The sequence below is a fragment of the Rhinatrema bivittatum genome, chromosome 2 (assembly GCF_901001135.1).
Source record: "Rhinatrema bivittatum chromosome 2, aRhiBiv1.1, whole genome shotgun sequence".
In the NCBI taxonomy this organism is placed as follows: domain Eukaryota; kingdom Metazoa; phylum Chordata; class Amphibia; order Gymnophiona; family Rhinatrematidae; genus Rhinatrema; species Rhinatrema bivittatum.
In genome coordinates, this window is record NC_042616.1 from 178671545 (window position 1) to 178959902 (window position 288358).

A 288358-nucleotide genomic window follows, 5' to 3' on the forward strand; every position below is an offset into this window, starting at 1 on the left:
GGGACTCACCCTACTTATTAGCTAGTTCTCCAGCTTCCTCCCAAATAAGAGTGAGCCTTTAAAGGGCAACTTTGTAAGATGAGACTTTGAGGTTGCATCAGCCTACCAATTTCTCAGTGACAACTGATGCCTGGCCACTATTATAGAAGATACCTCTCTGGCCGAAGTGCGGACCAAATCACAGCTCGCATCTGCCAAAAATGAGGCTGCTGATTCCATCACTGGTCTGGAATTCACACCAGATTCATAAACCTCCTGAGAGAGAGGTAAACAAGAGTGGGCCACCAGGGAACAACAAGAAGCTATCTGCAAATTCATTGATATTGCTTCAAAAACCTGCTTAAGTATGGCCTCATTTCTCCTTTCCTGTGCATCCTTCAAGGCTGCTCCCCCTTCTACGGGGATAGTCGTCTGCTTGGTAACGGCACAAACAAGTGCATCTACTTTTGGAAAGCACAATTGCTCTCTCATGGCTGGATCCAGGGCGTAAAGCCTTCCAAGGCTCGTCCCTTTAAAATTTGCTTCTGGGGTGCCCCATTCAAGATCAATCAATTCTTGAGTAGCCTCCATAATGGGGATGTGCATTCGTTTGTGACAAAATAGGAAATAGAGACGATATTTCCTATTTCGTTGCGTTTCGGGGGGGAGTGATGAAACAATAAGAAAACCCATGAAATTTCGTGTGGTTTTATCGTTTTTTTTTGGGGGGGGGGGGAGAAAAGGGCACATTAAAAAAAAACAAAAACCCCAAACCCACCCCAACTCTTCAAATTTAATTGCAACCCCCCACCCTCCTGACCCCCCAAGACTTGCCTGACCCCCCCCCCCCCCCAAGACTTACTGAAAGTCCCTGGTGGTCCAGCGGGGTCCTGGGAGCGATCTCCCCCTCTCGGGCCATCGGTGCCATTGGCCTGAGCCATTTTTTAAGATAGCGCCATCCGTCCATTGCTCCTATCATGTGACAGAAGCCGGCCAATGGCACCAATAGCCCCTGTCACACGGTAAGGGCAAAGAGCCATCGGCACCATTTTAATTCCTGGTAACCAATGGCCCGAGAGCAGGAGATTGCTCCTGGGACCCCAACTGGACCACCAGGGAATTTTGGCAAGTTTTTGGGGGGTCGGGAGGGTTGCAATTAATTAAATTTGAAGGGTTGGAGTAGGTTTGGGGGTTTTTTTTTGTTTTTTTTTTACAATCCCTTGTTGTAACTAACTAAATTTGAAGGGTTGGGGCAGGTTTTGGGTATTGTTTCGGGGGCAGCTGAAATAAAATCGGCCCGAACTGTGGGAAAACGAAATTTCCCGCGGCGGGCTGATAATGAAGGCTGAACCGAAAGATTCGACTGAATCACATCTCTACTCCATAATAGGGAAGTAATGTGAGGCTTTACACAAAGAAATCAAAATGGGATCTTTCTTTGGCTCAGACATGGATTCAGCTCCTGGTACTCCCAGCATCTTCAATGTCTGGGAAATCAGAGCCAGTAACTCATCTCTATGAAAGAACTGCAACATAGTTCGATATGGCTCCAATCCTGGAGAAATTTTGCCATCATCTATGCTATTGGGTCCCTACTGGGAAGACCCACAGCAGATCTAGACATATTCTGACTTACCTTGTCACATACTGTCAGTCGATTGCCTTTGCCCTTACCTTGTCACAGGGAGCGACGGTCGCTCCCTGTGACAAGGTAAGGGCAAAGGCGATCGGCGCCATTTTGAAACCTCCAGCACCGGCACCGGCACGATTGAAGGGATGGCTCCCGGACCCCCCGCTAGACCACCAGGTACATGTAAAAGGTTTTTGGGAGGGTGGGAGAAGCAAAGGGGTAATTTGAAAAGGGTCAGGGTGGGGGTTTTTTTTCGGGCCATTGGCGCCTTTTTATCAGTGGTAGCCAAAATGGCGCTGATGGCCCGAGAGCGGAAGATCGCGCCGGCCCCCCCCCCCCCCCCCCCCACTGGACCACCAGGTAATTTAACTTTTTTTTTTTTTGGGGGGGGGGTTCGGTGGGGTTTTGTTTATCTGCTCAGGCCTCACTAAAAAATTAACAATATGAATTGGAATCGGAACAATTCCAATTCACAATCTCTAACAATCCGATTTTTCCCTCCCACCATCCGAACCTGATTGTTAAGATGATCGGGCACACGATTCACATTTCTAATTAATATATACCCCAATTACCTATCTAACATTAAAATCTCTCTAGCACACTCATCCATCACTCATACACACACATCTAAAACCAATATTCATCAATGAACATAAAGTGTTTTTTATAATATCTATATCTTATGATATGACTTTTAAAAATTTTTTAAACATTTATAAAGCACTGATGTTTGTCCTAACGTCCAACAAAGATCTTCATTTCGCCCGTTTTGTCTCAAGGGCTTCTTCAGGGATGGACTTAAACATCAAAGAACATCCAGAATAACTTTCCCAGACAGTATTTATGTTTCTTCCTGATTAACCACTTCCAACAGACATGATTAGTGTCTTCATCAGCCTCATAAGAATCTAGACAGACATTAATAAAAATACAATGAACATATAATACACACATTATTCAAGGACAAGTACCGCATTGACATGCATAACCCAAAGACTTTACAATTCTTACCACCAACTTGCTCGGTGTATATCACAGTCACGGATATTTTATATCACATGCACAAATCTCAACTCTTAACTCGTCGTACCCAACATATGAAGATTATAGCACCAATTGATATCCAATTCTATAACAGAAAGTAAAAGAGGATAATCCTTACTTCCCACATCTAGACTACTAACCAAGATAGGGATTTAACCATGGTCATAAAACTTACAGTACCGTCAAGAAATCTTCAACTGAATGATTACTCAATCAATCTGTATTGTTCATTCATATCTTATCCCAGAAGGGAATTCACCATCTATAACATGACAAAAATACTTTGAATGATCAATCCCTCCACAATGAACTAACAAAAACTCATGTTCTCACCAACGCGATCTCTCAACGAACACTTACCCAGAAATGACGCGTGCTTCACATTTGAAAAAAGCGTGATCGGCGTCCAACTCACTTCCCTCTATTATATATGTGCTCACAGAGATCAGCTGACTGTCCAACGAGACACTCTCCAATCCACATACCTTTAAAGTCACAAACGTTTTAAAGCACGCACCCAAAAAAATCCCGGATATCTCTAAAAGAATGCATTCCACTCAACCGGACCATTAAGTCCATGCAGGATCGTAGTGTTCCATTTAAAAATGAAACCTTGTTCCGCTCGCCGCAATGCCGCAGACAAATCCCCACCATTCTTCAAAGAAACTTTCTTAATAACAAAGAACTTAATATCCTTCCATGAATGATTGACCTCACTCCAATGGTCCACCAAAGGAGCGTGTTCTTTCAATGCCTTAATCCGGCTGCGGTGCTCTGTGATGCGGATTCTAACCAGTCTACAAGTTTGTCCCACATATATTAAATCACACGGACATTGAATAATATATACAACTCCACTACTCCCGCATGAAAACAAACCCGGTAAAGTGTAAGTATAATTTGTGTTCGGTGGGTGAAAACCTTTGCATTGAAGAACATATTGACAAACCGAACAAGATCCACAAGGGATCTGCCCCTGGATTTGATTGCTCTCTATACCCCTAATAGTAGATACCTTCAACCTTTCACGCAAAGATTGACTTTTTTTTATAGCAAAAATAGGGGGTTGGTCAAAAATCTTTAAAGGGGATAGTATGTACCAGTGTTTCAAAATGGAACTTTTTATTTCAGAGGTTTTCATGGAGTAAGGGTCAGCACATATAACTCTAGACGGGGTATCTCTATTACTTGGTAAAAAGAGATTATCTCTATGGGCATACAGAGCTCTCTTGTACGCCTGCTTTATACAAGAATTCGAATACCCCCAGGCTGTAAATCTATCCGACAATTTCTGGGCTTGTATCTTAAAGTCCAATGTAGAACTGCATAAACGCCTATAGCGTAAAAATTGCCCAACAGGAATGTTATCTTTTAACCTTTTCGGATGAAAGCTCTCATAATGTAATAAAGTATTTTTGTCTGTCTTTTTTCTATACACCGTGGTGACCAATTTCCCTCCATGAATAGAAATCTGTGTGTCCAAAAAATTCACTGTATGTGGATGTGTAGACGTAGTGAACTTTAAATTGGTAACACTTGAATTCAAAATCACTAAAAATTGATTTAATTCTTCTCCTGAACCACGCCATACAAAGAACAAATCGTCAATGTATCACTTCCAACAAACAATACTTGAAAACCATCCAGATGAATATATATATCTCTGTTCAAAATGAGAGACATATAAACATGCCACACTAGGTGCCATGGGGGATCCCATAGGGATCCCCTTAATCTGTAAATACAGTTGGTCATTGTAACTAAAAATATTGGAAGTGAGAGTGATCTCAGCGATAGCCAATAAAAATTGCACTCGTTGATCAGATAACTGATTTTTCTTGAGTTCCATTTCCACAACTTTTAATGCCTCCTTCTGCGATATGCTCGTATATAACGCCGTGATGTCCGCAGTAACCATCGTCCAATTACTTTCTACATGGGGAAGGTTAGATAGCTGTACAAGAAAATCTGAAGTATCTCGAACATAAGACTCAATATTAGACACATTAGTCTGTAAATTATAATCTAATAGTTTAGCCAATGGTTCTAGTATTTTTATTTATTTATTTATTTATAGGTTTTTATATACCGATAGCCGTTTGCACATCGTATCGGTTTACAGATAACTAAAACTTTTTGACAGTGTCATTATACAGAACTTTTGGCACTGCCATTACATAGAACAGTAAACTTTGCATACAAGAAATAAACATCAACAAACAGTAACTGGGTAACTATTTACAGGGAACGAAGGTTCCTCAATTGGAAGCAGATGATGGAAAATTAACAAGAACACATAGTGACGGTAGTACGTGGAAAGCATTGTAATCAAATCAAGAGGTCATAGGGGAGAAGGTAATTGAGAGATAAAGACAGCAGAAGCACATTGTAAAAGGTGATACAGGGAATGCATTATACACAGCTTAGCTTATTGTGCCAATTCCAGCCACAATCGGTCTGCCCGGAGGTTTCTCCAGCGTTTTATGAACCTTAGGGAGGATATAAAAGTAAGCGACTGTAGGGTGAGGTACTGTGAGGAACCTATATTCCTTCTCAGAGATAATCCTATCTTTAACTGCTTTATCCAAGATTTCATTAACCCTTTTGTACAATTCATCTGAGATGTCAATCTCCAATCGGGCATAAGATTGGGCATCACTGAGTTGCCTTAACACTTCCTCATGGTAATCGGATTGATCCATCACAACTACACCACCTCCTTTGTCCGCTGAAACAATGCGTATCGATGTATCATCCCGTAGCTGATCTAAAGCATCCCATTCATCTTTCGTAAGATTGAATGATAAAAACTCATGCTTACGTTCTATCTCATCCAAATCGGCTAAGACCAAAGTCTGAAATGCCTGTAACAGGGGACTTGGTACTGTGGGAGGTACCCACTTTGAAGGCTTATATAGCTTAACAGGTTCAGTCTGAATGATGTTCTCTACAAAAAATTCTTTCAAATGTAAACGGCGAAAAAATATTTGTAATTCAACCCTAGTAGATTGAGAATCATGTTTACCTGTAGGCACGAAGGACAAACCCTTATTTAACAGACTTATCATAGCAGGTGTTAAAGCCTTAGAGGATAAATTAAATACAGCATTTTCCATATTTTCCTGTCCAACATGCTTAGATGTGGACTTAAACCCTACCGACGTAGATTGTAATTGTTCGTGGTATTGCGACTCTGTTGGAACCTGGGAGTTCGATTGTTCTTGCCACCTCTGGGACGTTGTTCTAAAAAACTATTTTGGGGTATTACCGATTCCTGACTATGCTCCCTGTTATTCTCATTGAATCTCACATGTCTGTTATCTCTCTGTCCCTTCTGAGGACCCGTATCTCCTTCATCCGAGTCCTCAGATGAAGAAAAATCTCTTCTCTTCCCTGATGACTTCTTGACTTGTATCCAATGATAGACGTAGCCAGTCGTATAATCCCTCTCATCCCTTCTAAATTTGTTATCTTTAACAGTTTTGGTTTCTTGCCGATACTCGTTTAACTGCAATTCTTTCAGTTGGTTATCTAATTTCTCAAAGGATAACTCCTCTTTTATCCTGGCTAGTTCAACCTCAATCTCCTTTTGGATCTCTATAATCTTACTTTTAGTATTTTCTATGATCAACAACATTAAATCGTGTGAACACTTGTTGAGGATGGCATTCCACTTATAAATGAATGCCTCATCCTCAACAAATAAAGACGGTTCTTTATTAATTCTAAGACCTCGAGGGATTTGTTTCACATAACAATATTCGGCTAAAGTTGCCGCATGCAATTCCATTCTCAATATTTTTTTAATGATTTTTTGCATAAGAATCCCAATTGCCTATGTTACTGTCATTAGATGGGGAATCAAATAAATGAAACCCAGCCAAAATATCCTGAGCTGCTTGCTCGGGATAAAAATGCATGTTCTCAGTACTGTCCATCTTATACCCCAAAAATGAAAACCTCTGGTATAGTCACACAAGGGTCAAAAAACAAACTACCTCTTCCTTACTGAAATACACAATGTACACAAGAAGAGGACATATCCAACAATTGAATTTATTTATTAATATATACCCCAATTACCTATCTAACATTAAAATCTCTCTAGCACACTCATCCATCACTCATACACACACATCTAAAACCAATATTCATCAATGAACATAAAGTGTTTTTTATAATATCTATATCTTATGATATGACTTTTAAATTTTTTTTAAACATTTATAAAGCACTGATGTTTGTCCTAACGTCCAACAAAGATCTTCGTTTCGCCCGTTTTGTCTCAAGGGCTTCTTCAGGGATGGACTTAAACATCAAAGAACATCCAGAATAACTTTCCCAGACAGTATTTATGTTTCTTCCTGATTAACCACTTCCAACAGACATGATTAGTGTCTTCATCAGCCTCATAAGAATCTAGACAGACATTAATAAAAATACAATGAACATATAAACGTGCTCATATGAACACCCAGATAGACACCCCTATGCACCCAACTAGGTGCATAGCTGGACGCACAAGCACGAACCGACGGAACTGAAGATGGCAGCCTTATGCACAGAAAAACTAACAAAACGCCGCTGTGGCCTACCACGCAGCAAACAAGAAAAGCCTGAGAGCGGGGCTAGCCAAAAGGCTGCTCAACCCGCCAGGCTGCCCATGTCCCCTAAACTCCCCCCCCGTAGGCGGGAACGAATGTCAGTTCGGTGCACCAAGCACAGAGACTGGAGGGAAAAGGAATCCTATAATACTCCCCTCCTTTTTTTTTTTTTTTTTTAATTACACTTTACCTGAGCTCAGTCCATCCCGGCCGAGTACATTGTCTGCTTCACCTGCAGGAGGAGATGGCAAAGATCTTCACAGCCATGCTTGGTTTCCTGTACCTACCTGACTTTCAGTTTTATTTTATTTATTTTACAACTAAATCCATGTCGGCTGAAAAATAATAGCTACCGGACTAAGGCACTTATCTGAGAGAGGAATCCAAAGATATCACCTCAGGAATTCTCAACTGAGGGAGGGACCGTAAGGTATAACCACAGGAGAGCAGGGAGTAATAAATCTTTTCTCCATTGTCATTTTTTTTTATACATTCCCCAGTAGGGAGATGCACGTCCACCATCTGCTGCAGATGGAGAATACTGGCGGGCTGATGTCAGTGCAGGGGTATATATACTAGGGATGTGCATTTATTTTTCTTTCATGTCGTTTTTGTTTTGGGTCGTTATCTGTTCAGTTTTGTTTTTAAAATGATTCGGGAAGGGGTTATTTCAGGTTTCCCTACTTTCGGACTCTGTGTGGACTAACTGAAAATGTTACCAGTCACTTAAAAAGTGTCAACTGGGGAGCAATTCGTTAGCTAGAGGTATGGTTCTGCATTCCCATTGGCTGCCTTCTTATTTACTTGTTTGTGTTGCCATAGGAATGCCAACCATACCTCTAGCTAACAAATTGCTCTCCCAATTTGACACTTTTTAACACGAAATACTAATTTTTATGAAATTTCATAATTTTTTTTGTTTTGTGGCATGCCCAAAATAAGACAAAATAGACACTTTTATTGTCATTAATTAATTTATTGAAAATGATTGCACATCCCTAATATATACCATGATGTCAGCTTTGCTCCATCTCCATCTGCTGGTAGAGGTGCATAACCCACTAGTTTTGGATCCACCTATCCGAATGTTAAGAAAGGGAACAATTCCAACTTGTCATAATTAATTCTATACCTGGAGAAAGTACCATATTTAGATAAATCCATGAGAGACGGTCCTGAATTCTGGGGCTCAGTTAAGTAGAGAAAAACAAATATTTGTTCTTTTTATTAATATGTTTTACTATTAAGAACATAAGAATTACCATACTGGGTCAGACCAGGGGTCCATCAAGCCCAGTATCCTGTTTCCAACAGTGGAAAATCTAACTCGCAAGTACCCAAACATTAAATAAACCTCAAGCTGCTATTGCTGAATAATTAATAGCAGTTTATGGATTTTTCCTCTTGGAACTTAACCAAATCTTTTTAAAACCCAGCTACACTAACTGCTGTAACCACATTCTCTGGAAATGAATTACAGAGCTTAATTATACGCTGAGTGAAAAAGAATGTTCTTCAATTGGTTTTAAATGAGCTACTTGCTAACTTCATGGAGTGCCCACTTATTCCTTCTATTATCTGGGAGAGTAAATACCCAAATTTACATTAAGTTGTTTCAAGAATTTGTAGACCTCTATCCACATCAGTCATCTCTTCTCCAAACTCTACAGTGTTAACTTCCTTAGCCTAAGGGCCGGATTTTAAATGCCCTGCGCGCGTAAATCCGGCCAGATTTACGCGCACAGGGCCTTCGTGTGCCTATTTTGCATAGGCCGCCGGCGCACGCATAGCCCCGGGACGCGCGTAAGTCCCGGGGCTTCGTAAAAGGGGCGGGGAGGGGGCGTGTCTGGGGGCGGTTCGGGACAGGACCGGGGGCATGGTGCCGGCCCGGGGGCGTGGTCGAGGCCTACGGAGCAGACCCCAGGTTGGGTGATGGCGTGCCAGCAGCCTGCTGGCGCGCGCAGATTTACGTCTGCTTTCAGCAGGCGTAAATCTGCCAACAAAAGGTAGGGGGGTTTAGATAGGGACGGGGGGGGGGGGGGTGGGGTGGAAAGAAAGTTCCCTCCGAGGCCGCTCCGATTTCGGAGCGGCCTCGGAGGGAACAGGCAGCGCGCGCTGGGCTCGGCGCGCACAGGTTGCACAAATGTGCACCCCCTTGCGCGCCGACCCCGGATTTTATAAGATACGGGCGGCTAGACGCGTATCTTATAAAATCCAGCGTACTTTTGTTCGCGCCTGGTGCGCAAAATTATAAAATCTACCCCTTACTTCTTTGAGAAGGCATTCCATGCCATTTATCATTTTGGTCGCCCTTCTCTGCACTTTCTTCAGTACTTTCTTCAGTACAACTATATCTTTTTTGAGATGTGGCGACCAGAATTGCACACAGTATTCAAGATGCGTCTCACCATGAAGTGATACAGAGGCATTATGACATCCATCTATTTATTTGCCATTCCCTTCTTAATAATTCCTAACATTGTTTGCTTTTTGATCGCCACAGCACACTGAGCCGACCATTTCAATATATTATCCATTATGACATCTAGATCTCTTTCCTGGGGGGTAACTCCTAAGATACAGCCTAACATGCGGCTGAAGTATCTGGGTACTTGAGCATTGGACTTGTCCGCCAGTAAATCCATGTCCGGAAACCCCCAATGATCCACGATCATCCGGAAGGCGGTCGGTGAGAGCTGCCACTCTCCCGGATTTAGGCTTTCTCTGCTGAGGAAGTCTGCTGGCAATGTGGACGGCGGAGACGGCCTGAAGATTCGCCTCTGCCCAAGTCATCAGAGGGGTGATCTCCAGAGAGACCTGATGGCTTCTGGTTCCGCCCTGACGGTTGATGTATGCCACCGTGGTGGCGTTGTCGGACATCACTCTGACAGCTCTGTTTTGCAGTCTGTGAGCAAATCGAAGGCATGCCAGGTGGACCGCCCGAGCCTCCAGGCGATTAATGTTCCACGTGGACTCCTCCTTGTTCCATCGCCCCTGCGCGTGGAGTTCTTCGCAATGTGCTCCCCAGCCACTCAGACTGGCATCCGTAGTGAGCAAGGTCCACGTGGGCGAGGTCATCTTCGTGCCCCTGCTCAGGTGGGCGGACTGCAACCACCACCTCAGCTGGGTCCGAACTCCGGCCGGCAGAGGAAGGTGCGTGGAATAGTCCCGTCGACGGGGGCTCCAGCGAGAGAGCAGGGAATGCTGTAGAGGTCTCATATGGGTCCTCGCCCAGGGCACCACTTCCAGGGTGGATGCCATGAGACCCAGAACCTGCATGTAATCCCAAGCCATGGGCCGACTGGCGCCCATCAGATACTGGAGACTTTGCCGAAGCTTCAACTGTCTCTTGGTCGTAAGACTGACCGTGTCCGCCCGGGTGTCGAACTGTACTCCCAGATACTCTATGGACTGGGAAGGCTGCAGACAGCTCTTGCTGAGGTTGATCACCCAGCCCAAGCTTTCCAGAAGGGCGATCACTCTGTCGGTAGTCCGCAGGCTCTCCTCTCGTGATTTCGCCCTGATCAGCCAGTCGTCTAGGTAGGGATGGACTAGAATCCCTTCCCGCCTGAGCGCTGCCGCCACCACTACCACCACCTTGGTGAATGTCCGTGGCGACGTTGCCAACCCGAAGGGCAGAGCCCGAAACTGGAAGTGGCGGCCGAGGACCTTGAAGCGTAGGTAGCGCTGATGATCCGGATGGATCGGGATATGCAGGTATGCCTCTGACAGGTCCAATGCCGTGAGGAATTCTCCTGGCTGTACTGCGGCCTTGACGGAGCGCAAAGTTTCCATGCGAAACCGCGGGACGCGTAAGTATTGATTGACGGACTTGAGGTCCAGGACGGGCCAAAAAGTACCCCCTTTCTTGGGTACCATGAAATATATGGAATAATGACCAGAATTCACTTCCCAGGCAGGTACTGGGATGATGGCTTTCAAGGACAGGAGCTTCGCCAGGGTAGTTTCCAATGCTGCCATCTTGTGCGTGGGACAGGAAGATTCCACAAACTTGTCCGGGGGGAGATGATGAAAGTCCAGGTAAAAGCCCTCCCGGATAACGGCGAGGACCCACTGGTCCGACGTAATCTCGACCCACCTGGGGTAGAAGAGGGCTAACCTGCCCCCTATGGCTTCGTCCCCCAGATGAGTCGGCGCATCCTCATTGGGAGGCGCGGCCGGGACCCGAGCCTGGGCCCGCTCCCCTCCTACGCTGCTTGGCCCGAAAGGACTGAATCCTGGCCGGAGGACGTGGCGCCTGGTAGCGACCCCTGTAAGGAACAAAGCGCTGTGAACCCCTGCCCCTGGAAGGCCTTGGAAAGGCGCGCTGGCCCCTTCAGAACCGATCTTCCGGAAATCTAGGCACTGGAGAGGCGCCCCATGCACTGGCCAGTTTGTCAAGGTCGCTGCCAAAGAGAAAGGAGCCTTTAAATGGCAATCTAGTGAGGCGTGTTTTAGAAGGCGCATCCGCCGACCATTTTCGGATCCAGAGCTGCCTCCTGGCGGCCACGGAGGATGAAATCCCTTTAGCTGTTGTGCGGACCAAGTCCGATGCCGCATCTGTAAGAAAGGAAAGAGCGGATTCCATGTCCGCCGCTGGAGCGTTGTTCCGAACCTGTGACAAACAGGCACGCGTCACCACCGTGCAGCAGGTGGCGATCCGCAAAGATAAAGCTGCCACCTCAAAGGTCTGTCGCAGAATGGTGTCCAGTCGCCGGTCATGAGGCACCCTGAGGGCTGTCCCCCCTTCCACGGGAATGGTAGTGCGTTTGACCACAGCACTAATCAGGGCGTCCACCTGAGGGCACGCCAGCAACTCCTGTATAGCCGGTGCCAAAGGGTACATGCTCCTCAGCGCCCGACCCCCTTTGAAGGCAGCCGCTGGTGCCGCCCATTCCAAATCGATCAATTGTTGTGCCGCATGTAAGAAAGGAAAATGGCGGGCTGTAGGACGAAGACCTTCCAGCAGGGGGTTCTGCGCCGGGGGCACCGAAGCGCTGGGACCTGTAATATCCAATTCCGCCAGGCACCGAGACACCAGGTCGGAGAGATCCTCTTTAGGGAAGAACCGCCTCATGGTTCTATATGGCTCAGTCCCTGGAGGAAGGTCCCCCTCGTCCGGGAGCTCGGATTCGTCCGGTGAGACCTCCTGGTCCGACTGATCCGGACTGTCCAGCGGCGGGAAGTCCTGCTCACGATACGGGCGTGATGGCCCAGGAACCGGATCTGCAGGAACCACCACCGCAGCAGCAGGCGCAGCAGGCGCCGCAGGCGCAGCCACCGCAGGAAGTACAGGAACAGCCGGAACCGCCGGGCCAGGCTGGGCAGCCGCTTGCATCTGTACAAAAGCATGAATTCCCTTAAAGAGATCCACCCAGGAAATCGAAGCAGCCTCTAATCGCCGGGGTACAAGCTCCCCCGGTCGAGACTGTCCCCTAACTCCGGGGTAGCCCCTGGGGAACTGTCCACAAACTGTGGCTGGTCCAGACCCGAGGGTCGCACGGCCTCCTCACATTGGGCACATAGCGAGTCTGGCTCATCACTGCGCGTGGCCCGAAGCTGGCATGCAGAGCAGAGGCCAAGGGCTGCAATGCCCGAGGTAGGGGGCGCCGGCGCCGCAGACTCCGCTGCGTCCCACTCCATCGAGTGATAGGCGCTCAATAACAAGAAGCGGCAGCAAGCGGCGCTTAATACAACAGGCGCTTAAGAATAATATGTGGCAGCAAGCGGCGCTTAATCCCCGTTGATTGTAATTTCAGCCTTCTAGTTACAATGTGAACCGGTATGATGTATGCTTACTAATGCCGGTATATAAAAGTTTCAAATAAATAAATAAATAAATAAATAACAGGCGCTCAATAATAATATGCAGCAGCAAGCGGCGCTTAATACAACAGGCGCTCAATAATAATATGCGGCAGCAAGCGGCGGCAGCAAAAGGCGCTCAACAATCCTATGCGGCAGCAAAAGGCGCTGAATACGATCAGGCGCTCAAGAATAATATGCGGCAGCAAAAGGCGCTTAATACAACAGGCGCTCAATAATAATATGCGACCGCAAAAGGCGCTGAATACAACAGGCGCTCAACAATCCTATGCGGCAGCAAAAGGCGCTGAATATGATCAGGCGCTCAATAATAAAGTGCGGCAGCAAAAGGCGCTTAATACAACAATAGGCGGCTAGCGCTAGACGCTCAGTGTGCGGGCAACAGGCACTCAGTCATAGGCGGGCAGCCATATACGCTCAATATGCATTCAATAGGCTTTCAGCAATAGGCGGGCAGCAGTATACGCTCAATATGCATTCAATAGGCGGTCAGCAGTATACGCTCAATATGCATTCAATAGGCTTTCAGCAATAGGCGGTCAGCAGTATACGCTCAATATGCATTCAATAGGCTTTCAGCAATAGGTGGCTAGCGGTATACGCTCAGTGGCATGCAATAGGCACACAATAAGCCAGAAACTCAAAAGGAGGAAGAAAAGCCGCGCCTATTACGGGCGCGGAGTACCTGAACCAGGCCCAAGATGGCGTCCTCCACAGCGTGCCACGCCGCCGATCCTCTGTGCTTCGGAGACCCGTAGGAAGAGCGGTGCACCTTACCAGCGTCGGCGCTTCTCGGCTGGAACGCAAGCGGTCTCCGGCTGCGGGGGAAGGGAGCACCTCGCCACCGCAATTGAGGATATGCACCCGCTACCTCGTCCACGCCGGGACCGAGGGCCTCGTAGGCTACACCCGAACGTCGTCCGGGGGCTATGTCACTGCCGCGGCTCGGCAGGACCGAGGACTTTCCCACCGGGGGAGCACGGTAATCACCCCGGGAGCTCGCTGGGGGAGGAACCCGAGGGTATCTACCGCAGGAGCGCGGGGCTTTAAGCCTGAATAGGCAAGAAACAACAAAGTAGAATCTGAAATGAGAAGAAAGAGAAAAAAATCAAAGTAGTCTTGGAAAGCACGCTCAACTAGCGTGCAGGCACTCCAAACTGCTTTGGAGACGGAAATTACTGAGTCGCTGCGCTTCCTGTGGGGCTATATACGCCCCCGTACTGACGTCAGATCCGTCTCCAACTGCTAGCACGCGGATACTATCCCATTCGTACTGAGTCCATCTGGCTACATGCCAGGAAATGCCTCTTTAATGCCCCATGGTGAGACCGCACCTTGAAGACTGTGTACAATTCTGGTCATTGCATCTCAAAAAAGATAGAGTTGTGATAAAGACGGCACAGAGATGGGTGGCTAAAATGTTAAAGGCGATGGAACATCTTCCCTATGAGGAAAGGCTAAAGAGGTTAGGGCTGTTCAGCTTGTTGAAGAGATGGCTGAGGGAGGGATATGATAGAGGTCTTTAAAATCCTGAGAGGTCTAGAATGGGTAAATGTGAATTATTTACTCTTTCGGAAAATAGAAAGACTAGGGCAGAGCTTTCCAAACTTTTCATGTTTGCGACACTTTTTAGACAAACATAATTTCGTGCCACAGTAATTCAGTCTACTAGCAAACCAGAGGTTAAAGGTTAAATGAAAGAAATGTATTTCGACAATTTATGTATGTTTCCTTAAAGATATACATAATAAAATGTTTCACAATACAACCTATCTTGTGAGAACCTTTCATTTATATTAAAAATATATAATATTCCAAGATTAATGTTATTGTTATAATTTATGAGTAACAATAATAAAACAAAGTTTTTGTGTTATTCAATTTACCTCTTTAATGAGATATATGAGCTTGATGGGATGAACACAGCTTTTGAATATTTGGTGTTAATAAAAAAGTCCAAAGGGTCTTCTGAGTAATTTAAAAAAGCTGGCCAGTTTCACACTATAAAATTATTTGATAGCCTCATTCAACTAATTCTATATGGCTATGAGAGGGAAGTCTGGAATTTATAGGAAGGGACAGAATGACAATATAAATCCTGCACCTCCAGTTCTGTAACTCTGTGCATCCACTGAAATTCCCCCAAATAATGGAGCTTGGATGTTTCCCTTACAGCTCATCATACTAAAAGATATTGGAGAAATTACTTAACTGATAATTTCGTTTTCCTTAGTGTAGACAGATAGACTCAGGACCAATGGGTATAGTGTACTCCTGTTAGCAGTTGGAGACAGATCAGATTTCAATCTGACATCAGCCCCTAGTACATATACCCCTGCAGGAAGTGCAGCTCTTCAGTATTCTCCTCAAAAAGCATTGTGCATATATGTGTGACTGACTGATTGATTAACTTTATAATCTGGTTAACTTGAATAACTTCATAACTTGGTTAAACATTCAAACTTGATTAACTTGAACTGACTGATTGACTATAGCTGGAGACCGCCAGTGTACTCAACCGGAAAGCGTCAACACCCTGCAGGGTGGATGCCCTAGGTAAATGAAAACATGGCTTACCCTTGAATTATTTGAAAGACCATGCATAACGGCAGCCAAGGATGGGATGCTGAGTCCATCTGTCCACACTAAGGAAAACGAAATTATCAGGTAAGTAATTTCTCCATTTCCTAGTGTGTAGCAGATGGACTCAGGACCAATGGGATGTATAAAAGCTACTCCCAAACCGGGTGGGAGGCTGCCCATGACCCACTTAGTATTGCCCTTGCAAATGCCATGTCCTCCTGAGCCTGAACGTCCAGACGGTAGAATCTGGAGGAAGTATGGATGGAGGACCATGTAGCCGCCCTGCAGATCTCGGCAGGTGACAGCATTCTAGTTTTTGCCCAGGATACTGCCTGGGCTCTGGTAGAATGGGCCTTGACCTGTAGAGGTGGTGGCTTGCCAGCTTCTACTTGGCCGCCTTGATGACTTCCTTGATCCAGCGGGCGATTGTTGCCCGCGAGGACGCTTCCCCTTGTCTCTTTCCGCTGTGAAGGACAAAAAGGTGGTCCGTTCTTCGTACGGGTTCCGACATTTCCAGGTATCTGGATAGGAGTCTGCTGATGTTGAGGTGATGTAGACTATGGGCTTCTTCCGAATTCTTCAAGCCATCCATTGTTGGTAGCGAGATGGTCTGGTTGAGGTGGAAGTGTGACACCACTTTGGGGAGGAAGGAGGGAACCGTGCATAGTTGGATGGACCCCGGGATGAGCCTGAGGATTGGCTCACGGCAGGACAGTGCTTGTAGTTCCGAGATGCGGCGGGCTGAACACACTGCCAGCAAGAACACCGTCTTTAAGGTTAACAGGTGGAGGGACAGGCTTCGGAGGGGTCTGAAGGCGGTTCCTGCTAGGAAGTCCAGGATGAGATTGAGATTCCACAGAGGTACTGGCCACTTTAGTGGTGGGCGAATGTGTTTGACTCCTTTCAGGAAGCGTGACACGAGCGGGTGAGTAGCTATGCTGTCGCCCTCGCTCTTGGAGCCGTGGCATGACAATGCGGTCACTTGTACCTTGATGGAGTTGAGGGAAAGGCCCTTCTGTAATCCAATCTGTAAGAATTCCAGGATCATGGGAACTTTAAATGAGCGTGGCTTGATGTTGTGGTCTTCGCACCAGGCCTCAAATACTCTCCAGATCCTTATGTACATTAATGATGTGGAGAACTTGCGTGCTCGGAGGAGAGTGTCGATTACCGCCCCCGAGTATCTGCTCTCTCTCAGGCAGGCCCTCTCAATGGCCAGAGCGTAAGAGAGAATTGAGCTGGGTCCTCGTGGAGGATCGGACCTTGTTGTAGCAGGTCCCTGTGTGGGGGCAGAGGTAGAGGGTTCCCTGCCAGTAGTCTTCTCATGTCTGCGTACCAGGGTCTTCTTGACCAATCCGGAGCCACCAGAAGAACTAGTCATTGTGTAGCTGTATCTTGTGAATGATTGCGCCCAATAGGGGCCACGGCAGGAAGGTGAATAGTAGAGTCCCCGGTGGCCAGGTCTGTACCAGAGCATCAATCCCTTGGGACTGCGGTTCCCGCCTGCGACTGAAGTATCTGGATACTTGGGCGTTGGATCTGTTTGCCAGAAGGTCCATGTCCAGTGTCTCCCACCGATTCACTATCAATTGGAAGGCTGCGGACGACAGCCTCCATTCTCCTGGGTCTAGACTTTCCCTGCTGAAGAAGTCTGCCATGATGTTGTCTTTCCCGGCGATGTGGACGGCGTAGATCTCCTGGAGGTTTGCTTCCACCCACGCCATCAGGGGGTCTACTTCTAGGGACACCTGTTGGCTCCTGGTTCTCCCCTGCCGGTTGATGTAGGCCACTGTCGTGGCGTTGTCTGACATTATTCTGACCGCTTTGTTTCGGAGTCTGTGAGCGAACCACAGACAGGCTAGTCTGACTGCCCACGCTTCTAGGCGGTTGATGTTCCATCCCGCCTCTTCTGCGTTCCACTGCCCTTGGGCGGTTAACTCCTCGCAGTGTGCTCCCCATCCTCATAGACTGGCATCTGTGGTGAGTAGGGTCCAGGTTGGGGAGGATAGTCTTGATCCCCGGCTCATGTGGCTGGCCTGCAGTCACCACCGTAGTTGGGTCCAAACTCTGCCCGGGAGTAATAGACGTAAGGTGTAGTTCTGGGACCGTGGGCTCCACCGTGATAGGAGGGAGCGCTGTAGGGGCCTCATGTGGGCTCGCGCACATGGCACAACTTCCAGGGTGGATGCCATCAGCCCGAGGACTTGCAGATAATCCCATACTGTGGGACAAGACTCGTTCAGCAAGGTTTGCAGCCGGTTCCACAATTTTGATTTCCTTGTGGGGGTCAGGCTGACCTTGTCCTCTTTGGTGTCGAATCAGACTCCTAGGTATTCCAGCGACTGTGAGAGCTGTAGGGAACTTTTGTTTGTGTTTGTGGCTCTTCAGTAGGGTTATGACTCTGCTTGTTGCTTGGCGGCTTTCCTCCGGTGACTTTGCCCTGATCAGCCAGTCGTCCAGGTAAGTGTGAACAAGGATTCCTTCATTCCTCATTGTTGCCGCCACCACTACTATTACCTTGGTGAACTTCTGGGGTGCTGTAGCTAACCCGAAGGGTACTGCCCGGAACTGGTAGTGACGGTTCAGGACTTTGAAGCATAGGTAACGCTGGTGTTCCTGATGAATTGGGATGTGTAGGTAGGCCTCCGAAAGATCCAGGGATGTGAGAAACTCTCCCGGTTGTATCGCCCTTATTACGGATCGTAGGGTTTCCATGCGGAAGCGGGGAATCCTCAGGTGGCGGTTGACCGATTTGAGGTCCAGGATGGGCCTGAATGTTCCCTCTTTCTTGGGGGCGATAAAATAAATGGAATAATGCCCAGTATTTATCTCTTGTGGAGGCACTGGGGTTATGGCCTCGAGGGCCAGTAGCCTGGACAGTGTAGCTTCCACTGCTGCCCTCTTGGAGAGGTCATGGCAGGGGGACTCCACAAACTTGTCTGGAGGGATTCGTAGAAAATCCAGGTAGTACCCCCTCCCGAATGATGGCTAGGACCCACTTGTCCGAAGTTATCTCGACGCATCTGCGGTAGAACAGGGCTAGTCTGCCCCCTATGGCTTCCCTTGGATGGGTCGGCTGAATCTCATTGTGGGGTGCGGCTGGGGCCTGTACCCGAGCTAGTTCCTCTCTTGTTGTGCTTGGTCCGAAAGGCCTGGTTCCTGCCCGTAGGGCGGGGGGCTTGATAGTTGCTCCTGTATGGATTGAAGCGCTGTGAACTTCTGCCCCTGGAGGACCTGGGGAAGGGTCGCTGGTTTCTCTTCGTCTTATCCTCCGGTACGCGTGGCACTGGGGACTCGCCCCATTTGTCGGCCAGTTTCTCTAGTTTGCTGCCAAACAGCAGGGATCCTTTGAAGGGCAACCTTGTGAGGCGCGTTTTGGAAGATGCGTCGGCCGACCAGCTTCGGAGCCAGAGTTGCCTCCTGGCTGCCACCGCAGAGGACACTCCTCTGGCCGCGGTGCGCACTAGGTCAGAGGCAGCGTCCGCGAGGAATGATACTGCTGGTTCCATTTCTTCTCCCAGGGTGTTGTTCCTGCTTTGTGATAAGCAGGCACGTGTCACCACGGTGCAGCAGGCCGCAATTTGTAGGATTTGAGGATGGATTCCAGCCACCGGTCATGTGCATCCTTGAGTGCAGCTCTTCCCTCCACTGGGATGGTGGTGCACTTGGAGACCGTGCAGACCATGGCATCAACTCTTGGGCATGCAAGAAGATCTTTGGTTGCCGGGTCCAGGAGGTACAGGGCTGCCAAGGCTCGTCCCCCTTTGAATGTGGACTCCGGAACATTCCATTCCAGGTCAATCAGCTGCTGTGCTGCTTGTAACAGAGGGAATTTGCGAGAAGTCTGTCGAAGACCCTCCAGCAGGGGGTTCGGTTTAGATTCCCCCAAAGTCCCTGGGCCCGGGATAGCGAGCTCCGTCAGGCATTGGTTGACCAGGTCTGGGAGCTCGTCCTTTGTGAAGAAGCGTCTCATGGTTCGGTGAGGCTCCGTCCCCGGGGGGAGCTCCCCCTCTTCTAAGGGTTCGGCTTCCTCCTCAAGAGATGTCCGAGTCCCCATAGGTGGGGCTTCTAGGTAGTGGAAGCCTGTGCCTAGGTCTTGAAGGGCCTGGGGCATGAGGGTCCTCCTGTGGAGCATGTGGCTGGTCAGCCTGAGGTTCAGTTTGCATTTGAACAAAGGCGTGAATCCCCTTGAAGAACTCCACCCATGAGATCAACGCCGGGTCAAAGCTGAGGGGCGCTGGTTCCTTGGGGGTCCCCGTCTGTGGGCAGATCCCCCTGGTTGGTCCAGGGTACCCCCTGAGGAGCTAGAACTCTGCCCTGGGTGGGACTGGCCCTGGACTGGGTCTCCCAGGGCCTCTTCGCACTGCGTGCACAGGGCGTCGGCCTCCTCGCTTTGTGCGGCTCTGATGCGGCATGCTGGGCAGCGGCCTTGAGCCTTTATCCCTGTTTCTGGAGGTGCCATGGCTGTCGGCGCATAAACTCTTATGCGCTCCAGTGCGCTTAAGATGAGCGTGAAGTTGTGTGCGCCGCTATGCGTTCAGCCGTAGATATGCGCCCGGCTCTGTGCGCGCAACTTATGCGCGCAAGGTTTTATGTGCCTATAAGTTTATGCGCACAAGTGCTTTGTGCGCATAGCTCGAATTGTGCGCTCTCGAACGGCGCAGCGAATAGGGCCAAGATGGCGACGGCGAGCACGCGGGCAATATGGCGACCCCCTCGGAGGGTCTCCACGTGAGTAGACCCTAGGAAATAGCTGGAGCCTGGCCCTGATAGGGCGGATCAACCCCGTGGCACTGGTCCCGGCCGGTGACCTGTGCTCCTCCTCGATCCTCGGAGACTGGATTCAAGCAGAAGATTTCTACCTTACATTGTCTTCGACGCTTCCCGGTTTCTCCCGGGCGGTCTCCGGCTGCGGGGGGAGAGGGCAAATACCTTCACCGCTGCGCTCGAGGGTGCACCCACTGCCTCTCAGCCACACCCGAGGATCGGGGGCTAGGTCCTTGCTGTGATTTGGCCGCCGGACCGAGGCTTACCTCCGAGGGACCACGGAAATCACCTTGGGAATCTCAACTGGGGGAGAGACCCGAAGGTATCACTGCAGGAGAGCGGGGCTCGTCTTCAGGTAGGTTTCTTCTTTAAATTTGGATTTTCTTCTTTGAATTTAGTTCTAACGCTGTGAGAGCGTGCAGATAGTCCCTAACTGCTATGGAGACGGAAAATACTGAAGAGCTGCACTTCCTGCAGGGGTATATGTACTAGGGGCTGACGTCAGATTGAAATCTGACCAGTCTCCAACTGCTAACAGGAGTACACTATACCCATTGGTCCTGAGTCCATCTGCTACATGCTAGGACATTTCAAATTCTGGTGTCACCTCACAGTAACAGCAGCACAAACACCTTCCACTGCCAGGCACATTGTGAACTAACACAAAACCCCGCAAAAAAGACACTCAAAATCTACACTGCAATCCCATTGTAGCATAACAGTAATAACACCAAGGATTCAAACAACAATAACCCTACCTGTGAAAAAGCATGGGTAAATATTACACTGGGTCCTCTAATACCAATACACCACCTACTGAGGAAACAAAACAAACCAGATTGCTATAGATCTCTATTACTAGCAGAATCTCTCATCATGGTCATTCACACAGACAGACCCTCACCAATATAGAATACAAAATAAAGGCGCACAAATTAGACAAAAACTGAAATGGAAACCCCAAGAAGCCAGACTCTGTGTATTAACAATGGAAAAACAGAACCACCATTCCTCATAAAACAAATAAAACCAAGAAACATAACGCATCAGTTATAATAGTAAAACCATACTAATAAAAGAATATTTTAAAACTACTTATAAATAGAATTTCTATTAATTAAAATCATATACATTTTTTACAATTTCCCAAACACCAATAAAATATTTCAAAACAGCACATATATCAAATAACACCCAATAATTAAACTAATAAGTATTTTAAAAAGCCCCTGCTGTCCATATATGGGAGCTCTTGATTTCCAGTCACCCTGATATTGTCAAGGATTAGGAGGTTATCCTCTCTCTCATACATACTCACATGTCCATTCTCTCTCACACATACACTGTCACATACATACACATTCATGCTCTTATACCCACCATAACCTCTCGCTCTCACAGACACTGACACACTCTCAGGCTCTAAGACACTCTCTCCCCCACCACACAAACTCTTACTCCCCTGGATTTTCTCATACACACTCATGCTTTCACTCTCTCTGGCTCCCTCACATACACACAAACACACACACCCAGGCAAGCTCCCAGTCATTCTCACACCACTCCTTCACCATCCCCCAGGCATGCACACATTCATTCTCACACACACAGATCCCCAGGCAGGCACCAATTCATTCTCATACACACACATACACCACACACAGGTAGGCATCTATTCTCACACATACATACCCCAGGAAGACACTCATTCATTCTCATACACAGACATACCCTCAAGCAGGTACCCATGCATTCATACTCATACAACCCCAGGCAGACTCCCATTCATAAACATGCACACACTAAAGGCAGACCCCTCTCTTTCTTTTGCCAGCAACCTCGGAACCTCACTCATTCCTCTGCTGCCACTGTCACTGATGCTGCATGGCTATTGGGGAAGCGCTGATTGCTGCTACTGGCACTGAAGCCTGTTCTGCTGCCTCCTCTATGCAGGCCCCGTGGGCTTCCACTTCCTCCATGTTGATCTCGTACATTGTGAGATCCGCATAGAGAAAGTGCTACTCTTGCACATTACTAAAGATTACATGTGCCAATCAGTAAAAAGTAATTTTTTTTTTTAACCTTTGCTGTCTGATCTTAGTTTTCTAATCGGTTGGTCACAGGCTTTTTTGTTCCACCTCCCCTTTCTTATTTTTTTGCCAATTCCTTTCATATTGTCTTTTTTTCTAATTCTTTTCTCTCCATCTATCTTCTCCCTCAAACACAGTCAGATTCTCATTCTCACATGCTTTCTCTCTCACACACACAGGCTCTCACTCTCACATGGCTCTCTCTCATACAATCATTCATACACACAGGCTCTCACTGTCACATGCTGTCTCTCTCACACACACACACAGGCTTTCACATGCTGTCTCTGCATTCAGGTCCTCACTCCCACACACAATCTCTCATCTCATACACGCACAGACACACAATCTCTCAACTCATCTCATACACACACTCTATGGGCCCTCAGCCTCTCTCTTACCTCTGGGCCTCCTCTTCATGGGTCACTGCAGGATGGGCTCTGCAGCGGCCCTGATCTTCTCGGCCGATCCACGGCGGCGGTGGCCCTGATCTTCTCGGGCCAATCCGTGGTGGGGACCCTGCTACCGGGCCTCCTCCTCTTCTCAGCCCGCTGCAACAACACTGCTGATGCTCCTCCTCCTCCTTCCTCTTCTGCACGCGGCTGATGCTCCTCCTCCTTCCTGCCCGTGCGGCTCCGGCAACATTTTTCTTCTGGGGACGCGTGGGCAGGAAGGAGGAGGAGCACCTGCACGTTTAGACGTGACCTTTTTCTTCGGGCCGTGGTGACATGAGCTCCACCACGGCCCTGCCGGTCTTCCTGCTGTGTGTCTCCAGCACAGCACAGCGATACTTCACTACTCAGCCGCCAGTGGGATGAGGTCCACCGGCGGCCGCATTGGCTCCCTCTGACCTCTCCTCCGTGTACCACTTGCTCCGCCCCGTCACGTGCACCAGGCTTGCGTGACGGGGCGGAGCAAGTGGTATATCGAGGAGGACACTAAAGTGTCGCGACACACACTTTGGAAAGCTCTGGACAAGGGGGTACTCTATGAAGTTAGCAAGTAGAACGTTTAAAATTAATCGGAGAAAATTCTTTCACACCCAACGCACAATTAAGCTCTGGAATTTGTTGCCCCAGGATGAGGTTAGTGGAGTTAGTGTAGCTGGGTTTAAAAAAGGTTTGGATAAGTTCTTGGAGAAGTCCATTAACTGATATTAATCAAATTGACCTAGGCCCGGATTTTAAAAGCCCTACACACGCTAGGCCTATTTTAAAAAGGCCCGGCCATGTGCGTAAATCTTGTGTCTTCGAAAAAGGGGCGGGGCCAGGTCAGAGGCTCCTGGCACAGCGGCCATTTGACACGGTGCCGGGGGATCGCGTGCCGGCAGGGTGCAGGCAGGCGCAACATTTAACGCTTTTTTATACTGGTATTCATCGTAAGATCATATCGGTTTACATGCAACTTGTAACAATAGCGAAGAAATTACATTGAATAGGGCGAAGGCAAACTTGATGGGGGGGGGGGGCAGAGGTTGGATTCAAACATTGTTGCAGTTAAAACATTGCAGTAATTTACAAATTGAACCAGGTTTACAATTGAGAGCAAATTTACAAGTTGAACTGTATATTGCAGTTATTAATTATAGGTAGGGGAGACAGCTATGGTTGTTGACAAATGGGAAGGAGGGGAGGCAGGGGTGGGGGAGATTTGGGGCGCGCAAGCCATGTTTTTAACTTTTTTTTAAGAAGAAAGGTCGGGGGGGCGGGAGTCTAGGTTAGGGCTAAGGGGCGGCTAAGTTAGGCAGAGGGGAAGGGAGATTAGATTAGGGGGTTGGGAAGTTCCCTCCCAGGCCTGGGTGGGAACTGGGGAAGGCCGCGGGCATCGGCGCGTGCAAGTTGCACTAATGTGTACCCCTTGCATGCGCCGACCCCCAATTTTATAACATGCGCGCATGCTATAAAATCATGCGTCCATGTGTGCATGCCGGGCAGTGCACGCATATGGACGCGCGCACGTGGGTCTGAAAATATACCTCTTAGAGAACAGCCACTGCTATTACTGGCATCAGTAGCATGGTATCTACTTAATGTTTGGGTACTAGCCAGGTATTTGTAGCCTGGATTGGCCACTGTTGGAAACAGAATGCTGGGCTTGATGGACTCTTGGTCTGACCTAGTATGGCAATTTCTTATGTTCTTAAGCTGCGAACTTCCCAATATATCACATTTAGTTTAGAACAAATTCTCTTTATTTACAACGTAAAACACCTAAAGAAAATCCAAGTATACTGGATCCATCTTTTGCTCCCAAATTACAGTAGTTTAATTACCATAATCTTTTATACAAGACAAGCCGTAAAGCCCGTTAAAACGGGCTACATCCCTCTGTCTCTCACCTCCCCCTCATTCTCTCTCCCCTCACTCTTCACCACCCCCCTCCCCACTCCTCTCCACCCTCCCTCTCCCTCACTCCCTCCCACTCAGTCCCCCCTCTCCCTCCCTCCCACTCACTCAGTCCCCCTCTCCCTCCCTCCCTCCCACTCACTCAGTCCCCCTCTCCCTCCCTTCACCCACCTCCATTTCCTCCCGGCGCCGTAAGCGCGACTTCCCGCAACCCTCACCCGGCTCCATTAACTCCTCCCGCTCCTGCCGGCAGATCTCGGGGGGGGGGGCGCGGGAGTGACACCCCCCCCCCCGAGATCTGCCGGCAGCTCTCGGGGGGGGGGGCGTGGGAGTGACACCCCCCCCGAGATCTGCCGGCAGATCTCGGTGGGGGGGGCGCGGGAGTGACACCCCCCCCCCCCCCTCGAGATCTGCCGGCAGATCTCGGTGGGGGGGGCGCGGGAGTGACACCCCCCCCCCCCCCCCGAGATCTGCCGGCAGATCTCGGTGGGGGGGGCGCGGGAGTGACACCCCCCCCCCCCCCCCCGAGATCTGCCGGCAGATCTGGGGAGGAGAAGCAGCGGCACGCCTGCGCGCGGCGCCGCTTGCTTCTCCTCCCGCTCCTGCGGCCCCACCGCCATTTTTTTTTTCTGATCGACATCCTTGCCCGCACATGCGCAGTAGAGCTGCGCTCTACTGCGCATTTGCGGGCCGTCGGTCACAGGCCATTTATAAGGTAGATAATTAGCAAAATATTTTCCAACCCTAAATCATTTTGACCATCGATATTTTTCCATAATTATTTCCACCACCTTGGGTCTTAAACTGCTATATGCACACACACACAAAAAGATGCAGACAAAACTTGGAAAGCCATTTTATTTTCAAACATGTTATTTTAATTTACAAAATACATCTATAGGAAAAAAAACATTTTAAACTACTGCAATTTCAATTAAGCTATTGATTTACATAATTACGAACTTGGCTAAAAGAAACATTTTGCATGTACAATGTGTATTAGCTGACTTCACTATAATACTTTAAATTAACAGATAAAGATATAATTGCTTTGCTTAACAAAAAGCCTATCTAAATATCTGTTTATACAACAAAACACAAATAGGCATACAGATGGTGATAATCTTTGCTTATTTTGTATGTAATTTTTCTGGTTCTTTTGCATCTTCTCCACATGCAGTAAGTTTCCTGTTACCATGCTTCAATTTTCCTTTAAAGCTATCAGGTCTCCATCTTGTAACCATGTTTCTCTAATTCCGCTCTATATGTACAAAAAAGAATGATATTTTTATCAATGAATGATGGAACAATGGTTTTCAAAACAAGGTACAAAACTAATTTCAGCCAACATTGCTTGGAACATTATGTAATGAATAAAAGAAAAAAATTAAACATCATAAGAGAAAAACATTTTTCAAAATGTATTTCGGGATAGCACTGTATTGCATTAAGCATACGAAGCTTTGTAGACAGGGAAAATAAAAACATGATTTATAAGCACTAGTGTAAAAGTACATGCAGGGCTGATGATTTTCAGGATTACTGGGCAAATCATGAAGACTCTACTGGGTTCTGAGCTTTCCAGCAGTATCCGCTTCTTTCTGTTGCCAGTAGATATGGCTGCAAAATGGTTTCACAGTACTGCTACAGCTGACAACAAAAGGATGTAAGCACTGCTGTTAACTTGAAGCACCTGTCAGACTCTGAGACTTGCTCAATAATAATCCCTGAAAATTATCAGTCTTTATTTGAGAGTTATGTTAGATTTTTAAGACAATCAAAGAGTGTAAGAGATGTTGGTTTTCCTATATAAACTATTATGTTTCCTTTACATGCTGCCTAGCTCTTGTTTTACCTAATGCAGATGATACCTCCTATCAACACTAATTCTCATGAAGCTGTCCCTCACCACAAGAAAATATAGTACATGAAGGAAAACATTCAAATTGGTTTTTATACTTCATTTTCATCAGAACAGTAACAAGATGCCTAATACCAAATATTAAGTGATAAGAGCAACTGTAAGAAGTCCAAATATATCACTTACAGTCCAATTAAAATCTCAATCAGTTGCATACAAAGATTTCCTATAGTGAGAAAAAGTGACTGGCCAAACTGATCACTCAGTTTGGCCTTTTCAAGCATGCAAAGGCTTCCAAAATATGTAACACTTTACACACATGCACGAAAAGCCAGAATCAGAAATTTTGGAAGGTTTTATCACCCCTACCGCACATGACTACTTTCTCAAAGACTGGGCTAGAAACAGTGAGTTAGACAGATTTACAATGACCCAAAATAAAGCAAGTTTGCCTACTGTAAGCCATATTCTCCATAGACAGCAGGATAAATTAGCCATGAAATATGAGTGATCTCATCTTGCGGCATCGAACAAACTTCTCTCTCACCTAGCAGAGTTTTTGCTCTTCTGAGTATGTGTGGAAGTTCCTGCATGGGCATTGCTTTGTGAACCCTCTCTGTTCATTTTAGAGCTAAATCTAGCTAGGTCACCAACTCTCCAGGGAGATGGGCAGGTATTTAGCATGGCTAATTCATCCTGTTGACTACAGAGATCATTTATGGTGAGATTCAAAGTTGCAACTTGGTCAGTAGTGCACACCTTTGCATCCCATTACTGTCTAGATAACTTCTAAAGGAGCAACAATAACCTCTGACAAGCAGTTTTGCATAGCCTGTTCACACAGTAGTCTAGTCTCCACAGTGGGATGTGGGATGCTTATTTATTAAATGTTCCACAGCTCTCAGCTTGGGACTCCCCACGTATCATGGCTAATTCAACCCTGCTTGTCAACCAAGAAAGCACCATGTGGTAAGAGTAACACGCGGAGTTATTTCTAAAAATTAATTTTTTAGCATTAAATATCAAAATATGGTCAAACATTAAGCTTTGCTTGAAAAGTCTAGCACCAAAAGATATGCTAAATAATTTTAAACACAGTACCAGACTTTAATTTCAATTTTATATATTCAGATTGAGATTTCCTATCATATGCACAGGATCTAGGCCTGAACTGTGTTCCTCAGTTATAATCATTTATCCCATGCAGTTCATGTGTGTTTTTATCATGCAAATACTTCCCCACTACTTATTCATCTTCTCAGTTCATTCTTATATCATTCATGTATTGTACAAATAAAGTAGAAAATACTTCTCCGAGTCACATGATTCCATGTATATTTTTTTTGCATCTGGGTTTCCATACTTGTTATTTTTGCTCATAATTGCTACAACATATTCATTCTAAAAGGTATCAAGCACACAATGAGAAGTTTTAAATACCACCACAAAACAACAGTTTGGTCCTGCTGTCATGTTACTTAGCTATCCTCCAATCAGACTAGTTTTCTTCCCTTGTTGACCTGCCATATACTGAGGCTATGCCTTCCATAACATTTCACTGGATATGTTGGGTCACTGAATGAAAATATAGATCTTTGCAGGGTTTTCCCTCTGTGATGTCAATTTCTCATATACAGACTAACAGGGAGAATATTTTCTCCACCTCTGTATTTATTAATAAATCCACACAGGTGGATTTTTAACTAACTCTTAATCCAAGGCCTGGTCGCCTTGATTTCAATTATTCAGGATTTAAATCAAGGTGTTCCAATCCAATTCAGTATTGAGGTAATTGTGGCCATTTGGAGCAGTAAAATCTGCTGCTGCTCAATCTGATTTAGTTAACATACATGGTTCCCTACCTTACTCATCTAAAATTACTTGGTCTAAAATTAACCATCTAAGATCTCTGAACATACGATGTAAAAAAGTTACAATATACATCCTCTGGGGCTTCCACTCTCCGTGCATACACAGCTCCAATGTTCAATTAATCATATTTCGACAATCTTTTTTCTCACTGCTCCTAATGATTAATCTGTTGGTTGGGACAGATTGAATAAAAAGGCAGCAAGACTAATGTAAGTGTCTAATGACGGTGTTTCTTTAAAAACTGTCATTGTGTGCAAGATACAATTTAGAATGAAGTATGCTGTGGCAACTATGCGTGAAAAAATAAATATGGAACCCCTGATGCAGAAATCGAAACAAACTGTGTCAGGCAATTCTTATTTAAGAAGAGACCTGCAATTGTGGGATGGTTTCCTACAATAGATAAATGAAATGAATGAACTAAGATGATGAAATGGTAGTGGAAAGTATTTAATTTGCACAATAAACACAAAAATGAACTGCATGGGACAACTTATTATAACTGATGAACTCTGTGCATACTGAGATCTTGTGTATATGATGGTTCCAATTGTAGATCATCTCAATCAGAACATTAAACTGAAACAAGGTCTGGGTACTGTTTACAACAAATTTTACTTCATGGCATTTCCAGTACAAGTATGTAAAAGTCAAGATTTTTACTATTTTGTGAATCCAGATTTCCTGAACCCTCAGCAAAGACACACATTCAAAGCAAATTTAAACACAATGTATATTCAAATCAGAAAACATCTTCCTGTTCTTATTACACCTAGTCCTATTGTGAAACGACTATTAGGAAAGATTTGTCTTTTTGCAGAGGATGTCTAAATTTGCAACACAGCAGACACCCAGGAAGGGATGGAAAACATGACAAAATCTCTAGAGATGCTTGAAGAATGGTCTAAGTAGAGACAGTTGTCCGAAAAGGAAATAATATTGGAAAATATTTCACAGAATACCACTCCCAAAGATTTTTGTCAACAACCTTTTTGTTAAATCTATGACCGCATCATCAAGCCTGACAGCGTGCTCCCTGTATATTCAAAGTGGGGGCCGCCCGGACTCCTAATCATCTGCGGCATTCATTTTCTATTTTTGCTGTTTTTTGACATTTCTTATATTATTTTTACTTTTTTATCTAGTAATTCTGAAAACAATTTTCTTATATATCCTTGTATATGTATGTAAGAATTGTCATCCCTTTTGTGAGTCTCAGAACAGCTCGACAAACGGCCAAAGTTTCGCAGAACAAGCTGCTTCGTCAGGAGCTGCAGTTCATAACCAACTTTTGAATAAGACAGCGATACTCTTCCATATATTTATATTCAACTTTTCTCTGTCAAGTGAATTCCTATATGAGAACAATTAATATGATGTAAAATCTCTTATATATGCATATTTCTGTTACTTATCTGTGGTCGGCAAACAGTCAAACCTTCAAACTGGACGAACATCGTCTTGAAACTTATTTCAGTAAAGGAACAGAGACCACTGTAGCATCAGACGTCGGCTTATAAACAAACCCCGTCCAATCCCAGCAATACACATCATTACTCGTTGTGATGTAAGCATCAAGTTTTCTTCACAAAATTACATTTAATTCCTGTTTAATTGTTCTCATATAGGAATTCACTTGACAGAGAAAAGTTGAATATACATATATGGAAGAGTATCGCTGTCTTATTCAAAAGTTGGTTATGAACTGCAGCTCCTGACGAAGCAGCTTGTTCTGCGAAACTTCGGCCGTTTGTCGAGCTGTTCTGAGACTCACAAAAGGGATGACAATTCTTACATACATATACAAGGATATATAAGAAAATTGTTTTCAGAATTACTAGATAAAAAAGTAAAAATAATATAAGAAATGTAAAAAAAACCCAGCAAAAATAGAAAATGAATGCCGCAGATGATTAGAAGTCCGGGCGGCCCCCACTTTGAATATACAGGGAGCACGCTGTCAGGCTTGATGATGCGGTCATAGATTTAACAAAAAGGTTGTTGACAAAAATCTTTGGGAGCGGTATTCTGTGAAATATTTTCCAATATTATTTCCTTTTCGGACAATTATTTATAAGAGTGGAAATTAGGATAGTTCTTTTTTTGGTTTGCTAAGTAGAGACAGGCCATTCCATGCTCAAGTTCCACCAACAGGTCTGTTTTTTTGGGTTTTTTTTTAGAACTTTCACAATGAATACGCATGAGATAGATTTGCATAAATTCAAAGCAGTGTATGCTTCTCATGCATAATTCATTGTGGATGTCCTAAAAACCACATTCGTTGGTGGCACTCCAGGACTGGAGTTGCCTACGAGTCTGGCAGCTAAGATTTAATGCTACAAAATGCAAGGTTATGCATTTAGGTTTCAAAAACCCAAGGGAGAGATACAGTATAGTGCAGGGCTTCCCAAACCTTTAGCCAATGTGACCCCATTTTAGCACTTGAAAATTCAATGATCCCCATGACCCCAGAGGAAACCAAATTAACAGGGGTGTGGTTTACCTCCAACAATCACTCCATTCTCACATTCCCTGCACTCCAACTGATCCCCCCTCTCAATCTCCATGCTTTCCAGTTGATCCTTTATCTCACTCTCCATCACCTTCCAAAGGACCTCCACGCAACCTCTATCCCTCCAATTGTTCCCCTCTAACATATCCCAGCTCCATTCACCTTCCCAGACTCTCTCTCACCCCCTTCCAACCCTTTTTGCATTCTCTCAGCTGAACCTCTCTCACCTCCAAGTCATTTTTATAACCTCCAATTGATCCGCTGTCATCCCTCCTTCACCCCATGCCTCATCCCCTCTTTCACCTCTCAACCTCCCCTCCAACTCTTCTCTCACATACCCCCCAACTGATATCCTCACTGCCATCTTTCTTGCATCCCCCAGGTTCTTCTGTCATTCCCCCACAGCCAATCCCTCTCCCACTGATCCAACTCTTAAATTCTTCCTACATCTGATCTCTCACTTCAAAAAGTCCCTCCTCCAAACATCCCCAAGCCAGGGTCAGCAGAAATATTTTCCTTGCGGCCCTAGGCCAAAGTTAGATGTCAACTGGTGGGAAGAGAGGGCAGGCTGATGATAGGGGCACCATTTTTTACTTGGGTAGGTTCAGTGGTGGGTGAGAATAGAGGAGCCATGGTAATCTCCACAGGTCTGTACACATTCAGCCCACCCTTCCCCTCATGGCTGGTCCACAGTCCAATGGTGATCTGCAAATGGCAACAGCATTAGTAATGAAAGTCCGCACAAGATCTGCGATCCAGTGCAAGCTCACAGGCCCTGCAATAGCCCCAATCCCTCCTTGTGCAGTAGGGGTGTGCATTCGTTTTCGCCGTATTGGCGATCCGCAACGTATATTGCACTATTCGTAGTATTTGTGGGGAAGCGAAACGTATCGCGATTCCCCACGAATACACGAATCTCCCCCCGAATTATACGGCCACCTAAATAAAAATTTAAACAAACCCCCCACCATCCTGAACCCCCCCCAAGACTTACCAAAACTCCCTGGTGGTCCAGCGGGGAGTCCGGGAACCATCCCCTCGGTGCCAGTTTCATCATGGTGCCGATAGCCTTTGTCACAGGGGCTACCGGTGCCATTGGTCAGCCCCTGTCACGTGGCCATCGGCACCATCTTGTGCTCCTACCATGTGACAGGGGCTGACCAATGGCACCGGTAGCCCCTGTGACATAGTATGGGCAAAGGCTATCGGCGCCATTTTGAGTACTGGCATCGGACGGCCGGAGTGCAGGAGGTCGCTCCGGGACCCCCGTTGGACCCCCAGGGACTTTTGGCCAGCTTGGGGGGGGGGCCTCCTGACCCCCACAAGACTTGCCAAAAGTCCAGCGGGGGTCCGGGAGCGACCTCCTGCACGCCGACCGTCCGATGCCAGTACTCAAAATGGCGCCTATCGCCTTTGCCCTCACTATGTCACAGGTACTGACGGTTGGCCCCTGTGACATAGTGAGGGCAAAGGCGATTGGCGCCATTTTGAATACTGGCAGCAGATCGCCTTTGCCCTCACTATGTCACAGAGGCCGAGCGTCGGTACCTGTGACATAGTGAGGGCAAAGGCGATCGGCACCATTTTGAGTACTGGCATCGGACGGCCGGCGTGCAGAAGGTCGCTCCCGGACCCCCGCTGGACTTTTGGCAAGTCTTGTGGGGGTCAGGAGGCCCCCCCAAGCTGGCCAAAAGTCCCTGGGGGTCTCGGCACGACCTCCTGCACTCCGGCCGAATGATGCCAGTACTCAAAATTGTCACCAATAGCCTTTGCCCATACTATGTCACAGGGGCTACCGGTGCCATTGGTCAGCCCCTGTCACATGGTAGGAGCACAAGATGGCGCCGATGGCCATGTGACAGGGGCTGACCAATGGCACCGGTAGCCCCTGTGACAAAGGCTATCAGCGCCATGATGAAACCGGCACCGAGGGTGTGAGTGCAGGGGATAGCTCCCGGACCCCCCGCTGGACCACCAGGGAGTTTTGGTAAGTCTTTGGAGGGTCAGGAGGGTGGGGGGTTGTAGTTAATTCAAATTTTAGCTGGCACACAAATAGAAATCGCCGTATTAACGCATCGGGGCGCCATACGGCCGAATGCAACATATCTGCTCCCCGACGAATCCGAATCACGAATGCAACGTATGGCGTCCCTCTGCACATCCCTATTGTGCAGGGCTTTCTGTTACCACAGAAACTCATGCGAGGGTGGGGCTACTGCAGGACCTGTGCATGCACGCTGGCTCACCAACCTCATGGTGACTTCTATTACTACTGCTGCTGGTAGTATCTGAGGAGCACTACCTTTTGAGGTACTTGTGACAACCCAGTCTTGGAAGCCCTGGGATAGGTGACATTTTTCTATGAATGAAACAAGAGTTGGATCGGGGGGGGGGGGGGGGCACTCTTAACTGATGATGATCTCAAGGAGGCCACAGATGGATAAAATGACAGCAAAAGCCAGAAGGATGCTTGGGTGCTTAGGGAAAGGAAAGATAAGCAAGAAACAAAAGGAGGCAATATTGCCCCAGAGACTGCAGATTCAAAAGGCTATAGACCAGATGGGGTCTGGTCAGAGGGTGGCTCCTAAAACAGTCACAATGTATGGCATATGGAGACAGAGTTACAGATATAAACATATACTCTAAAGCAAGGGTGTCCAACTTTCATATATCAAGAGCAACAAAACCAGAATTCACAGAGATAGAGAGTTGCCTTGCCCCCCACACCCCACCCCATACAAAGAAAAGACTAACCCTCTCTCTCACAGACACAACGACACACACATACACATTTTGCTTTTGTGCTGCTGCTCATGTGCTCACTCCTTGAGAACCCCTCCCATGTACTGCCAGATTAACTAAAGTTCTGGCTTGCTACGGCATCCCCCTTCCTTTCCAATTCCCACCCAATTCTTGGAACCTACACTCTCCAGGAGACTCACTGGTGCCACAGCTAGTGTATAAAGGTCACGAGATGCCGGTTGACCATGCCTGTTCTAGCAGAATACCTCCCCACATGCAGAATCAGACCATCACCAACAGAAGAAATAGAAACCTTTAGACAGAAACTAAACCGGAGACTTCAACAAGCCTGAATGTATTATGCAGTGCAACAATAGAAAAGGAATTATCACCATTCATCATAAAATATAATAAAATCAAGAAATATAAATCATTCACAATAGTAAAACCAAAAATCAAATCGGAAGCCGATCCAGTTGGCTGTGATACAGTAAAGACAATGAGAATCGGACGATCAGAAGAAGCCCTTTATTTCAATGCCCGACTCTGGCTGAGTTTCGCTCATAGAGCTGCCTCAGGGGCAATTCAATTAGCAGGATGAATGGCAGAGCGGTCTGCAGGTACTAATGATATTGTGACATTGTGACAGTGTGACAGCAGCCCTGCAGGCATATTTTAAGTCCTGCTAATTGAATTGCCCCCTGAGGCAGCTCTATGAGCGAAACTCGGCCAGAGTCGGGCATTGAAATAAAGGGCTTCGTCTGATCGTCCGATTCTCATTGTCTTTACAATAGTAAAACCATACTAATATAAAGAATAAATATTTCAAAACAGCTATTGAATACAGCATCCAATAATTAAACTCATAAATTTGTTTTATTATTTCTTCAAACATCAATAAAAATTTCAAAACAGAAACATAAACCACCACCCAAAAATAAATACTAAAATCTCCTGCTTTCCATATCTGGAATGTTTTGATTTCCAGTCATTCTGAGGTTATTGTGGATTGGGGGAGAAGGGTCACATAAACTTTATCCTCTCACACACATGGTTATCCTCTCAAACATTCTCTCCCATATACTCCCCCTCTCTCACACACAGGCTCTTGCTCCCTCATTCCTCTTCATATACTCTCACATACACTGAACACTCTCTCACAGACACACAGAGGTAGTTTCTCACACACATGTACAGAAAAGCACTCTCTCACACATGCACTCTTCTCAGGGCCTTATCTTTGGATGTCGCAATATGGGCTCCGTGATGGCCCCATTTTCAGCCATCAGGGGATGGACTCCATGGCAGCCTACTGAGTTTCTTCTTTGGCTACTGCAGGATGGGCTCTGCAGCTGCCCAGCAGACCTTGCCTTTGGCCACCACAGAATGGCTTCTGCTGGCAGCCATTGTTTGGGGAGGGGTAGGCAGAAATGAAGGCAGACAGCCCCTGCAAGCTGTGATCTTCCACCCTTTATCGGTAGCCAATTCTAGACAGAAGTTGTAAACTTACAACTTCTGTCTAGAATTGTAAACTTCTACAATTTATATCCCATCATATGATGGTGCCAAGCCACAATTGTGGGCTTGGCTAAGGGGTCAATTCATAGTGCAAGTATTGTGCTGCATACTAGCAGGATAATGATCTTTCCAAATCGGTCCTGTGCCTTAGTACATCTGTACAATTGTAAATTGTAGAAGTTGTAAACTTACAACTTCTGCCCAAAAGCTGGCTGCTGAGAAGGGGAGAGAATTGCAATGTACAGTAAGCAGAGGAGACAGTGGATTTCCCTCATGAGCTGCAGTTTGTGCTCCAAAGAGCCACATGTGGCTTGCGAGACGCTGGTTGGCCACTCCTATGCAGGAGCAAAGACAGGATAAGGGAGATATGAGAGAGATTTAAATAATTCCAAGGTACTGATGCACAGGAGACAGACCTCTTTCAAGGAAAAGAAGGCTCTGGAGCAAGGGTTCATGGGAAAAGGAGTGAAAGGGAGAAATTCAGGAGTAATCTCACAAAATATTTCTTTACAGAAAAGATGGTGGATGGATGAAACAGCCTCCCAATGAAGGCAGTGGAAACAAGGACAATATCTGAATTCAAGAAAGCATGGGACAAGTACAGGGGATCTCTGAAGGAGTAACAGGGACTGTGACACTGAACATGATGGCCTAAGAACATAAGGCTTGCCATACTGGGTCAGACCAAAGATCTGAGTTCAGTATCCTGTTTCCAACAGTGGCCAATCCAGATCATAAGTACCTGGCAGGATCCCAAGAGAAAAATAGATTCTATACTGCTTATCCTAAGAATAAGCAGTGGATTTCTGCAATACTACCTTAATGGTTAATCGACTTTTCCTCCAGGAATTTGTCCAACCTTTTTTAAATGCAGCTACACTAATAGATTTCATCTCATCCTCTGGCAACGAATTCCAGAGCTTAAATATGCGTTGAGTAAAAAAATATTTTGTCTTATTAGTTTTTGTTTTTTTTTGCAAAATCATCTTTATTGCAAAGATGTGCAGTTTCAAAAGTACAAAAAGGCATATCAAAATGAGGCCAACAACCGACCAACCAAAACAACAGATGTTGTGCAAATCTTTATTTTAACACCCTCTTCCACCCCTATAGCCCACACATATCACCCCTTTCCAACCCAAACTCTCAACCAAACAGTCATACCATTTGTTTCACAGTCATTCCTATCCATACATACATTCACACCTACAGTCTAACACTACCACCCCCCCCCCCCTGAACCCAGAAGGCCCAGGTCCCCCATTCAAAAATACTATCAAAGACTAATAAAAATGCGCAATATAGTCCCTCTCAAGACTTGGTCATAGGCAAAGCAGCCTGCTACACTCAGCATACTTATCCACTGGCGTTGATGATCTTATATAAGCCATTTGCTCCAGCAGCATCATATCCCATCATATGATGGTGCCAAGCCACAATTGTGGGCATGGCTAAGGGGTCAATCCATAGTGCAAGTATTGTGCTGCATACTAGCTGGATAATGATCTTTCCAAATCGGTCCTGTGCCTTAGTACATCTGTCCGACAGCACTCGTATCCCAGCCAGTAAGATTGTTATCGACAGTTTGAGTGGTATCTTAATACATTGAGCGATACAGCCCAACACCTGAGTCCAAAAATACTCCACAGTCGGACAAAAAAGTAGCCGGTGAGTCATTGTGCCATCTTCCTTGGAACACAATGCAGAGGGGAGAAGAAAGGCGGCCCATCTGGAACCGGCACATGTCGTCAAAGACTGCATGGTGTAGGATCTGGAAATAAAGATCCAGTAGACCACTATCTGCCAGTTGTTTATGAAGGAAAGTGAAACACGATGTTATGAATGTAGCAGGTATGTCCGTTGTGCTCAATTGCGTCCAGTAAGAGGCCAAAGATTCGAGATGTGGTGCCGGCAATGTGGTTTTAATCAGGCCAATCAGCAGTTGTTTTAATAATTTTTATGAGTTTTTAATTGTTGGATATTATTCTGTTCAGCAGCTGTTTTATAACATTTTTAGTATAGCTTTACAATTATTTCTGTGAATACGCAGTTTCAAATAAGATCCTAGTGAAAGCCGCTTCCCGCAAGAAGTCTTTGGGACGCCAGTGGAAGGTTTGCAAATAATGGCGCATTTGAAGATATGCAAAAAAAAACTTAGGTTGTAGCTGATAGTTAATGACCATAGTCTCATATTCCAACATTCGAGGCACGTCCTCCTCAAAATAATGAAAGACATACATTAACCCACGTTGCGCCCAGGTCTTGAACACCCCACTTGTACTCATCCCAGGCTGGAAATCATAATTACCCACTAATGGGGTTAAAAGCAAAAAGGGGCTTTGCAGCCGATAATGACTGCGCAGCCACCGCCAGGCCTTTCGGCATGGAGAAAGGAAACTCTTGGGAGTGTCCAGCATTTGCACTGTACCCGCCAGTGCCTGTACAAGATATAAGGGAGCCCAGGGGAAGGTCATACGCTTCAACAGCCCTTCTTCGCAGTATTTATAGGCATCAATTATCCATTCCTCAATAAAACGTAGTTGGCAGGCCAAGTTATAGATTCGGAAATATGGCATTCCCAGTCCTCCCTGTGCTTTAGGACAGTGCTTCTCAACCGGTGTGTCGCGACACACCAGTGTGTCTACTAACTCCGGCAGGTGTATCGCGTCTCCCGGTGTCCCACTGCCCCGGTGTACTTTCCTTCTCCCTTTTTCCAGCCCCCGTGGGCCAATTGGAAGCCTCCTTTCTTCCTACCCCCACTGCCCCATGGGAAGCTCCTTCATTCTGCCTGCCCCTGCACAGGCCAATCGGAAGCCTCCTCCCTTCTACCTGCCAGTGGGAGTAGGAAGAAGGGAGGAAGCCTTTTATTGGCCGGTGAGGCAGGCATCGCATAGCCTGGGGAAGGGGTGAGAGGAACGGCAGTGTCGAATCCCGACGAAGCAAGGCCGCTACGGGAGCCCATCCCTGTAGCAGTGATGAGGAAAACCCGACCCCGACGAAGCAAGGTCACTAGGGGGGGCCCATTCCCGTAGCGGCAAAGAGGAAACTGGACCCCGACCGAGGCCACCATGGGAGCCCAACCCAGTGGCACCGAAAAAAGAAGGCCCGCCGGAGTAAAGCCGTGGTGGAACTGGAGCCCATCCCTGCAAGGAAGGAAGAAGTGTTTTTGGTGAGAGTTTGTGTTTGTGGGTGTGAATGGGTGCCTAAGTGAGAGCTTGTGTTTGTGGGTGTGAATGGGTGCCTAAGTGAGAGCTTGTGTTTATGGGTGTGAATGGATGCATGGTTGAGAGCTTGTGCCTGAGGGTGTGAATAGGTGCCTGGGTAAGAGCTTGTGTCTGAGGGTGTGAATGGGTGCCTAATTGAGAGCTTGTGTCTGTGGGTGTGAATGGATGCATGGTTGAGAGCTTGTGTCTGAGGGTGTGAATGGGTGCCTAAGTGAGAGTCTGTGTCTGTGAATGGGTGCCTAAGTGAGAGTCTGTGTCTGTGGGTGTGAATGGATGCATGGTGAGAGCTTGTGACTGTGGGTGTGAATGGATGGGAGCTTATGTCTGTGGGTGTGAATGGGTGAGAGCTTGTGTGTTTGTGGGTATGAATGGGTAAAAGCTTGTGTGTGTGGGTATGAATGGAAGCCTGGATGAGAGCTGGTGTGAATGGGTGCTTGGGTGAGAGCTTGTGTGTGGATGTGAATGGAAGCCTGGATGAGAGCTGGTGTGAATGGGTGTGAGAGCATTTGTGTGTTAATTGAGAGCTTGTATATAAGAGAGCATGAGTGTTATTGAGAGAGAGAGACTGGTCAGGAAGATGACTGGTATGAAAGAGACTGAGACTGGTTGTGGTGTCTAATTGGGGGTATGTGTGTATGAGTGACTGGTTGTGGGCACTAAGGAAGAAGACTGAGGACAGAGCTTCAGCAGCCCTTGCTGCTTCTGGTGAGTGCTTTTGGCCTGGAAGGGAAAGGAGTAGGAGAGTTGCTGGAGAGGGTAAGTAAAGGTGGCTTTTTAAATTTATTTTTCTTGATTGACTGCCATTTTAATTATTGGGTATTATGTGATGTCTGCTGTTTTGAAATATTTTATTGATATTTGGACATGTTTTAATAATTTTTATGAGTTTTTAATTGTTGGATATTATTCTGTTCAGCAGCTGTTTTGTAACATTTTTAGTATAGCTTTACAATTATTTCTGTGTGGGGCTCTATAGCAGCTTGGCTTATTCTGTTTTCCCAATAGGAAATGTATTGGTGTTTAAGGCCTGGCTTAATAGTTGTATTTCTTAGATAGGGTTGTTACTGTTTGAGTGTGTTCCATAATACAGGTGTAACTTTGTGCGGGTTAATTTGTGTGCATTATTGCAAATCCTGAGAGTCTGTTAAGTGCTATATTTCTTTTTCCATTTCTCCAGTTTCGCACTGCATGCAGAGTGGCTTTTTTGGTTTTCCATTCCAGTTTCTGTCTCCATATTTATAATTTATGGTTTTTCTGTACTTGGTGAAGGTTCAGTTCTGGGTGTGTGACCGAGGTGAGGTATTTTACTAGCATGTAGGCATTTGTATCAATCTTATTTGTTGTGTTTTCTCAATAGGATATACATTTTCATAAGGAAGGCTATTGTTCCTGGTAGTAAAGGGAGTTTGTTTTGCTTTTACTGAGATGTCTTCAGAACCAGAATATCTTTTTTGTATGGCGAGTTGTACAGGGTAATACCCTAGATCTGCCCTGCACTCATTGCTGGCAATTGAGGGGAATCAGCCGCGCTTGTAATCTTTTGAGGTCAGCAATTTGAAGCCAAATAGGGAGCATATGTAGCTTATATAACAGTTTAGGGACAATCATCATTTTTATCAATGCACATCGCCCAGAGAAAGTAAGGGGAAGAGGCTGCAACTGCTGCCCAATATTGACCAGAGTGTCTTTTACATTGAGCTCGTAAAGCGCGTTCAATTCTCTGGGCACCCAAACCCCTAAGTATTTCAACTTCCCAGGTGCCCACATAAATGGAAAGGGTCCAATCCAGAATGCAGGGAGTTGTGGATGCAAGGCAAGGGCCTCTGATTTGGAGAAATTGATTCAGAGACCTGCTATATCCTTGAACTGTGCAAATGTAGACAGTATGATTGGCACACTCTGCCTAGGACGACCAACAAATAATGTCGTCCATGAACATTGAGAATTTTATGGGGTGTCCACCCAAATTAAGCCCCCAAAAGTCTTTATCCTGTCCAAGCTTCTCGGCCAAAGGCTCTATTGCCAGAACAAAGAGCAAAGGGGAAAGTGGACACCCCGGACACACCCCGCATTGTAGTGGAAAGGGGACCAACAGACCCCCATTGATAAGAAGTCTAGTGCTGGGGTTTTGATATAAGACTTTTAACCATGAAACAAAATTCACCGTGATCCCATATTGTTGGAGTACCCAAAACATACATTCCCAGGACAGGGAGTCAAAATCCTTTTCAGCATCCAAACTAAGAATTAATGCTTCCTCCTATGAATGATAGCTAAGAGCGGCAATACGACGCCTCACGTTCTGGACTCCCTGCCTGCGTTTGACAAAACCTGCCTGATCGGAGTGTATTATATCTGGTAGGATGTTATTGAGCCGAGCTGCTATCACAGCCGCAAGTATTTTTAGGTCTACATTAATGAGTGAAATAGGTCTATAAGACTCCATGTCCTGCGGATCCCTCCCAGGTTTTGGCAAAAGGATGATAGTCAAACAATTTTCTTCTTGTGGTAGGCGCTTATCCACGAGTAGAGAATTATAATATGAGGTAAGGTTCGGCAACAGTGAAAATTTTAGAGCTTTATAGAACTCGTTGCTGAGGCCATCGGGACCAGCCGCCTTACCCTTTTTTAGTTTCTGTATTATGGCATAAATTTCAGAGTCCACAATAGGAGAATTTAATGCCGGGAGCATATCTCCGACTGACCTAGGCCAATTGAAATATTGGAAAAAAGCCTCCGAAGCAACCTGAGAATGCGGTTTGGAAGCGTACTTATAATAAGCTACAAAGCTAGCTTCAATATCAGTCAGAGTGGTATAATAAGTACCATCACTACCCTTCACCCCTGCTATAAATGATTTTGATGTCTAGGTCTTACTAAGTTAGCAAGGAGTTTGCCGGTACATTCCCATGCTTAAATAGTTGATATTTGAAATACCGTAATGATTCTGAAGCCCTTTGATGTAAAGCAGTATTCAGAGCTTGATGAACATGGTCTGCCGCAAGCTTATTCACCTCAGTGGAGTCCCTCACAAATTTAGCCTGTGCATTTTTTCAATTCTGCAGTGAGGCGCAGAATTTCTGCATTCCGCTTTTTATTTCGTTTGGCTACATACACTATAATTTTGCCCCTCATTACTGCTTTCCCAGCTAACCACAACGTAGTTGGATCAATTTCTGGGGTATTATTAAATTTGATGTACTCCTCCCATCCTGCTTTGATATATTCCTGAAAATTCACATCACAGCCCAAGTCTGGGGGCACTCTCCAGGAAAAAGCTGGAGGGGGGCACTCTCCAGGAAAAAGCTGGAGGTGGGGTTTCCCCTATTTGCAAAGTAACAGAGATGGGAGCATGGTCCGAAATTGAGATAGTCCCTTTAATGGCTTCTGTTACTTTGGGAAAACATTTATCGGGTATCAAAATATAGTCCTGCCTGGAATAAGAGAAGTGTGGATGAGAAAAGAATGTAAAATCTTGTTCCCCTGGGTGCAATATCCTCCAAATGTCTAACAAATGTAGTTCCTGACAAAGGTAATTAACTCCCAAATGCTGGTCATTACGCCCCATAGGTCTCAGAGGCTTACAATCGATTAATTTGTCCATGACGGTATTGAAGTCCCCTCCCTACTATTAAATCACAATCAGGCAATTTAGTTAAAATACCCACCAGGTTAGCAAAATAATCATGAGAGTAGACATTTGGGGCGCATGCATTGCAGAAAGCTATTTGCTGCTGATAAAGTGTCCCCACCACCACTACGTAGCGACCCTCCACATCTTGCAATACTCTGTCCAGTTGAAATGGTACCTGCTTGTGTATTAATATCGCTACTCCCGTCAGCCGCGAGGTGTATGAAGAGTAATAGCAACACCCTACCACTCTCTCCGCAATTTATTATACTCTATATCAGTCAGGTGAGTTTCCTGTAAAAAGACCACCTGAGCTTTTAAGCGTTAGAAGGAGGATACAAGTTTTTTCTTTTAATGGGAGAATGAATGCCATCCACATTCATGGACGTTATCTTAACCAAGACCATTTCAGCTATTTAGAGGGACAAAAACCACAGATTGTAACATAAAACAAATGTCCTCCATCTCATGGCCCCCCAGCCTGAGCCATGAGATATGTGCGATAAATCCCTCATGAGAGGTAAAAACACTGATAAGCATGTATAGGCCCTGCGGAACATGAATATCCCCCCCTCCTTTCCCTTAATACACTCACACACCCTATTCACACCCATGCACACCACAGACATATCACCATTCTCTGAAAACATAAACAGCTCGCTCCAAGAGACACAGAGAAACCGCACCCCCACCCAAAGCGGGCTTCAGTGCAGATACTTCCCCCTAACCCCCCACTCTTCTATTACTGCAAATACAGTGTAGGATAAGTGTGTCAATTCCCCTTATATTGTTCATAAACAACAGGTACATGTGCAAGAAATTCCTTCACATTACCGAAATAACCTGTAAAACAGTGCAAAGGCAAAAGTTCAGGTACTTACAAAAACTCCCACACCAAAGCGCTTGTTAACAAAGTCAGAAGTGAACATGTAAAACCCGCTCTGGGTGCATAACTGGTAAATGAAACAGCCAACTTCATAACAGCTCCCAGGTGACTCCTTTCAAAGCAGACCAGATGAAGAGAAAATATAGGTATCTTCAGCCACCTAAGGCTTACAACTGAACTCTCAGGTACAAAAAGGAGCCCATCACTGGTTTTTGGCAGGCTCCAAAGTAGCCAAAAAGCCAGACGCTTCCTCCTTAGTAGAAAAGAAAAATGATTTATTATTATAGTGGGCTCTCAATTTAGCTGGAAATAAGCGCGCAAAGGAGGTGCCGTGTTTGTGAAGCTCTGTGCATGCTGGCGATAGGACCTTGTGCTGCGCCGCAACAGCAGCAGAAAAATCATTGAACAGCAAAATCTTCTGACCCTGATATTCCAGACCCGACTGCTGCCTGAATGCTCTCATAATTTGCATTTTATGGGACCAGTTCAGGATCTTGGCCATCACCGATCTAGGATGGCCTCTCGCAGAGGGCCCACACTGTGAGCACGTTCACAGCAGATTTGTTTTGCTGACAAAGTTAGCCCCAGATTGCCAGGCAGCCAGCTCTCTACAAAGTCATACAGTTCTTTGTCAGGCACAGACTCCAGCAGACTCACTATTTTAATGTTATTTCTCCTACTTCGATTTTCTTGATCTTGTAACTTGGCTACTAATGAGACCTGCTGGTCTCTTAACTCCTGCACTTGCCTGCTGGTTGAAGCTAGCTGGTCTTCTTGGTCAGAGATGCGGAGCTCCACATGATCTAATCTCTGCGCCTGGCCCTCCAAGGATGCTTTTATGTCATCCACTGCTGCCTGCAACTTAAGGAGCCTGTCATCGAGAGCTGCAGAGAAACCTTTTGAAATTTGCTGGATTGCGTCTGCTGACACAGACACGAGCTGGCCCGCGCTCTCTGACCTGGCCGCCATCTTGGGCACTCGATTGCAGTGTGACTTAACAGGCCTTGCGTTTTTCTGGCGCATATCACTGCTCCAGGTGGCCGAAACGGCCCAAAATTGCGGCGTTCTTCTTGCCCGCGCCTCGGACTATCAGGGACTACAAAGATGCTCTGAAATGACCCCGGCAAAAGAGAGGATTGACACCGACTGAGAGAGGGGGCCACGGAATGTTATGGTTTTGAGGTGTTGGCGTGGATTCTTGGGCACTGCGGTGATGGCCACTCCCACTGGGAGGAGCCCCATGGGGAACTGCAGTACTAGAGGAGACTCATATACACACAGACACCAAATGTTGGTATTTATTGTACAGCTTGATGGTACTGCCCAGGAGGTGGCAGTAGTGAGATGATCTTGTAGCACAGTCCAGGGGTCCTCGGCAGAGGCCAGTCCCACACTAGATGTAAGGTTTGCCGCGCAGGGTGGTGGACTTCCCGGATGCATGTTCCCAGCACTGAGCTGAAGGTGAGACAGACTGACAATGTTAAGTTACTCACAGCTGTAGATATGGATATCCTGGCAGGCAGTAGTTGTATTGTAGGAACCAAGGCAGGGAGAGTGGGCACTCGAGGAGTGAGTACCCGGTATCCCAGATAAGCACCTGAAAGAAAGCATAGGGCCCCTGAGGAGCGGGTACCCAAGTTTGAGATGAGAAACCCTGAAGAGTAGAGAGAGCTTCCAGCGGCAGAGTAGCTAGACTGGAGGAGTTCAATCAGTCCCAAAGTAGGTCTAAGTAGGTCAAATGCTAACTCAGTTTGTTAGCAACGAAGGGTAGGATAAATACCCGGATGTCGTGACGTCACTTTCAGGGGACGCCCCCGAGGTTCCCGCCATGAAGTGGATAAAGATGTGGGTGGCGTGTGCGCACGCACCCTAGCAGGCCCTCAGGAGAAACATGGCGAATACCCTCGCAGTTGCCGTTCCGGGGACGCCGGAGAGAGGCGGCATGGAGACGCGGCAGCAGCCATCTTCCCGAGGCTTGAGGAGAGAGGAAGAAGAAAGGTGAGGCACAGAGGTCGAAGCTGTCTGAGACCAACGGACGCAACACGGAGCTACAAAGCTACGCTCCCGGTTCTGATGATATCATCCCCGGAAGTAAAAAAAAAAAAAAAAAAGAATTTATTTAAAGTCCAAAAGCAATCACAGTCCAGAAGAAGGCAGAAAAAAATAGCAAAACACAGAAAAACAGCTTCTTAGTCAGCTTCCCAGATTCCAGGTAGTTACTCGCTTCTCATGTCTCTTGAATACAAGTCTCACAGAAAATTCTTTCCTCTCAGGTCCCCAGTAAGGCCTTTTCCTTCCTTCAGGCCCCAGTGAAGAGTGGGAAACTTCTCCTTTGTGGCTGTGGGCTTCCCCAGGATAGGATGGTGTTCCTCTAGCGTGAAGGACCTTATCCTCCTAGATGGCTCTCCAGCCTGTAGTGAAGGGGGCGCTCCCTGCTCTTTCAGCAAATCCAAAAGCCTTTCCACATGCTAGACCTAAACTCATCACAAATTCCTGGCACGAACGACTAAAACTCCTCAAGCAGACTCCCTCTCTTAATATTTTTAAATGTATTACCAAGTTATCCCCTGGTCTTTGTACTTTTCGCCAAGAGTAAATAATTGTTACGCATTACATTCCACTCATTTTATAGACCTCTTTCATATCTTCCCTCAACCATCTCTTCTCCAAGCTGAAGAGTCCTAACCTCTTTAGCCTTTCTTCATAGGGTAATTGTTCTATCCCCTTTATCATTTTGGCCACACCTTCTCTGTATCTTTTCTAATTCTGCTATATCTTTTTTGAGATGTGGTGACCAGAACTATGAACAATACTCAGGATGAGGTCGCACCATGGAGCGAAAGAGGCATAATGATAATCTCTGCTTTAATCTCCATTCCTTTACTAATAATCCCTAGCATTCTATTTGTTTTCTTGGCTGCTGCACACTGAACAGAAGATTTCAACACATTTTCAACAATGACATCTAGATCTTTTTTCTGAGTGGTGACTCCTAATGTGGAACCATGTATTGTGTAGCCATAATTTGGATTACTCTTCCCTAAATGCATCACTTTGCATTTGTCCACATTAAATTTCATTTTCCATTTGCATACCCAGTGTCCCAGTTTTGCAAAGTCCTCTTGCAATTTTCTCATAATGTCTTGTGATTAACAACTTTGAATAATTTTGTGAAATCAGCAAATCTGATCACCTCACTTATTGTTCTCCATTTCCAGGTTGTTTATAAATATATTATAAAGCAGTAGTCCCAGAACAGATCCCTGGGGCACTCCACCATTCACCTTTCTCCATTGGGAAAATTTACCATTTAGCTGTACCCCCTGTTTTTTTAACCAGTTGGCAAGCCACAATAGGATGCTGCCCCCAATACGTGACTTTTAATTTCCTAAGAAGTCTCCCATGAGGGACTTTGTCAAATGCTTTCTGGAGATCCAGAAACACTATATCAACTGGCTCACTTTTATCCACATATTTATTTATGCCCTCAAAAAATATAGCAAATTTGTGAGGCAAGACTTCCGTTGACTAAATCCATGTTGGCTATGTCGCATTAAAATATGCCTATCTGTATGTTCGGCAATTTTGTTCTTTATCATCGTTTCTACCATTTTGCCTGGCACAGACATACAGCCTATTTCTGTATTTGAAATAATCATTAGACATCAGATACTTAAATGCAGAATAGCTAACTTTACTAAGCATTTTAAAAGGCAGACATAAGAAATGACCAGACTGGTAAATGGTCATTTTTCAAAGAAAATATTAATTTCTCTGAAAATGTTTAGCAAACAAATTTTACAGAATGAACTTTAATCTATAATTATTTTTAGATTCTTCAACCATACATATACCAGAGGTCTGAACATTTTTCTTCCCTATTTTCCATTGGCCGCTCTAAGGGGCGGATTTTAAAAGGAGCGCGAATAGCCTACTTTTGTTTGCGCTCCAGGCGCAAACAAAAGTACGCTGGATTTTAGTAGATACGCGCGGAGCCGCACGTATCTGCTAAAAACCTGGATCGGCGCGCGCAAGGCTATGGATTTTGTATAGCCGGCGCACGCCGAGCCGCGCAGCCTACCCCCATTCCCTCCAAGGCCGCTCCGAAATCGGAGCGGCCTCGGAGGGAACTTTCCTTTGCCCTCCCCTCACCTTCCCCTCCCTTCCCTTACCTAACCCACCCGCCCGGCCCTGTCTAAACACCCCCCTTACCTTTGTCGGGGGATTTACGCCTCCCAGAGGGAGGCGTAAATCCCCGCGCGCCAGCGGACCTCTTGCGCGCCGGGCCACGACCTGGGGGCGGGTACAGAGGGCGCGGCCACGCCCCCGACCGCCCGGGGCCGTAGCCACGCCCCCATACCCGCCCCAAAACGCTGCCGACACGCCCCCGAAACGCCGCGACGACCGGGCCCGCCCCCGACACGCCCCCCTCGGAGAACCCCGGGACTTACGCGAGTCCCGGGGCTCTGCGCGCGTCGGTAGGCCTATGTAAAATAGGCTTCCCGGAGCGCAGGGCCCTGCTCGCCTAAATCCGCCCGGTTTTGGGCGGATTTAGGCGAGCAGGGCTCTGAAAATCCGCCCCTAAGTCTTTAAGAAAAAGATGCATACATCTTCCTTTTTTCATTTTAACATATCTGTTATTCAGGGAACTGAGCATACTTTACTAGTCTGGTGCACTTTTATCATTTTCTAAAATATATCTGTAAAGTTCCTGTTGTCACCCATGGAATCAACTTAAATTATTTGATTATGATGTGTAAGGAGTAATATTTCAGGGTAGACATTTACTCCCATTACTGAAAGAAGAACGTGGGTGGCAGCACAGAGGAACCTTCAATATTTAGCTCATGCCTTTTCATTGGCAGCTTAAAGCGAGTTACATTCAGGTACTGTAGGTATTTCCATATCCCCAGAAGGCTTATACTCTACAGGCCTCATTTTCTAAGGCCTTTTAGGTCATTTATCATATGGTAAATGTCTAGCAAGCGGTAACTGGCCTAACACAGGGATAATGCGAGGTAAGTTTCGGAGCAAGCCCCACCTCCAGCTACTCCCCTTTAAATAAAAAATTTGGCCCCCCAACAACCCACCCTCCCACTGGACCATGCTTGCAGTTACTGTAGCTCTGGTGGTATAATGGGGACCAGATTATCCCTTAGGCTCTAGGCCCAGCAGTGGCCATTTTTCAAAATGGCGCCAGCTGGCTAGTCCATACCTTTGATCTTATCATGTAATAGGGATAACCGCTGCATTTTGAAAAATGGCCATGGTCAGGCCCAGAACCTAGCAGGTGCTCTGGCTTCTATTATATCACCAGGGCTACAATAGTAAGTGGAGAAAATTTGTGGGAGAACATTTTATTTTTTACTCGAAGAATAGGGGTTGGGGGTCTATGATTGTCATGGCACAGCCTTTTACTCTAGTTACACTAAAGACTGGTCAACCTATCTAATATAACTTTAAGAGATCCTCTCTCCATAACTTTTCTTTTCATTAAAAAAAAATACTAGAAAACATTTTGCTTTTTTCATAACATTTTAAGCACTTTTGCGATGTCCCTCTAATTCTCAGCTGGTCTGTGTACAATCTGTCACCAAGAGCAGAATACATGAAGAGAGCTGCATCATTACATCATGGGGTGATTTTCCACTAGCGTGCTCCAGAATATTGTCTCTTGATGCAATAGGGAATTTCTGTTCCATGCATCATGCTCCAGACTGAACAAATGTAGCCAAACCTATTACCAGAAATCGATACAAGCAAACATAAAGGTGATAACTTAAAAGAGAAAAATTCTACAAGAATTCTCCTGCAAACACGTTTGCTTACCATAAATTGTGTTTTCTGTAGGTAGCAGGTTGAATTAACCATGTCAGTGATGCCATCTGGCTGCTCTGAAAAGGCTCAACTCTATTGAGCATGTGCAGAATTCCCCACAGGCCCTACCCTCATGAGCCTCTGTCGATTGCAGAGCTAAATCTAGCTTGGTAGTAGTTTCTCCATTGAGGAAAGCAGGTATTTAGCTTGGCTAATTCATCCTATCTACTAAAAACATTGCTTACGGTAAGCAAATGAAAATTGGTTCTTACCTGCTAATTTTCGTTCCTGTAATACCACAGATCAGTCCAGAAAAGTGGGTTGTGTATCCCTACCAGCAGGTGGAGTCAGAGAACAATTAGAAATTTGGGCACTGCTACATAATGAGAGTGCCACCTGCAGTCACTCAGTATTGACCTGTACCCAAGCCCATGCTAACAGAACTAAATAACGAAGGGTAGCACCCAACAAAATTTCCGGACTACCACTTCGCCGCTGGCAAAAACCAGACCGAACAACTGCTAAAAACTGCTCCATGAATCATGTCTGCAAAAAAAGAACTTCAACAATAAAAAACTTAAGCAGGTTCTGACCAAGACAGTCTTTCAGAAACTGAAGAAAGGGGTGGGCCTCTGAACTGATCTATGGTATTAAGGAATGAAAATTAGCAGTTAAGAACCAATTTTCATTTCCTGAACATACCCAGATCAGTCCAGAAAAGTGGGATGTACCCAAGCCACCCTACACTGGGTGGGAACCCGAAAGACCCGCACAGAGCACTCTCCCCCCGAAGGATGGTTCATCAGAAGCCTTAACGTCCAATCGGTGATGTTTCGTAAAAGTGTGAATAGACGACCACACCGCCATCCTACAGATCTCCTGAGGTGACAGTAACTGACACTCTGCCCAGGAGGTAGCCTGAGCACTAGTGGAATGAGCTCTGAGACCTAAAGGCACCTGACGCCTTCGGGCTATGTATGCTGTGCAAATGGCTTCCTTGATCTACCGAGATATGGTCGCCTTTGACGCTTTGTCCCCCCCTTCTTTGGGCCACACCAAAGAGAACGAACAAATGATCAGAACGTCTGAAGTCATTGGTAGCCTCCAGATAACGCCATAAGGCTCGCCGCACATTCAAAAGATGAAGGTCTCTGTTCTGAGAAGACTCCCGGGATCAGTTAGGGAACCCCGGAAGCTCCACAGTTTGATTGACATGAAAGGCTGAAACCACCTTAGGGACAAAGGACGGAACTGTACGCAACAATACCCGATCGTCGTAAATCCGAAGAAAAGGATCCCAACAAGTCAACGCCTGCAACTCTGAGATCAGACGGGCTGAGCAAATGGCCACCAAAAACACCGTTTTCTAAGTCAGATCTTTCAGGGATACTCCACGAAGAGGCTCGAAAGGAGCGCCACATAGAACTCGCAGGACTAAATTCAAACTCCAATCCGGACACACCGAACGGATGGGAGGGCGCAAATGTTTGACCCCCTTAAGAAAATGAGCAATATCAGGATGTGCTGCCAACGAACAGCCGTCAAAAGTTCCCCTCAAGGCACCTGGGGCTGCAACTTGTACACGAAGGGAATTGAATGCCAATCCCTTAGTGAGGCCCTGTTGCAGAAAGTCAAGCACCCGAGGAACATGCACCGCTAAAGGGTCGCAGAAACGCTGATGACACCACGTCTCAAAAAGCTTCCAAACTCTCACATAGGCCATAGAGGTGGCTGGATGTCTCGCCTGTAGGAGGGTGGAAATGATTTGTTCTGAATAACCCCTCAAGTGTAAACATTGCCTCTCAAAAACCGAGCCATGAGAGAAAAGCGATCCTCCCAATCTGAAAATATGGGCCCCTGACAGAGCAGATGCGTTAGATGAGCCAGCTGAAGTGGACCCTCTAGAGCCAAGCATACCAGATCCGCAAACCACGGATGACGTGGCCACTCCGGCGCCACCAGAATCACCCTTCCCGGGTGCCGCTCTATGCGACGGAGAAGCCAACCTATGAGGGGCCAGGGCGGGAAGGCATACATAAGAATCACAATGGGCCAAGGACACACGAGAGCTAAGCCCACCAAGCCCTATTCTCGGCGACGACTGAAAAACCGAAGTTTTTGCGTTCGCCTGCGTTGCCATCAGATCCAGCTGAGGAATTCCCCATCTGGCGCAAATGAGATTCCATGCCTTGAGAGAACGTTCTCATTCCCCTGGGTCTAGTTGCTGACAGCTGAGATAATCGGCTTGCACATTCTCTACTCCCGCAACATGGGATGCGGCAATGCCCTTGAGATGGTGCTCCACCCAGGTGAACAGAAGACGTGCCTCCAGTGCTATGGCGGGACTTCGAGTCCCGCCTTGCTGGTTGATGTACGCCACCCTTGTTGCATTGTCCGAGAAGACTCGCACCATTCTGCCCTGGATCCAGGGAAGAAACGCCCACAGGGCCAGGCGTACAGCCTTGGTCGCGAGCCAGTTTATGGACCAGGATCTTTCCATTGCCGACCAGAGCCCTTGGGCGGACCTGTCTGCACACACCGCCCCCCCAACCTGAGGCTGGCATCGGTGGAGATTATTAGCCAATTCGGAGTGTCCAAATCCACCCCCCATTCCAGATTGTCCAGAGACAGCTACCATGACAGACTGGCTCTGGATTCTGGAAGTAGAGGCATTGGTAGGTGGAATTGCTCCGACACCGGGCTCCAGCAAGACAAAAGCGCACGCTGTAGAGGTCTTAAGTGAGTGAACGCCCAAGGAACCAAGTCCAAAGCTGAAGCCATGGAGCCCAGGACCTGAAGATGATGCCACACTGGGATTGTTCCTTCGAAGAAGGGAATGTATTTGTTCCTGCAACTTCCCTATTCGGTCTGCCACTAGAAACACTTTGCCCTGCAAGGTATCGAATTGTGCTCCGAGATAAATCAACTTCTGAGTGGATTCCAAGTGACTCTTCTGCACAGTGATTACCCAATCAAGGGATCACAATGTGAACATCACTATGTGCACTGATCTCTCGCAGTCCTCCCGAGACTTCACACGAATCAACCAGTCATCCAGGTATGGGTGGACTAAGATTCCCTCCTGATGAAGGAAGGCTGCCACCACCACCACCACCTTGGTGAACGTGCGAGGAGCTGTTGCGAGACCAAATGGGAGGCCTCGAAATTGGAAGTGTCGTCCCAAGACCTTGAACCGCAGAAACCTCTAGTGATTCAGTCGGATTGGAATGTGTAAATACATTTCTGTGAGGTCCAGAGAAGCGAGAAATTCCCTTTTTCGAACCGTGGCCATCACTGTCCTTAGGGTTTCCATACAAAAGTGAGTAACCCAAAGGTAACGGTTCACCTTCTGCAGATCGAGGATGGGCCAAAACGTGCAATCCTTCTTGGGGACCACAAAGTACACGGAGTACCGACCTCGTCCCTGTTGAGCTTCCGGAACTGGGACAATAGCTTTGAGCTCGAGAAGTCATTGTAGAGTCACCCGGACCACCTCTTGCTTGACACTTGAGGCCTCTCGGGACTCCACAAAAACATCCCGGACCGGGCGCGAGAACTCCAGTGCATACCCGTCTTTGATCACTTCTAAGACCCAGCGGTCTGATGTAATTCTTGCCCATTCCGTGTAAAAGTTGGATAATATGCCTCAGTCAGCTTCAACGATGGAATGGGTGCTCATGGCTTCATTGGGGGTTTTTATTACTTCTTGCACCAAGATGTCCCAAATCTCTTCCGGGCCAGTGACCCCCTCAAAAGGACTGCTGTCGCCCTGAAGCAGGTTTAGAAGATGGTGTGGAGTATCTACCCGCTCTGAAGCAGCGAGAGTCTCGAAACCTAGCTCGAGGAGGGAAGACTTTTTTTTAGAAGATCTTTTATCTTCTGGCAACCAATTGCCCTTGGATTCGGCAAGCAGCTTTACCAGCTGATCAAGATCTTCCCCAAACAAGAGCTTGCCCTTAGGGTAGATTACAAAGCTGGGACTTGGAGGACAAATACACCGCCCAATTTCACAGCCAGAGGAGATGCCACGCTGACACCAAGGACACCATACCTCTCGCCGAGGTCCTCACCAAATCATACAAAGCATCTGCAACATAAACGATGTCTGCTTCTAGGCGGGTGGACTGCAGAGCCCCACTGTGGCTCGTACCAGCCCCGGCAGCCGACTCCTGGACCCAACACAGACAGGCCCTCTGCATGAGGCTAGCGCAAACCGCCGCCCGAAGGCTGAGCGCGGCAACCTCGAATGCTCGCTCCAACTGGATCTCCAGATTGCGGTCCTGCATATCATTACGGGCAGCAGCCCCAGCAACCAGGATAGTGGTCTTTTTCGTGACTGCCGAGACCGCGGTGTCCACCTTTGGAATCTTCAGTAAATCCAAAACATCAGACGATAACGGGTACAGTTTCGCCATAGCTCTGCCCACCTTCAAGCCGGAATCCAGAGTCTCCCACTACCAGGTCACTAGTTTGCGATCCTTCTTAGGCAGAGGAAAAGATGTTGTGGGACCCCTAATGCCGTCGAGGACAGGATTGACGCCCTCGTTGTCAGACTCTTCTTGAGAAACCTTAAGTCCCAGAACTTCAAGGACCTGGGGAATAAGGGGTCTTAACTCATCCCGCTTGAACAAACGCACCACACTGGGGTCATCCCCCTCCGCAGGAGGGTCATCAAGCTCATCCGGATCATCAGTATCCACATCAACCGGATCTGGCCGCGGATCCGGGTCTGCCGCCCCTACTACCCAAGAAGCCGGCGTCGTCCCAGACCCCGGGATCGGATCTTGCATACCCTGGGGAGAATCCCCTGTGGGGTGAGCCTGATCAAGGAGGCGCTGGCGAGGGTCCGTACCCTGACCTCTTTTCTCAGGCGGGTCCGAACCTGCCCCCAGGAGACCAAGCCACTTTACCGCATTTCCTTGCCAGGAAAGCCTGGTGCATAAGGAGAACAAATTCTGTGGAAAACCCCTCCGGGTCTTCCTCCCCCACTGGAGAGTTAGCTGGGGTGATATCATCAGTTCCCCTGGTGAGGTCTTCCCTCACTGGGGCTAGAACAGGCAGAGAATCCTCTTCCCGCGAAGCCGAAGAGAGGAGGCAAGAAGCCCTGAAGAGCCCTCTAACCCCAGAGAACATGCTGCGCATAAGGAGGCCGCATCTAACACCTGGCAGCATGACCCATACACGCCACAGGCCTGCAAATCTGTTTTCGGTCCCATCCGCAGCAGCACGCCGATAGTCTGAAGTGAAATAGAAAAGGACGTGAATAAATAAAAAAAGAAACACTCAGAGCCGCGACGAGGAGAAAATTTCAGTCAGGCAGGACTAGAAAAAAAAACAAAAAAAAAAACTTTTCGTGGTGCGGGCTAAGAGACTACTGGCTGAGGAGAAAAAAACGCACGCAGCTGTGCCACGGGAAAGGAGCCCGTCTATAGTGAAAACGCAAGGGCCCCAGCAGGGGGCCTTGCCTTGTTTTTAATTGTTTTTAATGTTTATTTTATACTGTTAAATGTAAAGCCTGTTGCTAAATTAATGTTTCACTGTAAACCGAGGTGATGTATTTCTATACGTACCCCGGTATAGAAGAACCTATAAATAAATAAATAAATAAATAAATAAATAAGTGAGGAACACAGAGAAAAAACTCATCCTTGCCCTCAGAAAACGACCCGGAGCCCCGGGAGTTGAGGGGAACACTGCTGACAGCTTCCCCGGACGGCCTTAAAAGACCCGGTCCCTCTTGCACCTCTCTCCTTACTTCAGCACTGAAGTCAGCCGCAGTGAAAACAATTTTTTTTAAAATTTTTTATTTATGCATTTCCAAAATTATAACAAACAATCAATTATTATAATGTATACAAACAATTGCAATATACCTAATGGTAATTAAACTTTTACAAATAGGATCAATTATCTGTAGCTAATAAAAGGAAATCCAGGTAGAGCTAATTATAAACTGAGCGATTTCAAAGTAAATAGTAAAATTAACTGTAGGTGGGATTTATATAACCCCCTCATACGCATTCAGCGACAACAGCTTAATACACTTTAGCTCTTAAACCACTTCTGTGATCACTGGGGGATGGGATTCCAAAAATACCTGGAGTTGGCTAACCTCATAAAACACATACTTGTGTTCCATATAACTCACTTCACATCTGCATGGAAATTTTAGCAGGAATCTGGCTCCTCTAGCGTTCACTTCTACTCTCAATTTCAAAAACTCCTTCCTTCTAATTTGTGTTATTCTTGCTAGGTCAGGGTAGATCCATATTTGTTGACCATGAAACTTTTGTGATCTATATCTTAGAAATAATCGCAACACATTATCTCTCTCTGGTAAATGGGTAAAACAAACTTGGAAAATTGTGAGAAACGATTAGAAAAGGTGGAAGAGGTTCAAAAAAATTTGGTTAAATCTGAGATAGGAAATGAAAAGAAGCTAGAATTCATGGAAAATTCGCTGAAATATGTAAATTTGAGGGTTTTGAACTTTCCGATTCAGAAACCAATACCAGCGATTGATATGTTTAAAGAATATTTACAATATGTATTGAATATTCCCCAGAAAGCGCTACCTGCTTTAGCAAAAGTATATTATCTACCTATAAAATCTAGAACAATTAACCCAAGAGAGAATTCAGCAGCCTGAGAGTAGTATGAATTTGACAGGGGTTCTAGAGGCCTCATTAGATATAGATATACAATCTAGAACAACTCTCATAGTTACTTTCTTATTTCCAACAGAGAGAGATAATGTGTTGATTTTTTTTTTAATAAACTTTACCAATACACAGAGAAAAGCTGTTGCAGGAGACAAGGGAGCAGCTGTAGCAGAGACGGTGGTGAGTAGCCAGGAACCCCTGGTCGTCAGTCATCGAACTGTGGCGGGCGAAACCCTGACAGGAATATCCAATTCCCTGGACGCCTGGCTTCTACTGAGGGATGGCCCACGAAGGTGCCTAACACCTCAGGAAGCGACCGTAAACCAAAAAATTAAATTCAAACTAATTAAATAAAAAATATAACTAAGACTGCAGGTGTGCATCTGTACCACCCACTGGAGTCAGAGAAATACTGAGTGACTGCAGGTGGCACTCTCGTTATGTAGCAGTGCCCAAAGTTCTAGTTGTTCTTTGACTCCACCTGCTGGTAGGGATACACAACCCACTTTTCTGGACTGATCTGGGTATGTTCAGGAAACATGCTTTTTCCATTGATGAGCAAGGCTAAAATAGCTTTGACATGTGGGGAGTCGCAAGCTGAGGGCTGCAGCAGAGTGTTTATTGACTAAGCAACCCAGACATCACTATGGAGAATAGGCTATGCAAAATTACTTGTCTGAATTTTCTGTTGCTCCTTGAGAAGTTTTCCAGACAGCAATGGGATGTAAAGCTATGTACTGACAACCAAGAAGCAGTTTCTCGCAGATAAGCAATGGACGATGACACAGCATTAACCCGATGAGCTTTGACAGTCTGTAATTTGCTAGTCTGTGGCTGCATAGCAGTGCTATATGCAGTCAGCTATCCAATAAGACAATATACGTTTGGTGACTGCTATTTCAAGTCTATTAGAATCATAGTATATGATAAGCTATGAAGCTGAGCGATGTGGTTGAGTTCTTCTCCAAATACCGTATTTTCCAGCGTATAAGACGACTGGGCATATAAGACAACCTCCAACGTTTCCAGTTAAAATATAGAGTTTGGAATATACTCGCCGTATAAGACTACCCTTCTGTGTCACTACATAACCATACTGTATGTGGTACCCAGTATACAACAACCAGCCAATCACGGCAAGCGATGTACCTTACCGGCGATTGGCTGGTTGTTGTATACAAATCCTGCTTGGATTGGTCAGCTCTCCCTGCTTGCCCAGCCCTCCCTGTCTCCAAGACTATCAGAGCGGTAACGCATCCCTCTGGCCCACCCTTTTATCCTATTACCGATACCTCCTTCTCTGCCTCTCAGATCTTGCTCCCGAGGACTGCAGTGAAGCGACGCAGACATGCATGTGCGAGATCTGAGAGGCAGAGAAGGAGGTACCGGTAATAGAGATGTGAATCGGAACCGGAATCGGTTCTGATTCTGATTCACATCGTGGGTTTTTTTTCGTCCGGCCCGATCGGATTTTTTTTTTATCGGCTTCGCCCGAGCCGATAAACAAAAAACCCACCCGACCCTTTAAAACTAATCCCCCACCCTCCTGACCCCCCAAGACCTGCCAAATTAATTAAATACAACCCCCCACCCTCCTGACCCCTCCACAAGATCTGCCAAATTAGTTTTCTACAACCCCCCACCTTCCTGACCCCTCCAAGACCTGCCAAAAGTCCCTGGTGGTCCAGCGGGCGTCCAGGAGCGGTCCGGGAGCGATCTCCTGGGCTTGGGCCGTCGGCTGCCAGCAATCAAAATGGCGCCGACGGCCCTTTGCCCTTACTATGTCACTGGAGTCAACCAATGGCAGCGGTAGCTCCTGTGACATAGTAAGGGCAAAGGGCCGTTGGCTGTGCCGACGGCCCTTTGCCCTTACTATGCCCTTTGCCCTCTTCTAAATCACAGTCTTTTTTTTTTTTTATCATACTTGATAATGAAAAAAAAGTAGCTTTCAAAAAGAGGACTGTCCCATATGATCAATCTTGTTTACTTAATCAGAAACCAGAAAAAAGTCTATCCTTCAATCCACAGTCCGTGCTTGCTCCATTGAAAACAGAAACCCACACCAACAATGGCCAGCGTTTTGAATAAGCTGCTTCAGGTTAGATTTAGCATTCAAGATCTCATATCAACTGATCATTCTAATCGAGCAGCGCACTGCCTAAAGGAGCTTCAACTAATGCTTGCATGTCGCTGTCTCTTCTGGCTGGCATTATCGCTACAAGAAATACTACCTTCAAAGCCAAAACTTAAGAGCCGATCCTAATGGTTGAAAAGGCAGTTTAATTAGTTGAGATAGAACATTTAGGTCCCAAGCCACCTGAGGTTTCTGTACTGTAGGTTTAACTTTTTTTTTACCGACTGCGCCAACCCTTTAAAATTAGTTTTTTAGTATCCCCCCACCCTCCGGACCCCTCCACCCCCTCCCCCAATGCCCCCAGGCGCAGGGAGGCGCATGCGGCGCAGCAACAGGCAGATAGGCAGGGCCGTGGTGAGGCTCACATCACCACAGCCCAAAGAAAAAGATCGTGTTTGAACGCGCTGATGCTCCTCCTCCTTCCTGCCTGGGCGGCCCCGGAAGTAAACGTTGCTGGAGCCGCGTGGGCAGGAAGGAGGAGAAGCATCAACGCGTGCAGAAGAGGAGCAGCGCTTACGGGCCGCCGCAAATCCCAAGTCACAGCGGCCCGAGAAGAGGAAGAGGCCCGGTAGCAGGGCCGCTGCAGAGCCCATCCTGTGGCGACCCGTGAAGAGGAGGCCCAGAGGTGAGAGAGAGGTTGAGGGTCTGTAGAGGGTGTGTGTGTGTGTGTGTGTGTGAATCAGACAGCATGTGCCAGTGAGAGACTGTGTGTATGAATGATTGTATGAGAGGGAGCATGTGACAGTGAGAGCCTATGTGTGAGAGAGAGAAATGCATGTGAGAATGAGAACCTGACTGTGTGTTTGAGGGAAGAAGATGGAGAGAAAAGAAACAGAAAAAAAGACAATATAAAAAGAATTGGCAAAAAAAAAAATAAGAAAGGGAAGGTGGAAAAAAAAAAAGCCTGTGACCAACCAATAAGAAAACTAAGATCAGACAGCAAAGGTAAAAAAAAAAATAAATTCTTTTTAGTGATTGGCACATGTAATCTTTGGTAATGTGCAAGAATAGCAACATCCCCAATAGTCATGTGGCAGCAGTGACAGTGGCAGCAGAGGAATGAGAGAGGCTCCGAGGTTGCTGGCAAAAGAGAGGGGAGTCTGCCTTTAGTGTGTGCATGTATATGAATGAGACTCTGCCTGGGGGTGTATGTGTGTGAATGCATGGGTGCCTGCCTGGGAGTCTGTGTGTGTGAGAATGAATTGGAGCGGGAGTGGTGTGAAAATGACTGGGAGCCTGCCTGGGTGTGTGTGTTTGTGTGTATGTGAGGGAGCCAGTGAGTGTGAGAGCATGAGTGTGTATGAGAAAATCCAGGGGAGTAAGGGTTTATGTGGGGGGGGGGGGGGGGGGGGGTGGAGGGGGAGAGACTATTTTAATTGAAGATTTAGCCAATGAAATTCAGCAACAAAAAAGTCACTAAGCAGGTAAGGTAAAGAATTATTTGTTTTTGCTTTATTAATAAATACAGTACATATATTAAAATTATAACTTTTTGTTATTAATTAGAGCTACAAATATCACAATTATGGATTTTTCTAGAAGTGACACACCACCCGAGTTATGCTCGGTTTTTTTTATGAATTTTGACACACTGAGCTCAAAAGGTTGGCCATCACTGTTATAGACCAATGGACTTTATTTAAATCATTATCAGTCTGTAAACTTTTAATTAATACCCAGTCCTGGTCCTGTGAGTTATTACAGCCTCTCACCTCATGGGAAGCACATACACACACTAGGAGGTTTTATATAGTTTGGGCTATAATTGAGAGCCGCCCCCACCCCCCCTCCCAGGGAGCAAGAGTCAAGCAGAGGATGAATGGCTAGCTGGAGCAGCCCCAAAGAAAGAAACTAATTGTGCCCTGAAGGGAGTTACCATTTCCTGAAAAAAAAAAAAAAAAGATTACAAAAAGGATGCATTGAGATCGGTTTACTGTCCACTTGAATATCTATGGCACGGACGTGTACTCTTATCGAGGATGTGACAAGACCTGATTCAGAAAGAAAGAGTAAATAGGCTAGCAAATGCTTGGGTTTGCATGAGAACAGGTCCAAGGCCTTATGTTGACACCACATTGAGAATCTTTTCCATTTAAAGCCATAGGCTCTCCTAATTAATGGCTTTCTGAAAGAAATTACTATGTCCTCAATTTCTTTAGGTAAAGACAAATCTATGATTACCGAGCATTCAACATCCATGCTTTCCAGCAGTCTTTCCTCTTGTGTTAACAATGTTGGGTCTGTCCCCAGATGAATCGGAGTGTTGGAAAGCTATACAAGATATGTGAATCAAACCTGTATGAGCCATGGATTAGCCGAGCCCAATCCTTTAGCTCTTTTTGCACTGTTCTGGCTATTAGTAGAATTGATGAAAAAGCATATACAAGATCTGCATTGCAATTGAGTGGCAAAGTGTCCTGAGCTAACCCGAATTTGCTGGGCATAACTAAGCAAAATTTCTCCAGCTTTCTGTTCTAACACAAATAGGTTGACCGATGGGAGACACCATAAGTCAAATAGTGCTTCAGTTGTCGATTGCTGCAGAGACCACTTGGGTGGACTGAAGACTCTGAGACTATCTGCTAGAGTGTTGGAGATCCCTGGAAGATAGAAGGCTTGCAGTACTGCTTGATTTTCACATGCACATTCCCATATCTGTATCGCTTTTTGACAAGAGAGGCAATGACCCTATTGCCTTCCTGTTTGTTCACATAAAACATAGCCACTTCATTGTCTGTCTGAATTAGATGCTCTTCTCCTGGACAAGATGTGTGAATGTCAAAAAGAGTACCCGATTGCTCCCAGTTCCAATAGATTAATTTGATAACATTTTTCTATGGGAGACCAAGATCCCTGGGTCCATTGTGGACACACCAACTTTTCATAAAGGCTTCCGTCACTAAGGTTATTTGATGAGATGGTATATGAGGTGGAGCTCCTTCCTGAAGAAGATGAGGGTTCAACCACCTGTGCAATTACCATTTCATTTTCCTTGAGATCTGTACTTGGTTATCAAGGACTGAGTTAGCTGGTCCCATTGAAAGTGGAGACCCCACTGCAGATAATGGATGTGGAGGTGGGTGGAACTGCATGAATGGATGCTGCCATATGACCAAAAACCACCAAGACTTGTCTGGCTGTTGTGTGCTGTGACTTCAATAGTTTGTGAACAAGAAATCTCAGAACATTCGCACATCCTGATGGGAGAAAGGCTCTCTCCTGTAGTGAATCTATTCATGCTCCAATAAACTGTATTCTCTGGGTTGGCTCTAAATTCAGCTTTTCAAAAAATTCAACAGAAATCCCAACTTCTACAAAATCTGAACTGATTTTTGCAGGGAGATTAACTTGTCTTCCTGGGAGCTGACTGTGACACTAAGCAATCATCCACATATGGGAAGACATGGATTTCCTGGCAACTTGAGCTGCTACTGCTACAAGTAGGAACTTGGTGAAGACCCTCTGAGCTGCCGAGAGCCTGAGGAGTACTTTGAATTGATAATGGGAAGAGTCTACTCTAAAATAGAGGACAATACCAGATAAGGAGCACACAACTATTCCCCTTCCTGGATGAAGGGAAGAATCGTGTGAAGGGATTTCATTTTGAATTTCTCTCAAAGCAGATGCTTGTTCAGGCTTCTCAGATTCAGAATGGGTCTCGGCACTCCTGATATTTGGGGATGAGGAAGTACCAGGAGTAGAACCCCTGTCACAACAAATGAACAGACTATCGCTTGCTGAAGAAGTGATTCCATTTCATGAGCTGAGTCAAAAGAGATGGGTCTGGACTGAGGGCCAAATAATGAGGAAGATATAGTACCCAGGTGATATGCAAACTGGATCCAGATTCCACAAACTTGAGAACTCAGTGGTCTTTGGTTATTTTGCGCCGCTCTTCAGAAAGGCTGGATTCTACCCACTACTTGGGAGAATGGCTGGTGAACTTGCTGAGAAATCAAAAACTAGGACCAAGTTTGGGCTGGACCTGCTACATTGTTCATGCTGATGAGCATGAGTTGGAAGTTGCTGGTGTTGTTGAGAAGGAAGAAGAGGGAGCCAATATCTTTGAAAAGATCAGAAAGAGAATTTCAAAGTATGATCATTTAAAAAACATAGAAGCAGTGTTACAAAGATGACCGTTGTTCAGGTCCTTTTGAGAGGAACTGGACCGGTATATTCTTCTCTTTGATTTGTGTGACTGTTTCTCTGAGCTTCTCTCCAAAAAGGAACATCCGCTAACTTTTCATGATCATCACATATGCATGTGGCTCTCAACCCAGCCAAGTGTCAAGCCCCGATAGAAGTAGTTAAGATACGTGATATAGCATTGAATGATTCATAGACTGACTTGAAAAGGTGGCAAAAGCACTCTTCCGCATCCAGAAGTGGCTGCAGATAATTTCTGCCTTCCATTGGCTGAAAGAAAATTTTTAACTTTTGCAATACCTACACCATGTAAAACAGGTGAAAAGAGATGTGTGTAGCTAGCATGCAACTTTGAAAAACTCTTCCTGAAATTGTCAAGTAAGCTGTTATAAATTTTTATTTTCTTATTTTTCAGGGCAGTTTCTATGACAACGGATTGGTGAGGTAACTGGACTAGTTCAAATCCTGGCAATTTTTGTGCTCTATACTAAAGTCTAACTTTATGCTGTAGGGGCACAAGAGATCTGGTTTTCCCCACATTTTCATTTGCAACTGTTGCATATAATTGTTGCATATAATTCTGTGAAATGGGAGAGATGTTAGTTCTATTGGAGTGTCTAAAATTTGAAGGAGACCGAAGACCTTCATCCAAAGATCTTTATTATTTTGCATACATTCACTCTGAGCGTTTTTCCCAATTTTATCCAAATATTTTGAATAAGACATCTCCTCTGACCTGGTGTGGGGGGTGGAACATCTTCTTCAGAAACTAAGTCAGGCTTTTGTCCTTGTATAGGAGACCTGCTTGAGGTAAGAGGCACCTGAAAACATATTGATTCGGGAGTGGCACAGGAAGAGGAAGTGGTATTGCAACTCCTACTGCTCCTGGTATTGGGTGAGTATCGATAATTTGATCTGATGACCATGATCTGGAGTTTGGTCTATCACATGGTGCATACATGGTGTTGAGGCTTTCGGTTTGGCATTCCTGAAGATTTATGCTTCGATGGTGTTGAATGCTTCAAAGTCTTATGTTTTGACGACACCTATTGTCCCGCTTTGATTGCATCAATGTTGACTGCGCCGAGCAGAAATGTGTTGATGGCATATTAAGCCAATGGCACTAGAGTTGTAAGCATTGCTGTGCTGTGTGAAGCACTATGCATCGTCAGCACCAACACTCATGTATTGGTGGCACCCGTACAGCACTGCACTGTGGTTGGAAGGCCTATGTGTCCGAGTTGAAGACTATGAATGCCAATGCTTTTTTGATGCTGGCTACTTAAGACACCTTCACAAAGTAATGCCAATTCACATCAACACTTCTCGACACCGAGGCTTCAGCCTATAGTATCAAAGTGGGAAATTTTGAGGAGCTCCTGCTCTTTTCCCAGCAAGGCAGATGATAATGCATTGCAGGAGGAGGAAAGACTGTGACTTCTAAGAGACTTACACAGTTCCTCCATTTTATATGCCCTGGCATTTTGAGTGCATGGGGACATCAGATAGTTGCCTGGTCATAGTCTGGGTCCAGGCAACTTTAGCATAGATCATGCCCATCTGTAATGTACATTACCTTGCCACAAATGCAGTTCTTAAAACCGCTCATTGTTGGCTTCTTTTTGCGACATGCTGAGGCAGCAAGGAACTCTTTCTTTTTTTTTGTAGCACTGAAAAGTGCTGCTGAGATAGCAGGGCAACTAAGAAGTGAAAGTAGAAATGTGAAGAAAAACACAAGAATTGAAAGGAAAAAAATATGGGGAGATAGTGCTGTGCTCAGACAAAAAATGACAAAGGTGGCTCATGAGACAACATCTGTGCAAGAATTCCCACACATGCTCAACAGAGCTAAAAGCACCATGAGCTAGGAGAAAGCAAATGTTGCTTACCTGATGTAAAAGGTGTTCTCACTGGACAGCAGGATGTTAGTCCTCACAAAAGGGTGACATCGAGGATGGAACCCAATCATGGAAAACTTCTGTCAAAGTTTCTGGAACTTTGACTGGCCCCTACTGGGCATGCCCAGCACAGCACCAACCCTGCAGCCAGCAGGGGTCCCCCTTCAGTCTTGTTTCAAAGCTACAGGCAGTGCCGAAAAATAAAATAAGAAAACGAACCCAACACCGCGGGGCGGCGGGCAGGTTTCGTGAGGACTAACATCCTGCTGTCCTGTGAGAACACCTGTTACATCAGGTAAGCAACATTTGCTTTCTCACAGGACAAGCAGGATGGTAGTCCTCACAAATGGGTGAGTACCGAGTTGAGGATTGGAGAAATTACTTACCTGATAATTTCGTTTTCCTTAGTGTAGACAGATGGACTCAGGACCAATGGGTATAGTGTACTCGTGCTAGCAGTTGGAGACGGATCAGATTTCAATCTGACGTCAGCACCTAGTACATATACCCCTGCAGGAAGTGCAGAATCTCAGTATTCTTCCTTGCAAAGCATTATGGATATATGTGTGACTGACCGATTGATTAACTTAATGTGATTACTCCAATTAGATGAATTGGTTGATTGACTATAGCTGGAGACCGCCAGTGTCCTCAACCGGAAAGCGTCGACACCCAGCAAGGTGGATGCCCTATGTTAAGTAAAACATGGCTTACCTTGATTCGATGAACGACCATGTATAACGGCAGCCGAGGGTGGGCTGCTGAGTCCATCTGTCTACACTAAGGAAAACGAAATTATCAGATAAGTAATTTCTCCATTTCCTAGCGTGTAGCAGATGGACTCAGGACCAATGGGATGTATAAACTACTATGTCCTCAATTTCTTTAGGTAAAGACAAATAGTAATTTATACATCCCATTGGTCCCGAACTGGCTGGGAGGCTGCCCGTGGTCCAATAAGGATTGCTCTTGCAAATGCTGTGACCTCCCGAGCCTGGATATCCAGACGGTAGAATCTGGAGAAGGTATGGATGGAGGACCACGTTGCCGCCCTGCAGATCTCGGCAGGTGACAGCATTCTGGTTTCTGCCCAGGTAACCGCCTGGGCTCTGGTGGAATGGGCCTTGACCTGTAGAAGTGGGCTCTGGTGGAATGGGCCTTGACCTGTAGAAGTGGTGGTTTTCCCGCTTCTACGTAGGCCGCCTTGATGACTTCTTTGATCCAGCGAGCAATGGTTGCCCGTGAGGGCCGCTTCCCCTTGCTTTCTTCCCGCTGTGCAGGACGAACAGGTGGTCCGTCTTTCGTACCGGTTCTGACATTTCCAGGTATCTGAATAGTAGTCTGCCGATGTTGAGATGGCATAGAGACCGGCCTTCTTCTGACTTCTTCAAACCTTCCATCGTTGGTAATGAAATGGTTTGGTTGAGGTGGAAGTGTGAGACCACTTTGGGGAGGAAGGAGGAGACCGTGCGTAGATGGATGGTCCCCGGGGTGATTCTGAGAAATGGATCACGGCAGGACAGTGCTTGTAGCTCTGAAATATGACGGGCTGAGCATACGGCCAGCAGAAACACCATCTTTAGGGTTAGTAGACGGAGAGACAGGCCACGGAGGGGTCTGAAGGTGGGTCCCGCTAGGAATTCCAGGACGAAGTTGAGGTTCCACAGGGGCACTGGCCACTTTAGTGGTAGGCGAATGTGTTTGACCCCTTTCAGGAATCTTGAGATGTCTGGGTGCGCGGCTATGCTGTCGCCCTTGTTCCTGGGGCCGTAGCATGACAGCGCTGCCACCTGTACCTTGATTGAGTTGAGGGACAGGCCCTTCTGGAGTCCATTCTGTAAGAATTCCAAAATTATGGGGACTTTAGAGGAGTGTGGTTTGATGTTGTGATCTTCGCACCAGGCCTCAAATACTCTCCAGATCCTTATATATGTTAGCGATGTGGAGAACTTGCGTGCTCGGAGGAAGGTATCTATTACTGCCCCCGAGTATCCCCTCTTCCTCAGTCGGGCCCTCTCAATGGCCAGACCGTAAGAGAGAATTGAGCTGGATCCTCGTGAAGGATGGGACCTTGTTGTAGTAGGTCCCTGTGTGGGGGCAGGGGTAGGGGTTCCCCTGCCAGTAGTCTTCTCATGTCTGCGTACCAGGGTCTTCTTGGCCAGTCCGGGGCCATCAGAAGAACTAGACCTCTGTGTCGTTGAGCCTTGTGAATGATTGCACCCAGCAAGGGCCATGGGGGAAAGGCGTATAAGAGGGTCCCCGGTGGCCAGGTCTGTACCAGGGCGTCGATCCCTTGTGACTGCGGATCTCGCCTGCAACTGAAGTATCTGGATACTTGGGTGTTGGATCTGTTTGCCAGAAGATCCATGTCTGGGGTCCCCCACCGATCCACTATCATCTTGAAGGCTGTGGTTGACAGCTTCCATTCTCCCGGGTTTAGGCTTTCCCTGCTGAGGTAGTCTGCCGTGGTGTTGTCCTTCCCAGTGATGTGGACGGCGGAGATGTCCTGGAGATTTGCTTCCGCCCAGGTCATCAGGGGGGCTATTTCTAAGGATACCTGTTGGCTTCTGGTTCCGCCCTGCCTGTTGATGTAGGCCACCGTGGTGGCGTTGTCCGACATCACTCTGACCGCTTTGTTTCGAAGTCTGTGGGCAAACCGCAGGCAGGCTAGCCGGACTGCCCATGCCTCTAATCGGTTGATGTTCCACCCTGACTCGACTTCGTTCCACCGCCCTTGGGCGGTTAGCTCTTCACAGTGTGCTCCCCATCCGTGTAGGCTGGCATCTGTGGTGAGCAGGGTCCAGGTCGGGGAGGATATTCTTGATCCCCGGCTCATGTGGTTGGACTGGAGCCACCATCTTAGCTGGGTCCGAACTCTGGTTTCCTCGCTCTGTGCGGCTCTGATGTGGCATGCAGGGCAGAGGCCTTGGGCTTTTATGCCTATTTCTGGTGGTGCCGCTTCTGTGGACGCATAAGCTCTTATGCGCTCCATGCGTCTGGTATATGTGCGCCGGTTTTGCTCCGAGCCGTAGGTATGCGCCTTGTACTGTGCGTGAAGCTTATGCGCGGAAGTTTTAATGTGTGCCTAAGAATGTGCGCCCAAATTTTGTGCGCCTATAGGGGTAGATTTTCAAACAAGGCGCGTTGGCGTACTTTTGTTGGCGCTCCAGGCGCAAACAAAAGTACGCGGGATTTTAGTAGATACGCGCCACGCGTATCTGCTAAAAACCTGGATCGGCGCGCGCAAGGCTATTGATTTTGTATAGCCGGCGTGCGCCGAGCCGCGCAGGCCTACCCCCGTTCCCTCCAAGGACCGCTCCGAAATCGGAGCGGCCTTGGAGGGAATCCTCTAACGCCCTCCCCTCACCTTCCCCTCCCTTCCTCTACCTAACCCACCCGCCCGGCCCTGTCTACACCCCCCCCTTACCTTTCTCCAGGGATTTACGCCTCCCTGAGGGAGAAGTAAATCCCCGCGCGCCAGCGGCCTGTTGCGCGCCGGGACGCGACCTGGGGGCGGTACGGAGGGCGCGGCCACGCCCCCGGACCCCCGCCCCGGGCCGTAGCCACGCCCCCATACCCGCCCCCAAAACGCTGCGACGACCGGGCCCGCCCCCCGACACGCCCCCCGACACTTCCCCCTCGGAGAACCCCGGGACTTACGCGAGTCCCGGGCTCTGCGCGCGCCGGTAGGCCTATGTAAAATAGGCTCACTGGCGCGCAGGGCCCTGCTCGCCTAAATCCGCCCGGTTTTGGGCGGATTTAGGCGAGCAGGGCTCTGAAAATCCGCCCCATAATGCGCGCCCAACTATCGGCGCCTACAATACGCGCCCAAAAATTGCCGCCTATAATACGCGCCCAATTATTGGGCGCCTAGCATAGATAAGCGCCCAGCTATTTTCGGGCGCCTATAATATGCACTTAGCTTAAATTGTGTGCTCGATCGGGCGGCGGGTGGCGAAGAAGGCCAAGATGGCGACAGCGAGCGTGCGGGCAATATGGCGAACTCCTTGGAGGGTCTCCACGTGGGCAGACCCTGCTCCTCCTCGATCTTTGGAGACCGGTTAATAGAAGATGTACGCCTTACCTTGTCTTCGGCGCTTCCCGGTTTCGTCCCGGGCGGTCTCCAGCTGCGGGGGGAGAGGGTAAATACCTTCACCGCCTCGCTTGAGGGGATGCAACCGCTGCCTCTCAGCCGCGCCCGAACTCCTCTCGCTCGGGGGCTAAGTCCTCGCCGCGATTCGGATCCGGACCGAGGCTGCCTCTATGCCGCGCCTGAACCCTTCTCGCTCGGGGGCTAGGTCCCTGCCGCGATTCGGCCACTGGACCGAGGCTCTTACCTCCGAGGGACCACGGAAATCACCTCGGGAAACTCAACTGGGGGAGGGACCCGAGGGTATCACCGCAGGAGTGCAGGGTTTGTCTTCAGGTAGGTTTTGTTCTTTAATTTTGTTCTAATGCTCGGCGAGCGTGAAGATAGCTCCTAACTGCTTTGGAGACGGAAAAATACTGAGATTCTGCACTTCCTGCAGGGGTATATGTACTAGGTGCTGACGACAGATTGAAATCTGATCCGTCTCCATCTGCTAGCACGAGTACACTATACCCATTGGTCCTGAGTCCATCTGCTACATGCTAGGAAAGTCCGAACGTGCACCAAATGTACCCAACGGCGTGCAACAGCACAAGAACTGGGGTGGAATTTGGTGGAGGACATCCGCACCCCATCGGGTAGGCGGAAGGGTGTTGGAACGTCAGGTTGGAAAAAGGTTACGCAAGACAGATTGGCCGAAGATGGAATCCTGTCTTCCAGCTTTGTCCAAGCAGTAGTGGGCTGCAAATGTATGGAGAGAGCTCCAGGTAGCAGCCCTGCAGATGTCAGGAAGCGGCACCGATCGAAGGTGTGCTACTGAAGTCGCCATGGCCCTCACAGAGTGTGCTTTAACCCGGTCTTGAAAAGGAATGCCTGCTTGCTGATAGCAAAAAGAGTTGCAGTCCGCCAACCAGGAGGAAAGAGCCTGCTTACCCACAGGTTGCCCTAACTTGTTGGGATGGAAAGAGACGAATAATTGAGTGCTCTTCCTGTGGGCAACTGTACGGTCTAGATAGAAAGCTAGAGCTCGTTTACAGTCGAGGGTATGCAGAGTCTGTTCCCCGGAGTTGGAGTGGGGCCTGGGAAAGAAAATAGGTAGTATGATGGATTGATTAACATGAAACTCCGAAACTACCTTAGGTAAAAACTTAGGGTGAGTGTGGAGTACCGCCCGGTCCTGCAGGAGTTTAGTGTAAGGCGGATAGGTAACTAGGGCCTGTAACTCACTAACTCTGCGAGCAGAAGTGATAGCTAGAAGGAATAACACTTTCCATGTGAGATATTTAAGGTCACAGGAGTGAACAGGTTCGAAAGGTGGTTTCATAAGCTGACCAAGAACCAGATTAAGGTCCCAAGATGGGGCTGGAGGACGTAAAGGTGGCCTCATATGGAGCAAGCCTTTAAGAAACGTGTTACAAGGGGTAAGTACTGAAATAGGGACATCCCTGAAACCGTTATGGAAGGCGACTACCGCACTGACATGCATTCTAATGGAAGAGGTCTTTATTTATTTATTTATTTATTTATTAATAATTTTTATATAGACCTGATTCCGATAAATGCCAAAGATAGTACAAGAATTTAGGGATTGGACAGGAAAAGGGATCAAGGGACTGAGAAGTGCACCATGATGTGTACCTTTTCCATTTATAGGAATAGGATTTGCTTGTGGAAGGCTTTCGTGAATTGATCAGGACACGAGAAACTGAATCCGAAAGGTTAAGTGGTTGAAGGATTAACCTTTCAACATCCATGCCGTCAGAGACAAGGCTTGGAGGTTGGGATGGAGGAGGCATCCGCCGTTTTGAGTGATCAGATGCGGGTCCATTCCCAAAGGAATGTACCTGCGGATGGAGAGATCCTGGAGAATGGGAAACCACACTTGGCGTGGCCAGTGCGGTGCTATCAGGACCATGGTTCCCCTGTCCTGACGTAGCTTCACGAGAGTCTTCGACAGAAGAGGAAGTGGAGGGAATGCATAAAGCAGACCGGTTGTCCACGTGAGGGAGAATGCATCTCTGGGCCGAGAGTGCTGACTCCAAATGAGAGAGCAGTAATTGTCCACTTTGTGGTTCTGAGGGGACGCAAAGAGGTCTATGTGGGGATAACCCCATTGCTGGAAAAGAGAGGTCGCTACCAGTGGGTTGAGCGACCACTCGTGTGGTTGGAAGACACGGCTCAGCTTGTCTGCCAAGACATTGTCCACCCCCGGCAAGTAGGTGGCCCTGAGGTACATCGAACGGGAGAGGGCTTCTGCCCAAATCTGTACAGCTTCCTGACACAGAAGGAAGGAGCCTGTGCCTCCCTGCTTGTTGATGTACCACATGGCCACCTGGTTGTCTGTCTGAATCAAGATTATGTGATTTGATAGGCAATCTTGAAAAGCCCTGAGAGTGTATCAGATTGCTCGAAGCTCCAGGAAATTTATCTGGTGTTTTGACTTCCTCTGGAGGACCAGGATCCTTTGAGTTTGTAAACTGTTTACATGGGCTCCCCAGCCGACGTTGGAAGCGTCGGTGGTGAGAATTATTTGAGGATCCGGTGGATGAAAGGGTAAGCTTTGTAGAAGGTTGGAATGATTTTTCCACCAGGCAAGAGACAGACGGAGTGCGTCGGTAATGCGGACAATGGTCGACAGAGGCTGAGTGGCTTGAATCCATTGTGATTTCAGAGTCCATTGCATGACTCTCATGGCCAGACGGGCCATTGGAGTCACATAAACTGAAGACGCCATGTGTCCCAGCAGAATTAGGAATTGACGAGCTGTTGCTGTGCGTTGAGACTGCAACTGGCAAGCTAGGGACACAAGGGTTTGGACTCGTTGATGAGGAAGGAAGGCTTTTGCCTGTAAGGTGTCCAAGTCTGCCCCAATGAAGGATAAGGTTTGAGATGGGACTAAGTAAGATTTCTCGTAATTGACAAGAAACCCTAGAGAAATTAGAGTTTGAATGGTCAGGGTCAGGGAGGACCGAGCGATTGCTGGGTTGGGGCCCTGATTAACCAATCGTCCAAGTAGGGGTAGACGTGGACACCTTCCTTCCTGAGAAACGCTGCAACCACCACGAGACATTTGGTGAAAACTCGTGCTGCGGATGCTAGGCCAAATGGGAGCACTCAGTATTGATAGTGGTTTTGGCCTACTAGAAACCGGAGGTATTTGCGATGAGCCTGAGCTATCGCAATGTGGGTATAAGCGTCTTTTAGGTCTAGAGAGCAGAGCCAGTCCTCTCTTTGCAGCAGAGGGAGAAGCGAGCCCAGGGTTACCATCTTGAACTTATCTCTGTGAAGGTACTTGTTGAGGGCCCGTAGGTCCAGGATTGGTCGAAATCCTCCTGACTTTTTTGGGATCAGAAAGTACCTGGAATAGAACCCTAGTCCTTGTTGTAAGAGAGGAACGGGTTCTATAGCGTTTGACTGGAGGAGAAGGGAAACTTCCTGTTCTAGAAGAACAGAGTGGTCGGTGAGTCTCCAGGCTTGCAGAGGAGGAGAGTCCGAAGGAAGAGTTAGGAAGTTTAGGTGGTAACCCTGTGCAATTATCGCCAGCACCCATTGATCTGTGGTGATGAGATGCCATTTTTCTGTAAAGTGGCTTAATCGACCTCCTACTGTTATGCTTGGTAGAGGGATTAGGCATCTGCTCTCTAAGTGGTAGTCAAAACCCCGACACAGGTCCTGGCTGTGGAGCTGCTGCAGGCTTTTGTTTTCGAGGTTGGCGAGGCTGAGCTTTGTGATAAGGCCTCGTCGACCTGGATTTAGTTGGTGGGGGATAGTACTTCCGTGGACGGAAGAATGACTTTTTAGTGTCCTTCTTAAATGGTTGTTTAGAAGGGAAGTCAGAAGGAATCGATGAGAGCTGTTTAAGGGTCTCATGATGGTCCTTTAATTCAGCAACTATTTGCTGAATTTGCTCACCAAACAAATTATCCCCTAAACAGGGCAGGTCAGAGAGCCTGTCCTGAACTTCTGGGCGAAGGTCAGAAGACTTAAGCCAAGCCCAGCGTCTTGCTGAGATGGCCGTAGCAGACACCCTAGTAGAAGCATCGAAGATGTCATAAGCTGTTCTTATCTCATGCTTCCCGGCTTCAAACCCCATAGCTACCAGGGCTTGAAGTTGTTGTTGGATTTGTTCTGGTAGGGTATCTGAAAATTCCTGTATCTGCTTGAAAATGACCCTATTGTATTGGGTCTTGTACAGCTGATAAGAAGCTATCCTGGAAATGAGCATGGCCCCTTGGTATACTCTTCTGCCTATACTATCTAGGAACTTATTTTCCTTAGTAGGAGGTATAGAGGAGTATGGCTTCATCCTTTTAGCTTTCTTTTGAGCTGACTCTACCACTACAGAGTGGTGGTCTAGCTGACGTTTTTGAAAGCCAGGTGCTGACTGTACAAGGTAAGTAGAGTCAGCTTTTTTGTTTACTGGAGCAACAGATCCAGGAGTTTCCCAATTCTTCTTTAGAAGGTCCAGAAAAACCTGATGAATTGGAATGGAAGTGATGACTTTAGGAGCATCCAGAAATTGGAGTAGCTCCATCATCTGGTGCCTGTCATCTTGCTCCGACTGAAGCTGAAAGGGGACCAATTCTGACATTTCCTTCACAAAATTGATGAAAGAGAGGTCCTCTGGGGGAGAACACTTTCTGCTTTCAGCAGGAGAGGGTAGTGAAGGTAAATCATCGGTGTCTGTGGAGGTATCATCACCCCAGGTGTCATAAGGATCAGGTAGCTGACCTGTAGAACCACGAGGGGGTTGGATACCCGAAGGTCCCGGTTGAGGCTCCGAGAAACTCGAAGAAATCATCGGGGGCATCAAGAATACCTTCGGAGGCATTGGTGCCAGCATCGAAGGCATCGGTGGAGCTGATGTGCGTATCGCCCCCGAGGACGACACTGCATCGGTGGAACAACTCCCGAAGGAGGAATTCGATACAGTGTTTCTCCACCAGATGAGATTGCTATCGGGGAGCGCACCGGTGCTGTCGGTGACCCAGGTATCACCGGTGGAAGGGCGGTCATGAGTGCTTCCATCCGGGCAAGCAGCGGTGCCAGCGCTGCTGGAATCGGGTCGGTAACAGGTTCCACTCTCTGTACCGGAATCGGTGCCGAAGGAATCTGGAACCGTTGCATCGCCTTGTCGATGGCCTCCTGGACCAGCCTGGGGTAACAAGACCCGGCTCCGCGGAAGAGGGAGGCTGAGGCTGAGCTGGAGGGACCACAGTCACCAGTGGAATCGCGGCTCCCAAACCCCGACTGGGTGAGGGTTGCCTCGGTGTCTCAGAGACAGAAGTGGATGGTGCCACTTCTGATCGACACTTCTTCGGTGGAGGCTCGGACGGTACCGAGGTCAATGACTTCGATTCCTCGACGGTCCGAGACTTGCGATGTCGATGGCGATGCTTCTCCCTCCGATCCCCTCGATCACCGGGGGAAGGGACGGGAGTCGATGGCCGTGGAGACGTCGATGGCAGACGGTCACTGGGAGGTTGTCGACGATGGTGTGACTTCGACGGTGCCGGTTCAGAGGATGTCGATGCGATGGACGGCGGAGTGTGAGCATGGAAGAGGAGTCCCATCTTCTCCATTCTGGCTTTGCGACCTTTTGGTGTCATAAGGGCACATTTGGTGCAAGTCAGGACATCATGCTCACTGCCTAAACACATTACACAGACTCTATGAGGGTCTGTGATGGACATGGTGCGCGAACAGTGTGGGCACAGACGGAACCCCGACGCCATGGCCATTGACCAAAAATTTAGCCGTGGGACGGTCAACGGCCAGCAGGCCGCGAGGGCCAAACTCGACGGTAATCAACGGAAAATCAGCAAAAAACTTACCGAAGAACCGCGGGCTAAACTTAGATAGAGGGGGGACCCCTGTGGGGCGAATTTAACTTCAAAGAAGTCCGTGAAGAAATTCCTGTCAGGAATGTGGTAAGAGCTCCTTAACCGCGTGGCTACTGCTGTGCGGAAAAAGGAAAACTGAAGGGGGATCCCTGCTGGCTGCAGGGTTGGTGCCGTGCTGGGCATGCCCAGTAGGGGCCAGTCAAAGTTCCAGAAGTTTTCCGTGATTGGGCTCCATCCTCGATGTCACCCATTTGTGAGGACTACCATCCTGCTTGTCCTGTGAGAAACAAGTCTGTTCGGTGCTGCCAGATGGCTAATTCAGCCTTGCTTTTTGATGGAAAATTCTCTTATTATTATTAATGAAGGTAAACTTTCCTTGCAGATGAAGATACATTTTAAACATTCACTGGCTTGAGTGAGAATTTGGTGACCACAAGACACTGAAATTTTACTCTTATTTAAAGCAATTGCTCTGCTTTTAGAAAATAAGAACAAAATAGTAAGACCAAAAAGCTATAAGTACTATCTCAATCTTTCAATTACCTATACAGGTGTGAAGTTATAGAAGGCTTTCTTGTCAAAAAGCTCCGTGAAGCTTGAAGGTGACTGTTTGGCACAACCATTCTATTCCTAATTCCTAATTAAGGGGGTTCATTTTCTAACGTGCGATAGCTTACTAGGGGCGGAGTCCGCACCGGAAGAGGAGGAGTCGGGGCAGCGTCGGGGCGGACTCCTCGAATACTTCACTGGCGGCGATAAGGTAGGCCATGTTATTGCTGCCAGTAGCACGCCCAATAGCACCACCTTTCACGGTGGCTCTATTGGATGCAAAAGCCAGATTGGATGCAAAAGCAATAACACCGCGGTGATGCGATCGCTGCCGGCTTTCGCAGGACTGCCCCTCGTCTCGCCCCCTTGCCCCCCGTTACCACGGGATTCACAAATCCCTGCGGTGTTAGAAAATCCAGCCCTAAGCTTTGTCATTTTTCAGGAAACATCAAAACATGTTCTCAGGGTCCTCAAATTAAATTTCATTATGCTGATCAGTATAATTTTCCCACCTGCTATTATACAAACATTACAGGAGGACCTTGCAAGACTGGAAGATTGGGCATCCAAATGGCAGATGAAATTTAATGTGTACAAGTGCAAGGTGTTGCATATAGGGAAAAATAACCCTTGCTGTAGTTACACGATGTTAGGTTCCATATTAGGAGCTACCACCCAGGAAAAAGATCTAGGCATCATAGTGGATAATACTTTAAATCGTCAGCTCAGTGTGCTGCAGCAGTCAAAAAAGCAAACAGAATGTTAGGAATTATTAGGAAGGGAATGGTTAATACAACGGAAAATGTCATAATGCCTCTATATCGCTCCATGGTGAGACCGCACCTGGAATATTGTGTACAAATCTGATCACTGCATCTCAAAAAAGATATAGTTGCAATGGAGAAGGTACAGAGAAGGGCAACCAAAATGATAAAGGGGATGGAACAGCTCCCCTATGAGGAAAGTCTGAAGAGGTTAGGGCTGTTCAGCTTGGAGAAGAGACGGCTGAGGGGGAATATGATAGAGGTCTTTAAGATCATGAGAGGTCTTGAACAAGTAGATGTGACTCAGTTATTTACACTTTCGAATAATAGAAGGACTAGGGGGCATTCCATGAAGTTTGCAAGTAGCACATTTAAGACTAATCGGACAAAATTCTTTTTCACTCAACACACAATAAAGCTCTGGAATTTGTTGCCAGAGAATGTGGTTAGTGCAGTTAGTGTAGCTGGGTTCAAAAAAGGTTTGGATAAGTTCTTGGAGAAGTCCATTAACGGCTATTAATCAAGTTACTTAGGGAATAGCCATGCTATTAATTGCATCAGTAGCATGGGATCTTCTTAGTGTTTTGATAATTGCCAGGTTCTTATGGCCTGGTTTGGCCTCTGTTGGAAACAGGATGCTGGGCTTGATGGACCCTTGGTCTGACCCAGCATGGCAATTTCTTATGTTCTTATGTCCCAGTGATGTATGTATTGTGGGGAAGCAACCTTAACACAGTAATTTACAGGTAGATTTTTATTTGGCCGCATGCATAAATTCCAGCCTTTACACGTATGGCCAGGACTTGCGCTCGCCAAGCCAATTTTCAACAAGGCCCGGCCATGCACATAAAGGCCAATATGTGCCCAAGTGCCAGCCTTCCTGCAAAGGGAGGGCCGGCCAGGACAGCACCATTGTTCGCTCGGTCGGCTGTCGGCGTGCACAACTTACTTCAGTTCGGGCCCTGAAACAGAAAAAAAGGAATAGGTAGGGTTTAGGGGGTGGGGAGAAGGGAAGGGGTGGTTAGGTAGGGGGTTAGGCAAGTTCCCTCCCAGTCCGTTCCTTATTTGGAGTGGACTGGGAGGGAACTGGGGAAGACCAGGATGCATCACCGTGAGGAAATTGCGTAAGTCCCCTCCCCCTCCTTGCACATGCATGTGCGGATTATAAAATCTGGCGTGCATGTGCATGCAGCCCCCAGATTTTAAAACATGCATGTGTATGTTATAAAATTGGTGCGTCCATGTGTGCGCGCTCGCTTCTTTTAAAATCTACCCCATATTATTTTATTTAATACTTACTGGTAAACAAGTGCAATACATTTGTTGTACTTCAACTGTCACACTATCAAACTTCTGACATAATGAATATATTCTTAAGTTGTCCTACTCTTCTACTATGCATTAATTTCAAACCTATGACTTGACATTAATGAGATGATTACAAAAGGTTACAGTTAAAATGTACATTTTCCACTCATTTGATGATCCACCTCCAATGTTTTATCTCCACTAACCACAAATTCAAATAGAGAACATTTTCTGCAGGTACAGCCAAGCATGTAATTTACTGAATAACCAAAATGTTCAAATTGGGAGGGGTTGCAGATGAAAATTGGAATTTGGACTTTTAACACTTTTCCTACCCCACCTTCTAGAAACCAGTAGAAAAAGCTAGAATCTAGACACTAAATAGCACATTATTTTTAGATTAAAGGTTATATAATTGACCACCATCTTAAGAGAACTGTGATTTTGTTCTTTAGTAACTTGAATATCTACTTATTTTTATCACAAGTATATTTGTAAGATGTCCTAACGAAGTTGGTAAAGATTCTGAGCTCATTCTGTATAACACATAACCTTTCTTTATATTCTACAATACAGATCTTACATTAATACTAGGTATAGTGTTCAGTCTAGACAGCAAGATGAGAAAATAGCTTAAATTCTCATTTTTTATAATATACTAAATGCTAGGGATGTGCAGACAAAAAGTTTATGTTCATAAGTCCATAAGTCGAAGGTGAGGGTCAATTTCGGTCAATATGGACATATGTAGAATTCCATAAGTTTGAGGCTATGTCCATACGTGCACCGGTTCCCTAAATAAAAATCTAAACCCCTCACCCTCCTTAATCCCCCCCCAAGACTTACCAAAACTCCCTGGTGGTCCAGCGGGGAGTCAGGAAGCCATTCCTGTATTCCTTTGCGAGGAGCACGTGACGTCAGCGTCACTCCGACGTGACGCGGACGTCACGTGGTCTACCGTGGTTCCGCTCCCGGACCCTTCGTTGGACCCAACCGGAACTTTTGGCCAGCTTGGGGGGGGCCTCCTGACGCGCCTCATCACTTTTTTAAGTTAAAAAAAAAAAAGTTTGCATTTACATATGCGTTCAAAACGAATGCACACCCCTACTAAATGCTTTCCAATTCAGACTAAGTTTTGCAAACTGTATCTATCTATAGTGAGGTGGAAGAGGTCTATATAAATTCCCAGAAAGGGAACAGTAGTTTTGAAGATTTAGCAAAAATATTCTAAAATAATAAACATTTTTCCAAATGCATTTAGCATTAGGTATATTCATGCTAGATGCAGTTAAGTATCACTTTTTAAATTCTACTTATGACATTTGTTTGATGGGTGGGGATTCACTGGTTTTTCATATAAAAGTTTGATTTTTTTTTTTTTTTTTTAGAAGAGTCCTATTTAGGGAAAGGAGTATAAAGATGGACATCACAATATGTATAAATGCCCGAACATATTTTAGCACACTGTGTAAAAAACAAGTTTTCTTACTATAAACTGTGTTTCCTGTAGATAGTAGGATGAATTAGCCATGATCTGTGGGTGAACGCCATCCGGTGGCACTGAACAGATCTGTTTCACCAAGCTACTACAGCTTTGGGCTCTACTGAGTATGTGCGGGAGTTCCTACACAGGCGTTGCCTCAGAAGCCACCTAAGTCCTGTTGCGCCCGGTCACAGACGGCTGCGACCTCTCATGCTCACCTCTTTTTTCCCTGCACTGTCAATCATTGGAAGAATGGCAGCTTCCGCCAACCAACGCCGACCTCCCCAGTATCCTCGAGACGGTTACGTGGACAATGGTCGACAGGGGCTGAATGCTTTGAGTCCATTGAGACCTTAGAGTCCACTGCATGACTCTCATGGCCAAGCGGGCCATTGGTGTGACCTGAACTGAGGACGCCATGTGTCCCAGGAGGATGAGAAAGTGGGTGCAGTTGCGGAGTGCTGAGACTGCAGCTGGTGAGCAAGAGACACGAGAGTGAGAGCTCGCTGTTGAGGCAGAAAAGCCCTTTGCCTGCGAAGGTGTCCAAGTCTGCCCCCAATGAACGATAAGGATTGAGATGGGACTAAGAAGGATTTGTTGTAGCTGACAAGAAATCCTAATGAAATTAGAGTGTTTAGGGTTAGATTGAGGGACGACAGAGCAGCGTGCTGAGTGGAAGCCCTGATTAACCAGTTGTCTAGATAGGGGTAGACGTGTACACCTTGGGTCCTGAGAAAGGCTGCAACTATTACGAGGCATTTTGTGAAGACTCGTGGCACAGATGCTAGGCCAAATGGAAGCACTCGGTATTGATAGTGCTTGGGGCCTACTAGAAACCTCAGGTATTTGCGATGAGATGGAGTTATCGCAATATGAGTGTATGCGTCCTGGAGGTCAAGAGAGCAGAGCCAGTCTCCTCTTTGTAGAAGAGGAAAGAAGCGAGGCCTAAGGTACCATCTTGAACTTCTCTCGCTGGAGGTACTTGTTGAGGGCCTGTAGGTCCAGAAAAGGACGAACGCCTCCCGATCTTTTGGCGATTAGAAAGTACAGGGAATAGAACCTTAGGCCGTGCTGAGAATATGGTACGGGTTCTATTGCCCTGGACTGGAGGAGGGAGACCTCTTGATCCAGAAGGAAGGAGTGATCGGATGTCTCCACATCGGTAGAGGTGGGGAGTCCGGTGGCATGGAGAGAAAGTTGAGAAGGTAACCCTGAGCAATTATCGCCAGTACCCATTGGTTTGAGGTGATTGAGTGCCATATGTTGTGAAGTGGCACAATCGACCTCCCACTGGTATGTGAGGCAGTGGAAACTGGCTTCTGCTCTCTAGGTGGAAGTCAAAAACCTTTTGTTTTCGTGTTTGATGAGACTGAGCTTTTTGAAAAGGTCTCGAGGCACGGGATCTGGTTGGTGGGTGGGTAGGACTTTTCTGGCCGGAAGAAGGACTTATTAGAGTCCTTTCGGAAGGGCTGTTTCGAAGAGTAGTCAGGAGGAATCAAAAAGAGCTGTCTGAGAGTCTCATGATGGTCAAGTTCCGCCACTGTCCGTTGAATCTGCTCTCCAAATAGGTTATCACCCACACAGGGTAGGTCAGATTACCTGTCTTGTACCTCAGGGCGAAGGTCAGAAGACTTGAGCCAGGCCCCTCTCTTTGCCGAAATAGCTGCTGCAGACACTCTGGTAGCAGTATCGAAGATATCATAGGATGATCTGATCTCATGCTTGCCTGCCTCAAAACCCTTGTTTATTAGGGTTTGAAGCTGATCTTGGAATTGTTGAGGCAGGGTATCTGTCAAGTCTTGTATCGGCTTAAAAATAACCCTATTATATTGGGTCATATACAGCTGATAAGCGGCAATCCGGGAGATGAGCACTGAGCCTTGGAATACTCGGCGTCCAATTGCATCTAGAAACTTCTGTTCCTTGCCAGGGGGAAAGAAGTGTGAAGCTTTGATCTTTTTGCTCTCTTTTGTGCAGATTCAACAACTACAGATTGGTGATCCAATTAAGTTTTCTGAAAGCCTGGAGCCGACTGCACCAAGTAGGTAGTGTCAGCCTTTCTATGCACTGGAGCAATGGATCCTGGATGTTCCCAGTTCTTTTGAGAAGAGCTAGAAGAACCTGGTGGATAGGAATGGAGGTTATTTCTTTAGGAGCATCCAAGAATTGGAGCAACTCCATCATCTGATGTCTGTCATCCTGTTCAGTCTGCAACTGGAAGGGAACCAATTCAGACATTTCCTTCACAAAATTTATAAAGGAGAGGTCCTCTGGAGGAGAACGCTTCCTACTTTCAGTGGGTGAAAGAGGTGAAGGTAAATCACCTGTGTCTGGCGTGGAATCATCAGTCCAGGTATCATAAGGATCAGCCCCTGTCCCTCTAGGACGTAGAGGGGGACGGGCTGGTGGGATACCTGAAGGTCCTGGCCTAGGCTCCAAAGGAATCTGAGGCACCAATGAAGGCATCGGCACAGGCATCGAGGGCAACGATGGATGGGTCGGTGGCACCAAGGGATGTATCGGCACCGATGGTTGGATTGGTGGTGAGGGACATATCGGCATCGATGGCTGAGGCAGAACTCCTGATGGAGGGATGCGAAACGGTGTTTCTCCTCCCGATGACAATGTAAGCGGGGAGGGCACCGGAGCCATCTGCGACCCAGGGTCCATCGATGGAAAAGCGGCAATGAGCACTTCCATCCTGGAAAGCAGCGGTGCCAATGCTGTCAGAAACGGGTCGGTGGACGGTTCCGCAATCGGTACCGGTGTCGTGGAACCTGGAGTCATTGCATCGCCTTGTCAATGGCCTCCTGAAGAATCCGGTCCAGTTCTTCTCGGAGAACTGGAGCAAGCAGCCCTGGCTCCGTAACAGAAGAAGGAGGCAGAGGCATAGCCGGAGGGACCACCGTTAAAGGCGGAGTCACGGCTCCCGATGCCCCATCGGGGGAGGGTTGCCTCGGTCGCCAAAAAGGTCGGTGCCTTTTCTGGATGGGGTTTCTTCGACAGCGGCTCGGACGATGGCGTGGTCGATGATTTCGCTCCCTCGATGGCCGGAGACTTATGATGTCGATGGCCATGTTTGTCTCTATGATCCCCTCGGTCCTAAGGGAGAGTAGAGGGTGTCGAAGGCCGCGATATCGTCGATGCCGGACGGTCACCAGCTGGTGGTCGATGCTGGCGTGAAGTTGACGGTGCCGGTTCTGACGACATTGATGCAATGGATGGAGTCGGGGTTTGAGCACGGAAGAGAAGTTCCATCTTCTCCATTCTGGCCTTGTGACCTTTTGGTGTCATAAGGGCACATTTGGTGCAGGTCAAGACATCGTGCTCGCGTCCTGGACACATAACACAGACTTTATGGGGGTCTGTGATGGACATGGTGCGACTACAGTTCGGGCACCGTGATGCCATGGCAAAAAATCGAGCCGCGGTACGGTCGATGGCCAGAAGGCTTGCAAATGTGCCGAAATTCTTTGATGTGGTTGTAAAGACAAACACGGGCGGCAGTGTGGCTTTCCCTTGTTAACTCGAATCAAAACCACATTTGCAACCCTTGTGTTGTTTATGAAATAAGAAACTGAGGTACCGCTGTCATTGAGAGTTTAATCAGCCTTTCCAATAACCTTTTGTTGCATAGTCTTTTTTAAGACTTGGATTGTCATCATAACACGACTCAAGTAGAGCCCCTGATGTAGCCCCATTGTAAGAGGGCGAAACTCGGCCAGAGTTGGGCATTGTTCATATATTCGTGTTACTACCCAATAAAGGAAACCATTTGGACATCTGGCTGCTAATCCTGTTTTGTTGCCCTCATACCATCTATCTACAGCAGTACAATAAAGCTTTCCACCTACAAGTGTCTGCTCTCTGAGGTTAGCCTATCGCTGTGGTTCCCCACGGGGCCTCTCCCCATGGGAGGAGTCATCTCCACAGCGACTAACGGTCCACAATGCCACAAACACAACAATGGAATGGAAAAATTCAATAAAATTGAAAGAATTTTGTTACTTATAACTGGCACAATGGTGAATTTTGCAGTATCACCTCTAAGTGAAAATGAAGAGCTATATCTGCATACCCGATATACTCTTTTTCATAAGTTCTGTAGCAACTAACAGAAGTGGCAGGTAAATAAAAAGATAAAAAGCAAACAGAGGGCGATGCACCAGAGTCTGGCATTGTCCCCGCACTTCTGTTCTTTTTGATTATTGATTACTAGTTACTATCAGGCCGATACAGTACAGTGCGTTCCAGTGTTTGGATGCGCGTTTTCGACGCACTAGCTATACCCCTTATTCAGTAAGGGGTAATAGCGCATCGAAAACGCGTGTCCCAACCCCCTCGAGACTAATAGCGCCTGCAACATGCAAATGCATGTTGATGGCCCTATTAGTCATTCCCGCGCGATACAGGAAGTAAAATGTGCAGCCAAGCCGCACATTTTACTTTAAGAAATTAGAGCCTACCCAAAGGTAGGTGTTAATTTCTGCCAGCGCCGGGGAAGTGCACAGAAAAGCAGTAAAAACTGCTTTTCTGTGCACCCTCCGACTTAATATCATGGTGATATTAAGTCGGAGGTCCCAAAAGTTAAAAAAAGTAAAAAAAAAAAAAAAAATTTTAAAAGCAGCCCGCAGCTTGAAAACCAGACGCTCAATTTTGCCGGCGTCCAGTTTCCGAACCCATGGCTGTCAGAGGGCTTGAGAACAGATGCCAGCAAAATTGAGCATCGGCTGCCAAACCTGCTGACAGCCGCTGCTCCTGTCCAAAAAGAGGCGCTAGGGACGCGCTAGTGTCCCTAGCGCCTCTTTTTACCGCGGGCCCTAATTTAAATATTTTGGTTTACTGAATCGCGCACACAGGAAAGTGGCCTGTGCGCGTGCCGGGGGAGCAGGCGCTCGCCCGCTCTCCCGCGAACTTTTACTGTATCGGCCTGTATGTACGCGGATACATTTACCATATGTGTCAGCAGACTTGTTCGTTTTTCATAAAGTGTTATCAATACTGTTATTATGCTGTTTGGTCCTAATAAACATGTTTAAACTTAACAAAAACAGAATATTTAGACACTTTTGGAAGAACAGCTGAAAACATGTTTCTGGTTATCCAAATCTATGTGATTTTAAAAAACCCTCAACAGAAAAAAAAGAATAAAATTACCTAGACAACTTTAAGATATACTTATTTAAGCATTCATGAAATATACTTTTAGACTATACCAACTAACAAGCTACAAGCATACACACATACCCTTAACTTTACATGTAATATTACCTTAACTGATTGGAGAAATCATCTTCAACATTATCATCATCCCAATTATCTTCCCAAACATGTGCATCTTCATCCTCATCTAAACCAGCCCAATCTGAAAACAGAAACAGTACTGTTTTAAAGCAATTTAAAAGTTTGGTAAATACAAAAAGAAGAATTTTTCAAGCACTTTCAAGATAGTAGACTCTTTACAAAACTCCTGATACCCAATTCAAATGCTGAATATGTTCACATAATAGGATTCTGTTTATCTGAAAAGACCGAAAGTGCTTTGTAGGCCGGCTGGTAATAGAGATGCTGAAGAGGCAGTATTCACAGCTTCAATGAGAGAGGAGTCTTTGCCACTGCTGAACAGCAGATTTAGAGGTCAAAATTCTATACTTAGACAAGTAGTGACTTACCTGGCTAAATGGCGGCTGCTGAATATCCAGCTACTTTCAGCAGTCACTACTTAGCTGGATATCTAATGGGCAGATAATGGGTGGATCAGGGAAGAGCCTGGATAAGTATTGATATTTGGACTTCTCCATCTACAGTAGATGGATAAGTTAGACATGCTTAATAGCCAGTCTAAAAACTTAGCTGGAAATGAGTTATCCAGCTAAGTGGCGATTTTTATAGGGATATTCAGCAGCATAGCCATGCTGCTGCATATTCAGATGAAGAAAAAGAAAACACAGAGTTCAGTAACACTTTGGGTTCGCATGCAAATGGATTCAAGGAACTCTGCTGACACTATTGCTGCTTTAAATTGCTGTATGTTTGTCTAAGCAAAAAACAAAAAATATACAAAAAAAGGGTTGGGCTAAACAGCTATTGGCAACTGACTTAGTGCATTCCAGGGGGTAATCAAATTCAGTCTGCTTTGAAATTGAAGGAGACAGCCAGAGTCCAACTTCTTGGGGAGAGCCAAGAAAAAAGCTTAAATTAGCTAGCCAAATCTGGGGGAGGGTCTGTTCAAAATCAATAGCAGATACAGTGTCCAGTAAACACCTCTGGCTAAGTGTTAACTGTTTAACTCCCTCCCACCATGTCCCTATACCCACCCAGCCCTAGGTTTGTTTTTCTGATATAGTCTGCCTAAATACATAACTGGCAACTAGATAAATTAGTACATTGGTATTTCCTTAGGTGTTATCCATTAAATAAATTTACCAAAATGAGAACTATCCAATGCAACTATTGTGGAGCCTTTATGCTGAGGGAAATAATCTGGAAACTTAGGGCTTACCCCATTTGTTCAGAACTCTCTTCCTTGAAAAAGGAGCTGGCTGAAGTTAAAGCTGAATTAGCTGCAATAAAGAAAGTTTCACCCACTTTACATTATTCAGGTATTAACTCTCCATTACCAGAGAAAAACCATAAATCAAAGAAAAAGGGGTTTACAGTGGGCTCAGGTAGGAAAAGACCTGTGACCCACAGACACCCGTTCTTCACAGCTGGGCAGCCCGCAGATCTACCCCCCCCACACACACACACCCACCCACACAGGGCATTAAGGAACTCAAAAAACAACAGGATTACAGTGGGCTCCGGTAGAATTAGACCTGTGATGAGGAGACACACACTGTATCAAGTGATACAAGTACAAAATGCCTTCTCTGTATTAGATATTGGAGAAGCTCTTGCGAAAGAGATTGAAGTGTTATCTGAAAAGAAAGAAGAAACCCAATGCATACAGAAATTCCATAATAGAATCAGTAACCAAAAGAAAAAGCTCATTGTGCTGGGTGACTCTGTCATCAGAGGCACTAATCTGGGAACTCTTAGCGAGGGAAACACTACAGTTAAATCCCTCCCAGGATCATCTGCCAGCAGAAATGCTATTCAAATAGTCAAAGTGATCAAAGAAGAAAGCAAAGACTATAAAGCTGATATTATCATTCATCTGGGAACCAACAACCTTGCTAGAAACAGCATCCATGCGGTAGAGAGAGATTTCCAGTCTCTAGCGAAGCAGATTAGTCACATGGCAACAACCATCGCCTTTCAGAAGTGTTACCTGTTCAACAAAGTGACTGGATTGCAGTTAGGAGTCTCAATCTACAAAATATTCCTGTATCTCCTTCACCAGCTGCTCCACATAAACTGCATCATCCAGTAAACTATCATTCAAATGCCAAAATGACCTGCCCCCACAATCTGGAGAGAGACCAAAGGATACCCAAGTAGGGATGTGATATGACCATGTAATATTATCCATTCCCACATCTACTGTACTGTCTACCAAGGTTTTATCTATTAAGAAATAATCCAAGATTAAAATTGGTGGACTTTAGAAAAGAAAGTATAGTTGCAAATTACTGGATGTGTTACACACCAAATATCCACAAACCCTCTGTCTTATATGATGTGTTTAAGAGTTGCACATGAAATACGGGATCCCTCAGCCTCCCTATAAGAATTATCCAGATAGGGGTAGCGACTGAGGTTGAAATCACCTCTGCCCAACCATCCTAGAGATCTTATTCAAAAAAGAACCTTGCTCCAAAATTAGGAGCAAATGGTCCAACCAAGAGATTTCCAAACGGTCTCACTTATCAAAGTCACTAAAAATATTCTTAGCCAAATTATCACAATTCAAATGGAATAACTGATCACCCTCTGGACCAATTCACACCCCAAGATATTTCACCCAATATTTAGCAACCCTGAAGGGTAGATGAGATCTCAAACTCTGAATACATTCTAAGGGATTTAAGTGCTATAAATCTCCCCTCAGTGTCTTTCAAGGTTACCTTAACATCAACCTCTAAATGTTTTGAGAATGATATTCCCACTCCACAATATTTGTTTCGTACCATTGCAGAAGCTAGATATTGTTTAGTGAACTGCTGGAATCTAAGTACACCTTCATTATGCCTTCTAAGTTGGGTCTCCTGGCAGAAGACTACTGATGCCTGCAAATGTTTCACTTCCTGAAAAAATAAACTCCTCTTACCAGGAGAATTTAGTCCTTTAGTATTTATCAAAATAATTGTCAATATACCCATATTAAAAACCAAACCTCAAGTAGCAACATACATAAAACCATCGACACCCTTTTACCCCTCATTGATCTCTGTATAAACTCATCTAGTATCAAAATGACTGCACACTGCGCTCCCTCAACATCATCACCCCATCCCAAATTAATTCCCCTGCCTCCCAGCCCACCCCCTTGCAAGCCACCAGTCCCTGCAGTGGCCAATCTCCTCTATGAGGAATGGCACCATCTGGAACTACCACCCCAATCTCACCCCCGAATATTAGAACAGATTCATAATCTGAATCAAGCTAAAGGTTAACATCCCCAGTTAAATTTAAGTAAACTGAACTGCTGCTTCCAAAGATAATAAAGCAGTGAAAGCATTGAAAGCAAGTTACCCGTTAAGAATAAACCCTTAAATAAAGTGTCCTTCAAGCTGGGTCCTCTTGAGTTGAAGAAAACTGAGAAGGTCCACTCGATTGTCTCTTCAGTCTCTTGCCTCAATTCGCCACTCTCTGCCATCTGGAGGGCTTCATTTCTGCATGCTTATGTCTGATGTCCTGTTGACTAGATTCTCCCTTTGATATTTCCATCCCTGCAGTCTTCATGATCTCTATCGCTTCAGATACCATTTGGACCTTGGAGGTGACCCCTTAACTAGTGAAGTTGAATGCAAATGGATAAAGCTCCTGATAGCATACATTTTGGTATGCAGCTCCGAAAGGACTGCCTTAAATTTTCTTGTACGAATGCTAGCAGAAGAGAGATATTGAAAAATCTCAATTTTATATCCTTTCAAAGTGAAAGCACCATGTTGCAGTGCCGCCATTAACAATTTTTCTTCACCCGGAATTTGTGAAAGCAGGCCACAATATTTTTTGGCAAATTACCACAGGGTGTCCCCAAAGCCCGATGGGCCTTTTCTAGTTGTACCTTAAAGGATTCATCAGCTCGCTTTTCCAGGCCAAAAAATCGACATACCTACCTTAAAAGTCTCCATACTCTCAGGAACCCACATGAATCTTAGGCTGGCTCTCCCCATCCAATTTTCCAAATCTTCAAGCTGGTCATGAAGCTCTCTCTGTGCAGCATTCATTTTATCATATGCCTCATGAAAGTGCATCACCTCTGTTGTGCAGTAATCCAGCCTCAACTAGTCCTCTTCTATGCATCTCCCCAAATCCAAGTAATTTTAATCTCAGCCATGGAGCTAACGATTTCCTCTTTTAATCACCATCATATCGCCTTGTAGCTCTTGAAAACACTTTTGGAATTCTCTTCTGGAGGGAGTCTCTCCCAACTTCAAGCTAGTGGGGAGTGCCTCATGGTCTGGGCCCTCCAATCTGCGCGCTGACATGCTAGCATAAGAAAACTACTTCAAATCTGTTTTTTTTTCTTCTGAGTCGCCATCGTTGCAATGCTTAAACACTCTCCTTGCAGCAGCTTCGGAGACCAGGCGAAACATATAGCTATTAATAGGAGATGTAAGTATATCTAGTCGGGAGCTACCGCTTTAAGCAGCCATTGCCTACAATGATGTCACTTCCTCCCAATCTGCTTCATTTCTAAGCCATCAGCATTGGATGCCAGCTGAAAGATATCAGAGTGCACCCATTACATCCTAAAATGCCTTTCAAGAAGAAAACAGTTGATTTTCATCACTTCTCTTATTACAAACAGGGGGGGGGTGCTGCTGGCACAGAGATTGGGGAGATGGATGTACCGGAAGGCCTAGCTCCTGAATAAGGCTCCACTGGTGTAATACCGTTTACACAGCAAGATATATCCTCCCATGCAGAATTCAAAGAATGGTTCTGCAATATAAGGCACGATAAAGAACTCTTGAATTTAATGAGCGAAATTCAGAGGGAGATCAATAACCATGTCAAGGCCCAAGATGATTTTCTCAAAAGCAAACAGGAGACATGTGAACTGTTGAAAATTACCAGCTAAAGAAGAAAACTGCAGATTTGGAAAATTGATTAAGAAGTATTTACTGGTCAGGCCATCGAGGCCTGGTGCCTTACCAGCCTTCAGAGCTTTGATCGCCTGTTGAACTTCTATCAGGGTGATAGGTCTATCTAAGCGAACACGTTGTGCCTCTGTCAGGGAAGGGACGGACGTCTTGCGTAAGTAGTCATCTATGTCGGCTATCGAAATATCACTGTGAGATTTATATAAATTTGCATAAAAATTTGTAAAGCACTGGTGTATATCTTGGGAGTTCGTGACCAGTATTCCGTTTTCGGACTTAATTTTGGCAATACTATTACGAAGAAGTTCTCCTTTAAGACGTTGTGCAAGCAAGCGTCCAGCCTTGTTACCCCCTTCAAAATAGACTTGCTTAGTTATATTCAAGGCATGAGCTATTTGGGTGTTATCTAGGGTTTGGAGGGCTTGTCGTGCTATGGTGAGTTGCTTATAAATAGTAATCGTAGGTCTCTGCATGTGCTGCGCAGATAAGGCTTTGATCTCCTGCGTGAGTAGATTTCTCTGTTTTTCCCTATTACATTTGCAATAAGCAGCTCTAGAAATCATTTCTCCTCTGACATATGCCTTAGAGCAATCCCAGATTGCCATAGAGGAGGATTCCATATTGTCTTGGTTTCGAAAATACTCTCTCAACAGCCCATCCAACCTCTTTACAAATAATACATTCTCTAGTAAGCTCTCGTTTAAACGCCAGTATTGAGTACCTCGTGTCATGTCCTTTAAGGTAATATCTAACCACACAGGGGCATGGTCGCTCCAGGTTATCGGCTCTATTTCCACCTTAACATCATTCTGTAGGCTTTTGTCCACAAAAAGGTAGACGATACGAGTGTAGGTATTGTGAGCATGGGAGTAATAAGTGTACTGCCTGGAGGTCAGAAAGCGCTGTCTCCAGACATCTACGACATTCCATCTGTCCAGCATATGTAAAAGTTCATGCCTGGCCGCTCTGGCAGTAGATGTTCCCAAATGTGAATTATCCAGATGAGGCTTCAACGTCATAGTGAAATCACCCCCCATAATCAACTGTTGGTTCGTCCTAATTAGTAAACAATCCTCTAGTTGGCGCAAAAAGAGTAACTGAGCGGTGTTAGGGGCATAAATATTAGCAATAGTAAATGTCAATTGCCCTAATCTTAATGTCACCAATAGTATACGACCTCCCGGATCCTTATATCTATGTAACACTTCATGCACTACTGAGGACGAAATTAATGTAGCTACTCCAGTGTATTTGGATCCTTGTGAGCTATATGCAAAAAACTGAGTTGGGTAATTCTTAATGTTTGAGGAGTTTTACATGGTGCTGTCTAAGATGGGTCTCCTGTAGGAGCACAATGTCTGCATGTAAAATGTCCAGCTCTTGGAAGAGTAATTGGCGTTTCCGATGAGTGTGTAGGCCCTTGACATTCATAGAAATAATTTTAACCATTTAACCATCAATTGTTCCATACAGTAACTGTGAGCATTTCCATATAACATATGATAGATTGCACTAGTCAAAAGATATGCAAATCCTATAACAAGCATAGTTTGACATTGCATCCCAGAAATCCCCACATCTAACTTAATATCTGCCCAACCACCTCGGCAGAATCCCCTTCCCGTGGGGGCATCAGTGCACGTGGAGAACAACATGAAATTAGCTCAACCCACCCAATAGCCATCCTCCCGCCGTCCCATGTAACAAAAATGTAATGTATGGCATACAAGGAACAGTAACAGCAGTAATCATACATTACCAATGATATCTTGAGAACAAATTCTTGAAACATTATAAAAGAACATATCCCAGTGACACAGACAACCATAACTCTTCAGCTTTTATGAACTTCCCGCATGAGATCGCTCCACTATGAGTGACAGACGTTATAGTTCCTCCTACAGTCATTAAGTTCACCCTTGTTCATCCAAAGTGTGTCCTTGGTCATCAGGTTGGCGACGCAGTCGTCTACGACCATTAGTTACCCGCTGTCAGCATAGATAAGGACCCCTCTCCGGTTGCGTTGTTGTTGTGGCAGGTAAAGTAAAGGTAACCGGGAGGCCTGCAGACTTAAACGCCTCCGCTGCCTCCTGCATAGTTTTAATGCGATATGTGGTGCCTTGTAGGGTGAAAGACAGTCCAAATGGGAAGGTCCACCGGTAGCGTACCTGGGCTCCACACAATGCTCTGGTGGCCTCATGAAGGTCAAACCTTTTCTTTAAAGTTATTGGGGCCAGATCCTGGAATATGGCTATTTCGGCGCCTTCCCTCTGCCACGTTGGTTGAGAGCGCGAGGCCTCGTAAATTCGTGTCTTCTGTGAAAAATTACCAAGGCATATAATAATATCCCGAGCCTTATTATCAGTCCGTGGACCCAAAGCTCGACGCGCACGTTCAATGGCAATTACAGGCTGGGTCGCGTCTGTGTCCATCTCTGGCACGGTGATGAAAAATAAGCTACTAACCTGTCCATCTGACCGGTCGATGGACAGGCTACTAGCCTGTCCATCTGACCGGTCGGGAACAGGATCGATCTCATCAATCCTGTTCCCCATCGCCGCCATGCCATCCTTTAGTTCCATCATAGTGGCAATGAGCTCCACTTTATGCTGCCTAAGATCATTATGGAGTTCGATGAACCAGCCACGGATTTCATCATGGCTGGGAATATCTGCGATGTTAAGCGTAGGGCCTGGCGCAGTAAGTTCTTCCGTGCCGCTCACAGTAGCAAGATGGCCGTCGGTCTGCGTCTCACCTTCGGGGGGAAGCTCCGGCTTTTGTTTCTGGAAGCCGTACTGCTTAAGATCCGCCGTCTTTCGTTTGGCGGCCATGGGTATCGATACTCGGCTCCCCCGTGGATACTTGCCAAAATTTTCGTGTCACTGGTGCGCTCTGGGACAGAGTATAAGGAGGCTAGCGGCGGGAGTTCAGGTCTCACACGTCCATCTCCGGCGTGCACTCAACAGCGCCCCACGAAAATCGATTAAGAAGTAAGCCGCATTATAAAGGTTTTGCTGAAAAACCTGAGAATAGCAATTGTGCAGCGCTGATACAAAAATTCTGCAGATATCTCCTTAACCAGGGGACAATGAAAACCAGCTAGATCTGGAAATAAAAATTGACCGAGCTGATAAGGTATTGGGTCAGTGATTGAATAACAAACCAAAGGATATTGCAGTATGCTTCCATGACCTCCCTATTAAAAAAAAATAGCATTAGCGACGAGAAAACAAACCTAATGGTCCTGGAAAGGTCATGATGTCATATTTGCTAATTTAATCATAACCTTGCAAAATCGCCTGGAGCTGAGGGACCCAACTTTATTTTTGAGGAAGGAAAAATATAAGGTATCTGTGGATGCATCCCTTTGTTCTGATCTTCACAGCTGACAAAGTTTTTACCAAGATCCGCTCTATGGAAGAGGCAATCACAGCATTTAGACAGCATGGATTTTCTGATCCTCAGTGATCACATTCAGCAGCTCGTGCGTTGCATGCCAAAAAAAGATCTTCCTAAATGGCAAGTGTTGGCAAAGGAAGTAGTCTGCTTCAGAGGTATTCAGGGGGACTATCCTCCTCTAAGGAACATTCATGACTGAACTGACTGCATTAGCACACCTGGTATGATTCTGTAAGCCCCAAACCCTTTTGGGTTTATCTGGGAGCTCAGTTCTTTTGCCAGTGTTTCCACTGTGGCACAAGTTTAGCCATTAGGCAAAATTTTGCTTTCTGGTAGACAGATATAAAGACTATTACATGGTCAGATCATGCCCCTATTTGGTTAGACATGCTTTTCAGGAACTATGACTCGGGCCGTAAATTTTGGAGAATTAACAAGTGTTTATTAGCAGATAATGAAAATGTAAGCTAACAGACACCATTGCAGAGCTTTTGGCAATTAATGATATGGAGGTGTCTTTGCCGGTGGTCATATGGGATAGCCTGAAAGCTTTCACAGGAAGCCATTTAATTGCTAGAGCTTACCTGAAAAAAAAAAAAAAAAGATAAGACTAACTCTGTGTAATACAAAGATCTAGAACTCAAACATCAACGTACAGGGTATAGTAGGATACTAGCGCAATTAACCAAAGCTAGGAATGACCTTACAGACTTGGAGCTAAACAATATTGCATACCAGCTTGAGATACCGTATTTTTCGCTCCATAAGACGCACCTGACCATAAGACGCACCTAGGATTCAGAGGGGGAAAATAAAAAAAAAATAAAATAAAATAAATTTGCGCTAAACCGGCTCTGCGTCTGGGCGTCTTATGGAGCAAATTAGGGAGTGCATAGCTTTTTTTTTTCTCCCCATTTTGTTTTCGGGTCTGGGGAGGGCCATTTCGGTCCACTCCCCAGATCAGAAAACTTTTCTTTCTCTGGGAACCCCATCCCAACCCTTTAAATTAACAACCCCCCCCAAGACCTGCTGACTTAATTTACCACAACCCCCCACCCTCCTGACCCCCCCCAAGACCTGCCAAACGTCCGCGGGGGTCCAGGAGCGGTCCGGGAACGATCTCCTGGGTGTGGGGCCGTCGGCTGCCAGTAATCAAAATGGCGCCGACGGCCCTTTGCCCTCACTATGTCACTGGGACCGACCGCTGCTATTGGTTGGTCTCAGTGACATAGTGAGGGCAAAGGGCCGTCGGCGCCATTTTGATTACTGGCAGCCGACGGCCCCACACCCAGGAGATCGTTCTCGGACCGCTCCTGGACCCCCGCGGACGTTTGGCAGGTCTTGGGGGAGTCAGGGGGGGGGGGGGGGTGTTAGATTTTTGTGTTTTTTTTTTTTTAATATTCGCTCCATAAGACGCACATACATTTTCCCCCCACTTTTGGGGGAAAAAAGTGCGTCTTATGGAGCGAAAAATACGGTAGTTCATGAAGAATATTATGAAGGGGGAACAAGTCAGGAAAACTATTGGCTCGAAAGCTGAAGAAGATTACTTCCCAAAATAAAGTTTTGAAAATCAAGTCTGAGGATGGGTTCTATGCTGACTACTAATACAAGTATTAGAGATCAATTTTTTTTTTTTTTAACTTTTACAGAGATTTTTATAGAGCTGATGGTTCAATATCTGAGGATATGGTGAAGGGCTATTTACAAGATATTCCTTTGCCTTGATTAACTGAAGATATACAAGACTGGCTAGACAAGAGAAATTCTGAATGCGGAAATATATACCATTCAAAATCTTAAGGCAGGTAAACCAAAAACTTTTACCTTGCATTCAGGTGGATACAGTAACGTGCGGTTGAAGATTTCCCGTCTGTAACGAGCTGGGAGCGCACAATACAGACGAGTAAGGCGATCCAGCGATACAGTCTCCAGTTTCACGCGTCCGTAGCGCTTCTTAAAATAGACACATAACCCTTTCCGCACGCAGCATGTATATGATGTGTAAATGAACGAATTAGCTGTATAATGAAGGAATTAGCTATTCCCCTCCGATACTGTAACGGGCGCTGATATTATCTCCTTAGTAACCCGCTGTTTTGCCGCGGCCTTAACGTGTTAGTTTACCGCCTCCCCCTAGTAGGTGTTAGGACTGTGAGTCTTGTAACAAATCCATCGACACCACTTAAGATACTCAAACACAATAAAAAACAATTTAAAAAAAAAGCGATACAGAGATGATCGAGAAAATGTAATGCTGTGGGACACATAAAAACCTGTCAGAAAAAAAAATAAATTTTAAATACCTGTCACTTTCCGAATCGTGCGGTCATCCAGGCAGCGGCGGGAGCCGGAGGGCCGCGTGGGTCCAGGCGGCCGGCGGCGGGAGCCGGGTGTTCGATCGAGGCCGCGGGCGGGTGGGCGCGTGTTCAATCGAGGCCGTGGGGGCGGGTGGGCGCGCGTTGGTTTCAGGCGGGCGGCGGCAGTGGGATCCGGGGGGCGGGTGGGCGCGTGTTCAATCTAGGCCGCGGGCCGGGTCGCACAGGCGCGCATTCATTCAGGCGGAGGGAGCCAGCGGCGAAAGCGGCCTCCGGCAGCCCCCACCGGCAGTGAATGAATGCGCGCCTGTGCGACCTGTGCGATTCGGTGCTCAAGGCAGTCACATGCTGTGACGTCACGCCTTGAGCGCCGAATCGCACGGGTCGCACAGGCGCGCATTCATCCAGGCGGAGGAGCCGGAGGCGAAAGCGGGCTCCGGCAGCCCCCACCGGCAGTGAATGAATGCGCATTCATCCAGGCGGAGGAGCCGGAGGCGAAAGCGGCCTCCGGCAGCCCCCACCGGCAGTGAATGAATGCGCGCCTGTGCGACCCGTGCGATTCGGCGCTCAAGGCGTGACGTCACGGCATGTGACTGCCTTGAGCACCGAATCGCACGGGTCGCACAGGCGCGCATTCATTCACTGCCGGTGGGGGCTGCCGGAGGCCGCTTTCGCCGCTGGCTCCCTCCGCCTGAATGAATGCGCGCCTGTGCGACCCGGCCCGCGGCCTAGATTGAACACGCGCCCACCCGCCCCCCGGATCCTGCCGCCGCTGCCCGCCTGAAACCAACGCGCGCCCACCCGCCCCCGCGGCCTCGATTGAACACGCGCCCTTCCGCCCGCGGCCTCGATCGAACACCTGGCTCCCGCCGCCGGCCGCCTGGACCCACGCAGCCCTCCGGCTCCCGCCGCTGCCTGGATGACCGCACGATTCGGAAAGTGACAGGTATTTAAAATTTTTTTTTTTTTTTTTTTATAACATTCAGGTTTTTACATATTTTTGGTTTTTTGTTTTTTACACTTCCTGGTGCCTGTCATTTCAAATGTCATTTGAAATGACATTTGAAATGACAGGTACCAGCGCACCCAGGTTACTGTATAGGCGCTGTATTAAGCGCCTATACAGTAAAATGGGTTGCGCGGGCCTAACCCTTCCCTAACGCTTCACAGCCGCGGCATGCATTTGCATGCAATAGAAGAGAGTATCAGGCGCTAGGTCAAGAGAACTGTGCGTGCGGGGAGGAAGGGTGCGCCTGGCAATGCAGCACTCTTTCTGCCGCGGTTTTAGAGTATCGATCTGATTGTAAGCCCTTTACAAAAAATGTTTAATTATCCTAGGTGTGTGTGTGGGGGGGGGGGGGGGGGGGATTTTTCTTCCCTCTTCTAATTTGGCGGCTATTACTAACCTCGCCAAGCCTTGGAGGGATCCCTCAATTTGCAGCTCATATTGTCCCATTTCATTAATTAATTTGGATATCAAGATTCTGGCTAAAATTTTGGCTGACTGGCTGAATAAAAGTATAGGATATAGTTAATCTATTCTGATCAAGTGGGTTTTATTCTCGGAAGAATGGCCTCAGATGTCAGAAAATAATTGATATAATGTGGTGGGCACAATGACAAGAAATATCCTCTCTTTTTCTTACGGTTGATGTGGAAAAAGCATTCGACATGGCGCATTGGACTTTCCTTTTAAGACTTATGGAAAAAATGGGATTTGGAAGACACTTTATGAACTTTATTATTATTATTATTTTTTTTTATATACCGACATTTGTTCTGAGATATTACATCGGTTTACATTCAGGTACTGTAGGTATTTCCCTATCCCCAGAGGGCTTACAATCTAAGTTTGTACCTGAGGGTAAAGTGACTTGCCCAAGGTCACAAGGAGCGACAGCGGGACTTGAACCCTGGTCTCCTGGTTCGTAGCCCACTGCTCTAACCACTAGGCTATTCCTCCTCCAACTTGCTTTGAAAACTTTATCATCAGCCCCAGGCATACATAAAGGTGAATGGGGAACACTCCAATAACTTCAGAGTTGAGAGAGGTACAAGACAGGAGAGTCCTCTATCTCCCTTAATGTTTGTTCTATTTCTTGAATCCCTGGCAATCAGGAGTAGAAAGGATTCTCAAATAGCAAGCTTTCAAATGAGTAAGGATACTTATAAATCATCATTATTTGCAGAAGATATCCTTTTCACACTGACCAATTCCGAGATCTCGCTACAGGGTGTGAAAAACGAGTTCTGTGATTTCAGCAAAGTTTCAGGATTCAAAATTGACTGGGATAAATCGGAACTTTTAAATATATTGTGTCCAGGGAATGTCGAGCATTCTTTGAAGCAAAACATCCTTTAATGAGCGTCACTTAAAATTAAATATCTGGGAGTGTACAATGGTAAATAGTGGATGAGGATTTAGAAAATAAGGAACCCTTGTCTTTCACATGGTTAGGGAAGATTGCAGTGATCAAGATGAATATTTTACCCAGATTAGGGTATCTAGTTCAAACTCTCCCAATCAGTATACCAAATGCTATATTAAAAGCTTGACAAAAGAGGATATTTGATTTTATATGGAAAAGACGACCACCCAGAGTGAATAAAAGGGTGATGTATCTTACCAAGGCGCAAGAGGGACTTGGTGTTCCTAATCTACAGTGGTATTATGTGGCTGCCCAACTGCAGGTAATCTTAGATTGATTTAAGAAACAGAATTTTAAACAATAGGTTTCTATGGAATTAGCTTGGATGGGTCCTATGCCTCTCTAGGCTTTGCTGTGGCAGCCACGATATACCTGGAGAAAATATGAGGAAATGGCCCCCAGTACTCATAAAACTTTAAACAATGGAGATTATAGCAGCATAAATTGGTAGGTAAATGAATAATTTTATCTCACTAAATTATTTCACAATTTTCTATTTAGCTTTTGCCTTCCCTTGAGTGCATTTAAGGTTTGGAAAGCATGTGGTATCTCTTGTGTAGAACATATTTGGGAAGCAAGGAGGTTTGTAACTTTTCATATACTTCAGTTAAAATATAATCTTCCCAAAGAAGAATTTTTCTCTTATTTACAGATTAAACATTTTTTGAAAAGTAAAAATATTGATACCCCCTAGCCCTGGGGAAAACATTTTTAGAGGGTATTTGTTTGCAAGCAGATAAAATGTGTCATTTCTAAATTATACTCGATTCTCAATGCAGAGTTTGGAGACACCCCAGTCTACAAGAAAGCATGGGAAAAGGACTTAGGACAGGCCTTTTTGGACGAGGAATAGAGTTTATATTTGTCTTGGGTCAGGAAATCACCCATTTCTTCATCCTTAATTGAAAACAGCTATAAACTAGTCTATAAATGGTATCTTACTCCAGAAAAACTAAACAGAATGTACCCAAGGTGTAGATGATAAATGTTGGAGGGGTTGTCTACAAGTGGGTACTTTTTTTCATATTTGGTGGACCTGTGAGTTCATTAAAAATTTTTGGGTAGAAATATCCTTATTGATTTCTTACATTCTAAAAGAGTGAATTATGCTAAATTCTAGAAATGGTGTACTGAATTTTTCTATTGAAAGTCTTGGGATTTATAAGCAGAAGCTGCTAAAGCAAATTATACTTCAGCTCACTGTGAGATGGCTTCCTGTTGGAAAAAAATTAACATTCCTACAATTAAAACAGTCCTCTTGCAATTGGAAAACATTTGCAGGATATGTAAATTAGCTGCTATTAGAAAGCATAGATTGCGAAGTTTTGAGTCTGGCTGATTTTTGATTCCTGGAAATCTGAGTCAGGAAATCTCTTTTTTAAGTGAGTTGTCGCTTCATACGATATAAATCTTTTTCAGTGTTAGGATATTTGCTGTTTAATAACATGTGTATTATTGAACCTGTGTAATTGTAAATGTCCTCTTTATTTTGATAAACTATATCATTTATAACCTCTTGTAATGCCAATAAGAAAGAACGGTACAACTTCGGCTATTAGAGTTTCATAGGATTTTATGACTGCTTCCTGGAATATTTCCTATGGTCTTTAAGGTAATTCATCAGTGTACTATTTCTTGTTTATTTCATTGGAAGGCGGGAGGGAGGGATCAGGAAAGTATCTTGATTTTCAAGTCTTTGTATCTCATATTTTGTCCATGCTACTTGAGGCGGTGCATTATTGACCCTGCTCTGTTTGTAAATGTTTATTTGGATACAATAAAAAATGTTGATTATAAACAAAATTTCTAGAACTTTGACTGAGCCACTCTAAGCAAGCTCTGCATGCTATTATACTACGCATCCACGCAGAATCCATTCAATCTCATAGAATGCAATTCAGGAATAACCCACGAAGTGGAAAGCCAACTCCACAGTGAAGAGGGCAGGTTCATGAGGAGTAGCATCCTGCTGTCCTCAGAGAACACCTGTTACAGGTAAGCAACTCTGCTTTCTCCAAGGACAAGCAGGATGGCAGTCCTCACACATAGGTGAATCCCTAGCTATAGGTTGCCCAACAAAACACCAAAACATAAGAAATTGCCATGCTGGGTCAGACCAAGGGTCCATCAAGCCCAGCATCCTGTTTTCAACAGAGGCCAAAACCAGGCACAAGAACCTGGCAATTACCCAAACACTAAGAAGATCCCATGCTACTGATGCAATTAATAGCAGTGGCTATTCCCTAAGTAAAATTGATTAATAGCCATTAATGGACTTCTCCTCCAAGAACTTATCCAAACCTTTTTTGAACCCAGCTACACTAACTGCACTAACCACATCCTCTGGCAACAAATTCCAGAGCTTTATTGTGCGTTGAGTGAAAAAGAACTTTCTCCGATTAGTCTTAAATGTGCTACTTGCTAACTTCATGGAATGCCCCCTAGTCCTTCTATTATTCGAAAGTGAAAATAACCGAGTCACATCTACTCGTTCAAGACCTCTCATGATCTTAAAGACCTCTATCATATCCCCCCCTCAGCCGTCTCTTCTCCAAGCTGAACAGCCCTAATCTCTTCAGCCTTTCCTCATAGGGAAGCTGTTCCATCCCCTTTATCATTTTGGTTGCCCTTCTCTGTACCTTCTCCATCGCAACTATATCTTTTTTGAGATGCGGCGACCAGAATTGTACACAGTATTCAAGGTGTGGTCTCACCATGGAGCGATATAGAGGCATTCTGACATTTTCCGTTCTATTAACCATTCCCTTCCTAATAATTCCTAACATTCTATTTGCTTTTTTGACTGCTGCAGCACTCTGAGCTGACGATTAAATTTAAAGTATTATCCACTATGATGCCTAGATCTTTTTCCTGGGTGGTAGCTCCTAATATGGAACCTAACATCGTGAACTACAGCAATGGTTATTTATCCCTATATGCAACACCTTGCACTTGTACACATTAAATTTCATCTGCCATTTGGATGCCCAATCTTCAAGTCTTGCAAGGTCCTCCTGCAATGTATCACAGTCTGCTTGTGATTTAACTACTCTGAATAATTTTGTATCATCTGCAAATTTGATAACCTCACTCGTCGTATTCCTTTCCAGATCATTTATATATATATATTGAAAAGCACCGGTCCAAGTACAGATCCCTGAGGCACTCCACTGTTTACCCTTTTCCACTGAGAAAATTGACCATTTAATCCTACTCTCTGTTTCCTGTCTTTTAACCAGCTTGTAATCCACGAAAGGATATCGCCTCCTATCCCATGACTTTTTAGTTTTCATAGAAGCCTCTCATGAGGGACTTTGTCAAACGCCTTCTGAAAATCCAAATACACTACATCTACAAGTGCCAATGGACACAACAAGGGTAACAAGGGGAGGGGCCAGCCTGAACAAAAACAAAGGGCCCTAGGCAATAAGAGTTGGGTTCAAAAACTCATACAAATTCCAAAGGACAGACTGGCCAAATCTGCTTTCGTGTTGGCCATTCCTATCCACATAGTAATGTGATGTGAATGTGTGGAGAGTACTTCATGTCACAGCTTTGCAGATCTCCTCTATAGGAACTGCTTGCAAGTGGGCCACCGACACAGCCATGGCTCAAACATAGTGAGCTCTGGCATGACCAAGATGCAATCTCACCTGGGCAAAACTGAAAGAGATGCAGTCTGCTAGCCAACTGGAGAGCAACTGCTTTGCAATCGCAATACCCAGCCTGTTCTGATCAAAAGAAACAAAAAAAGCTGGGGAGACCATCTATGGCTTTTGTCCACTCCAGATAGAAGGCCAAGGCTCTTTTGGAGTCCAAACAGTGCAAGGCTTGTTCACCTTGATGCGAATGAAGTCTGGGAAAGAATGTTGGCAAGACGATGGCCTGGTTGAGTGGAAGTCCAACACCACCATAGGCAGGAACTTAGGAAGTGTATGCAAGACCATTCTAACATAAAAAAGCAAAGTATAAGTTGAATAAATCACTAAGGCCTGGAGCTCGCTTACCCTGCATGAAGTGACTGCCACCAAAAATTCAGGTCAGATACTTCAGGTCACAGGATCGCAGTGGCTCAAAAGGAGCTTCCATCAGCTGGGTGAGTACCACATTGAGGTCTCAGGACACAGCAGAAGGTCTTAAGGGAGGATTCAACTCAAGCAGATCTCGCATGAACCATACAACTACAGGCTGTACAGAGATGGGCTTATCCTCAACACTGTGATGTTATGCGCCAATCACACTCAGGTGAATCTTCATGGAATTGGTTTTAAGACCAGCTTAGAACATAAGAACATAAGAAATGCCATACTGGATCAGATCAAGGGTCCATCAAGTCCAGTATCCTGTGTCCAACAGTGGCCAATCTAAGTCACAAGTACCTGGTAAGTATCCAAACACTGAATACATTCCAAGCTACTATTCCTTATTGATCAATAGCAGTTTATGAACTTCTCCTCCAGGAACTTATCCAAACCCTTTTTAAACCAGTTACACTAACTGCCATAACCACATCCTTTGGCAATGAATTCCAGAGCTTAATTATGTATTGAGTGAAAAAGAATTTTCTCGGATTTGTTTTAAATGAGCTGGAGTTCCCCAACAATGTGACTTGTTCTCATTGTTCAAAGCTGCCAGACATAAATTGAAAGAATACAATTAAATCTGTGTTAAGAACATGCCAAACTGGGTCAGACCAAGGGTCCATCAAGCCCAGCATCCTGTTTCCAACAGTGGCCAATCCAGGCCATAAGAACCTGGCAAGTATCCAAAAACTAAGTCTATTCCATGTTACAGTTGCTAGTAATAGCGGTGGTTATTATCTAAGTCAACTTAATAGCAGGTAATGGAATTCTCCTCCAAGAACTTATCCAATCCTTTTTTAAACACAGCTATACTAACTGCACTAACCACATCTTCTGGCAACAAATTCCAGAGTTTAATTGTGCATTGAATGAAAAATAACTTTCTCCGATTAGTTTTAAATGTGCCACATGCTAACTTTATGGAGTGCCCCCTAGTCTTTCTATTATCCGAAAGAGTAAAAAACCGATTCACATCTACCCGTTCTAGACCTCTCATGATTTTAAACACCTCTATCATATCCCCCCTCAGCCGTCTCTTGTCCAAGCTGAAAAGTCCTAACCTCTTTAGTCTTTCCTCATAGGCTGTTCCATTCCCTTTATAATTTTGGCCGCTCTTCTCTGTACCTTCTCCATCGCAATTATATCTTTTTTGAGATGCAGCGACCAGAATTGTACACAGTATTCAAGGTGCGGTCTCACCATGGAGCGATACAGAGGCATTATGACATTTTCCGTTTTATTCACCATTCCCATTCTGTTTGCTTTTTTGACTGGTTCATTAAGGAAAAGTGCCTAATGTATATCCAATAGGGTGATACTGATGTGTTAATATATTTCCCTGCATATAAATACTACCCTATATTTGTGAGGAATAAAGTGCTTGACCTTTTAAATTGCTCAAAAACATGACTCTGTAGGTAACACTTCAAAAGTTAAGTACAGTAGTAGTAAATGAACATGTAATGTCTTGTTGGGTTACATAAAATAATAGCCTTTAATGCTGGATTTCTGAGTCTCTGTGGATTCTAAAAATCATAAAAATGGTCATGCAGATGGTGTAGTGTCACAGGAATCACACAGCAGAAACACCAAATACACTTTTACATTTCCTTATTCTCCATTACAATTCCAAGAAGTTAATCAGGTGCTTAAGCATCCTTCGAGCAAGCTGTTCACATTTCTATACATATTTATTCTGTGAATATTCTCAGCAGGACAACTCAGCACATTCTATTAGCCTTCCCATAAGAATATTGTGGTCCATAGTTCCTCTAGGTTCCACAGGCAATACCTAGGAGCCTAGTATTGATACGCTTACTTCCATAGTATCATAGCCCAACTGAACTGAGCAAACCAGGCGGCCCATCAGGAATCAGTGCTCCAAGTATTACTGCAGAATAATCCCTCCCACCCCCACAAATAAAAAAAACCACACTTTCTAAGTATGAACTTCTGAAGAACCAATGCATGCTCCTCCCAGAGGTCCACGTTCACACCTTTACTTAAAAAGGCAACCAAATGCCATGCCATCATCTTCTGTAATAGAAAAAAACTTACCACCAAAATAAGAGGTTAAGTGATAATTTAGGAAAATATTAAAAACAAACTTTCTAGTAGTAAGGACCTGATGTAGGGCCTGGGCCACAAAGATAGACAATATCCAGAAAAATAAAACAAGGAATACAGCAATGGGGTGTAGAAGGTAGTCAAGCAGTTTGTGTGTCAGGCAGGAGAAAGGATCTAAGGCCTTTTGCTCACACCACATAAAGAACCTTTACTTCAGTCCATACAACTTTCTGGTAGAAGGCTTTCTAGAAGCCACCAGGATATGAGACATTCTCAGAAATTAAGGAATTGGAGAGTTATCCTCCCAACATCCTGGCTGTGAGCAGCAGGGCCTGAAAGTTGGGATTGTGCAACCTGGCCTGATCCTGAGAGATGAGATCTGGAGAAATCCACAATCTGATTGGTTTCTGGTGGACATCTCCTGTAGGCGTGGAAACCAGATCTGTCTTGGCCATTGAGGAGCTATGAGAGTCCCGCTGTCCTCATGAAAGCTTCAACAAAGTCTTTGCTACCAGTGGAGCTGAAGGATACGCATACAGAAGACCCTTGCTCCAATGGAGGGCAAAGGCATCTGAGCTGGCCTGCTAGGAGTCCTGAACAGGGAGCAGATCTGAGGAACCTTCCTGTTCCAGAGGCAGAAGATTTGATTCATCACACCCTGAGCCAGATACTACTCATGAGGCCTGAAGGCACGACTTAACCTGCCTGCTAATACATTCTTCATGCTGGCCAGATACATGGCCCTGAACAAAATGCAATGGGAATGAGTTCATGACAAAATCTGAACTGCTTCCTGACACAGGAGGTATGAATCTGTGCCACTCTGCTTGTTGATATACTACACTGCAAGACAATTTTGTTGGACAGATGATCTCAAAGCCTATAGAACGTACCTGATTGCTCGAAGCAACAGGAAATTGATCTAACATTGCCTTTCCTGGGCGAACCACAAGCCCTGGGTGCTGAGCCCATCTACATAAGCTCCCCAAAGGGTAGACACCTCCATTATCAAAGTAATTTGAACTCAGGGAATTTGAAAAGTAACCTCCCATCCCAGATTAATGTCCCGCCACGAGAACAAAGTCCCAAAGGTCTGGAGAAATTTGGATGCAGACTTGGAGGTCCTGTGTGGCCTAATATCACTGGAACCTTAGGGTCCATTGGGCCCTCCTCATGTGCAGCCGTGCCAGTAAATTGACATGCACTGTAGTGGCCATATGGCCCAAAACCCTCAACAAGTGCCAGGCTGATACCTGCTAGTTCTTTTGAATCCCCACCATGATGGTCATCAGGTGATGGCCCGTTGAGGTGGCAGGAAGGCCTTGGCCTGAGCAGTGACTAATAGGGCTCCGATAAAGGTCAATTGAGGAAATGGGCCAAGATGAGACAGAGTAGTTCATCATGAATCCTAGTGACTCCAACAGCCAGATGGTCGAGTACATGGATGCTTCGGCCCCTGCCCAAGAGGTGCTCTTGACCAGCCAATCATCCAAATAGGGTAAAACATGAACTCCCAAGCCTGCGCAAGTGTGCCACCATCATGGCTACGCATTTTATGAAGACACGTGGGGAGGATGCTAGCCCAAAGAGCAGATCGTGGTACTGGAAGTGCCGAGTCCCCACTATAAATCGGAGAAACTCCCAGTGACGGGGGAAGATCACAAAATGGGTTTATGTGTCCATCAGATCAAGAGAGCATAGTCAGACCCCTTTTTGCAGGAAAGGGATTACAGTGCCCAGGGAAGCTATCTTGAACTTTTCCTTTTTCAGATATTTGTTCAAGGCCCTTAGGTTTATGATGGGACAGAATCCTCCTATTTTCATTGGTATCAGGAAATACCAAGGGTAAAATCCCCGGCCTTTTTCCATTGTTGGAACTGTAGCTCCGGATGAGCTACAGGTCTTTAAAACATGATGATCTTCTTGAAAATTGACCACTGCAATCCCCTCCTTCTAGGCCTTCCCAAAAACGCCATCTCCCCTCAACAAATGCTGCAAAATGCTGCCGCCCATATTCTCATTAACACTCGCAAAAATGAACATATCACCCCCATCCTCAAAGAATTACACTGGCTCCCTATTGCATCTCAAATCCGCTATAAGACCCTATCCATCATACACAAAACACTACACACCCATAATATGCATTGGCTCAATGACTCCCTACTTTTCCGCACCTCTAATAGACCCACCAGATCACACTACTTGGCAACCTTACACACACCCCCCACCAAGCTTACATATTATGCCACCACAAAAGAGCGTGCCCTTATCCATTGCAGGGCCTGCAATCTGGAATTATATGCCCAACGACCTATGCCAAGAGCTCTGTTCAAAAAAATTCAAACAAAAACTGAAAACCTGGCTATTCAAACAAGCTTATACCTGACCTCTCACTCACACGCCCTCCCTGTAACCTCACCCCTTCCCCCCCTATCCTGCCACCCCTTCCCTTCACATTCCCACTCTCTAACCTCCCCCTGTCCCCTCCCTAGCCCCCCACATATTGCACATCCTAACACAAAAGCTCTGAAATCTCCCATTGGATAGCACTTCTGACTCCCATGTAAATACTCGATTAGCAATTTTTATCTATACTCATACTTAAATTTTGTTTGTTACCTCCTTCTTATTGTATATTCTTTACTTACATAGTTCAACTACTGTTAGTTAAACAACCTGCTCGTTATTTATAGATGTTAACTGTTCCTTGTAAAGCATATATGTTGCATTCATGTTCAATGTAAACCGATGTGATGTTTCCCCCGAATGTCGGGCTAAAAAAAAAAATCTTCAAATAAATAAATAAATAAATAAATTCAAGGTGGGGACAATTTGGAAGGGCACTCAATAGATTTAATTTATACCCTCTGCGCACAATACCAAGAATCCACTACTCTGAGATAACACTGGATCACGGTTGGCATAGCACCGCAGCCTGCCTCCGACCAGAAGATACTTTGCCATGGGTACGGAGAACTGGTTATGCTTCAACTGATCCAGTGAAAACCTTGTCCCAGGAGTTGACTGATGCCGGTTTGGCTTTTGTGGCTCTTGGCTGCCTGGGCCAGCTTCAAAAGGCCTGCAATTGACGACGGGGTCAAGGTGGAGGATGATAGTATTTCCTCGGGTGGAAGAAAAACTTCTGTCCTCCCGATCTCGAAGGCCTCTTGGATGAGGAGGGTGGGTCCTGGGTACCAGTGGAGAGTTGCTGGAGTGTAGCATGGTGGTCCAGAATTTGGGCCATCGCAAACTTCCCCTCCCTCTGAAGAGATTCACTCCTGTACATGGCATGTATGCAAGTCATTCCAGCATCTCTGGTCTAGATCCAAGACATGCAGCTAGGTATGTCTATGTGTGACAATCTCTGCTGCAGAGAGATTAGCGATACCGTTCTGAAAACATCGTAGGTCGACCAGACTCCATGTATCCCACACTCCAGGCCTTTGTGCACCAGCGATAGAAACCTATCTTGCTGCTGTTGAGGCAGCTGCTCAGCTACCTCCCGCACCTGCTTCAGACTGTCCCGCATTTACTGACCCATATAGATTTGGTAGACTGCTATGCGGGCAACAAGCATAGCGCCTTGAAAGACCTTCCTCTCAAGAGCATCCATGGCCCTCTGATCCTTCCCCGGGAGCACGGAGGAATAGGTCCGAAAGGGCTTAGCCTTCTTGAGAGCAGATTCAATTACCACAGATTGGTGTGGTAGTCGACACTTGTCAAATCCAAGAGAACATAAGAACATAAGAAGTTGCCATACTGGGTCAGAACGAGGGACTATCAAGCCAAACACCCTGTTTCCAACAGTGGCAAATCCAGGTTACAAGTAACTGGCAAGTACCCAAACATTAAATAGATCCCATGCTAATGCCAGTAATAGCAGTGGCTATTCCCCAAGTCAATTTGATTAATAGCAGCTCATGGCCATCTCCAGGAACTCATCAAAACCTTTTTTTAAAGCCAGCTACAGTAACTGCCCTAACCACATCTTCCAGCAACAAATTCTAAAGTTTAATTGTGCATTGCGTGAAAAAGAATTTTCTTCAGTTTTAAATGTGCTACTTGTTAACTGCATGGCGTGCGCCCTAGTCCTTCTATTATCTGAAAGAGTAAATAGCTGATTCACACTTACCCGTTCTAATAATCTCATGATTTTATAGACCTCTATCATATTCCACCTCAGCCATCTTTTTTCCAAGCTGAACAGCCCCAACCTCTTTAGCTTTTCCTCATAGGGGAGCCATTCCATCCCGTTATCATTTTGATTGCCCTTCTCTGTACCTTCTACAGTGCAACTGTATCTTTTTTGAGATGTGGCAACCAGAATTGTACACAGTATTCTAGGTGCGGTCTCACCATTGAGCGATACAGAGACATCATGACTTTCTTCATTTTATTCATCATTCCCTTCCTAATAATTCCTAACATTTTGTTGCATTTTTCAACACCATAGAACACTGAACTGACAATTTCAATATATTATCCACTATGACACCTAGATGGTAACTCCTAATATGGAACCAAACATTGTGTAACAACAGAATGAGTTATTTTTCCCCAATATGCATCACCTTGCACTTGTTACATTAAATTTCATCTGCCATTCAAACACCCAATCTTCCAGTCTCGCACGGTCCTCCTGCAATTTATCACATTCTGCTTGTGATTTAACTACTCTGAATAATTGTATCATCTACAAATTTGATCACCTCACTCATATCCCTTTCCAAATCACTGATAAATATATTGAAAGCATCAGACGAAGTATAGATCCCTGAGGCACTCCACTGATTTCTTTTTCCACTAAAAAAAAACTGAACCTTTAATCCAACTCTCCGTTTCCTATATTTTGCAATCCACAAAAGGACATTGCCACCTATTCCATGACCTTTTAGTTATCTTAGAAGTTTCTCATTATGGACTTTGTCAAACACTTTATGAAAAACCAAATACACTACATTTACCGGTTCACCTTTATCTACATTTATTTACCCCTTAAAAAAAAAAAAAAGTAGCAGATTTGTGAAGCAAGACTTCCCCTAGGTAAATCCACATTAGTTGTGTCTTATTAAACCATGTCTTTCTATATGTTCTGTGATTTTGTTCTTTAGAATAGTTTCCACTATTTTCCCAGTACTGAGGTCAGGCTCACCAGACTTTAGTTCCTCGGATCACCCCTGGAGCTCTTTTTAAATATCGGTGTTACACTGGCCACTCTCCAGTCTTCAAGTACAATAGACATTTTAATGATAAGTTACAAATTTTTACTAGATCTGAAATTTTATTTTTTAGTTCTCTCAGAACCCTGTGGTGTATACCATACAGTCCAGGTGATTTGCTACTCTTTAATCTTCCAGGTTCACCGAGATTTGGTTCTGTTCAACTGAATCATCAGCCTTCTAAACTGGTATCTCCCCAACATCCTCATTAGTAAACTCGGAAGCAAAGAATTCATTTAGTCTTTCCACGATGGCCTTATCTTCTCTAAGAGCTCCTTTAATCCCTTGATCATCTAACGGTCCAACCGACTCCCTTGCAGGTTTCCTGCTTCAGTTATATTTTTAGAAGAACCAATGTCAGGAAGTATTTCTTCACGGAGAGGGTGGTAGATGCCTGGAATGCCCTTCCGGAGGAAGTAGTGAAGACCAGAACTGTGAAGGACTTCAAAGGGGCGTGGGATAAACACTGTGGATCCATAGTGTCAAGAGGCCATCAATGAAGAGTGGGTGGCTCGCCAGAATGACGGCTACTGCCTGGAGATAATACCCTTATTCAATAAACATACACATGATTACTGTGACTCCAACATCGCTCTAAGCTTCAACAGCAAGAGGAAATGTGGAAAAAAGGATTTGCACTCACAAAGCGGGGAGCAGCTGGCTTGTTACGGCGGTTACTACCCCAAACCAAATAAGCCTGATACTTCACTTTCAATGCATATCCAACATAGCTCTCTGCTTCAACGGCAGGGGAGAAGAAAAACTGATACTTCACGCATCTCCAGCATAGCTCTCTGCTTCAACGGCAGGGGAGAAGAAAAACTGATACTTCACGCATCTCCAGCATAGCTCTCTGCTTCAACGGCAGGGGAGAAGAAAAACTGATACTTCACGCATATCCAGCATAGCTCTCTGCTTCAAAGGCAGGGGAGAAGAAAAACTGATACTTCACGCATATCCAGCATAGCTCCCTGCTTCAACGGCAGGGGAGAAGAAAAACTGATACTTCACGTATATCCAGCATAGCTCTCTGCTTCAACGGCAGGGGAGAAGAAAAACTGATAATTCACACATATCCAGCATAGCTCTCTGCTTCAACGGCAGGGGAGAAGTAAAAGTGATACTTCACGCATATCCAGTATAGCTCTCTGCTTCAACGGCAGGGGAGAAGAAAAACAACCAATAAGGGCTGAATAACATAGTCTGGGTAAAACAAATAAGCATGGGTGTAGCTTGCTTATTGCGGCGGTTACTACCCCTACTACCCCTAACTAATCAAGCTTAATATTTCACTCGGATGCAGCTCCATCACTGCTCTCTACATTAATGGCGGGGGTGGAAGGGAAATAGAACCAAAGAGCTAAGAGAAACAGATAAGTATGAGAAAAAAATGTGTGAAGCTTGCTGGGCAGACTGGATGGGCAGTTTGGTCTTCTTCTGCCGTCATTTCTATGTTTCTATAAGAAGTTTGTATTATGAGCTTTAGCTTCTAGGGCCAACTTCATTTCAAATTCTCTCTTAGCCTGTTTTGCCCATATTTTACCTTTAACTTGACAATGCTAATGCTTTTTCCTATTCTCGTCAAATACATCCTTTAACCAATTTTTGAAAGACTTTGGCTAAAATAGCCTCGCCTTTTACCCATTCCGGTAATTGTTTGGGCTTCCTGCCACCTTTCTTAATGTATGGAATACATCTGACTGCGCTTCTAAAATGGTATTTTAAATACTGTCCACGGCTGTTGTGCACGCTTAACCTTTGCAGCTGCACTTTTCAGGGTTTTTTTTCTTTTAACTATTTTCCTCCTTTTATCAATTTTACCAGTGTTAGAGCTGTAGATTTACATATTGTCCCTCTTCCAGTCATTAGTTCAAATCTGATCTTGTTATGATGACTATTGCCAAGTGGCCCCATCACCGTTACCTCTTTCACAAAATCCTGCGCTGCACTAAGAATTAGATCTCAAATAGCTCCCTCTGTCTCGGTTCATGAAATAATTGTTCCATGAAGCAGACATTTATTCCATCCAGGAACTTTTACCTTTCTAGCATGTACTAATGTTACATTTACCCATTCAATATTGGCGTAACTGAAATCTCCATTATTGCAAGCACCGCCAAATTGATTGCTTCCCTGATTTCTATTAGCATTTCATCGACCATCTCAACATTTTGGCCAGGTAGATGGTAGAAACCTCTTATCACTATACTCTTACCCAACACACACAGGATTTCTACCCATAAAGATTCTACTGTGCATTTAGACTCTTATATGACCTTTATCCTAGTGGACTCTATGCCTTCCCTGACATTATTTATCACCACCCCACTCCCCCACCAAGTTGATCCTCCCTATCATTGAGATATAATTTGTACCCTGGTATAGCACTGACCCATTGGTTATTCTCTTTCCACCAGGTCTCTGAGATACCAATAATGTTTATCTCATCATCCACTGCTATAGACTAACTCTCCCATCTTATTTCTTAGACTTCTGGCAAAGGCAAACAGACATTTCAAAGTGTGTTTTTCATCTGTATTAACAACCTGCTTTTCAGTTGACAGGGATCATTTGGAATTATTTAGCTTAGGTGATTCTTTACTTGTAGGCATAGGCTTTTATTGGAATCTCTTTGATGGGATACCCTAACTCTCCATTCTCATTAATATCTTTCGAAGACATCTCCCTCCGAACCATGCATTGCTGAGCGACTGTCAGCTTTCCCCCTTGTTCTAGTTTAAAAGCTGCTCTATCTCCTTTTTAAAAGTTAGGCCAGCAGCCTGGTTCCACTCTGGTTAAAATGCAGCCCGTCTTTTCAGAAAATACTCCCCCTTCCCCAAAAGTTTGTCCAGTTCTTTACAAAACTGAATCCCTCTTCTCTGCACCACCATCTCATTCATGCATTGAGACTCTGGAGCTCTGACTGCTTCTGGGGACATATATGTGGAACAGAGAGCGTATCAGAGAATTCTACCCTAGAGCTGGCTTTTAGCTTTCTACTTAAAAGCCTACATTTGGCTTCCACAACCCCTCTCCCACATTTTCCTATGTCATTGGTACCCACCGTCTAAAATCCTATCAAAGTGACGCATGAGGTCCACCACCTTCACACCAGGCAGGCATGTTACCATGTGGTCTTCACATCCACCAGCCACCCAGCTATCTACATTTCTAATAACTGAATCACCAACTATGACGGCTGACCTAACCCTTCCCTCCTGGTCAGGATCCCTGGGAGACTCATCCTTGCCTGTAGAGCAGGTCCTTGCTACAGGATCACTTCCTGCTACACCAGAGTGATGCTCTCCGACCAGGAGACCTTCTTGATCCAAGGTGGCACCAAGTCTGCCAGACTGGAATTGGGACATGGCTACCATGTCCCTGAAAATCTCATCTATATACCTCTCTGTCTGCCTCAGCTCCTCCAGGTCTGCCACTCTAGCCTCCAGAGATTAGACTCGCTCTCTGAGAGCCAGCTCTTTGTACTGGGATCACACATACCACACCTCCCATCGGTGGGTAAAAAAAAAAAATCATACTATATGCAAAAGACTGGAAGGCTCCCCTCTTGCTGCTGGACTGTTGCCTTCATCTTAATTTTGCCAGTTTTTAGTTAAGTTTAGGTTGTTATGGGAGTAGGAATGCATACAATTAGAGCCCTTTATATTTGTTGGTGTATTCACTATTAATCTGGTAGTAACCTACAAGGAGATGATTAAACTCTCAATAAGAACTGGTGTAATAGTGTGATTTTGATAAGACTCAGATTTATTTTTAATGAAATATTATCTACCTATCTGTTAACAGGAGGCACTGAGAGGGGTTGTTCCCACATTCTCATCAGCAGTTCCACAAGGATCTCATATACTAGGACGGCCATTATTTCCTTGGGAGGTTCCATGTACTGGAGAATATCCAGCATCTTGTGCCAGGTATCCACCTATGTCTTTAACAGAAAGAGGATAGCTTCTGATAGAGACTTTCTTCGATCAGTTGGAGGAAAAAAGTCCATGGGGAGATCATCTGATGCATCAGTGTATGAAGATTCCATGGCATCAGCCCCCTATGGTGTCATAAAGGGTATCATCACTGTCTTCAACAGGCCCCGTGGTATTCGGCCCTCAGTTGACGGTATGGGAACAGATGGAACCAGCCTTGGTGGCTTGTGTCCCAAGGCCAACCCCCGACTCCGGGAAAGCTTCTCAGGGATGACCACGGATTAGTCGGTGCCCCACTGGGCATCAATGCCATCCTTGGTACTGGCACAGGCTGTGTTGACAGCACACCGATGAGCATGTGTAGAGATTTGACCAGGGGCTTGAGGTAGGTTGAGTTGGCCCTGGTGCAGTGGGTGCCCCAATGCAGAGACCTGCATCTCCCACTCCACTGCTGCCTGCATGAGCTTCTCAAGCTCCTCCTCAAATACTACCGATGGCAAGACAGACTAGGAGGAGCCAGGAGGTGTGGCCACATCCTCTTCTGAACAGAGGCAAATCAATCGCACACATCTGGTCTGACTGAGGCCGAGGGGAACCTTTTGGCATCATGGAGGATTGGCTGTCCTCCCCATAGGATCGCTTTGGTACATCCCTGTGGCTGACACTGTGCATTGACAGGGGACAGATGCTGCTGCTTCTTCTGCTTCCCTCGAAGCTCAGATCAGTCTCTTTCCAGTGGCAAGGCAGACAGCGATCCTGATGTCTTTGACCTTCTCTGATGCTCCTATCAGCTTTTGGAGCTGATGGAACCGATGGCCCTGCCGATGTTGAGAGCTCAATGGACATCGGCGTAGTTCAGAGGTCCTTCAATTTTGATGCCAATGTCTATGGCTCAGACTTGCTCAATCCAAAGAATTGCTCCATCTTCTCATGTCAGGCCCGACGTCCTTTTGGGATTATCTGCATGCATCTACTGCATCCACAGACGTTGGCGCATTGCTTAAATTCCTTAGAGGACATGGTGTCGTGAAATAAAAGGGATGCTAAACAGAAATAGATGGCGGTTGCTGTCAATGGACGGCAGGCATCGACTTTAATCGCTGCCTCGGGAGAATATGAAAATAAACTTACCCAACCGCTGGAAAATCTAAGATGATAAGGGAAGACAATGAAGGGACCCTCAAACACACCGGCTAAAATGCAAAAAAAAAATAAAAAAATTTTAGGAGAGGATACTTTTAAGAGCTAAAACTTGCAGCGAGACTCGAGGCTCTGCAGAGAAGAGGCTGAAGGGACCCTCACATGGATGCGTGGTACAGCATGCTGAGCATGCTCAGAGAGGCTCAGTCAAAGTTTTTGACATAATTATTCTGTGCCTGGCTCCATCAATGCCTGTCCTTAGAGAATTATAAAAAATGTTTCAATGGCTTTATCTGTTGATTTATTGTTTGTATTTTGACTTGCTTGGTCTTCCATGTTTGTTCAATGAAAATATTTTTTGGGGGGGCAAAAAAAGTGTGTCCTGAGCGGATCAAAGTTTGCTGGGAAGAACAGAGCAAAACCTTTCAAGTTTTTTGTTTTGTTCTGACACAGAGTTTGATTACTGGAAGTTCTCATATGTCTGACGATTGATTATTGCAGAGACCTTTCATATGGATTAAAAACTCTGCTGAAATAATCTAATGGTGTTGGTGATCCCTTGAAGGTAGGTTGCTTGCAGGACAGCTTGATGTTTGCCTGCACACTCCTTTACTTTTATCGCTTTTTGCCAAAGAGTCCATGAGCCTGTGCCTGCCTGCCTGCATGTTCAACATGGCTGCTTGGTTGACAATTTGAATAAGAGTGTTATTCCCTTGGAGGAGATGAGTGAAATTTATTAGAGTATATCTGATTGCTTGTAATTCTAGGAAGTTGATCTGAAATATCTTTGAATGGCCAAATTCCTCAAGTCTGAAAGAGGCCTCGGTAGTCTCCCCCACCCACAACCCTTCTGCAGGCATCCGTCACCAATGTAACTTAGTGAGGAAGTACATGGAGTGGTTCTTCCTCCAGAAGGATGAAGGAGTATAGCAACCAGCATAGTTTCTGCTTCATTTCTTATGAAATTTCCATTTTGGTTGTCAGGAGTTCAATTAGCTGGTTCCATTGGGACCGGAAAACTACTGCAGGAGTCATATACGAAGATAGGTTAGTGAAACTACATGCATTGCAATTGCCATGTGGCCCAGAACTATCAGTATTTCCCTTGCTGTCGACTGAATGGTGTTAAACAGTCTGTACACAGAAGACCAGAGAGTGTTTGTCCGATCTAATTGAATTTGATTTTCAAGGAGGGAATTGTTTTATTTAAAAATATTTATGTTTTGCCTATAATGAAAAACTCAGGCTAGGCGAATTACAATAAAAAACAAGAAAAATAAAAATTACAAAATATATAAACTTTATAAAATCATAATAAAACAAATATCAAATTATCAAAATATTACTATCGTATAAAGGAAAAGCCTCACAAAACACTTTTTAACTGCTTTCTAAATGCTTTAAAATCATGTAAAAGCTTTAATTTTTCAGGAAGAAAGTTTCAAAGGGATGAACATAAGAACATGCCATACTGGGTCAGACCAAGGGTCCGTCGAGCCCAGCATCCTCTTTCCAACAGTGGCCAATCCATTCCATAAGAACCTGGCAAGTACCCAAAAACTAAGTCTATCGCATGTTACTATTGCTAGTAATAGCAGTGGTTATTTTCTAAGTCAACTTAATTAATAGCAGGTAATGGACATATCCTCCAAGAATTTATCCAATCCTTTTTTAAACACAGCTACACTAACTGCACTAACCACATCCTCTGGCAACAAATTCCAAAGTTTAATTGTGCATTGAGTGAAAAAGAATTTGTCCGATTAGTTTTAAAATGTGCATATGCTAACTTCATGGAGTGCCCCCTAGTGCTTCTATTATCCGAAAGAGTAAATAACTGATTCACATTTACCCATTCTAGACCTCTCATGATTTTAAACACCTCTATCATATCCCCCTCAGCCGTCTCTTCTTCAAGCTGAATAGTCCTAACCTCTTTAGTCTTTCCTCATAGGGGAGCTGTTCCATTCCCTTTAGCATTTTGGTTGCGCTTCTCTGTACCTTCTCCATCACAACTATATCTTTTTTGAGATACGGCGACCAGAATTGTACACAGTATTCAAGGTGCGGTCTCACCAAGGAGCGTTACAGAGGCATTATGACTTTTTCCGTTTTATTCACCATTCCCTTTCTAATAATTCTCAACATTCTGTTTGCTTTTTTGACTGCCACTGCACACAGAACCGACAATTTCAATGTGTTATCCACTATGACGCCTAGATCTCTTTCTTGTGTGGTAGTTCCTAATATGGAACCTAACATCGTGTAACTATAGCATGGGTTATTTTTTCCTATATGCATCACCTTGCACTTATCCACATTAAATTTCATTTGCCATTTGGATGCCCAATTTTCCAATCTCACAAAGTCTTCCTGCAATTTTTCACAATCCGCTTGTGATTTAACTACTCTGAATAATTTTGTATCATCTGCAAATTAGATTACCTCACTCATCGTATCCCTTTCCTGATTATATATATATATATTGAAAAGCACGGGTCCCAATACAGATCCCTGAGGCACTCCACTGCCCACTCCCTTCCACTGAGAAAATTGTCCATTTAATCCTACTCTCTGTTTTCTGTCTTTTAGCCAGTTTGTAATCCACGGCAGGACATTGCCACCTAACCCATTACTTTTTACTTTTCCTAGAAGCCTCTCATGAGGAACTTTGTCAAAAGCCTTCTGAAAATCCAAACACACTACATCTACCATTTCACCTTTATCCACATGTTTATTAACTCCTTCAAAAAAGTGAAGCAGATTTGTGAGGCAAGACTTGCCTTGGGTAAAGCCATGCTGACTTTGTTCCATTAATTAAACCATGTCTTTCTATATGTTCTGTGACTTTGATATTTAGAACACTTTCCACTATTTTTCCTGGCACTGAAGTCAGGCTAACTGGTCTGTAGTTTCCCGGATCGCCCCGGAGCCATTTTTAAATATTGGGGTTACATTAGCCACCCTCCAGTCTTCAGGTACAATGGATGATTTTAATGACAGGTTACAAATTTTTACTAATAGATCTGAAATTTCATGTTTGAGTTCCTTCAGAACCCTGGGGTGTTTACCATCCGTTCCAGGTGATTTACTACTCTTCAGTTTGTCAATCAGGCCTACCACATCTTCTAGATTCACCGTGATTTGGTTCAGTCCGTCTGAATCATTCCCCATGAAAACCTTCTCTGGATTGAGTATCTTCCCAACATCCTCTTCAGTAAACTCCGAAGCAAAGAAATTGTTTAATCTTTCCACGATGGCCTTATCTTCTCTAAGTGCCCCTTTAACCCCTCGATCATCTAACGGTCCAACTGACTCCATCGTAGGCTTTCTGCTTCGGATATATTTTTAAAAGTTTTTACTGTGAGTTTTTGCCTCTACAGCCAACTTCTTTTCAAATTCTCTCTTAGCCTATTTTATCAATGTCTTATATTTACCTTGCCAATTCTTCAGCCTTATCCTATTTTTTTCTGTTGCATCCTTCTTCCAATTTTTGAATGAAGATCTTTTGGCTAAAACAGTTCCAATTAGAGGCAAGGTACAGCTATGTTGAGATTGCAAATGTGCTACTCTAAACTCAGGGATTTCAAGGAAGTAAGAAACAGACGATTGCAAAGCTCTAGAAGGAATATAACAATGGAAAAGTTCAGACAGGTAGCTAGGAGTCTTCTTTTGAAGAGCTTTATATACTAAAATAAGAACTTTAAACTTTAACCATTGCATAACTGGCAATCAATGCAATTGCCTTAGTTTAGTTGAAATCTGTGTAATCTAACGGGTAAACGAATTTTGCAAAATCTATAAAGAATGTAATTTAGCTTTAGGCAGACATATATACGAATAATTACAATAACCCACAATGGTCATAATGAAAGAATACACTAATGCACGAAAGAGTGGAGGTTTGACTCTAAAGCAGAAACAATATTTGTTAGTTAAATATCCAGTATCACGGTATTTATGGTGTCTCAAAGTTGCATAAATCTTTAATTTCTCCACCAAATCACCTAATTGTATCAACTAGAGGATCAATATTGGAGCCATCTGCAGTACTTGTGAATAGTTTAATTTATAATGAAGTAATGAATACGAGATCATTTGTACAGGACACTACCCATATGCTACATATACTTGGTGATGTACATAGTGTTTTACAAGAAGCTGTTTTGGTCACAATGGATATGTTTTGATACATTAATTTTCTGCAACAAAAGATGTTGAAAGTAATTCAGGATACACTGATGAAATTACCAAACATACAGTGTGTCTCAAGAATTCATACTGTATAGGATTTAGCATGTATAGTACTCATAAAGAACTTTGTTTAGAACAATTTTATAAACAAATCCATAGGGTGGCGATGGAATGGCCAATGGCACCTACAGTAGCCAATATATATGACAAAATTTGAGGAAATTTGGCATCCCTCCCAGTAGTTGACACACATTAAAACTTGGAAACATCTTTATTTGGACTTCAGATTTATCACTCCTATTCACTTTTTATCAGTGAATTCATTATAGAAGGATATTCAATTCATTATATGCTACAAATTTCAATTTTGGACATTTTAATACAGAAAAGGTAAGGAAAGATTATCACCACACTCTTCTGGAAGTCAGTTGAGCACAACAATCTTAAAATTTAGTAGTAGCCATCCTTATTCGCTGAAGATGGGTCTCCTGCTGAATCATTTTTTTAGTATATGACAGCTTTGTAAATATCTGGAGGAATTCAAGGAATAAGCCATTTCATTGGCTCAGAGGATATGAACTGGAGTTTTCCATCTAAGGTGATAACAGCAGCTTAAGGAAGAGCATGATTTGCTGATTGATAGTGTGTTACAATATCGTTCAAAAACCAATGAAACCAAAGCAGTATGTGTTCTGTAATATTCTGGTACCAGTAGTGGACATACCACAAATATATATAAACACTGGCATATGCTCTTGTTTCATTCATTGTTTCAAGAACATCTTACAGCAGCATATTCACTGGCATACAATATAAAAGAAACACACTTATGATAGTGGTATTTTCAATCATAGAGTCTCTCCACATCATTAGCTGGCCACACGTTATGGAATTCCATGCCTACTGAACTACGTCTTGAATTATCTCCCAAGATATTCAAACAAAAACTCAAGACATGGCTATTCACCCAAGCCTACACATGATTCCTGCACGCTCTACCACTTTCTACCTCCCCCCCCCCCCTCATAATAATATTTTCTTATACTATGCCACTCTCTCACGTTCATCTTTGCTACTCTTGCACCCCATATAACCCTTTATGTAATCTCTACACTCCCTTAACTATGCTTTTCTCTCCATTCATAATGTATTCGCTACGCCTCCCTACTTGTGTTTTTCTTTTCGCCCATATGCTTTCTCCAAGTTTCAACGCCTTTTTTGCCCGTCTCTCCCAAATTATATATTTTTCCCTCCCTGTCTCCCCACCTTTTTCCGCCAATCTATGCTTTATATGTTACTTCATAAATATGTTTTAAGTTATAACTGTTTTTTACTAGTTGCTTTTTATAAGATTTAAACTATTATTCTTTGCCCTCCTAGCCTCCCCACCTTTTTCCACTAATCTTTGCTTTATGTTACCTTATAAATATGTTTTAAGTTATAGCTCTGTTTTAATAGCTGCTTTATATAAGATTTTTTTTGTATTAGTTGCTTTGTATAAGATTTAAACTATTATTCTTGTTTCATGTAAAATGCTCCAGCGTATGTTTTTGTTCTCTGTACACCGACGCGATATCTCTGATGAGCAGCGGTATATAAAAACCAATAAATAAATAAATAAATACAAGATTATTCTATTTTTAATATATATTTTTCTTTGCAGATAAAAGTCCTTGAGATAAACTTACCTTATATTGTGTACTTGTAGGTTTGCCAGACACTAATCAGCCTTCACAACATTGCTCATCTCTGCTTCAGGTGATGGCTCTTCCTGTATACAAGAGATCCTTTTGTCGGAAATGTCAGCTTTGAAAGTGACAATGCATTTGAATCCTCCAAAACCAGTACAAGCCGTGAAGTTACTCTTATTCTCCAATCATGAGCATAATACAGCCAAATAGCCAGTAAACTAGATCAACATCATCATACACTACCATTCTCCAACAGTTCACATTATATCAAATCAATCAATGGCTTCATTTAACCCCTCAGATACTATCATATGCAAAGTAAATATCCAATGTTTCCCATTTAAGTCTCTCTTCTGTTACCTCCCCCATACTCTCAGGCACTAACTCAATAATTGTCCATCGCAACTAATTGAAGCTATGTTGATGTTGCATACGAGCCACCATAGGTGCTTGTATTCTAATTGTCTTAAAGCAACTCCAGTGTTCGAACAATCAAACTCCGATTTCCCATTTCGTACTTCCTATATATACCTTTGGACAAGAACTATAGCATATACAACATATTTGGAATGACAATCTGTATCATATCTATATTTTGCTCTGTATTGTGAGATCAGATGTATCCATTCTAATCCAAAAATTGTTTATTCACATAAATCACATGCTCCCCATTGCCTATGGCAACCCCTGTAGTTATCCCGATGTTCCTTTTCCAATATTATTTGAACCACTTGATCTCGTATATTATGTTCTCAAGTGTAAATATATGGGAATCCTTGAATATTGAGGGCATTGTGAGAACATGCCAATGCTTGCTTATAATAGATCACACTTCTACCAAATGATTTGTATGGAATAAAAAGTACATAATCTTATCCCTATCCCTTCTGCTTTTATATTGTAACAGCTGTTGTCAATCCGAATAAACAACTCTCAAAAATGCATGTTTTATAATATTCTTAGGATATCCATGTTGAAATAATCATTGGCAAGCATGCCTGCTTGAATCCTATATTCTGTAATATCTGAACTCAATCTTCAAATTCTAAAAAATTACCCCACTGGTAATATAGCCTTGAGTGTTCAGGGATACAGACTAAGAAAACAAAGACAACTGTTCCTGACCCTGAGCTTGCAAAAGATGGTTCTATTAATCCTTATCTCTGTGTATTTTAATTTAAAGGAATGTCCAGAAAAAGAATAGTTTCTTGACCATCTACCAAGGAGAAGGTTAAACTAGCATCTAAACCAACGATGTAACAAAATTAATTCATATATACCAATCCAGATAAAAAAATATATCTATAAAAAATGGGATCATCCGGGAGCCTGAATCGAGCAGGAAGAGGGAGAGAAGCCGACGCAGGCAGCCCGAGAAAAGAGGCGGAGACGAGTGAGATCTGCACAGCTGTGAACCCTCTGCCGGTGACACCACTCCTGCGCCCGGGTCCTGAAAAGAGCGCGGGATTGCAGTTGAGAACGGAGCCTGAATCGAGCAGGAAGAGGGAGAGAAGCTGACGCAGGCAGCCCGAGAAAAGAGGCGGAGACGAGTGAGATCTGCACAGCTGTGAACCCTCTGCCGGTGACATCACTCCTGCGCCCGGGTCCTGAAAAGAGCGCGGGATTGCAGTTGAGAAGGGAGCCTGAATCGAGCAGGAAGAGGGAGAGAAGCCGACGCAGGCAGCCCGAGAAAAGAGGCGGAGACGAGTGAGATCTGCACAGCTGTGAACCCTCTGCCGGTGACATCACTCCTGCGCCCGGGTCCTGAAAAGAGCGCGGGATTGCAGTTGAGAACGGAGCCTGAATCGAGCAGGAAGAGGGAGAGAAGCCGACGCAGGCAGCCCGAGAAAAGAGGCGGAGACGAGTGAGATCTGCACAGCTGTGAACCCTCTGCCGGTGACATCACTCCTGCGCCCGGGTCCTGAAAAGAGCGCGGGATTGCAGTTGAGAACGGAGCCTGAATCGAGCAGGAAGAGGTAGAGAAGCCGACGCAGGCAGCCCGAGAAAAGAGGCGGAGACGAGTGAGATCTGCACAGCTGTGAACCCTCTGCCGGTGACATCACTCCTGCGCCCGGGTCCTGAAAAGAACGTGGGACAGCGGCACATCGAACCGCCGGCGCAGCATCTAAGCCGCGCACGTCAAAGGGGCGTGCGTTCGACTTAGATCGCTTGGATTGTTTGAGACTGATTTATGTTTGAAATTTATGGGGCGGAAAAGAAAGGCAAAAATCGTGTCATCCTCTCCAGCTCCGTTTGGTTCAGGGCCTATGGACGCACATGTCTACAAGGTATCGCCTTCAAGGGGCGGAGATAGGGATACTTTGGAAGTTTCCCTAAGCCCTGGCATAGGGACAACACCTCTTCAGCCCCCACTGGAATTATCAGGTGAAGCTAGTAGAAGATCAGCAATAGTAAGTGACGGTGAATTATCTTCACAACAGCTGAACACTGCATGTGCCCCCTGTTCAGAGCTAATACAGCAAGGAACAGGTGAGGGATCCTTGATAACTAACATTGACAGCGTCAGGCTTACAGCTGTGGACGCAACCAATGTGACGATGAGGGACTTGTGGAGGATGATGGTTAAACTGGATTCCAATGTAACACAGATGAATATCTCTTTAGGAGCAGTGGTTAATAAAAACAAGATTCTTATACAGGAACAGGGGAAATGTTTGAATAATTTAGAAATATCTGTTCAAAATGTAAAGATGGAAATGGAAAATGTAAAAAAGCTGGAAAGTATGCATACATCTGATAATATTGTTTTACATTCTAATATGAAAAATCTGGAAAATTTAATGCGTAAAAAAAACTTGTGCATTGTAAATTTTCCAGTGACTAGACTAATGTCACCATTTGAGATGTTTGCTAAATATGTAAAATAAATTTTGGCATGGAATGAGGTTCCAGCTATCTCAAAAATTTATTATTTTCCATCTCAAATAGGAGATCTTCCTGGGAGGGAGGGGGGAAGCTCGCCAGGAATATCAACCTTTCTAGAGGAATCTGTAGATTTGATAAACAAAAGAGCAACTTTGTTTGTGTCTTTTATTTCAGAAAGAGATAAAGAGATAGTTATGGAAAAGTTTTTCAAAAGTAAAGATATTTTATTTTGTGGGCATAAGGTTTATATTTTCCCTGACGTATCCAGACCAACCCAGGTCAGGAGGAGACAATTTCTTGCCCTAAAAAATAGAGTATTAGAACTGGGGGCTACTTTCTTTTTAAAGTACCCCAGTAAATGCTTTATTAATTACCAGGGGAAAAAATTTATTTTTTCCCAACCGTTTCATTTGGAAAATTTCCTTAGAGATAAGAGTCAGGTTCAATTGGAAAACGAAGTTTCATCAATGTTAGCCCAATAAGATACTAGACTATCTCTTCCCTTTTCTAAACATAGAATATTAGCTATTATTATATGGTTAAAGGGCTCCCACATTATTAGTTTTTTTATAGCAGTACGTTGGTTTATTTTATAGTTGAATAACTTGGTATATGTATTTGGACTTTAAGGCTGCTATAATTATTTCCTTATATTATGTAAAAGAAATGTGATTTTACTTTGTAAATGTCATGAAAAATCAATAAAGTATAAATTATAAAAAAAAAAAAAAATGGGATTTTTTATTTATTTATTTTATTTATTTATTTATTTGATTTTATATACCGACAACCGTTTGCACATCGTGCCGGTTTACAAGTAACTTACAACCATAAGATATATAGGCAGAAGCCTTTACAAATAACAGTATGTAACATAAACGCAGTAACAGAGCATCCTATAATTATGCATTCATTCTGAATTATAAATTGTTCTTCAAATGTTTCCACATACAAATTAGCTATATCGGAAGCTAGTGCTGAGCCCACTGCTATGCCATTTATTTGAATGTAAAACTCTTGATTAAACATAAAATAACTGAAAGTCAATACTAGTTCCACTTGTTGAAGCAGAAAGTAATGGAATTTGTTGAGGAATAGAAAGGAAAATTAGTTCTTACCTGTTAATTTTCGTTCCTGTAGTACCACGGATCAGTCCAGACAGTGGGTTGAGCCTCCTTTCCAGCAGGTGGAGACAGACTAAAACTTGCAGGATGCCCTATATCAGGACAGAGCCTATCCTCTCACCCTTCAGTATAACGTATGTCAAAGCATAAAACAATAAACCCAAGAATAGGATCAAGCAAGTAACCAAAAAGCTCAACGGAGCAACCATAGATTAATGTAGAAGCATGGTATACCTATACGCTCTTGCATAAACTTGGTATAAAATAACCACCAAGGCTTCCGGTGTAAATGGTCAGTAATCTTGCACCAAGGAAAATATGAAAATCTGCAGTCCTGCAAGAAAACAAGCTTCGAGAGGACAGAAGACAGACAGGGAAGGGCGTCTGGACTGATCCGTGGTACTACAGGAACGAAAATTAACAGGTAAGAACTAATTTTCCTTTCCTGTACGTACCCGGATCAGTCCAGACAGTGGGATGTACCAAAGCTTCCCTAAACTGGATGGGACCGAGACAGTCCCACTCGAAGCACTTGCCGCCCAAAGGAACCGAACACTGGGGCGTGGACATCCAGATGGTAATGCCGAGCAAAGGTGTGCAGAGACGTCCAAGCCCTGCAAATCTCCTGCGTGGAGACAGACTGACTCTCCGCCCACGAAGTAGCCTGAGAACAGAGAGAATGGGCTTTTAGACCCTCAGGAAGTGGACGACCCTGACAAAGATATGCCGAGGAAATGGCTTCTTTCAACCACCGCGCAATCGTGGTCTTAGAAGCCTGTTTACCCCGGTTGGGACCACTCCAAAGGACGAAGAGATGGTCCGATATGCGGAAGTCATTGGTGACTTGAAGATAACGAAGCAAGACTCACTTGACATCCAGCCGACGGAGGTCGCCCCCAGCTGTACCCGCAATCTCCTCCGGAGAGAATGCGGGGAGTTCTACCGACTGGTTGATGTGAAAGGCGGAGACAACGTTAGGCAAGAAGGAAGGAACCGTCCTGAGAGAGACCCCGGAAACAGAAAAATGCAAGAAGGGCTCCCGACAGGACAGCGCCTGAAGCTCGGAAATACGACGAGCAGAGGAAATAGAGACTAGAAAGACAGTCTTAAGAGTAAGATCCTTGAGCGTAGCGTGGTGAAGAGGCTCAAAGGGAGCCGCACAGAGAGCACGAAGGACCAGATTGAGACTCCAAGATGGACACGTGGCCCGGGAGGGGGGGCGGAGGTGTCTAACACCCCTCAGGAAATGAATCACGTCCGGGTGAGCAGCCAAGGCATGACCGTCCATCCTACCCAGGAGAGAGCCGAGTGCAGAGACTTGAACGCATAAGGAACTGAAGGAGAGACCCTTAGAGAGACCCGTCTGAAGAAAAGAAAGAACCAAAGGGATCGAGGCGGAGCGCGCCGGGACACCCGCCTCCGTACATGCGGACTCAAAGACCTTCCAGATGTGCACATAGGCCAGAGAAGTCGACTGCTTCCGGGCTCGCAGCAGGGTGGAGATGACCTCCTCCCTATAACCTTTGCGCCTCAGGCGACGCCGTTCAAAAGCCAGGCCGCTAGACAGAAGCGATCGGCCTGGTCGAAAAATACAGGCCCCTGCCGGAGGAGACGAGGGAGATGATTGAGGCGTAGGGGCCCGTCCACCGCTAGATTGATGAGATCCGCGAACCACGGCTTTCGCGGCCACTCGGGAGCGACGAGAATCACCGGACCCCGGTGGAGTTCGATTCTCCTGAGAATCTTTCTTACCAGAGGCCACGGGGGAAACACGTGCAGAAGGACGTCCGCTGGCCAAGGGAGAGCCAGAGCATCCACGCCCTCTGCGCCGTGCTCCCGCCAGCGGCTGAAGAACCGATTGGCCTTGGCATTGCGCAGAGTCGCCATGAGGTTCGAGATGAGGAGGATCCCACCTGTCCACTATCAGAGCCATGGCCGCGTCCGAGAGCTCCCACTCTCCCGGATCGAGCGACTGCTGGCTGAGGAAGTCGGCTTGAACATTGTCTTTTCCGGCGATGTGAGAGGCCGCAAGGCGCTGTAGGTGACGCTCCGCCCAGGCGAAGAGGCGGCTGGCTTCTAAGGCTACCAGGGGACTGCGAGTGCCCCCTTGGCGATTGATGTAGGCGACTGTGGTGGAGTTGTCGGACAGGACTCGTACCGCCTTGCCGCGGATCAGGGGAAGGAACTCCTGAAAGGCCAGGCGGACCGCCAAAGTTTCCAGTCGATTGATGTGCCAGCGTGACTGAGTCTGGGACCATGTCCCCTGGGTGGACTGGGAAAGGCAGACCGCACCCCAGCCCAAGAGGCTGGCGTCCATGGTTACTATCGTCCACTGTGAAGCTTGAAGAGGCATCCCTTGCAGGAGATGAGGAAGAGACAGCCACCACTGTAATTCGTCGGTAGTAGACTCCAAGAATGGAAGGACTACATGGAACGGCTCCGACACTGGTTGCCAATGAGACAGCAAAGCTTTCTGTAACGGACGCATATGAGCAAAGGCCCAGGGGACCAGATCGATGGTAGAAGCCATGGAGCCCAGGACTTGGAGATAATCCCAGGCTGTCGGGGAAGATAGCGCAATCAGATTCTGGACCTGATCGATCAGCTTGAGGGCTCGCGCCCGAGGTAGGAATACCTTGCCTACTCGGGTGTCGAAGTGTACTCCCAGAAATTCCAACTCCTGGGAGGGCTGAAGCTTGCTCTTGGAAAAGTTCACTATCCACCCGAGAGAGGCAAGGAGCTCTAAGACGCGATCCACCGCCCGCCGGCAAGAGGTCTCCGACTTGGCCCTGATGAGCCAATCGTCCAGATAGGGATGGACGAGAATCCCCTCCCGGCGCAAGGCCGCTGCCACTACTACCATGACCTTCGTGAAGGTGCGAGGAGCGGTCGCGAGGCCGAAGGGGAGAGCTCGAAACTGAAAGTCCTGGTTGAGAATGTGGAATCGGAGATACTTCTGGTAGTCGCGGTGGATGGGAATATGAAAATATGCTTCTGCAAGATCGAGGGAAGCAAGGAACTCTCCGGGACGGACCGCCGCAATGATCGCCCGTAGGGTTTCCATGTGGAAGTGGGGGATCTTGAGGGCCCGATTGACCCTCTTGAGGTCCAGGATTGGGCGGAAGGACCCATCCTTTTTTGGCACGGTGAAGTAAATAGAATACTGGCCGGCGCCAATTTCCCCTTTTGGGACTGGGACCACCGCCCCCAGATCCAGAAGCTTGGAGAGAGTCTGGACCACCGCGTCCCTCTTGGCCCGGCCGCAAGGGGAGAACAGAAAGAGATCTGGAAGTTCCCTGACGAGGTCGAAAGTGTACCCGTCTCTGATAATGTCGAGGACCCACTGATCAGACGTGATTTTGACCCATTCCTCGAAAAACAGGGAGAGGCGTCCGCCGAGGTAAGGGACCGAGGAATGGGTCGGCTGAACTTCACTGTGTGGCAGGTTTAGCGGTGGTACGCACGGGCTGGCCCTCGCGAAAAAGCCGCCTGCCACGAAAGGACTGCGACCAGGACTGCGCACGAGAAGACCCCCTCGCAGCACAGCACCGCCCGCGAGAAGCGGAGCGACGCTGACCCCTGAAGCGAAAGTGAGAGGCCGCGAAGGACCGAGAACACTTAGGGCGGTCCTCTGGAAGCTTATGGACCTTGTTGTCAGCCAAGGAGTCCATAAGCTTGTCGAGGTCCTCGCCAAAGAGCATCTTACCTTTGAAGGGAAGCATGCCCAGCCGGGTCTTCGAGGACTGATCAGCCGACCATTGGCGTAGCCAAAGGAGCCTCCGGGCAGCAACTGCCAAAACCATCGCCTTCGCCTGCACACAGACCAAATCATAGAAGGCGTCTGACACGTCAGCGATTACCGCCTCCAGACGTTCGGCTTGTTCTGCCTCACCTGGCGGAAGCTCCTGGGCGCAGAGTAACTGTTGGACCCACTGGAGGTTGCCCGCATCATGAGACTGCTACAGCAAGACGCCTGAACCCTGAGGGCTAGGACGTCAAAGATGCGCTTCAGGTGAGCTTCCAGCTTAAGATCTTGTGAATCCTTCAAGGCCGTGGAACCTTCCACCGGAATCGTGGTGTGCTTGGCCACTGCAGAAACATAAGAATCCACCGATGGATATCGCAACAGCTCCAAGCCCTCTTCCGGGAGGGAATAGAACTTATCCATCGCACGCCCCACCCGGAGCGCACCCTCAGGAGCCTCCCATTCCCGCAGGATAAGGAGCTTAAGCATGGGGTGGAAGGGAAAGGCCGAGGCCGGAGCCCGGAGCCCTCCCAAAACCGGGTTCATATCCTTAGGGAGTGAGGCCATGAGATTATCCACGGAGGGACTTTCCAGACCCAGCTCCTCCAAAACAAAAGGGAGGAGGGGCTCTAACTCCTCCTTATGAAAAAGACGAAGGGCTCTGGGGTCCTCCCCCTCTGGGGGGGGGGGGGCATCCGCCGAATCTGAGGAGACACCGGGGGGGGGGGGGGGGGACGACCCCCGGAACCACCCGCACTGGTCCCTGAGGCTCCGCGGCCGGTCCAGTGGACAACGGCACTGAACGAGGGATTTCTGGCGGAGGGGGGAGGCTTTCAACCAGCTCATGCAGACTAGTTAGATAAGATTTGTGCTTGAGGAGGACGAAATCCGCGGAAAAAGGGACCCTGGATTTGCCGGGGGGGGGGGCGAGGGAAGGTCAGGACCCCCCTCCTGGGGACCCGCGGAGGCCAAATCAGGGGTTAAATCAAAAAAATCCGGCCCCCCAGCCCCAGGGAACACTGAAATCGGCCCCGATGAAAAATCCAAGATGGCGGCCGTTCCCGGGCTCTGCCGACCCAGGAAAGGCCTAGCCATGCCGGGAGGAGTGGAGCCCCGGGCTAAATTTGCTTGTCCTGCCGAGAAGGGACCTTCCCCACCCGGCAGGCAAGCAGTGCAGAGGCCCTGAAGCGAAAAACGCGAAGAGGACAGCCCACAAGAAAGACAGGCTGTCAGCCGGGACATAGCTAAACCTCGGCTGAAGAAAAAAAAGTTGAAAAAAAGCTTGACAGCCTGCACAGCAGGAGAGAGCAGGCGGGAAACCTGCTGCCTTCTGCTTCTCTGACTGCCGGTTCTAGCCCTACTCTGACCAGAAAAAAATTAAAAAGCTGGTCAACTGCTGCAAATAAGTTAGAGGTAGGTGAGTACCTGCGACTTATTGAAAGTTTAACACCTTTTAACTCCTTTTTTTTTTTTTACTGAGCGCAGCAGCGGGTTCAAAACCCTCTCGGCAGCCAGAGGGGGAACGAGGCCCAGAGAGCGTCGGTCCCCAAACCTGGAAGCGTCCACGGACTCAGGACTATGCAGGGGAACCCCCTCCTGCAAAAGGGGACAAGCCCCCCTGAGCCGGGCAAGAGCTGGGAGACTGACGTCTCCCACACAAAAAACAGAAAAGCACTAAAGGTAGAAATTTCCTTCAGAGATCCTTTTTTTTTTTTTTAAACAAGAACCAAAAGAAGTACTTGTTTGAGCCTAAAGAGAAAGAAGAGGCTGACTAGCCTACAGTAGAGAACCGAAGGGGAGATGCTGCACCTGCTGGAGACAGACGAATACTGAAGGGTGAGAGGATAGGCTCTGTCCTGATATAGGGCATCCTGCAAATTTTAGTCTGTCTCCACCTGCTGGAAAGGAGGCTCAACCCACTGTCTGGACTGATCCGGGTACGTACAGGAACTCTCTGTTATTACTTGTTTCATGATATTCAATGCTGTCTCCTGGGGAATATTAGTATACAAAAAGGGTATGTCCATTGTTACTAACCAACTCTTGATATTAAGTTCCATGTTATCTAATCGTCTCAGCATATCCGATGTATCCTGTATATATGATTGTCAACTAGGTACTGAACCCTTAAGAAAAAAACAATCAAAAAATTGGAGAGGGGGATCCAACTCCAACCCTTGATCCGACACAATGGGGCAGATTTTCAAAGGGTTACGCGCGTAACCCCGAAAACCTGTCCCTACGCGCGCCGAGCCTATTTTGCATAGGCTCGGAGACGCGCGCAATCCCCAGGACGCGCATATGTCCCGGGGCTTGAAAAAGGGGGCGGGGAGTGGACGGGGCGGTCGGGGGCGGGGCCAGAGTCTCCAGGCACAGTGGCCATTTGCCACTGTGCCCAGGATCTGGGCTGGCCGTCAGCCGGCGCTCGCAACTTAGAAGTTAAAGGTAAGGAGGGGTAAGTAGGGCTGGGGGTCGGGTTTAGGTAGGAGAAGGGAGTGGAAGGTGGGGGGAGGGGAGCGGAAGGAATGTTCCCTCCGAGGCCGCTCTGATTTCGGAGTGGGCTCGGAGGGAACGGAGAAAGGCTGCGCAGCTTGGCACATGTTATAAAATATCTGGCCCAATAGGTCTAAGAGGCAGTTTATCCATGGATTTATGAATTTTTGATACGCCTTAAAAAAAAAAAAAAAAGATATGCCGGGATGTATGTAATACTTGAAGGAATGCTTTCTCCTTTCTTGTTAAAAAGCCTCCCGAATCAGTTAGTGCCAATATTGGTTCTATTTTTTAAAATAATTGATTAGTTGGATTATATGATATATTTTATAAACAAGTGTCTAATCGTTGTAATATACCTAACTCATACTCTGAGTTATCCTGTAGGACTATCACCCTCTTGTTAGCCGTTTTAATTACCACTTCTGACTACGTTGCCAATTGGTGTAATGCTGTTCTTTCCGATGTTGTAAGATTAAAAAAAAGTTTTACATAGTCTTTGTTCCTGTAAAACGAAATCCTAGAAAGTAATTAAATATGCATCCATTGCACATGGTGGTCTCCATCTTGGTGGAATGCCTACCGTTGGTTAGTGTGAAAAATACAATTTCACCTGTAAATTCTGCAAAAAATGTAAAAAAGCCACCTACGCAAAAAATCGTGCAAAGCTGTCAGCACAAATTAAAGGTCTCTATCTTTGGCTGGACCAAAAATCTGGAATTCACTGCCCCTCGATATTCGAACAGAGTCAAACATAAACAGATTTAACAAACTGCTAAAGACTTGGTTATTTGAACAGGCTTTTATTCAAGCAAGTTAATCCCTAAGATTAGATTCCTCCCTAAAATAATCTCTACTAACTTTTACTGTTGCGACCGTCGCTGCCCGACGTCTCCACTCCACCCACCTTACCTCTTTGGCGACTCCCTCTTTGGTTGATGGAAGTTTGGCTGCCGCGGCGTCATTTTGCCGACCTCCTCCGGCGTCCCCGGACCGGCTAGACGCTGCCTTCCGCCATGTTCTCCTGAGGCCTAATGGCGCGCACGCGACGCGGCCTCGACTCAAGTACCAGCTGTGGCGCGAACCTCAGGGGCATCCCCCTGAGATGACTGATATCATCGCCAGATATTTAAGGTCTCTTGTTTTGCTAGCTAATCGAGTTAGCAAAGGGTTTCCTACCTAGCTGCCTCCAGGTATCGCTGCGGATGGGATTTGCTCTCCGCTTACCTTGCTACTCTGCCTCCTCGGACTTTACCAGGGGTACCCGCTCCTCGGGGGCCTCGCTCTCTCTCTTGCTTTTCAGGTCGCAGTCTGGAACTGGTACTTGCTCCTCGAGGGCCCACGTTTCCGGACCTGCTGTCGAATATAACTTCTGCCAGGAAGTCACCGCTGCCTACAACAGTGAGTTACCATCTCTCTCTCAGAGCGTTCCCTGGAACCAGGTACTTGCTCCTCGAGGGCCTACTTCATTCCAGCTCCGTGGCTGTTCCAAGAGACTATTGTGTGAGTGTTACCATCAAGGCTCTGATCCTGAACTCTGCATACTCTGCCTGCTATCTCAGTTTCTCTACAGCTCAGCCATCCTGGGATTGCTGTTCCAGTGCCTGAGGGATTACAGCCCAGCCGGGCTCTTCCAGCTCACTACTGCCACCTCTGGTGGCTCTCTAAAACAGTTTAATAAAAGAACTAGTGTGTGTCTGTCTCCCAACTCTGAGCCTGACCGGTGGTCCCTGTCGGGATCTTCCCCCGTGGGCGTGGTCACCTGCCACCGGCCCAAGGATCCACCCACAATTATCACAAATAATAACGTTTACTAAAACATTGTTAAATACTAATTTATTATTAATGTTTTACCCCATAACTAGTAGGGTGCAGTTTTAGTTAAATTAAATTAGTGCTCATTTAACGTTTAGTTTTTATCTTTAATTAGTTCTATTGGATTTTAAGGTATTAATTATTTTATTTTTATATTTTATTAATTAAGTACTTATTTTTATGTTTTTAAATTGAAGAGTGATGATTTTATATGCTGTATTTATGCTTAATTTTATTGTAAACAGACATGAAATCAATATGAATATCGGTATATAAAATTGCCTACATAAAATAAATACAAACACACACACGGTACAAAACAGGAAACAGTCAGATTAATCAAACACCGGAGTTCCATTAAGACAAACTAGAATATAAGCATCTATGTTGGCTCATTGTATGCAACATTAACATTACTTCAATCAGTTGCGATGGACAATTATTGAGTTAGTGCCTGAGAGTATGGGGGAGGTAACAGAAGAGAGACTTAAACGGGAAACACTGGATATTTACTTTGCATATGATAGACCCAGGGGGGTTAAATAAAGCCATTGATTGGTTTGATGTAACTTGAACTGTTGGAGAATGGCAGCGTATGGTGATGTTGATGTAGAATATACTGGCTATTCAGCTATATTACACTCATCATTGGAGAATAAGAGCATCTACCCAGCGTGTACTGATATTGGAGGATTCAAATGCATAGTAACTATTAAAACAAATTGTTTCTTCCATTTCTGACCAAAAGGATCCTTTATATACAGGAAGAGCCATCCCCTGAAGCAGAAACACAAGCAATGTCTTGGAACACTGATCAGTGCTGGGCAAATCCACATGTACACAAGATATGATAAGTTTCTCTCATGGTCTTTAATCTGCAATGAAAAACATATGAAAAACGGTAAAGTCTTAAGTGATTTAGGGGGTCATTTTCAAAAGCGATCACACGCGAAAAGTCCCTTTTCGCGTGCAATCGCTAAATGGGGGCGGAGTCAACGTGGCATCGGGGCTGACTGCGGAGACATTGCTGGCGGCGAAAGGTAAGAAAGTAAGAACCCTTATCGCCACCAGTTTCGCGCTGAATAACTAACCTTTTATGGTGTAGTTATTCAATGCGAAAGCTGGCAGCCCCTCGCCCCCCCCCCCCCGTTACCGCTGGATTTTCTAAGATCTGCGACCTTAGAAAATCCAGGCCTTAGTGAGACCTCATGATTAAAGATGGTGCTATCACAGGTGCATTTATTAGCAATATCTGCCTTTGTGTATGTTACATGAAGGTCTCAATTCAAGTATAATTGCACATCCTTATAGGTGAATATTTTGTTGAGTTTGATAGTATCTTCCTTAGTGATATATTTGTTGTATGCAATATTAAAGAACACATTGTCAGATGTTTCTTACCTGCTATGTAGTCTCAAATGATGGACATTTTGCATTTGGTCAATGTGATTTATATGATCAAACAATGGAAGTCTCTTGTTGGTCATATATGAGCTCATTGTACAAAGTATATCAGAAATACCAAACCAATTGTCAATCCACTTTTGTAGTGTATGCTATCCTGTCTGTGTTCTTGTTTTAAACTTTATGTAGGCAGGACCAAAGAAAATGTGGACAAGATTGAGAGAACACCAGAGCTGTTTGAATATTAACAAGATCCAGGCTCCAACTGTAGTACATGATCATTTTGCTTCCCGATTATTTGAAGAGTTAGAACAGAGAGTATTGGAACATATTCCACCCACTGGAGAGAGGCGGATAAAAAAGCCAGTTTGAACAATATAAGCATTTCTGGATTTTTACTTTATGTGCACTGGCACCATATGGATTGAATGAAGAAATTTTGTGGAATGAGATTTGAATTGTTTAAGTCACATGGATGTATTAAACCATTATGATTGGTTAGTGTGTTGTTGGCATTTAAAACAATGTCTTCCTTGTGCAGATTATCTTCTGGTGAGCAGTTGATGTCAAATCCCTGAGGTAGACGAAGTTCGAAACACGCACACCGTTTTGGGATGTTTTTCAATGACAGTGAATTCATCAGTGAACTGCTATTGTATTAAATACTTTGCACTGTTGAAATGAAGACAATATTTATAAGATTTATGAGAGTGCACTGCTTCTTTACACGAACTAAAGTTTTAAAATATTTATCAGAGACCTGATTATGAAATTTACTGATATAAGCCTGAAAGAATGAAAATTCAGTATTTAATGTTTAGATATACTTTTTTTTTAAACAAATATTTGTGACTGCACAATACAAGTATATTTAAGGAAGAAACTGACTGATAGGATTTTGATAGATATTGTTTACCATCTACCTGGTTGTGATATATTTTATAGGTTGCTCCTTTATTTGTGCCATTTCTCTGAGTTTTTCTCCAAAGGGCTGATTACCTAGAAAAGGAATGTCGCCAACTTGTGATCATCATGCAAGCTACTGGCTCCCAACCAAGTCATGCAGCATGCTCCAATGAATGCTGATGAAGTGTGTGCTGTGGCGTTGAACACTTTATAAATGGATCAAATAAGATGGCGCACACACTTTTTGGGGTTTTAAGAGTGGTTGAGGGTATGCAGATCTGCCTTTGCTAGGCAGAAAAAGGTTTTAGTTTTTTGTATGCAATCATGTAAGAAGTAAACCATTTAGAATTTATGAGCAATAATACTTAGAGCATGGAACTTTAGAATACATTTTTATCGAAATTGTCCAGAAGACTTGGATCTTTCCCTGGCCAAGTATTTGAGAATATTCTTCTCTTCACTCTTTCTAGCCCTGATTCTACTACAGCTGATTAATGAGGCAGTTTCACTATCCCAAACCCCAGGGATTTTTGAACTTTATAGTTGAGGTCTAGTTTCCTTGTAACTGGGCCATAGGAAATAGTATTCTCCCACATTCTTGTTTGTATTTCTTGCAGGGTATCATGGATTGAAATGGTTGCTGGCTCCGCTATTTCCAGAATTTGGAGGAGGCCAAAGTTCTTTGCGTGAGGATTCTTGTCCTTATGCACATTAACTCAGAGTGCTTTGCCCAACTTGTCCAGAAATCTGGAATAAGAGGGGTTTTCTACTGGAAACAAGTGTTCTGGAGGCTCTAGTAGGTGGTCAGAGTGTATTCCTGTTGCACAACTGGAGTCCAGAGGTGAGGGGACACTAATCCAGGAAGGTGACCAAGGAGGGATCCTTGGTTGCTTCAGATGGGTATTCTCCTAGTGTACATCCTCCGATCGGCTGGACTCTGTGCAACGGATAGCCATAGGCTAGAACCACCTTGCAAGAGTTCCGATGGAGTATCTCTATGCACTGAGGATACTGGGACTTCTTCTTGAAGTAGTAAATCTGATAATATGAAAGAAAAGGTACCTTCCTTAACTTTAGCTGCTAGAGGGGTAAAGAAAACCTTCACCAACTCTGCCACGTGGTCTAAGGGCTGATATGCCCTCTAGCCGGGTGAGAGTGATGGAACATCCTCTTCCAAACCAAGAATGGAATTTTGCACATCTTCTGGGCTGTGCAGAATCGTATCGGGGCTGCTTAGATGTGTGAGGAACCAAAGAACAAACGGCGTCTAGCGTTTCCAGACACAATCCTTGTGAAAGCAACTTTGATGCTGAAAGTGCTCTGTAATTGGTGGGGGCAGATGATGCATACCCTTTTCTGCCCCTATAAAAATTCTTGGCATGTACACATACAGCTACAATGGAAGCACTGCTGCATGATTCATGGATAAAGGGGCAGTCTGTTCTGTTGGTCTAATTCTTACTGGCATCAAGGATTGATGCACTTCATGCTCCAGAGCTTGATGGTCAAAAGTGTCATGTTATGTTGAGTGCATCAATGGTGCAAATACTTGGTGGTTTGTTTGTTTGTTTTTGTTTTTTTTTAACACATTTAGCAACTTTTTATGTTTATTCAGCCCCAGAGACTACAGTTATTCTGCCGAAGGAAGAGAGTTTGGAGGAACTCCTGCTCAACTCCATACCCGGGGAGGCAAACAAGGCTGTGTTCAGGAAAGAGAACAAACTTCGGCTTCTGAGAAACTTATACAGTTCCTCCAATTTCCAGATCCTTGGCATCTGGGAACTTGGAGTCATCCAGCCACAATAGTAACAGTTGGTCTGGTCAAACTTAGATTTGAATTTGAGTTCAATACCTTTAAAGTTTGGTTGAACAGTCTGGACCCTCATTTAAAGTTCTCTACTGAGCTACAATCACAACAGATTTCTTTCTTGGACCTCTTGATCAGAAAAACCGAGACAGGCTTTCAGTCTACTCTTTTCTGTAAACTGACCAATAGTAAAAATGTATTGTGACAGTGCTCATCTGAGACACTTGAAACTTGGTCTCCCAATCAGCTAATTCTTAAGATTGCACTGCATCTGTACTACTCTAGATGATTTTCATTTACAAGTTTGCATTATGACACAGCACTTTATGAATTAGGGCCATCCTGCATGCACAGTTCACCAGGCTTTCCTTCAGACTAAATACTGTCACTGCTGGGTTTTTTTTTCGTAAAACTAAGACCCACAAGCAGTGTCGTCTAGTGTATTACTGTTTTCAGCTCAGGTGAATTTGATTCATGAGGTCCTTATTTGGCACTGGCATGTGTTGCAATTCTTTTCCAAGTTCGAAGATCCTCCTAGGATCATTTATACTCGTAGGACTAGCTTCCGAGACAGTTTGGTCTGATTTTTCTGCAAGTATAAGTGGATACAGATCATCCTGAACATGTAGTTTGCTGTGTAACTCTCCACACAGATACAGTTTGGAACGCATCATCAGATTCTCTCATCAAATTGTGCCATGACACAGATTGTAAGACTATAGAGGTGGTCTATTTGATCAGATAGATGTGTCCGAGAGTCTACTGGGCAAAACCACCCACAGTATAGGCGCCTGGATGATTAAGCAGAGGAGCTGTATTAATAGACAAGGGATGACAGCTCCTTTAGTTTTACACTGTGTAGAATTTAACTATTCTTTTGATGATTTGAGATTCTGTGTGATTGACGTATTGCAGCCAGACCCGCGGGGTGGTGATTTTGCGACACACACTTACTTCAAAAGAGAATAATCCTGGATTCACTGCCTCGATATTATAATGCCTGCTGGTCTCGATGTGAACTTGGATTTATCCCGTTTTTATAAATAAATGTATGATTATTAAGAACTAGGAATAAATGTATGATTACCTAGAAAAGGAATGTCTGCCAACTTGTGATCATCACGCAAGCTACTGGCTCCCAACCAAGCCATGCAGCATGCTCCAATGAATGCTGATGAAGTGTGTGCTGTGGTGTCAAACGCTTTATAAATGGATCAAATAAGATGGCACACACACTTTTTGGCGTTTTAAGAGTGGTTGTGGGTATTAATCATACAGTTATTCATAGTTAATACATTGTTTTATTCAACGTATCTGTCTTTTGTTGTTTTGACAGATGCGATTTAACCAAGTTACATTATGACACCCGTTTCATGTTTCACTGACATTGACTGATTACTTTGAAACCTATTGTATTACTGAGACTCAACAATCGCTCATTAACCCCAAAGTCTCTTATTTTTTTGTTAAGATTTCTCTCAATTCCTAAAATGACATTATAAATCCCAGAGAGCCCATATGTGAATAATTAAAAAAAAAAAAAGCCCAATAAAATAAATCGTCTCACAGTATGTATATATTAAGTTCCATATGTCAATTATGACACCAGACTGTGTTTTGTACTATGACTGCCTCAGGAGAAAAAACATGTGTAATACTCATCCAGAGAGGTGGTCTCAAATGGGGTCAAAACCTCTCAGCTTATCAAGAAAATGGCATTCCGAGAATGTATAAATAGTGGTCACAGATATTAAAACATCACAAGGAAATTGGATGATGTAGAGTCTACATCGATAGAAGTCTGGCTTTAACTGCATTGATCAGTCAGACATCTTTCTACCAGCTTGCTGATGTTTGTTTGGTAAGATAAGTAGCAAGATTTAATCATCTTTAGTTTCTTTACTCTCTTCTTTGACAATAAAAGCCTAGATTTATCATTTTGCTATAATTTTTGCATGAATAGTGCCCTCGATTAAAAAAAAAAGGGGGGGGGCATGGCTAGGGTAATTTTTGAGTTATCGCAACACACACTATTATAGTAATTTGCATAGGTATTTTACTGCAATGCGCAATAAATTGGGCTGCTCCTGGTGAGAGAGAGAGACTTTATAAGGCTCTTATATTTTAACTATTTATATCACTATAGGAGGGTCAACTAGTACCTTGAAGTGAGGTTTTGGTGGTGTTCTAGGGTTTTCGGGCCAGTTTTACATTCACAGTGAGACGTGCGAACAGCACAGTACACATCAATGAATATTTGATGTGATTTGGCATGAGGAAAGATACACAAAGATGAGATTTCTACAATGTACTCTTGCTCTAGCGTGATGAACTCTCTACCTAGGTGCTATCAACCTATGGGTGTGTGTGAGAGACAGAGACTGGTCAGGGAGGTGACTGGTGTGTGAGTGACTGGTTGTGGGCACTAAGGAAGAGGACTGTGAGGACAGAGATTCAGCAGCCACTGCTGCTTCTGGTGTGTGCTATAGGCCTGCAAAGGAAAAGAGTAGGAGAGTTGCTGGAGAGGGTAAGTAAAGATGGCTTTTTAAGTTTATTTTTCTTTTTTTTTGTTTGACTGCCATTTTAATTATTGGGTATTATGTGATGTATCTGCTGTTTTGAAATGTTTTATTGATATTTCGACAATTTTTAATAATTATTAGTTTTTAATTGTTGGATATTATTCTGTTCATCAGCTATTTTATAACATTTATTAGTATAGTTTTACAATTATTTCTATGTGGGGATCTATAGCAGCTTGGCTTGTTCTGTTTTCCTAATTGGAAATGTATTAGTGTTTAGGGCCTGGTTTAATATTTGTAGTGTTGCCTTTTCATAGATAGGGTTGTTACTATTTGAGTGTGTTCCCTAAAACAGGTGTAACTTTGTGCGGATTAGTTTGTGTGCATTATTACAGATCCTGGGACTATGTTAGGTGCTATATTTCTCTTTCCATTTCTCCAGAAATACCATCCCCATTTAACTCTCGATCCTCCAAATGATTCTGCCCAACCTGGGCCATGGGAAAAGGCATAAGGGAACCTGTCCAATGGCCACTCCTGTATGAGGGCATTGATGCCCAAGGACTTTTTGTCTATCCTGCAAGTGAAGAAGCAAGAAACCTTTGCACTGTGAGATGTCGCCAGAAGATCTAGATACAGGTTCCCAGTGGTCCACTATGAGTTGGAATGCCTCGTTCAACAATTCCCATTCTCCTGGGTCCAGACTCTGCTGAGAAAATTCGCTCTTATCTTTTCCTGCAATGTGGAAGGCTGAAATCTCCTGAAGATGCACTTCTGTCCATTTCACGAGTTGGGATATTTCTGACATTTGCTGGCTCTTGGTTCCTCCCTGGCGATTGACTGTCCAACATTATGCAGACTGCTCAAGCCTGCAATCGGTCCACAAATCGTAAGCAGGCCAACCGAATGGCCTGGGCTTCCAAGCGATTGATGCTCCAGAGAGACACATTTATACTCTAACGCCTTTAACTCCTGACAGTGGGCGCCCCCCCCCCCGCCCCCCAGACCCTGGAGTCTCACATTTGTCGTGAGTACTAGCCAGTCTGGTGGTTTTAGGGAAACCCCTTTCCATAGATGGTCCACTTGCAACCACCACTGCAACTGTATACCAATTTTCACTGAAAGGTGAAGCCAAATCAAAATGTCTTGAGACTAAGGACTTCAACAAGCCAGCAGGGCATGCTGAAGTGGATGCATAGGCACCCTCATCCACAGAACCACCTCTAGGGAGGCTGCCATCAATCCGAGCACCTGTACCATAAGACCACACAGTTGGGCTTAATGATTCTGTCAATAATCATACCTGCACCATTAGCTTCTGAATGCAGCTCTCCAGCAGGAATACCCTAGGTACTCCAGTGTTTGGGATGGCTGCAGCTTGCTCTTGGCCAAGTTCACCACCCAGCTTAGTTCCTTGCATGAGACTCGAAGGCTCTCTCCAGACGCTTGGTGTGAATCAGCCAATCACCCAAATGCAGGTGAACCAGAATGCCATCCTTTCTTAACATTGCCACAATCACCATAACTTTGGAAAAGGTCTGGGCGTGGTGGCTAGATGAAAAGGTAGTGCCCAGAACTGATAGTGTCGCCCCAACACAGCGAAACGTAGAAATTGCTGATGCTCCAGTCGGATGAGAATACGAAGGTATGCTAACAAATTCAGTGACGTCAGAAATTCCACCAACTGTGCTGCCATTATAAATGAGAGTACAGTTTCCATGCAAAATCAAGTCACCTGCAAATGATGGTTTACTCAGTTGAGATCTAGGATGGGGCAATAAGAGTCTTCCTTCTTCGGCACAATGAAGTAAATGGAACATTGGTCCATATTTTCTTGAGACCTGGGCACAGGGACTACAGCCCACAGGCTGGAGTCTTAACAACGTACACTCCACTGCTTGTCTCTTTGGAGAATTGAATGAAGACATCATGAAGACGTCCCAAGGCACTGTGAGAAACTCCATAACATAACCGTCTCTTATCACCTCTAGCACCCATTGGTTTGACGTGATCTCGATCCATTTCCAATAAAATAGAGAGGCAACCCCTATCTCCTGTTCCCGGGGGTGGGTCGGCACACTTTCATTGAGCGGCTCAGGGGCAACACCTCCTGAGCCTTCCCCTTTTCTTTGTTGTCTGGGATGAAAGGACTGAGTCCTGCTCAAGGGCCGAGTCATCTGAGAAGCCAAATCAAACAGAGACAAGTCTCTTTAAGCATCCAAACAGTGCTGACATAAATTAGAAGGAATGCCAGACCGAAGGAGCGCTGTGTCTGCTTCTTGTCCTCTGGCAACCAAGAAATCTGTGCCTCACCCCACTTATTGGCCATTTTCTCCAGCTCATTCCCAAACAAGAATGATCCTTTACAGGGCTATTTAAGACTAGACTTTGAAATTATATTGGCCAACCAATTCCTGAGACATAACTGACTTCTGGCCGCTATTACCAAATCCATCCCTCTGGCCGAAGTGCGGACCAAGTCGCAGCCCACTTCTGCCAAAAAGGCATTTGCTGGTTCCATCACTGCCCAGAAACTCACACCAGATTCGTTGACTTCTTGAGAGAGAAGTAAGCAACAGCAAATCACCAGGGAGCAAAAGAAAATTATTTGCTTCACTGCCATCGCTTCAAAGGCTTACTTAAGGATGGCTTCAAGTCTTCTATCTTGAGCATTCTTCAATGCTGCTCTCCCTTCCAAAGGAACAGCAAAATAAAACAGAGACAAGTCTCTTTAAGCATCCAAATAGTGCTGACATAAATTAGAAGGAATGTCAGGCTGAGATGGCCGAAAATAGCAAGCAGCACACAGGGTAAGGCACGTAGGCTTCTTTGGTATTGGTGCTATAATAAACCACACACTCTAAACTGACTCCAAGTAGATTGTGTGCCCAGCTGAGCCAATTGCTTGAAAATGAATACATGCCCCAAAAACTAGGTATCCAAAAATGAGGAGCCCAATATACACAGTCAGCTGGATGCCCAGTTTCTCATGCGCCCACATTTTAGGCATCCTGAAGTGCACCACTTGTGCGTCTAACTAGGCATGTCCCAGGCACATTACCAAGCGCTCTAGAAGGCGTCTTATGCGCACAACTGTGCATTCATATGCGCCTAACTGGGCATCCAGCTAAGTGCACTATTAAATCTACAGCCCAAGCATCCAGTGCGGACTGACATCCTGAAGAGTGCAGACTTACGTGCCATAGAAAAGTGTGTGAAAGCCACCTTGGCCTAGCACGTGGCAAAATTTGGAGATTGAAAGTGGGGCCTAGCCCAAAGGACTGCTTAATCCGCCAGGCTGCCTGAGTTCCCCAACTCCCCCAGAGGTGGAAACGGACTTTGGACTGGCGCGCCAAGCACTGAGAGGAGAGGGAAGAGGAATCCTTAAAATCATCTCTCCCTCTTTCACTTTTTTTTTTTTTTTTTTAACTCTTCACACCTAAGCTCAGCCCACCCCAGCTTAGAATGGATTCAGTCTCCGGCTGCGGGCAGAGAGGGCATGTACCATCACTGCTGCAGTAGGCTTTCTGCCCCTGCTTGTCTTTCAGCTTCTTCTTCTTTTTTTTTTTTTTTACAGCTAAGACCATGCTGGAAAAACCAGCTACCGGACCAAAGTATTCATCTGATGGAGAATCCATCAAAATCACCTCAGGAAATCTCGACTGAGAGAGGAACCATAAGGTATCTACACAGGAGAGAAGGGCAATAAACTTCTATCCTTCTTTCTCCTCCTACTAAACCTCAACGTAATCCCAGTAGGGAGATGCACATCCACCATCTGCTGGAAATGGAGAATACGAGCAGACTGATGTCAGAGCAGGGGTATATATATACCGTGACATCAGCTTTGCTCCGTTTCCATCTGCTGGTAGTGATGCAAAACCCACTGGTTCTTGATCCACCTGTCTGAATGCTAAGAAAAGAAGGGTTTATTGAATAGAATCTAAAGGATGTCTTATGCACTTTTTTATGGTTCTATACTTTTACTGTATTATGTTTTATGAGCCAAGGTTGATGTTTTATGTTTGATTATGTATGTTTCTCTGTTAACCACTTAGGAATTATGATAAGCTTTCTACAAATTTTCAAATAAACAAATAAATAAATGTGCTTGAGCACCAGCAGAGGAAAATTGCTGGTAGTTCACTGTCTGGCAGCTGCTTCTTCCCAATCCAAGGTACTCACACCACCATACCTAGGCAACCAGTGGCAACTGCAGGCTTTGACTTCTCCACAGGTCTCATCAGCAGCAGCAATGTGCAGACAGCTTGGCAGGTGAAGGTTGCTACTGACTGTGTGAGCTGTTCACAGACAACCCATATTCTCAAGCAGGAACACAAAGCAGATGGTACCAGGCTGTCATATGGAGGAAGCAATCTGAAGTTCAGGCTGCTGAGCCAGATAAAACTTGGCTGGGGCTGCAGGTGGGAGAGAGAGCTGGTGTATGTAAACAGGGCCCCAAATCCAGAAGTGGCATCAGTATGCACTACACTGTCCAGATGCCATGGGAAAGGCACAACGGGATCAGCACCATGAACCCAATGGTAAAAAAAAAATAAAAGGTGAGATTACTGAAGGGAATTACACACGTTTGTGTGACTATGCGTGTGTTCATTAACTATGCATGCAGATAATCACAATTCCCTAGGGCAGTGGTTCTCAATCTTTTTTCAGCTGAGACACACCTGACAGATGGTTCTCACATGCATGACACACTGAACATGTGACTGTCATGGGACTAAATGTAAACATACATTCTGCATCCTCAGGAACCCCCTTGACCCCCAACAATGTTGAGATTACTTACCTGATAATCTCCTTTTCCTTAGTGTATGCAGATGGACTCAAAACAAATGGGTATTGTGTGCTCGTGCTAGCAGTAGGAGACGGATCTGACGTCAGCACGGGTACATATACCCCCACAGGAAGTGCAGCAAATCAGTAATCTTCCTTGCAAAGCTTTTATGGATATATGTGTGACTGACCGATCGATTAATCAACAGGATTACCCTGACCAATTGATGGTAGCTGGAGACCGCCAGTGTACTCAGCCGGAAGGCGTCGACACCCGGCAGGGTGGATGCCCTATATAAGAAAACACGGCTTACCGTGAGTCGGCGAATCCCCATGTATACCGGCAGCCGGGCGGGATGCTAAGTCCATCTGCATACACTAAGGAAAAGGAGATTATCAGGTAAGTAATCTCAACATTTCCTAGCGTGTAGCAGATGGACTCAAAACAAATGGGATGTACAAAAGCTACTCCCGGACTGGGCGGAAGGCTGCCCGAGGACCGTATAGGATTGCCCTCGCAAATGCTGTGTCCTCCCTGGCCTGGACGTCCAGACGGTAGAATCTGGAGAAGGTATGGAGGGAGGACCACGTCGCCGCTTTACATATCTCTGCAGGCGACAGCAGCTTAGCTTCTGCCCAAGAGGCCGATTGTGCTCTGGTAGAATGAGCCTTGACCTGTAGAGGCGGTGGTTTTCCCGCCTCTATGTAGGCTGCCTTGATAACTTCTTTAATCCAGCAGGCGATGGTTGGCCGTGAGGCCGCTTCCCCTTGCTTCTTCCCGCTGTGCAGGACGAACAGGTGGTCCGTCTTTCGTACTGCTTCTGACATTTCCAGGTATCTGGATAGCAGTCTGCTGATGTCGAGATGGCGTAGCATTCGACCTTCCTCTGACTTCTTCCAACCTTCCGTGGTAGGCAAGGATATGGTTTAGTTGAGGTGAAAGTGTGAGACCACTTTGGGTAAAAAGGATGGAACTGTGCGAAGATGGATAGCCTCTGGAGTGATTCTGAGAAATGGATCACGGCAGGACAGTGCTTGTAGCTCTGAGATGCGGCGTGCTGAACACACAGCCAGCAAGAACACCATCTTCAAGGTTAATAAACGGAGGGACAGGCCTCGAAGGAGCCTGAAGGCGGACCCCGCTAGAAATTCCAATACTAGGTTGAGGTTCCACAAGGGCACTGGCCACTTCAGTGGTGGACGAATGTGTTTGACTCCTTTCAGGAAGAGTGAAACGTCTGGGTGTTTGGCAATGGAGTTGCCGTCACTCCTGGGACCGTAGCAAGACAGCGCTGCTACCTGAACCTTGATGGAGCTGAGGGACAGACCCTTCTGAAGTCCGTCTTGTAGGAAGTCCAGAATGATAGGAATCTTCGCGATATGTGAATTGGTGCTGTGAGAGTCACACCAGGCTTCAAAAACTCTCCAGATCCTGATATATGTTAGTGATGTGGAGAACTTGCGTGCTCGGAGGAGTGTATCTATTACCGGCTCCGAGTATTCCCTTTTCTACAGTCTAGCCCTCTCAATGGCCAGACAGTAAGAGAGAATTGAGCTGGATCCTCATGGAGGATGGGACCTTGCTGCAGCAGGTCCCCGTGCGGAGGCAGGCGTAGAGGAGTCCATGCCAGTAGTCTTCTCATGTCCGCGTACCAGGGTCTTCTTGGCCAGTCCAGAGCCACTAGAAGAACAAGGCCTCTGTGTCGCTGAATCCTGTGAAGAATGGCGCCCAGCAGGGGCCATGGAGGAAAGGCGTATAGCAGGATCCCCTGAGGCCACGGTTGTACCAGGGCATCGATCCCCTGAGCTCGAGGATCCCGCCTGCGGCTGAAATGTCTGGGTACTTGAGCGTTGGACCTGTCTGCTAATAGGTCCATGGCTGGCGTCCCCCATCGATCCACAATTATCTGAAAAACTGTGGGTGACAGCTGCCACTCCCCCGGGTTCAGGCTTTCTCTGCTGAGGAAGTCTGCCGTCGTGTTGTCCTTCCCGGCAATGTGGACGGCGGTGATGCCCTGAAGATTTACTTCTGCCCAAATCATCAGGGGAGTTATTTCTAGGGACACTTGTTGGCTTCTGGTTCCGCTCTGTCGATTGATGTATGCCACCGTGGTGGTGTTGTCTGACATCACTCTGACCGCTCTGTCGCGAAGTCTGTGGGCAAATCGCAGGCACGCAAGTCTGACTGCCCGTGCCTCTAGTCGGTTGATGTTCCACCTTGACTCTTCTCTGGTCCACCGCCCTTGGGCGGTGAGTTCCTCGCAGTGTGCTCCCCAACCATTCAGGCTGGCATCTGTGGTGAGCAGAATCCAGGTCGGGGAGGACATTCTGGACCCCCGGCTTTTATGGCCGGGCCGCAACCACCACCGTAGTTGATTCGGCACTCTGGCCGGCAGAGGTAGGTGTATGGCGTAGTTGTGCGATCGTGGGCTCCATCGAGATAGAAGGGCGCGTTGCAATGGTCTCATATGAGCCCACGCCCAAGGCACCACTTCCAGAGTGGATGCCATGAGGTCGAGGACCTGTAGGTAATCCCGAGCTGTGGGCCGGCTGGTGCTCAGCAGGACCTGCAGATGATTCCAGAGTTTCGACTGTCTCTTGGAGGTCAGGCTGACCTTGTCATCGTGGGTGTCGAATTGGACCCCTAGGTATTCCAGCGACTGGGACGGCTGTAGGGAACTCTTCTTTATGTTGACTACCCAACCTAGGCTTTCCAGAAGAGCTATAAACTCTGTTGGTTGCCCGGTGACTCTCCTCCGGTGATTTTGCCCTGATCAGCCAATCGTCCAGGTAGGGATGGACGAGAATCCCTTCCTTCCTGAGTGCTGCCGCCACTACTACTACTATGACCTTGGTAAAGATCCGCGGCACGGTGGCTAACCCGAAGGGTAAGGCTCGGAACTGGAAGTGCTGATTCAGGACTTTGAAGTGTAAATAGCGCTGGTGATCCCGATGGATGGGGATATGCAGGTAGGCTTCCGACAGATCTAGGGAGGTGAGAAACTCCCCTGGCTGTACTGAATTCTTGACCGACCGTAGGGTTTCCATTGGAAAGCTGGGGACCCGTAGGTGTCGGTTGACTGACTTGACGTCCAGGACGGGCCTGAAAGTGCCCTCCTTCTTGGGTACTATGAAATAAATGGAATAATGCCCAGAATTTACCTCTTCCGCAGGTACTGGGATTATGGCTGTTAGGGCCAGGAGCTTCTGTAAGGTCACTTCTAGTGCTGCTGCCTTGAGTGGCGAACAAGGAGATTCCACAAACTTGTTCAGCGGAAGCCGAAAGAAATCCAGGTAATATCCTTCCCGGATGATGGCAAGGACCCACTGGTCCGAAGTAATCTCGACCCACCTGCGGCAGAAGAGGGTTAGCCTGCCCCCTATTGCTGCTACCCCCGGATGGGTCGGCTGATTGTCATTGTGGGTTGCGGCCGGGGCGGAACCCGAGCCGGTTCTCTTCTTGTTATGCTTAATCCGAAAGGACTGGTTTCTGACCTGGGAACGAGGATCTCGATAGCGAGACCTGTAAGGGTTGAAGCGCTGAGAATTTCTACCTCTGGAAGGTCTAGAAAAGGACCGCTGGTCCTCCTCGGCCTGTCTTCTGGTAAACGGGGTAAAGGAGAGGCACCCCATCTAGTAGCCCAGTTCTCGAGATCGCTGCCAAACAGTAGTGAACCCTTAAAGGGCATTCTTGTGAGTCGCGTCTTGGAGGACGAGTCGGCCGCCCAATGACGGAGCCAAAGCTGTCTTCTGGCTGCCACTGAGGAGGACACTCCCTTGGCTGCCGTATGAACGAGGTCGGAGGCTGCGTCAGTGAGAAATGCGAGAGCTGATTCCATGTCTGCCCCCTGGGCGTTATTTCTCGCCTGTGATAAACAGGAGCACATCACCACGGTGCAGCAGGTCGCGATTCGTAGGGACATGGCTGCTACCTCAAAGGCTTGTTTCAGAATGGTGTCCATGCGCCGGTCATGCGTATCTTTGAGGGCCGCTCCCCCCTCAACCAGAATGGTGGTGTGCTTCACTATTGCGTTAACTATGGCGTCTACCTTGGGGCATGCTAGCAGCTCCTTGGACGCTGGATCCAGAGGGTACATGCCTGTCAAGGCCCGACCCCCTTTGAATGAGGCCTCCGGTGCCTTCCATTCCAGATCGATTAGCTGCTGTGCTGCTTGTAGGAGGGGAAAATGGTGAGCCGGTTGGCGCAGGCCCTCTAACAGGGGGTTCATTTTAGGGTCCCCTGGGGTGTCCTGGCCCAGAATGGCCAGTTCCGATAGACATTGCGAGACCAGGCCTGAGAGATCCTCTTTCCGAAAGAAGCGCCTCATGGTCCGATATGGCTCTATCTCTGAGGGAAGTTCACCTTCCTCGGGGGGCTCCTCACTTACCTGGGAGCAATCCGAATCCCCATAATCGGGGCTGTCGGGTGGCGAGTGGTCGCGCCTAGGTCTCGAGGGTCCAGGAGCCGGATCAACCGGGACGGAAAGACCCATTCGAGGAGCAGACTGCATCTGGACAAAGGCGTGAATCCCCTTGAATAATTCCACCCAGGAAAGCGAAGCTGGATCTGGCCGTAGGGGCACCAGGTCTCTCGGGTTCCCTGGTTGCTCACCGCGGCCCGCTAAGTCCGGTGTGCTCCCTGAGGAACCGCTGGGCTGGGGCCGGTCCTGTGCTGGAACTCCCATGGCCTCCTCACATTGGGCACATAGTGAGTCTGCTTCCTCGCTCTGTGTAGCTCTGAGGTTGCATGCTGAGCAGAGGCTTAGAGCTTTCATGCCCGATTCTGGAGGTGCCGGCTCTGCAGCCGCATGGCTCTCTTATGCTCCATTCGCCTGAAATTCGGTATCGCCCAATGATGTGCGCTTAACAGCATGCGCCTAGAACGGGCGTTTTATAAATGTGCACCTATCCACGGGCGTCTTATCAATGTGCGCCTATCCACGGGCGTCTTAGCAATGTGCGCCTATCTACGGGCGACTTATAAATGTGCGAACAACGTGCGCCTATCGCGTGCGCTAACAACAAGCGCCTATCGCGTGCGCTAACAACGTGCGCCTATCGCGTGCGCTAACAACGTGCGCCTATCGTGTGAGCTACAATGTGCGCCTATCAGCGAAGGAGAGTAGGCAGGCAGAATGGCGACCTCCTTGGCGTGCTGCCTTGTAGGCAGGCCCAGCTATCCACACTTCCTCGGAGACCAAGTAAAGATATACGCCTTACCTTGTCTTCGGCGCTTCCCGGCTGTGACCCGGGCGGTCTCCGGCTGCGGGGGGAGAGTACCTTCAACCGCTGCGCATAAGGAAGTGCGCCCGCTGCCTCTAGGCCGCTCCCGAACTCGTCTCGCTTGGGGGCCAAGCCGCACCCGAGCCCTTCTCACTCGGGGGCCAAGTCTACGCCGGGACCGAGGCTGCCTCTAGGCCACGCCCGAACTCGTCTCGCTCGGGGGCCAAGCCGCGCCCGAGCCCTTCTCACTCGGGGGCTAGGTCCCTGCCGCGAACCGGCCACCAGACCGAGGCTCTTACCTCCGAGGGACCACGGAAGTCAGCTCGGGAATCTCAACTGGGTGAGTGACCTCCAGGTATCACCACAGGAGTGCGGGGCTTGACTTCAATAGGTTTCTTCTAGTAATTTAGTCATTAGAATTTGGATACACGCTCAGCGAGCGTGGGGTAGCTCCAAACTGCTTTGGAGACGGAAATTACTGATTTGCTGCACTTCCTGTGGGGGTATATACCCGTGCTGACGTCAGATCCGTCTCCAACTGCTAGCACGAGCACACAATACCCATTTGTTTTGAGTCCATCTGCTACACGCTAGGAAATGTGTGCAGAGCAGAACTAGGGCATTACCCGTACAACTCACCATACAAAAACAAGATATCCTGGTTCTGATGACAACTCAGTAAAAGCAAAACAAACTCCTTTTACCAGCAGGCACAATACCCCTCCTTATGAAAAGACAGTAATTCATCACTAATGCTTGCCCTACTGAGAAAACACAACAAATAAGATTGATACAAATGCCTACATGCTAGTAAAATACCTCACCTCAGTCACACACACAGAACTGACCTTCACCAAGTACAGAAAGACCACAAATTATAAATATGGAGATAAACTGGAATGGAAAACCAAAAAAGCCACTCTACTTGCAGTACAAACCTGGAGAAATGGAAAGAGAAAAAATACACCTAACATAGTCCCAAGATCTGTAATAATGCACACAAACCAATCCGCACAAGGTTACACCTTTATTATGCAACACACTCAAACAGTAACAACCCTATCTATAAAAAGGCCACACTACAAATATTAAACCAGGCCCTAAACAATAATACACCTCCAATTAGGAAAACAGAACAAGCCAAGCTGCTATAGATCCCCACACAAAAATAAATTGTAAAACTCAGCTTGTGCAGGAATTCCTGCTCAGGCATTGCAGCGTGAGCCTACTTAAATCAATTTTAGCTAGGCAGTCGACTTGCCAGAGAGGCGAGCAGATATTTAGTATGGCTATTTCCATGTACAATTGTATAAAAATAACTACAAACGCATTGAGGAATGAGGTGTAGATAACTTATATTTCAACAGTGCCAATGTTCCATGTGTTGATAGTACACTCAAGTGTCTGTTTCTTTGATGTAGGGTACTCCGCGGAGCAGTTCCTCTTTTTCTTCGACATATGCTAGCTATGTCTACTTGACCCCGAGAATTCGGTCTGTTCTGTCAACAGTGGAGATACCTTGCAGGAGCTCATTCTCAACTCCTTTCCCAGTGAAGCAGGCAAAGTTGTGATTCTGGAACATGAACTGTGACTTCTCCAAGCCTGTCGCACTTCCTCTATTTTATAGACCCTTGCTTTCTATGTACACAGAAATATCCGATCACGCCCCACGTAAATGAAACCAAGGTCATGTTTATCTGTAATGGACATGTTTCTGCCACAAATGCAATCCTTAAAACCATTTACTGCAGCCTTTTTTTCCGACATTATAAGGCAGAAATCTTCTTTTCTTTTTTTAAATATTTTTTAAGAAGGTAGCACTGAAAAGTGCTGTTTGAGCAGCTGCTGAAGTAGCAAGGCAACTTTTTAGATGGAAAAAATATAATTTATAATCTATAAGAATGTAGAGAGAGAGGGGGGTTCACAGCCATGCTATTTTTTCAGATGAAAAAAGACTGAGGGTCTCAAGAGGCAACGCCCAAGCAGGAATTTCTGCACATGCTCAGTATAGCAAAAGCTCTACTAGTTTAGAGAGGTCCATTTGATGCCACTAGATGATGTTACCCACATCATGTCTAATTCAGTTCTGCTTATGGACAGAAAGGAGAAATTACTACTTACCTAATAATTTCCTTTTCTTTAAAAAGGACAGGTGTATCCAAAACCAGTAGGTTATGCACCTCTACCAGCAAATGGAAATGGAGCAAAGCTGACATCACAGTATTTATACCCCTGCCCTGACATCAGCCCACAAGTATTCTCTGCAAAAGCCAACTGTGGACAAACTAACAAAACTTGATTATTCACAGATAACCATTCCAGCACTCAGCAATGGGAAAACACTGAGCTCAGACAAAGAGTATAATAAACACTAGCAGTAGAAGAGGACCGGAAGGCTCATCTGCATACTGCTCCCAGCATCCCCCGGGAGAGGAGTCCAGAGGTCACTGCAAGCGTTCCAGGGATTGAATTCCACAGCCCCAGCTTCCAGAGGCCCCGCACCATTTGCAGTAGAAGAGGACTGGAAGTGCGCGCCGAATCTCAAACCCTGTGAGCCAGAAATCGGAGGGGAAGATTACCAAGAGCCGTCACAGATCTGCATAACACAGTCTTCTGGAACAATCTGGTTCACCAGAAGCACCATTCCTGTGTGACTCTCAATCCTCTGAATCATTCCGTCCAACATGGGCCAGGAGGAAAGGCATACAGTAGCTTGACCTCGGGCAATTCCAGTACAAGGGCATCAATGACCAAGTTCTTTTGATCTCTCTTGCGACTAAAGAAGTGAGCAACCTATGCATTGTGAGAAGTCGCCAGCTGGTCCAGAAATGGAAGGCTGCAGCAATCCACTTCAAGCTGGAACGCCTCGTTTGACAATTCCCATTCTCCTGGATCCAGACTCTGTCTGCTGAGAAAGTCGGCTCTTACATTGTCTTTTCCTGTAATGTGCAAGGCTAAGATCTCCTGAAGATGCAATTCTGCCTATTCCATAAGTTGGGCTATTTCCTGTGGCACTTGCTGGTTTTTGGTTCCTCCCTGCCGACTGATATAAGCCACTATCACATTGTCCAACATTATGCGGACCACTCGACCCTGTAATTGGTCGCTGAATCGCAAGCATGCCAACTGGATAACATGGGCTTCCAGCTGATTGATGTTCCAGACAGACTCTTCTGTACTCCAGTGCCTTTGTACTGTCAGTGCCCAACAGTGAGCTCCCTAACCCTGAAAACTCACATCTGTCGCGAGTACTAGCCAGTCCGGTGATTTTAGGGAAACCCCATTTTTTAAGGTGATCCTCCTGCAACCACCACTGCAGGTCTATGCAGATCTCCACTGGTAGGTGCAGCAAAATCGAACAGTCCTGAGACTACGAGCTCCAAGACAGCAGAGTGTGCTGAAGAGGACGCAAATGCGCCCTCACCCACAGCACCACCTCCAGGGTCGCTGCCATCAATCGCAGTACCTATAGATAAGACCACACTATCAGATGTATCGAGTTCATCAATAGACGCACCTGCGTTATCAGCTTCTGAATACAGCAGGAACACCCTGCCCTGCTTTGTGTTGAACCAAACACAGAGGTACTTCAGTGACTGTGATGGCTGAAGATTGCACCATCCAACATAACTCCTGTAACAAAGAGATGTGGACACTGGAAGCACAGCCCGTAGGCTGAGCAGTCTTGATAACATACATTCCACTGCCTGTCTCTTTTGTAGAGAATTGCAGGGAGACACCATGAAAATGTCCTGAGGAACTCTGCGGAACTCCAGCACTCTCTCATCACCTCCAGAACCCACTAGTCTGACATGATCTCGGCCTACCTCCGATAAAAAAAGAGACGCGCAACCCCCTTATCTCCTGTTCTTAGGGGCGAGTCAGCACACCTTCATAGGGAGGTTCGGGGTAGTTCCATTACCTAAGCCTGCACCCCACCTGGGCTGCCTGGGACGAAAGGACTGAGACCTACCCAAAGGTCTAACCCTATGAAAGGCCGCTCCTCCAAGGTCGAAAATGTCTGAACCGCTTAGTAAGCCCTCTCATGCTGGAGGAATGGGGCATCTGTTTCTTATCCTCTGGTAACCGAGGAACTTGGGGCTTACCCCACTTGTAGGCCATTTCCTCCAGCTCGCTCCCAAACAAAAAGCGAGCCTTTAAAGGGCAACATCATAAGGTTAGACTTCGAGGTTGTATCAGCCAACCAATTTCTCAGCCATACCTGACTCCTGGCTATTACTGAAGCCACCCCCCTGGCCAAAATGCAGATCAAATTGCAGCCTGCATCTGCCAAAAAAGTGGCTGCTGGTTCCATCCCTGCCCCAGAATGCACACCAGATTCACTGACCTCCTGAGAGAGAAGTAAATAAGAGCGAGCCACCAGGGAACAACAAGAAGCTAAGCAGAGTTGCTTACCTGTAACAGGTGTTCTCACAGGACAGCAGGATTAGTCCTCACATATGGGTGATATCATCAGGATGGAGCCCAATCACAGAACACTTATTGTCAAAGTTTCTAGAACTTTGACTGGCACCTACTGGGCATGGCCAGCATGGCACTAACCCTGCATCCAGCAGGGGTCCCCCATTTAATATCGTGTATAGCAAAGAGTATGTGCGAAAAATAAAAAAAAATTGCAAGCAAACTCAACTCCGCGGGGTGGCAGGCGGGTTTCGTGAGGACTAACATCCTGCTGTCCTGTGAGAACACCTGTTACAGGTAAGCAACTCTGCTTTCTCACAGGACAAGCAGCATGGTAGTCCTCACCTATGGGTGAGTAGCGAGCTGAGGATGCCCAAGCAATGCACCAAATGCACCCAAAGACATGCAACAGGCACAACAGGAGGGGTAGATTTGGGTAGGAAGGCATCCTGAAATCCTTAAATAAGTTGCGTAGCACAGCCTGGCCAAAAATGGAATCTTGCCTGCTAGCCTTATCTAAGCAATAATGGGCTGCGAAGGTATGGAGTGAGCTCCAGGTCGCAGCCTTACAAATATCAATAAGTGGCACCAAACGAAGGTGTGCCACTGAGGTTGCCACGGCCCTAACAGAGTGTGCTTTCACATGGTGTTGTAGCGGAATGCTTGCTTGCTGATAGCAAAAGGTGATACAGTCTGCCAACCAGGAGGAAAGGGTTTGTTTACCCATTGGATTTCCCAATTTGATGTTATCGAAAGAAACAAATAGAGTGGACTTCCTGTGGGCTGACGTGCGCTCTAGATAAAAGGCTAGGGCACGTTTGCAGTCAAGAGAATGTAGAGCCTGTTCTCTTGGTTTGAATGGGGCCTTGGAAAGAAAGTAGGTAAGATTTATTTATTTATTTATTGGTTTTTATATACCGGAAGTTCCTGTATACAATACATATCACTCCGGTTCACATTTAACAGATATAGCTATCGCCGGGTAGGCGGTTTACATGGAACATATCAAATATAATATAATGAACAGAAGAACTATAATACAGTATAATATATTATATTAAGAAACAACTAAGATCAACTTAGGAAGGAAGATGATGAATTGATTAAGATGAAAATCCGACACTACTTTTGGTAAAAACTTAGGGTGTGTACAGAGGACCACTCTGTCATGCAGAATTTTAGTGTAAGGTGGGTAGGTGACTAAAGCCTGTAATTCACTAACACTGCGAGCAGATGTGATAGAGAGAAGGAAAATCACTTTCCAAGTGAGACAGCGGAGATTGCAGGAGTGGAGAGGCTCAAATGGAGGTTTCATGAGCCGTGCTAAGACCATTTTAAGGTCCCAAGCAGGGGCCGGAGGACGCAATGGAGGTTTCAGGTGAAGCAAACCTCTCATGAAGCATGTGACTAAGGGTTGTGTCGAAATAGAGACATCTCCCACGCGGCGCGTGCTGAACCCTAGGGGAGCCCCGATGGCTTTCCCTGTTCCCTCCGGAGCAGCCTCGGAGGGAACGTTCCTTCCACCCCCCCCCCACCTTCCCCGCCCCCCAACCCTATCTAACCCCCCCCCCACCTTTATTTTCTAAGTTGCGCCTGACAGCCAAGTGCCGGTGCGCGATCCCCTGGCACAGCCGCTGTGCCGAAGGCCTCAGTCCTGCTCCCGCCCCGCCCCTTTTTTCAAGCCCCGGGACATGCGCACGTCGCCGGGCCTATACAAATAGGCTCCGCGCGCGCAGGAGCAGGTTTTCGGCATTACGCGCGTAATCTTTTGAAAATCCGCCCTTATGTGTGGATACCCCCAACGTTGGAAGATTGTGTCCGCTACCGAAAGGTTGAGAGACCATTCGTGCGGATGGAAGGTTCGAATCAACTGGTCCGCTAGAACATTGTCTACGCCCGCCAAGTAGGTCGCTCTGAGGTACATCGAGTGGGAAAGAGCCCACGCCCATATCTGTGCAGCTTCCTGACACAGAAGGTAGGAGCCCGTTTCCCCTTGCTTGTTGATGTCCCACATCGCTACCTGGTTGTCAGTTTGAATCAGGATGGCCTTGCTTGAGAGGCAATCCTGAAAGACTCTGAGGGCATATCTGATCGCTCGAAGTTCCAGGAAATTTATCTGATTTTTGGCTTCCTCTGGAGACCAGGGACCCCAAGTCTGTAGGCCGTTGACATGAGCACCCCAACGTAGATTGGAGGCGTCTGTCGTTAGGATAATTTGAGGCTCTGGAACCTGAAAGGGAAGGCCTTGAAGGAGGATGGAGAGCTGCATCCACCAGGCCAGCGACAGGCGGAGCTGCTTGGTAACGTGGACAATGCTGGACATTGGATGGTAAGTCTGAGTCCACTGGGACTTTAGAGTCCACTGCATGACTCTCATGGCAAGGCGTGACATGTACAGAGGATACCATGTGACCCAGCAAAATGAGGAAATGATGAGCTGTCGAATAACACCGATTCTGGAGGCATTGGGGAGACCTGCTGCAGATCGAGGCGTATTCCAATGCTTATCCGCAGTCTGCGATCTTGACCTATTACAATTGGCTGGGGCCAAGAACTGCACATGAAGAAAGGACTGCAGTCCTTAAAAAAAAATTCTACCCAAGAAAAGGCAGAGGGATCCATGCCTGCGCCCACTAAACTACTTTCCCACACTGACAAACCAATTAGGGGAGCCCCAAAATCAGGCAACACCTCTGGCAGCTCTTTTTCCATTCCCGCATCAGGCTGGGAAGAACCAGGCTTAATAAAATCGATGGAGGCAATTTTCCCGGAGCCTCCAAACAGCGCTGACGCAAGTTAGAGGGAACGCTAGGCTGGGATGCCCAAATATGACAAGCAACATAAAGGGCAAGGCGCTTAGGCTTCTTTACTATGGGCACCATCAGTTTGTCAACAGCCCCAACAGGCATCTGATAATAGTGCGCTCAGCTGTGTTTGCGCTGCAAAATACTAGACGCTCAAACTTTAGGCATCCTAAAATTAGGCCCACAACACTGTGCCTTGATAAGCGCACATACTGAGCTCTCACCAGGGCACTTCAGATAGTACACAAAAATAACTGTGTTTGTGGGTGAACACGCACAACTGAGTGCCCTAGTAGGCATTCCTGGGCCCCCAATCAGGCGCACAACCTGGATGCATGCACAGCCAGAAACACAAACACCAACCGACGCAACTAAGAGGGCAGTCTTATATGCAGGAAATTGAGCAAAAACGCCATGGCGGCCTGCCACTCAGCGAATAAGACAAGCCTGAGAGTGGGGCCTAACCAAAAGGTTGCTTAACCCATCAAGCTGCCCACATTCCCTAAGCTCCACCTGAGACGGGAACAAACATCGGATTGGCGCGCCGAGCACGGAGACTGGGGGGGGAAGAGAAATCCCTACTGAACTTCCATTTTTTTTTTATTACTCTTTACCTGTCCCAGGTAAGTACAAGGTCGGTCTCCAGCTGCAGTGGGAGAGGGGCGAGGACCTTTACCACCATGCTCAGCTTCCAGCATCTGTTTGCCTTGCAGCTTTTTTTTTTTCAGCTAAGTCCACGCCAGCTGCAAAACCAGCTGCCGGACCAAGGCACTTATCTGAGGGAGGGATCCAAAGATATCACCTCAGGAATTCTAACTGAGGGAGGGACCATAAGGTATCACCACAGGAGAGCAGGGCAATAAATCTCTTTCTTCTCTTCTCCTTGAAAAATGTTTAAGCAATCCCCAGTAGGGAGATGCATGTCCACCATCTGCTGGAGATGGGAGAATACTGGCAGGCTGTCAGTGCAGGGGTATATATGCCATGATGTTCCGTCCCCATCTGCTGGTAGAGGTGCATAACCCACTGGTTTTGGATCCATCTGTCCATATGATAAGAAAAAGAAATTTCTTCAGAAATATTTTCAAGGCATATTACCAACATTTCAGTACAACAAACTGATGAAGATGTGAGATTTGCCTGACCAGATATCTACACTTCTCCATATATCTCAGCTCTTTCATATTCACTTATATTTGGTTAAATTGCATGACTTTGGCTTTGCAGTGCACATTGAAGGCACTCTTGGAACAGCATTACATAAAATAGAAAAATAAAAAAATCATTCTATTAATTCCTCAAAAGTGGATCCAACAGTATCAATGAGTCGCCCCATTTGGTACTTTGAACATATTACAAATCCATATATTTTAAAAAAATATTGTTAATTTCATTTCAGCAAGGTCTACTTCTTCCATTAGCTGATTCATACTGCCAGAAGAAGAGCACAAGTCATGTACTGCTCAGAAGGCCAATTTTAAAAGCCCAGTGTGTGCAAAACTGGAGGATATGTGTGTGGCTGAGCCATGCGCACACCGAGCACATTTTATAAATGTCCCGGCAGGCGCATATCTCTCGATATGCACGAAAGTGCTGGGCTCAGTAAAAGGGGCAGACCGGGCGCTGGGAGGGGGCTGGCCAGGACAGCGGCCATTAGACCCTGTCCAGGAAAGATAAAGTAAGTTCCAAAATAAAACAAAGGTAGGATGAGGGGTTTTAGGGGTCAGGGAGGAGAGGAAAAGGGAGGCAGAGCAGGAAGGGGGTTAGGGAACTGGGCAAAGGCTGTTCACATCGCCATGCATTTTTTTTTTAAATCCCGCCTTTGTGCACGCACAAATATAAAATCAGGTGCGCATGTGCACGCTGGTATCGTGTTTTATAACATGCGCGCATGTTATAAAATTGGTGCGTCCATGTGCGTGGCTTTTAAAATCTACCTCTAAGTTTTGTAAAACACTATTTCTCAAGAGATTTTCAAGATATTTATAGCACACCAACACACAGAGCCTCCAGTACTTTATTTGCCTACGACATTCAAAAAGATCACCAGAACTTAAAAACTTGTTGAACCTATTGCAAAGTTGCTCTTGAAGTGCTATTTTAACATGCCCTTTGCTCAACCTGCTTTTAAAGAACAGGCAAAAGATTGGGACATTTTGCTGCTGTTGGCAATCTGATTATAAATAACCAGTACAGTTCTAGCATATGGTACAGTTGCCTCACTGGAGTCTGCAGGCAGCAGTATAGAGACAACCACAGGCTTAATTAGAACAACAACAAAAAAAAAATCCCAGCTCTGCCAAGAGCTTCCAAGTGACTAAGATTGGCCACTGTCAGAGATAGAAGGTAAAATTGTTCTTACCTGGTAATTTTCTTTCCTTGAGTTCTGCTAGACCAGTATTTACACTTGAGATTTTCCTTCTCAGCTGCCAGAGACAAAGGGCACATCCCCATCATGACCTCATTTTTGGTCATAAAAGAGGGTGTGGTCACAGGCTCTGGCAAGTAGCCTGTCAAAGCAACTAGACAAGGACCCCCATTTCAGCCCCTTGAAAATTATATTTTTCCCCTTTCCTTATTTTTATCCAACAAAGTTATTTCCCCTCTCAGGAAAGGGCAAAGAAGGGAGAGAAAAGAGGAAGAAAGAGAGAAGCAGATTACCTCGGACCTTTCTGCTTGTGGCCCGTGTTCCTGGATGGAGACTAGATTGGTCTAGCAGGACTCAGGGAAAAAAAATTGTCAGGTAAGCACAATTTTATTTTCCTTTTCTTCCTGCTAGACTAATCTTTACACTTGGGAGATACAAAAACTACTCCTAGGCTCAGTGGGAGGAAGACAGGGCTGCTTTCAGGACCCCTGACCCAAAGCCATTTCCTCCTTAGGATATATATCAGGGGCCAAGGTGGAAATACATACCGGAGCTTGCCTTTTGGCCAGTCGGATTAGGGCATCTATCCCACTGGATTCCTGAGTCTGCCAAATGAAAAAACTGTTTGAGTTGGCACTGGCTTGAGTTGCCATTACGTTCACAGTCTAAGGTCTATATTGATCCATTATCATCCTGAAGGCCTGGTAAAGGTTCTTGTGGCAATTGCAAGGCTGAATGGCAAGACCTGCAACAGTGATGGCATAAGATGCAAAAGCACTTTGGAAAAGAGGTCTGATCAATATATGGGAGGTAGGCCTCTGCCAGATTTAATGATGCCAGAAACTCTCCTTTTCTTTCTGTCACCATGACTGAGCAGAGGGTTTCCTTTCTGAAATGGGGTTCTCTCAAGCACTTGTTAGACCCTTTTAAATTTAAGACAGGCCGAAAGGTGCCATCCTTTTTTGGAACTACAAAATAAATTGAGAATGTTCCTTGCTCCCATTCCTGGGAAGAACTGGGACTATCCTTTGCAAGGTTGGTCTTACCACCTCACTTGATTTGAGATGTGTATGGGAAAATCATAAAGGGATTCTGTATTGGGAAGATGCACACAGGCATGAAAGAGATGAAACAATGGAAGTCCTTAATATAAATATAAAGCCGTCAGCAGTGGCCCATTATACTAAAACACCCATAGTAGGCACTTCCTGTATCAAATTATACCTTCATTTGCCTTATACTTAATCATAAGCTGGCAAACAAACAATTTGCTCATATTTTTTTCTTTTTTGGATGCAAATAAAATGCACTTACACTTAGCTTAACTTGTGCAGTAACAATTCCCCAACAATTTGCCAGCCTATGAGTAAGTATAAAGTAAATGAAGGTATAATTTGATACCTGAAGTGCCTATTATGACTGGCCACTGCTGACGGCATTATATTTATATTAAGGATTTTCATTATTTCATCTGAGTTTACTTGGTCCTTTTTTTCACCATCATAGTAGTTGAGTGCCCTTAAAATTATATCCAGAACCCACTGGTCCATAGTAATCTGGATCCATTCTGCGTAATACCATGACAGGCATCCACCTACCGGTAATACTACCCAAAGGACTTGCTGGATTTCAGAGGGTGGCCAATTTCTGCGGATGCAGGTAAGTCTCCCCTAGGTATCTTGCCCCTCACAAGGGCTGGGATTTACCCCATGCCCCATGTGAGGCTGCCAGCCCCAACAATTTACCATTGTGTTGATAAGTAACATGCTGCCATCTAAGCCCTCATGTGCTAAACTGGCCTCTATCCTCCAGAAGTCTTTGAGATTTGAATTCACCCAAATCCTTTACTAATTTTTCTAAATCGTCTCCAAACAGTAGCTCTCCTCTAAAGGGGAGCTTGGAGAGGTGTGACCTGGATGCCGACTCCGCCTCCCAATTATGGTGCCAAAAATGTCTCTTGGTTGCAATACCAGAGATGACAGTCTTAAAAGCATAGCCTAATGAAATCATACAGTGCATCTGCCACAAAGGCCTCTGCCAACTTCAGGCATGCAGTTTGACTCTCGAGCAACTGCTGAATCCGGCATAAGCTGACCGGGCTCCGTAGTCTCCACAAAATGAGGCCTGAATTGCTATAGTCCCCTTGGATAAGGCCTGTTTCAGGAACGTTTCAATCTTCCTGTCCTGAGGGTCCTTTAAGGCTGTCCCTCCATCTACCGGAATGGTGGTTCTACGGCTGCCACAGATACCAGCGCGTCAACTCTTGCAATCTACAATAGCTTGTTCTTTTCCTCCACAGGGAGAGGGTACAATTTTTCCATCACTCTGCCTCCTCTGAGGACTTCCTCCATGTGGGGTGTCCCACTCCGCCGGCACCATCCATCTTAGGACTTCATGTAAAGGAAATGCTCTTGAAGGCTTCCTTATGCGCTGAAGCATAGGATCACCTTCCGCTGGGTCATCTGCTTTTGTGCCTAAGATCTTCAAGGCTACCTGCACACTAGTAATGAAGGCTGAAAACATTATTACCCCTTTTGTTCAAAACCCAAGAGAAGCAGAAGCAAAGGGTTATGGCACCATTTGGGAAGGAGAAGAAAGAGAGGGAGAAGGAGGGGGAGAAAAAGGAGAGAAGAAAGAAGGAGAGGGAGAAAAAGGAGAGGGAAAAAAAGGAGAGGAAAAAAAGGAGAGGGAAAAGGAGGAGGGAAAGGAAGAGGAGGGAAAGGAAGAGGAGGGAAAGGAAGAGGGTGGAACGAAAAAAGGGAGAAAGAAAAAAGGGAGAAAGAAAGAGAGGAGAAAGAAAGAGATATGAGAGAAAAACTTGCAAAAGAAATAGTTGAGAAAGAAAAAGAGAGGAGAGAAAAAGAGTGGAAAGAAAGAGAGAGGAAAGAAAAAGAGTGGAGAGAAAGAAAGAAGAACGACAGAGACAGGAAAGAAGCAGAGAGGAAAGACAAAGACAAGAAAGAAAAACAGAGGAACGAAAGAGAGAGGAAAGAAAGAGAGAGGAAAGAAAAAGAGAAGAAAGAAAGAGAGAAGAAAGAAACAGAAAGGAAAGACAAGGAAAAGAAAAAGAGAGAAAAGGAAAAGAGAGACAGGGAAAAGAGAGACAGGGAAAAGAGAGAGAAAGAAAATCGAGACAGAGAAAAAAGAGAGAGGGAAAAAAGAGAGAGGGAAAAAAGAGGGAGGGAAAAAAGAGAGCGAGAAAAGAAAGAAAGAGAAATAAGAGAAAATGAAAAAAGAGAAAGAGAAAAAGTAAGAAGAGAAAGAGAAAGAGAAAAAGAAAAAAGCGATAGAGAAAAACAAAGAAGAGAAAGAGAAAGAGAAAGAGAAAAAGAAAAAAGATATAGAGAAAGAGAAAGAGAACGAGAAAAAATAGAACGAGAAAAAAGAGAAAAAGAAAGAGAAAAAGAAAGAGAAAAAGAACGAGAAAAAAGAGAACGAGAACGAGAAAGAGAACGAGAAAGAGAACGAGAACGAAAAAAGAGAGAAGAGAAATAGAAGAAAAAAGAGAAAGAAAAAGAGAGAAAAGGAGTGAAAGAGAAAAGAAAAAGAGAGACCTTGATATCCCTTAAAAAATGTTGATAGGGCCAGATCCTCTAGGACCCTCTACTCCCTAAGGAGTGGGGGTCTTTCTGGGAGGAATCCTCAGTCCCTAGGGAAAACAAGGATCCACTCTTAGATGCCTACTACCAGGAACCTTCTGAGAGGCAACTCCACTGGGGAGAGGCATCCCCAAGGAACTGTTGCTCTAGGACTTTCGAAGGTTCAACCAGGTCTGTGCCAAATTCTGACTCTGGGAGCAAGTCCATCTACAATTGTTCACAAACTGCAGAACAGAGACTACTGGCAAGGGCCTGCAACCATACCCCCTTTTATGACTAAGAATATGCCTTCTGTCTCCAGCAGCTAAGGAGCGGGGAAATCCCAAGTGTAAGGACTGGTCTAGCAGGAGAAAAAGGAATGCTAAGTTTGATAGACCATTGTTCTTATGATCTCTGTTTTCCCTTAACATCCTTTATTTTTCCTGTGGAAGCTTGTTAGTTTTGACACTTTAGTAAACAACTATTGGAAAAAGTTATCCTGTAATTAGGCCTTTTTATGAAGAATAAAGAATAATTAATGTATTCCAAGCTGTAAAATTTGCTAATAAAAATTTTAAATCATGCCATTATGAGGTTTTAATATTACCAATGTGTGTCTGTGTGTGTGTGATATATATATATATATATATATATATATATATACACACACACACACACACACACAATTAAACAAGAAAGACAGAAAAATTATTATATCATATAGTCTCCACCCAATACGAAATATGTTATCCCTAATGCAGGAACATAGAAATTTTGTATATATCAAATATGTTTATTCCATCAAAATACAAAAGAATATCTGTCCCTTAAAATATGCCTACAAAAATTGTACAGACTATGTAAAGTAAGAGTGGAGTGGAGGGGTAGCCTAGTGGTTAGAGCAGTGGGCTATGAACCAGGAGACCAGGGTTTGAGTCCTGCTGTCGCTCCTTGTGACCTTGGGCAAGTCACTTTACCCTCCAGGTATAAACCTAGGGGCCAGAGTTGGGGCAGCGAGGAGGCAGACGCTGCGATGTCTTCACTGGCGGCAATAAGGTAAGCACTGTTATCATCGCCAGTAGCGCACCCAATAGCACCACCTTTCACGGTGCCACTATTGGATGCGAAAGCCAGCAGCGAAAACACCATGGTGGTGCGAAGGCTGCTGGCTTTCGAAGGCCCGCCCCCTCCCCCGCTAGATTCACTGTTTATGGTAAGAAAACTTGCTTTTTCCCGTTGATAGCAGGACTGAATTAGCCATGCTGTCTGGGAGTCCCAAGCTCTCGGGTTATGTCCATGTAGTATGTCTTTGAAGGTCAGGACACAAACCCTTAAGAATAGTAGTAGACAGTCTCATCGGTTTTGAACGGTTGACAAGACTGCTGTGCCCAGCGCTACATCAGAGGTCACTTGCTAATGTAGACAATAATGTGACTTGAAGTTATGGATGGAGGACCAAGTTGCGCTTTGCATATGTCCAGAAATGGAACCCTGTTCAAGTGGGCAACTGCGGTGGCGCATATCTGTTGCACCTGAGGCCTCTTGTCAAGTCTGATTGATCGTTTGTTATTAAAGAACTGAATGCATTGTGATAACCAACTGGTGATGGTTCTCTTAGAGACTGGTTGACCGGAGTCATTTGGATTAAAGGAAAGAAAGAGCTGAGAAGAAGGAGATTGAGTTCTTTCTTTATAGTAAGCTAGAGCTCGTTTACAGTCCAGCGAGTGGAGGAGTCTTTCCCGTTCATTGTGATGAGGCTTTGGCATGAAGATGGGTAGAGTGATGGTTTGATTGAGGTGAAAAGCGGAGACCACCTTGGGAAGGAAGATGGGATGAGGACGAAGTGTATCTTTGTCATGGTAAAATTCCAAGTAAGGAGGGTAGTGAACTAAGGCTTGTAATTCACTTACTCTCCTAGCTGATGGGATGGTCACCAGGAATACTGTCTTCCAGGTTAGTTATCTAACGTGACTTGTGTCTAAAGGTTCAAAGGGAGGCATCATTAGCTGTTCTAGGATAATGTTCAAATCCCATGGTACAGGTGGCTTTGTCACCGGTGGTCAGAGGTGGAGCATGCCTCTCATGAATCTGGAGGCCAAAGGACGGTTAGAAATGGGAAGGCCATTATGAGAATGATGGAAAGATGTAATAGCACTGATATGTACTCGAACTGACGTGGTAACCAGACCAGCTTGGTAAAGAGTATGGAGATATTCCAGCAGTTGTATGGCGGTAGAGGAGAACAGATCTAGGTTCCGTGGTTTGCACCATGCCGCATAGCGATGCCATTTTCCAGCATAGTTGCGTCTGGTTGAAGGCTTCCTGGATGCAATAAGGATTTCTTCTACCTGTGAAGGTAGGCCGAGGTGGGTTAATATTTGCCTTTCAATCTCCACACTGTCAGATGGAGGGATTGATGCATTGGATGGAGGAGGGAGCCTCCTTCTTGTGTTGGTAGTTGTTGATGGTCTCCCAGCAGAATTGGCGGGCATATGGAAAGTCGCATGAGATACACATACCATGGTTGCCTCAGCCATGATGGAGCTATGAGGATCATGTCCGCCAAGTCTTGAATGCATTTCTGAATTGTTCTTGATATTAGCGGTATGGGAGAGTAGGCATATAGTAAACCCCCCGTCCATGGAATGAGGAAAACATCTGGGGCGTACTGAAGGTAGCTGAGGTAGATGGGGCAAAAGACTTGTGTTTGCCGATTGCTTTCCATGCAAAGAGGTGGATTGTTAGGAAGCCCCACTGTTGAAATATGGTGAGGGCCACATCTCGATTTAAAGTCCATTCGTGCGGGTGACAAACTCTGCTGAGGTGATCTGCCATTATGTTGTCTAGTCCCAGTAGGTAAGTAACTTGGAGGGATACCCCGGCTGCGCTCGCCCAATGGAGTATTCAAAGTGCTTCTCGACATTGCGTCCATGAACTGGACCCTCCTTCTTTGTTTATATAAAACATGGCAACTTGGTTGTCGGTGTACACCATGAGACGTTTTCCTCGGACCTGAGAAGAGAAGGTCTGAAGTGCTCTCCAGATTGCACATAATTCCAGGAGGTTGATCTGGTACATGGATTCTTGAGGCGACCAAAATCCCTGAGTTTTGAGATCGGCAAGATGGGCTCCCCAACCCTTTCTGGAGGCATCTGTCTTGAGCGTTAGTTGATGAGGAGGCACCCGAAAGGGAGGTCCCGAGGACAGGTTGGTGGGAGAGAGCCACCACCAAATATCTGTTATCATTGGTTTGGTGAGTTGAATTCTGGAGGTGAGGGGCTGCAGGAACTGTGACCATTGAGTATTGAGGTCCCATTGTAATCGGCGCATGTGTAATCTCTTGTTTATTTTTTTATTTATTTAAAAGCTTTTCTATACCGTCGTTTAGTGATATACCATCACAACGGTTTACAAATAGGCACATGAATAAATTTGAAATAGATTTTACTTTAAACAGAGGGTGCCAAAGTTGTTCAGATACATGATTCAAAATATTATAAGCTATATGTAGTGTGTATTGAAATTCCCTTTATGGGCTATCCATATATGCGATATACTGTAATTCTTTAACTTAAAACTTAAGTGTGATAAAAATAAAGGTAAAGAACGCATATATGTTATCTGGTGACTTTTGCCTGTGTGTATAAGTCTTGTGGGGAACTACATGGATAGCTGCCGCCATATGACCCAGTAGCTGAAGAACTTGGTGTGCCGATACATGAGATTGGCTGCATAAGAACATAAGAAAATGCCATACTGGGTCAGACCAAGGATCCATCAAGCCCAGCATCCTGTTTCCAACAGTGGCCAATCCAGGCCATAAGAACCTGGCAAGTACCCAAAAACTATGTCTATTCCATGTAACCATTGCTAATGGCAGTGGCTATTCTCTAAGTGAACTTAATAGCAGGTAATGGACTTCTCCTCCAAGAACTTATCCAATCCTTTTTTAAACACAGCTATACTAACTGCACTAACCACATTCTCTGGCAACAAATTCCAGAGTTTAATTGTGCGTTGAGTAAAAAAGAACTTTCTCCGATTAGTTTTAAATGTGCCCCATGCTAACTTCATGGAGGGCCCCCTAGTCTTTCTACTATCCGAAAGAGTAAATAACCGATTCACATCTACCCGTTCTAGACCTCTCATGATTTTAAACACCTCTATCTTATCCCCCCTCAGTCGTCTCTTCTCCAAGCTGAAAAGTCCTAACCTCTTTAGTCTTTCCTCATAGGGGAGTTGTTCCATTCCCCTTATCATTTTGGTAGCATTTCTCTGTACCTTGTCCATCGCAATTATATCTTTTTTGAGATGCGGCAACCAGAATTGTACACAGTATTCAAGGTGTGGTCTCACCATGGAGCGATACAGACGCATTATGACATTTTCCGTTTTATTCACCATTCCTTTTCTAATAATTCCCAACATTCTGTTTGCTTTTTTGACTGCCGCAGCACTGTACCGACGATTTCAACGTGTTATCCACTATGACACCTAGATCTCTTTCTTGGGTTGTAGCACCTAATATGGAACCCAACATTGTGTAATTATAGCATGGGTTATTTTTCCCTATGGGGTAGATTTTCAAATAGCGCGATTTGGCGTACTTTTGTTGGCGCATCAGGCGCCAACAAAAGTACGCTGGATTTTAGTAGATACGCGCGTAGCCGCGTGTATCCGCTAAAATCCGGGATCGGCGCGCGCAAGGCTATCGATTCTGTATAGCCGGCGCGCGCCGAGCCGCGCAGCCTACCTCCGTTCCCTCCGAGACCGCTCCGAAATCGGAGCGGCCTCGGAGGGAACTTTCTTTTGCCCTCCCCTCACCTTCCCCTCCCTTCCCCTACCTAACCCACCCCGCCCGGCCCCTGTCTAAACCCCCCCCCTTACCTTTGTCGGGGGATTTACGCCTCCCGGAGGGTGACGTAAATCCCCGCGCGCCAGCAGGCCGCTAGCGCGCCGGGACGCGACCTGGGGGCAGGTCCGGAGGGCGCGGCCACGCCCCCGGACCGCCCCGGGCCGTAACCACGCCCCCGGGCCCGCCCCCGAAACGCTACATCCCGCCCCGAAAACGCCGCGCGGATCGGGCCCGCCCCCTCGACACGCCCCCGACACGCCCCCCCTCAGAAAACCCCGGGACTTACGCGAGTCCCGGGGTCTGCGTGCGCCGGTAGGCCTATTGAACATAGGGGCACCGGCGCGCAGGGCTCTTAAAATCCGCCCCTATATGAATCACCTTGCACGTATCCACATTAAATTTCATCTGCCATTTGGATGCCCAATTTTCCAGTCTCACAAGGTCTTCCTGCAATTTATCACAATCTGCTTGTGATTTAACTACTCTGAACAATTTTGTGTCATCTGCAAATTTGATTATCTCACTCGTCGTATTTCTTTCCAGATCATTTATAAATATATTGAACAGTAAGGGTCCCAATACAGATCCCTGAGGCATTCCACTGTCCACTCCCTTCCACTGAGAAAATTGCCCATTTAATCCTACACTCTGTTTCCTGTCTTGTAGCCAGTTTGCAATCCACGAAAGGACATTGCCACCTATCCCATGACTTTTTACTTTTCATAGAAGCCTCTCATGAGGAACTTTGTCAAACGCCTTCTGAAAATCCAAGTATACTATATCTACCGGTTCACCTTTATCCACATATTTATTAACTCCTTCAAAAAGTGAAGCAGATTTGTGAGGCAAGACTTGCCCTGGGTAAAGCCATGCTGACTTTGTTCCATTAAAGCATGTCTTTCTATATGTTCTGTGATTTTGATGCTTAGAACACTTTCCACTATTTTTCCTGGCACTGAAGTCAGGCTAACCGGTCTGTAGTTTCCCGGATCGCCCCTGGAGCCCTTTTTAAATATTGGGGTTACATTTGCTATCCTCCAGTCTTCAGGTACAATGGATGATTTTAATGATAAGTTACAAATTTTTACTAACAGGTCTGAAATTTCATTTTTTAGTTCCTTCAGAACTCCTGCGCTAGGCAGGAGAGCGTTTGCATCCTGTCCTGGGGAAGGTAGGCTCTCTCCTCTACTATATTGATAAGAGCTCCTATGAAATGCAGTATTTGAGTAGGTTGTAGATGTGATTTCTCATAATTTATTAGGAATCCTAGTGTCTGAAGACAATTGATTGTTTGCACTGTATGTGCTCATAGCGTAATCTGATCTGATGCCACTAGCAGCCAGTCATCCAGATAAGGAAATATTTGGATTGACAGCTGCCTGAGATGAGCCACCACCACCGCTAAACATTTTGTGAATACTCTCGGGGCTGAAGACAGGCCAAAGGGTAGAACCTTGTATTGATAGTGCGTGTTCTGAATTCGAAAACAAAGGTAGCGCCACGAACAGGGGTGCATGGGTATATGGGAGTACGCATCCTTCAAGTCGATGGAGCATAGCCAGTTGTTGGGCTGCAAGAGAGGTAGGACGTTCTTGAGAGAGGTCATCTTGAACTTTTCTCTCTGGATGTGTTTGTTGAAGTTTTGTAAATCTAGGAGGGGGGGGCTCTGCCCCCCCCCATCCCCCCAGAATTCTTTGGGATGAGAAAGTATTGGGAATAGAATCCCTGATTCTGTTGTTGAAGAGGGACTGTTTGAACAGATCTCTGAAGCTGTAGATTTGTAATTTCTGTCCTGAGGGATGGTAATTGGGTCGATGTACTTCGAAGAAGAGGTACCTGGGGAAGGGATGGAAGAGTCATGAAGTTCAGGTGATAACCTTCCCTGATTACGTCAAGCACCCATCAATCTAAGGTGATGGCCTCCCAATTGCTGTAAAAGTAGCGCATGCTACCTCCTATAAATGATGGTGGGGGTAGCTCAATGTAACTCAAAAAGTAGGCGGTTGCTTTTGCGGAGTTGTGGCCCCCTGTTTAGGCTGTTGGCATGGCCAGCCACGTGACTAATGTGGCTGAGATGAAGGTCTTGGCTGACCATAGTGCTGTGATCGATATGGAGTGAAAGGTCTAAATGATCCCCTCGGGTAGGATCTTCTCCTGTAGGAGGGCTAGGACCTTCAAGGGGCTGTATGAGGCTCTGAGGGAGAGGTGAGAGTACCGCCATACTTTGCTCTTTTAGATGGGAAAATGTTTCCCCAAATTTGTCGCCAAATAAATTATGCCCCATGCAAGGGAAATCCATGTTGTAATTTGGACGTTGAAGCATGGCTCTTGGTCGCTGCAAGAGATGACACCTCCCACGGGGCGGAGCCCTGCGGGGACTTGCAGCAATAGGCTAGCTCTAGGCAGAGATGGACACAGAAGATGACAGTTTTTATTATACTGCAATGTAGATGATGACCCGAGGAACGGGTATAGATCCCAGCCAGGAGAGTGGAACTTGGATGTTAATATTCTGGCTAGGACTTGCAGGGTGGAAAGGCAGTTGTACAGTCTCACAGGTCCCGAGGAGGAGATTGTTCCGGGGTATTCTGCGAAACGGGGTAGGCCAAGGACTCAGGCCTAGATAGTGAGGCCAATAAGAACAACCCCAGTAAGGTACGCCATGCGGGAAAGCCAAGGACCTGTATAGAATCAGATGAGACAAACAAGAGACAGAACTGGAGCAGAAGTACTCACTCTGGTGCTCGTAGAAGAAGTGGGATAGAACCCCTGAGGAGCAGAGGTCTGCGACAAACACAAGGCCCCTGAGGAGCAGGTACCTAAGTCGTCCTGGAGTGAGCGTATGCAAAGCGGTGGCGTCTGGAAACGCAGAGAGATCAGCATGGGGGAATCCTTGCTAACTCATAGCTGGATTAGTGATTTGGGTTTAAATGTCCTGAGTTTGTGACGTCATGCGGTGGGTATGCCCCCGAGGTTCCCGCCAAGACGCACGTAAAAGACGGGGCTGCGCGCTTGCCCTAGGAGATTCCGGGAGAAAGATGGCGAACGCAATTGCTCATGCTGGTCCAGGGACGCCGAAGGGGTCAGCATAGGAAGGCAGAGGCAGCCATCTTCCCAAGGTGAACGAAGCCAGGGAGAAAAAAGGTGAGCAACAGAGGGTGCAGCCATCTGCGACCGACGAGCGCAACAGTACCCCTATTCCAAGGGCCCCTCCAAGGGGGTTTTGGCTTACGAAATTGAGACTGGTGGAAGCGACGAATCATGTCCTTGTCGAAGATGTTTGCCATGGGCTCCCATGAGTTCTCCTCCGGTCCATATCCCTTCCAGGAGATAAAGGTACTCCCATCGTTTGCCACTCTTGCGTACATCCAGTATGTCATCGACAGTATAGGCAATATCTTCTTCAGCATCGAGTGGTGCTGTTCCGGGGCTTTGTTGGAGAACTCAGACAGGACGAGAGGTTGTAGTAACGCCACATGAAAGGCATTATGAACCTTCATTGAAGGCAGGAACCTTAGGCTGTAAGTCAGATTCCCAAGACGTTGGAGAATGGGGAAAGGTCTGACGTACCAAGGTGCAAAACGTGCAGAGGGTAGCTTTAAGCGAAGAAACTTTGTGCTAAGCCACACTTTTTCTCCAGGCTGAAATTGAGGTGCCTCTCTGTGGTGAACGTCGTACGTCTTTTTGGCTCTTTGGGCTGCCTTGATGAGTAGATCCTTAGTCTGTTTCCACAACTGTTGTAGTTCCATTGCAGTGGCTTGAGCTGCTGGTGATGTCACGGAGAGTGGCAGAGGCAGCGGAGGCAATGGTTGGTGACCATACACCACCTGGAAAAGTGTTGATCCTGTAGCAGTAGCTGGATGTGAGTTTATGGCAAATTCGGCCCACGGAAGCAACTCTGCCCAGTCACTCCGTCTAGTGTTCATATACTAGCGTAGGAATTGCTTAAGTGTCCGGTTCATTCTCTCTGTTTGGCCATTGGACTGCGGATGGTAGGCCGAGGTCAGGTCCAATGCGATGTCCAACTTCCGGCACAGGCCTCTCCAGAAGTTTGCGGTGAACTGAATGCTTCTATCAGACAGAATGTGTTTAGGCATGCCATGGAGGCGAAAGATGTGCTTCACAAATAATTTACTATAAATAAATGAATCCAAACCAGCCAGGAAACCACGATTAAAACAAAAATAAATCCTGCTGAGTATATGCAGGTCAACAAATTGTTTTTTCAAAGTGACCTCATATAACGTGCCCAGGTGGCTACAGGCTCACAAAGCTGTGGGGAGCGTTAGACCTTTTTAATCATTGGTCACTAAGAATATTTTAACAATGCTTCCAATAGAAGCTAAACAGTATTTGTCTGCAGACAGCTTTTTTCAGCATCGCACAACGTTCATTGAAAAATATGGTCGAAGTGACATAAGAACTTTTTGAAATTTACAGTCCTGCGCCGGCAAGAAAAATCATCCGATGCCCTGAAGAAGGAGTTATCTCCGAAACACCGCAGTGTCGGACATCATCGGACCTATTCCACCAACCCTGGTTATTTAACTCTATGTGGACTGTATCGCTTGCCACCACCGGAGAAATTTGGACTGGAGGGCAATTTAATACATTTACAAGATAAGTGTTTCTCGTGATAACTTCATTGACTGAAATATCCCTCAAATACTGTTTAGCTTCTATTGGAAGCATTGTTAAAATGTTCTTAGTGACCAATGATTAAAAAGGCCTAACGCTCCCCACAGTTTTGTGAGCCTGTAGCCACCTGGGAACGTTATATGTGGTCACTTTGAAAAAACCATTTGTTGACCCGCATATACTCAGCAGGATTTATTTTTGTGTCACAAATAATTTAGCCAGTTCAGCAGCGGATGGTAATCCTGGCAGGGCCACAAAATGCGCCATCTTCAGAACCGATCTACGGTCACCCAGATTGTGTTGTTCCCGGCAGAGAGAGGTAAATCTACTACGAAGTCAGTCGCGATATGCGTCCAAGGTTCCTCTGGTACAGGCAGAGGTTGGAGGAGCCCCCAGGGACGTCCGGCCAGAGGTTTTTGTCTCGCGCAGGTAACACAGGAGGCCATGTAGGCTTGGACATCAGTCTTCATAGTACGCCACCAATAGAAGCGTTGAAGAATGGCTAAAGTACGGCCTTACCCGGGATGGCCTGCCAGACGAGAATCATGGGCCCATTTTAGCAGTTTCTTTCTCATCCCCAGTGGGACCACTATTTTCCCTGCGGGAACGGTATGAGTCGCTGCTAACACTACCTTCTCGGGACTGATGATGTGATGGGGCTCGTCAGGTGCGTCCACTGGAGAGAAAGAGTACAAAAGGGCATCTGCTCTCACAATTTTCTCTGCAGGTCAGTATTTTAGTAGGAAGTCAAAGCAGTTGAAAAACAACGACCATCTTGCTTGCCGGTGATTGAGGTATTGAGCATGTCAAAGATATTCCAAATTTTTATGATCGGTATACACCGTTATTTGGTGCTGCGCACCTTCCAGCCATGGACGCCACTCCTCAAAGGCCAATTTTATAGCCAACAATTCTTTATCTCTGATTCCATAATTCTTCTCAGCAGGACAGAATCGCCTTGAGAAGAAACAGGGATGGAGGACATTGGCTTCGCTGTATTGGCTAATTACTGCTCCTACGCTGACATCGGAGGCGTCAACCTCGACGATGAAAGGACGCAGAGGATTGGGATGACGAAGACAAGGCTTGTTCTGGAAGGCTTCTTTGAGAGTTTGGAAGGCTGCTACAGCCTCAGTAGATCATCGGGATGGATCGGCCCCTTTTTTTATCATGGCCGTGAGTGGTGCTCTAAGGGTGGAATAGTGTTTGATGAAGGTACGGTAGAAGTTTGTACAGCCAAGAAAATGGCGCAGAGCTTTTAGGCCCGTGGGTTGAGGCCACTCTTGAATACTTTTCAGCTTTTGAGGGACCATCTGAAAACCTTCTTGGAAACGATGTATCCCAGAAAGGGCACCGACTCCTGATGAAAGGCGCACTTCTCGAGCTTCGCATAAAGATGGTTTCATGTAGTCTTTATAGTACCTTTATCACGTCTGTTTGATGCGTCTGGAGGTCCTAAGAGAAAATCAGGATGTCATCTAAATATACCACCACGCACGATACAGTAAATCTTGTAGAATATCATTCATCATATTCTGAAAAACCGCTGGTGCATTGCACAATCCAAAAGGCATGACTAGGTATTCAAAGTGTCCGTCACTGGTGTAGGCCCCCCCCCCCTTTAAGTCCAACTTAGTGAACACCTTGGCTTCCTGAAGTCTGTCGAACAGCTCGGTTATCAGCGGTAGAGGGTAGCGATCCTTGATGGTGATTTCATTGAGACCTCTGTAATCGATACAACGGAGAAGGGATCCATCTTTTTTCCCAAGAAAAAAGAACCCCGCGCCAGCCGGGGATTTCGAAGGTCTAATGAACCCTTTTTGCAGGTTCTCTTCGATATAGGCCAACATGGCCTCAGTCCCTGTTAACGAAAGGGGGTATACCCTTCCTTTAGGAGGCTCTGAGTTAGGCTTGAGGTTTATCGTACAATCAAAGGTCCAGTGCGGTGTTAAACATTTGCTGCTTGCTTGGAGAAGACGTCTAGAAAAGACGCATACTGCGGAGGTAAACCAGGTATTGAGGGAGTCGTTGCCATGCAAGGCAATGGAGACACTTTGGCTAAACAGCGATCGTGACAGCCAGGACCCCACTCGGAAAGCTCCATGGTGATACAATTGAACTGAGGTGTATGATCCTGTAGCCACGGTAGGCCGAGTACCACCAGGTGAATGGCCTTCTCAAGGAGTAGGAAGGTGATGCCCTCAGTGTGTAAGGCCCCGGTGCGAATGCGAATAGGCTGAGTCATAAGTGAGACCTCACCTGGCAGTGGTTCTCCGTATATTGATGACAGCAGTAATGGTGTAGTAATGGATTTAAGGGGAATTCGCAGATGGTCTGCAATTCTCTTTAGCATAAAGTTACCTCCTGCACCTGAATCCACAAGTGCTAGGGTAGAAAATTCAAGGCCTCCAGAGATGAAAGAGACAGGGAGAGATAATGGAGGAGAGGGCGTAGTTAGACCTAGGAGGAGTCCTCCAGCAGATCCTAGGTCTTGCCTTTTCCCGAACAAATAGGGCAAGTGTGGTACTATTTTAGTTTGATAAGGAATAATTCACAGACACCAATTTAATAATAATTTTTAATAAGCAGATTGGTAAAATTTGATTTGCTATATCCTTTTTCATGTTTCTTTAATATACACTTAGAATATACAATAAAATATATAATTCCTTATCCTATTATCTCTTTCTCTTGGGATCAGAGAAATAATGAAATAAATGCAGAGTATATTTCCCAGATTCCTATACTTAATTAATATTGTATCAAATACTTACGATGTAAGTTGTAGCTGGCCAGGCTATTTATACTCACAGTGGGGAGGTTCACACTGTGATACAGGATGATGTCTTCTGGGTATGCGAGTCTTTCTCTCTCTACCTCCAAAGCGATGATAATGTTGCACCCTGTTTTATAATTTCCCCAAGTGAAATCAAGGACAAATGTTCTTTTCTAATTGGTCATAAACTGAAGCTCTTTTCCTCAAATATGGTTTTGTACCAGAATAACCAAGTTCTCTTTGTCATATATGGTTTTGTGCCAGAATAGCCCCAGCCAAATAAGAATCAATTATTAGCATAACTATTCTGTACCATATAGCAACATTTGTTCTTCTGGGTTATTTCTGACCAACCAATCAGTGACTACATCAATGACTGTATCTATGGCTTTAGCCATGGTTGATAGACAGACTTCAAATGTAAGCTATTTTAACTCACTCCCAAAGTCATTGTCAATCTTCCAACCTTCCAATGTCCAGTATCTCTGAGCAAAATGCAGAGACTGCAAATCTTCAGCCTTTAAGTTTTAGCTGGTTTACTAGTTAAACCCACTGTATCAAATACAATATTAATTCAAATAATGAAATCAAAGAAATAATCTCCCCATCATAGAAACATAGAAATGACGGAAGAAGACCAAACGGCCCATCCAGTCTGCCCAGCAAGCTTTGCACTTTTTTTTTCTCATACTTATCTGTTTCTCTTGGCTCTTAGTTACCTTTTGGTTCTATTTCCCTTCCACTCCCACCATTAATGTACAGAGCAGTGTTGGAACTGCATCTAAGTGAAATATCTAGCTTAATTAGTTAGGGGTAGTAACCGCCACAATAAGCAAGCTACACCCATGCTTATTTGTTTACCCAGACTATGTAATTCAGTCCTTGTTGGTTGTTGTCTGTATATAGATCCACTTTTCTTCATTCCCCCATGCTGTTGAAGCAGAGAGCTATGCTGGATATTTATTTATTTATTTATTTTAAGTTTTTCTATACCGGCATTCACAATAGATATCGCATCATGTCGGTTTACAATTAACAAGTGGATAGGTAACAAAACAAGGTAAAAACTAATATGTATCTTATTAATAATAATAATAATAATAATAATAATAAAACATTAAACAAGAGAAGGCTAAGGTATGCAGTTACAATAAAACAAGGGAGTAATACAACTTGGAGCATGCGTGAAGTATTGGTCTTTCTCCCCTGCCGTTGAAGCAGTGAGCTATGCTGGATATGCGTGAAATATCAGTCTTTCTCCCTTGCCGTTGAAGCAGAGAGCTATGCTGGATATGCATTGAAAGTGTTTGCGTTCCGTCGGTCGCAGACAGCTGTGACAGCTCTGCCTTACCTCTTTTTCTCCCCTTTCTCTCTCTCTGGGCAAGACGGCTGTCTCAGGTGCCGAGTGCCGCGGGTCTCTGCGTTCTCCAACCAGCATGGGCATCCCCATCTGCCATGCTCACTCCTGTGGCCTCCTAGGGCGCGAGCGTGCACATCTCCGACGCACAAATACACAGCTTGGCGGGAACCTCGGGGGCGGCCCCACCACATGACGTCACTACCTCCGGGTATAACTAGCCTCCGCTTCCGCTATCTAAACGAGTTAGCAAAGACTTCGCTTCGCTACTTTGGCTGCTGTAAGCTGCTAGCTTAGACGCTTCTCATCGCCAAGGGCCTCGCTCCAGCTGAAGCTCTAGACACCCGCTCCTCGGGGGTCTCTTGCTTCCTACTACCCTCCGGGGCCTCACTAATCTAGACAACCGTTCCTCGGGGGTCTTGTCTCTATTTCTTCCAGGATATCGGACCTTTGGGTACTCGATCCTCGAGGGCCTAACCTCTCCTATTCTATACCACGGACCTTCGGTCCTACCTCTCAACCATCAGGAAGACGCCGTCTTTCCATGAGTACCTCTACGAACCAGCGCTCCAACTCCACTCACCAGCCGCGGCATTACCCGCCCTGCGGGCTCCTGCCTATTGTGAACATCTGGGTGAGACTACACTACTGAGCCTGTTGAGCGTATTGGCACCTCGTGAATCAGTGCCTATCTTCCTGCTTTACCATCTACTACAGCAGTACAATAAAGACTATTCATTCTGTGTCTGCTAACTGTGTCTGTTGCGATCCTGCCCGCGAGGAGCGCGGGCAGGCTCTTACCTCCACGTGGCCAGTTGGGCCACTGGCGCTGCAACCTTCGCGGCAGTCGTGCCGCTGTGCCTGGGCTCCTCTCCAGCTGCCTTTTGCCCTGCGCGGCAGGGCCGACCCGCCACGAGCTCTCCTTCATGGTCGGGACCCCCGCTGCTGCTCCTGTGCCTCCCGACGTACTGCAAGCCTTCCCGGGGTCTTCAGCCAGCAGGGAGGTCGTCCCTGCCGGTGCCTGCTTCAGCCCGGAGGTCCTTGGCCGGCAGGGAGGACATCCCTGCCGGTTGCCTGTAGCTTCCTTACTCCCTCTGCTTGATTTCTTCACGGCATGGAGCCGCTCCTGCCAGCCTGCCATCTTTCCAGCTCTGGGCAGGACTGCTCCGCCTACCTGCCTTGCTTCCGGGCCTTCCACGTGGCCTGAGGACACCACCAGCTTCCAGCTCTCTCTTCTCCAGCTTCCTTAGGCACGGCGCGCGGCCGCCTCTCGCCTGTTTTTCAAGGGCACTAGCCAGGTGTGGTCCTCTGCTGACCCCTCCCTGGGTGTTGTCCTCTTCATCCCTACAAAAGGGTCTCAGCGTCCATTCCAGCTTTGCCTTCACAAGGAGTTGGTCACTCCTGGGATCCTGCTGTCTTCGCTCCAGGAGTTGTCCTTGTTCCAGCACTTCTTCAAGGTCTTGTGTTTCCTGTTCTTCGTTGGAGCTCCTCGTCCTGTCTTCATGTCCACTTTCCAGTCCAGATGTCTACCTGCGGCCCGCTCTTTTTCGGCACCCTACCTACCGGCTTGCGCGACCGGCACTGCCCGATCGGGGCAAGAGCCCCAGCACAAGCCCTTCCTTCCGCCGCCGAACAGTTTCCTGCCTGACCACGAGGCCCGCCGCCGCTGCAACCCTCCCCGAGCTCCCACCAATCACCAAGGAGGTAGGAGCCGCGTTGACCCTGACGTCAGCGCCAGGGAGGCAGGCCCTACAACCATTTAAAACCGGACCCGCAACTGGGGTGCCGCGCGCACAAAGGAGCGCGACCTAAGGGGCCTGCCCCTTGGTGCGCCCCTTGGTGCGACCACCGGAGTGCCCATACACAACTAATTAAGACCAGAGCTCTTTTGAACCTAAAGTACCGACCAGAAGTACCTCCTCTACCTGCGCTCATCGCCCCCCCCTGCAGACCGGCACTAGACCGCGACGACAGAAAGACGCAGCCCCAAGACTGGTAGGCCAGCGCAACCGGCGCACTACCCACCGAGGTAAGGCCTCCTTTTCGCCTGCTGCCGTCCCCAGCCGCAACTTCACCGTCTCGAGACCCCTTCAGGCACCTCTGGGCACCAGGACCCTCCACCTACGGACCGCACCACCCTGGGCCCCGGTCCCTGGCCCTCTTCTCCGAGGCCTCTTCCTCCAGGGCCTGCCTCACCGAGCCTGTACCACCGGACGCGCATCTCTGGGCCTGCACCCCCCCCCCCCAGGCACTTGCCCACCCAGCCCAGGGATATTCAATGACGCTCACTTTTCATTACCACCTATTTGTTCGGCATTGAAAGGCTCTACTCTGTATATTTCTCTGTATTGAATTTTGCTTTGTTGAAGACAGCCTTCTATTTTATCCTCCAATGTTCCATTTCCTCCACTAGTTGAATGCTAGATACAGAATATTTTGTGGTACTATTTCCCCGTAACCCATGATTGTTCAACACTGAAACCAGCTTACGTCTACTTTGATAGAATTCCCCTAGTTTTGGGGAGCTGTTGGAGAGAGGAGAGGAGTACCAATCCCACCACACCTGGAAGAAGCGCTGCTTTGAAATCTTTACCCCAGGAAGATCTACAGGCTCCGGATTGCAGAACTGACAGGGAGGCGACCCCGGTGACGTAAGCGGAAGCGCCAACCGCTATATAATAAGCAGCTGGCGAGAAAGAACTTTGGGAGCTGTTGGAGAGAGAGGAGAGGAGTCCCAATCCCGCCGCACCTGGAAGAAGCGCTGCTTTGAAATCTTTACCCCAGGAAGATCTACAGGCTCCGGATTGCAGAACCAACAGGGAGGCGACCCCGGTGACGTAAGCGGAAGCGCCAGCCGCTATATAATAAGCAGCTGGCTGCGCACCGCCGCCGGCGCGCGGCTTGGTCCGGCTTAGGCCGGCGAAGGTGCCTCACTCTCCTTACTGCTGAATTGAACTGGCAGACTCTCCATTTCAATCGGTTTGTTGTTCTACAGAAGTGTGAGTAATCCTGTACTGTCTCTTTGCTTATTTGACTTTTGCAATGCCACATACTAAACGCAAAGGGAAGGTTAGGCCGGATGCCTCAACCCCTGCTAAACCCTCTCCCATACAAAGTAGACTAACAGGATATTACCCATTCACAGGAAAAATGTCTCCGGAGAGCCTTTTTGCAGTTTCACGTGGAGAGCAAGCACCTATACTGCTAGGTGATGTCAGTCTTAGTCCCGGAGCTCCCAATACTCCATCTCCTCCTAAAAGTATTCCATGCACCAGAGAACCAGGCTCACTCAAAGAACGGACTGCGTTATCTGAATTGAGCCCGCTTGAGGAGGTCTTCGGTGCAGAGAGGTTAATACCAGAAGAAATGGGTGGGAAGGACCCCATTTACCATCTAAAGGAGCAGAAAGATGGAGCGAGGTCGGGTGGACCCGAAAAGAGATCTGTAATTCCTGGAAGAATGGAACCTGTGTCCTCTATGGGTGACAATGTTACTCAGGAATCTTTAGGAACAATACTTTTCTCTTCTACCCCTAATGCTATTTCTGAGAGCCCAAAACAAATATCTTTAGAGACTTTGTGGTATACTATGACGTCTCTGCAAAAAAAATATTGTAAATTTAAATAATAGTATTAAAGAAATGCAATTAGCTCTGTTAAATATAAACCCTCTAGTTTCCAGTAACGGGGTAACGCTGAAAAAAGTAGAACAAGATATAAATGTGATTAAAAATGTGCAGAGCAGTATAATAAAGGGAGAAGAGTTACTTTCTAGGAAGGTGGAAAACCTAGAGAATTCAGCTAGGTATTTGAATCTAAGAGCAGTAAATTTTCCTAGATGCAAACTAATCTCACCTAGGGAACAGTTGAAAAATTATTTTTCTGAAATATTGCTTTTGCCTTTGGATAAACATCCTGTAATTGCTAATGCTTTTTTTTAGGTGTAGACAATCAAGGATTAAAAACTAACCAGGAAAGTCAAGAGACTTTAAATGTTACTGAATTATTAGAGACATCATTCAGTGCCCAAATAGAGAGTAGAGGAACCCTTATGATGAAATTCACTCTTATCTTTGGATAGAGACAAAATTTTGAAACTTTTTATGACATCTATAGGTCCTCTCTCTATTTAGGGCAAAAAAGTTTGGTTATACCCCAATGTATCAAAAGAATCCCAGTTAAGGAGAAAAGCAAGTTTACTTACCGTAAACGGTGTTTCCGTAGATAGCAGGATGAATTAGCCATGCTGTCATGGGAACTGTCCATCAGGGCCCGGGAGGCGGAGCTTAAGTAGCAGAGTGTAGATCTTTGAGACTCTGTGGCTGCGCGTGAGTTCCCGTGCAGGAATAACTGATTCTCCTCAGTCTGTAGTAAAGCTTGAGCGTAGCTGATGAAAAAAGAGACTACCAGGGAGGTGGGTGGGTCAGCATGGCTAATTCATCCTATCTACGGAAACACCATTTACGGTAAGCAAACTTGCTTTTTCCCGTCGATAGCAGGGCTGAATTAGCCATGCTGTCATGGGAGTCCCAAGCTCGAAATCACGCTTTCCAGTGCCACGCGTGATAAATAATAGTGGTAGTCGCCTGTTTAAGTAGGCAATGTGTGAAGAATCGCCTGTCCCAGTTTTGCGTCTGTTGCAGACTGTTTGTCTATGCAGTAATGAGAAGTGAAGGTATGTAGGGAGGACCAAGTGGCCGCCTTGCAGATGTCAACCAGGGGCACATTCCTAAGATGCGCAATGGAAGTGGCCATGGCGTGAACTTGATGAGCTTCCGGTCGCGATGGAAGTGAGACCTTCGCGTTGTTATGACAATACTGGATACATTGAGCAATCCAACTTGAAATTTTTCTTTTTGCTACCGGTAGTCCCGGTGCGTTCTGGTTGAAAGAAACAAATAGTTGCGATACTCTGTTAACGGAGTGAGTTCGTCTCTTATAGTAAGCTAGTGCTCTTTTACAGTCCAACATATGCAATAAACGCTCTCTGTCGTTGGCATGAGGCTTTGGGAAAAAGATGGGTAACTCAATGGACTGATTGAGATGGAAGGTTGAAACTATTTTTGGGAGGAAGGCCGGGTGAGGCCGAAGGATCACCTTTTGATGATGGAATTGAAGATATGGTTCATAGTGTACAAGTGCCTGCAGTTCACTTACTCTTCGTGCAGAGGTTATTGCAACTAAAAGCACTACCTTCCAGGTTAGATATTTAATGTGCGTTGATTCCAGGGGTTCAAATGGTGGTAGCATCAATTGTTCTAGAATGATATTGAGGTTCCAAGGAGCCGGTGGTTTAGTTGTCGGTGGACGAAGATGTAACAGACCTTTGATAAATCTGGATAACAACGGATGTTCCGCAATGGAATGGTTGTCCACTGGGCGATGATATGCTGCAATTGCACTGAGGTGAACTCTTATGGATGACGTTGCCAAACCCGAGTTATATAGTGAATGTAGATAATCCAATAGGAGGATTGGTGAACAATCTATAGGTGGAATACCCTTTCCCATGCACCAGTTGGAATATCTTTTCCACTTGAATGTATAGCTGCATCTAGTAGACTGTTTCCGCGATTCTATGATGACTGATTGCGCCACCGCTGACACACCTTGTACAGTCAATAGTGTCCGTTCAATCTCCATGCAGTCAGGTGGAGTGACGAATGGATTGGATGAATGAGACGGCCTCCTTCTTGAAGGAGAAGATCTGGTCGGTCTGCAGTCTGACTGGGTCATCGATCGACAGACGCAAGAGATAACTGTACCACGGTTGTCTGGGCCAGTTCGGGGCAATGAGGATCAAATGGCTTTGGTCCCAACATGCATTTCTGAAGGGTTCTGGTTATCAGTGGAATTGGGTGGAAAGGCATATAGAAGATTCGTTGTCCACGGAATGATGAATGCATCTTGTGCGAGGCGGGTTGAGCTCGGGTGCGTATCGAGCAGAATTGTGGGAGTTGTGTGTTCTGCTCTGTGGCAAAAAGGTCTATCGCAGGGGTTACCCCAGCGATGAAGTGGAAGAGTTGAGTCACTTCCGGGTTGAGTGACCATTCGTGATGGGTGAAAATTCGACTTAACTTGTCCGCTCTGTCGTTTGCTAGACCTGGCAGGTAGGTCGCTTGCAGTTGGATGGAATATCTGTGTGCATGGTGAAAAATCTGAAGAGTTTCCCTGCAGAGGGACCATGAACCGGACCCGCCTTGTTTATTTATGTAATACGTTGCCACCTGGTTGTCTGTGTAAATCATTACCCTTCGACCCTGCAGCTGTTGCTGAAAAGTTCTCAGGGCATTGCGTATTGCCCTTAGTTCTAGGAGATTTATCTGAAATTTTTGTACGTAAGGGACCATAGACCTTGAGTCTCCAGGAGGTCTAAGTGCGCTCCCCATCCCTTCCTGGATGCATCCGTCGTGAGGACTGCATTGTGTGGTGGATGACTGAATAGTGCTCCCTTGGTTAACGTATGTTCCAGGAGCCACCACACGATATCCTTTTTCATTTGAATGGTCAGTGTTACTCGGTGTTGTAATAGCTGAACATGCTGTTTCCACTGCCGTTTGAGATCCCATTGTAGTCGTCTCATGTGCAGTCTCGTGTTCGGTACAGTGAAGTTTGCCGCCGCCATGTGCCCCAAGAGGGTCAATATGTTTCGAGCCGTTGGGTACCGGGTATCGTGTAGTGACCGAAGGAGATATCGCATTGTTATCCTCCTGTCCTCCGGCAGGAATGCTCTTGTACGAATGGTGTCCAGGCGAGCTCCTATGAAATGTAGAACCTGGGTAGGTTGTAACATGGACTTTGGGTAGTTGATGAGTAATCCCAAGCTGTGGAGGGAGTTGTTTGCTATCGTGAGATGCTGCTTCAAAAGTGTCGGGTCTGATGCTACTATTAACCAATCGTCTAGATATGGAAATACTGTCAGACCCTGCTGTCGGAGGTGGGCCACCACCACTACCATACATTTGGTGAAAACCCTCGGCGCTGCCGATAGAACAAATGGAAGGACCTTATACTGATAATGTTGATTGTGATGTTGGAAACACAGGTATTGCCAAGAGGATCTGTGGATTGGGATATGTGTGTATGCTTCCTTGAGATCTATGGAACACATCCAATCCTTGGGCTGTAATAGTGGAAGAATGGACTTCAGCGAAACCATCTTGGCTCTGGAGCCTGGACATCAAGCCGATAATGTCTTGCAAAGGTATGCGGAGACTGCCAGGTGGCCGCCCTACAAATTTCCTGTGGCGACACCTGCTGGCACTCCGCCCAAGAGGTCGACTGCGAGCGAGTAGAATGGGCCTTAAGGCCAGAAGGAAGCGGACGACCCTGAACCAGGTAAGCAGAAGAAATCGCCTCCTTCAACCATCGGGCAATCGTTGACTTAGATGCCTTCTGCCCTTTTTTGGGCCCACTCCAAAGTACGAAGAGGTGGTCCGAAAGTCGAAAACTGTTCGTTACCTCTAAATAGCGTAACAGAGCCCTCTTCACGTCCAACTTCTGCAACTCCTTTGCCTCTGGAGAAGAAGAATCCACCCCCGCAAAGGAAGGAAGTTCCACAGACTGGTTCACATGAAAAGATGACACCACCTTCGGGAGAAAAGAGGGAACGGTTCTCAGGGAGACTCCCGCCTCGGAAATCCGCAAGAAGGGCTCCCTGCACGACAGGGCCTGAAGCTCAGACACCCATCTAGCGGAAGAAACCACCACCAGAAAAACCGTCTTCAAGGTCAGATCCTTCAAAGTCACCCGACGCAATGGTTCAAAAGGAGCCGAACAAAGCGCTTTGAGTACCAGGTTTAATCTCCAAGGAGGACACGGACTCCGGACCAGAGGGCGAAGGTGCTTAACGCCCCGCAAAAAACGTACCACATCCGGGTGAGAGGCACTCCCTGCACCTTCCCTCTGAAACTGCCCAGAGCCGCCACCTGCACTCGCAGCAAACTGAATGCCAAACCCTTGGCTAGTCCTGCCTGTAAGAAATCCAGAACTTCTGGAATAGACGCCTTGGCGGGCTGTACACAGTGGTCGATATACCAGGACTCAAAGACTGCCCAGACTCGGACATACGCCATAGACGTAGAAGTCTTGCGGGAACGTAAGAACGTGGCCACCACCGCATCAGAGTAACCCTTACTCTTCAACCGACGCCTTTCATAAGCCATGCCGCTAGACAAAAGCGATCTGCCTCTGTGAAACTCTGATGGTCCGGACGGATCCGGATGTGGAAGTACGCCTCTGACAGGTCCAGAGAAGCCAAGAACTCCCCTTTGTGCACCGACGCTATTACCGAGCGAAGCGTTTCCATCCGAAACCGAGGCATCTTCAGAGCGTGATTTACGCGCTTCAGATCGAGAATAGGCCGGAAGGACCCGTCCTTTTTTGGAACCACGAAGTAAATGAAGTAGCACCCACGCCGCAGCTGCCCCGCAGGTACCGGAACTATGGCCCCTAGATCTTGCAGGCGTTGCAGGGTGACCTGTACCGCCAAGCGCGTCTGGCTGTACGCGCAAGGGGACACTATGTAATGGTCCCTGACTGGCCGTGCAAAATCTAAGGCGTAGCCGTGCTCTATTATGTCTAGGACCCATTGATCGGACGTCAGTTGGACGCACGCCTCCCGGAAAGAGACAACCGTCCCCCGATCTTTGGAACGGAAGGGTGGGCCGGCCCGCACTTCATTGTGTAGTTTTGGAGCTCCCATGGGCCTGGGGGGCACCACCCGTGGCTGGGCCTCAGCCCCGAAAGGACTGATTCCAAGAAGACTGTCGGAGCGCGTTTTGACGAAAGGATGACCCGGTGGACCGAGAGGACCGGAAGCGACGATTCCCCCGAGAACAATTCCGCTGAGGAAAAGCACCTTTCGACCGGTATCTATCCTCCGGCATCCGGTGAACCTTGTTCTCACCCAGAGACTTAATCAGATCGTCCAACTGTTGTCTGAAGAGGAGCTTCCCCTTAAACGGCAAGGAACTCAGCTGCGCTTTGGAAGAGGTATCTGCCGCCCAGTGCCTGAGCCATAGGAGCCTGCGGGCCGAAACCGCTGAGACCATCGTCCGGGCAGACGTTCTCAGGAGATCATACAGGGTGTCAGCGCCGTACGCAACCGCCGCTTCCAGCCGACTAGCTCGCTCTGCTGCCGCACCAGACAGGTCGGACTCAGCCTGCCAATCCTGAACCCATCGGAGACAAGCCCTTTGGGCGAAGCTGGTACACAAAGCTGCCCTGATCCCAAGGGCCGACACCTCAAAAATCCTCTTAAGTTGCAGTTTCCAACTTACGATCCTGCAGATCTTTTAAGGCTGTACCCCCTGTTACCGGAATAGTGATCCGTTTGGTAACTGTGGCCAATGCGGAATCAATCTTGGGAAGCCGGAGGAGCTCCAACGCGTCCTCCGGGAGCGGGTACAATTTTTCCATCGCTTGGCCGACCTTTAAACCTAGCTCCGGATTGTCCCATTCCTTATACAATAAATCCGTGACCGACCAGTGAAAGGGAAAAGAACGAGCCGGCCCTCGGAGACCCACCATGACGGGGTCCATAGATCCAACCCTGGAATCCTCAGGAGGGACTTCAATAGCGAGCTCCTCTAAAATAACCAGTATCAGCGGCCCTAGCTCATCTCTGTGAAACAGGCGCACCACCTTGGGGTCATCGCCGTCTGATGCTACTATTAACCAATCGTCTAGATATGGAAATACTGTCAGACCCTGCTGTCGGAGGTGGGCCACCACCACTACCATACATTTGGTGAAAACCCTCGGTGCTGCCGAAAGACCAAATGGAAGGACCTTGTACTAATAATGTTGATTGTGATGTTGGAAACACAGGTATTGCCAAGAGGATCTGTGGATTGGGATATGTGTGTACGCTTCCTTGAGATCTATGGAACACATCCAATCCTTGGGCTGTAATAGTGGAAGAATGGACTTCAGCGAAACCATCTTGAATTTTTCCCGAACTATCCATGTGTTCAATTCCCTGAGGTCCAGGATAGGCCGGTTGCACCCCGATTTCTTGGGAATGAGGAAATAAGGAGAATAGAACCCCTTGTTCCAGTCCGATGGGGGTATGTATCGGATCGCTCTCTGGTGGTTTAAATGGGCGATCTCCTGTGAGAGTTGAGGTTGTGGTGTTCTTGAGTCGCTGTAAGTTAGATGCGGAATACTGGGACTGTTGACAAACTGAAGCTGGTATCCGTTCCTCACTATGTCTAATACCCACTGATCGGTTGTTATTGATTTCCAAGCAGAGAAGCGGGCTGTGATCCTGCCTGGAGGTGCTGTTGTCGAGGGTGGTGGTGGCCTGGACATTAAAAAGATTGTGAGGTTTTTACTGGAGCTGATGTTGGCTGTTGAGGTTGTTGCCTTTGTGCACGTGGCTTTCCCCTCCTCTGCTGTTGTTGAGGAGCCTGATGAGCCTGCCTTTGGTACATGGGATATGATTGCATTCGAAAAGGTTGGTAATTTCTATACTGTCGTCTTGAGAAGGGTTGTCGACGCCCCGACTGATAGTAGTGCTTGGAAGATGTTGGCGTGGTTAGAGATTGAACCGCTAACGCTTGCTCCTTCAATTTGCTGACTGTATCGTGGAAGCGGTCACCAAACAAGTTATCCCCCACGCATGGGAGATTAGCTAGTTTGTCATGTAAGTCCTCTCGAATGGAACTAGCCTTCAGCCAAGCTAATCTGCGTGCTGCTATTGCAGTAGCTGATGCCAGAGAGGAATTTTCAAACCCTTCATAGACTGTTCTCAGCAAGTGTCGGGCACATTCCTCCATGTCTAGAATAGGTGAAGGTATGCTATCCCCCAGAGAAGTAAACATTCCCTTCGTTGCTTGAACACACTCATACATGTACTGGACCATGTAGAATAGATGGTGACATATGCGAGATGTTAACATAGCATTCTGATAGACTCTCTTTGCGAAATTGTCCAAGCATTTATTATCTTTACCGGGTGGATTTGAGGCATGTGTCCTTGATTTTTTAGCCCTCTGCAATGCTGACTCGACAACAATGGAGTCATGTGGTAGCTGAGGATTAGAATACGTGGATGGTTTTTGTAATTTAAATTTTAAATCCGTTTTTCTGGAAATTGCTGAGATCGCAAAAGGAGTTTCCCACGATTTTTGGAGGACATTGTGCAATACACTATGTGGGGGTAGTGAGGTCGGCTCTCCCGGTGTGTCGAATATCTTTAGTAACCCTAAGGTTTCCGCCCTTGATTCTGGTAATTTATGTACTTCCAACTTCAAAATAGCTCCCATCTTTTCTACAAATTTGGGGTAGGAAAGATCTTCCGGGGGAGAATAGGGCTCAGACGGTGGTTCTGGCGGGTCTGAGGGGTAGCCTGTGGAGGAAGACGGGGAGGATTGTGACCCTATGGCGTCGTCCTGTGAGCCTTGAGAACGGGTTGGAGATAATGGCTGCGGTAGCTCTGGTGTTCCCGGAGGGCCTTCTGGCAGCTCCTGTGCTCCCCTTGGTTGTGTGGTTTTTAGTTTGTCCTCTGGAGGTAAGACAAATGAAGATTGGAGCATTTCGAAAAAGCCCGCCAGTGATTGTGATAGATCCCAAAAAGCTTTTTGGGTCTGTGGTGGCATATTATGGCGAGACTCAAGTGAGCCCACAGGTGACAAGTGCGCTCTTGGTTGTGCTGGTTGTTGACTTGGTGATTTCATACTTGTCGTGGTCGTTTTTCTTGATTGTCGTGGAGAGGGTTCTGTCTTAGAAGACCCAGTGAGCGATTGAGAAGAAGATGATGACGATATGGGAACTGTTCGTTTCCCAGAAAGTCCCGACCTTCCCTCCATAATGGAAGAAGCAGAATCCAGCGATTTATCCGTTGCGCCGTCCGAGGACCAATGTCGTCTGCGTGTACCGGCATGTTTGGAGAGAGATGGGGAATGTCTATGATGCCCTGAGCTTCTATGCGGATTATCGCTACCTGCCGAAAATTCCCTTTCAGAACGTGAGCGTTTCGATGATGAACGACTTCTGTCGCGTGAAGACTTGCGTGTGTGTTTCGATCTTTTTCTAATATGGGTGTGCTCTGTCTCTGGCCGTGCTGTCCTATCCCGAGCCATATTTGACGCCGACGGCACCGGTTGCGCTCGGTCCCGGCTCCGGGTCCCCTTGCGTCGGTCGGCTCCTCTCCGGCTCCGGAACCTCCCGCGCCGGTCCGCTCAGCGCCGCTGGTCTTCTCGGCCCCGGCTCCGGAGCTCCCGGTGCCGGTATTCTCGGCCCCGGCTCCGGAGCTCCCGGTGCCGGTATTCTCGGCCCCGGCTCCGGTTTCCCCTGACCCGGCTCCGTCGGCTTCAGTTTTGAAGATGACGCCGGTCGGGATTCCGAATGTTTCTATGCGCCGATTTTCCTGGTAATATTGGCACGCGGGTCGACTGCGACGTGGACCGTTCCGGCCGTTCAGGGCCTGTCGAACGCTGGTGAGTCTTTGCGGCATGACTGCCGTGAACCTTATGGTCCAGAGGCCTTTCGCATCGGGATCCAGAGCCCTGGATTTCCCGCACCCTGTGCTTACCTCCGGTCCCGGAGGTTTGCTGGTCCAGGGAAGAAGCTCTCCGTTTCTGTGGTGGCTTTCGCGCCCCTGTTCCTGGCGAAGAGTGAATGGTCGACGGCCTATTGGTCAGCTTTAGTTCTAGCATCCTATATTGCCGGTGACGCCGGGCTCGGGGTGACATCCTTCGACAAAAATCACAATCCGTCTGATTGTGTTCCGGTCCCAAGCAGCGGTAGCATCGATCATGTCCGTCTGTGACGGACATGATCTTACCGCAGGGGCACGGTTTAAATCCAGACGGCTTTTTTAATATTTTCAAAAATTACTGAAAACTACTGTAAGGAGAATAAAGCTCCGCATGCGTTCCCGCGCGCGGAAAAAAAAACAGACTGAGGAGAATCAGTTATTCCTGCGCAGGAACTCACGCGCAGCTGCAGTTTCAAAGATCTACACTCTGCTACTTAAGCTCCGCCTCCCGGGCCCTGATGGACAGTTCCCATGACAGCATGGCTAATTCAGCCCTGCTATCGACGGGAAAAGAGGTTTATTGTTCTGGCGAACTTAGCCAGAACTTTTGGAATTCAGGTTATCATTAGGTTCCCATGTAAATGTATTATGAGGGTAAAGGGAGTAAAATACATATATTACAAACCTGAACACTTAGAAAAGTCCCTGGAAGAACATAAGACCCATGGAGAAATGGGAGATATCCCCAATCAGGAATAATATTGGGTTTTTGAATTGGTTTCTGTGTCTTCTGTATTTATGTTAGGTTTTTCTTTCTTTATATAAATTTTCCTCTTGCTTGATTGAGCTCCTCATTTTGTTTGGTAATTGGAAATCAGGTGATTGATTTATGATTTATAATGTGTAATTTGATTCTATTATAGACACCTATTTTCCATAAAAAAATCCTCAAGAATTGTCTGAGAATTATATGCATGTATGCTTTTACTTTGTAATTCAAAGTTCATAAATAAAGAAAAAAAAAAAAAAAAAGAATTCCCCTAGTTTTGTGGAGTGCCCCACCCGCAAAAACCCTTACCTTTTAACCCCCCCCTGTCTCTGCAATCTCATCGAAGCCTAGACACCTCCCGCTGGACACCTTACCATTCTTATCTGCAAAGCACACCCCCTTCCACACTACTTCTTTCATTCCACTCCCGCTTCCTTACTGACTGCTGCTTACCAGCTACAACCCCCCTTACCTGAATACCCGCAATTCCCTCCCCCGCTTTCTCATCTATCCATTAATCTGTGATTTTCCCACTTCCGTTCGGTCGCCCCCCCTTCCTCTATTCTTACTCCTCCCCCCCTCATACGGCCAGGATTCTTCTCACCGAAATGTGCTACCTGACCATCCCTATCCTGCCACACACCTGCAGGCCCAAGATCAAAATTACTAGCACTCACCCCTCTACCTCTCGCAAATCCCTCGTGCCCATAATGATCACGCCCCTCACCCAATTCCTAGGCCTAGCCTCCCTAGCCATATCATTATTTAATGCACAATCTATCCTTAAAAAAGCCCCCATCCTCCATGACCTACTCACAGATGACAACCCTGACATATGTGCCATTACCGAATCATGGCTAAAAGACACAGATCATGTTTTCATCAATCAGCTCCCCTTAAAGACCTACGACATCTTTTCTATCCCACGACAAAAGAAAAAAAGAGGGGGGAGGGTTACTCCTAGCTGCCAAAAAACACCTCCATCTCAAAACTCCATCCCTCACATCCACCCCCTAGATTAGAAATTGGGCTCTTTAAAACAAAGACCCTGCAGATCTGTCTCATCTATGCTCCCCCTGGTCTGATTGAACAAGACCCTTCCCCCATCATAGAATACATAACAGACAACATTAAACCTGACACACCTGCAGTCATCCTCCATGTGGATGTCAACCCGTTTTCTCCAGCCTGTGAAACCCTCTTGATTACCCTCCAAGCCTTAGGCTTCCAACAACTCATCACCTCTCCCACACATAAAGCCGGGCACACCCTTGACTTCCTCTTCATCAACACTCACATCACATCACCCAGCACCCCATCTACCACCCTCATACCCTGGTCCGACCACTACATTATTAATGCCCACCTTACTACCAACACCCCTCCCACAATCTCCCATTCACAGAGTAAGACCAATGCCTCCAGTAAGACCATTGCTTTCCGTAAGCTCTGTTCATCGGAGGATCTTACCATTGCCTTTGACAAAGCAAATAAGAACCTGGACCTCTCTAGCCCAGACATGGCCCTGCAATCCTGGAACAACATCAACACCAAGATAGCCGACGAATTCTGCCCCTTAATACACAAAAAAATACCTCTATCGACTAATGACAAAAAACCATGGTACTCCAATAAACTCAAAATGATCAAACAAGACCATAGATCTAAAGAACGCACTTGGCGCAAACAACCCTCCCTCACACACAAGACTATACACAAACACACGCTGCACAACTACCGGCAAGCCACCATCCAAGCCAAAAAGGATTTCTACGCGGCCAAAATCCACAAATACCAATTCAACGCTAATGTTCTTTTCTCATATGTTGCCGAGCTCACTAAGCCCCCACTCCCCAACTCCAATGAAGAAAACTCAAAAGAGAAATGTGCTGAACTTGCTAAATTTTTCCAGAATAAAATTGATAACATTCTCCTTCGATTCACTACCAAGCCTGCCTCCACCTCTCCCCTACCCACTACCCACTAAAGCCAATGGAATCTCTTTTCACTCATTTGACAATACCTCTACCCTGGAGATATAAACCATACTAAAAAAGATGAAACCTGCCTCCCACACTGCTGACACCATCCCCTCTTAAACCCTCCTCTCCATACCCTCCTCTATTGCCAAACTACTTGTTGACCTAATCAACTGCTCACTTTCATTTGGCAAAGTCCCAGACCCCCTTAAACTTGATATCGTCAAGCCCCCCCTTAAAAAACCTACCTTAGACGCCAACGACCCCTCCAACTACCAGCCCATATCCAACCTGCCTTTTGTATCCAAAATCCTTGAAAAGGTAGTCAATACACAACTCTCTGACTATACAATACACAATAGAGAAAACGTTAAACCTAGCTAACATGTACCTAGATATTATAAAACAACTGCTAAACCGTATGGAACTTGTGATTAACATTGAAAAAACGGAATTCCTACACCTAGAACGAAAAAATATCGAAATGATCCAAACTCCAATAATTCTAATAAACAACCAGAAAATAGAACTAGCTGAAAAAGTACGGAACCTTGGAATAATAATGGACCCAGAAATCAATCGAAAACAGCACATATCGCTAAAAGTAAAAGAAGGCTATGCGAAACTCATGATCCTCAGAAAACTAAAACCACTTCTAACACCCACAGACTTTAGAACAGTGCTCCAGGCACTAGTATTCTCCAGCACTGACTATTGAAATGCACTTTTACTAGGACTCCTGAATACAACATTAAGACTTCAAATACTACAAAACACAGCAGCTAGAATACTAACTGGAAAAAGGAGGGATCATATAACAAACTCTAGCAGAATTACACTGGCTACCCATAGAACAAAGAGTAAAATACAAAGCACTATGTATCATACATAAACTAATACATGACGAAAAAGCCGACTGGCTAAACACAGCACTACGGGTACACGTCCCACACAGAAACCTTCGATCAGCAAACAAAGCACTCTTAACCATTCCATCAGTCAAAACAGCAAGACTGACCCAAGTGAGAGAAAGGGCATTATCTTTGGCAGGTCCTACACTATAGAACACAATGCCTCTTGAGATCAGATTATAAAGAGATCTCAAAACCTTTAGGAAAAGTTTAAAAACATGGCTTTACAAACAAGCCTTTTACAAAGAGACCAGAAAATAGAAAATACACAGGAATAGGCAGAATGAGCACCAGTAAACAGCACTATTTCCTAAAAAGTGCTGGATAATATTTTTTCTAACTTTAACAACTAACATAGTAATAAAACTTAAAGGATAAGAATTTTACCTGTAAATAGTACCTTACAAGTACACTTGGTCAGGACCTACATCACTAATCAAGCGAATCTTTTTTGTTTATGATAAAATGTAACCGAACCTTTTTGGCACCTGTTAGAATGTACAATAGTACACATTCACCCATCCTAATCTATGTGCCAACATGTAAACCGTTGCAATGGTATATAATTTAGCGACGGTATAGAAAAGATTTTAAATAAATAAATCAATCCGTTAATTTGTCGTGAACATCTTCATGAATTGTGCTGGCTCTTAACCAAGCAAGGCGCCTGGCTGCTATAGCGGCTGAAGAAGATCTCGCAGAGGATTCAAATGCTTTGTAGACTGATCGAAGTAAGTGGCGGAGACCTTCTTCCATGTCCACGAAGACTTGTGGCAAGGTGTTGTCCTCGGCCAGACAAACCGGGCGCAATTTCTGGAGACACTCATATAAATAGTGTCATATAAAACTGATGGTGTTGTATTTAGTGGATAACATCGCTGAATGAGGTGCATTTGCGTGGAGTTTGGACCGCTTTGCCCTTGCCAGTGCAGACTCAACCACAATGGAGTTGTGGGGTAGTTGAGCGGAGTCGAATATAGTAGAATTTCTCATCCTGTATTTCAGGTCCGTTTTCCGAGATGCGGCTGTGGTGGAAAAGGAGGTTTCCCACATACCCCATCTAAGACCGAATGAGGGGTAAAGTTGTCGGTTCTGGTGGCATCTCGAAAATGTTTAGAATTCCTAACACCTCAGCTCTGGGATCTGGAATTTTTCCGGTGTCCACATTTAGAAGACTCCCCACTTTTTCAATGAATTTCGCATAGGATATGTCTTCGGGTGGCAAAGATCCACCAGAGGGCTCTGTCAAGCCCTCTGGTGGATCAGAAGGCTTGGCCGTGGAGAATCTCGGTGAGTATGAGGAGATCTGAGAATCCGGGTTGCGTGGGAGAGCTGGAGTTGGCAATGGGAAGTCGGCCGGGGCAGTTGGCCTAGAAGGAGGCAATGTAGGTGGCGAATGGTGAGGAGACTCCATCAGTGGCTTGGACTTTGTGGACTCAAGATCCTCAAAGAACGCGCTTAATGCCTGCAAAATGTACATCATGGCTTTGGATGCTAGAGTTCCTGGCTGTGGGAGTAATTGTCCTAGCGTTGAAGAAGGTCTTGCAGGCAGTGCCGCCAACAGAATATCCTGTGGTGTCGTGCGTTTGAGTTAAGGACTCGGTGGAATGAGTGGAGATGGTCTGTTTTATTTGTAAAAAGTATTTGACTATTGAGTCCCATCAAGATTTTTTAAAATAATGTTTCAATTGTATGTTTGTTTTTTAGAAATATATATTGTGTTTAGACCATGGTGAATGTGCAGGCATGACTGACTACTATTATGTCTATTCCCAAGAAGTACTACATTTCCAATTTTAAGTTCAGAAAACAGGTTAAATTGATATGTATATGTTTTCTGGTAGTGTTTGAACCGTTACTTTCTCCCTGATGAAGCCGCTATATGGCGAAACATCAAGGCCTTCATGTCGGGGACAGAAGATCAATTTGGAGGCTTTTTGTTATTCTAAAGTTGGGGACAGAAGACTATTTTGAAGGTTCATTGTCATCTTAAAGCTGTTTGAAATTGGACACTGAAAATGGAAAAAGAAGTGTTTTGAAGGTTTATTTGGTTAATTGATTGTGTGGAATTTCATTGTGTTTTTTGTCTTTATAATAATATAAATCTCCGTCTTTTACTCTTTGTAAAACCCAGTTCTTTGTATCCAAGTTCGACCACCCTGTTCTATGTAAGGCATTCTCATGTCATGGTTATTGTTAAAATGTGAACCGAAATGATTGGTAACTTTGTTACTTGAATATCGGTATATAAAAATGCTAAATAAATAAATAAATAAAATAAATAAATATATGCAAATTCCTTTTGCCACTGAAGAAGAATCAGAACATATATATGTATTTCTACAACAAGAAGAGAGACTGTGAGTTGTATTGCTATAAAGGATTTTGTACTTTACATAGTCTTTGTACAATGTATGCATATTTTAAGGGCCAGATATTGTTTTGTATTTTGATGGAATAAACCTATTTGATATATACAAAACTTCTGTGTTCCTGCATTAGGGATAACATTATATATATATATACACATACATACACACACACATATATATATTTTTTTTCCTAGAAAAAAGACAAAACAGCCATTTTACACATATTGCTCAAAGTATCAGCTTGCTTGCCTCTTTCTTGTGTCTCTTGCTTTCTCTATTGATCCAGCTGCTAAGGTCTGCTTCCTCTTCAGTTTGAACATATGCAAAACCATGCTTTTGAAGTTCTCCACACCTAAAATCCACCCCTTCAGTTGTTGCTGCTTTACCATGTTATCAGCTTCTGGGCTGGAAAAAATCCCAGGCACCTAAAACTCAAGAGCTTGGCAATCAAATGGAAAATATGCTAATGGACCCAGGTCAAATAAAGCTGTTAGTGCCTAGACTCCTGCGTGGCCCAATTGCTAGACTGAGGAGAAGAAGCTGGAAGGAAGGGGGAGGAACTGCAAGTGAGGCTGAAGGGGAAAAGTGTATATGGAAGAAGGAAATTGGGAAGGAAATGTCTCTGGAGGGTAAAAGGAATGAGAATGGGAGTACAAGAAATAAAAGTAAAGGGAAAGAAACAAAAAGATTAAAAACAATACTACTGCCCTATGCCAGGTCACCCAAAAGCTTAAAAAAGTCAGCACCAACTGGAGGGTTCTGGGGCAAGGAGCACTAAGCATTTTTCGCATAGACACGAACATGCTGATGCAATATTGGCACGTTAAATGAACGCTCGTGCCAGCTTGATCCACCTCTCCTGGGCGCCTGATTTACAGGCAGATTCAGAAAAACGCGCGGGAGAGCTAGCGAACGCCTGCTCTCCCGGCGCGCGCACAGGCCACTCTCCTGGGTGCGCGATTCAGGAGGGTGGCCTATACAAATTAGGGCCCGCGGTAAAAAGAGGCACTAGGGACACTAGCGCGTCCCCAGCGCCTCTTTTTTGACGGAAACAGCAGCTGTCAGCGCGTTTGACAGCCGACGCTCAACTTTGCCGGCGTCGGTTCTCAAACCTGCTGGCAACCACTGGTTCAGAAACCGGACACCGGCAAAATTGAGCGTCCAGTTTTCAACCCGCGAGCCGCGGGCCGATTTTAAATTTTTTATAATTATTTTAAACTTTTAGGACCTCCGACTTAATATCGCCATGATATTAAGTTGGAGGTGCACAGAAAAGCAGTTTTTACTGCGTTCTGTACACTTCCCCAGCACCGGCAGAAATTAACGCCTACCTTTGGGTAGGCGCTAATTTCTGAAAGTAAAATGTGCGGCTTGGCTGCACATTTTACTTTCTGTATCGCGCGGGAATAACTAAGTTTCGAGGGGGTTGGATGCGCGTTTTCGACACGCCCCTTACTGTATCGGCCCTGTTAATATTTAAATTGGGTGCTGCAGTAAAAAAAAAGGCGCTAGGGGAACTATGCGTTCTTAGCGTCTCCTCGGCTGCAGGCGCCCAGCTTAGGAAAATGGATGCTCAATTTTGTGTGTCCATTTTCCTAACCTGTGCATAGCCACATTTGCCAAAGAAAAAGTTAAAAAGCAAAAGAATATATAAAAAGATAAAGAACAAATTAAAAAAAAAAAAGTTTAAGCAATAAAGGTTTATTTGTTCCCCCAGCATATAAGAATTTTGGTTAGTGCCAGTTTTCTATAAAGAAAAAAAGTTCTCTTCCCTTTTAAATAAAACAGCAAAATAGTAAAAATTTTGCTCAAGGAAACTGGCATAAGTGTAATATTGCATGAGGTTTCTAAATATTTTTCCACCTCTGACCACTGTGATACCTATATAAGACTCCGATGAATGAGTACAGATGCAGCAATTAATAGTTATGAAGTGAACGAGCAGAAAGCGCTTTTAAAAGTGCTACATTAATAGACCTCCCCTCCACTAAATGAATATAATGTAAATCAAAACAGAAAGCATGGAGTTTACAGACAGTGCTTCTTTTAACAAACGGAGGGCCACATAGTAAGCATTCATCAAAATGGGAAAAACTACGGGGCAAGTATTGCCGAGTCACTGTTTACGACCCCCTAATGGGCAAGGCCTGCTGGGCCTAGTTGGCCTTAATGACAACAACTATTCAGATTGGTCTATTATCCCGCGAAGGCAAATATTCACCTCAAGAGCGTGATTTACTAATCATTTCCCCTACTGAATGAGAGTACGGAGGGGGGAAAAAGCAGGGACAGCCGGGCACACTCCAAGAACGGCGCGGGGTCCGGGACAAGACTCGCGTTCAAACAGGAAACTAATAAACACAACCGACTGAAGATTTCTGAATGGAAGCCTGAACGCGCACACACACCGCCGCCCTCCCGCTCCCCAGCGCTGCACCATGGGACCCTCTCTGAGACCGGAGCTCTGGGGCTGGACACCCGCACCGCTAGGACCATTCTCCAAAACTCATACACTGCCAGGCTCCTTCCCAGCCCCAAGCCCGCACTCACCCTCCGCCGGAAACTCCTCGAACTCGTCGTCCTCCTCCAGCAGGCCCAGGTCTACCGGCTGCTTCTTCTCGGCCATCTTCCGCGCCTGGCGGGGGAAAAGCAACAACAGACGAAACCCACTTCCTGGAGCGAGCGCCGATACTACGCATGCGCTCTTCCCACTTCGCTGCAGACTGAATGCACGAAACAGGCAGACACACAGACGCGCTTTCAGCCAGGGCCGTAGCTGTGTTGTTTTAGGCCGATGCAAAACCGTGCTCCGGCCGCGGCGCAAGGCTCAGCACACGATTGGACGTGCATTTTTTGGACGCGCGCGCGCATAACGGTGCAAAATGGTGATTAGGGGTGTCCAAAACGCGCGACCAACCGTATGCATAGCTAATAGTGCTCATCACATGTAAATTCATGTTGATGACGCTGTTAGCTATTTCCCCACGATGTAAAAAAAAAAAAAACCAAAAAAGTGCGCCCGCTGTGCCCATTTTTACCCTCGCAAATTAATGCATGCCCCAGAAGTCTACAGAAAAGCAGTATTTCCTGCTTTTCTGTAGTTCCTCCAATATCCTGGTGATATTAAGTTGGAGAAACCAAAAAATGAGAACCCTAAAAAAAAAAAAATGTAAACAAATTTTTAAAAAAGTGTGCCAGCAGTCAGGTTAGGAAAATGGACGCTCAATTAACGAGCGTTCCTAACCTGTGCATAGTAGGGATGTCAATCGTGTGATCGATCGTCTTAACAATCGATTTTGGCTGAGGGGGGGGGGGAATCTGATCGTCTTAGATTTTTAGGTTAAAAAATCGTTTTATCGGGGGAGGGCGGGAAAACTGGCAAACCAAAACAACCCTAAAACCCACCTGACCCTTTAAAAGAAATCCCCCACCTTCCCAAAATGTTTTAAATTACCTGGGGTCCAGTGGGGGGGGGGGGTCCCGGCGCGATCTCCCACTCTCGGGCCACGGCTGCGTTAAGAGAAATGGCGCCGGTGGCCCTTTGCCCTTACCATATGACAGGGCAAAGGTAGCGCCGGCGCCAATATTCAAAATGGCGCCGGCGCTACCTTTGCCCTCACTGGGCAAAGGTAGCGCCGGCTACCTTTACCTCAGTGGGCAAAGGTAGCACCGGTGCTATTTTGAATATTGGCAATACGGCCCGAGTGCAGAAGGTCGCTCCCGGACCCCCGCTGGACTTTTGGCAAGTCTTGTGGGGGTCAGGAGGCCCCCCCAAGCTGGCCAAAAGTCCCTGGGGGTCCAGCGGGGGTCCGGGAGCGATCTCCTGCACTCGTGACGTCGGGTCACAGGAACCAAAATGGCGCCGGCGCTAACTTTGCCCTGTCATATGGTAAGGGCAAAGGGCCACCGGCGCCATTTCTCTTAACGCAGCCGTGGCCCGAGAGTGGGAGATCGTGCTGGGACCCCCCCCACTGGACCCCAGGTAATTTAAAACATTTTGGGGGGGTTCGGGAGGGTGGAGGATTTATTTTAAAGATTCGGGGTGGGTTTTAGGGTTGTTTTAGTGTGCCGGTTTTCCCGCCCTCCCCCGATTTACGATTTTTGACGATAAATCGGGGGAATTGTTATTGTATCGCGGCTCTAACGATTTTTGACGATTTAAAATATATCTGACGATTGTTTTAAATCGTCAAAAAACGATTCACATCCCTAGTGCATAGCGACAGGTTAGGAAAACGGATGGCCATTTTCCTAACCGCTGCAGCCACTGGGTGGCCAATGCCGAGGAGGTGCTAGGGACACACAATTTTTCCCTAGCGCCTCATTTTTACCGCAGCAGCCGATTTAAATATTAAATCAGGTGCCCGAGAGAGATGGATCAGCACACGTTAAGAGAGCAGGCGCCTGACTGACAAACTGCAGGATGTATTCCTGTGTGCCCGCGGGTGGGCTATGGTTCTAGTCGGGGCAGTTTCTGTGGGTAATGGCTAATGCATTTTCCTATAGACATAAAAATGAGAACAAACATTCGGACATATTGTAAATGCTTGCAATATTCCTCATAATGGGGAGCTCAAAGAAAAAAAAGTTGTTGGCGTTTAACCTTTTCAGCCATTTAAAAGGCAATGAGGTCAAGCAGTAGTAGTTAGGGAGTTAATTTCCTTTAATGTTAACATTAAGCATCGGAGCGTCTAGATAAGCTCTTGCAGAAAATTGTTGGGTCATTAGAACAATTTTTATCCTCATGCCTAATACACTATGATTTTCAAAGACATTTGCATGTGTAATTGCAATTTACCCGTGTAAATGTGCTTTGGTAAATTGCTACAATATATGCCATTGAATTTAGGATTTGCTTGTATAAGTACAATTTACATGCATAAATCGATTTTGAAAATACTACAATAGTATACTACGGTTATGCGCGTAACTCCTTTTAAAGTAAAGTCTCAGGATCTAATTATGATCTGGCTCAAAAGCAAAAGTGACCGTAAGAGTGGCCTTTATACATTCACCTGCAAGCTCTCTAAATAGCAGGTCAAATCTAATCTCTCAGCAGAGACATTAATACTTTCATTAACTGTTAATTACCCTCCTGCCAGAATATCAGATGCCTTGGAGATAGGTGGTGTAGCGTCCTTAGGTACCTGTAACACCGCCTGAAGATAACGCTTCATCCATATCCACTGGTGTAATCAGAGGGGACTTCGGAAAGTTTAATGAATTGTAAGTTTAAAAAACAATTCTGATTTTCCATGATTTCCATTTTATGGTGCACCATTTCTTTGTCTCTACTCAAAGTTGCATTCCCAGTCTGCAAGCCTGGTATCTACTGTTCCATCTGCAAAGCCATTCACCAGAGAGTCTCCCTAGGCATTAACCTGGGTTTGCTTTGTAGCAGTAATAAACAACCCAAAACATTTTCAATCTGCTTAACAACTGTTCCATAGAAACTATATCACCGCATAAAGAATTCAAAGTGACTATTATCTGGCTTCACTAATCCTGGTCTCCTCGTATTCAGGCCTGGATTGATCATCACAGTAGTTGCAGGATCCCTAGGCTCACAGAGTGTATCCAGCACTGAATCTCCAGTGTCTCTACTCCTCCGAAAGACAACAGTCTCTCAGGTGCACTTGGTTCAGCATGATATATCTTTGAAGGATACTATCACAGGGAAATTAGGAAAAACGATCACCGGCATGATTAAAAGGGGAGGTGAAAGAAAGAAAATAGGACAATGCATTCACGTTGGCAAGTTAAATGTACGACATTGATAAGACAGGCTAAGAGAGAATTTGAAAAGAAATTGGAGATAGAGGCAAAAACTCACAGTAAAAACTTTTTAAAATATATTCGAAGCAGAAAGCCTGTGAGGGAGTCAGTTGGACAGTTAGATGATAGGGATTAAAGGGGCAATTAGAGAAGATAAGGCCATCACGGAAAGATTAAATGATTTTTTTGCTTCAGTGTTTACTGAAGAGGATGTTTGGGAGATACCCGTATCAGAGAAGGTTTTCATGAATAATGATTCAGATGGACTGAACCAAATCATGGTGAACCTAGAAGATGTGGTAGGTCTGATTGACAAACTGAAGAGTAGTAAATCACCTGGACCGGATGGTATACACCCAGGGTTCTGAAGGAACTAAAAAATGAAATTTCAGACCTATTAGTAAAAATTTGTAACCTATCATTAAAATCATCCATTGTACCTGAAGACTGGAGGGTGGCTAATATAACCCCCAATATTTAAAAAGGGCTCCAGGGACGATACGGGAAACTACAGACCAGTTAGCCTGACTTTAGTGCCAGGAAAAATAGTGTAAAATGTTCTAAATATCAAATCACAGAACATATAGAAAGACATGGTTTAATGGAACAAAGTCAGCATGGCTTTACCCAAGGCAAGTCTTACCTCACAAATCTGCTTCACTTTTTTGAAGGAGTTAATAAACATGTAGATAAAGGTGAACCAGTAGATATAGTATATTTGGATTTTCAGATGGCGTTTGACAAAGTTCCTCATGAGAGGCTTCTAGGAAAAGTAAAAAGTCATGGGATAGGTGGCGATGTCCTGCTGTGGATTACAAACTGGCTAAAAGACAGGAAACAGAGAGTAGGATTAAATGGACAATTTTCTCAGTGGAAGGGAGTGGACAGTGGAGTGCCTCAGGGATCTGTATTGGGACCCGTACTTTTCAATATATTTTTTAATGATCTGGAAAAATATACAGCAAGTGAGGTAATCAAATTTGCAGATGATACAAAATTCTTCAGAGTAGTTAAATCACAAGCAGATTGTGATACATTGCAGGAAGACCTTCTGAGACTGGAAAATTGGGCATCCAAATGGCAGATGAAATTTAATGTGGATAAGTGCAAGGTGATGCGTATAGGGACAAATAACCCATGCTATAGTTACACAATGGTAGGTTCTGTTGCGCCGCTCGGACCCAACCGAGCTTGCTCACCTTCCGGCTGGCCTCCTTCTGGGCCGCGCCGTGGTGAGGCGGGGCACCTTCCAGCATCTCGCAGTGTTTCGCGGCCTGCCCCACGGGCGGGAGGCCTGGTCCCGCAGTCGTGCCGCCGCCGCCTTGAGCTCTGCTCCCTGGACGTTCCTAAACGTGCGCTGTGGCATAGATTTAAAGACGACGGGGAGGAAGCCCTGACCCCGCCTCCTTGATGACATCAAGGCGGGACATTTAAAGCTTCTTCCGATCTTCACTCCCTGACAGGTCAATCCAGTACCATCTACCATTGAGGGTCTGCCGAGGGACTCTGGACTGTTTTACTGGATCAACTCACTACTGCCATCTCGGGTGGTATCATCTTGCTGTGTGCCAAGAGTCTAGCCTAGTACTGCAGTTCCTCATGGGGATCCTCCCCCTGGAGTGGTCATCTCCACAGTACCCAAGAATCCACTCAAACACCTTAAAACCATAACAGGTTCCATATTAGGAGCTATTACCCAAGAAAGAGATCTAGGCGTCATAGTGGATAACACATTGAAATCATCGGTTCAGTGTGCTGCGGCAGTCAAAAAAAGCAAACAGAATGTTGGGAATTATTAGAAAGGGAATGGTGAATAAAACGGAAAATGTCATAATGCCTCTGTATCGCTCCATGGTGAGACCACACCTTGAATACTGTGTACAATTCTGGTCGCCGCATCTCAAAAAAGATATAGCTGCAATGGAGAAGGTACAGAGAAGGGCGACCAAAATGATAAAGGGAATGGAACAGCTCCCCTATGAGGAAAGACTAAAAAGGTTAGGACTTTTCATCTTGGAGAAGAGTCGGCTGAGGAGGTGTTTAAAATCATGAGAGGTCTAGAATGGGTTAATGTGAATCAGTTATTTACTCTTTCGGATAATAGAAAGACTTGGGGCCACTCCATGAAGTTAGCATGTGACACATTTAAAACTAATCGGAGAAAGTTCTTTTTCACTCAATGCACAATTAAGCTCTGGAATTTATTGCCAGAGGATGTGGTTAGTGCAGTTATTGTAGCTGTGTTTAAAAAAGGATTGGATAAGTTCTTGGAGGAGAAGTCCATTACCAGCTATTAATTAAGTTGACTTAGAAAATAGCCACCTCTATTACTATCAACAGTAGCATGGAATAGACTTAGTTTTTGGGTACTTGCCAGGTTCTTATGGCCTGGATTGACCACTGTTGGAAACAGGATGCTGGGCTTTATGGACCCTTGGTCTGACCCAGTATGGCATGTTCTTATGTTCCCAATAGAAAGGTTTCAATAAATGCCAAAGTGGCCCAGGTGCTGTTAAGTAATGAGCAGACAAGAGTTGAAAAATTCTAAATTTTTCTCTCTCAATTGAAAAGCAGGTTGTTACTTCAAACAAAAATTTTGTTTTGAAATGTCTGTATACAAATGTTAGTCTAAAAATAAGATTGGAGAGCTAAAGTGTATAGCACCAGAAGAAGAGGTAGATATATTTGGCATCTCAGAGACTTGGTGGAAGGAAGCTAAATAATGGGGCACTGTGATACCAGGATACAAATTATATGGTGGTGATAGGATGGATAAAATTAGCGAAGGGGTGGCTATGTATACTAAAGAAGGCATAGAGTCATACAGGATAAAAGTTCTGCAGGAAACAAAATGTACTATAGAATCCTTCAGGAGCCAGAATGAATAGATAGACAATGAAATGCTAACAGCAATTAGGGAAGCTAACAAAATTAGCAGCACAGTGATAATGGATGACTTCAATTACTCCAGTATTGATTGGGTAAATGTCACATTAAAACATGCTAAGGATGGAAGTTCCTAGATGAAAGAAATGACAGTTTCATGGAGCAGCTGGTACAAGAACCAACAAGAGAAGGTGTTATTTTAGGCCTATCCTTTGTGGAACACAGGATTTTGTGCAAGAGGTTACACTTTGGGGGCCACTTGTCAATATTTATTTATTTATTTAAAATTTTTATATACCGACATTCATCCAGGATATCATATCGGTTCACATTGTAACATAAACTGTGATCATATATATCAATAGTGATCATATGAATGAATTTGACTTAGTAACTGGATGGAGGACTCCAACACCGCACCCCCTCTTCTGCAGCAAAACTTCCAGGAGCCGGTGCTGTGAAACCACCTAGCTTAGACTTCCCGAAAAGCTTCTCTGTGCACTCCAGACAGGAATGGTGTCTTCTAGGAATCATCTTCCTATATATGAAGCACATCTTAACGTCATGGTTGTACCCTAATAGACATGATACGCCTGAACTGAGGACTCTTACAGAACTACCGTGTTTCTCCGATAATAAACCCTAACCTGAAAATAAGCCCCCCCCCCAAGACTTACGGAAAGGCCCAAAAACCCGGGGGGGGGGGGGGCAGACGGGGGGTTGTAAAAAAAACAAAACCCCAAACCCACCCCAACCCTTCAAATTTACTTCATTGCCCCCCCCTCCCAAACTTGCCGAAATTCCCGGGTGGTCCAGCGGGGGTCCCGAAAGCGATCTCCTACTCTCGGGCCGTCGGCTGCCAGTAATCAAAATGGCGCCGATGGCCCTTTGCCCTTTCCATGTAACAGGCTGTCAGCACCATTGGCCGGCCTCTGTCACATGGTAGGAGCAATGGGCGGCACCGATATCCTGTCACATGGAAAGGACAAAGGGCCATCGGCGCCATTTTGATTACTGGCACCCGACGGTCTGAGAGTGGGAGATTGCTCCCGGGACCCCTGCTGGACCACCCGGGAATTTTGGCAAGTTTATTTTTGGGGGGGGCGGGTCGGGAGGGGGGTGCAATGAAGTAAATTTGAAGGGTTGGGGTGGGTTTGGGTTTTTTTCACAACCCCGTTGTAATTAATCAAATTTGAAGGGTTGGGGCGGGTTTCGATTATCGTTTCGGGGGGGGGAGGGGCAGTCGAAATAAAATCAGCCCGGTCGGCCATATGATAGTACCGTGTTTCCCCGAAAATAAGACAACCCTGAAAATAAGCCCTAACCATTTTTTCAGAGCTAAAAAAGAATATAAGACCTGTCTTATTATCGGAGAAACACAGTAATCGGCTTTCTGCTTCCCATGCATCTATTTAAATATTAAAGACTTGATTTTACAGAGAACTCCGATTCTGCCTGATGCACCAATGCATCCAGTGGACATCAAAAAATAAAGACAATTTTAACTCGCCTGAAGAAAACCTACCTAGTGAACTTAGGAGGGCTGGAAGAAGGTGAACTAGGAAGCTCTGCAATAAAAAACATGCAACATTCTTTATCTGTGAGAGAGAACAAAACTGGGACCCTTAGGCTCGACAGAAAAGCAAGAACATCCATGACACGGAACAAAACACACACGCTCAGTAGAGCATGTCAAATTTTCTAGAAGTTTTGTAATAATTGTCACCCACCTGTGAGGACTAGAGATGTGCTTCGTGTTTTGCTACCGGGTCGTTTTTTGACTCGGATACTTCGTGGTAAAGTTCGGTTTTTATCGTTTAGTTTTTTTGAAAAAAAAAAAAAACTAAACGGGGAAAACCAAAACCGAGCCAAAAAACGACGCGGGAAAACAAAGCTAAAAAAAAAAACCACCCCACGCATTTAAATTAATTTTAATACATTACATACCCCCCCCCCCCATCCCGATCCCTCCCCCTCCCCCTCCCCAAGACTTACCAACATCCCTGGTGGTCCAGCGGGGTCCCGGGTGCCATTTGTCCCTCCGTGGCGTGCCCAGTGTGCTAGTGCTAGCCACACTCAAAATGGTGCCGAATAGCCTCTGAACTACTATGTCACAGGGGCTACCGGCGCCATTGGTCAGCCCCTGTCACATGGTAGGAGAACCGACCAATGGCGCCGAAAGCCCCTGTGACATAGTATGGGCAAAGGCTATCGACGCCATTTTGATTATTGGCAGCCGACGACCACATCGCTCCCGGACCCCCGCTGGACCCCCAGGGATTATTGGCAAGCCTTGGGGGGGTCAGGAGGCCCCCCCAAGCTGGCCAAAAAGCTTGCCAATAATCCCTGGGGGTCCAGCGGGGGTCCGGGAGCGATGTGGTCGTCGGCTGCCAATAATCAAAATGGCGTCGATAGCCTTTGCCCATACTATGTCACAGGGGCTTCCGGCGCCATTGGTCGGTTCTCCTACCATGTGACAGGGGCTGACCAATGGCGCCGGTAGCCCCTGTGACATAGTAGTTCAGAGGCTATTCGGCACCATTTTGAGTGTGGCTAGCACTAGCACACTGGGCACGCCACGGAGGGACAAATGGCACCCGGGACCCCGCTGGACCACCAGGGATGTTGGTAAGTCTTGGGGAGGGATCGGGATGGGGGGGGTGTTATTATAGTTAATGTTAATGTTTGGGGTGGTTTTTAATTTAAAAAAAAAAAAAAAAAAAGTGCCTCTCTCCCCATACAAACCCGAAAAATGGATTTTCCCCGAAGTTCGGTGAAAATCCTTTTCGGGTTTCGGGGCCCCCGAACCAGGACGAATTAGGCAATTTCTTTGTAATTGCCTAATTCATGATAAACGATTGCACATCTCTAGTGAGGACTACTACATCCTGCTTGTCCTCAGAGAAAGAGCGGTAGCCACTGCAAAAAGGTTCTTGTGTCAAATGAATCCCTCTCTTGCTCTTCTGAACTACCGCACTACACCATCTAGCATAACTGTTAATATGCTAAGCTTTTAACATAAACCGTCCTTCACGTCAGGTGTCACATGCATCACAATGGCCTCATTTCACTGTTGGGCAACAAAATGACACAAAAGCTAACTGCAGTTATGACACTTTCTTCAACATATGTCATTCAGTAAAACTGCTATGAAGATCTCATAGCAAGATTTGCTTCAAAATAGAGGGCAAGAGGCTTTGGAATAGGATAGCCTTGGTTAGAGGAAAATATGACACACCGTATTCTTACTTGCTTCAGACTTCACATGGCACATTGACCAGGTATAATTGATGGCATACCCAGCCCATCACTGATGAAGTAGATCCTGTACCTGTCCAGAAGATTGTACCAGACCCAAGGTCCTTGGACCCTACTGAAAGCTTTGATCTTCAAAAATCATGACTACCAAATTATGCCGAATAGTAAACCCATTATAAGACTGAATTTATAGTCTAGAAACAAAAAGCGAGGGCAGAATAATCCCCATCCACTTCAGCGGGTATATGAGAGTCTATACTCTATACATTGCTCCTACAATTGATCAGAAATGCTCATTTGTTTTCTACTATGTGAAAGTGTTCAGAATAGAAAGATGGGGAAGATGTAACATAGAGTATAATCAATGTATAATGCTCAATTAAAGGCTGTGTTAATAAAGTTGTCTGCAAAGGTTTTAGAGCACCTTGGGAAGTAATAAAGATGTTTGCTGTTCCTTTTCAGACTGTGTGGTTGTCTCTTTTAGGATGGGGCATAGTTATACCAACTGACTAATATGTAACCTTCTATAACAGGGGTCAGGAACCTTTTTGGCTGAGAGAGCCATGAACGCCACATATTTTAAAATGTAATTCCATGAGAGCCATACAATATGTTTAAAACTAAATACAAGTAAATGTGTGCATTTTATGTAAGATCACACTTTTAAAGTACAATAAGTCTCTGAAAATATTACACCAGGACTTAAGACACCAATACATCTCCTAAAACGGACCAAGTCAGGCTGCTATAGAGTCCTACACAGAAACTACACGCCAGCAGAAAACCTCACCTGAATCATGTGCTGACCCTCACCTAACATAGAATAAAGAGACCAAAACGCATAACTAGAAGCATGCAGAAAAAAACTGAATTGGAAACTGCAACAAGCCAGAGTCTCTGTATGCAGTGTAACAAAGGAAAAAGAAACATCACCCATCCTTATAAAACAAATCAAGAAATATAAAATCATCAGCAGTAAAACTGTACTAACAAAAAGAACATATTTCGAAACAGCTGATGAGTGGAATATCCAATAATTAAAAACTCATATAAAAAATTTCCAGATACCAACAAAATATTTCAAAATAGCAGACACAAAGACCCAGTAATGAAAAATAATAAGGATACAAACAATTTTTTGCTCTGCATACCTGGGAACGTTTGATATCCAGGTGTCCTGAGATTGTTCTGAATTAGCAGGAGGAGGGGTGGTTTGCTTGGAACTTTCTCCTCTCTGTCACATACCAGCGCTCTCTCTCACACTGGCTCTCAATTACACACCTATACACACATGCTCTCAGTCACTCACATATACACATGCTTTTTCTCTCTCACTTATATAGGCTCTTAATTACACATTTACACACATGCTGTCTATCTTTTCACGCTTAGACACATACACAGGCTTTCAATCACATAAATACATGCTGTCTTTTTCTCTCACACACAGACTCTCATTCACATGCTTACAAACATGTCCTCTCTTTCTCTCATTTACACACAGGCTCTCAATCACATACTCACATGCTCCATCACCTAAACCAGCTCTCAGTCACACACAGACACACATGCTCTCTCACTTATACACACAGGCTCTTAATTATACATACACATGATCTCTCTCACACACAAAGGTTCTCAATCATACACACATACTCTTTCACACAAACAGGTTTTCAATCACAAACTTACACATACAGGTTCCCAATCGTAAGCTTACATTCATGCTCTCTCTCTCACAGGCAGGCTCTCAATCACAGACATACTCTCTTTCACATATACAGGCTCTCAATCATTCACATACATGCAATCTCTCACTCACACACACAGGATCTCAAACACACATGCTTGCTCGCTCATTCACTCTCTCTCTCCCCCACCCCGGGAACTCGCGGCAGCAGCAGCCTCCTCCCAACGCTAACCTCCTTCATTTTCAGCCCTCGCGGAGGAGGAGTCCCATCGGCCGCGGTTGAAGCTCTTCTTTATTTTCCTCCGAGCCGCGCTGCACAGTCTTCTTTTCGTGGGACCGACACTGACCACACTAGCGTGGTCTCTTCTTCCCGCGCACGCACTCGATGCTTACCACTTCCGCTTCTGGGCCGCGGGGGGGGGGGGGGGAGGGAAGAAGAGAGCATGCCGGTGCCGCCGACTCCAACTATTCTGCCGCGTTCCGCCCGGGCTGACAGCATTTTAAGCCCGGGCGGAGGAGGACCGGGGCGCAGCTGGGTCAGTGGGGGACTGGAAAGTGTGGTGACACACTGATTTAGATTTGTCTGCGAGCCAGATGCAGCCATCAAAAGAGCCATATCTGGCTCGCGAGCCATGGATTCCCGACCCCTGTTCTATAACATGACAAGTTTCTCTAGTATTCTGTAAGAGATCCTCTATCATTTCCTTCTCTATTCACACTGGAAAAACACTCCAGGACTAATTAGGGCTAGTCCTATTTGTTTCCAGTGAACACTGATGTTCATTCCCAAACACCATTGATTCCAGTATAAATAACACCTTGCATAATTAACACAGGAGTGAAACCACCTCAGCAAAGATTCATTACACCACTTTAAAAAAACAGAACTTGGTCTCCAATCTCCTTCCAGCATAAATACAAGAAGGGCTAAACTATTCTTGGACGCAAGAGCTTGCCCTGACACTAAAGTGTTTAATGTTAATTCCCCTTTATGTCAACTTCCTAAATACTACTGCTTGGCATAAGGTCGCTCTGTTGAATTGCCTTCTAATTGGCTTACTTTTGATTTATTTTTGCAAGATTAGGTTGTACTCCAATGTCTCCTTTATTTTTGCCCTCTCCCATTATGAGGAATCCTGTAAGCAATAATGTATTTTTTCCTTTTAGGTTTGCATTTTTCTGATGATTTTGCTGTTATTAAGTCCTGTATTTCTGAATTCAAGGTAATTTGTATATACTTTGGAGTTGGCAATGGAGGAGATGGGCATAGATAAGAGAGAATTCCCAGTGAGTGGAATTCACAGAGGGGCTGATGGAATACAGTGCTCTCAGCCGAGTACACTGTTTAACCTGTAGTGGGACGCGGGTTTTGGAAGCTCGTACACCACCCCTTATTCTATAAGGGGATTATCGCATCCAAAACACACATCCAAACTCCCCCCCCCCCCCCACACACACACACACAAAACTAATAGCACTCAATACATTCAAAGGCATGTTGATGATGCTATTAGCTATTCTCCCGAGATCCAAAAAGAAATATGCACCTGACCTGCACATTTTTATGCTCGGAAATTAATGCCTGCCCAGAGCAGGTATTAATTTCTGAGCAGCCCTCCGACTTAATATTGTGGCAATATTAAGTCAGAGGACGAAAAGATTTGCAAAAACGGACACTCATAAAATTGGGCGTCCGTTTTTCTAATCTGCTGACAGCCATCTGATGGCCAGCTCTCCTGGGTACCCGTTGCCAAAGAGGCACTAAGGGAACACATTTATTCCTAGCACCTCCTTGGCAGTGTGACCCCTCATTTAAATATTCTATCGTGCGCCCAGGAGAGGTGCTGGGCACGCATTAGGAAAGCGGGCACTCAACAACGAGCGCCCATTTTCTGCGCTGATTTATTGCATCGGCCCCAAAGAGGGGTATAGGGAAAAACAAGGGAGGAGAGATATTGAGGAGCTGCACAATGAATGCACTTATAGGTGAGTTGGAGAAGCTTGAAATGTATTCGAGAACAGATAGCCAATGAAGTGACTTGAGAAGAGAGGTTGTGTCGTAGCGACGTTGGTCAAAGATAAGTCACGCAGCTTAATTTTGAATAAATTATAGTGTAGAGAGATGATTCAGTGGGAACCCTGTGAGAAGAAGATTGCAGAAGTCTAAGTGAGAGATGAGAGTGTGGATAAGAGTTCTGATAGTATGTTCAAAAACAAAAGGACATATATTTGGTGATGTTACAGAGAAAAAAAAAATGTATTTATAGTCCACCCACTTCCCAGCACATCTCTTCTGGGCAGATAACAATAAACATAAAACAAAACACATCACCAACAGCATAAGATACAATATAAAATAAATACAATCTAAAAATAATAAATATCTTTAAAAGGTTGAATAGAAATAAAAACCCAGCAGATTAATCAGCACTAAAAAGTTGAAATAAATAAGCTTTTAAATATTTTCTTAATGAGTACTAAATATTTTTCCTCTGTTACAGTATTTTCTAATCATTTGCCCCAATAGTCCTTATTTTTAATCCTTTTTGCATTTAAGATGTTTAAATAAAAATAGTATTTCCCTTTACTTCTCAGAAACATCATCAACCCCGACATGGTGGCATGTTTTGTAGCTATGCTTTGCTTCAGGGGCTTTCATTTGACACTAATTACTCATAATTTTGCCTTTTTCTTAGCTTCAGTATATTTAGCTTCCTCTGCAGATTTAAAATTTGAAGTAGACATCCTTAAACTCAGCAAACTCTTCCCATTTGGAGTCTTGAGGACAAATGATAGGAAAGCTTCCAACATTTGGTCTTGGCTTCTAAGTTGTTTATGATAAGTCACCCAAATAGGCATACCTGGGAACACTCTGGATTTCACCAGAAGACTGGTGTATCAATTGCTGGGTCTCCAAGGAAACACTAGAAAGCTGTGGGCCTCTCTGTTTACTAGGGATGTGAATCGGGCTTCGGACGATTGAAAATATTGTCGATATTTTCAAAATCGTCAGAAATCGGGGGCTCCCCCAAAACGATAGGAAAATCCCACAATATTGTTCGGGGGGTTCTCTTATCGTTTTGGGGGAGGGCAGGAAAAACGGGCACACAAAAATAACCCCTAAACCCACCCCGACCCTTTAAAACTAATCCCTTAGCTTCCCCCACCCTCCCGACCCCCCCAAAACATTTTACAGGTACCTGGTGGTCCAGTGGGGGTCCCGGGAGCGATCTCCCGCTCCCGGGCCGTCGGCTGCCACTAATCAAAATGCCGCCGATGGCCCTTTGCCCTTACCATGTGACAGGGTATCCGTACCATTGGCCGGCCCCTGTCACATGGTAGGAGCACTGGATGGCCTGCGCCATTTTTAAAGATGGCGCCGGCCATCCAGTGCTCCCTCTATGTGACAGGGGCTGGCCAATGGCACGGATACCCTGTCACATGGTAAGGGCAAAGGCCATCGGCGCCATTTTGATTAGTAGCAGCCGACGGCCCGAGAGCGGGAGATCGCTCCCGGGACCCCCACTGGACCACCAGGTACCTGTAAAATGTTTTTGGGGGGGTCGGGAAGGTGGGGGAAGCTAAGGGATTAGTTTTAAAGGTTCAGGGTGGGTTTTTTGTTTATCGGCTCGGACGCAGCCAATAAACAAAACTGCGATCGGGCTGGACGAAAAAAAAACCACGATGTGAATCGGACCCGGAATCGGAACCGATTCCGGTTCCGATTCACATCTCTACTGTTTACTACTCCAGTACCTCCCCTTCAAGAAGTTTGTAGGGAGCAGGAGTGGAGGGCCTGGAGGAAAGAGCAAATCAATTGTTTTCTGCTTTGCAGCGTCTGCTTTAACCTTATCTCTTCCCTTCCTCAGCAAGCCTACAGGGAATAGAAGAGGAGGGGTGAGACTGGAGCAGGCTCTGCAGGCAGCAAGTGGAAAGAAACTGGAAGGCAGGGGCTGGAGCAGACAAGCTCAGCCTACATCTATGATTCCATGATTTGGGATTCACCTGAGGGTAGAGTGAGGAACAGTGGCGTAGCCACGGGTGGGCCTGGGTGGGCAGGTGCCCACCCAACTTAGACCCAGGCCCACCCAACTAGCACCGGAACTGCAAGGCTGTCGCGGGATCCCATCCCCGCGACAGCGAACAAGAGAAACCCACGCCTCGCGCGCCATCACGGCCCACATGGGAAGCGCTGCTGCAGCTGTATGGCCAACCGGTCTTCCTGTTCGGGGGGGGGGGAGTGGAAGCGCCGCGCGCAGCTTCCGCTTTCTCCCCCAAAGCAGGAAGATCAGCTGGCCTCTCCTGCTGCCACCCGTTCTCCTGCTATCTTCGGGTCAAACGGCCCGCCGAACTTCCTGTTTGGGGGAGCGGAAGCGCTGCACACAGCTTCCGCTTTCTCCCCCAAAGCAGGAAGATCAGCTGCCCTCTCCTGCTGCCACCGGCCTCCTGCTATCTTCTTCGGGCGTCGGGCCGTATGGTCCGCCGATCTTCCTGCTTGGGGGGGGGGGGGAGGGAGGAAGCGGACGTTGTGCGCTGCGCTTCCGCTCCCCCCCCGACAGGAAGTTCGGCGTGCAGTACGGCCCGACGCCCGAAGATAGCAGGAGTCCGGTGGCAGCAGGAGAAGCAGCTGATCTTCCTGCTCTGGGGGAGAAAGCGGAAGCTGTGCACGTGCTTGAATGTGTATGTGTGGATGAGAATGGGAGTGTGTGTGGGTGAAAACTGGAGCCTGGGTGTGTATGTGGGTGAGAATGGAAGCTTGAATATGTGGGTGAATGGGAGCTCGAATGTGTGTATGTGTGGTTGAGAATGGGAGCCTGGGTTTGTGGGTGGGTGAGAATGGGAGCTTGAATGTGTGTATATATGGGTGAGAATGAGAGCCTGGGTTTGTGTGGGTGGGTGAGAATGGAGCTTGAATATGTGGATAAGAATGGGTGCTTGAATGTGTGTATGTGTGGGTGAGAATAGGACCTTAAATGTGTATATGTATGGATGAGAATGGGAGCTTGAATATGTGTGGGTGAGACTGGGAGCATGGGTTTGTGGGTGAGAATGGGAGTCTGGGTTTATGTGTGTGGGTGAGAATGGGTGCCTGGATGTGCGTCTGTGTGTGCATAAGAATATAAGCCTGGGGAGGGGTGAGAAAGTGAGAACTTGAATGTGAGCTTGTGGAGGGGGGGGGGGGGGGGAGAGCATATGAGAGTGACAGCTTGAGTGTGTGAGAGGGAAGTCTGTGAGAGAAAGCGTGTATGTGTGTGTGTGTGTGTGGAAGGGAAGAAGACAGTAATAGAAGAAGACACTGAAAAGGAATTAGGAAATGAGCTATAAGGGAAAAAATGGGAAAAAGAGACCAGGACCAACTGATTAGAAAAATACAAAGATCAGACAACAAAGGTAAAAATATATATCTATATTTGAGATGTTAGCAATTTAAATATAAGCAACACAACCGCTCTCTCAAAATTTATGGACAGGTAGGAGCCGTGTATAAAATCGTAATAATAAAAAGGCTAAAGTACCACAAATCACCGTGAATTATGTTTGTATCATTAAGTAAACCTCATACTAGGCGTAGATGTGAATTGCTATGCTGCATAATTTGGCATTATATATCAGTAAAAAAACAACTAGTAGACCTGCATGCCTACAGCCCACCCATGTTAACCTTGTGCCCACCCAAAAAATCAATTCTGGCTACGCCACTGGTGAGGAAACACAAGTTAGGGAGCTATGACATGGAGGGGGGGGGGTGGACATATCTGGAAGGTAGGGAGGGTGGGAGAGAGAGGGAGAGTGAGTGTAGATTGGTGGGGGGGAGTGACAGAGGAAAACAGATAGGTATTCAGCCCCCTCCCCCCATCTAATGAACACCCAATCTCAGGTATGCAAATAGGTGCTTGGTCAGAGATAAACTATGGGGACTGATAAACAGTAGAGAGCACTTTTTTGAATACACCTTTAAGACAAGAATATATTAATCAATTCTAGAGTAGTATGATTCTTGAACTCTTGAGGTGTGAGTGTGTAATCCCTTTCTTGGGGATAAAGCACTCTCTATGCATTCCTTAAACATAATTAGCCCACTAACTTTACTTGTGTTAAATCTGTTTTGAATATGATCTGTCATGTCATTAAGGTCTCCCCACTAAAATTAAGGAGGCATTAGAGAACTAAGAAGTTTTATATCAGAAAAAAGCTGATGTTTATATAGGTTTATAGATTAGGCTGTATGTTACGTATTACAATATTTTCCTCCCTCAATTTTCCTTGTACAGTGAGATAGCTACATAAAGGGACTGTTTTGGAACCTTCCTGCTTGGAACAAACATGGCTTTGTGGATCAGAATAACTACCCCAGCTTTTACCCCCAACTGTTGGTGCAGCATAGGTTTTCCCCACCAGTCTCTGTTCAGTTGTACATGTTCATTGTCATTGATGGGATTCTTATAACATGGGAACATCTGATGCAAATCTTTTTAAGTGCCAATAGTAGCTTTTTTCCTTTGATAGGTGAGTTTAATCAGCCATTTTCCAGGAAACCATTTTCATTTTATTTATTATTTATTTCTGAATCAGCTGCTTTATTCATACCATTCCCTGCTCCTCCAGCTGCAGTACCATTCTGCTCTAGCATAGTCATCTGAGTCCGCACTAGGGACTAAGTTCAGAAATCTAGTTAAGCATCTGCTTGCCCAATCGAGCAACTTTCAGCCAAACCAAATGAAAGTTAAAGGTAATAGAAATTTTTCCACACACAATGGAAACTTTTCATCAGTATTCTTATCCTGCTTGACCGCAAACATACTATATCAAGTAGAATCTGAATGTTAAGAGAACGAGAGGAGAACATGGCTCTGTGGGTAACTACTTATGAATTATCTCCGTCACTCAAGCTGCAGTCAGCCCTCTCTAATTTTCTACGTACGTTAAAATGTTAAATGAATCGCCAAGAACCCAGAATAATACACAATTTCCCCTTGAAATGTATATTGTGGTGGGGAGAGGAGGGAAGAGAAAGATGTAATTTTTTAGAGTCCAAGTGAAGATAGTAAAGAATGTCAGGGCAGACTCATTATCCCAGACTTCACGATCCTGGAGATACTCTGGACCAACCCCGTTCATTCTGGATCCCACTTCAGGTCCTCTTTGGCAGCCACCTACACAATACCCCAGGGACAGACAATAGTCCCACTCTACCTGCGACCCAAGGTCCTAGCCTGGGGACATGATTCCCTCCGGCGGACACCCTGGAAGAAAACCGTACCATGGAAATTGTGTCCCGCTACTACTGGTGGCCTCAGCATGGCTCAAGATGTACAAGCATCTGTCAGTTCTTGTCCCACCTGTGCGCAACAAAAACTTTACCAGGTCATCCTTGGGCCTTCTACAAACTCTCCCCAGCACCATGTGAACCATGGACACATATTTCCACTGACTTTGTGGTGGATTTACCTCCCTCTCAGTAATCATGTGATCTGGGTAATAGTGGACAGATTCTCTAAAATGGCACATTTTGTTCCTCTCCTTAAGTTACCTACGGCTTTGGATCTGGCATGTCTGTTCACGCAACACGACTTCCGCCTCCATGGCCTACCTCGACACATCACCTCTGACCGTGGGCCCCAGTTCACGGCAAAATACTGGCGCTCCTTATGCAATAAATTTGGAATCCAACTAGACTTTACCACACCATTCCACCCCCAAGGGAATGGTCAGGCGGAATGGTTTAATCGAGGTTTAAAGACCTTCCTCCATTCTTTTGTAGGGAGCCACCAGGACGACTGGGCCTTGTTATTACCTTGGGCAGATTTATCCCACAATACTCATGTACACTTCGCCACTGGTGCATCTCCCTTCCAGGTAGTCTTTGGCAAGCAACTCAGATCTCCTTTGCCCATACCCCTGGCTCTGCCCTCCCCTGCAGCGCAATTTACAGCCCAGCAGCTCCACGAGTTATGGGAGTCCACCAATGCCAACCTCCACCAAGCCGCCAAGACTGCTAAGCAAGCATCGGACAAGTATCGCCGCCCGGCTCCATCCTTTAACCCAGGAGATCGGGTGTGGCTCAGCACCTGCCACATTCGCCTTTGGGTCCCTTCTATGAGGTTGGCTCCAAGTTATACGCCCAATGGCAAGCACTAAATCGCAAAACATCAAAACAGGAGTAATAATCTCCTTACTACTACTGAATGTGCAATCACTTTAAAAAGAAATCCAACTCATTAATAACACAACAGAAGACCAACAGCCAACTACATTCTGTATCACAGAAACCTGGCTAAATGACAAGGACAATGTCCTCATAAATCAATTGTCCCATCCAAATTATGATCTATACCACATACTACAACAAAAACGAAAAGGGAGAGGCCTTTTAATAATCTGCAAAAAATAACTTTAATTTGTATTAAGTAAAATTGTGATTAATCCACCACATGAAGTAGCAATACTAAAATCCAAACAAATTAACATAGGGGCTGGTATACTGCCCACCTGGCCTACTTCTGTTATTATTTGGGATAGTTGTGGGTGGATCATTGGGCTGGTGGCAGATGACCACGCCCACGGGGGAAGATCCTGAGAGGGACCACCAGTCAGGCTCAGAGTTGGGAGACAGACACACACAAATTCTTTTATTAAACTGTTTTTGAGAACCACCAGAGGTGGCAGTAGTGAGCTGGAGAAGCCCAGCTGGGCTGTAGTCCTTCAGGCACTGGAACAGTGATCCCAGGAAGGCTGAGCTATAGAGAAACTGAGATAGTGAGTAGGCAGAATATGCAGAATTCAGGAACAGAACCTTGATGGTACACTCACACGATATCCTCTTAGAACAGCCTAGGAGCTGGAATGAAGTAGGCCCTCGAGGAGTGAGTACCTGGTTCCAGGGAAAGCTCTGAGAGAGAGATGGTAACTCACTGGTGTTGTAGGCAGCGGTGACTTCCTGGCAGAAGTTATATTCGGTAGCAGGTCCGGGAACATGGGCCCTCGAGTGAGTACTGGTTCCAGACTGCGACCTGAAAAGCAAAGGAGAGAGGCGAGGACCCCCGAGGAGCGGGTACCCCCCTGGTAAAGTCCGAGGAAGCAGAGTAGAAAGGTAAGCGAGAGTGAATCCCATCTGCAGCGATACCTGGAGGCAGCTAGGTAGGAAACCCTTTGCTAACTCGATTAGCTAGCAAAACAAAACTCGATTAGCTAGCTACTTACTTTGAAAAAAAAATCATCAACTTGGTAGCGCCGCTTATCTCCAATAATAACCATCCCCATCTCTCTTATAATATTCCAACTCAGCAAAACTCCCAGACTCGAAACTTATAATACTCCAACTCAGCAAACCTCCAGACTCGAATCCTTCGAGCCTACGTATTCATTGGAAATTGAGAACTCTGCTCAAGAAGCTCAAGCCATCCTCTCCTCACCCTTCTGACCCTATACCTTCAAATCTACTCATCTCCATCCCTAAAATCATTGCCAAGCTGATTTCTGATATCATTAATTGCTCGCTCTCACAAGGCTTAGTACCAGACACCCTCAAGATCGCGATTCTCAAGCCGCTGCTGAAAAAACCGAATCTCTCACCTTCTGACCCAGCCAACTTCCGCCCAATGGCCAACTTACCATTCATCACCAAACCCTTAGAGAAAATCGTTAACAAGCAACTCTCAGAATACCTAGATGTTCACAAGATTCTTGCTCCAGATCAGTTCGGTTTCCGCAAATTGCTCAACACGGAATCCCTTCTAATCTCTCTCTCAGACTCCATTATCCTTAGCCTAGAAAAAAGACAACTGTACCTTCTGGCTCTTCTAGATCTATCCGCGGCCTTCGACACTGTGAACCACTCTATTCTTTTAAACCGCCTCACAGACATTGGTATTACTGGTACAGCGCACAGTTGGTTCAAGTCTTTCCTCAGTAACAGATGCTCTAAGGTCAAAATTAATAACAAAGAATCACACCCTGTCTGCTACACCTTGGGAGTCCCACAAGGTTCTTCTCTCTCTCCAACCCTTTTCAACATTTACCTCCTACTGCTCTGCCAGCTTCTGACAAACCTCAAGCTAACCAACTACTTCTTACGCAGACGACGTACAGGTACTCATCCCTATCAAGGACTCCCTATCCAAACCCTCAGCTTCTGGAATAATATTGCCTCCAAGCAATCCACCACCTCCCTCTCCAGTCTTAACCTAGTCCTTAACACCAATAAGACTGAGATTCTCATCATCTCCCAAGACGACAATAATGAACTAACCAACACACCACTTACCTCTCAATTGAATTTCTCTCACCGTATGTCAGAGGACCTGGGCGTCATTCTGGACAATCAGTTTAACCTAAAAAAATTTGTCAATACAACGACTAAGGACTGCTTCTTCAAATTACAAGTCCTGAAAAAGCTGAGACCCCTCCTCCACTTCCACGACTACCGGACGATGTTGCAATCTATCATTTTTTCAAAACTCGACTACTGTAACTCGCTCCTCCTAGGTCTCCCAGCAACTACTATCAGACCTCTGCAGATGGTTCAGAATGCCGCCGCAAGGATCCTGACCAACACTAACAGAAGAGAGCACATCACCCCCATACTTCGTAACTTACATTGGCTACCCATCAAATTGAGAATTCTCTACAAAGTCCTTATGATAATTCACAAAGCTACGCACAACCTTATTCCTCTCGATCTTATCTTACCTCTTCGCTTCCCTGAATCTTCCAGACCTGTTAGATCTGCTTACAAAGGCTCTCTCTACACCCACCCACGCAAGACCACCCTAAGCAATCGTGCTCTATCCACTGCTGGTCCATCTCAATGGAACACACTTCCCTCAGATCTCAGGCTAGAACCCTGCCATCAAACCTTTAAAAAAAAACTCAAACCTGGCTTTTCAAACAAGCCTTCTCATAACCAGACGTTCCTTTCAAAACAAAGCCCTCAGGAGAACATGGCGGAAAGGCAGTGTCGAGCCGGTCCGGGGATGCCAGAGAAGGTTGGCAAGATGATGCTGCGGCAGCCAAACTTCCATCAAGCAAAGAGGGAGTCACCAAAGAGATAAGTTGGGCAGAGTGGAGACGTCGGGCAGCAACGGTCACAACAGTATCCCCCTTCAAAGTGTGATCTCCTCTTTGGGTACCAGGTTTGGGTTTTGAAGGATGCGTGATGTGGAACTGACGAAGCATCTCTTTGTCCAGGATATTGGTCTGAGGCTCCCAAGAGTTTTCTTTGGGGTTGAAACCTTCCCATGATAGAAATTATTCAAAAGTATTGCCTCTTTTACGAACATCCAGAATCTCTTCGACTTTAAACTCTAAATCGTCTTCTGTATTGATGACAGGAGGATCATGAGTTTTGGAAGTAAATTCACTGAGTATGAGTGGTTTCAGAAGTGAAATGTGGAAAGCATTATGGATGTTGAGACCCAGGTGGTAGCTTCAGATGATAGGTGACTTTGCCAATACGTTGAAGGACTGGGAATGGTCCCATGTAGCGAGGAGCAAACCAAGAGGAGGGTAGTTTAAGTCTGAGGTGCTTGCTTGACAACCAGATCTTGTCTCCTGGCTTGAAGACTGGGGCTTGCGAATGGTGCGCATCATAGTACTTCTTAGCACGGTCACTCGCTTTGATTAGCATGTCCTTTGTCTGAACCCACAGATTATGGATATCATCAGCAGTGGATTGAGCTGCTGGGGATGTCACTGAGAGCTTCAGTGGAAGTGGAGGTGTTGGGGAACATCCAAAAACCACTTCAAATGGTGACAATCCAGTAGATGTTTCTGGATGAGAGTTGTTGGCGAATTCAGCCCATAGAAGCAATTCGGCCCAGTTATTCTGTCGGGACATGACATAAGCGCAAATAAACTGCTTCATTGTTCAATTCATCCGTTCCGTCTGGCCATTCGACTGCGGATGATAGGCTGAGGTGTAGTCTAGAGAGATGTCAAACAATTTGCACAAGGCCCTCCAGAATCGTGCCGTGAATTGGGACCCACAGTCGGATACTATGTGAGAAGGAAGTCCGTGGAGGCGGAATATGTGCTTTATGAAGAGCTTTGCAAACTCCAAGGCTGAAGGTATGCCAGGGAGCGCCACGAAGTGTGCCATCTTGCTGAATCTATCCACTGTCACCCAGATGGTATTCATTCCTCCGGAGGTAGGTAAATCGACTACAAAGTCGGTTGCAATGTGCGACCAGGGTCGTTCCGGAACTGGCAGTGGTTGCATCTGACCCCATGGTTGTCCAGAAGCGAGTTTGTTCTTAGCACAATTGGTGCAGGATGCCACGTAGGAATAGGTATTCTTTTTGATGGTAGGCCACCAATACAGCTTCTGTATCTTGAGCAGGGTACGACGTTGGCCAGGATGGCCAGCCAGCTTGGAATCGTGCGCCCAAAAGAGCACTTTCTTCCTGAGTCTTTTGGGAATGATTGTTTTACCAGTAGGTACAGACTGAGTGGATGCCAAGAGAATCTTCTTCAGGTCAATTATGTGCTGTGGCTCATCAGGCACATCCTCTGAATGAAAGAAGCATGACAGAGCATCTGCTCTGGTGTTTCTATCTCCAGGACGGTACTTCAACACAAAATCAAAATGACTAAAAAACAAGGACCATCTGGCCTGTCTGTAATTCAGACGTTGTGCGTGGCGGAGATACTCTAGATTTTTATGATCCATGAATACAGTTATTTGATGTTGAGCGCCTTCGAGCCAAGGCCACCATTCCTTGAATGCAAGCTTTATTGCCAAGAGCTCTTTATCACCGTTCCTATAGTTTTTCTCAGCTGGAAAAAATATTCGTGAGAAGAAAGAACGGGGATGTAAAGCTTTCGAGTCTCCTGTTTGGCTCAACACAGCCCCTATACCCACATCTGAAGCATCAACTTCAATGATAAAAGCCTTGTTTGGGTCTGGATGCCGCAAGCATGGTTCTATGGAGAAGGCAGTCTTCAATTTTTCAAACGCGGAAATGGCCTCCGCTGCATTGTGAAGCATTGGCACCCTTGCAAGTCATCACAGTCAAGGGTATGGTTAAAGAAGAATAGTTCTTTATGAAGCTTTGATAATAATTGGTGAACCCCAGGAATCTCCTTAAAGCCTTCAGGCTGGTAGGTTGGGACCAATTCTTGATGCTTTCAAGTTTGTGAGGGTCCATTTGGAAGCCTTCTTTTGACACGATATAGCCTAGAAAAGGCACTGCGTCTTTGTGAAATTCACACTTAGAGAGTTTGGCATACAGCGAAGACGGTGGAGCACTTGCTTGACATCTGCAATGTGGGTGTCCAAATCCTGGGAGAAGATGAGAATGTCGTCCAGGTAGACCACAACATTCTTATACAGCAGGTCCTGCAAGATGTCGTTCATCATATTATGGAAAATGGCGAGTGCATTGCACAACCCGAATAGCATTACAAGATACTCGAAGTGGCCGTCTCGTTTGTTGAAGGCCGTTTTCCATTCATCGCCACTCCGAATGCGAATGAGGTTGTAGGCCCCTTTCAGGTCAAGCTTTGAAAATATCTTGGCCCCTTGCAACCGGTCAAACAGCTCCGAGATTAACGGCAAGGGGTAACGGTCTTTGATCGTGATTTCATTAAGACCTCAGTAATCGATACATGGACGTAGGGTACCATCCTTCTTCCCCACAAAGAAAAAGCCTGCACTGGCTGGCGACTTTGATGGTTGGATAAAGCCCTTTTGGAGATTTTCTTCAATGTATTCTGACATTGCTTTATTCTCAATGGCTGAGAGAGGGTACACTCATCCTTTCGGTGGCTCAGCATTGGGCTTCAGTCTTATGGCACAGTCATAGGGCCTCTGTGGAGGAAGAATAAATCAGCTGCTTCTTTGGAAAATACATCCCCCAAAGGAAGCATATTGGGGTGGCAGTCCTGGCATCACTGGAGTCATAGGCATGCAAATGATAGGCAAGATCTCTTTAAGGCACATCCCGTGACATTCTGGGCCCCAGCGGGAGAGATCCAAGGATGCTCAGTCAAATTGGGGTTGGTGCACTTGCAACCAGGGTAACCCCAGGATGATAGGGTGCATAGCCCTTTCCAATATCAAGAAGGAGAGTGATTCCGTGCAGAGAGTAACTGGTACGGTTTGGCAAGTCATGTCGCCCGGTAAGGGCTCTCCATGAATGGAGGATAATAGTAGTGGATCTTTCAACTTGATGAGGGGAATCCTCAAGTATTCCACTAGATGTCTGAGAATGAAGTTGCCTCCTGCCCCTGAATCCACCAGGGCAGGAGTCTGAACCGTGACTGGTCCGTAGGTTACGGAGACTGGGAGAGAGAGCAGAGGAGAGGGCGTAGTGAGGCCTAAGAACAGTCCTCCTGCAGGACTTAGGCACGTCTGTTTTCCGGACGAATGGAGCATGTAGAGACGTGGCCGGGTTGACCACAGTACATGCAAAGGCTGTGCCTCTTCCAAAGTCTTCTCTCTTTGGAAGTCAAACGTCCATGACCAAGTTGCATCGGTTCCTCTTTATCAGCAGCAGGGATTACTGGAACCATCCGAGGTGTAGGTATAGCACTAACCTGTTTTAACCCAGGTAACACCTTAGGCCGGAGTTCCTTCACCTTGTCCCGGAGCCGGTGATCAATCCGAGTAGCCAAGGCTACTAATTCGTCCAGCGAGTTAGGTGTTTCGCGAGCAGCCAGGTCATCCTTTAAATGGTTATCCAGGCCTCTGATGAAGAGAGTCTTGAGACATTTGGGGTCCAAGCAGAGTTCTACTGCAAGAGTTTTGAACTCTGGCAAATTCAGCCAATGATCTGTTGCCTTGCTTCAATTCAACCAAAGCAGAACCAGTGACAGGAGTTCGGGCAGGGTCATCGAAAACGGATTTAAATAAGTCCATAAATCCTTCTATGTCCTGCAAAATAGGGTCACTTCGTTCCCACAAGGTAGATGCCCAAGACAAAGCCCTACCATCCAAGTAGGAAAGGATGTAGGTAGTCTTGGAGAGAGCCGTAGGAAATAAAGAGGGCTGTAAGGTAAAATGCATGCAGCACTGGTTTAAAAAGCCCGGGTCTTCTGGATTTCACCGGAAAAGCGGATTGGAGCCGCCAGTGGTACAGCAGTCTTTAAAGTTACCTCCTGTAACGGACCTTAGAGGTGGAAGCTGTGCCTTGAACCTTCTGTGTGTGTAGCTGATGGAATGCTGAAGTAAGTTTCTCCAAGGCATCTTGCTGCTCCGAAATGCGCAGGGCCAGGCCCGGTATGGCCTGCAAGGCATTGAGCTGTGCCGGAACCATGGAGTTAGCAATCTGTTATTATTTGTGATAGTTGTGGGTGGATCATTGGGCCAGTGGCAGATGACCACGCCCACGGGGGAAGATCCCAAGAGGGACCACCGGTCAGGCTCAGATTTGGGAGACAGACACACACAAGTTCTTTTATTAAACTGTTTTTGAGAACCACCAGAGGTGGCAGTAGTGAGCTGGAGAAGCCCAGCTGGGCTGTAGTCCCTCAGGCACTGGAACAGTGATCCCAGGAAGGCTGAGCTGTAGAGAAACTGAGATAGTGAGTAGGCAGAATATGCAGAGTTCAGGAACAGAACCTTGATGGTATACTCACACGATATCCTCTTAGAACAGCCCAGGAACTGGAATGAAGTATGCCCTCGAGGAGCGAGTACCTGGTTCCAGGGAAAGCTCTGAGAGAGAGATGGTAACTCACTGGTGTTGTAGGCAGCGGTGACTTCCTGGCAGAAGTTATATTCGGTAGCAGGTCCGGGAACGTGGGCCCTCGAGGAGCGAGTACCAGTTCCAGACTGCGACCTGAAAAGCAAAAGAGAGAGTGAGGCCCCCGAGGAGCGGGTACCCCTGGTAAAGTCCAAGGAAGCAGAGTAGCAAGGTAAGCGGAGAGCGAATCCCATCCGCAGTGATACCTGGAGGCAGCTAGGTATCTCGATTAGCTAGGTAACTCGATTAGCTAGGTAACTCGATTAGCTAGCAAAACAAGAGACCTTAAATATCTGGCGATGATGTCATCTCAGGGGGACGCTCCTGAGGTTCGCGCCACAGCTGGTACTTGAGTCGGAGCCTTGCCGCGCACGCGCGCCCTTAGCCCTCAGGAGAACATGGAGGAAAGGCAGCGTCGAGCCAGTCCGTGATGCCGGAGAAAGTCGGCAAGATGATGCCGCGGCAGCCAAACTCCATCAAGCAAAGAGGGAGTCGCCAAAGAGGTAAGGTGGGCGGAGTGGAGACATCGGGCAGCGACGGTTGCAACAACTTAAAAAAGATTGCTCACCCCTAATTGAACTTTTCACAAAAGAATTTCCTACAGCAGAGACAACAATAATTTTAGGAGACTTCAACCTTCATGTAAACAAAACACCAAGGTCACTCTCATGTGACATGTTCCTAGAAGCAATGGAAGCCCTAGAGTGGACACAACACATCTCAGAACTCACACACAAAGCTGGACACACACTCAATCTCATTTTTGTAAATAGTAATAATTGCTATTTGAAAACTGAACACAAATCAATCTCATAGTAAGACCACCAATTAATTAAAGCTGATCTTGAATTCAAAAAACAATTTACAGAATATTGTGAAAATATAATCACCCACACATTTAGAAAGAAAATTAAGACTGAAACACTAGCAAATTCAAATGGAGAACAAAATAAACAAACTAAACCTAAACAACTGCTCTGATGCATATGATTCTTGGGAAAGAATAATCAAAGAAATAGCAGTCAGATGAACATAGCCCAATCCAAACAAAAACCATAAAAAATAACAAAGATAATGGAAGAAAGAACCCATGGTATAATGAAGAAATGAAAGAGTAAAAAAAAATACCTAAGAAAACTAGACAAGCAATGGCGAAAATTCCCCACAGAAGAAACTCTAAGAAAATACAAATCCTAAATAAATCTATACCAAGCATTAACAAACAAAACAAAAAAAGACTATTACACAAAACAAATTCATAGTGGGTTTATTCAACTCAAAATTATTATTTGAGACGGTCAAAAATCTAATAAAAAATCCATCAGCAAACCAAACAAGAAACAACAATTTCACAAAATCATCTTATAATGATTATGTAACTGCATTAACAGAAAAAATCCAGAAGCTGAAACAATAAATCAACACTAATCATCCTCACAATGCAATAGAGGATGTAACTGAAATAAATAAATGGTCATCATTACACAGAATCTCAAAATTAGAGATAAGTAAAATAACCCCTACAATCACAACACTAGTAAACATCTCCCTTGATGAGGAATTTATACCTCAAAACCTAAAGCAAGCAGTGATAAAACTAACCTTAAAAAATAAAGCAAGAAGAACTTTTGACTGGGATAACTATAGACCAATCTCTAACTTATCATTCCTTGCTAAAATAATAGAAAAAGCTGTACTTACCCAGCTGGAGATACATCTAAACGATCAAAAATTTTATACCCTAACCAATTTGGATTTAGGAAAAATTGCTTTATAGAAACTCTACTACAATCGATAACTGACCCAATATTAAGAGGATTTGACTCTGATGAATCTTACTGCCTTGTTCTAAACAACTTATCAGCAGCCTTCGACACTGTAGACCATAATTTACTCGCCGAGAGTTGAGAAATGTAGGAATAGACGGAACTATATTTGGATGGTTCACCTCCTTCCTAGCCAATAGATCATTTCAGGTAAAACTTGACAACCAGATTTCTGATACCTTCATAAGAACATAAGAAATTGCCATGCTGAGTCAGACCAAGGGTCCATCAAGCCCAGCATCCTGTTTCCAACAGAGGCCAAACCAGGCCACAAGAACCTGGCAATTACCCAAACACTAAGAAGATCCCATGCTACTGATGCAATTAATAGCAATGGCTATTCCCTAAGTAAACTTGAATAATAGCTGTTAATGGACTTCTCCTCCAAGAACTTATCCAAACCTTTCTTGAACCCAGCTACAGTAACTGCACTAACCACATCCTCTGGCATAAATTCCAGAGCTTTATTGTGCGTTGAGTGAAAAAGAATTTTCTCCGATTAGTCTTAAATGTGCTACTTGCTAACTTCATGGAATGCCCCCAGTCCTATTATTCGAAAGTGTAAATAACCGAGTCACATCTACTCGTTCAAGACCTCTCATGATCTTAAAGACCTTTATCATACCCCCCCTCAGCCATCTCTTCTCCAAGCTGAACAGCCCTAACCTCTTCAGCCTTTCCTCATAGGGGAGCTGTTCCATCCCCTTTATCATTTTGGTTGCCCTTCTCTGTACCTTATCCATCGCAATTATATCTTTTTTGAGATGTGGCAACCAGAATTGTACAGAGTATTCAAGGTGCGGTCTCAACATGGAACGATATAGAGGCATTATGACATTTTCCGTTTTATTAACCATTCCCTTCCTAATAATTCCTAACATTCTGTTTGCTTTTTTGACTGCTGCAGCACACTGAGCCAACAATTTTAAAGTATTATCCACTATGATGCCTAGATCTTTTTCCTGGGTGGTAGCTCCTAATATGAAACCTAACATCGTGTAACTACAGCAAGGGTTATTTTTCCCTATATGCAACACCTTGCACTTGGCAACATTAAATTTCATCTGCCATTTGGATGCCCAATCTTCCAGTCTTGCAAGATCCTCCTGTAATGTATCACAGTCCGCTTGTGATTTAACTACTCTGAATAATTTTGTATCATCTGCAAATTTGATAACCTCACTCATGGAATTCCTTTCCAGATCATTTATATATATATTGAAAAGCACCGGTCCAAGTACAGATCCCTGAGGCACTCCACTGTTTACCCTTTTCCACTGAAAAAATTGAACATTTAATCCTACTCTCTGTTTCCTGTCTTTTAACCAGTTTGTAATCCACGAAAGGACATCGCCTCTTATCCCATGACTTTTTAGTTTTCATAGAAGCCTTTCATGAGGGACTTTGTCAAACGCCTTATGAAAATCCAAATACACTACATCTAGCAGTTCACCTTTATCCACATGTTTATTAACCCCTTCAAAAAATGAAGCAGATTTGTTAGGCAAGACTTCCCTTGGGTAAATCCATGTTGACTGTGTTCCATTAAATCATGTCTTTCTATATGCTCTACGATTTTGATCTTGAGAATAGTTTCCACTATTTTTCCCGGCACTGAAGTCAGGCTCACTGGTCTATAGTTACCCGGATCACCCCTGGAGACTTTTTTAAATATTGGGGTTACATTGGCCACCCTCCAGTCTTCAGGTACAATGGATGATTTTAATGATAGGTTACAAATTTTAACTAATAGATCAGAAATTTCATTTTTGAGTTCCTTCAGTACCCTAGGATGCATACCATCTGGTCCAGGTACTCTTTTGTTTGTCAATCTGGCCTACTACATCTTCCAGGTTCACAGTGATTTCGTTCAGTTCGACTGACTCATCACCTCTAAAACCATCTCTGGAATTGGTATCTCCCCAACATCCTCATTAGTAAACACGGAAGCAAAGAATTCATTTAGTCTTTCTGCAATGGCCTTATCTTCCCTAAGAGCCCCTTTAACCCCTCGATCATCTAATGGTCCAACCAACTCCCTCACAGGTTTCTTGCTTTGGATATATTTTAAAAAGTTTTTATTATGAGTTTTTGCCTCTATGGCCAACTTCATTTCAAATTCTCTCTTCGTCTGTCTTATCAATGTTTTACACTTAACTTGACAATGCTTATGTTTTATCCTATTTTCTTTAGATGGATCCTTCTTCCAATTTTTGAAGGATTTTTTTTGGCTAAAATTGTTGCGGTCCCTGTCGTGGCACTCACGACCGGGGCCTTACCTCTTGGCTCCTGGCATCGGTTCCTGTCTCGCTGGAGGGCTTCGCCAGGTTCCAGGCCTGTTCGGCGGCGTCCCTGCGGGGGCGACGCCATCGGGACGCCCAAGCCAGCCGCCCTCCTCCTAGGCGCACGCAAAGAGGCTGAAAATATAGGCCCTTTCCCGCCACTCAATGCTCCACCCGCTCCCATGACGTCAGACGCCGGCGGGTATGTAAGGTCGGCGCCTGCCTCTATCAGACGCCTTGCAACGAGGTTACCTTGCGGTTCCTAGTTGCTGTGTGCCTCGGAGTTCACTAACTTCTCGCTTGTAGCCTGCTTCCGTTCCAGCCTGGTTCCTGCTGCCGTGTCTTGCTTCAGTTCAAGCCAGGTTCCTGCCTCAGTACCCTGCTTCAGTTTCAGCCCGGTTCCTGCTTCTGTGTCTTGCTTCAGTTCCAGCCAGGTTCCTGCCTCAGTACCCTGCTTCAGTCCCAGCCTGGTTCCTGCATCTGTGCCTTGCCTCAGTTCCAGCCAAGATACCTGCTTGATCCTGGTTCATCTTCACAGCATCCTCATTCGCCTAAGTCCCAGCGGCCGGGCTCCTATGGGCTCTTCCCGGGGGAGCCTCGGCTTCCAGGGTGAAAACATCACCACCGATCTCCTAAGTCCCAGCGGCCAGGCTCCTACAGGCTCCTCCCGGGGGAGTCCCGGCTTCCAGGGTGAAGACACCTCTTCTGTTCTCCTAGCCCTATCCCTCGACTCCCACAGGCTCCTCCTGGGGAGTATAGGCTCCCTGTGTGAAGGCCAGCTCCTTCACCCAGCCTGGTGTCTGCCTCCCTGCCTGCTCCCTCTCATACGGAGACAATAGTCCACCTTACCCTAGTCTCCGGCAGGCCGGCCCAAAGGTCCACTAAACAGTTAAATCACAACAGATTGCAAGGCCATGGACTTGGCGGACATGCCGGGCCTACAGGCCATTCTTGGAATGGCCCAACGAATACAACAACAACAGCATTGCCTTGATGTGCTAGCAGCTACTGTGGAAAAACTAGCTGCCCGCCTAGATACAATGCTCACGGACCCTCCGCCCGCTGCGCCACCAGCTCAAGAGGGAAACTCTAGCGCTGTTACTCAACCGCCCGCACTGTCACGCTATGCTGGGGAAGCAAAAACCTGTCGTGGGTTTTTGAACCAATGCTACATATGGTTCTCCCTGCTTCCTCAGCAGTTCCCTACCAATGCGGTCAAGGTAGCTTACATCCTGTCCTTGCTAGACGGGAAGTAATTTCCAGTTTTGTTTTTAATAGAGGGCTCAGACATCACCCGCCGGAACATCCCCTGAGGAAGGACGTGTATCGTCAGAAACATGTACATGTTGGGACATTTATAGTCTGTAGGTATAATATATAAAACAGAAAGAGTTGGTTCTTTGTAAGAAGAAAGTGATTTATAGGACTAGATCCAACAGAGTATAAGCGGTGGTGTTGCAGTAACCAGAAATATTAAGAAACGTTGTCAACCAATCTCTGCGAGAGACATTTGCCAGATGTCATTGAAACATTTAGAATAAGGAAGAAGATTATTTTAATAACACACGTTCACATACAAACACACAAAAAAACGGAGGAGGCTGGCAGGTCTATGATTATAATAAGCCTGAACAAGGCAGGGTTGCCTACATGGTTATATGAGACCTTGCCAACTTCTCATAAAATATTTTCTCTAAAATATAAAGCAAGATCCATTTGGCATGTAAAGCATATTAAATAATAATAATAAAATAATAAAAATATTTTTTAAGCTTTCAATAATTCAGTATCACAATAAGGTGTTATTTCTACAGTGAGTGAACCATTTGGTTCCCCTTTTGATTATTTTTGATGATACATCACTGTACAAGTGGCATTGATAATTTTGCTTCAGTTCTAGCCAGGTTCCTGCCTCAGTACCCTGCTTCAGTCCCAGCCTGGTTCCTGCTTCTGTGTCTTGCTTCAGTCCCAGCCTGGTTCCTGCTTATGTGCCTTGCCTCAGTTCCAGCCAAGATACCTGCTTGATCCTGGTTCATCTTCACAGCGTCCTCACTCGCCTAAGTCCCAGCGGCCGGGCTCCTACGGGCTCCTCCCATGGGAGCCTCGGCTTCCAGGGTGAAGACATCACCACCGATCTCCTAAGTCCCAGCGGCCGGGCTCCTACGGGATCTTCCCGGGAGAGTCCCGGCTTCCAGGGTGAAGACACCTCTTCTGTTCTCCTAGCCCTAGCCCACGACTCCCACAGGCTCCTCCTGGGGAGTATGGGCTCCCTGTGTGAAGGCCAGCTCCTTCACCCAGCCTGGTGTCCGCCTCCCAGCCTGCTCCCTCTCATACGGAGACAATAGTCCACCTTACCCTAGTCTCCGGCAGGCCGGCCCAAGGGTCCACTAAACAGTTAAATCACAACAAAAATAGCCTCTTTCACCTCACCTTTTAACCATGATGGTAATCGTTTTGCCTTCTTTCCACCTTTCTTAATGTGTGGAATACATATGGACTGCGCCTCTAGGATTGTATTTTTAAACAATGTCCAAGCCTGTTGAACACTTTTAACCTTTGTAGCTGCACCTTTCAGTTTTTTTCTAACTATTTTCCTCATTTTATGAAAGTTTCCCTTTTGAAAGTTTAGTGTTAGGGCTGCAGATTTACTTCTTGTCCCCCTTCCAGTTATTAGTTTAAATTTGATCATGTTATGATCACTGTTGCCAAGTGGCCCCACCACCGTTACCGCTCTCACCAAATCCTGCGTTCCCCTAAGAATTAAATCTAAAATAGCTCCCTCTCTTGTTGGTTCCTAAACCAATTGCTCCATGAAGCAATCATTTATTACATCCAGGAACTTTATGTCTCTAGCAAGTCCTGATGTTACATTTACCCAGTCAATTTTGGGATAATTGAAATCTCCCATTATTATTGCATTGCCAATGGGTTTGCTTCCCTGATTTCTTTTAGCATTTCATCATCTGTCTGACCATTTTATCCCGGTGGACGGTAGAAAACTCCTATCACTATACTCTTACCCAACACACATGGGATTTCTACCCATATAGATTCTACTGAGCATTTAGTCTCTTGTATGATCTTTATCCTGTTGGACTCTATACCCTCCCGAACATAAAGTGCCACACCCCCACAAGTTGATCCTCCCTATCATTCCGATATAATTTGTACCCTGATATAGTACTGTCCCATTGGTCATCCTCCTTCTACCAAGTCTCTGTGATGCCAATTATGTCAATCTCAACATTTGCTGCTATACACTCTAACTCTCCCATCTTACTTCTTAGACTTCTGGCATTGGTATACAGACATTTCAAAGTGTGTTTTTTGTTTGTATCAACAATCTGCTTTTCAGTTGTTTGGGATAATTCGGAAATCATTAGCTTCGGTGATTTTTTACATATAGGCATATGGACTATGTTTGCTTTTAATGGAACCTCTCTGTTGGGATGCCCTAACTCTACTGTTTCATTAGTATCCTTCAAGGATACATTTCTCCGAAGCATGCACTGCTGAGTGACTGTCGGCTTTCCCCAGTGTTCTAGTTTAAAAGCTGCTCTATCTCTTTTTGAAAGTTAGTGCCAGCAGCTTGGTTCCACTCTGGTTAAGGTGGAGCCCATCCTTTCAGAAAAGTCTCCCCTTTCCCCAAAAGTTTCCCCAGTTCCTTACAAAGCTGAATCCTTCTTCCCTGCACCATCGTCTCATCCATGCATTGAAACTCTGGAGCTCTGCCTGCCTCTGGGGACTTGCACGTGGAACAGGAAGCATTTCAGAGAATGCCACCCTAGAGGTTCTGGATTTCAGCTTTTTACCTAAAAATCCTAAATTTGGCTTCCAGAACCTCTCTCCCACATTTTCCTATGTCGTTGGTGCTCACATGTACCATGACAGCCGGCTCCTCCACAGCACTGTATATAATCCTATCTAGGTGACGTGTGAGGTCTGCCACCTTTGCACCAGGCAGGCAAGTTACCAGGCAGTCCTCACGTCCACCAGTCACCCTGCTATCTACATTTCTAATAATCAAATCACCAACTATGATAGCCGGCCTAACCCTTCCCTCCTGGGCAGTAGCCCTGGGAGACTTGTCCTCAGTGCGAGAGGACAATACATCACCTGGAGAGCAGGTCCTTGCTACAGGATCACTTCCTGCTACACCAGTGTGATGTTCTCCTACTGGGAGACCTTTCTGATCCAAGGCAGCACTTGGGCTGCCAGACTGGATTTGGGACTTGACTACTATGTATCTGAAGGTCTCATCAATGTACCTCTCTGTCTCCCTCAGTTCCTCCAAGTCTGCTACTCTAGCCTCCAGAGATTGGACTCGTTCTCTGAGAGCCAGGAGCTCTTTGCACCGAGTGCACACATACAATTTCTCACCGGCGGGTAAAAAATCATACCTGTGACACTCAATGCAAAAGACTGGATAGCCCCCCTCTTGCTGCTGGACTGCTGCCTTCATCTTAGTTTTATTGAGTTCCTAGTTATGTTTAGGATACTAAGGGAGTTGGAATGAGAGTACCTTAAATTTACAGGTGAATTTACTAATTAATCAGCTAGTGTCCTACAAGGGGATGATTAAACTTTCAATAAGGGCTGGTACAATAGTATGATTTAGATAAGACCCTGATTGATTTTTAATGAGGAGGCCTAAAAATCAAGGGTTGAGTGGGTGGGAAAGACAGACACTAGAATTAACTATCTCTGGCTTGCTTATTACCTCAGACACATACAAACTCTAAAGAATATATCCCTTAATTTCACCTTTCACCAAACTTTTATAAGCCCAAAAATTTCTGAAAGCTATACTTACCAATTCTCTTTTAACCACCGTTAAATTAATCTTCACTCAGTTAATGGAAGGGTTTGAGATTCGTGCTTCCGGTCCTCCTCTACTGCAAAGGGTGCGGGGCCTCTGGAAGCTGGGGCTGTGGAAGACAATCCCTGGATCGCTTGCGGTGACCTCTGGACTCCTCTCCAGGGGGATGCTGGGAGCAGTATTCCTCAAGTATCTGCAACATTATTTAACATCTACATGCTACCAATTTGCAAAATACTAACAGAACTAGGAATAAACTTCTACCTATATGCTGATGACTTACAATTCTATATCTTGTTAACAAATTCTTTTGAAAAAACAGCTTCATTAATCTCAGACAACTGTATATGAATACAATAAAAGAAAAACTAGCTCAACTGAAACTCTTAATGAACACTAAAAAAACAGAAATCATTTGGGTAAGCATAAACCCACCTAAATCCATTAATCTGGAAAAATGTCATATTAATCCAGCTACCCAAGTAAGGGACTGTAAGGAAGGTGGACCCTTGAGCCAAGACGATTTTGTTGCCACCACCAAGGGGAGGCCTCTCATGGTCCTCATTGGGAGGCAGTTCAGAGAGAGAGGACCCAACAAGACCTTCAGCTATACATTCCCCACGGGTTGAGCCTTTGGGTGCTGGGACCGGCAGGACTTAGGCACAGGTCTGTCAGTCAACAGGCAGAAGACAGGTCAGACGTAGCAAGGGTTGAGGCAGGCAGCAGGCTAAGTGAGGTGGAGGCCAGGCCGAAGTCAGGGCAGGCTGCGGACGTACGAAAACAACCAGGCAGAAGATCAGGCCAGGCAGCAGATAAGCCGAAATCAGAAGACAAGCAGGGTCGGAGCCAGAAGATGAATCCAAGGAAGCAGGGGTGAGGAAAGGCTGGACAGAAGCAGGTACATTACCTAAGACTGGAGCTGGAGCAGGAGGCAGGAGAATTGCAGGCAAAGACAGGATCAGGGCGCAGACAACATGCACTCACAAGCAGCTGGACCTGTTGCCGAGGTGAAGAGAAGGTGGCAAGGCAAGGTATTTATACCTGCCTTGCCTGATGTCATCATCCTGGTCCACGGGGAACTTTCCCACCATTGGCCCTTTAAATCTGGCCCAGGCACACATGCACCTAGGGGGCCCAGGGATCACTCTGGTGTCGGTGGCATCAGGAGTGCCACGAGCAGGCCGCAATGGCAGCGAGCTGCGCTGGGCTGCTGCAACGGAGGGGGAATGCCGGAAAGGGCTTCCTGCCCACGCAGGTGAGGGAACCCGGCCAAACTCCTCGAGGGCCGGGGTGCCTAACAGGGACTTAGGGTTCCAAATTGATGAAAACTTAACAATGAAAGTGTTGTCTTAGGGGAGGCCTTAGGAGGACTTGCATTCTGTTATGTTAGGGAACGCTAGGAGAGCGATCCCAACCTGAGGGGATTGTGTGCCCTTGGGTCTCGGCACAACCCCAGATGAATCCAACACAGCTACAGGGTTGGCAAGTATGTCCCAGCATGGGCGAAGACAAAGTCTGATCCTCTGCCGGACCTGCATGCTTCTGGAAGCCAACAACATTTTATTGGTAGTGAACAGTCTTCCGACCGTTCCCAGCCCTTTCGGACATGCCGCTAGGTATCGGCAAGAAGCAGCAGGCCAGACTGAGGATGAGGGCAGAAGGAGGCCTTGTGACACAGAAGACTCGAGATGAGATGAGAAGACTCTGGATGTGCACCAGGAACTTGGAAGACTCTAGACGAGACAGGAAACTTGGAAGAGTCTTGGACGAGACGAGAAGCTGGGAAGGTTCGGACATTGGCACTGTCTCTCAGGGTGCCATACACAGCCCACCGACACGGGTGGACCCAATGGGATGGTCGTGGATCACCCTGTCCCACTGCACACCCTGCACAACCTGAAGAGGCTGGTGACAGACCACGCAGAGAGCGGAACAAGTGCAGGAAGGGAATTCAGCTGAGACAAAACTCCAGTGACGAAGCAAGGTGTCATCCAGAGAACCACAGGAGCTGGAGGGTCAAGAGGACTCAGAAACAGGAAGAGGATCCAGCTGAAACGAGACTCCAATGATGATGCAAGGTGTCATCCGGAGAACCACAGGAGCTGGAGGGTCAAAAAGACTCGGAATGAGCGAAGGATGGCGGAACCTCGGAAACATCAGGAGGTGAAACATCAGGAATCCTGGACTAGGAACCTCAAGACATGAAGACATGGAACATCAGGAAGCCATGAACACAGGAAGCAGATGAGACATGGAGATCCAATGAAGATCAAAGACCTGACAGAGCACTAGAAGTCGAGACTTCCAGGAGTAAGTAATTCCAATGCAAGGCAAGGCTCTAATGCAGGAGAAGCCCTTATATAGGGCTGAGACAGGAAACAGTCCTTAGGTGGGGCCCAGGGCATATCCGGCCGTGGGCCCTTTAAATCTGGTAAGGAGGCACGGCCGCGTGCCTATAGCAGGAAACAGGAAGCTCTGCAGGACCATGGTCAGTGGCTCTGTACAGACATCGTCGACGGAGAAGCAGGGCTGGGCCGAGGAGCAGGCCCCGACGTCTGCAGCGGCTCCTGCCACTGCAGGAGCGAATGAAGGTGGCTCCAGCCACCAGGAAAGCCTGGGGACTGTGGCCTCCAGCCATGAAGATGATGCTGACGTCGGCGGCGGCCCCAGCTGCGAAGAGACACGGCGGCAGGCCCTCCGTGCCGGGGAGGCACTCCAAAGTCCGCGGCTCCTGCCGTGGTGAAGAGGACAAGCTGACTGCGGCACCGTGCCATGTTGGAGAAGGCAGCACAGGAGGTGAGAGGCCTGCTCGCGGGGAGTAGCTCCACGGGCAGGATTCATAACAGTAAGCCCACTGGATTGCAGTAAGCTAAGGATTCTGAGCCAATGGAAACCATTACAAACCATAACTGACTTTAGAACAGTGCTATAAACACTATTTTCATACCTTGACTACTGCAACTCCTTAATTCTAAGTCTTCCAGCAAGCCATATAAAACCTCTTCAACTACTACAAAATCTGCTAAATAAATAAATAAATATTGTGAAAATTGGAGTCTTTGGTTCCTGGTACTTTAATCAAGCATGGGGAAGAAACTGGCAGCAAGGAAATTTAGAAGAGTATGTATTTCAAGTTAATCAACAAGCTCTGGCTTTGATAAAGAGAGAGAGTAAACCAAGAGGTGATCTGGGAGAGGAAGAGGTTGCTCAAGCTTTGGTAGCTGGCAATTGGAATTTGAGATTGAATGATGCAGGAACGTGAAACATTATTGACTTAAACAAGTGAAACATTGAAATGAAAGAAAAAGGAAACTCAATCTGCCTTTGACAGAAACACTGCTGCCACATTCTGTTTATGAAACAGATAACAGGGAGAATGGTTTCAGGAAGAGTCAACATTTGTAAGAAAGGACACAGACAATGACAGTTTTGTCAATAATAGATTGAATATTTTTGAGAAAGTCAAGATTCACTGGTTAATAAAATGGAGAATGTCATAATGCCTCTGTATCTGTTGCGACCGTCGCTGCTCGACGTCCTCACTCCGCCCTCTTTACTTCTGTGGTGACTCCCTGTGGGTCTGATGGACGGCTGGCTGCTGCGGCATCTCCATGCCATCTCCCTATGGGCGTCCCGGGACCGGCTTGAAGTTGCAGATCCGCCATGTTGCCTGAAGACATAGGGCGCACATGCGCGCTCTGATTGAAGTACCAGCAAGGGCACGAACCTCAGGGGCTTCTCTAGCTTCCCTAGCTACTCTGCCTCCTTGGACTTACCAGAGGTACCCGCTCCTCGGGGGCCTCGCTCTTTTTCTTTACTTTCAGATTACAGATAGGAACTGGTACTCGCTCCTCGAGGGCCCATGTTCCTGGACACTCTGAAGATTCTCTACTGCTTGGAAGCTATCGCTGCTACAAACAATTGTGAGTTACCATCGCTCTCTCAGAGCTTTCCCTGGAACCAGGTACTCGCTCCTTGAGGGCCTAAACCTTTCCAGCTCCTGAGCTTCCTTGAGACCTTATGTGACTTTTGTCATCTAGTTCTGTTCATGAACTCTGCCTACTCTGCCTACTCACTTTCTACAGTTTCTCAACAGCTCAGCCATCCTGGATCGCTGTTCCAGTACCTGAGGGACTACAGCCCTGCCGGGCATATCAGCTCACTACTGCCATCTCTGGTGGTTTCAAAATCCTATTTAATAAAAGAACTAATGAGTGTCTGTCTCCATACTCAAGCCTAGCTGGTGGTCCCTCTCGGGATATCCTCTCGGGGGCGTGGTCATCTGCCACCGGCCCAGGGATCCGTCTTGCTACTCCTTAGCAAGACGATATCTGAGACACTACAAGATTGCTGACTCCTCCTCCTTTAGGAGCCATTAATAACAGATTGCTACTCCTATCTGATTGCTCCTCCCATCAGATAGCGGAACATATCAGGTTGCTAACTATGCAGTCTACCTAACAGCAGATTTTCTACCTAACAGCTGATTTTCATCAGCTTAATAACAGATCAACAACAGATTGCTAACTCCAGTGGATCTGGCTTAAACTTGGGATGTTGTTAACTCCAGTGGATCTGGCTTATACTTTGGGATGTTGTTAACTCCATGGATCCGGCACATCTCTCTGCCTTCCAGACTATACCGGGCCTGGCCCAACGCATCTCAGAGCAGCAAGAAACTTTGGAGAAACTTACTGCAGCATTTCATCAGCTACACACACAGAAGATACAAGACTCAGCTTCTAACCAAGAAGGTCAGCTACAGGAGGTACTTTAAAGACTGCTGTACCACTGGCAGCTCTTATCCGCTTTTCCGGAGAAATCCAGAAGACCCGGGGCTTTCTGAACCAGTGCTGCATGCACTTTACCTTACAGCAAACTTTATTTCCCACGGCTCTTTCGAAGACCACCTACATCCTGTCATACTTGGATGGAAGAGCTCCTTCATGGGCATCTACCTTGTGGGAAGACAAGGACACTATTTTGCAGGACATAGAAGGATTTATGGACTTGTTTAAATCCATCTTTGATGACCCTGCTCGTATTTCTGTTGCCGGTTTTGCTTTAGTGGACTTGAAGCTAGACAACAGATCACTGGCTGAATTCGCCATATAATTCAAGACTCTTGCAGCGGAACTTCGCTGGGACTCCAAATGTCCTAAGACTCTCTTCTGCAGAGGCCTGGATACCCACTTAAAGGATGAGCTGGCCGCTCGCCAGACACCTGACTCACTGGACGAATTAATAGCCTTGGCCACTCGGATTGATCACCGGCTCCGAGTCAAGGTGAAGGAACTCCAGCCTAAGGTGTTATTTGGGTTGAAACAGGCTAGTACTATCACTGCACCTCGGATGATTCCAGTAACTTCTGCTGCTGATAAAGATGAACCAATTCAACTTGGTCATGGACACTTGACCTCCAAGGAGAAAAGATTTCGGAAGAAACGTGGCTTGTGCATGTACTGTGGTCAGCCTGGCCATGATGTCTCTATATGCCCCATTCGTCCGGGAAACGGATGGGCCTAGGTCCCGCAGGAGGACTGTTCTTGGGCCATACTGCATTTTCTCCTCTGCTCTCTCTTCCAGTCTCCGTGATCTGCGAACTGGCTATGGTTCAGACTCCTGCCTTGATGGACTCAGGGGCAGGAGGCAACCTTATTCTCAGACGTCTAGTGGAAGACCTGAGGAGTCCCTTTGTCAAATTAGAAGATCCATTATTGGATCACAACTTGAAGTGGGCTTTGGACGTTCCTTTACATCGCCACTTCTCCTAAAAATCTCAGTGACGTCCACGGCAGTTCAATTCATGGCTGCTGATATTCATAGTGCCTTCTACGTTCACTTTGGCTCAAAGGTGTTCAACATCTATCCGCATTCACGGATTATAAACTTAGAGATATCTGTCACGTTCCAGTCATTCGGAGGATGAATCTGATGAGCCACAGCACATATAAGATCTGAAGAAGATATATCTGGCAACCAGCTAGTCTGTTTCCGCTGGTAATGCCTCCATCTTTAGAAGTGGATTTTGGATGTACCCCAACATCACCACTTCCGCTGAAGCCTCAGTGATGTCCATAGCAGCTACTTATTGCTGCTAAATTCTACTTCAGCTCTCATCCAGCAACTTCTACTGGAGAGTCTTCTTAGAAGTGGGTCTTGGACGTACCTTAACATCTCCACTTCCACTGAAACCTTCAGTGACATCCACAGCAGCTCAATCCATTGCTGCTGATATCATCAATAACACTCTGCAAGATTCTTCCAAATCTCAAGATCAACCTGTCATCAATGCAGAAGACGACTTAGAAATTAAGATCAAAGAGATTCTGGATGTTCATAACAGAGGCAAGACTTTTGAATACCTTCTGATTTGGGAAGGTTTCGGCCCCAATTTAATCTCTTGGGAGCCTCAGACCAATATCTTGGACAAAGAGATGCTTCATCAGTTCCACCTCGCGCATCCTTCTAAACCTAAGCCTGGTACCCAAAGAGGAGATCGCCCTTTGAAGGGGAGTACTGTTGTGACAGTTGCTGCTCGACATCCACACTCCACCCTCTTTATCTCTGTGGCGACTCTCTCTAGGTCTGATGGACGGTTGGCTGCCATGTTGTCTCCATGCCGTCTCCGTCCGGCATCCCCGGACCGGCTCGACGTTGCAGATCCGCCATGTTGCCTGAAGACCTAGGGTGCATGCGTGCACTCTGATTGAAGTATCAGCAAGGGCGCGAACCTCAGGGGCATCCCCCTGAGATGACATCATCCGCTTCCAATATTTAAAGGTCTCTATTTCACTATCGAATGGAGTTAGCAAAGGGATTGCTTCGGCTACACTTCCCTACTACTCTGCCTCCTCGGACTTACCAGAGGTACCCGCTCCTCGGGGGCCTCGCTCTTTTTCTTTGCTTTCAGATTACAGATAGGAACCGATACTCGCTCCTCGAGGGCCCATGTTCCTGGACACTCTGAAGATTCTCTACTGCTTGGAAGCTATCGCTGCTACAAACAATTGTGAGTTACCATCACTCTCTCAGAGCTTTCCCTGGAACCAGGTACTCGCTCCTCGAGGGCCTAAACCTTTCCAGCTCCTGAGCTTCCCTGAGACCTTATGTGAGTTTTGTCATCTAGTTCTGTTCATGAACTCTGCCTACTCTGCCTACTCAGCCATCCTGGATCACTGTTCCAGTACCTGAGGGACCACAGCCCTGCCGGGCATATCAGTTCACAACTGCCACCTCTGGTGGTTTCAAAAACCTGTTTAATAAAAGAACTAATGAGTGTCTGTCTCCATACTCAAGCCTAGCCGGTGGTCCCTCTCGGGATATCCTCCTGGGGGCGTGGTCATCTGCCACCGGCCCAGGGATCCACCCACAACTATATCAGATTCCTTACAGATTGCTACTCCTTAGCAAGACGATATCTGAGACACTACAAGATTGCTGACTCCTCTTCCTTTAGGGGCCATTAATAAATGATTGCTACTCCTATCTGATTGCTCCTCCCATCAGATAGCGGAACATATCAGGTTGCTAACTACGCAGTCTACCGAACAGCAGATTTTCATCAGATTGCTACTCCTAGCATCAGCTTAATAACAGATCAACAACAGTATCGCTCCATGGTGAGACCACACCTTGAATACTGTGTACAATTCTGATCGCTGCATCTCAAAAGAGATATAGTTGTGATGGAGAAGGTACAGAGAAGGGCAACCAAAATGATAAAGGGGATGGAACAGCTCCCCTATGAGGAAAGGCTGAAGAGGTTAGGGCTGTTCAGCTTGGAGAAGAGACTGCTGAGGGGGAATCTGATAGAGGTCTTTAAGATCATGAGAGGATTTGAACGAATAGATGTGAATCGGTTATTTACACTTTCAGATAATAGAAGGACTTGGGGGCAATCCATGAAGTTAGCAAGTAGCACATTTAAGACTAATCGGAGAAAATTATTTTTCACTCAACGCACAACTAAGCTCTGGAATTTGTTGCCAGAGGATGTGGTTAATGCAGTTAGTATAGCTGGGTATCTTGGAGGAGAAGTCCATTAACTGCTATTAATCAAGTTGACTTAGGGCATGGCCTCTGCTATTACTGGCATCAGTAGCATGGGATCTTGTTAATGTTTGGGTACCTGCCGGGTTCTTGTAGCCTGATTTGGCCTCTATTGGAAACAGGATGCTGGGCTTGTTGGAACCCAGCATGGCAATTTCTTATGTTCTTAAGGAAACATCTGGGATAATTTTATAAAGAAAGAATTCTTCTACTGTTTCTTGAAGCAACTGGGTTAAAAGCATAATCCTCCAGAAGGCTTGTATTAAAATGCCATAAGTGGTCCATATTAGATATTGGAGAGATAGAGACATGAAGTGTCATCGCAGCATGGTCAGAAATTAAAATGGGAAGAATTGTGGCAGAGGTGACCTCTGGTAATAAGTCCCCAGAAACTAAAAAGTAGTCTATTTAAGATTAAGAAAAGTGAGGAGAGGAAAACAAATGTATAATCCTTAATGGTGGGATGGTATAGCCGCCATGAATCAAAAAGACCCTGAGAATTTATAAGGCCAGCAATGATCTTCTGTTATTTAGAATACATAACTTTCAAACAAGATTGTCTGTCTAACAGTGGATCTAGAAGTTGATTGAAATCACCTCTGATTATTAATTTAGCAGATGCCTCCCTCATGATATGAGAAGAAAGCATCTGAAATAAGAAAGGGTCATCAGTGTTAGGAGCATATAAATTGAAAAGTGAGAACTTTACCCCTACAATAGAGACTTAAAGTAGAGACCCATTACCCCTCCACATCTGTAGCCTGAGTTATAATTTGAACATCTAAACATTTATGAAAAAAAAATGTGAACCCCCCTCTTTTTCTTTACAGCAGGAAAGTATATCACCTCCCCCACCCAATCCTGTTTAAGTTTGAGAGATTCCAGAGAAGAAAGATGCATCTCCTGCAACATAGCCAAATCCGATTTCACAGACTTTAAATATGTCAGCACTTTCTTATGCTTAATAGGGTATGAGAAACCATTGACATTTAAGGAAACTAAAAGTAAATCAGAAACAGAAGCCATAATGACAACTGAAGTAAGCACAAGCAAACATGTAAGAACAACAGCATTAACAAGGTGTAGTCCAATTGCCATCTAGGAGAAGAAGAAAAATACCAGTCCTCAATCAAAAAAAGAAAAAATAAACAATAGAACAAATTCTTCATGAAAGGAAGAAAAAAGAGAAACCCACAACAATGGGATTAGGTAAATATTAAAAGACATGGGCCTCAAAACAGGAAGCATAGCCGACCAAAAGCTAGCTACAAATGTTAACAGTAAACATCACCCAAACAAATGGCATTGCAATAGTGGCCATTAAGCAGCAGCCATTATATATGAAACATCCGAGGGAGCGGGAAAGAGAAAAACAAGTTTCTCCCCTATTATTTCACGTAAACAAATTGCAGGAATGATGCAAAGCCTTCACAGAATATAGTAAACAGCTAAATGAAGTAATAATTTCTTGTGAATGCTCCAGATCTGAAAGAAAGGCGATGAAGTTAGTGGGAGAATCAAAAGATTGTTTTATTGTGACAGGTGACTCGCATTTGAGCGAGTTTGGGAGACCGTATCACGTGTCCAGAGCCTGCAATCTCATTTATAGTGCCAGAAAGGTGTTCCTCTTCACCACAGTAGTTTTGGCTAATTCTGACACAAACAATAGAAAATGGCCTTTAAAGGAAACTGGAGCCTTCGTATAAGCACAGCCAAGATCTCAAGTACCTGTAGGTAACAAAGGAGCTTGAAGATAATTAGTCTAGGATATTTAGAGTTCTGCAATAGTCGTGATGGGACTCGATGGTCTCTCTGAATTTCAGATGGCATTGAGAACTGCATATTGAGACAAGCAGAAATCATGACGGTAAGGAAAGAAACCATATCCTGACTTTCCATGCCCTCGTGGATGCCTAGAATACGAGGTTATTGCTGAGATTTCGATTTGCAATGTCTTCTAGGTCCTGTTGTAAATTCTCAATCTAACATGCTGCGAGTTGAAGGGGCTCCAGCGTCTCAGATATTGATGCAGTTTTTTGTTCCACCACGTCCATCCAACCTGCCTGAAAAATTGAGGCACGCTCTGAGAGGGGGTGATACTTCATAGAGAATCACTGCGGTGTTAGCTCAACTCTAGGCTGCCCTCAGCAGGGTACTCCCCCGTGTTTCCAGGCAAGTTTATTACTCCCTTCTAATGTTTGATGTAAATCGATGTGTACTCCCCCGTGTTTCCAGGCAAGTTTATTACTCCCTTCTAATGTTTGATGTAAATCGATGTGATATGACCTGTCATGAGTGTCGGTATAAAAAATAATCAAATAAATAAATAAATATTTTGGATTGAAGCATCTCCTTGAGCAGCTGGAGCTCATCCAGGACTAGGTCTGCGAGGGCCATGGCTTTGGCCTGTGCTGTCTTTTCTGGGGTCGGTGGGTCCTGTTTAGGCCACTTCATACCCATAGCTCCAGCAAATGTAGCCTTGATTTTCCCAGTTTTGGGCCCCAACATTGCTTAGTATAATGCTGTAGAAAGGTCAGAGCCAAAAAAGCACAGAAATATTGTGTGATGTTATTGGATTCAAATGTTGGTCTTGTAGAGCTTAGCAGTTAGGTGGCCATCTTGTTGCTGTGCTAGAGCACCCCCCAGCAATGTTGTTCTTTATGATCATTTCCACCATTTTGCCTTGCTATGGCTAATTCAGCCTGGTTATGGATCGAACACTCTGTGTCATAAGATATAAGTTGAATTATTTCTGGTTATATTTCTATGCATCTTTGAATTTATAGTTCCAGTTTCTCAAGAAAAAGAGGACTATGGTCCTTTGGATAGGGTGGGTAAAAATCAGAATTGGCTTAGCCTGACCCTCATGACATTTAGTTATGTTAAGTGCAAGGGAATATTTTCAAGGAAATGATGGTTTAGGTATTAAAATATGATAACTTGAATTACTTCTGTGGCTTGAAACATTGTATTTGAATGTCATCAGTAATATTATTGTACCTAAATTCTAAAAATGCTGTAAGCCACCTTGAGCATTATTTGGAAAGGTGGACTAAAAATCTAAAATTATTATTATTATATTATTATAATTTAATGGGACCTCAGATTTGGCTGTCTGATACATTTTTAGGATTGGCATTGATATTCACCTGCTCCCTACTGCTTTTTCATATAGTGTGGCACACTTAGTGGAAGAAAGGCAGGGCTTTAATTTTGTTAGGGCAGAAAAATAATGGATTAGTTAAAACAAAGATGCCAAAGTCATGAACAATATGAAATATGCAATGGAAAAAAGCTAATCACAATAAGCCATGGTATATTTGAAAACTGATTCAGAGTTATAGAAAATGGTTTCTGCAACAACTATCAAAATCATATCAACTGAATTCCTTTTATTGCAATATGATAGATTTTAAGATTTACTGGTGACTTAAAGAGGCACTTCAAAATTGCCAAATGAAAAAACTAGGTAGATGTCTTACATGGGGATGGATAGTGCCAACTTATACACTATGCACCCGCAAAAGGAAAAAAAAAACCCAACTTTTAAATAAAAAGTTGCATGCTTTGTAATTTAGAGCGCACCTTCTACCCTGCCTAAAACTATTTGGAGTGGTTTCAGCACATTTCACCTTGACAGGTTACTCTGGGGACTGGAACACCATCAAACAGGATGTGTGCCAAGCTCCAAATTACAGTAAAATCAGGATAAAAGTTATTTTTTTTTCTGCATCTATATATTGGTACATTTTAATGCTGAACGCCCTCAGGTAGCATTTCAACCTAGCCCTTGCTTTGAGCCATTTAAGCAGAAGCGCTTCTTCCAAGTGCCGAGAAATTCAGCACAAACTGTGGCGAACAAGTTTGTGCATGTGGAACCTGAGATGCCATTTCTTCAGGTGCCTGCTACCAGTGCTCTTGCTGCTTTTGCTTTATTTATATATCAGAAAACTAAGCAACTAAGGTTCAATATCATCATCTTCTTTCTTTCCTCTTGCAATTCTGTGTTGAAACTGACAAGCAGAAATGCAAAAGTGTTTGTTTTGTAGGTCGACAGAGGTTAAATATTGTAAATGTGCCTTTTGTTACTTTGAATGATATGTAACAGTAATGGTAATACAATAATATATATATAATATATATATAATATATTGGCAACCAAAATTACAGTATGTAGTCCCAGCCTAAGAATATGGAGATCACTTACTACATTTTTGCATTCAATAACAAAGAAATGGTGACAGAGAGGAAAAAATAACAAAAGGCATGTGCTACTCATTTTCTTAAAACATTTTGAATGTGAATATTAGCTAAAATAACCTGCAGATTTAAATGAAAAAACAAGACTTAAGAAAAATGAGTGAATTAGCTGGAAGACAGCTACCTCGGTAACTGGACGCCAACCCACGCATATGCACATGTATACACACACAGTCTGTGTTGATCAAGTTTGAATTGTCTTTGCTAAACTTGGCCACCCTTTGCCCTCTAGTGCAAGCCCTGCCAGCCAAGGTGCCACCTCATTAATTTGGAAAACTTGAATATGCCCCCAGGAAAATGTCCCATTTGTTTTGTTTACTGTCATACATATTTACCCATGAAACACTGTAGGATAGGCAAGTACGCTGATGTTAATATTGTCTATCTCTATATAAAAAGATGGCCACTGTGACTTAATTTTTCATACAGTAGGTTCTGTAGGTCATATGCACCATGTGACAGAGGATTGTCATAATAGATTGGGAAACAGCAAAGAAAATCTGATATAACCTGTTTGCACTCAAAACTTCATCTGGGACTATAAGAAGTATTGATACAGTATGCCTTATTTAGTCTCTTTTCAAAATTTAGTGTGCATATCATACATTAGATTTGGGGATCCCTTCTCTTTGGAGGACTCCCCAACTTGCATGTGAAGAGAGGTATCCATCTGTCAGAGAAAGGGCCTTTATTGCAAAACCATGTACTGGATATGTCCGTTGTTTTGCCTAAATGTGGAATCTGACAATACTTCCAAAATAATCCCTTAATCATATCCTTTAAGACAAAATATAATGTTCCTGTGGTTGTTTCCTCTCGGTTCAGAATCTTGTAAAAAAAAAAAAAAAATCCAAACAGACAAAACCACCTACTGTAAATATGATGGAAAAGCAGAAAGGAACCGTTGCTATAATACATATGCACATAAGCATTGATTCTATAAATTCCAGAGCTGCCTAAATGGTTGAATGTCTGGAAATGTTTGACCCTTGGCATATTCAGATGATATTCAGCTCTAGGCTGTGCAGTGGATTGGGCCACTAAGTACATTTCATATACACTCCCACCAACCATCCTGCCTTCCCTTGCTGCAGAAAAATGCGATTCTGCAAAATTTCATAGATCCTTGCATGAGCCTCTAGGCTGAATACAATTACTTCTGTCTGAAACAAGTGAAATCATTAGGCTGGCCCTGCTTAGGGAAAAGGGAGCATGGGACTGATCCACTCAGACTCATAAAACTCAGTGGGAGCCATTGTCATACTTCCTTTCATCTACCTCACTCCCCTTTCTCCATGAACCTTTCCTCCTTTTTTCCCTTCCTCCCTCTTGTTTTGCCCCACTTAACTCCCCCATATTGCCCTCTCCACTGCATTTTGCCTCTCATGTGTCATCTTCCCTTTCCCCACTATTCTCCATCCATATACCCTCCTCCACAACGGTACTCCTCCTCCTCTTCTTGTAAACCACATCTCCCAACATAGATTCATAACATCTATACACAGATCCCTCCTACATCATCCACTGGTGCCCCCCAATTCCTCCTACAACTCCTTGCCATCTCTTCTGGTGTCTCTCACTCACTTCTACACTTGTTCCCCCTTTTCACTAGATCCACATTTGTCACTCCCTGCAAGTCACCAAGTGTCTCTTCTTTCTACCTCCACAGTTTCCTACACAAATGTAACCCCCAACCACCAACCTTCTGCTCATCCATATCAGTTCCCCACTCTACTATTTTGTAACTCTAACAATGCAAGACCTTTTGGCTCACCAAACATATAGTATACATATATTACACATATGTTGTATAAACTACAAATATAGCATCAACACAAAATGCACATGCAGGAAAAATATCATGCCTTGTTGGTCACTATTAGACAATTGCTTTTCCACAATGCTTCTGCTGTCTGGTTTCTATTTTATTGATTTATGTTGTATGATTTTTAATATAGTTAGGTGCAGGAATTCATAAGCAGAGTAAGAGCAGCTACATGCATTGATGCACCCTGGTACCTGTACTGCAGTCTGTGCTCGAACAGCTGTGATCAGGTTCTGCTGAAATGAAGTCGGACAAACTGAAAGGTATTGTATATGTGCAGGCATCTGTGCACAGAAGAGTGTTTCTTGCAAATGAAGTGCTGGAACGTCTCTCCAACATAAGATGCCATGCCTTTTTGTGTATTATGTTTTGTAGAAAGACAGATATTTTTGGAAGTGTTGTCTCTTTTGATAATGTAGCTTACAAAGTCTTCATATCAGTCACACCGCAACAAGGCATGCTGTCTCTTGTACAAAGGGTGTAAAGTTCAGAAATGCTTGCAGAGGCAAATCCAGTTTTCACCAAGGATCACAGCAATTTCCAGCACTCTCAGAAGTCCATTCAAATAGCCATAGAAAGCAGACCGAACCAGCGGAACATGCTAATGGGTTGTATTTAACATACGGAAATTTTATTTAAATCTACTGCTGTGAGTGTTAGATCTCTTATAGAATCACTCTTCTTATTGCTTCTGATAAATGAATTTCCTTTAGTCTGTTTTATGGTGCAGATCGGTCACTGAAGCTAAGTATAGTTTGTATACTGAATGATATGAAATATGTTTTAAATGTATCAAAAGAAAGCTTTTTCACTGTAGAGGACATATGATTTTAAAAAATCTGGTAGCTTCCTGAGAGTGGATAACCCGAGAAGCGGCACACTTATTTAGCCACATTTATGATGGTCCTTCGCTATTATTGGTAATAGTAAAGTACAATGTTTTTGGAACTGTTTGAGAAAAGTGCATTAGAGGAATTCTTGTGTATTTAGTGCTTTATTTTTTATTTTCCTAATAGAGGACTTCAGTAGCATATTGAATTAATGGGAGCAATTCATCAGAATGAAAAAAATGTTCACAGAATTAAAATGAAAGGGTAACATATATGATACTAAGGGGTAGAATTGCTAAGGTGCAATTAGATATTTACTATATGCTAAATGTCTTGCCCTAGGTATACACCATTTCTTGTATCTTTAAAGATGCAATAAATCAGGTTATTGTGGCCACAATAACATTTAACGTGGTTGACCATGTAAATATGGTAATGGGTATACAAATGAAGAATAATGAACTAATTATACATTCTGTCAATATGCACTAAACTGTGATAAGTGATGTGGCATTTATTATGTAATCAATACGATTAAAAAAAACTCTTTGCTATCTCTGACAATAAGAGGTATATTTTAAAAGTGTTGCTTGCACAAAAATGGCTACATATACATGTATGCGGGCTGCGTGCGAGCAACACAAATTATACATGTTCATACGCATGCGTGTGTCAAGAATAAGGGATGGAAAAGGGGTGGGGAATGGGCGGAGCATGGGCATTCTGGGGCGAGGCTAAGACTTTTGCGCGTAAATCCAAATTTTAAAAAAGCTGACCATGGCGCGCGCCCATGTGTTATCCGTGTAACTTTGCTGCAGGTCCTGATGAGGAGCAAGTCTAGAGATCTCGAGTTTTAGGGCTTTCAGCACAGCATGAAGTTTCGGGGTCAAGTGGAGGGTTCACAGGATGAAGAACTAGAGAGGGATCTTGAAGACCTCAGTATCAATTGGACAAACTGGTGGACTAAGTGGAAAAACTGTTTTTTCCCTCGCGCGAGCATGTTTCAAAATCCGCCTGCACACACGCATAAAAGCCGCTAAAGCTCTAGCAGAAATAGGCGTGGGGCATTTCCTCGAGCCCCCTCTTAAGATTACGTGCACACATACGCGTGGCAGGGGGATGTTAAATGAAATGCATGTACTTGCGCGCACGATAGAAAATCTCAGTGTCTCTCCACTCGCGTGCCAATACGCGCGTTTCTTTAAAATTAGGTTGTAATTTCAGACTGAATCAAGTACAAAAGTCCATAACCGACAGGATGACTTCTTTCAGTCTCTTATTGTGCGGTCTCTTATTGTGCTTTGACAGCAAAAGCAAAGGGTGGAAAGAGGGGAAAAAAAGAAGGGAAGGCAATAGGAAAAAACAGGAAGGATAGAGAGAAAGAAGGAAAGGAATCCAGAAACAGCAAGAGAAATAGGAGAGGTCTTGGCAAGCACTACTGCCAAGGAAGTCATGCAGGAAGTACAGAGCTAGAATTGTTAGGCCCAGGACTGCTTGTTAACTAGCAGAGCACAGTGGCTGAATACGGCCCTCTTAATATTTTTTCCTAATCAAAGAACAGAAGAACAAATCCTCAGAAGGGATTTTTGTATAATTGTTCACGTAACTTGTTGAGTGCTATTGATTACACGCATGGTATGCTGGCGATACCTCATAAACAGGAAGTGATCTACCATTATCGGAAGCACTTTTTCATTTCCTGAACATAGCTTGCTATATGCGCATGAAAATTCTCAGTAGGAGTGTGTATTCATTTGAAATAAATGGGTAATCTGAAATGAAGCAGGCCATTTTTTGTTTTATTTGGATTAAAACATTTTTGTTTGCTTTCATTTTCAGATCCCATTCAAATTTCTGGAGCAAGCAAAACTGTTGGGGTGGGAGGGGAGTTCCTACTCACGGTAAGCCAGGCAGAATAGAATGGGGGTATGAAGGGGACAACGAAGGAGCAGGACTAATTAATGCCAAGCACTTTTTCAACCATCTTATCTCAGCTGGCACCTGCATGGATTTACCATGATTCATTTTTTAATCCTGAAACTGAAAGCAAAATGTAACTTTTACCAGGCACCATTCTGTTTCCTCATTTTTCTTCTGGATTTCAAATAGAGAGGATGTAATTTTGAAGCTTTTTAACAGATCAAAAAAAAAAATAAGGTTTTAAAAGATTTGAAAAGGAAAGGAAGGAGAAACTTAAAACAAGGTGGGATAGACTTTTATTTGTTGTCATAGTGTCACTGGGGAGAAGCAACACTGCAGTTTAATCTATCCTCAGTTACAGATTTTCTGTATCATTGAACAAGCACAGTAAGGTGTGTCACTTTGTGTACTTGAAGTTCATCATACCGTTTATGAATGTCGGTATAAAAAAGTACTAAATAAATAAATATCTGTTTTTATTTTAACAGCTGCACTGTCTCTAACAACTGACCAGATACAACACCATTCTTTCTTTTCTTTGTTCTCTCTGCCTTTCTGTTTGTGGAAAAAGGAATTATTATACACTGACTACAGTGTGTTTGTGTGTATGTGAGTGCCTCTTTTCACAACTTGTGTCATTTACCAGTGGAAGGTAACACAGTTATAGTCAACAAGTCACAGTCAACAAGTGTGTCACGCTTTTTAACAAAAGTGAATGTTATCTGTTGTACTCTCTGTATGTCTCCTCAAACAATTACACCTTAACAGCCTGAGTGTCCCAGGGAAACGCTATCATCCTCAGTCTCTGTAACAGACCAATGTACTCATTTTTTTTCTATTTTAAATCCTTGCAGATAAAAAGTTTTCTAAAAATATTAATAATTTCTGATCCAAGGCTTGTGCGAGACAGATTAGACCAGTCACATGACGCCAATCAGCATTCAACTGTCAGCTCTTTGCCTCAGGGAAACTTGCTGCCATCATAGAACAGATCCTTCCAAATTACTTCATACCTCTGGAAGCAAAAGGTACATGTGACACAGTGGCAACAACAATGGCAGAGGAAGCCCAGGGAAGGCTTTTCCTCTAAAGGGACCTAGGCTGAGCACAGATAGCACTCAGGGCCAGATTTAAGAGTATGGCGCCCTTAGATTTTACCCCCTGAAATCAAAGAGCAAAACAAGGAGATGCAATGTGTGGGTTGCCTATTCCTAAATCCAGCCCTGGTAGCACTACTGACGACAGCAGTGAGAAGATCAAGAGTCTTCCACTCAAGATAAAGAGAGATTTTATTGCAGGGGAAAACCAGAGGTGGGGTCAATCAAAAAGAAGCTCAAGCTAAAAAAGCATTTGCCACCTTCTCCTACTCTTCTTATGCTGAAGGGGCAGAAGAAGGCAGAGTCAGTGGAGTGTGGCATCAGCAGTGGAGGGGCAGGGGCACTAGGAGTGGAGTGTCCAAAAACAGAACAGCACTTGATTCCTCTTGAGCAGTGTCTGCAACAGACACTTGGAGAAAGAACTGATTCATATGAATCATGTCAAAGATTCTCAGATTCAGAGGATATTGAACTTCTAGTGGATAAAGAGAGTTGTGGGTGTCTAATTACTAGCATGTTATCCTCCAGTGAGCAACTACAGAAGTTAGAAAGTAATATTGTTGGAGCAAATGAGAATCTTCCTTCCCCTCTCCAGCAAGATAAAGTAGTGGAGAGCATGAGACATGCCATTGGACTTTTCCCTCCCAGTCTACCCTCAACGTCAATCCCAGTAGCAGCACCCAAGGACCTAGCGAGGTTGAGGAGATCCCACGAGACATAAAAGGTATGGAAGTATTTTAGAGTTAAGAGACAACCAGTGTTTGCAGAATTCATTCATTTGTTGTAAGGCCATCAGAAGAGGAAAGATACTGGGTCATCTGATAAACAATGGCATGCAACATCATTTGAAAAGGGAATACCTGTTAGCGTTGGTTTCAGGTAAGGCTACCAGTACTGGCTTATGGATCCTTTCTACCACTCAAAGCATCAACAGCAGGAAAGCCAGAGAAAAGGGGAATCCTATCTCCCAAATCAACTACCCCCCCCCCCCCCCCCCCCCCCCCCCCCCCCGCAGCCTCATGTCAGTGGCAAGCCACCATGGAGCAGATAGGGTGTTTTACCAAATCACTGTCCCATAGTAATAGATAGGTGGCATCAAAGTTGGTGAGATGGTTTATTAGGGAAATGATTTCCCTGGATAATCAGCCTCTGTAGATCATGGTGAATGTGGAATTTAAGTGACTGCTACATCTGTTAGTCCCCAGTTACAAAGTCCCCCTACATAAAAATCAGTAAGCATGTTATCCCCACACTGTACACTTGGTGCATGCTTGCTTGCAGGTGCAGCTGGCTAAGATGGACAGGAGTAGCATTCATTTAACTAGCGACATCTGGTGCAGCCAGAACACTACGTATGCTTACCTCTTCCTGATGGTACACTGTTGGCAATTGACCAAGAGTGTCAGGATAAGGTAGCAGGTATTGTAGGGGCATATCAGAAGGATATAGGTGACTGTGCTGCACACCCAGGTGATGAATATCAGCCATACCTTGGTCGATATCTTGGGTGCAAAAAAGGAAAATGATAGAGAATTGGTAGCTAGACTGAAGAGACAGGAATTTTTCTGTTTTTTTTTTTTTGTTAGACAGTAGTGATAACATGAAAAAGGCAGTAGAAGATGGGGAATATGAGAGGACCATTGCTTTGCACATTTGCTGCGATTTGTAATAAAGGATGCCCTGGCACCAAAGAGGAATACTGCAGCTAAGTTTTTTATGTATTTATTTTAAAGAATCCAAAAAAGCTTAGCAGATAACAATAAACACTAGAGATGTGAATCGTGTCCTCGATCGTCTTAACGATCGATTTCGGCTGGGAGGGGGAGGGAATCGTATCGTCGCCGTTTGGGTGTTTAGAGTATCGTGAAAATCGTTAAAATCGTGAACCGGCACACTAAAACCCCCTAAAACCCACCCCGACCCTTTAAATTAAATCCCCCACCCTCCCGAACCCCCCCCCAAATGCCTTAAATTACCTGGGGGTCCAGCGGCGGTCCATAGCTAAATCGGGGGAAGGGGGAGGGCAGGAAAACCGGCAACACTAAAACACCCTAAAACCCACCCCCGACCCTTTTAAATTAAATCCCCCCCCCCCCCCACCCCCCCCCCCCCCCAAATGCCTTAAATTACCTGGGGGTCCAGCGGCGGTCCGTAGCTAAATCGGGGGAAGGGGGAGGGCAGGAAAACCGGCACACTAAAACACCCTAAAACCCACCCCCGACCCTTTAAATTAAATCCCCCACCCTCCAGCGGCGGTCCGTAGCTAAATTGGGGGAAGGGGGAGGGCAGGAAAACCGGCACACTAAAACACCCTAAAACCCACCCCCGACCCTTTAAATTAAATCCCCCACCCTCCCGAACCCCCCCCCAAATGCCTTAAATTACCTGGGGGTCCAGCGGCGGTCCGGAACGGTCTCCTGCAATTGAATCGTGTTGTCTTCAGCCGGCGCCATTCTGCGCCGCCATTTTGCAAAATGGCGGTGCAAAATGGCGGCGGCCATAGACCAACATGATTCGACTGCAGGAGGTCATTCTGGACCCCCGCTGGACTTTTGGCAAGTCTTGTGGGGGTCAGGAGGCCCCCCCAAGCTGGCCAAAAGTCCCTGGGGGTCCAGCGGGGGTCTGGGAGCGATTTCCTGCCGTGAATCGTTTTCCGTACGGAAAATGGCGCCGACAGGAGATCGACTGCAGGAGGTCGTTCAGCGGGGGTTCCGGACCCCGGCTGGACCCCCCGCTGAACATGAAAATGGCGGCAGGAGATCGCTCCCGGACCCCCGCTGGACCCCCAGGGACTTTTGGCCAGCTTGGGGGGGCCTCCTGACCTCCACAAGACTTGCCAAAAGTCCAGCGGGGGTCCAGAACGACCTCCTGCAGTCGAATCGTGTTGGTCTATGGCTGCCGCCATTTTGCAAAATGGCGGCGCAGAATGGCGCCGGCTGAAGACAACACGATTCAATTGCAGGAGACCGTTCCGGACCGCCGCTGGACCCCCAGGTAATTTAAGGCATTTGGGGGGGGGTTCGGGAAGGTGGGGGATTTAATTTAAAGGGTCGGGGGTGGGTTTTAGGGTGTTTTAGTGTGCCGGTTTTCCTGCCCTCCCCCTTCCCCCGATTTACGATTTTTTGACGATAAATCGGGGGAATTGGTATTGTATCGTGGCCCTAACGATTTTTGACAATTTAAAATATATCGGACGATATTTTAAATCGTCAAAAAACGATTCACATCCCTAATAAACACATAATAAAATCGGCAAAATGCAAACAATCAACAAAATATCTAAAAGTACAGAACACAAACAAATTAAACGTTACAAAAAATTACAAAGGTAGATTCCAAACAATAGGTAAAGCAGCATAGAAACTCACAATAAATCTGCAATGAATCTACCAAACGGAAGGCACAGCACTTAGTGCCCAGACCATGCCAGTTCCAAGCCTTCACTAATCTGAAGGAAAATAATAGAGAGGTATAGAAAATAGCAGGGGATTTTCCCCGGAGCATGAAGAGGGGCAGCAGCTCCATGAAAAGCAAGAAACTGTGGTGGCACATCTACACCAGCATTTTCAGGATGTAAGCACTAGGTAGACTTCCACCTATCTGATGCTGCAGAGGTTAGTGGAGCAACGGACAACCCTTCATGACTTGTTTCTGGTAAGTGAGATGGGTATGGATCATCCCCTGGGCATCATGATTTGCTAAAGATGATATAAGTACCATGGAGGATCTCAGTTTCATAAGAGCCACCTTGGATGATGTGATCCCCATAGTCAGCATCCTAGAGGAGAAGGTAGATGGTTTCCAACAGAAACTGGCACCAGAGAGTTTTATGCTTGTGCACTCCTTGCATTAGCAGATACAAAATAGGTATTTCCTTTCCTGCCCACCAAGAAGTGTGCTTAAGGGTAGATTTTCAAAAAATACACGCGCACACATGGACGTGTGATTTTATAACATGCTCGCGCTGTTATAAAATTCCAGGTCGGTGTGCGAAAGGGGTGTAAAGTTTAGCAAACTTGCACGGCAATGCATCGGGGCCTTCCCCAGTTCCCTCCCAGTTCCCTCCCAGTCTGCTCCAATTAAGGCTCCAATTAAGGAGTGGACTGGGAGGGAAATCCCAATCCGCTACCCTAACCTCCCTTCCCCTTCCCCTATCCTACCCTCCCCTATCCCAGCCCCTCCCCCATTTTTGTAACCAATGTTTTGCTCCTGCAAATGGCCGCTGTAACGGGTGCCTCTAGCCCCGCCTTGCCCTGGGATCACCCCGCCCACACGGACTGCCCCCTTTTAAGGCCCCGGCATTTACACACGTGCCGGGGTTTTTGTGCTTGGCCGGACCAATTTGAAAATAGGCCCGGCGCTTAAGGTCCAACCACGCGTGTAAACCACGGGATTTACATGCACCGGGGTTTTAAAATCCGGTCTTTAGTGAATAGATATTCTCAATGGCATGGGATATCATGAATCCATATCATTCATGACTGGATCCAGAGTTGGTAGAAAAGTTAGTCGTACTCTTTTTTGAATATTGTCATCAAATGTGGTGCTTCATGCTGGAGGCTACCACTGCATGCATTCACCCGCCAAAAATTATTAATTCCAGGCTCAAATGCCAATAATCTTTCATTTCTTTGTTTTTAATGTGTTTTTTTTTGTTAAATAAAACATCAAATTCTTTTTACCACAATCTTCACCTCTCATATGGCAATGCCATGAAATATCAAAAGAAAGCATAGGTTATTAACGCCTTATTGTTTTTTGTAGTACACAATGTTATAAAACATACCATCAATTATTAAATACTCACACGCTTTTCTGTGCATTATCAGTCCATTACAGTAAAAATACATTTAACTCATATCTGTCGGCTGTCCACAAATGTGTTGACCCTCTTTTAACACCTTGGAGTGTTTTGTCACTATTGATGAGACTTTTTTCCCCTATCACAATGCCTTGGGGTATTGATGTCACTGTGTTTCCTGCCTTGCTAATCACCTATGTTTTGGGATTTTAATATGAGTGTTCATGCTGTTGTGTCCTTCTCTTCATGCCTTGCAGTGTGTTCTTTTCCTCTGCTTCTACTGCTTTGGTACTTAATTCTAATTTCCTTGGATTTCAAATTTGTTTGCACATGACACAGGCATGGTGGAGCTCGTCACCAATCTATCCACATTCTGGGTTTGTACCGAAGAGTACACAGCACCTTACCACAGCATGATAGAGACTATCATCCCTTCTACTCCTGTGCCCTCAAGCTAGAATGCATTGTCATGAAAGTCTAACCCAACCAGCTCTACATGGAGGCTGGAAACTAGTGATTACTTTTAAAAGATCATGATCAACAAGGAACTGGTTCTCCCTTAGCACTTTGCCCCACTTTGACCTCAACCCAAGCCCAGCACTCTTTTGATACCAGAACTTTCTATCCCTTCCACTCAACTCTCAAACCCAGCCCCAGCACTCTATTGGGCCCAGCTAGAAATAGATCTACTGTTACATTTAGCAGTCTGCGGGCTAACTCCACAAACTACCACCTCACCTCTCGGGCTGGGCCCCAGTCGCGGTGATGCACTCCTGCGGCAGGATGCCACTCCACTTCTCCTTGCAGCAACTTGCCACCGGCTTGCCTCGCAGCCAGAAGCCGCCGACTTCCTGCTGCCACACTTTCCCTTAGGTGAGTATGCAGCCAACACTGCTGAATTTAAGAGCCCAAGTGGGAAAAACCCCACAGAGCAGCTTGATGACCTCACATAGTTAGACCTATAAAAGGCTCTCCAGAACTTTACATTGTTGCCTCAGCAACAGGTCTGTCTACTCTTGAAGTAGTGTGTGTTGCTCCATCATCCTGTCTCCTGTTCCAGCATCCTTGTCTTCAGTTCTTCAGTTCCAGTGTCCTTGCCTTCAGTTCCTTAGTTCTCTACATCTCCCTCACTGCCCACCTGTTCTTTTCCTCGCCTTCCTGCCCTGCCTATTCGTTGAGCCATTCCCTTCGGACGGATACCTGGTATTGACAACTGCCTGCCTCTGAATACTCTTGACCGCCGCCTTGCCACTGACCACTGCATGCCTCTTGAATACTCTTGACCTGTGTCTACTCTAACACAGCTACCTTGATGGATCTCTCTACCATCAGCAAAAGCCCCCCACCTAAGACCTGCTGGCCCCATCACCCAAAGGCTCAACCCAAGGGGACTGTGGGCAGGGCCTCTGCTTTGTCCGGGTCTGCTTGCTAACATTAGGGACCTGCATGGGCTCCTTCCTGAAGGACGCAACAACCCAGCCTCAGTCTAAGGGTCCATGAACACAACATCTACATGCATATTACGTATGTTTACTATGTACATTACCTAGTTCCATGGCTTAGATGATTAAGACATTTTTAATAAAGCTAAAGATAAAAATCTACTTTTGGGATCTGCCAGATACTTATGACCCAGACTGTCCACTGTTGGAGACAGAATGTTAGCCTTGATGAAACTTGGTCTGACCCAATGTGACATATCTAATTGTATGTTCTTATGATCACTTATATGCTAAGCAGTCAAGATAACAAGTAAGTCCTGGATGAGTCCGGAGTAGGAGAAAACTATCTGAGCAAAATTCTCTCTTAGGCTGATCATGCGAAATACCATGTATTTGCAGATGCTGATACAAGTGGTCTTGCCTATCAAAAATAAAGGGCAATAAAGTCCTTCCTCAGCACTCTTCTCCCACTCTCTGACCCCAGCTGAATCCCAGCACTCTCTGTCCTTTCCAGCCTTTTCCTAGCACTATCCCTGTCCACCCAATCCCTGCATTTTCTTGACCCCAGCACATTCTGCCCCCTACACCCTGATTGCAGCTTTTCCCTCCCAGTCCAACCCCAATACTTTACCCCCTCAAGCCTGACCATCCTGGCTCCTTCTTCCATTGATGGCTTAGGGCATCCATGTCAGGACCATTACTGATCTTCTCCAGAACTCCCTTGGGCTTTTGCTCACTGTTCATTATGCTTTGCCTCTCTCACAATGCCTTGGAGTTTTCTTGTCTCCATGGTGCAATGGGGAAATGATTGCTCTGGATGGCTAGCCACTGCTGCTGCTACTTTTCCCCTTTCATGCTGTGTTGGGGTTCATGCCTCTGTACTTTGCCTCCCCATCTTGGCATCATTTGGGGTGTTCATGCTACTGTTGGTGCTGCTTTGCTTCTGTTAGGTGAGAATATAAAGAAAATGCATTCAATTAGAATAAAACAAATCAAACATCACATTTCTCAATACCTCTGTATACCAAATAATTAGAGGGACTGAAAGAAATAGTAGAGAATTCAATAGGCAACTTTAACAAGATAACTGCAATAACGTGATGAACCCTGAATACATTAATAGATCACAACCTGAAGTTACATAGGAGCTGGAGAAGATGTCACAATTCTATGAGAATCCTCTAACAATTTAAGTTATTCAGGAACAGAAAAGACATGACATTGGTTAGTTAAATTAGCAAACATGTACACGGGCATTTTTAATTGTTGGCCCTTCACTATGGAAATCCCTTCCTCAAGATTAAAGAGGAGCTGATTTTAAAACCTTTAAAAAAAAAGTGAAAATATTTTTGTTTAAACAGGCATTTTCTTTATTTACTTAACTGATCAGTGATACTGATTACTAAAACTGTATTGTTTAATTATTTCTATGTTAATGTTTGATTGTTTATGTATGCATAATGTATTAAGATGTTTATATTTTATTGTGTTACCTTTGTCGGCGGGGGGGGGGGGTTGCTCTTTCCCCTAAGGCCATAAAAATATTTGTTAGTTGGGGCTGCTTTTGCCATCCTTCCCCTTCTTTCTGTGCCTCCCAGGGACTGAGCTCTTTCTGAGAGAGGAAAGGAAATCCTTTGTGGCCCAGGTGATGGATTGTTTCTCCTGATGTGTGTGTATCTCTCTGGTGATTAATTCTCTTCAGGGACAAACAGGCTGGACTCAGACTGGGTGTTCAAATAAAGTTTACTGATTATTTCCAAAATGTCAATCACTGTCCCACAAACTTTCCACAAATGAAACTACACATTTGAACTGTTTACATTGTCTCTCTTCTGGGATGCTTGTGTCCATCTCTCTAGCTCCTGGGAAGGAGCTTGCCAGTGTCTCTTCATGGTCATGGTTATGGTTAAGTTTATTTGTATGCCGTCCCTATCCAGGGTGGCTCACATCAATACATACTCAGTAAAAGTAGAAGAATAAAACAAGGTTAAGAACAACATAAAATAGGCCTAACATGCCTAAAAATTGTAAAAAAAAACCCAGTAAAACCTTATTTAAACCCCTCTCATAACAACAATTACACAGCTGAACATGTGCAGAACATGAACTGACCCTAAAGCAAAGGTAATATTCCTTTTTTAATAGGCCTGCTCAAAAAGTAAAGTTTTTAATTCTTTCTTGAAGACCTTCAGGTAAATCACAGATCTCAACCCATCTTGTAAACTATTCCAAAACTCTGGACCTGCAACTGAAAAAGCAGTTTTTCGAATTTCATGTAAATGAACCTCCTTGAGGGAAGGTATATCAACCACAGCTCTATGTGATGAACGCAATGCTCTTGATGGACAATAAAACTTAATTATGGTGGAGATCCATAATGAGCTGTGCAAGTTTTCAAATTATGAACCAAACAGGCCATCATAAATTTAATTCTAAAAGCAATAGGAAGCCAATATAAGTTTACCAAGATAGGAGATATGTGATCCCTAATTGGTAAGCCAAATATAAGGTAGGTGGTAGCCTAAGTAGGGATACCTTTGAGCAAGATGTTACAATAGTTGATCACAGGTGTTATTAAGGCCTAGACTACTAGTCAAAAGTCAGTGGGTTGCAAAAGTACCTTCAAAACCTGTAGTAGTTGTAGCTTTTAAAATCCAGATTTAACCATTGCTCTGGTTTGTAGAATAAACAACAATTTGGAGTCAATAATAACTCCTAGACGTTTTGCTTGATCGACAATTTTTATCACATTCCCATCAATGGCCATTGATAATGGAGCCAGAATGGATGGAAGATGTTGTAAAAATACAATCTCTGTTTTTGACAAATTTAAAGGTAGTTTATTTGTGGTTAGCCAGGAATTAGTTATAGCCATACTGGCAGAAATCATGTTTAGCATTTCAACCCAGGAACTCTTTACTTGGATATAGAATTGTATGTCATCTGCATAAATTTGGAAGCCCTTGCGAAGATCAGCCAAAATCAAACATATGGAGACTAAGTAGATATTAAACAATAAAGCCAATAAGGGTGACCCCTGTGGGACTCCTGAAGGCATTGGAAACCATTTTTGACCTGTCTCATTAATACAGGCTTGTTGTTATTCCTGTCACTAATATAGGATCTGAACTGGTCTAAGACACAGGTGCTTAACAGTATCAAAGGTGGCTGATAGATCCAACGTTATCAGAAAGTAGTTCTGCCCTTGATCAAAGCCACATTTGATCAAATGGACCAAGGAGACCAACAGAATCTCAGTATTTCGAGATTTTCTAAAGCTGTGTTGAATCTGATTCAGTACCATATGATCCTCCACAAAATCTTCTAATTGAGTCAGTACTATGGGCTCAAGGATCTTTGCCAAAAATGGCAGAGAGGAGATAGGTCTATAGTTTGAGAGGTCATCCTGGTTGAGGCTGGATCTTTTTAGGAGTGGTTGAACAGCAGCTGATTCAAGTGCAGTGGGAACATGATCTTCCAACAGTGATAGGTTGACCAAATGACTAATAGAAGGGGCAATACTCTCTCTTGCCCTTTTTAGTGCACTCACCTTATGTTATGATCAGTGTGGTGGACCCTTGGTTCGACGATGGCCGATAGGACCACCGTCGGTAGGCGAGGCTGATCCTCGGGGTTGCAGGTGGAGAAAGAAGAAAATCTGGATGCAGGCGCCTCCTGCTGGTCGTGTAATCCAGATGCTGGCGCCTCCAGCAGGTCAAGGAACAAACCCCGGGGATCTCTTGAAGAAAGTCCGATCCAGAAGTCGAGAGCCAGAGAGATCCACAGCCAGTCCAAGGGTCAAGAGCTAGAGAGGTCCGCAGCCAGTCCAAGGGTTGAGAGCCAGAGAAGTCCGCAGCCAGTCTAAGGGTTGAGAGCCAGAAAAGTCCGCAGCCAGTCCAAGGGTCGAGAGCCAGAGAAGTCCGCAGCCAGTCCAGGGATCGAGAGCCAGAGAAGGAACGTCGCCAAGCCAGGGATCAAGGAACCAGAAGGAGCGTCAGCCGGACCAGGAATCCAATCGGGAAGACAAGCAGGAACCAAGAACAAAACAAACGCAGGAGCCAAGAAGACAAGGCAAGGTCTGGAGGTCCAGACCTTGCTTAAATAGTCCCCAGCCAATAGGGAACCGCAGGAAGGAACCAGCTCATATCCGGTGAGTGTTCCTTTAAATCTGGGACCAGAGCCGCCCGCGCGGCCCTAGCTGAAGTCAGGGGGCGGAGCTAAGCCGCGCGGGGAGAGAGACCACGGCCATCTTGGATTTGCAGCGAACGCTGCCGCTGAGAAGTCCCGCGGATCTGCCTAGTGCCGGCGGTCCGACCGGCCCCTAGGGATGGGGGTAAGTGCCGTTTGCGGCTTGCCACGGCTGGGTTTTATAACAGTACCCCCTCCTTTAGGCCTCCCCCTAGAAGGCTTGGGTTTCTCCGGATGGTTGGTGTGAAAAGTCTGGAGAAGACCCTTGTCTAGAATATTAGTAGCGGGCTCCCAGGAGTTCTCCTCAGGCCCAAAACCTTCCCATGCCAAGAGATATTCCCAACGACGTCCCCGTCGCCGAACATCGAGAACCTCACGGACTTGATAGGTAGGGTCGACCTCCAGCTGAACGGGCGAAGAGACAGGAGCCTTCCGAGACGGCCAGTGGAGGAGCAGTGGTTTCAACAAGGAGACATGGAAAACGTTGTGAGTGCGAAGGGAGGCGGGTAGGCGTAGTTGATAAGTGATGGGTCCGATCTGTTTAGTCACTGGAAAAGGACCGATATACCGGGGAGCCAATCTCATCGAAGGAACCCGCAGACAAATGTGTCTGGTGCTCAGCCACACCGTATCACCCGGATGAAAGTGAGGTGCAGGCCTCCGATGCCGATCAGCGAACTTCTTAGCCATAAGAGCCGCCTTACGGAGCATGCGTCGAGTGTGCACCCATAACCGCTGGAACTGAGTGGCAGTAAGTTGAGCTGCCGGCGAGGGCACCGCCAGAGGGAGAGGCACCGGTGGAGTAGGTTGGTAGCCAAACACAACCTGAAACGGGGAGGAGCCGGTGGAGGTACATTTGTGGTAGTTATGGGAAAACTCTGCCCAGGGAAACAAAGCAGCCCAGTCATCCTGGCGAGTATTAACATACGAACACAGAAACTGCTTGAGAGTTCGATTAGTCCGTTCTACTTGACCATTGGCTTGCGGATGAAAGGCGGTCGTGAAATCCAAGGAAACTTGAAATTTAGCACAGAGACTCCGCCAGTATCGGGCAGTGAACTGGGGACCGCGATCGGAGGCAATGTGGGAAGGCAGTCCATGAAGTCAGAAGATATGGGACATGAAAAGTTGAGCCAAACGAGAAGCAGAGGGAAGGGCGGGCAGGGGTATAAAATGAGCCATTTTAGAGAAGCGATCAATCACTACCCAAATGACTGTGTGTCCTTCAGAGGCAGGTAAATCAACCACGAAATCGGTGGAGATATGCGTCCAAGGTTTGGTCGGTGCCGGCAAGGGTTGTAGACGTCCCCACGGCCGTCCCACCGGAGTCTTATGTTGGGCACAAACGGGACAAGAGTCCACGTATGCCCGAATGTCTTTGTACATCCCCGGCGTCCAGCAAATTGGGAATCATGTCCCCATTTCAATACCCTGTTACGGAGTCGGCTGGGAACCACCGTCTTCCCCATCGGAACCGGAACAGTAGCTGCCAGAATGATACGGGCTGGATCAATGATGGTCTGCAACACCTCTTCCCCATCCTCGCAGACAAAGGACCGGGATAGTGCATCTGCTTTAATATTTTTACTGGCAGGTCGATACTGGAGCTCAAAATCAAAACGGGAAAAAAATAATGCCCAGCGGGCTTGTCGTGGGTTAAGTCGTTGGGCTTGTTGTAGGTAAATTAGATTCTTATGATCAGTGAAGATCGTGATTTTATGCTGGGCCCCCTCCAGCCACTGTCGCCATTCTTCCAATGCGAGTTTAATGGCTAATAATTCTTTGTCGCCAATAGCATAGTTGCGTTCAGCGGGAGAGAACTTTCTTGAAAAATAGGAGCAGGGGTGAGACATACCCTTGACATCGGTCTGGCTTAATACTGCTCCTACACCTTCGGTGGATGCATCAACTTCAACTGTGAATGCGCGGCTTGGGTCCGGATGGCGAAGACAGGGTTGTCGTAAAAAGGAGTCCTTAAGGGCCTGAAATGCTTCTTCGGCCGCAGTGGGCCAAGTAGTGATATTAGCTCCTTTACGCGTAAGTGCGGTGAGGGGCGCAGATAATTTGGAAAAGTCCTTAATGAAATGTCGGTAGTAGTTTGCAAAACGAAGGAATCTCTGCAAGGCTTTTAGCCCCTTTGGTTGAGTCCATTCTTGTATACTTTTTAGTTTATTGGGGTCCATTTGAAAACCGCGTTTAGAAATAATGTATCCCAGGAACGGCAAAGACTCTGTTTCAAAAATACATTTTTCCAGTTTAGCATACAACTGATGATCCCAGAGTCTTTGTAGTACTTGTAGCACATGTTGACGGTGAGTAATTAAGTCCTTAGAAAAAATCAAAATATCATCAAGATAAACCACAACGCAAGTGTATAACAGATCCCTAAAGATTTCATTAATAAAGTTCTGAAAAACTGCAGGTGCATTAGTTAAACCAAACGGCATTACCAAGTACTCATAATGTCCGTCTCTGGTGTTAAACGCAGTCTTCCACTCATCACCTTCTTGAATTCGTACCAAATTGTATGCACCACGTAGATCTAGTTTAGAAAAGATTTGAGCTCCTTGCAGACGATCAAATAATTCAGCAATAAGAGGCAAGGGATACCGGTCCTTGACAGTAATAGCATTGAGTCCTCTGTAGTCAATGCAAGGACGTAATGTCCCGTCTTTTTTTTCCACAAAAAATAATCCAGCCCCCGCGGGTGACGTGGATCGTCGGATAAATCCTTTTTGCAGATTGTCCCGAATATATTCGGTCATAGCTCGAGTTTCGACAGCAGACAAGGGATAGACTCGTCCACGCGGGGGTGTAGAACCAGGAATCAATTTAATAGCGCAGTCGAACGTCCGATGAGGCGGCAAGGCATCAGCCGCTTTTTTAGAGAATACATCTGCGAATTGGTTATATGAAGGTGGTAATTCCCCCAAAAGCGCAGCGCAGACATAATTGGAAGCGGAACCGGAGTCTTCAAACAGGTCCCAGAACATTCGGGACCCCACTGTGTCAGCTGTAAGGAAGTCCAGTCAAACTGGGGGTTATGGCGTTGCAGCCAAGGTATGCCCAATACCACAGGATGAATGGCTTTGTCGATGACATAGAAAGTAATTTGTTCAGAATGGTCTGGTGCAATAAAACAATTCAGGGGTTCCGTTTGATGCGTGATTCTGCCGGGTAGAGGTTCCCCGTGGATGGAAGAAATGATTAGAGGTTGCTGACAAAGTCAAACTGGGACGTGAAGCTTATCCACCAGTGCTTGTAAAATGAAATCTCCTCCGGCTCCCGAATCTACTAGCGCCAAGGTGGTGAACTCACGTCCGTTCATATGGAGGGTGACTGGTAGAGTGAGTGGGGGTTGTGGAGAAGACAGGCCCAGGGAAATGCCCCCCAATGTCCCTAGGCTTTGAAGTTTCCCGGACGAATAGGGCAGTTAGCTAAACGATGTCCGGAACCTCCACAGTACAAGCAAAGCCCCGATCTGCGCCGTCTCAATCGTTCCTCCGTAGTCAACGGACCTCTTCCGAGCTGCATGGGTTCGTCCCTGGAACCCTCACTGGGAGGGTTTCCTTGAGGCGTAGCAGTGGCAGGTGGAGAGATCTGGGAAAAAGTAGACCGTCTCCTCCAGTTGCCACCCTCTCGTGCTCTTTCTTGTAATCTACGGTCGATCCTGGTGGCTAATTCGATGGTGCCATTTAAAGAAGACGGAAGTTCTCGGGCAGCAAGTTCATCTTTGATTTTGGCGGAAAGTCCTTCAAGATATATGGTCCGAAGAACCCTCTCTTCCCAATGGAGTTCGTTGGCTAGAGTGCGGAAATCAATGTTGTAATCCGTGAGTGATCGTCCTCCTTGACGGAGATGCAGTAAATCCGTGGCCGCAGCGGCTTGTTTTCCGGGTTCTTCGAAAGTAGTGCGAAACAGTTCAATAAATTGGGAGTAATTCTGCAACACCGGGTCAGAACGTTGCCATAAAGGAGAGGCCCACGTGAGGGCTTTGCCTTCCAACAGGGACAGAATGTATGTGATTTTAGTGGCATCATCTGGAAAGAAGGGTGATTGTAATCGGAAATGCATTGTACATTGGTCCAAGAATCCCAGGCAGAGACGGGGATCTCCGGCGTATCTTGGTGGTGCTGGAAGTGGAAGTACTGGACGAAGGCTGCTGGACGTTGGAAGTGGAGCATGTGCGACCGGTGGAGCTGTGGTTGAGGCACTTGGCTGGCTGGCTACCACCGCATCTAGTCGAGCATTGAGCCGCTCCATGGAGGCGGCCATGGCTTCGAGCATACTCTGTTGCTCCATGATTTTCTGAGCCAGACCAGGAATGGCTCGCAGAGCAGAGGCCTCCACCGGGTCCATGGCCTTGTCTTACTGTTATGATTAGTGTGGTGGACCCTTGGTTCGACGATGGCCGATAGGACCACCGTCGGTAGGCGAGGCTGATCCTCGGGGTTGCAGGTGGAGAAAGAAGAAAATCTGGACGGAGGCGCCTCCAGCAGGTCGAGGAACAAACCCCGCGGATCTCTTGAAGAAAGTCCGATCCAGAAGTCGAGAGCCAGAGAGATCCACAGCCAGTCCAAGGGTCAAGAGCTAGAGAGGTCCGCAGCCAGTCCAAGGGTCGAGAGCCAGAAAAGTCCGCAGCCAGTCCAAGGGTCGAGAGCCAGAGAAGTCCGCAGCCAGTCCAGGGATCGAGAGCCAGAGAAGGAACGTCGCCAAGCCAGGGATCAAGGAACCAGAAGGAGCGTCAGCCGGACCAGGAATCCAATCGGGAAGACAAGCAGGAACCAAGAACAAAACAAACGCAGGAGCCAAGAAGACAAGGCAAGGTCTGGAGGTCCAGACCTTGCTTAAATAGTCCCCAGCCAATAGGGAACCGCAGGAAGGAACCAGCTCATATCCGGTGAGTGTTCCTTTAAATCTGGGACCAGAGCCGCCCGCGCGGCCCTAGCTGAAGTCAGGGGGCGGAGCTAAGCCGCGCGGGGAGAGAGACCGCGGCCATCTTGGATTTGCAGCGAACGCTGCCGCTGAGAAGTCCCGCGGATCTGCCTAGTGCCAGCGGTCCGACCGGCCCCTAGGGATGGGGGTAAGTGCCGTTCGCGGCTTGCCACGGCTGGGTTTTATAACACCTTACAGATGTTCAAGGGGTAATTGGCCACATTCAACCATTCTATTAGATACTTCCATAGTGTTAGATGTCTCAAATGACTCCCATTTAACTACTGTCTCCCTCTGGTCCCTCACCTCAGGAGGAATGGGGCTAGCTAGCAATCAGAAATCTTGGCTAACTTTAAAGCTAAACATTGCATAAATGTGTTGCCCTCAATGACTTGTACAACTGTATTGTGGTGTTCATAAAATTAGGCCCAGTGATTGTCAAATCTTTGACAATACTGAACAGAATCTTCAAGTTATTACCTGCCGCTTGGATCATTGATGAAAAATAACATTTTTTTGCTTCCTCAGTTTGCTACTGATATTGTTTCAAGAAATGTCTGAATATATTTAAGCTATTTGCAGATCTGCTCATCTGCCATTATCTCTCATATTGTCTCAGTTGAAGTCTCTTAGATCTGAGCTCTTGCGAGATCCAGCCCATAAATTGCAGATCCTAGAGCGGAGTCCCATGCCATGAAAAGATCCAACCTGAGTCCAAAGTTTAGTCTGATGCCCACAGATGGTGTCCTGATCCCTTTGGGTTGGAGATTTGATTGGGAGTCTCCAAGTCTTGATGTTACAATCCCAGTTTCTTCTTCTTCTCTGTGTGACCATTCTGGGAGAGAAACCTGATGTTTCAGTACTCTTGCAGCTCTCTGTCTCCTTCAGTTTCCTTCTTCCAGGTGGTACAGAAGGGTGCCAAAAACACCCTCCACACTGACAAAAAGGGAAGAAACCAAATGTCTCTACCCAAAACATCTCAGGCTGGGTAGTGCTGTCATTGGTCTTGCTTCCTCTAGGGAGTAGAAGGGTCAGTCTCAGGTCTCCAGCCCCTGCTCTTAGGATTGGGGGGTTGCCCTTCTGGGGTTGCCCCTTTTAAAGCACAGGGTGTTTCCCAGAACAAAAAAAAAACTAATCCAAAAGTTGACCAAACTCAAAAAAAATCTCTTGCTTCAAAAAGGAGGCAGACAGGGAGTGTACTGATGAGGAATTTCCTCTAAATGAAGAAAAATACCAAGCTGGGTTACTGGGCTCAACTCATAAGAACATAAGAACATAAGAAAATGCCATACTGGGTCAGACCAAGGGTCCATCAAGCCCAGCATCCTGTTTCCAACAGTGGCCAATCCAGGCCATAAGAACCTGGCAAGTACCCAAAAACTAAGTCTATTCCATGTAACCATTGCTAATGGCAGTGGCTATTCTCTAAGTGAACCTAATAGCAGGTAATGGACTTCTCCTCCAAGAACTTATCCAATCCTTTTTTAAACACAGCTATACTACCTGCACGAACCACATTCTCTGGCAACAAATTCCAGAGTTTAATTGTGCGTTGAGTAAAAAAGAACTTTCTCCGATTAGTTTTAAATGTGCCCCATGCTAACTTCATGGAGTGTCCCCTAGTCCTTCTACTATCTGAAAGAGTAAATAACCGATTCACATCTACCCGTTCTAGACCTCTCATGATTTTAAACACCTCTATCATATCCCCCCTCAGTCGTCTCTTCTCCAAGCTGAAAAGTCCTAATCTCTTTAGTCTTTCCTCATAGGGGAGTTGTTCCATTCCCCTTATCATTTTGGTAGCCCTTCTCTGTACCTTCTCCATCGCAATTATATCTTTTTTGAGATGCGGCGACCAGTTTGGACAAAGTAAAAATGACTCCTTATTCCTCAAAAGCTAACTCAAAATGACCATGCTCTTTCTACCTTTTGCTCCACCTTATACCCTTGGAATAGCCAATCCAGTGAGCTCAGTGGAGAGACTGAAAGAGAATGGGAAATCCCACTGCTGTTTCTAATCCTGATGGTAAGGGACCTAGGGCCATCTAGTGGCAAACCTGAGTTGGCCACAATTGGAATGACCAAAGGTAGTAAATAAATAAATACATTAAACAAATCTCCAACCACTGTTGACTAGAGATGTGAATTGGAACCGGAATCGGTTCTGATTCTGGTTCCGATTCACATTGTGGTTTTTTTTTTCGTCCGGCCCAATCATGGTTTTGTTTATCGGCTGCACCCCACCCCACCCCAACCCTTTAAAACTAATCCCTTAGCTTCCCCTACCATCCTGACCCCCCCAAAAACTTTTTACAGGTACCTGGTGGTCCAGTGGGGGTCCCGGGAGCGATCTCCCACTCTCGGGCTGACGGCTGCCACTAATAAAAATGGCACCGATGGCCTTTGCCCTTACCATGTGACAGGGTATCCGTGCCATTGGCCGGCCCCTGTCACATGGTAGGAGCACTGGATGGCCCGCGTCATTTTTAAAGATGGCGACGGTCATCCAGTGCTCCCTCCCCTCAAAATGATAAGAGAACCCCCATGAACAATTTCGTGGGGTTTTCCTATCGTTTTGGGGGAGCCCCCGATTTCTGACGATTTTGAAAATATCATATGATATTTTCAATCGTCCGAAGCCCGATTCACATCCCTACTGTTGACCAATATTATCTGTGACTTGCTGATGCAATGAGGCATCCTTATAATGAGGGTTTAAGGTTCTATTGTACCTAAAGGAAAACAGTAAGTATGAGCCTAACTATGGGATATATTCTGTTTGAAATCTATGTACTTTCTCCTAATATATTTCTTTATTTTAACGTTATATACATACACCTAAACCCCCACCCCCCTCACACACACACACTTTAATGAAACCATAATTTGATGTTTTAGAATTGAATTTAAAGGTCAGTAGGCTTGTTGATGATCCATGGAAGCACAAGGTCATGAGAGCATGTAAAACAACAGCAGAGTAATTGTAGAATTATCCCAAGAAACAACAAGAGACATTATCTTCCCTAGGTGCATCACAATAAGCACCTTTGTGTATTAAATTGCACCTGTCTCATTTATCTGCTGCTAAAGCTGGTTCAATAATGTATTACATTTACAGACTGTACTGTAGTAGGGCAGTTTGTCTATCAAATCCTAAGAGAAACAAGGTCTCTAAGGATGTGTGCCTACCATTCAGAAGTCTGGCTTGTCTGGAAATGCATTTCCTTCTCTTCTCCTGAAATGAACACCAGGAAAAGTCAGTCATAATTTTGCCTTGTATAGGTAGAACCAGTAAATCACATGCTAATTTTATTGTTTATTAAATTGTGCATTCAGAAGTACTGTTTCTGTTTTTTTTTTAAATCAATAACTCTACATAACAATCAACAATTCCCAGATATGATCCAGCTAAATATATCCCCTTCACTGTTTCGATTTCATTGCTTCTGAGACATCTAGGCAAGGGGCAAACATAGAAAGGAGAACAGGAGCACTCCCTTCCTTCTCCCCACTGACCTTTATCACACTTCTTTAAACCATGGATTCTGAGAACTCAGCTGTCTAATGACTTAGGGGAAGATTATCAACAAGTCTACAGACCTTTAAATTCAATTCTAAATCATTAAATTATGGTTTCATTAAAATGTGTGGGGAGCTGTATATAATATTAAAAATAAGAGGAATGCTAGAAGAAAGCCCATAGCTTTCAAACAGAAGATATTGATTACTGAAGATCATACATACAATGTCCCTATAGGAATAACGAACCCTCAAATCCACATCATAGGGATCCTCATTGCACAGGCAAGGGAGAGGAAGATGAGTAACTCTTTATGTCAAAAACTATATCCAAGCAACTGAAATGCAGGGTGCGTGGGGAAAGGAGGAATCACTGTGAGTTGACTTAAAACAAAAAAAAAACAAAAACAAAAATGATGGCGTTTCCATCTATATTGGTATGGTCTGCAGACCTCTGAATCAGACAGAAGAACTGGTCAGAGATATGGCCAAAGACATTCAAAATATGGGAAGGAAGGGAGAGGTGTTACTCAGAGATTTTAATCTGCACATGTAGATTGCAGTATCACTATCTGTAAGAAGAAGAGATATTGAGGATGCCCTTCAAGGGATTCTGCTCAAACAAATGATGATAAAACTCACAAGGGGAGGAGTGATACCAGACCTGGTACTCACAAATGAAGGCATTATTTCTAATATCTGATTAGGTGCCCACCCGAGCATCAATGATTATCAGATGGTATGGTTTCTTGAAATGCTGGCCAAGGCACAGAGACGTCACACAAAGCTCTAAGTCCTGGATTTCAAAAATACAGATTTTGGTAAAATGCAGAAGTAGATTGAGAAGGATCTAAAAGATTGTGAGACAACGTGAGAAGTTCAACAACAGCAGACCAAATTTTAAAAAGCTATAGTAAAGGCAACTAATTTTTATGTAAGAAAAGTAAATAAAGGTAAGAGGAAATGAAAAGTGATGTGGTTCTCCAATGAGGTGATTAAAAAAATAAAGGGAAAAAGATCAATAAAAGTACAAAGGAACTCAAAAAGATGAACACAGGAAAGAATATCTGGTGAAGATGAAAAAGACGAAGTCATATTCAGGTATAGCTGGAAAAGTAAATTAGCCAGATAAGACTTATCTGGCCAACTTAGCCAGGATATTCAGTGGTGCAGCCATATTGTTGAATAGGGATGTGAATCGTTTTTTGACGATTTAAAACAATCGTCAGATATATTTTAAATCATCAAAAATCGTTAGAGCCGCGATACAATAAAAATTCCCCCAATTTATCATCAAAAAATCGTAAATCGGGGGAGGGGGGAGGGCGGGAAAACCGGCACACCAAAACAACCCTAAAACCCACCCCAACCCTTTAAAACAAATTCCCCACCCTCCCGAATCCCCCCCAAATGTTTTAAACTACCTGGGGTCCAGTGGGGGGGTCCCGGCGCAATCTCCCATGATCTCCTGCTCTCGGGCCACGGCTGCGTTAATAGAAATGGCGCCAGTGGCCCTTTGCCCTTACCATATGACAGGGCAAAGGTAGCGCCGGCGCCATTTTGGTTCCTGACACCCAATGTCACGAGTGCAGGAGATCGCTCCCGGACCCCCGCTGGACCCCCAGGGACTTTTGGCCAGCTTGGGGGGGCCTCCTGACCCACACAAGACTTGCCAAAAGTCCAGCGGGGGTCCGGGAGCGACCTCCTGCACTCGCGCCGTATTGCCAATATTCAAAATGGCACCAGCGCTACCTTTGCCCTCACTATGTCATACGGGCGACGTCGGGGGTGGACCCTTGTCCTGGAGCAGCGGAGAACGGCTCCCTGGTAGGAACCAGGAAGCACCTTCCCCCCAGGGGGCGGAGCACTGAAGGAGACAGAGGCTAGGATGAGCTTCATCACTGGAAGCCCGCGGTCCCCCCGGGTGGAGCCCATAGGGACCCAGGCCACTTGGACTTAGGTGGGCCTCGCAGGGTCTCCTGGAGAGGTAGTAGACAGGCATGCCCACAGACAGCAAGGGACCATGGTCGGATTTGAGATCGTAGGTCTGATGGATCAAGGAAGACCAGAACAGCGTAGGCGATGACAAGGCAGGGGACAGAGCCAGAATCAGGAGACGCAGTCAATCAGGCAGTGGTCAGAATCCGAGGGTCAGTCCGAGGAGTGATCAACAATGCAGAGGTCAGGTTCTGGAGGTCAGACGAGGTCACAAGGCAGGCAGAGGTCAGAAGGCAGGCAGCAGGCAGAGAGGTCAAGGAACAGGCCGAGGTCAGTACCAGAGAGACAATCCGAAGGTACTACCTGGGGAGATGAACAGACGAACACTGGAACAGAAGGACACTGGAACAGTAGGACGCAGGAACTAGGCAGGAACAGTAGGATGCAGGAACAGGCTGGAACAAGGATCCTGGAATGAGACTGGAACGAGACCTGAACAAGGCTTGGAAAGCAGTAACAATCTAGCACACAATACAATGCCAACCCGACTGCCAAGGCAAGGAAGTGCAGGCAGAGACTTCCTTAAGTAGTTCCTTCAATCAGGGTGTGCCGCGGAGCTAGGATCCGCCCCTGGCCCTACAAGAGGCCAGGCGGTCCGTACGCGTGTAGGGGCGTGGCCAATGCCATGGGAGATGCTGAACTCCGGCGCGAGGCCTGGCGCGCAGTGGAAGGCCCGGCGACTACCGCTGCGGGACGCTAGGGCCTGGAAGAGCTTGCGGCTGCCGCTGGGGAGGCCAACCCGGCACCTGCAGGGGAGCCAGAGAGGTGAGCAGGCCCATGCGCGGGCCGGACATGGACGGGGCGCGTAACAGACACACATGGCTTTGACCGTTCATCTTTCTCTGACTGAATACGCGGATCTATTTTTCAACAATCTCCAAGACTGACAGTTCAGACTTTCAATTAAAATCATTGCTTCAATCAATGGCACTCATTTTTCAAGAAAGGGCTAGTTAATATTAGGGGACTAATTTTGTAGCTTTGTGCATGGAAAGGTTAGCTAATGTGCACATAAGTTTTACCAGTTTTCAAAGTGACTTACCCGCATATGTCTTTTTTGAAAATTATATCCCCCCTAATCTATCCACCCCAGCTTACAGCTGCTAAATCATCTGCACAAATTTTTCATTAAAATGTATGTACATACTTTTTAAAATGCAAAAGTATGTATGTAAATCCCAGCTCCTCCCAAACTCCACCTCCAGAATCACCTCTGCTCAGACTGGGCAAACTTGCAAGCCAGCATGACATACTTGCGTAAGTTTACCATCTGTTGTCCAGGCAATTTTATAAAAACCATTTCCATGCATAAAATACTGTTTTACCTGCAGAAGTCCCTTAAAAAATTACTCTCTTGAAAGCTAATTTTATAACTTGTGTGGGTAGAGGCAAAAACATCTGCATTTCACTTTCACACCCAGAATTCACCCCACATTTTCAAAGCCAACTTATGCATATAAGTTTCACCATGAACAAAATAACGTGCACAAAGTCGCACCTGCTCTTTGTAGAGCATAACTTGTACAGGCTAACTTAAGCATATTCTTTTGAAAATAAAAAGTATGCATGTGAGTCACAACTTCACATCGCCCCTGGAGTGCCTGTCACTAATGTACATAAAAGGTATGCCACAAAATTGAGTTCCGCAAATACTTTTATACACTCTGAGACCCAGGATATTTTATAACATCCATTTATGCTCATAAACCAGGTTTTATGCATGGAAATGGATTTGCAAATCAGGCCTTTAGAGGGTAATTTTCAAAGGGACTTCTGTGGACAAAGTAAAGCATAAATGACACACACAGCATAAAGTGCACCTACTCTGTATGCGCTTACTTCTATACAAAAGGGAAGAGGCATTCCTGAGGGTAGAGTCTGGGTGGGGTTGGGCCGCATGCACTTTCTTTATTTTAAAAAGCATGCATGCAAATTCTCTCTGCAAAAACTACATGCACCAAATAGCAGATGAGATTGTGCACGCGTAGTGTAGCCAGGATAATTTTCAAAGCTGACATGTATGTCATGTCTACTTTGAAAACTGGTCTAATGTATACACAGAATTTAAAATAAGAAAGCATGGGGGTAATTTTCAAAACTGGGTTTTACACATATAAATGCACTTTAAGCATGTGAATGGGCTTTTGAAAATTGCTATGATAGTATATTGCGTTTACACTTGTAAATCGTTTGCCCTGCTCCTGCCATAACCGGGAGATACATACACAAGTTGGGCCAGTGTGCACCAATCTGCGTGTAAATACTTATGCATCCTTGCATACACCGGGGTTCCCTGCCACATTAATTTACTTCTGCTATGGATGGCATGTAAGTATTAAAACAAAACAATCTAGGCTAGTCAGCGGTATTTTAAGGGTAGGGGCTAACTGGGGGGAAAGGGTAGCTATTAAATTAGGAGGGTTTGGAAGTCCTATCCCTAATCTGGGCGAACTGGGAAAACCAGCTGTGGCGTCAGCACGTGTCCCTTAAAACATTCCCTCACTTACTCTGTCCAAGAGGCATTTGCACACATGTACGCGTCCATTTAAAATTGTCTGCACATGTATGTCCAGGCTATTTTATAATGTGTGGGCATATACATGTGTATGTTAGAAAATGGTTGCATTTCTGGAAGTGAGCTGGCAAATGCATGAGCATGTGTACCTGCGTGCCTGTTTAAAAGTTACTGTCCCTGTGCATAATAAGTCTCAACTCTGTCCCTTGGAATACCTCTGCTTGTAAGAGTATGCATGAAATTGAAATACACGCATCCTTTTATGCAAACTGAGCCCCAGGCTATTTTAGAACAGCCATCCATGTTCATTAAACCGGGCTTTAAAAATTCAGTCCTCAATGTATATCTTATGCCACATCTTGTTTATTTTCACAGGCATATTATTTTTGCCCCAGTACGGTAAGGTAATGAATACATTATTAGGATTTTTGTGCTGCAGAAAGCAAAGCCTGAATCAAACTGTTCATGTAATGAATCTGAAATGTTGGCACTTAGAAGACATGAAGAATAAATAATGCTTATTTTTATATTTGGAGTTCTGGGAATTATTTCATTCTTATATAAAGTTTAGAGACAGCACAGAGGAACATTTCTGCAACTTTGATAGGTATTTATCATGTGAAATTTGTTTCATGTATATCCCTGTGGATAGAGAATGTCTGTAAGTGATGTCTAATAATAGCTTACCCTGATGAATAAAATGTGAAAACTAGCATTAATTTTGCTGCAAAGTCCTCAGAGACAAGCAAATGCATATTTGCTTTCACAAAGTATCATGTAAAACACTTGTTTCTGCCCTGTAGACTAAAATACCACCTGCTTGCATACTGTAACTGTTTAATAAAACTCTGTGGTCAAGGTTATGCACTTTCCAAGTAAACCCATTTTCTACTATTCTTTCATGATCTGTTGGTGCCTTAGTGATCAGGATGGTGAATTGGATCTATTGTTTGCTGCCATGTAATGCGTGGGAATTTACTACACTTCAGGGAAGTTTCTGTCCAAGAGCAAGTGAACTCTGGGAATAGGAGGAGGAACTGGATGGGATAAAACAAAACCAGAGTCTGGCACTTTGCATACATGAAAGCTAACTAACATTTTCTTTCTGAATGGAGTGCATGCCCTGCAGTTTTACAGTTTTCACACTAAAGAGATTGTAGACTTAGATTGAATATCTGTAAAGTAGGGATGTGCATTCGTTTTCAACAAATGTGCAATCCGCAACACATAAGTCCCTGTTCATTTGATTTGTGAGTTCGCGAAACGCATGTCGATCTCCACGAATAAAACATATCATATTAGTTTCATTCTTTTGGTTCACAGTGGTTTCTTAGTGGCCATTTGAAATAGGGGAAGGCCATGTGGGAGTATCCATAGCAATAACCAGCCCTTTCCTGTGAGTCATAAGTGACCTCACAGCCCTGTCATAGAGTGGGTTAGACAGGTTGGCAAGGAGACAAGAATGCAATCTATCAGAGCTAAGCATTTCTCTAATGCAGCCAATCATTGCTCTCACTCAGTGCTCTGTGATGCTGTTCCTGATGATGCTGTAATATTTATACCTTAAGCACGCAGCGTGCCATGCTCTTTCTTTGCTGGTGTTCACCAGGGAGGTGACTTTACTCAGAGCTAGTCTGAGAGTCTCAAATCTGTATTCAATTGCTAGCTACTTTGGTAGATTTTTCCATTGAAAAAGATATTTGTTCGTTTTTGCTGCAGTGCCTGCCTGGCGTTTTTTGACCGTACTTTTTTTTATTGAAATCAGACTGTCTCTCTGTCTCTCCACTGAGACAAGCTGCCAGCAGTGGCATTTTGCTGCATATCTTACCACCCTGGGATAGGTTGGTCCAGGCACAGGCAGAGCGTGGGTGGGAGATAGTGTGAGTTGGTATTTTCAAACAAGAAGCAGCATCACTAGGAATTGTGCTTGCTCAGGCTTCCAGTCAAGTCTTTTCTCTGCTGTTTCATTTTTTTGTGCACACAGAGCAGTCTCATTTGTAGTGTACATCAAGGCACAGCACTGTACATCTGTGGGCAGTTTTCTAGACTCACATATATTGGGACAGCAGTGGTCTTTTAAGTCAAAACCCTAGTATGCCTCTTTTGTAATTAAAAGTTTGGTGTGTGCACATACAGCGGTCTCAGTTGCAGTGTACATCAAGGCACTGCACCGTGTGTCTGTGGGCAGTTTTCCAGACTCACATATATTGGTACAGAGATGTTCATTCACCAATAAAAAAATAATTCTTTTAATTGAATTCTCTAGTAGGCAGTGACATTAAATCCATGATATCAGGGAAAGGTAGACGTTGTCGAGTGATTGGGACTGGCAGAGGAGGCACTTCAAAAGCCATTTCCAGTCACCCATTAAAGTTAAAAAGGGAGCTGTTCCAATCTAAAAATCACTAGAGGGGCAGGCAGTTCCATCCGGAAAAAACTGAACTTTAAAGATGATGCACTGCCCTCCCTGTTTCTGACCTTGTAGTTTTGGAGGTGAAGAAAGGGGAGGCTGAGTCATGCAAGACAAAAGGGCGAGACCCAAAAGCAGCAGTGCAACAGCAGACTCAACTTAGTGTTGAAAATGTAGCGCAGGCACTATTTGCTTCTGATTCCAATGAAGAATCATCTTGTGTGGGATTCTCATCATCAGAAATGGAAGAAGTAAAGCTGAAGAAGGTTTAGGAGGATTAGTTAATTCTATCTTAGCCTCCACTTCAGTGCTGCAGGGGAGAGATGAAACTGATGATGATAAGGAGGAAGAGCAGACAGCGCAGGCACAGAGTGTGACTGATGCCCCTAGCATTGCTTCTAAGGGTGCAACCACTACTTCAACTCCAGTGCCAGCATCCACCCCGAAGGCTATAGAGAAGGGATCACGAAAGAAATCTGTGATCTGAAGCCACTTTAAAGAGACGAAGAACCCGCATTTTTCTCAGTGTAATTACTGTGCCAGGGCTATTAGCAGAGGCAGGCAAATGGGACATCTAACTAATGTTGGCATGATGCATCATATGCAGAAGCAACACCCAATAGTACTGCTATCTGGAGATGGTGGCAGTACCAGTCAGGGGACTCCTTTTTCCAGGCAGCGTAAAGTGGTTGAAAAGGAGCAGAGTTACCCCATGCTCTCAGCCACTTCTAGCAGTCAGGTGGCAGGCCAGCAGCCCCCTGCCATGTGTCAGAAGCGACAACCCACCATGGAGGAAATGGGGTGGTGTTCAGTAACACTATCCCAGGGAAGGAGGCAGGCAGCCTCAAAGGTTGTAACCAGTAGGGATGTGAATCGTTTTAGGACGATTAAAATTATCGTCCGATAATTTTAATATCGTCTTAAACCGTTATGGAACACAATACAATAGAGATTCTAACGATTTATCGTTCAGCGAGGCGCCGGAACCCTCGCTGAACGACCTCCTGCAGTCGATCTCCTGCCGGCGCAATTTTCCGTACGAAAACGATTCGCGGCGGGAAATCGCTCCCTGACCCCCGCTGGACCTCCAGGAACTTTTGGCCAGCTTGTGGGGGGCCTCCTGACCCCCACGAGACTTGCAAAAAGTCCAGCGGGGGTCCGGAAGGACCTCCTGCCATCCAATCATGTTCGTCTATGGCTGCCGCCATTTTTCGGCGCCATTTTGGAAAATGGCGCCGGCTGAAGACAACAAGATTCAGGAGCAGGAGCCCGTTCCGGACCGCTGCCGTTCCGGACCGCCGCTGGACCCGCAGGTTATTTAAGTCATTTGGGGGGGGGTTCGGGAGGGTGGGGGATTTAATTTAAAGGGTCGGGGGTGGGTTTTAGGGGGTTTTAATGTGCCGGTTTTGCGATTTTTCGATTTTTCGATTTTTCACGATTTTTCACGATATTTTACCCCCCCAAACGGCAACAATACGATTCCCTCCCCCTCCCAGCCGAAATCGATCGTTAAGACGATCGAGCACGATTCACATCCCTAGTAACCAGGAGCATCGGGAAAATGATTGCCCTTGATGACCAGCCCTTGCAGGTAGTGGAGAATGTGGGTTTCAAGCATTTGCTGAAGGTTTTAGTTCCAAATTACAAAGTCCCCTCCAGAACCACATTTAGCAGAAAGGTCATCCCCAGCCTGTACAACCAGTGTCACAGTCGCATCCAAGCACTGCTAGCTAAGGCACAGGGGATTGTGCATTTCACCTGCAATATCTGGACTGCCATGAATGCTGCACACTCTTACCTCTCCCTGACAGCACACTGATGGGACCTGGCTGAGGCAGGGGCAGGCAGCAGCTCTATTAGTGAACAAGTATCATGGTGGAGGTGGGCTTTACTGCACACCCACCTGACGGACAAGGCTCATATCTCAGCCAATATTCTAGCATGTATCAGACAGATGCTGGCGGGCTGGCAGCTACACCAGTGAGACAGGAATCTTCAGGCAGGGTTCTTTGTCACAGACAATGGTGAAAACATGGTAAAGGCAATATTCGACAGGTGCTTTCAGAACATCCGATGTTTTGCACACACTCTGCACCTGGTAGTGAAGTCAGCTCTGGGGTTGGAGTCCAGTTACCAAGAGAATGATTACCTGCATACGTTAATATATAAGTGCAGGAACATAGCAGCATACTTCCACAGAAGTGTGAAGGCAGGGCAGGTTCTCCGACAAAAGCAGACTGATTTGGAGATGCCTTACAAGCATCTAATTCAAGACATTGGCACCCGGTGGAATTCCATCTATATGATGCTGCAGAGGTTAGTGGAGTAGCAGACCCCCCTTCATGACCTTTCTCTGGGAATGGAGATAAGTGTGCAGAGTCCCCTAGGGCATCATGATTGGTTAGTCATGAGTCAGCTGGTAAAAATCCTGCAGCCCTTCAAGGATGCCAAGGAGGAGCTGAGTTCCAGAAGTGCCACCTTGGCTGACATCATCCCTATAGTTAATTTTCTGGAGGAAAATTTGGAGGGCTTTAAACAGGAAGAGGGAATGACAGCAGAGGTGCTGCATAGTCTGGACGTTTTGCAGAAGCAGGTACAAGAGAGATTAAGACCTTTAACAAAAGACCACACATACTTGCTCTCCACAGTCTATGATCCCCGTGTAGGGATGTGAATCGTTTTTTGACGATTTAAAATATCGTCCGATATATTTTAAATCGTCAAAAATCGTTAGGGCCACGATACAATACCAATTCCCCCGATTTATCGTTAAAAAATCGTAAATCGGGGGAAGGGGGAGGGCAGGAAAACCGGCACACTAAAACCCCCTAAAACCCACCCCCGACCCTTTAAATTAAATCCCCCACCCTCCCGAACCCCCCCCAAATGCTTTAAATTACCTGGGGATCCAGTGGTGGTCCAGAACGGCGGCGGTCCGGAACGGCCCCCTCAATTGAATCCTTTTGTCTTCAGCCGGCGCCATTTTGCAAAATGGCCGCCGCAAAATGGCGGCGGCCATAGACAAAAACGATTCGACACAGGAGGTCGTTCCGGACCCCCGCTGGACTTTTGGCAAGTCTTGTGGGGGTCAGGAGGCCCCCCCAAGCTGGCCAAAAGTTTCTGGGAGTCCAGCGGGGTTCAGGAAGCGATTTCTTGCCGCGAATCGTTTTCCGTACGGAAAATGGCGCCGGCAGGAGATCGACTGCAGGAGGTCATTCAGCGGGGGTTCCGGACCGCCGCTGAACGACCTCCTGCAGTCGATCTCCTGCCGGCACCATTTTCCGTACGGAAAACGATTCGCGGCAAGAAATCGCTTCCTGAACCCCGCTGGACTCCCAGAAACTTTTGGCCAGCTTGGGGGGGCCTCCTGACCCCCACAAGACTTGCCAAAAGTCCAGCGGGGGTCCGGAACGACCTCCTGCGTCGAATCGTTTTTGTCTATGGCCGCCGCCATTTTGCGGCAGCCATTTTGCAAAATGGCGCCGGCTGAAGACAAAAGGATTCAATTGAGGGGGCCGTTCCGGACCGCCGCTGTTCTGGACCACAGCTGGATCCCCAGGTAATTTAAAGCATTTGGGGGGGGGGTTCGGGAGGGTGGGGGATTTAATTTAAAGGGTCGGGGGTGGGTTTTAGGGGGTTGGCTCACGATTTTAACGATTTTTCACGATATTTTTAAAACCCAAATGGCAACAATACGATTCCCTCCCCCTCCCAGCCGAAATCGATCGTTAAGACGATCGAGGACACGATTCACATCTCTATCCCCGTGTGAAAGGGAAACTCACCCTACAGTCCGATTGTCTTACATTTGTGAAGGACCTGCTGTTAGTAAAAGTCCATGAACAGGAGCGCCATAGGCAGAGACAGATTAGGCATGAAGCTGAGGAGGAAACAGCGGGCATTTCAGAGAGCAGTACAAGCCCAAGCAGGAGCAGCACTCTGTCAGCGACAGCTAGTACTTCCTCCTCCACTTCAGTACACCACAGCCATATTGCCCCTAAAAAAGCATCTGTTCTGGAATGGGCTATAGTGAAAGCAGCTGGCAAGAAGGACTCTCAGCCAACCCAAGCAAAGGAGACACCAGCAGAAAAGTCAGTGACACGGTATCTCACAGAGCCCATAGAGGACATGCAGACAGATCAGCTGGCATATTGGGCACACAAGTCCACTGTCTGGCCACACCTAGCCAAAGTGACTTAGCGATATCTGTCATATCCACCAACCAATGTGCCCAGTGAACGTGTATTTTCAATGACAGGGGATATCATGAGCCTTCACCGCTCAAGGCTGGCACCAGAGTTGATGGAAATGCTAGTGATTTTGAAAATAAACATGCATTTGCTTGGGTTTCCAAATTTTCCCTGTGAATGGCAAGATGAATAAAAGCAATTTAAAGCCTTGCAGTAGCTCCAACTGCCTCATATATTCCAGATAATATCAGCACATGTACCTGACCTCAACCACTGTGCCTGTCTGTCCAGCCCTTATGTCACTACAAGGGCCTGACCTCAAAAGCTGTGCCTGCCCATCCAGCCCTTATATCTCTTCAAGGGCCTGACCTCAAATGCTGTGCCTGTTTGTCCACTGTCCAGCCCTTTCGACACTACAAGGGCCTAACCTCAAATGCTGTGCCTGTTTATCCAGCCCTTATGTTATTACAAAGGCCTGACCTCAAACGCTGTGCCTGTCTGTCCACTATCCAGCCCTTACAATACTACAAAGTCCTGCCCTCAAACGCTGTTCCTGTCTGCAGTGTCCACTGTCCAGCCCTTATGACACTACAAGGGCCTGACCTCAAACGCTGTGCCTGCCTGCTGTGTCCACTGTCCAGCCATTATGTCACTACAAAGGCCTGACCTCAAACCCTGTGCCTGTCTGTCCACTGTCCAGCCCTTACGACACTACAAGGGCCTGGCCCCAAATGCTGTGGCTATTTGACCAGCCCTTATGTCACTACAAGAGCCTGACCTCAAACACTGTGCCTGTCTGTCCACTGTCCAGCCCTTACTACACTACAAGGGCCTGGCCCCAAATGCTGTGCCTGTCTGTCCAGCCCTTACATAACTACAAGGGCCTGACTTCAAACGCTGTGCCTGTCTGTCCACTGTCCAGCCCTTACGTCACTACAAGGGCCTGACCTCAAACACTGTGAATGTTTGAGTTTAGTTCTAGTATTTCTAATTTCAGTTTCATGAATTTGTGCATCACTTCTTTACAGAGTATTCTTTTTCCTGTTTTGCAACATTTGGAATGTAAGAACATAAAAAGCTGACTTAAGATGTTTGTTTGGAGCTTGCATATTTCATATTTATTTATTTATTTATTATTTCATATGCTCAATAGTTTTCATGATCTTCATAATATGGGTTATTTTCCCTAAATCTTTCTTAGGTGCCAACACTAATGTTTCTAGTACTATAGAAAACTGGTGGTAGTTGCACTCTGGCTCATCCTCTTTGTTCCCATAGTTTACAGAGACACTATAGGGTACAAAGTCAACATAGGTTGATATTGTAGATTTGGACTTGAGTAGCAGCTTTCTTATTTCTGAGAGCTCTTCAAGTTCCTTTGTCATCAGCTAAAGTGCAAAAGCAGTTAATAGCTTCTGGGTATTCACTAGATGCCAATGGAACTACCACACATTTGGGGCAAATCCATTCCAGGGAGCCCTTTCATGTGCAAAGAAAGGGAACTCTCCCCGGGTGTAGCCAGCCTATCTCTTAGTACCCATTGACCCATGTTGAACCAGAACTGCTGTTCACATGGAAACCTCCTCCACGTCGACTCACCATGCTTTGAAGACTCGTGCTTCACTCTAGGGGCCAACCAATTCTAAGGAGCCCTTTCCGGCGCAAAGGAAAGGGAACTCTCTCCAAAGGTGTAGCCAGCCTATCTCTTAACACCCACTGACCCATGTTGAACCGCTGTTCACATGGAAACCCCTTCCCCGTCAACTTGCCACGCTTTGAAGGCTCGTGCTCCACTCTAGGGGCCAACCCATTCTAGGGAGCCCTTTCCTGTGCAAAGGAAAAAGAACTCTCCCGGGGTATAGCCAGCCTATCTCTTAACACCTGCCGACCCATGTTGAACCGCTGTTCACATGGAAACCTCCTCCATGTCGACTCACCACACTTTGAAGGCTTGTGCTCTACTCTAGGGGCCAACCCATTCTAGGGAGCCCTTTCCTGTGCAAAATAAAGAGACATCTCCCCGGGTGTAGCTAGCCTATCTCTTAGTACCCGTTGACCCATGTTGAACCAGAACTGCTGTTCACATGGAAACCTCCTCCACGTTGACACGTCACGCTTTGAAGGCTCGTGCTCCACTCTAGGGGCTAACCCATTCTAGGGAGGCCTTTCCTGTGCAAAGGAAAGGGAACTCTCCCCGGGTATAGCCAGCCTATCTCTTAATGCTCGCCGACCCATGTTGAACCGCTTTCACATGGAAACCTCCTCCACGTCGACTCGCCACGCTTTGAAGACTTGTGCTCCACTCTAGGGGTCAACCCATTCTAGCAAGCCCTTTCCTGCACAAAGGAAAGGGAACTCTCCCCGGGTGTAGCCAGTCTATCTCTTAACACCCGCTGACCCCTTTTGAACCACTGTTCACATGGAAATCTCCTCCGCCTCAGCCTTCAAAATTCTCATTTGTATATCTGCTACGTCCACCAGATTTTAAAAGACCAGCGAGAGCTCACTAGTTGCCAACGGAACCACCCCATTCTAGGGGCGAACCCATTCTAGGGAGCCCTTTCCTCCTCAAAGGAAAGGGAACTCTCCCTGGGGCCAGCCTGTCTTGCCTCTATCAAAACCACAGGGACCTGACTACCTCCGCTCTGCCAGCTTGTTGTGCCCCTATAAACTTTCTGCCACTCTGCCTTGCTGCCGTACACCAGATGACTCACTCTACTCCTTGTGGTGTTCTTGCCACTATCATGGTTCCTCAGTGTGTTGGTGCTAGTCTTTCTGCTGCTTTGTCCCTTTATCGGCGCCTTGTGGTTTTTTCTGACACTCTTTCTGCTTGCTGTGTTCCCCCTTCATTGTGTTGTAGGATGTTGATGCCACTTGTCTTGCCGCTTTACCTGTTGTGCTGCCGTCATGGGTTCATGCAAATGTTATCGGTGTTCTCTTTTGAAGCTGTGGTGTGTTTTTGACACTCTCGCTGCTGCTTTGCAACTCTGTTAAAGCACTCTTGCCACTCCTGGTACCCCTTTGCCACTTTACAGTGCCTTAGGCTATTCATGCCACTTTGGTGCCACTTTGCCACAGTCTAAGTACCTTGGAGCTTTTTTCTCATTCTGATGATTGCTCTCCAAACGTTTCATCAGAATTGATAAGAAAACCCCAGTTCTGCAGCCAAAAATAGTCTTCCCCCATTGACTTTAATGGCAAACGGAAAATGAATAAAACTAATCAACGAATTGGTTTTTCCTCTTATGAAACTATTGCAATGAATTTGGGTCCCGGCGAAACGAAAAATGGATGAAAACAAATTATTTCCTTCTGCACATCCCTACTGTAAAGTAGATCTTTCAATTGTTAAAGTACTATTTATTTAGATTTAGCTCACACCTATTCGTTGGTGGCTAAGCCAAGTTACATTCAGGTGCTATAGGTATTTCCATGCCCTCATAGGGCTCACAATGTAAGGGGGTCATTCACTAAGCTGCAGTAACATGTTTACCACACACTTTACTGTGTGGTAAACATGTTACTGCAGAATTTCAAAATCTATGTGTTATCTTTCCTCCCAAAATTCTGGCACAATATGGTTATTTAAATGAGCTGATTTGCAGCAGATGAATGTAAATAAGCTCCTTAATATGATAATCAAATAGCACGGCCTGCAGTAAACCTTTTGAAGGTACTGGCATGGTTCTGCCTCCTTTGTATTAAAAAAAGATTTCCCTCACATATTGGAGGCAAAGGTCCATCTGAAACTGGCCAACACCATTTTGAAACTGGCACTGCCAATCCCAGAGTTCCAAAGGATGTTCCAGGCACTGTGGGACCACCAGGGAATTAAAATAAATGTTGAGAGGGGTTTTAGGGGGCTGAGGGAAGGAACTCCAGGGAATGGAGCCTCTTATTTGATAAAAGGGGGCAGGATTTGGCATTGAGGTGGGGCCAGGTTTGGCACCTTCAATAATGTATTTTTGTTTTTCACATTCTGGCTGTTTAAGAGTGTAGCTGACAGTTGGGAGTGGGAGAGGAGTCCCACTAGATCCCCAGGGTTTTTTTGTACTCAGTGAATGGGGAGGAGTTCTCGGGCCTCTTGGATCCTTTAACAAAACAACCCTGAAGAAATGGCATGTGTTAGCATCCCAATGCTCTCTGGGGGAAAGTTAGTTATTCCTGTCGAGGTTTATCTTCTTTTCCATCAAATAGCCTGGTTTGCCGAGTTTACTGTAAGCCATGTTATTTGATTATCATCTGATCTGCATGTATTTTCATGCATTTGCATGCAACTCAGCTCATTTAAATATGTCTGTTATGCCAGACTTTGTTTGGGGGTGTATAAGATGTGGAATTTGAAATTCGACACAATATCTCACAGTTTTCCCCCACACAGAAAAGCCTTACTGCAGCTTGGTAAATGATCCCCTCAAAGTTTGTACCTGAGCCAATGGAGGGTGAAGTGACTTTCCAAGATCATAAGAAGCATCAGCATTAGTGTGGCTTCGCTGGTTCTCAGCCTGCTGTTCTAACCACCAGGCAATTCCTCAATTACATTCCACTCTAGATTTTTATTAGTCGAGTTGGAAAATAGTCAACTCAAAGTTAAAGTATGTCAACAAATGCAAAATGTTTGTGCATTGCCTTTGGATGTTTTGAGAAAAAAAAAAAATCAATGAATTAACTTTCAGCATATTTTATAGTAGTGTTGCATAAATGGCAACAGATGTCATCATCTGTCCTGTGTGTTTTACAGGCAATAATTCTGGAAGGTACAACACAAATAGATTCTTATTGTTTCTTAACTCTTTACCCTTGTCTGAAAACAGATTTAGTTTTTCAGTAGAGGGTCATCATAATAACATGTTCTAATAACATATTTGCTTAAATTGTGTGGGGATATGAATCTTCCATCACCAATTCAGAAAACTTTAGCATCTTGGAATTTTATATATTCAAAATTAAAATTGCAGAAAGATTGCAGCTCGTGGCAGATATATTTCTTGCCAGATTTCAACTGTTGTAAAAATAGATATTTGGATATTTGGAGAAAAGATAAAAACATTCAAATGAGGGTTTGAAAAAGCATATTTCTGCTGCATAGAGACAGTCCACTAATGCACTCAACAGCCTCCCAGTAGAGATGGTGGAAGCAAATTGAAAATCAGAACTCAAGGAGGCCTGGGGTAAGCAAAAAAGATTCTTACTGTGGGGAAGCAAAGATAAAGCCCGAGTTCACATTTTGCAACCAGAAGAGAAAATGGGCAGACTAGATGAAACTTGTGGTTTTATCTGCCATCATTTTTTTTTTACATTTCTATTTTTTTTAATTAAAGTATTTACTTTTGTTTTATGTTTCTCAAATATTTACATACTATTTTCATTGCTCCTGGAGCCCTTGAAACCAAATATGATTACTCTTGCCTCAGGAAGGTTTGAATCCAACTCAGATATCTGCAGTCTGTGCCCTGCAGCCCTAGCCATTCATTCTATGGGAGCAGTTTTCATGATTTTGAATCTTAAGTCTCATTTATCATAAATTGTTTCAATAGTTCAACATCTCCTTTCTGGAAAAAGAAAATAAATTAAGGTAATTAGAACTGAGAGCTGTTTCAGGTCATAGAGAGGGCAGTTTTCCAAGGGATTTGCATGGGTAAAAAGCATTTTAGCCATGTAAATTATCTGTCTGAAAATGGCACGCTGAATGTGAGTAAAATTACACATACAGTTCAAGTAGAAACATATTTTATCCACAATATAGTGGAGGCATTCCCTGAGCAGGGATAGGTCAGAGGAGAAAATAACACATAGTTTTGGATTTTCAAAATAAAGTATGTAGTTTTGGTTAAAAACCTATCTGCAGAAAGACAAAGTGCAAATCTCTGCAGATACTTTTCTCTGATGCAATTTTCAAAGCAAAGTACATATGTATTTTTTCTTTGGAAATTGGTGCTATGACTGCAGCTGCAGGTTTTGCAGGAATGCGGGAAGCTTGAAAATTGATCCACAATTGTTACAATGGGATTTGAAATTTAGGACCTTATTTACTATTGCTTTTTTCCCATTATACATTTATGAGAAACAAGCTTAATAAATCAGGCCCTTAGTTGTATGATCTGGGTCTATTTCAAATATTAGGATTCCAATACACAAATGAGTAGTCATGCCCTGTATTAAAAATAAGTTCAATTAAAAATGAACAACTGGGATTTTTTTTTTTTACGTCCAGTAGTTCTTTCTTTTGCTTCCAGCTTTATCAGAAACACGGGTGGGATTCTGAGGCCATGAGCCTTCATCCACAAATATCTGGTGATTTTCTCACTATCAGGATCATTTATCAAAATGCGTTATCGCCCTAACGCCTGCGATGAAGCATGTGATATTTATTGTAACTCAAATGCAAATTTTTTGAATTTATTCAAAGGGGCAGGATAGGGCAGGATCAGTGAAAATGAGGGGCACTATCACATGTTTTTAATGCCAGAAATAACTACACCTTTCTTCCTGGTGCTAAGCTGTGCGATATGCCCAAAGCAGAATAGTACTCAGGGTACTATCAAGGTAGGTTGAGAGAACATTGTAGAATTCTAATCTTTGTGTGACTTTCCTCACTCCAGATCATGTCAAATGTTCACTGATGTGTACTGTGCTGTTCGTACATCTCACTGTGCATGTAAAACTGGCCCCAAAACCCTACACCACCACCAAAACCTCACCTTGAGTTACTAGCTGCCATCCTATAGTGGTATAAAGAGTTGATTATTATGTGTGCTACCTCAGAGGCGCTCTCTCTCTCTCGTTATACCTTGCAAAATACAAATATCACCAGGTGTGATAGCTTTAAAGTATGGTGCAATAAAGTACCTATGCAAAGCACTAATATAGTGCATGGTGCAGTATATCTTAAATTATCATAGCCACACTCCTTTTCCTTATCCCGGACATTATTCATGTGAAAATTATCGCATTTTGATAAATCTAGCTGTATGTTAATAGAGCCAGGGGTGGTTCTACAATGAGGCAAAGTGAGGCGGCTACTTCAGGTGGCAAAATTTTGAGGTGGCAAAAAAATACCCACCCAAAACACCTAGTGGCTACCTCACCTTGCCACCAAATGCATTATTTTTTTTACAGGTTGGCAGGGTTCCGACTCCCGCCAGCAGCCAAAAAAGGAGATGGTCCTGTGCGCCAGTGGCGTAGCCTATCCTGCCACTAGCTCAAAAAGAATAGGCAGCTCAATGGGCTGCTGGCGGATCCCATCCCGCCGGTGGCCAAAAAAGAAGAGCCTCAGCAGTGACTGAAGTAAAAAGAAGTCAGTGCGTGCCAGTCCAGCAGCCAAGAAATAAAAGAGAGACAGAGCACATGTGAGGGAGGTAGAAAGAGTGTGTGTTTGTAAGACAGCATATGCATCGGTTTGTACGGGAGAAAGAATGTGCATGTGTGAGAGTATCTGTGTGTATGAGAAACAGCATGTGTGAGAGTGACTGTGTGCATGTGTATGAAAGAGCATCTATGTGTGTGTACGTGAAAAGGCATGTGAGAGCATTTGTGTATATGTGAGAACATCTATGTGCGTGTGTAAGAGCAAATGTGTGTGTGATTATATAAGAGGAGAAAGTTCACCCACTCTGCCTCCCCCCACACTAATCCATGGAAATCTCAGAGTATCTGGAAATCAAAAGTTCCCAGGTATGTCGTCCGTAAGACATAGTGAGGGCAAAGGTAGCGCCGTTGCCATTTTGAAGATTGGCAATACAGCCCGCGTGCAGGAGGTCGCTCCCGGACCCCCGCTGGACTTTTGGCAAGTCTTGTGGGGGTCAGGAGGCCCCCCCCAAGCTGGCCAAAAGTCCCTGGGGGTCCAGCGGGGGTCAGGGGGCGATCTCCTGGACGCGTGACGTCGGGAACCAGGAACCAAAATGGCGCCGGCGCTACCTTTGCCCTGTCACATGATAAGGGCAAAGGGCCACCGGCGCCATTTCTCTCAACGCAGCCGTGGCCAGAGAGGGAGATGGCATCGGGACACCCCCACTGGACCCCAGGTAATTTAAAACATTTTGGGGGGGTTCGGGAGGGTGGGGGATTTGTTTTAAAGGTTCGGGGTGGGTTTTAGGGTTTTTTGGTGTGCCGGTTTTCCCGCCCTCCCCCGATTTACGATTTTTAACGATTTTTAAAAAAAAACAAACACGACGATAAGATTTCCCTCCCCCCCCAGCCAAAATCGATCGTTAAGACGATCGATCACACAATTCACACCCCTAGTTCCCACAGACCTTCCACTCAGTGCTACACAATAAACACATTTAATATCACTTATGTCAGATAATTAGCAGGTGTAAAAATACGCAAGTAAATTGGCAAATGTACACCTGGAATTGTCTTTTAATATAACTAGAAGGCTAGGAGAACAAGAGAGATGTGGAACAACAGTGGACCAAACCAAAAGGAGCAATTACCAAGGCAACTAATCTATATGTTAGAAAAGTAAAGAAAAGCAAGAGAAAAATGAAACCTATCTGGTTCTCAAAGGAGGTGGCAGACCAAATAAAAGCTAAAAGAACAGCGTTCAAGAAATATAAAGAATCCCAAAGAGAGGAACACAAGGAAGAATATCTGGTGGAACTGAGGGAGACGAAGAAAGAAATCAAGAAAGCGAAAATTCAAGCGGAAGAAAGGATTGCCAAAGGGTAAAGCAAGGTGACAAAACATTTTTCAGATACATTAGTGAAAGGAGATAAGTCCATAGTGGTATACTGAAATTGAAAGGTGAAAAAGATCAATGGGTGGAGACAGATGAAGAAATGGCAGAAATATTAAACGAATACTTCAGTTCGGTATTCACTAAAGAAGACCCTGGAGAAGGACCGACGCTAGTTAACAAGAAACTGGAGGGAAGCGAAATGGATGAAACTCCGTTTACTGAAGAGAATATATGTGAAGAGCTAGGAAAATCGAAGGTGGACAAAGCCATGGGGCCTGATGAGGTTCATCCCAGGATACTGAGATGAACCTCCGCTGTGTGACCTGTTCAATAGTTCCCTGGAAATGGGAGTGGTGCCGAGTGATTGGAGAAGAGCGACGGTGGTCCCGCTTCACAAGAGCAGGAGCAGAGAGGAGGCTGGAAACTACAGGCTGGTTAACCTCACCTCGGTGGTGGGAAAAGTATTGGAGTTGCTGCTGAAGGAAAGAATAGTGAACTATCTACAAGCAGCAGAATTGATGGTTCAGAGGCAGCATGATTTCACCAAGGGAAAGACCTGTCAGACAAATCTGATCGACATTTTTGATTGGGTGACTAAGGAATTGGATCGAGGAAGAGCACTCAATGTCATCTACTTGGATTTTAGCAAAGCTTTTGATATGGTCCTGCACAGGAGGCTTGTTAATAAAATGAGTGCCAAGGTGGTGGCCTGGATAGCAAACTGGTTGAAGGACAGAAGACAATGTGTTATGGTAAATGGAACTTACTCTAAAGAGAGAGCGGTGATAAGCGGAGTGCCGCAAGGGTCGGTGTTGGGACCGGTCCTGTTCAATAACTTTGTGAGCAACATCACGGATGGGATAGAAGGTAAGGTTTGTCTACTTGTGGATGATACTAAGATCTGCAACAGAGTGGATAAGCCAGAAGGAGTGGAGAGA

The 288358-nt window shown here is 45.7% G+C and overlaps 1 long non-coding RNA gene across 1 annotated transcript; it reads right to left on the reverse strand.

Annotated features, from left to right (window-relative positions):
- Positions 1 to 25711: 25711 nt before the first annotated feature.
- Positions 25712 to 195125, reverse strand: LOC115084279. The gene is made up of 3 exons (XR_003854513.1): positions 195087 to 195125; positions 83083 to 83176; positions 25712 to 26132 (listed from the first exon to the last, which is right to left on the reverse strand). It is a non-coding gene; the product is annotated as an uncharacterized LOC115084279 (long non-coding RNA).
- Between the last annotated feature and the right edge of the window lie 93233 nt (positions 195126 to 288358).